We start from the raw sequence: 220,836 nt of genomic DNA, 5'->3' as shown, positions 1-220,836 counted from the left end.
CCTTACTCCCAGGCCATTGCTGGCACGTGCAGTAGTGCTGTCTGACCACAGAGTGAGACACACTTACCTGACAGACAGCCAGGTCATCAGCTTTCTCTGAGTCAGAAGGAAATACAGCTAACTGATCAACTAACACTTTGGTCACAAAATGATAGGTCGGATTTTTTAAAGAGCTTGTCTAGATTGGGAAGATAAAGGGTTTGAAAATATGTGATGGGGAAGAGGGGAAGAATTACTGGGCAGTCATCAAGTGGTTATTGTCTCTTATTTCTCGTGAGAAAACAGTTGAAAAATAACGAGGCATAGATTGAAGTCACCTAAAAAAGAACTTGTTTCCCACTCATGGTACATACTTGTCCCTTAATCAGGCACAGGCTTAATAGTAATGCATCCAGCGAAGCAAACTGAGGGGGAAATCGATAAAGTGCTACACATAGAGAGGAGCCTGAGAGCCCTCTGTTAGGGCAGGCCTTCCTTCTAAAACCGTACAAAGTAAAACCTAGATAAGGAGCAACTGGATAATTTGTCCTATATTCTCCCGCCTTTCCTTGGTTTTGTTTCTCTTCTTGAACGAGTTACCCCTGAGACCTTTCTCATTCCTCTTGAAAGTTCTGATTCAAGTTTAGACAAATTTTCCCCTCTTATTTATGACACAATTCCATATATGTGAAATACCCATTTTTGTTATTTAGTAGGCACTCAAATATTCATCTTGTGCCTTTTTTAGTTTAGCATGATTAAGCCATACTGACATTTTCAAAAAGTTTTAAACAAAAAGAAAAAACTCACCATCCTCCTAAAAATGCACAAGCATAAAAATGTTTGACTTAAAATTCCAACAGAAGCATAAAAACCAGTCCCTTCTTTTAAAGTTTAGCCTTTCTTGGATGGGCCCATCTTCACTTGTTCCCGTGAGACAGGCAGCACCTGCTTTCCTACTACACAGCATCTTCTTGAGAATCTTATCTTGGTCTAGGTGAATTGTCAAGACCCTTGATTTTCTGGTTCAAACCTCCCAGACTTCTAAGAATGTCCTTGGATCAGGTCCCTGGTCTAAGAAACATAGTAATTCAGCCAGTTGCAGAGACAGTAGTAACCACCTTAATGAATGATTCTAGGCCCAAAATTCCCAGTCTTTTCACAAAACTTTATTTTATGATACATTTTTTTCAGTAAGCCAGGAATTACCAGGTTATCTGGCCTATCAACCTTGTCTCAGAAATTTCTATGATGCATTATCAGCCAACTTGAGCTGCTGATCATCATGTGAAACCCATTATTTTTACTGTGAGCTGATAATCCAGCCAAAAGCAAACAACTTCGTCCTTTGTTATTGGTGTGGCTTTATCTTAGATATATGTGTCATTTCCATTATGATTTTTGAAATATACAAAATAGCTGTTTTTTATGGGCTCTTAAGTATCTTAGGACACATACTGGGAATTATTGATCTTGAGATTTCTAGACCTTTTCTGATAAAGTTACCCAGCCCCCCTTACTTTTGGAGCAAACTGTAGAACAGTCTCATGTGAGTCCCCACACCACCACACCATGGCAGTGATTTTGTGCAGGTATCCTGTTCCAGATTCACAGTTTAACTCTCCCAGCAACCACTTGAGAGCCTGAGTGTCATGCCCTATTCTGGGTGATAGGACTTCAGCAACAAACAAGACTGGTTGCTCAAAAGTCTGGGGAAGGAGACAGACTATTAATGTGATAAGGCCTATGACCAGGTGAGCATAGAGTACTATGGGAGGACATAGGAGGACCTGTGAGAGGAAGTAGTATCTAAACTTAAACCTGGTGGGGGAGGGAAAGTCTAACGAAGTACTCCAGGCTGTGGGAGCAGTGTGCTCAAAGACCTAACCGCTTGAGGGTGGAGACCGCAAATCGGTTGGCAGGTTGAGATAGAGCATGCAAAAGCATAGCAATAGATGTGGCTGGGAAGGCAAGATAACAAAGAACCTTCAAAACTTATGACTTGATCCTGAGCATGGTGGAAAGCCATTGGAAGGTTTAAAGCAAGAGAGTTAAAAAAAAATAATAATAATAAAAATAAAGCAAGAGAGTTACGGTGTTTTAGAACCATCCACTTGACAACAATGTGGAGGATAGACCAGAGGGGCAAGTTTAGAAGCCAAAGATATCAGTTCTGTAGTAACCTCTGGGATCTATTAAATTATATACTTATCTAGCTACACTGAAATGAGAAATTCCATTCCCTTCCCAGAGTTCTTTTTTTTTAATGCTCAAAATCCTATTTCATTTTACTTCACATATATTTTTGAGCCCTTATCTATAAATCTGTCTCCCTCAAATTATTGTTTGGACAATAAACCTTAAGACTGGTCTCTGGGTCCTGGCCACAATCTAAGTGTTGCCGAGCAGACTGGGAAGGCTGTTCTGTGGAGCCCAAGCTTCTTACCAGACTTCTATTGGGCTAAATTTTTGAACTACAGTGCTAGGTCAACTTACTACCATCCTCAAGTTCTAGGTTTGCTGACCCAGCCTCTACCCACTCAGTGCTCCTGAGCCCCTCCCACCAGGGGTCCAGTTGCTAAATTGTCATGTTTACATTTGAGTATCATTAGCATCTGAGGTACCTTTTAAATCCTTCTTTCCTTAACTACTTGTTCTAGTGTCTGGGGGTGGATGTATGTACAATAATAGAGATATTAGTCAAATAGTGGAAAACACAAACTCCTATGAGAAGCTAGCTTGTACAATCTGGATTTTCCGACTCCTTGCAATAATTAGGTTGAGAAGCACAGTTTATATGCCTTTTCTGAAATTTGTGATTGTTGAAGTCAACTCCGTATACTTCACGAATAAGTGTTCTCTTCCTGTGATGTTGATGACCTAACTTGCTGAGAGCAGGTGTTCATAACCTCTTTCATACCATGGACCTTTTTGGCGATCTGGTGAAGCCTGTGGACTCCTCAGAACCATGTTTTCAGATGCATAACACTAAATATGAAGGACTGCAAAGGAAACCAATTATGTTAAAATATAGTTATTAAGATATTTTAAAATTTTTGTGGTTGTGTATATATGTACTTCTTTATTAACACATAAGTTAAGGTCTAGTGGTAGTTCTAGAACCTCTGTATTTCAAAGTGATTTCAAGTTACTATTTTGAAATACCTGCAACACCTATAATATGATACCTGAATCTCTGTGGTTTCTGTTGGTGACAAAGTTGCAGGTACTGCTCATAGACTGTGGATTGTGGCCTACATTCATAGTTGAAGGAAATGCTATATTTCAATTAGAAGTTAGTGAAAAACAAAAAAAAATTTTTCCCCATCCAAGTTCACTAAACCCCTGGTTTAGAGGTTGTCTAACTTTTGTCCCTTTTTTAGTTTTTATTTGAATTCCAGTTAGTTCACAGTTTTACTTTGTCATTTTAGGAGCGAAATATTTTTGTTTGCTTGTTCAATTCTAAATTATTTGGGTTGAGTTTTTTTGTTTTTTGTTTTGTTGTTGTTGTTTTTTTTTTTACTGCTTTCTGTGTGCTTTTTATACTTGAATTGTTCTGCAACATTGGGACAGCAATAATCAAAGGTTTGAGTAGAAGGAAATCAGTGAATGATTAGATTTGAAAACCTTGATAATGTTACCTCAAGATATACCATCATGCAGTCATGCAGTCATTGCTGGAACCCCACATCTGTTGATTCATAATGCATAAGTATGTAAACTTCAATAAAATGTGGATCATCTGCATTAAACAATATTATAATGCTATCTTGTGAAAGTGTCTGCTGAGACGTGTCATCATGGTGCTTGTCTCTGCCCTACACCAAGCCCTTTAAAGCAGTCTCACCATCCCCTTAAATGGGTGATTGTGACATTCCTTTAGGAAAGCAGGCTGGGGTCCCCCATTTCCACTCTAGAGTTGAATAGACAGTCTGAGAGAGGAGAGGTGCCAGCCAGAGCTCCCCAACTTATGGGAGGCCTAGGGGAGGAGTGATAAATGCTAAGGCAGGGGCAGGTCTCCCCTCTAGGCAGGTCTGGAAGGAAACCTCTCAGGTCCCTGGGTCCATCTAATGGTGGTGGTACCCGTTAGCATTCTCCAACCCAGGTTGGGCCCTGGACTAAGAAGCAGCCCTAGCAGCTCTCTATCATCGTCAACAAACCAAGGCCTCCAGAAACAATACTGTGCCCCCCAGGGAGCAGAACATTTTCACACACATGCACTTACTTCATTCTAACCATGGTGCGCTGAGGCATGTGTTCTTGTCTTCATTCTCCAGATGAGGACATAGATTTCTAGGGGCTGTGACCTGCCACCTTAAATTATTAATTTGGCAGAGCTGGGATGAAGACCCAGGTCCAGAGGGTCTCTCCTAGCCACAGCCAGGCTAAGACAGAGCCCTGGACAGTAAGGTATATAGGGAAAGGTAAATCAAGAGGAGGAGGGAGAGTCAAAGAAGGCTTCGTAAAGTGAGATTTTTACCTGGTTCTGGGCACAAAAGATGGATTTAGAAAGGCAGAGGGAGCCAGCAAAAGCCCCTCTAAGCAAGTGGCAAACTACAGCCTGGAGAAATATGTAACAAAGTATTCAAACCCAGCATAAAGAAATGCACAAACCAAGAGGAAAAAGACAAACCACCCATAGAAAACTGAAGGGCAGGTATGAAAAAGCAACATGCCAAGGAGGAAATCCATCAGACCGACACATAGGAAAGGGCTGCGCAGTAGCATGGGGTCGGGCAAGGCTTTCCATTTGAATCTCCTGAGGATCTTGTCAAGACGCGGGTTCTGGTTCGGCAGGGCTGGAGTGAGACCCTGGTTCTCACCAGCTCCCAGATGATGCAGGTGCTGCTGGCCTGAGGAACACACTCTAGAGAAGTGAGGGTGTAGCTACAGGTAGAGTGTGAACTTTTCAGCCAGCCAGACCTGTATCCTGACTGCCTCTCTCTACGGAGAAAAGACACCTTTGATTTTGCTAAACTTAATAGAAAAAAAAAAACTCTAAAGCAAAAATGACTAAATCTTAACATTTGTTAACTCTGGAGGGTAGATACATGATTCTTTGTTACCTGTTTCTTCCTACTTTTCTATGACAAGTTTTAGAGACTTTTGTTTCCGGGGGAGGAAGGAGGGGAAGAAGGGAGAGGTTAGAGCAAGTAGGTGGAGGGGAGCTGGCATGGTGTGGGGCGTCGAGTGGGGAATTCCGACTGAGAGGTCCTTTGATTGGGGCACTGCCTTTCTACAGGAATGACTGGAAAAGTTTAGAGGGGCAGATGAGAAAGCTGAAGCTCAGAGAGGTTAGCCTGGAGGTCACAGCTCGTGGCGGGGGACCCTGTGGACTATCAGCACCCGAATTCCTGTTCTCACTGGAGGTTGACCCAGGCGCAGCTTAAGCAGTCCCTTGCCAAGGCCAAAGGAGCTCAGCACAGTTGCCCAAGGGAATGCAGGGTGGACATCTCCAGTCAATCACAGAGCCCCGAGGCCTGACCTCAGAGTCCGTCGGAATCCCGCGTACCAGACATTCTCTACCCAATTGCTGTTGGTGCACAAGACAAAACCTAGCTAGCATCTTTTTTTTTTTTAAGATTTTATTTATTCATGAGAGACACACAGAGAGAGAGAGGCAGAGAGGCAGAGACACAGGCAGAGGGAGAAGCAGGCTCCATGCTGGGAGCCCGACCTGGGACTCGATCCCGGGTCTCCAGGATCGCGCCCTGGGCTGAAGGTGGCACTAAACCGCTGAGCCACCTGGGCTGCCCTCTAGTTAGCATCTTGACAGATACTGTGGGGTGTCCTGCCCACACCCCTCAACCTGTTCTACCTCAGGATACATCAGCCTGGCTTGCAATTGCCCCCACAGCGCTTCACCTACGGCAGGCCAGAGGTGCCAGCAGTTAAAATCCTCCCTCAGCTGGTGACTAGCAAGAACTGGCAAACAAATGCCCCAGTGCCCTCACCTTCAGGTGGGGTAACTCTGACGGGCGTCTCCTCCCTTGGCTTCTCAAATTCCTTGGCAGGAGAAAGTTCCATTTGTGCACAGTGGGAACATGCTTGATCACATGCCTGTGACTGGGTCCTTTCCTTCCTGGTGTCACCTCCCTCCCTCCCCAGCTGGCATTTCCAGGGATCACTCCCAATCAAACCTACTTGCCTTCCAATCTGGGCTTATGGTCTGACTATAGGAGTCCCCAACCTAAGATGCCGCCTTCATTCAGTCTAATCCTTTTGTTATATGGACGAGAGAATTGGGCGGGGGGGGGGGGGGGGGAGGGCAAGAAACTGTTCCCTTGGCCGGCCTCCAGAGGGCTGCCCTGCGTCCATCCATCCCCTCCCTCCTGGCCCCCCATGCACTAGTGTTTATCCTAATGCAAAAGGGAAGCCAGTCCCAGGTAGACAAACCCTGGGCCTCAGAGATGGGCTGCATAGGGGCCTTCCCCGGAGGCCCCACGCTCAGTTCTGAGGCAGATGCCTCTCCCCCCTTGGTCCTCCTGCCAGTCCCTTAAACTCCCAGGGCCTTGGTCTCCTCAGCAGCAGGGATGAAGCTGCCACCTGCGGCGTGGGCAGCAGGGGTTATTCAGGTGAGCGACCCACCTGCCCCTCCTCCATCACGGGCACCGTCTCCTGAAAGATGAAAAGGTACATGGCCCCTTTTTAAAAGAAAATAATTTAAAATTATTTTGCTTTATAATTTTAGTGGAAAATGCATAGTCCTTCCACATGGATTACCTATTAAATTGAATAGAAGAACGAAAAGAAAGGGATTCCTGTATTTCAGCCACTAGAACATTAATTCTGGGTATTTCTTCCTGGATCTTCATGCACCTGTCTCATCCTTGATATGGAGGAAAGAGCAGGTCCTCCCCCTGCTGTGTGACTCAGGGGCAGCTTCTCCCTCTCTGAACCTCAGGCTCTTTGTTGAGGATCCCAACCGAGGAGCAGGCGCCTTCCATCAGAGGGCAGAGTGGAGAAGGGCCGAGCAGAAGCCTGGGAGGGATCGCCCACAGGGAGGGCGTGCCCGGGCCAGGGTGCCCTGGAGACCGGGCAGGAAGCTGCACCCAGTTCTCTGCCCAGGAGGTCCCCGTGCCAGGAGGCTGGAGCTGGGTGCTGGAGGCCAGACATATGAACAAAATCTTCCCCCAGGTAAGAGCTGCTCTAACACGGCTCCTGCCCTGGGGGGCCAATCCTGGGGTCAAGAGTGGGCTCCAGTAAAGAGACGAGGTGCTGAGGTGGCCCAGGTCTCTCAGGCTCAGGGGGAGACCCAGCAGGTGAACCAGCGCACTGTCCAGGTGGCAAGTGCCGGGAGGGGATGGAGCAGTGGGAGCCAGGTGGACGGGAGGCCGAGGAGGGAGGGTCGGCATTATGGGGAGGGGGCACCAAGCAAAGTCCCTGCAGGGATGAGCCCGAGCAGGTGTGAAGGATGAACGTTTGCTGAGTGCACAGTGGAGAGAAGGGCATTGCAGGCGGAGGGCCCGGTCCAGCCAGAGGTGGGAGTTGGTGGGAGTCGTAGAGCGGGCGCCGGGGGGTTGAGGCACTCAGCACTGGCGGGCGTGGGGTCCTTGGGTCCACACCAGGCTCTCCTCCACCCTCCCGCGGACCCCCTGCCGTGTGGCTCCCTGAGGCCAGCCCACAGCCCACAGAAGCCCTCGTTCTGTGATCTTGCACAGGGAGATGGAGGTGACCATGCTGCTGGAACCGAAGTCCTCCCCGGGGGGGAAGGTAAAGGACCAAACCCCCAGGTGGGGCTCCCTGGAGGCTGGGCCGCTGCTTGCCTAGGGCCCCCAGTGTCCCTCAGATGTCTGCCCCCACCCTGAAGCCATCCATTCCCAGCTTCCTGTCGCAGACATGCTGATAGTCACCTGCTTAAGATGGTCATTCTTTCTCTCCACGCATTTGTTGAGCGCCGTTTGGGCGGCCCATCACCTACCCCGCACCACACACGGTAGAGAGCCCTGGAGCCAAGTCCCTGACTCAGGGGGTGGCCTGGGCCATTGGCTGTACCTCTGATGGACGAGGCGGGCAGGATCACACACTTAGTTAGCACCAATGATGTGACAACCAGGACAGATTGCTTCCCCTTTATGCACTAAAGAAAGGAACACACATTTATTGAGCATCTACTACATGCCCGGTCTTGGCCATGTTTTGTCAATGAGGAAACAGAACCAGGAGTAGAAAGCAATAATAATAGCTCTACAGGATCAACACCCCCCACCCCCACCCTGAGATGTGCCTGGCAGTGCACGGCCTCTTTGAATCCCCAGGACAGCTCCGAGAAGGGGTCCTGTTTGGGGGTGATAACAGATGAGGCAGCCGAGACCAAGGGTGTTTGGGGAGCTTGGCCAAATTGGGACCCCACACTGCCGGGAAGTGGGACTGGGGGATGGGGTTCAAATTCAAGTTGGGGTGCCCTGGTTGCTCCCCACGGGTGCTAGTTAACTTCTGGTTGGACTCCTGCGGGGCCTGGGTGTGGGGCAAAGGGCCCTGCCCCCATGTGTCCAGGGCCTCTGAGTGTCTCCTATGACACCCCCGCCCGCAGCCGCACAGCTCAGATATTTGAGCAGCAGCTCTTGGCTGCCCCGCTCCACCTGCCTCCCTGGCGACGGGAGTCACCCGTGTTTGTGGGTGACCACGACCAGGGAGCCCTGGCCAGCACTGCGCACTGCGGGCTCTTGGGCCCTGCCGCCCCCGCCCCTGCCCCATCTGCGCCCCCGTTGGCTCCGGCCAGGCCCCTCGCAGCCCCCCAGGCCCTCGGCCAGGCCTCCGCCCCTACACGCTGCCCCTGGCGGGCCTCCCCCTGCGGCCTCCCGCACCGGCCTTGGAAGGTAGAGCCCAGGGCTCTGGCCGGTGCGGGTCCGCGGGCAGGCGAAGCAGGCAGCCCTGGGATGTGAGCGGATTGGAGGGAAGTGTCACCTGGATCTCTGTGGCAGAGTGGTCACAAAACACCCATAGTGTGCCCTGCCCCTTTGGCGGTGGGGGGACCCTGGAAACACACAGACGCCAGAGACCTGTGCTGCCCCTTTCTCTGAGACACCGTGGCCCACAGGGTGCCCACCCTCTCCCTTGGCCCCGCCCACGCCTTGTCCTCTAAGTGCCACAGCAAGCTTTCAGGGGGTAAGGACCAGCGCTGTGGCTGTCGTCCTGTGCCCTACACAGCAGGATGCCTCCAGGTCCTTAATAAAGCTTCCTTTCATTATTTCCACAAGCAGGCAAAAATGAAAGGCCCAAGGAAATTTGAAGGAGCAGGAGGTCTCCACTCATTGTTATTTCCAGGGTGCTTGGGATACAGCCTGGCACAGAGCAGGTGCTCAGTAAGCACTCATGGTAGCTAAAGCCTTTGGCGCCCTGACAGTGTGCCAGGCACTGCTCTCCTCGGTCAACTAGCTTAGCCTAACTCTCTCAACAACCCCAAGGTAGGTGTCATGATCCCCCTTTTCCACATGAGGAAAGAGGCATAGAGGAGTCAGGTGACTTCTCCATGTGGCCCAGCCAGCTGGGAATCCGACCAGCATCCTGGCCGGCTCCAGAATGCACAGTCAGTTGGCATCACGCAAAGGGCCTAGGTTTTGGCATGGGCCCACGTCCCAGCTCCGCACCAGGTGATCTGGACCTTCTCTTCTCCTCTATAAAATGAAGGTTGGTTTTGAAAAAGAAAATTCATCACCACAAAAGGCCTGCTTTAGTTTTTCTCCAGGCAGCAGCTCACTAAGCAGGTGTCCATTTCTCCTGGCCTCCAGAGAAGTCCTTGAGGGAGGACAACCTGGCAAGGGCCATGGAGCAGACACCCGGGCCCCCAGCCCCACTGTTGCTCACCAGGCACTGGTCCAGGTGAGGGATGGGTGCTTGGTGGAGGTGAGTCCACTGGCAGGCCCAGGAGCATCAGGGCAGGCTCAGGAGCCTCCTCCTCCTGGGAGCCCTTCCTGCCCCCAACCCCATAGGTGGGGAGGCGCCCCTGGAGGGGCAGGCAAGGGGGATCCACCACTGGTTTCCCACCCCACACTAGGCCACGGCCCCCTCTGCTGCTTGCGCCGGGGAGCCTGCCTCTCTGCCTTCTTGCTGCTCCTGCTGGTGACTCTCGCAGCCCTGATCGCCCTGGTTACCATCCTTGGACGCCCACCACGCACACCAGGTCAGCGTGGTCCAGAGAGGGTGGGCTGGACTTGCCAGGAGGGGCTGGGGGCCACAGAGTGATAAGGAACCCTAATGCTACTGGCTTCTCCATGATGAGACTGTGGAACAGTTCCTGGGGTGTGTGCACAGACGTGGCATGTGCACACACACACACACATGCACACACACAGAGGACTCTGAGCTGCCATTTGCACATCTGCAATAAGGGTTACTGAGAGGACCTGGCTCCTCACGTCACCTTCCTCAGGAACTCTTCCCTGAGCCCTAGGCTGGGCCACGTGCCTTGGCCCCCACAGCCCCCAAGCCCCTGGGTGGTGCCATCTGTCTGTGTGTCTGCCTCCACCTCAGAGGACAGGGATGTGTCTGGGACATTCCTGCAGCCCTGGCTTCCGTGGTGAAGCTCAACACAGTCCCTGCCTCACGGAGCTAGCAGTTGGGAGATTAATGGACATGAAGGCAGGGTTCATGGGGGCTCTGCGAGTCTGGAACAGAGGGGCTCTGACCCAGTCTGGGAGTCAGGTGGGCGCCTGGAGAAATGAAAGGGAGCTGGGCCATGAAGAACAAGTGGGAATTGGTTAGTGGAGGGGGTGGCAGGAAAAGCATCCTGGGCATAGGGAACAGTATGTGCAGAGTCCCAAGGGTGGGAGGACACATGAAGAGAAGGAGAGATGGCAGGAGGTCAGTGGGCACCTGGGGCAGGGGCAGTGGGTGAGGCAGGGGTCACCGTCCTGAGGAGGGGTCACCATCCAGAGATCCACGGGATGGGGCTCAAGCCGGGGGTGGGGTGTCATTTCTGAGCGATGACTCTGTAGCCAGGCGGGGGGCGGGCTATAAGGGAACAAGGCAGCAGTGGGGGATAAAATCCGCAGGACTCTACACCCCTGTGTAAGAACATGAGACTGAGGAGAAGCGGACACGTGAGGAGTTCACTTGTGTGCTCACGTGTACACATGCGGGTGTGTCTGTGTATGTGTGTGTCGGGGGGTGTGTCCGTGTGTGTGCATGTGCGACATACGAATGTCTCTGGGACTCAGCCCCCGCACCAGCCGAGACCGCTCCAGGAGGTGAGACGTGGTGCGTGTGTGCCCAATCACACGAGCACAGACCCGCTCCCGTGTCCAGCTTGCATGCACCCGGATAGTCACATGCGCAGCCTGTGGGGCCAGGGTGACCTGTGCCCCTTGTCTGCCAGTTTCCCTCCTTTCAGTCTTTGGAGCAGCCCCGGGGTGTGCGTCCTCCCAGTGGGATGGAAGGGAGGACTCAGCCACCCACATTTCTGGACACTGGGGGTCCAGCCCCAGCCTCAGGAAAGGGCAGGGTCAGCGGGCCCGGGCCGTTAGCTGTATGACTGGGCCTTGCACCTTCCTGAACCTTGATTTCTCATCTGTGAAGTGGGGCTAATGATGGCACCTCACGGAGCTATTCAGAGAAAGGACAGAATCCAAATGTCAACATGCTCTGCAGCCCGTAAGGTTGTGCCCAGAGGTAAGGGATTGTGGCATCGTGGTTCCCAACCGGCCCCAGTAGATTGCTTCTGACCACCTGGCCTGGCCCCAGGAGCTCCACCGTTAAACCCGCTTCAGTGACCAGAGCCCTGCCCTCTGGAGCTTCTGTGACAGTCAATAAGCTCTCAGTCAAGGAGGGAGCCATGCATTACTCTGCACGTTCTGTGTTCTAGGGTTATTGACACAAAAGCTTTATGCCATCTCCCCAGCAGTCCTATGGGGTGTGTGCTCCAGTCCCCACTTACAGACAAGGAACCGGAGGCTCAGAGAGGTCAAGTCATCTGCCCAAAGTCACACAGCTGGCAAACGGTAGAGCGGGGGCTTGGACCTCGTCTCTGTCCCCACTTGGCCCAGTACCCTCCTGGCTGCCCCTTCCCCTCTGCCGGCTCAGAGCGGGGCTTTGTTGTGGGAACTGGTGCTGACACGCTTGGGAGCACCACCCCTGACCTTCTGGGGTCTCCCCTGCCAACTCAGGGGCCCAGGCCTGTGTGACGCCAACAAACAGGACAGGCTTCCTGTGCCACGACCGGAGGAGCTGCATCCCAGCCAGCGGGGTCTGTGATGGTGTCCGCAGCTGCACCCACGGCGAGGATGAGGATGAGGCCATGTGCCGTGAGTGCCCGCTCAGTCCTGCCCTGCCCCGCGTGGGCCCCCACCGTTCAGCCACACGGTTCGGGGTTGCCCCACCTCCAGCCACAACAACGCTCTCAGGTCCCCGCACATACCAGGCACCTTCACGTCCCCAGGCCTTTGCTTACATGGTCCCTCGGGGAGGACCACACGTGCTCCCTCCGGCCCAGGTACATGCACACCTGTGTGTCCATGCTAGGAATGCCTTTCCTCTGTGCATCTCCACTCAAGTGTTACCTCCACCAGGAAGCCTTCCTTGGCTCCCAAAGTAGGTGAAGTTCCCTCCTCTGGGCTCCCGTAGCCCCTCTGCTTCCCTGTGTCCCAAGCCTACTCCCATTGGCACATTTACCACCCCCATCAGACTGTGAACCCCTCTAGGGCAGGCCTGGTCTAGTTGATTGGGGACCCCTCTGCTCAGCAGAGGAGTATCTGGGATGATTTCCTGAATGAATGATGGAACAAACAAATGAATGAATGAGTGGGAAGACCTGGTCCCAGACCTTAGAGACCTGACAGCGCCCAGGAGAGAAGAGCCGTGGCCACATGGACTCGGCACTTTCCATGTAGGAGGGAGAGAGTCTGCTGAGTTGGAGCGGGTGGGATGAGGGAGCAGATGGGGGAAGCGTCACTGCATCATGGACCCTCTAGACTAGAAGAAATGTTAGAGGTCATCTAGTGCAAGTCATAGCTCATGCCCAAAGCCTCTCCTAACAAACCCAGGCCACCTAGCCTCTGCTTGCATACTCCTGGGACGGGGGGCTCCCTACAGCCTGAGGCAGCTGCTCCCATCCCTCATCACATGGTTTCCACGGGAATGTCTCCCTTGGGCTGAGTTTAGAGCTGTCCCCCTGTAGTGTCCTTGATTGCTTCCAACTCTCTTCTCTCATCTGAACCCCATTTTAATCTACCTCCCATGATGGTGGCAATGCAAGGACTTGAAGATGGCTTTCTTGCTCGCCACGAGTATCCTCTTCCCAGGGCCACACGCCATACTCCTACATCATACTCCATACTCCTACCCGCCCTCATGGCTGGTTTTCTCCACTCCACCAGCACAGCCCAGGACACATACAGGCTCCTCTGTCCCTCTCCTTGGTCAGGCTCCAGAAGCATCCATGACACTCTTGGCCGGCCCTGGCTCATCCAAGGAACAAAGGCTGTTTCCTGCCAGAGGCCTCTTGTGACGTGGCTTGGGTCCGCACTAATTTTGGTAGCCCCTTCACACCACTGCCCACTAACATGGAACCCACTTTCAAGAAGGGTTCTCTGACTCCCCCTCACCAAGTATGTGAACCCACACCCGCTGTGTTCTGGCACCCAAGTGCAAGACTTGGTGGAGGCTTCTGGAGAGGTGTGATAAAGGACACTTCTGGAGGCTGGGCGGTGGGCATGCACCAGGGCTGAGCCGGGAGTGAACAGGGAAGATGCCGCTCTCTGGCCGTCTTGTCGGGTAGACAGGGAAGGAATACTCCTCTGCCTTGGCTTGACCTCCTCCCTGGGAAAGCGTCTCCTGTGCCCTTCTCCCTGGGAGCCCGAGTTTGGCAACTGCCAGGGTGGCCAGGACACTCCTCCTCCAGGTAGACGTTGGAGGCCAGGTGTGGACTTCCTCCAGCTTCGTCTGTCCCGCCGTAGGGGACATGCCCCAGAGCCTTCCCCGCTTCCTCGTGGCCCGCTGTGGAGACCCGTCTTCCTGGATCTACTCAGACCAAAAGTGTGATGGGACCAACAACTGTGGGGACTGCTCGGATGAACTGAGCCCAGGTAGGGGTCTGGGCACAGGCCAGGCAAAAGCTGACTGGAGAATCTCAGAGGTTCTCCTGCCTCCCCTTCTCGTATACCATGAAGAACTTTTCCACCCCTGTTTGAATGCCTCCGGGGATGGAGTGCTCACCACCACTCCAAAAGTCTCCTTTTGGATGGTTATTCTGTGGTGGGGACAAATGAGGAAACCAGGCCCCGGGGGGGTCAGACAAAGAGTACATACGAAGCCTAACTGGGATTTTGGCCTGAGTTTCCCTCCTCTCCTCTGCACCTCCCAACCACCCTGAGAGGAGAGCAGGGTGGGAATCACTGGCCTCAAATTTAGATGTAGGTAAACTGAGGCCAGAGCAGAGAAGGGACTTAAGAGAAGAAGTGACCTGGGTGCAAACCCAGGTCTCCGGACCACGTCTGGAACTCTTTCACTGCCCTGGACTTTCCTTTCAATTTCTTCCCTGTTGTTCAATCAACAAACACGTGCCGAGTATTTGTAGGGGCTGTGCCTGGCACCAGAGTCTGCTGGAGGATAGTCAGGAGTCACACATGTGTCCTACCCCTGGGACTAACATCATGCTGATGCCAAAAGCAAGTGCTGGGTACCTAGAGATGGTTTGGGGGAGAGATGCAAGTAAGAATCAAAGGGGGGGGGCAGCCCGGGTGGCTCAGCAATTTAGCAACGCCTTCGGCCCAGGGTGTGATCCTGGAGACCTGGGATCGAGTCCCACGTCAGGCTTCCTGCATGGAGCCTGCTTCTCCCTCTGCCTGTGTCTCTGCTTCTCTCTCTCTCTCTCTCTGTGTCTGTCATAAATAAATAAATAAATAAATAAATAAATAAATAAATAAATAAATCTAAAAAAAAAAAGAACCAAAGGGAACTTCTTAGAAGAGGCAGTATTTGAGCAGGCCTTAGAGAGTGGACAGGTTTCAACAGGCAGAAGCTGAGCCTGCAGGGAAGCACCCCGAAGGCCCAGGGTACCAAGGAGTCTGTCACAAGTCGGCTAGGGTGGCTGAGTCAGGGTGATGGAGGGAGGACAGTCTGGGGGAGAAAATATGCTCCCATTAACCTCCCAATGCTGACCACATGCCTGGCCCTTTGATTATCTTTTTTGTTTTTACTTATTTATGTTTTTAGATTTTATTTATTTATTAGAGACAGAGAGAGAGAGAGAGAGAGAGAGAGAGAGAAGCAGAGGGAGAAGCAGAGGGAGAAGCAGGCTCCATGCAGGGAGCCCGACGTGGGACTCCATCCCGGAACCCCAGGATCAAGCCCTGGGCTGAAGGCGGTGCTAAACCGCTGAGCCACTGGGGCTGCCCCCCTTTGCTTATCTTAATAACAACCTTGATTGGATGAGGAATAGGGTGGGAGACTTGCTCGGGTGATGATCTGGGGAGTCCAGATGCTCTCTGCCGCAGGGAAATAGGGAATGCAGTCAACCCGTGTCGGACAGGGTGGGGGCGGGAGGGAGCTAGGGCAGACTTCAGAGCCGGGGTTCTCCAGGACACAGCAGCTGCTCTTCTGCTGCCTCTTGCACCCACAGTGACTGTGTGCCCAGCCTGTGGCCCGGGGTGGTGGCGCTGCCCCTCCACCGTCTTCCCGTACTGCGGCTGCATCCCGAGGATCCTCTGCCGTGACCGCGTTCAGCATTGCTCCGACTGGTCTGATGAGTACTCCTGTCCTGGCCCCTGAGTGGGCCACCCAGGCCAGAGGCGGGGGCCGGTTGGGATGGCGCTGATAACCTCGACTCCAAGAACACGAGGGCAGGAAGGAGGCTTCTGGATCATCTGGTGGGGTCCATGCACTGTCTCCCAATAACAACCGCCTCCCCTGCTTTCAAGTGTCCAACCTCCCCTCGAATGTCTCCAGTGACAGGAGCTCGCTACCATGTCAGACAGCTCCTAACAGCGATGAAAGGAATCTGCTTTCTGATTTTAGGCATGTCCTCTGGGGTCGCACAGAGGAAAGCTGTTGCTCTGCCCCAAGACAGGCTTGCAGATCCTGACCCTGTCACCCCTTAGAAAAAAGGTAAAACCAAGCCAAGGAGTTCAGCTCTTACAGATGGCACGTGTTTGTGAAGTGATGCCACTTTCTGACCCTTTGGTACCTAAGATAGATACTGCTGGGCTCCCAGGCAGCCTTGGCATTGTTCTCAACTCAGGGATCCTAGCAGGCCTACTGATTGATCACAAGAGATTGCACACGAGGCAGCGTACCTGCCATCCTCCCTGTGGGAAGCCATCAGGGAGGCTCTGAGTTGGAGAATAGAGGATCAGGAGAAAGAGCAGCTTGAGGAGCTCCTCACTGCCCTTCTGTTCTTTCTTTCTTTCTTTCTTTCTTTCTTTCTTTCTTTCTTTCTTTCTTTCTTTCTTTCTTTCTTTCAAGATTGTATTTATTTGGGAGGGAGCGAGTAGCAACATGAGCAGGGAGAGGGAGAAACAGACTTCCTGCTGAGCAAGAAGCCCTATGCAGGGCTTGATCCTGGGACCCTGGGGTCATGACCTGAGCTGAAGGCAGATGCTTAGCCAACTGAACCACCCAGGTGCCCCTCTCTCCCATTCTTCACCTCTGTCCCATTCCCTACCCTCCCCCCACCCACCCACCTCATGACCAGCTTCCAAACCAAACAGCCCAGATTTCCTGAGGGAGGGATTGTATTTTGGTCCTGCCAGCTTGACTGAATGAGCTGTTTCTCTGGATACTTCCTAGTTTCACAATAGCCAGACAGGCAAGGATGGGTATCCTGTTAAACAGATGAGAAAACTGAGGCCCAGAAGAAGAAATGACTTGCCCAGATCATAGAGCAAAGTCAATGCTAGAACTGAAACCCAAGCAATGTCTCTGGTGTCCTAGCTCCAAAGCCTAACACTTTTCTGCTCCCAGTGGGATTATACTTTGGTCAGGAACAGAATGTGGGGTATTTTTAAAAAGTAATTTGAGGGTACCTGGGTGGGTTGAGCTTCTGATTCTTGGTTTCAGCTCAGGTCAGATCTCAGGGTTGTAAGATTCAGCCCCGAGTTGGGCTCTGCACCTGAGCGTGGAATCTGCTTAGGATTCTCTCTCTCCCTCTGCCCCTGCCCCCTCTCAAGTAAATAACTCAAAAAATTTTTTTAAAAATAAATAAGGTAATTTGAAGGTCAGAATGTGGTCCATCCGTATTCCAAAAGAGAGATTTGGAATCTGGCTGACAAGAGAGTTCCTGTTGAGGAAGACCAATATATCTGCATTGGAAATTAATAAAATTGATTTTAGATAGGAGCCTTCTGTGAGTTTTTTTTTTTTTTCTTCTGTGAGTTTTTAATTGAAAATGGGCATCTGAGAGACTATTGAGCTCCAGTTCATTCTTTTCCTCACTGAGCCGCCTCCATACGCCTGCTCTGGGCCAAGGCAATGCCAGGCACCCAGGAGTGAAGAGACCTGGGTCCCAACACACAATGAGCACAGGGTTCCATGGAGGAGGCACCTCACACATAGAGGATGGGTGGATAGGGCAGCAGGAAATGCTGGGCTGACACCACCAAGGAGGTACCTTTGGGGAGTGAGGGCACAATCCTGTCCCTGAGGCTGATGACCTGAGGACCAGCTCCTGGGACGAGGCACCTCAGGGATCCTGGCCGAGGGACAGACAGCCCCGGGCTCTGGCACCCTTGGCTGAGCTTCCCTCCAACTACAGCCCAAGTGAGGCAGTTGGGGCTTGCTCGGGGTGCCCTCAGTTCTGACGCCTAGTCCAGAGCAAGGGCACTTGGGCTGGCTCTGGAGGGTGGGAGAATTTCCAGGGGGAGAGGTGGAGGGCATTCCCCACCGTGAGGCCAGCATGTGTATAGCTGTGCGGGTGTGACAGGGTACAGCTCAGCCCAGGAATGCCCGGCAGGCCAGAGTGGCCAAAGCTGGGGGGGAAGACAGTAGGGGATGAGGTGAGGAGGTAAACAGGGATATGATCCTGCAGCGCACAGCCTGTCACACTTCCTCCTAAGGTGAGTGGGAGTCATCAGGGGCGACAAGCAAGGAAGCATTCTGGTCCTACAATGACCTTTAATCACAGTAGTGTGAGAAAGAGATGCCAGCCCTTGGGCGGGGAGTGGTCAAGGGCTACGTACTGCTGGATTACCTGGACCTCAGGGAGCAGGGGGAGGGAAGGGAGGGGAGAGGGGGACGGTGGAAGAGTCCAGACCTGGGAGGGAGAAGCAGTCCTCCTGCCCTGTGCCTTCTCCAACAGGACGCCAGTGTCCAGGGAAGAGAGGGCCGAGCCGGTTCCTGAGGAACAAGAAAAGGCCCGGAGGCTGGTTCCAGCACTCAGATGGACCGTGTCCCCAGTGACCTGAGCACTGGCTGGAGAAACAAGGTTGCTGGGAGGAGCTATGGGAGTGTACCCCAGTCTGCTCCTACGGTCAGCCTCAGTGTTTCCTGCTGGTGCCAGGGGTGAGCCCTGCAGGGGAGAGGCAGGTGCCACCCTGCCCCTGCCCCCGCCCCCCAGAGTCATCCCTTCCTGGGCTTCTTCAGTGACCTGTGGCTCCTTTCAGAAAAGTGCCCAGGGGCACTGGTGCCACTGGTTGCACATCACCCCCCTCCCCACACAACCAAACCCACCCACTGGGGGGTTAAGATGCTTCATTTTGCAGGATGGAGAGTCAAAGCTGGGACGGATGTATCCCAGCCACTCAGCATGTTATGACAAGGCAAGACCAGAAGCCAAGTTCCCAGGTGCACCCTGTGGGCACCTGCTGAGCGTTTACTACGAAACCAGGAGCATTACATTCCATTGTCATGGCAAAGCTCCCAGGGAGGTTCTTTCTTCACACGCTCAGAGCAGCCAGGACCTTCCAAGGGTGCGTGGCCAGTTGTGGGGGGCAGAGCCAGGAGTCTGGGGAGTCAGCTGCGGCGGTTCCCTGTTGGACTCTCAGTTTCAGGAGGTCTGCGAAGCTTCTGGTGGTGGTGACTCTGGAGCAGGGCTAGGCCGGCACCATGTGGGAAGCAGGCAGGGGGCAGTGCAGGGTAAAGAGGGCAGGGAGGGCGGGAGGGCCGAGGGGCTGTCAAACAGTCCCCCAAACTGCAGACCGGGGGAGCCTCTGATCCTAGGCTGCAGGGAGTGAACCTGACCCTGCCCACTGCACGGTGCTGCCAGAGGCTTTCGGCCGGAGGAACGTAGTTGATTCTTCCCTTCCGAGAAGGGGCTGCAACGTAGCCTGGCTTCCCTGCCGTCAGAAATGATGATGTCCTCACCAAATTACTGCACAGGCGTATTGAGAAGAAGTGAGATCCGGGATGTGAGCGCTACTTGGAAATGTTAAAGCTCTAAGCAGAAGAAAGGGGAGTGCCAAGCGCTGTGCCAGGGGCTTTAACGAATATTAAAAGGCAGCATTTAGGGCAGCCCGGATGGCTCTGGGGTTTGGCACCACCTTCAGCTCAGGGCGTGGTCCTGGAGACCCAGGATCGAGTCCTACATCAGGGTTCCTGCAGGGAGCCTGCTTCTCCCTCTGCCTGTGTCTCTGCCTGTGTGTCTCTCACGAATACATAAATAAAAAAATTTTTTTTAAAGGCAGCATTTAGTCAGCATGTAGTACATGCCAAACACTACCCCAAACTCAGATATGCCTTGTCTCTTGTATCTCATTTCTCCTCCATGTAATGTGGTTTGATTAGTCACACTTTCCAGAGGCACAGAGAGATGAAGTTGCTTGCCTGAGATCACATGGCCAGGACCAAACCTGGATAGGTCCACGTCCAGAGCCTGCCACATCCCCTCCTTGATGTCTCACTCCTTCTCAGCCAGGATTCCCTGGAAGAGAAAGCTGGAGCCCAGGCCAGGGCCTCGCAGCCCATAAACAGGAAGTGGCTGGCACTGGCAGGATGACATTTGTTTTTTTCTTGTGTATTGGTTCTTCCTTTCAGAAAGAAGCAGGTGCCACAGCCACCTCCTGAACAATACTCCATCAGTCGTGTCCAGAAAGACACAGAGCCCAAGGCAGCCAGCCAGGCCCTTCCCCTGGTTCACCTCAGCAGAGCGGGGGACTGAATGCATCGAGAATCCAGGAAGCAAGTGTCAATATTTGCCATCTCCCAGCTTCCCTGCCTCCTCCCACCTCCAGCCCTGATCAGTACTTGGAGCACAACAGGTTCTTTGCTGTGCAAACATGAAGGGATAGATGAATGGAATTTAAAGAGGCTCAGCCTTCGCCCCAGGGTTTGGACTAGAAATCTGGCCTGGTTTAACCCTCTGAGGTCACTGTTTGCCTAGGACTCTCCATTCATCCTTAGACTCACTAAACCACAGATGCTGGAAGCTGGGAGGAACTCATAACCTGGCCAGGCTTTTGACAAGAGGACACTGGGATCAGCTCTGGTGGCCATCACCGGGATTCTGAGGGCCCCCCTGCAACTCCAGGTCAAGGCAGAAGAGATTTCTCTGAATCCTCTTTTTAAAAAATAATGTCTTAAGGTATAACTTACATACAGTAAATGCACAGATCTTAAGTATATGCTGAGTCCTTAAGCTCAATGAGGTTTTTTTTTTTTTTTTTTAAGATTTATTTATTTTGTTTAGAGAGAGAGAGCACAGGTGTGTGGGGAAAGGCAGGGAGAGAGTATCTAAAGCAGACTCCCCACTGAGTGGGGATCTTGGCACAGGGCTCGATCTCACGACCCATGAGATCATGACCTGAGCCGAAACCAAGAATTGGATGCTTAACCGAGTGAGCCACCCATGCATCCCTTAAGGTCCGTAAGTTTTTTAAAAAAGCTTTATTGAAATATAATTGACATAGGATAAATGACACACATTGTAAGTGTAAGCTTTCGTAAGTTTGACCTGTGTATACCCACGAGACTGTGACAGCTAAGATAGTGAACATATTCATCCGCCCTCAAGTGTCCTTGTGCCCCTCTATAATCCTTCAGCCTCACCGCTCCCCAGTCCTCCTCCCTCATACTCAGGCAGTCAGTGATTTACTTTCTTCAGTATAATCTGTCCTTTAGAATGTTATATGAATAGAACCATACAGTATTACATTTTTTGTGTGGCTGGCTTCTTTCACTCTGAATAACTATTATGAGACTTACCCATGTTGTAGTCCTTCCTTTTTATTGTTGACTAGTCTTCCCTTGTGTGAATATACCACAACTGGTGCATTCCAGGCTGAAGAGAGGCACTTCTTCACTTTTCCATTCATTTGCTAATGGATTTTGGATTATTCATCATTTGGGGTATAACAAATAAAGCTGCTATGATCATTTATGTACAAATCTTTATATGGACATAATGTTTTCATTTATCTTGGGGTAATACTTAGGAGTGAAATGGCTGGATGTGGTTGGTGTATGTTTACCTTTTTATGAAATTGCCCGTTTTCCAAAGTGGCTGTATCATTTTACATTCCCATCATTGCAATATGAGAGTTCTATTGCTCTATATCCTTGCCAATACTTGCTATGGTCAGCTTTTTTCCATTTTAGCTATTCTTTTTTTTTTTTTTTTAAGTTTTGTATTTACTTAAGTAATCTCTACACCCAGTAAGGGATTTGAACTCACAACCCAGAGATCAAGAGTCATATGCTCCCTGGACTGAGCCAGCTGGGTGCTCCTTTTTTCAGCTATTCTATAGGAGTGTGGTAGCATGTCAATGTGATTTTACATTTCATTTCCTTAACGACTAAGGATGTTGAACATCTTTGCCATCTCTATTTCTTCTTTGGGGAAGGATTTGTTCAAATATTTTACCCATTTCATTTAGATTGCTTGATTTTTCATTACTGGGTTTGACAGTTTTTTATATATTCTGAATATACATCTGTTATCAGATGTGTGATTTGCAAATATTTCTCCCAGTCTGTGGTTTGTCTCTTCATTCTTTCAACAGTGTCTTTCCAAGAGCAGAAATTATTTTGATGAAGTCCAATGCATCAGATTTTTTCTTTTACGGAGCATGCTTTTTGGTTTTGTATGTATGAAATAATTGCCTAGCCCTAGCCCTAGGTCACAAAGATTTTATCCTATGTGTTCTCCTAGAAGGTTTATAGTTTAGGTTTTCTAATTAGGTCTATGATCTACTTTGAGTCCATTTTTGTACATAGTGCAAGGAATGAATCAACATTTTTTCTGCTTTGTTTTTGCACGTGGTATTATTCCAGCACCCTTTGTTGGAAAGACAATCATTTCTGTACTCAATTGCCTTTGCATCTCTGTCAAAAATCAGTAATCTGAGTATTTGTGGTCTGTTTGTTCCACTGATCTATTTGTATGCTGTAATGCCAGTACCACACTGTCTTGATACCTGTTGCTTTATAACAAACACTGAAACCAGGCAGTATTAGCCCAATTACTTTGTTCTTTTTATTTTTATGTATTTTTTATAAAGATTTTATTTATTTATTCATGAGAGACATACACAGAGAGAGAGAGAGGCAGAGACACAGGCAGAGGGAGAAGCAGGCTCTACGCAGGGAGCCTGACATGGGACTCAATTCCGGGTCTCCAGGATCCCGCCCTGGGCTGAAGGTGGCGCTAAACCGCTGAGCCACCCAGGCTGACCTACTTTGTTCTTTTTAAAGGTATTTTTTGGCTATTCTATCTAGGTCCTTTCATTTCCATACGAATTTTATTTTTTATTTTTATTTTTTAAGATTGTATTTATTTATTCATGACAGACACAGGCAGAGGGAGAAGCAGGCTCCCTGTGAGGAGCCCGAAGTGGGACTCGATCCCAGGACCCCAGGATCACAACCTGAGCCAAAGGCAGACTCAACCACTGAGCCACTCAGTGGAGTCCCTCCATAACGAATTTTAGAATCAGTTTGCCAATTTCTAAAGAAAAGTTCTGCTGGAATTTGGATTGAAATAGCATTGAAACTACAGACCAATTCTGGGGAGAACTGACACCTTAACATTGCTGAGTGTCCCACCCATGACTACGTTGTCTCTATTAGTTCTCCTTAACTTTCCCTCGGCAACGTTGTACAGTTTTCAGTGTATAGGTTTGTACATCCTTTGTCTGATTTATCCCTAAATATTTCCTATTTTTTGATGGCAAGTGGCATTTTAAGATTTTAATTTCTGATTTTTCACTATTACTATATAAAGATAATTTTTTGTACATCAATCATGTATCATATACCTTGCTAAACCCTCTTACTAGCTCTTTTTTTTAAGATTTATTTACTTATTTGAGAGAGAATGCACATGCAAGCAGAGGGAGGGGAAAGAAAGAATCCTCAAGTGGACTCCATGCTAAGTGCAGAGCCTGATGTAGAGCTTGGTCCTGAGACCCTGAGATCCTAAACAGAAATCAAGAGTTGGAAGCTTAACCAACTGAGCCACTCAGGTTCCTCTCTTATTAGTTCTCCCTCTATTTTTTTGTAGATTCCATCAGATTTTCCATATAGAAAATCATATCATCCATGAATAAAGACAGTTTTATTTCTTTCTTTCCAATCTGAATGGCTTTTATTTTTTCCCTGCATTCAGTGGCCCATGAAAAATGTTGAATAGAAGTGGTAAGAGGAGACATACTTGCCTGGTTCCTGATCTTGAGGAGAAAGCATTCATCTCAAGGATCACTGTCCTTCACTGTCTGATGTTCAGTGTTTTAAAATTGTTGTTTCATGCATTCTGTTTGGTTTTTGTTTGTTTGTTCCAAGCAGGAAGGCAAAGCTGGTCCCATTATTACATCTTGGCTTCATTCTGAATCCTTTGAGTGAGGCAGAGGGAGGCACTTTCCCCAAGTTGCAGATCTGTTCTACCTCATAGCCAGGGTCCAACCAGCACTATTTCACTTTATAGGGCCTCCTAGCCTCCACAGAGGGGAGTGGTGGGAATGGATGAGATTAAGGCCTCCCGAATTCTCCACTTAGCCTGCTCCATATTGTGGGGAAATACTGGACCTGAGCATCAGTCCAAGAGGACACCCTGAATTGCCCAGCAAGTCCCCCACATGGCCGAGCCTAGTTTCCCATCAGCACAGCGCACTGAGATCTACAGAGCACTTCGCTTGGAGGATCCTTGTTCTCATGCCATTAGCTTCATTTGGTTTCCCAAAGAGGAGTCCTGGAACCTGCCACAACAGATTCTTGGGGCAGGGGGAATGTGGCTGGATTAAAATGCAGGATTTGGGGTGCCTGAGTGCGCAGGTGCAGAGTCTGCTTCTCTCCCTCCCTCTGCCCCTCCCCCTGCTGTGCTCTCTGTCTCTCTCTCTCAAATAAATAAATAAATACATTTTGAAAAATAAATAAAATAAAATGGAGGTTCCTGGGTCCATCCAGCAATCCCAAATCAGAATGGCGTGATGGAGCTTATTGCATTTTTTTTTTTTTTTTTTTTTTAGCAGAGTCCTCAAATGACCCCTGGGAACTTCTAGGAATCACTGATCCAAATCTAAGTCAATGATATTCTCCCAAGAATGACAACACTTACTAGATGTGCTATCTTGTTAAGTTATATCATCCCTTCCTACTCCTAACCTCATGAGCATTATGTGGCATGGATTTTCTTTTTTTAAAAAGATTTTATTTATTTATTCATGAGAGACACAGAGAGAGGCAGAGACACAGGCAGAGGGAGAAGCAGGCTCCATGCAGGGAGCCTGACGCGGGACCCGATCCCAGGACTCCAGGATCACTCTCTGGGCCAAAGGCAGACGCTAAACTGCTGAGCCACCCAGGGATCCCATGGCATGAATTTTCTTTAATAAAATGAATCTTGGGGCATGCAGGGGGCTCAGTCAGTTAAGCGTCTGCCTTCGGCTCAGGTCATGATCCCGGGGTCCTGGGATCGAGCTCCATATTGGGTTCCCTGCTCAGCAAGGAGTCTGCTTCTCCCCCTCCCTCTCCTTCTGTGTGCTCTCTCTCTCAAATAAATAAATAAAACTTTAAAAAATGAATAAAAATAGTCTTTTTGACCACTTCACAGAAACCTTTGAGATGCCCAGGGAAATTTGACAAGCATCAGAGATTGCCAAGCCTAGAAGGGACTTTCAAGGTCATCTGTCCAATCCCCTGATTGTCAATGGATTGTCTCTGTATCAGCCTCGCCAAATAATCACCCCGCATCTGCTTGCACACTTCTGATGATGAGGTGCTTGCTACTTCTCCTAGCAGCTGTGAGTTTAGAAATTTTCTTCCATTACTGACTCAAATCTCTCTTTAATTAGTTCTGGATCCAGAAAACCTATCTGTTCCCTCTGTCTCAGGAGAGCCCTTCCCCTGAAAACAGCTAACCGTTGCCCCCAGAGAGGCTGGTCAAACTGCACAACCTCCAGGTTATTGATGGTGTTCCCGCCCCCCCCGCCCCAAACCTCCTACCCTTGGACCAAGGGTTTCCATCTCTGGAACAAACCTGCTTGCAGAGCTGCACAGGGCTGCCTTCGCTCACCTGTGGCTTGGCTTCCTCTTGCTCAGTGTGAGCCACTGTTGCCCTGGTTTGGCCGCTGCTTTCCTCAAGGAGGAGGACAGATGCCTCAGCCAGCTCCCCTTCTTTCCTGGATCGTTTCTCGCGGCATACAGACATAGGTCACGTCTCCATCTGTCTGACTAAAAGAGCCTGTTTCCACGCCAGGTTCTCCTCAGGCTGCCTTCTCGACCCCAAGTCCAGAGCTTGTCTCTGTCTTGCCTGCCCTCTCTGCATCAGGGAAATGCTCCTCTCTCATGGTTTCTGTCACGGGGCACTGTTTTGGCTTCCTCCACCTTCTGTCGTTTCTTCTCAGTTGACTCTTCCTCTGCTTTCCTTTTATTTTTTTTTAAGATTTTATTTTTATTTATTCATGAGAGACACACAGAAAGAGAGGCAGAGACACAGGCAGAGGGAGCCTGATGTGGGACTCAATCCCTGGACCCCAGGATCACAACCTGAGCCAAAGGCAGACGCTCAACCACTGAGCCACCCAGGTGCCCCTTCTGCTTCTCCCTAGGTCTCCCTTCATCCCCTGTACACTCCATTTTATCTCAGTGCCTCATAGTGTGGTGGGGGTGTCCTTTCTCCCCTTGGAGAATGTGATGACAGCCACAGCAAAGGATCAGTACCCCCACTGTTGCAAACGGGTAACACTTTGCGTACCATTCCAGGTTCTTAGCGTGAGGCCTGTCCTTCCTGCCTGATCGCCTTCCCAGCCCTGGCCTCTCCTCAGTCTCCCTCCAAGGCCTATAACTCCCTGACCCCTCAGACTCACGGATCAATGATCGCCTGGACAGATTCGTTGGGCTGCCCCACCTCAAACTCGACAAACCCCAACCTGAACTTATGTGGCCTCCAACCTTGTTCCTTTTCCAGGGCTCCTATCTGGGTGTTACTGACCTCAATGTGGAGACCTTGATGTCGTCTCTGACCGCTCCCTCTCCCATAGATCAACACCAAATCCTTCCTGTTCCCACATCAAGCTCCACACCAAGCTCCACAGCCGCAGAATCCATGGTGTCTTCATGGGTCCCCATCACTGAGCAGATGCCTGGCGCATACAGATGCTCAACAAATGCATACAGTGTGGGTGGATGAAGGCCTCCCACTGTGGGCCCCTCTGTAGCCTCTCTGTGCCTTCCCTCAGGCCCCTGTGTCTCCTTGCTGGACTCCCAGTCCTGGGCAGCTTCCACGGAGAAGCCAGAGGTATCTTTCTTGGTCACAGATTTGCGTCACCCTTGCTTTCCTCCCCTGTGTGGCTCCTTGTGAGTTTAGAGATAAAGGCCTTCTCCTGGAGTGGTCTCTGCTCCACCTTCATCTCTCAATTCTCTCCAGCTCCCACTGGGTCCAGCTCCAGAACTCCTGAAAGCCTCATATGGGCCAATGTTGCCACAGAGCTGGGACTGCTACCTCACATTCACTCTTCAAAATTCACTCAAGTCTCAGCATTTTTTAGGAAGCATCTCAGGCTTCACAGGTCTTGGTTACCCATTTTAGCCAAAACTACTTTGGAAACCACTTTGGAAACCTTTGGTCCCAAAGTTCCCAAAGCTTACCCAAATCACAGTACTGATCACACAAAGCTGTCCTTGGGAAGTCACTTGTCTGTCCTCTACTTGAGGACAGAGACTTTGTTTCATCTGTTCTACCTAACAGAGCCCATAGTAGGTACCCAATAACTGTTTGCCATATATCAGTCTTTTCTCTTAGGCCTACAACAGATTAGATGAGGCTCATCCACATTATTAAGAGTCATCTCTTTTTATTTATTTATTTATTATTAAATATCTTATTTATTCATTCATGAGAGACACACAGAGAGAGGCAGAGACACAGGCAGAGGGAGAAGCAGGCTCCCTGTGGGGAGCCCGATGTGAGACTCAATCTCAGGACTCCAGGATCACAACCTGAGCCAAAGGCAGACGCTCAACCACTGAGCCACCCAGGTGTCCTGGGGGTAATCTCTTTTATTTAAAACCTACTGGTTTAATTATTACTCACCTTTATAAAATATGTTCACAACAACACCTAGACTAACTTTTGACCAAATCCCTGGGCACCATAGTCTAGCCAGCACGACACATAAAATTCACCACCATAATGAATAAACTTCTTCCCTCTGAACTTCAGCTTCCCCATCTGTAAAATAAAGAGCTGTGATAATGTTCTAGGATTCTAGAAATCATTATAATTAGATAACAGCTGATTTAGACTTTACAGCACTTTTACTCTATTATATAATTTAATTGGTAGAATAATCCTATTAAGTAAATTAGTTACTGTATTGTTTTTACAGTTGAGGAAATTAAGGTCCAGAGAGAGGAAGAGAGTTGTTGGTGGCAGAAACTGGACTGGAGCCTAGGTTTTCTGTCTCCGAGTCTAGAGCTGATTCTTCACTGCCCAAAGAACCACCTTTGATAGTTTAAAGAGAGGAAGTTGACAGGAATCAGAGGCTGATGCAGGAGCAGAGGGAAATTTTCTCTACAGAAACTCAGAGTATGACCATCATAGTTGGATGTCAAAATCAGTCTGGTGGGGACAATCTAGGAATTCCAGAATAAAATTTCTCTTCTCCAACTGAGAGAGTACAGGTATAGCAGAGCTCAACGCCTGGTGTATTAAAAACTACTAACTTGGGTAAAAAAAGTAAAGATGACAAAAGATGCATGTTAAAGGTGGCCAGAACAGCTGGTAGCTGCTCTTTATTTGCCATAAGGTATGTAACATTTAATCTTACCAGAATATTCTCTTATAAAACCTATTCCAGGGCAGCCTGGGTGGCTCAGTGGTTTAGTGCTGCCTTCAGCCCAGGGCCTGATCCTGGAGACCCGGGATCGAGTCCCACATCGGGCTCCCTGCATGGAGCCTGCTTCTCCCTCTGTCTCTGTCTCTGCCTCTGTCTCGCTGTCTCTGTCTCTCATGAATAAATAAATAAAATCTTTTTTTTTTTTTTTTTTTTTAAGAAAAACCTACTCCAAAGCTAAGCCTTTGTGTCATTCCTGGACCAAAGGTACAAAAAGACCTTCAGGGGAAGGACTACAAAGAAAGAAAGGCCTTCTGGTAACATGGTCTATTTATTCTGACTTGGTATTACCTTTGTTTACTTACAGGATTCCAGAGATCAAAGCTAAGTTGGACACTAGAAAGGCAGTGGGGAGAATCTCAAGACCAGGAAAAAACCTGCAAGCTAACTCTGCAAGATTTATCAAAAAGCCAGAGGTCCCAAGCACTTTCAGGGCCAGGAAAGATGATTGCTTGCCCTTTCTTTACCACTTTCGTGCTTTCTCATTTTCTTGTATTTCTCCCTGCCTAAGGCTTCAGGAGAAATTCTGTCTCTTTGCCTGTTTCAGCGTCCAGAGGCCACCTGTATTCTTTTGTTTGTGGCCCCTTCCCTGCATCACTCTAACCTCTTGTTTCCACAAGCCTCCTGCATCCCTTCTAGAAGGACCCTTGTGATTACATGGGGCCCACTCGGATGCTTCAGAGTCATCTCCCTATCTCAGGTTTGTTTGTTTATAAAGATTTTATTTATTTATTTATGAGACACACACACACACACACACACACACACACACACACACAGGCAGAGACACAGGCAGAGGGAGAAGCAGGCTCCATGCAGGGAGCCCGATGTGGGACTCGATCCTGGGTCTCCAGGATCAGGCCTTGGGCTGAAGGCAGGTGCTAAACTGCTGAGCCACCTGGGCTGCCCAGGATCTTTAATTTAAACACACCTGTGAAGTCCCTGTTACATATTCACAGGTTCTAGGAGTTACAATACAGACATCTTTGAGGGGCGTCATTCAGCCTACCGCAATGGATAAGGGGCACGTGGGAGTATGTTCTAGTCTACTTTTAAATATGCTAGAATAAAAAATAATGAAAGAAAATGCTTCTTTGATCCCAATACCCCAGTTACCATCGAAATTTGGAACTTCAGATTCCTTTACTGAGTACAACTTCTTGAATTTATGTGTGGTTCTTATCTCCACTTCCTCACTTCCCATTCTCTTTATCTATTCCTTTTTTTTTTTTTGACATTGACCTCTCCTCCCAACTCAGTTGAGGCCACAAACCACCTTCAGCTTGCCGAATCATCAGTTCTCATCCAACGTGATCTCACAGAGCATTATCACTCTGTACAACCTCCTTCTTGTCTAAACATTCCCACTCTAGGCTTCCATTACACACCGTCCTGGTTTTATCCTGACCTCAACACCCATTGTCTTCTGCTTGATCTTAAGTGTGGGAAGGCCGCAGGCCATGTATCAGGCCTCTTCCCGATTCTGTCTACACTCAAAGTGATCTCGTGCAGTCATGGGCTCTATCAGTTCTACACTGCTGAACCCCAACTTGGCTTCCCCCCTAAGCTCCAGACTCCTGTCCGGGCACTGGTCTACCTGGACATCCCCCCAGGCATCACGTGCATCTGTGACAGAACTCTTGGTTCCCACCCACCCTGAACCTGTTCCTCTCCTGGGTCGTCCAATCTTAGTAAATAGCACCAGGACTCACAGTTGTTCAGGCAATACTTAAGGAAGGAGTCATTTTTGGTTTTACTGTTTTTGTTCCTTCCCATCCTGACACCAAGTTCATCAACATGGCCTATCCGCTACCCCTTCAAAATAGCCCCTGAATCCAGCCTCTTCCCATCGTCACTGTTACCATCCATGTTGCGGTTTCCATCATCTCTCACCCAGACTTCTGTAATGGCCCCCAAGGGACTCCCTGCTCCATTGGTGTCCCCACTGTGATCCATGCTCCATATACAGGGCCCCCTGAGCACCATGAGTTACTTACTCAAAATATAAATCAGGGGCACCTGGGTGACTCAGTTGGTTAAGTGTTGGACTCTTGGTTTCAGCTCAGGTCATGATCTCAGGATTATGAGATCGAGCCCAGAGTGGAGCCTCACATCCTGCAGCGAGCTCAGCAGGGAGTCTGCTTGAGTTTCTCTCTCCCTTTACCCCTCCCTATTGCACTCTCTCTCAAATAAATAAATCTTTAAAATATATTTATTTATTTATCAGACATGTGATTTAGGCTCCATTGGCAGCTTTCTGTTACACTGCAATAAAATTCAAATTCCATGACCCTCAAGGCCGAGGTAATCTTCTACCACTTGCCTCTCCTAAACTTGTCTTTTACTACTTACAATGCACTAGCCATCTGGCCTTTTTCTTCTTTCTGTCCCTAAACTGTGCCAAGTAAGCATTTACCACCTGAAACTTTTGCACTTGTTCTTTTTTACTAACACCCTCTTCACCCAGACCCTTGAATGATTAGTTCCTTGTCATACTTCTCAGCTCAACTGTCACTTCCTCAGAGAGGCCTCCTATAATCCCCTAAATTGAATTCTAAATTAACCCTCCCCATTACTGTTTCACTTTCTTCAAAGTACTTTTCTCCATGTGAACTTAGCTTATTGACATACTGTCCTACTTTGTCTCCTCACCCTCCTTGGATGTAAGCTCCTTGAAAGCAAATACATCTTTTGTATTGTTCACTTTTGAATCCACAGCACCAAGCACACATTAAATGTTCAATATATACCTTTCCATGTGAATAAATCAGTACTTGGCATTTAAAAAATGTGAATGTATGAGAAGAAAAGCTGGCTTCATGTCAGATTATGTAATTCTAATAAACCAGAAAATTCAGATTCAGCAAATCCAGTTGTGGCACAGGGATTTTCATTTTAACAAATACCTACTCACCCGCCCTAGATGCAGGGCAGGGGTCCAAGGACCATACTTTTGAGAATACTGATTTATTCATTCTTACATGCACTAAATAGGTAGATGGCCTAAAGTGGTAAATTGAAGATCAGCAGAATTAAGTCACTTGTCTAAAGTTCACAAAGAGGGGGATCCCTGGGTGGCTCAGTGGTTTAGCACCTTCCTTCAGCCCAGGGTGTGATCCTGCAGTCCCAGGATCAAGTCCCGCATCAGGCTCCCTGCGTGGAGCCTGCTTCTCCCTCTGCCTATGTCTCCACCTCTCTCTCTCTCTCTCTCTCTCTCTCTCTCTCTCTTCTGTCTCTAATGAATAAATAAGATCTTGAAAAAAAAAATAAAGTTCACAAAGAGTGAGCAAGTAAATCCGAAGAGGAAACAAGAAATTCTAATTTAAAAGTAATCTTTGCAGAGAGCAAAACACACATACAAATTACCTTGTCTCTTTTATGCTAGTTATAAATTCTTGGCCTCAACCATTTGTTTCAATCATTTAAACGAAGCCTAGACTTTCATAACTCCACCTGAATGACTACAATGAATCGCTCAGATCAAACAAGAAGTGTTTGTTTAAAGGCATCACCAGCAGAAGAAAATGAGATCCTTGAAAGAAAAAAAGTATTAAAGAAAATGAAGCGTTCACTTCAAAAGTATACTGTGTTTACAAAAGAGAAGTAATGAGAAGGGACTTTGAAGATTTGCCCTCCAAAACGATGAGAACAGGTGGCTGTTTGAAGAGGAATTCCAGATGCCCCTCTCTGACAGTGTTGCCCCACGGCAGCAAGGTGGGGTGGGGGTCTTGAGGGTGACCATCAAACTAGACTTGTTTGACTAACAACATATGCTAAATTTGACAAGGAAGGCTGTATATTTGCACTAGGAATTTGGCAAGGTGTGTTACTGTCCACCCAAATGACATTTCAAAACTCTACTTCTACAAAGAAAAGCAATCTGCATCTAATCTTTTTCATTTTACAAATTTCAGAATCAGAACTTTTGATATGATGCAGGGCAACAGGCCTTTACATAGCAGCTTGCCTAGCTCTGAATTGCAAGTAAAACATGTATCAGACCCAAGATCCGCCCGTATTAAAATCCTGGTTAAACTGCAAAGCATTTCCACGTGTCAAACTGGTCACACTGACATTGTCATGCCATGTATGCTGGGTTGTTTTTAACTGAGGAACAGCTCACCTGCCGGAGGGACGGACCCCTGTATCCTTGAGGTATTCACTCCCTTCCTTTTACTCACCAGTTAAGTCTTGCTTTAAACTCACTGTAAGGCTGCAATATGGTCCACAGCAGCACTGTCCAATAGAAATATAATGCGAATCAGAAGTGTAAGACATGTAAATTTTGTAGTAGTCACATTAGACACATAAAAACAGGTGAAATGAGTATTTTAACCCCCAAATTACCATTTTAACATGTAATCAATACTTGAGAATGGGAGATTTTTTTCATATTTTGTACCTTGATATGATCTCCAGTGCATATTTTACAGCACATCTCAATTTGGACTAGTCCCATTTCAAGTGTCCAATGGCCACATATCACTAGGGGCTACTGTATGGGACAGGGAAGGTCCTGAGCCTTGCTATTCTAAGTGCGGTCCACAAATTAGAAGCACTAGTATCTTCTGGAAACTTGTTAGAAATGTTGAATCTTAGGCCCCATTCCAGATCTATTGACCAGAATCTGCATTTTAACAAGATCCCCAGGTAATTTATAAGCAGGATAAAGCTTAAGCACTGCTCTAAGGCAAGTCATTGGTCTCAGGTTCCTAATCAGAGGTGATAATCCTGGCTTTGCAGGACTATCATGAAGATTCTTGGTGGTTTACTCTATAGACTTAATTGAGATTTTAATAAACGGTAGCTATTATTTAAGGTGGCAATGTAAGAGGCGGCTTTAGAGTTGGACAGAAAGTATAAATTCTGTGACCTTAATCAACTCACTTAGATTGAGGCTGAGTTTTCTTTTTCTTTTTTCTAAGATTTATTTATTTGAGAGAGAGAGAGAGAGAGAACACAAGTAGAGGGAGTGGGAGAGGGAGAGAGAATCCTCAAATAGACTCCCTCTTGAGAGCAGAGCCTGATGTAGGGCTCAATCCCAGAACCTTGAGATCATGATCTGAAGAGTTGGATGCTTACCCAACTGAGCCACCCAGGTGAGGTGGAGTGTTCTTAACTCTAAAGTGGGGCTAATACCTATCTTCCATTGTTGTTGTGGGGACAGAGTGTGGTGCACAGGAGGTGTTCAATAATGGAAGACACACACACACACACACACACCCCTTCTTGGGTGGGCCATCTTATACTAAGTCATGCTAAGCTGCCTTATTTCAAATGGCCTTCTATCCCAAACTAAAGTGTTATTTCCTGAAGTTTCAGTCTACACTTCACAAGCAGGACTTAAGGACAGCAAAAACGTTTATTTGAAAAAATTACTATGTATTGAAAATATACATTAGAAATTATTACATACTTCCATAGCATTCCCCTCCCCCACCACAAAAGTAGAAATATCCGCTTGCTATGCTAATGCCATAGGTAAAGTTAAACAAAAAGGAAAACACCATCAGCCCCCTTTCCTCATACATCAGATCAGAGTCAGGGGGAAAGAGGTCAACTCCTATCTACCAATCAGTAGGAATTTAACAAGTCCCAGTCTTCCACAGCAAGACATACATATTTCTGCTTTGAAGACTGCGAAGCATTGCTCTGTTCCTTCTCTGGCTCTTCAAAAGCTCTCTTCTTGCTCTTCTTTGACTCCTGGCTTGAGACAACTTCACACTTTAACAATGGTCCATGGCAGTCTGGGGCTTTCTCTTTATAGAACTGGAGTTTCTCAGAAGAGTTCACGTGGGTGTCTGCCAGTGGACACTTCACGGGGGCTTCTGTTCGAGCCCGCTTGCCATCTGTAAGAGTGACAGAAGGGAGTGGCCATGAGTTGATTACACTGGTGTGTTAACGCCTGCTCAAGTCCAGAAAGAGGATCCAAGGAAAACAACAAAGGCCCAAACAAAGAGAGGCTTGGATTAAGTTTATTCTCTTCTGAACAACCTAGCAAGTAACAGTGGCATGTGCACTAGCATAGGCTGAAGGAACATACCCACATGGGAGTCTGACAGATTTGGATTCAAATCCCAGATCTGCCACTTCCTGGATAAGCCTACTTATCCAGTTACTCGGGCAAGTAACTTCTCTGAGATTGTTTTCTCATCTTCGTAAGGATATAAAACCAAATTCATAAGCATGATGTGAAGATAAATAAGGTAACATATAAAGTGTTCAGCACAATGTTTACCACATAATAAAAGCTCAGAAAAGGTTACCTCTTATTATTCAAAATCAGGACTTTGCTTCTAAACAAGAGCCAAATTTTAGGGCACAACTCTTAGCAAATGATACCACTTTATTCTACAGTTGTGGTATGCCGTGAATTCTAATTTTGTTACCTTTATTTTTCCTTCATTTTGACTTTATCACTTAACTCCTTTAAAAAAATTATAGTAAAATAACATAAATTTACCACTTTCATCATTTTTAAGTGTAGAGTCCTGAGGTACTGCGTTCATCCACATCCTTGGGCAAACATCACCACCATCTCTCTCCAGAACTTTTCCATGATGCAAAATGGAAACACTGTAACTGTTCATCAGGAACTCCCTTCTCCTCTCCCCAGGCTCTGATACCCACTACTCTATTTTCTTTTTTCTTTTTTTAAGATTTTATTTATTCATGAGAGAGAGAGAGAGAGAGAGAGAGGCAGACTCCATGCAGGGAGCCCAACGTGGGACTCAATCCTGGGTCTCCAGGATCAGGCCCTGGGCCGAAGGCAGCGCTAAACCGCTGAGCCACCCAGGCGGTCTTTCTCTATAAAGTTGACTATTTTAGGAAGCTCCTATAAGAAGAATCCCTCAACATGTTTCTTTTTGACTGGCTTATTTCACTTAGCATAATTTCTTCAAATTTCATCCATGTTATAATATATGTCAAAACTTTCTTCCTTCTTAAGGCTGAATAATATTCCATTGTATTGAAATACTATGTTGTTTATCCTTTTATCACCCCCTCTTTGTGAATATTTTATTCCTATCTAATCTCTACATCCAACATGGGACTCACACTCACAACCTCAAGATTAAGAGTGGCACACTCCACTGACCGAGCCAGCCAGGCACCCCATTCACTCATTTTTTGATGGACACCTGGGATGCTTCTATCTTTTGGCTAGTCTTAATTCCTTTTTTAATGTTCTGTACTCTCTCTACTTTTGTGCCATGGCAAATCCTTTTTGGAACAAGAGGGAATATACATACATACATACATACATACATTTAATGAGCTATTTTCCTGGTGGTGGTGCTCAAAGCTAAGTGTGAACTTACACTGTAGTATGTCAAGAGAATACAAGTCTTGATGATCTATGTAAGTCAATACTATCATAATTACTTTTCCCACTGAGTGAAAATGGGCTGATACCCATTACGGGGTACCAACTGCTTTACGGGTGCAAATAACCTAACAGCAAAAATTCCAAAGAAAAAAGAATTTCTCACAGAAGTGCTGAGCTGCTGTTTGAGGCTCCCCAGATTCTTGTGGCTTCACAGCTTCTGAAGTCACACGCTCCCACTGCAGAACAATCTAAAATGTATTTGAAAAGATTTTAATCTGAACAAAATCTCGAGCTTTTAATCTCAAGCTTTCCTGTTCCCCCTAGCTCCCTTTCCACAAACACAAATCCTGTGGTAATCTTCAGTTGATAGGTGAAAGAGTAACCAAGTCAAGCCTAGATTTTCTGTTTTAATGCAGGAGTTGATCAGAATACAAACATGCTAGATATACGTATTTGCATGACTCGGGAAAAATCTATAAAGCTGATTCCCTGTCTATCTTCATCTCTATTGCAAGCTAGAAAAAAGTGCATATCCTTAAATAAAAAAATGTAAAACCTTAGTCAAAATATTTTTCACAGATTAGACTCACTTTCATGCCTTAAAATATACCAAATATAATTCAAACTTGTATGTGTATAAAATTCCCACATTCCCATATTCTTACATTTCATGATCAGTTTCCATTTTTCAAAACTGTTACAGATGTATATTTATTATAAGCTACTAAAAATTCTTTTGGAAATCTGGCTGAGTATAAACTATACATAAAGTGATTATTTTACATATACTGCAAGTAACAAGAACTTTTAATATTTCTCATTATAGGATGCAATAAAATGATCATAAAGTCAAGGAAAACACTTCAGGACACAGAGATAGGACAACACAGAATGTTAAGAATATAGTTCCAGACTTAGCAACACCACCTGTAGCCAGGGTACCCTTGGCAAGTGATTTATTTTGGGGGGCTCAATTTCTTCATCTGTAAATTAATATTAATAATACTATACTAATACCCTCAGGCTGCTGTGAGGATTAAATGAGGGGTGTGGCTGTGTCTGGCACACAGAAAGCCCCAGGAAATACTAGATGTCATCCCTTCTACAAAACTTCTCTAGTTATGGGGAATGGGTCAGATTGAAGAGAACACCAGGATAAACCAAACCTGGTGATTCAGTGGGCAATATGGAAATAGTACTTCACTAACAGAAATATGTATGTCAATTGCAAGACCTGCCTGGATACAGGGAAGAAGAAAATGAGCTTGGTTCTGGACATGCTGAACCTGGGGTGCCTGGCAGCGATTTACAGACAGTATTTAGGAATGGATCTGTGTCAGAGAAGGTACAATCTTCCCTGCAGGGACACTGGAGATCACCAGGACAGTGAAAGGAGGCAGTGAGGAATCAGCCAGAGCTGGCAGGAGAAGTAAGAGTGGAATAAGGCGAAAGGCCAGGAAGGTGGAGAACGGGGTCAGATGCCACGTCCAAGAAAATGCCTGCTGCGAGGCAGGGAAGGCCAGACCTAGAGCACAAGGGATTAAGAACTGAGTGGGCAGCGAGGAGGTGGACAAGGTCACAGGAACCATGTCACAGCTGCACTGGGGGTGAAGACCACGTTCAAGAAAGTGTAAGGTATATTTATGCATGTAAAGAAAGCAGCCAACACAGCATGAGACTGAACACCAAAGGGTGGGGAGGAGAGGGAAATCATTATAAGTGGAATATCCCAGCGAAAGCTGAGGAACTCAGGGACTGGGACTGAAAAATATTCAAATGCTCAACCCTGGAATGAAATGGCACACTTGACCCCTGGGACAGGAGGGAAGCAGAATATGAAGAAAAGGGAGATATTGTGAGACAGGGAGGAAAGTAAGGGGACTCGTGTTATCTGGCCTCATTGGTCTGTGTCACCTGCAAAGAGCACAGCAGGAGCCTAGAGTGAGCCCCAAGACATTTCAATAGGGGGTCAGCAAGAGATGGCCCAAATGCTATGGTTGCGCCCCGGGGCCCACTCACATGCATGGGACGAAGCTCCATGTGTGAAGGAGCCCCATCATGCCTCTGAGCTTTGCTTTATTATGTTTAGCAGATACCATGTTTTTTATGAATGGAAGGTCTGTGGCAACCCTGCATAAAGACGAGTCTATTGGCACCATTTTTCTAATAGCATTTGCTCACTGCATGTCTCGGTGTCACATTTTGATAATGCTTGTGACATTCCAAATTTTTTCATAAATTTGCTGAAAGCTCAAGTGATGACTAACTTTTTTTTTTTTAAGATTTTATTTATCTATTCATGAGAGACACGGAGAGAGGGGGGAGAGAGGGGGAGGGGGGAGAGGGAGAGAGAGAGAGAGGGCACGAGCCAGAGACACAGGCAGAGGGAGAAGCAGGCTCCATGCAGGGAGCCTGATGTGGGACTCAATCCCAGGACTCCAGGATCACGCCCTGGGCCAAAGGAAAGTGCTAAGTCGCTGAGTCACCCAGGGATCCCCAGATGGCTAATATTTTTTTAACAATAAAATATTTCAAATTAACATTGAGTACATTATTTTTTAGACATAATGCTATTACACACTTAACAGACTACAGTATAAATTCTATATGTACTGGGAAACCAAAAAAATAATCTGATTTGCTTTATCGCAATACTTGTGCTTTTAAAAAGGTTTATTTATTTGAGAGAGAGGGCGTGGTGGGGAGAGGCAGAGGGAGAGAAAAGAATCTCAAGTAGAATCCCTGCTGAGCATGGAGACCAATACGGGGCTCAATCCCACAACCCTGAAATCATAACCTGAGCCAAAATCAAGAGTCTGAGCAACCCAGGCACCCCACAATATTTGCTTCTTTGGGGCAGTCTGGAACCACACCCACAGTATCTCTATGGTATAATCTGTGCTTTCAAGCCAGGTTGCTAGGTATTTTACTTCAACCTTACCAAGCTCTGTAAGAAATCCTGGTTTCTTTATATGGATGAAGAAATTGCAACTCAAAGTTGTCTTAAGTCATAAAGCTATTGTGTTGTGCAGCCAGGATCCCAAACCCATGTCTCCTTGACTCCACAGCCTACGCTCATCCCCTCATCCCCTGCTACCAAACTTCATCAAGCCTTTGCATGATCATCCCACACCTGCCCCAAGTCCACTGGATATATGTTTAAGATTCATCCACAGCTACAAACTGTTATAACGATTTCAGCATGTATCTTATGTACAAACACAAAAGTGCTCCTGAAATACTGACTCACCCCTTCTTGATTACTTACAGGAAGATGATACAATTAGGCACTTGGATAGGTCCACCATCATGCATTATAGTGGAGCCAAGGAAGAATCCAGAACAAAACAGGTGGGTCCTCGAGGCCTCTACCAAGAAACAGTATCTCAAGAAGAAGGGCACCAGCCATAGGCAAACTGCAATTTACTGGTGCCCTACTACCTGCTTACCTTCTAATTTCCTACTTAGGTCTATACTAAGTTGAGGAAGACCACCAAGAAGATAAGACCAAAGCAAAGGAAAGTCAGCCAAGAAGCTGAAAATGGGAGGGTTCACTCAGTGAGAGGACAAAAAAGGACATTTCCTCACCAAAGCTCTACAAGGTAAGAAATTTGCCCACACTAAGGGAAAGAGTGAGATTTGAACCCTTATCGGTGTGACTTTTTTTTTTCAGCATCTAATGCTGCTAAGAGAATGTGTCCTCTTGCAGCTGGACATACTGCTTTTTTGCATAGCAGGCCAGAATTCACTTATTTTCTGAGTCGTTTTCAAGATGGCATTTTCTCGACGGCATTTTCTCCTAGGGCAAATATGGATGAGCCACAATATAGTGACCAGAGCATGATCTCTAAGGACTGACATCTAACACTTTGCCTTAAGTAGTTGGGTCAGGTATAGGCCATTACTGTCTCTGATCTGATGTGAAGATGATAATTTAGCCAGACTACCTAGAAAATTAATGTTTGTTCAAGGTGTTGATTAAGGCACTTGGACTTAAAATGAAAAGCTATATACACTGTGAGAGAGAAAAATCTGCAGTACCTGGTCAGCCCAGCCCTCTGTCTTACAGTTACTGTGATCAAATTCCTTTAAAGGCACTTTGGAGTGGACAAGGCCTATGTGGGTCTGGAGCTTGTGTTTGACGGCTTTGATGTCCTACGAGGGAAAGAACAAGAAAGCACACACCTGGTCAATTCTTGCTTGCTTTCAGTGGGAAATAAATACCATCACAAACACCAGTCTTTTCTAAATACCAATTAGCAGGAGCAAAAAATATCTAATTATAAGTCTGGGAAACAAGCAAATGTCTTACCTTGAGCCCTGTCCCAGAAATATCTAAGCAGTTTAGTTTTCTAAAAGAGAAGAGGTATCCAATTCCCGCATCTGTGATCTCAGGGTTACCTAGATGTCAAAAACATAGGCTATATAACAGTATACAGTAGAGCTACTGCTAAAGTCCAACAATAAGCTCAGAAAAAGGCCAAACAATGATAAAATATAAAGTACCGAGTGAGCAAACTTTTCAGAGAAAACGATACAAAGATCTTACTTATCTTCATCCTGTCTGTAATATGGGAACAGCCACACCAAATGACCCTTAAGATCCTTTATAGCTCTAACTTTCTAGGAGGTGGGGATTAGCAGAAAAATAAATGAACCAGGAAGTTAACCCAAAGGGTTTAATCTGGAGCCCTATAAAAACAGCATCCATAAACATGTTTATGGTTTATCGCACTTTGTGTGTGGCTATTTCACCTCCAAAGTAAAAAGATTTTTAAAAGACTTTCAAAGGTTTTTAGACACAGAGACTGTTACTACTCTTACTAATTTGCACTGTCTTCAGAAATCTTTCTTACATATTACCTTTTCAAATCAGAGTATTACATTTAGCACTGAGTCCTCAAAGCCATGAGTACAATACCCAGCACATTCCAGATGCTCAAAAAATATTTGCTGAATAAATACACTTTTCTGGGAGGGAGGTTGGACATTCACTACGGTCTTCGTTTTACAGAAGTCGAGGCTCAGAGAGGCTAAATAACTTACTCAGGGTACACAGCTATTAAAAAATGTAGAACAAGGAGTGTCCTTTGACCTTAAACCCCTGTTCCTTTCATTCTTTTGACACCATACCATCCTGCCATATATTGAATGGACACTCAGTTAAATTGTAAATGATCTCTATCAACTTTTTACCACTAAAGTCACATCTGGTTAATCCTGAGTAAGTTATCACAACTGTGAATTCATCAAGATTTTCATCAAGCAAGTATTGATTAAAAGACCTAGCTGACAGACACTATGTATCAGCAACTCAAGGTAAGTAAAGGTGAGCCATATGTCTTTTATATATGCCATGAGAAGGATGAAAGGCTGCCCTGTCTGCACAGAGTGGTCCAGATGAATCTGGAAAGGCTTTTCCTACCCTAAAGAGGGGGCAGCAAACCAGGAAAGGTACCTGGCCAGGAGTCAAGACCCTCTGGCTTTATTCTTGCTCTGCCACTAACTTGCTGTGGCATCTAGGAAAGTTACCACCTTTAATCTTATCACCTCTAAAATGATGGGGGAAGAACTAGGTGATTTCTAAAACCATTCTTCCAACATTAAGAACTATATTTCTAATAAAACTTACAAGATAAGTCTAATAATGTTAGATTTTCAAGGCCTCTTTTCATCACTCGAACTGGTGCTGTCATTTTCCGTACCCCAGCATCAGATAAACAATTATCCTTCAGGTGGAGCTGAGTTACGCTAGGGAAACAAAGTCCATAGATAAATCAGATTTTGAGAAAGTCTATGCACAAGAACATGCTTTCATAAATTTCATCTAAAAATACATCCTGTTATCTCATACCCAATGCATTTAATGGAATTATAAACCTTTTGGTGCTATTTACTAGTTGAGGGTTAAGTTAGGGATGGAAGTGTCATGTAGTACTAATCTCCGATGGCAGAGGGCACTAAGGCTATATGGTCAAATGAGGTAAACAGAGACTTCATTAAGGGGATAAATATATCTTGTTTAACACAGAAGCTACATTCATGAAAAATCCTATTTGAAAACCAAAAACACTCTAAATAGGTCAGGAAAGTCTACTAAAGAACTCCTAGGAGAATTCTTTTTGCAAAGCAAACAATCCTCTAATTTTAACCTAGCTTTATAAATCTAGATTTTCAGACTGGTTTTTAGGTACACCCATCACCCAATCCATCCAGCTAACCTGAAATTTTAGGGTATTAATTTGCTCCACTGTCCCACACACAAGACATCTGAACCTTTACTAAACCTCACACAAAAATACCTTTGTATGGGGTAGTGTGTAGGTGTCACTGTCTAAAGCAGGCCCTAGGAAGCTGGTTAGACTTGAGTTTGTCATACTGTTATGCTTCTGGCTGTTTATGAAACCACAAAGGAATCCATCTGGCCTCCTCTCTGCTGGCCAGACTGAGCAACTGGAGATCAGCTGGACTATTTGCAAATGGTATAAACTGGGTGATTTCTTTAAATTATGATTCTTGCAAAGAATGAGGCGGTCTTCAATAGTTTACTTTTTAAATAATTTATAGTTCATTGATAGTTAAAATACAAAAGGATGACTTTTGTTAGAATAAACTAGGACTGGAAAACTAAGGGCAAAATCATTTTCACCCCAGGCTGTTTCGTATATTGCATGTTGAAATAAAGGTTATTTTAGAAAATGAACCAACAGACTTGGTTTCCTAAGAACTGTTTAATCTATATTGCTTGTGCCTAGTAAAGGAGATTTAAAATGTTTTAGAAAAGAAAAAAAATTAGCAAATAAACACAGGACTGGAAAGTGATTAGCATTCTTCAAGATGATCCCACTGGGTCATCTTTAAAAAAAAAAAAATTCCATCTACAAGTGGTGGCAGGTCAATACCTAGACAGGGCCTCATTGGTGAGATGTTCTAGAAGTTCATGCTCATCTCCAAGCTTGCAACAGGAAAGATCCAGGCAGGTCAGCTCCCGGAAAGACTTAATCTCCTCAAGTTTTTCTGAAATCACCAGGTATCTGTGGGGCATGGAGAGCAATCAATAGCTTTTCTTTTCCTTCTTTTTTTTTTTTCTTTTTTTTTTTTTTTTTTTCTTTTCCTTCTTTTAAAACATTACCATTTGTGGCTTCATGATTTAGTCAACATTCCATCAGTACAAGGAACTATGTAATAAGCAGACTTCACCAACTACTATGTGAGCCAGGGTGAATTTTTTAACTAGTGAATACTTTGAGTCTTTTTACATGACAGTGGAATAAAAACTTTTAAATAAAAATATACAAAAAAAATTAAGAATAAAAATATATGAGCAAAGGCAAGACACAAGAGAAAACATCTTTGTCAGAAAACAGACCTTGAAAAAAAAAAACACAGAAAACAAAACAAAACAACAACAAAAAAAAGCAGACAGACCTTGGTGTTGGGACCTGATGGGAGAATTTCCAAACTTTAGGACACTCAAAAAATTATTCATTCTTTTAAAGTTGCCTTTTATCTTATGCTCAAGTATCTACTAGCTTGAAAACTGGAACACGGCCTGGAACTCTGAGTTCTAATCTCTGCACATCCCTAAGAATATACCAAGAGATGTTTGGCAGATCACATTTTATCTTTTCTATTCAAACATGTTTCAGTGGCTGCCCACTCCACTGCGCCTGTTAACTTCACTCTGAAAGTTCCTGCAGTATGACAAACTACAAAGACTTAGTCTCCTCTAGATGGTTAAGACAAACCTATGAGCACAATTTAATTACAATGGAGCACCTTGCCAAACTGCTATCAGGAAGCATCAGGGAGGCCTCTGGAGAGGAAAAGAAAAGGGCATTCCACAGCCCAGGCTGGGGCCTCCACCCTGCTTTCCAGTTGTTCATCTATTTCAGATGATATCAGTGAGAAAAAAATGAAAAAGGATTAGGAGTGACAGGAAATAGGGAAGAGAAGATCCTAAGAAAACAGGAAAACTGACTTGTGGCAAGACAATGACTTTTTCATCCACTTTCCTCATGGATATCTAGAAGTTTCCACAGCAAAATGGTATGCTAGAATCAGTGGAGTTACACTTAAAAGTGTTCACTTCTCTTTTCTGTCAATAGGATCATAATTACCAAAGACAAAGAAGATAGGATAACGTGAAGGCAAGAGGGAAGTTAGATCTCTTTTCTTCCTATTTCCAATCAAAATAAGATGTACTGAAAGCTGGTCACTGGCCTAACTGCTAGGTACAGATGGCCTGGGGCATTGATACCCTCTCTAAGCAGCCTGGTGACAGAGCTCAGCTGGATACACAACTGAGTCTTATTTACACAGACGTATTTTAATTGCACTGTAAATAAAGCTGCTGTTTTCTATCTTCCAATCAGAGTTGGAAGTGGGTTAATGGGGATTTGGGGGATTACTGGCAATCAGAGAAAGGAAAACACACATCCTTTGATCAATTAACCAAAAGATTTTTAGTAATTCTGAAACAAGGGTTATCCGCGAAGGACATAACAATGTATAATGTGATTAACAGAACAAAAATCAAGGCTGAGAAACCAACATGCAAAGCAACAGACAGACACTACTAGATGCTTATCTAGGACCTGATCAAAGCTCTAGGGTCTTGCTCAACACCCGTCTTCCAATTAATGAGTTTAGAATCGTGTAATGGAGAAGCAAGAGAAAGTACATGGACATATTTTAGTGTCAGATACAATTGAGTTTGGATTGTAACAATCCTAATTACTTGTGTGACTGTGAAAAGTTACTTAACTTCTCTGATCCTCAATTTCTCCCACTGAAAATGCGGCAACTGATTACTTCTTTTAAGGATAAGAATACTAGACACAATATTCCAAAAGCACACGGCATCTAATAGAATCTCATCTCATTTCATGGTAGTTATTATAATCACTTCATTACACAGGGTGATATTTTAAGGAAAACATGTTTGCCTCCTGTAACCACTTGGAATAAAAACCACTGGGCTTTCAACACAGGAAGGAAATAGTTTTTATAAGTTGGAACCCAGTTGCAAAGACACTGGCTCTCCATCTAACAAGCAGCTTTGTGACCCACCCTAAGACAGTGAGTGCCTGAACCTCCCCAATTACTTATTTTTAATAATTTCTTCAATCTCCTTCTCTTTGATCTGAACCCTTTGTGTTGCTATAGCATCAGCCCTGGATTGTAAATGCAAACCCAAATCTCTTGTCCTCTTCCTATTTTTCTCTGGGGATTCAAAAGGAGAAGGGAAGTTTGGGATCGCAATTGAAAATCATTTTTAAAAAAAGATTTTTAAGTAATCTCTACACCTAATGTGGGGCTAGAACTCATGACCCTGAGATCAAGAGTGGCATGTTCTTCCAACTGAACCAGTCAGATAGCCCCACAATTGAAAATCTTAATCTTGTATCTGAACAAGACAGCAAAGTTTAGGATTCTTGCAATAAAGACTACATTAAAAACGTTTCTTATATTTATATTCATGATCATAAAAATAACATATATCCCCTGTAGAAAAAAAATCAAGAAAATGTGAAAAATTACAAAGAAAATTTAAACGACTTGCAATCCCACAATCTACATTTTGAAAGACTTTTTCTACATATGCAATGCATATAAAAATTCCTTTTTTTAAAAAAATTGGATCATATAGTATATGCAATTTTATCCTTTTAAATGTATCATATAAGAACATTTCACATCATTTTAAGTAATCTTTGAACATTAATAGCTATATAATATTTCACCATATGAATGTGCCATAATTGACTTATTTCCAGTTGTTGGATATTCAGCTTTCAGGTTTTCACTATTACAAATAGTATCATAATGAACACCTTATATAAAAGTATTTGTTCTCATGTCTGAGTTATTACATTAAAAATTAGGATAGATTCCCAATAAATGGAATTAATGAGTCAAACGGAATGGATATTTTTAAGGCTCTTGATACATGTTGCTAAGCTGCTTTCCAGAAATGCTAATTTATGTGCTCACCAAACATGAACGAAAGGGCTATTCTCATCCAAACTGACCAATGGCAGTATATAGATGTCACAAATGGATAAAAAGCATTGTCACTATCATGAAAAATACTTAAGCTAGAACGATAGATGGGGAGAAAACAGAATACAGATTATAGATAGTATATTCCTAAATGCATAAATATATTTGAAAATGATTATCATGAATAGTGGGATTATGAATTTCTTAAAATTACAGCTTTATATATTTCCCAAATTGTACTGCCTTTATAAAATAATTTTAAAACAAGGCATCTATCATAATTCTACTTTTCATGTTTCAATTTTTCTACAATGAACATAAATAACTTGAAACAAAACATGAAGGGGTAAAATATATTTTAAATATATGTGCTACAGTGAAATATTGCTTGGATTTTTCATTTAGGTAAGGTAATTCTTTTTTCTACTGGTAACAGCCCCAGGCTCAGCTGTAACTAACCATAGCATGGAGACAGAGTTTTTAGAAGGTGCTTGCTCAGTTCCTAAGTCCACAGTTCTGCTCCCGTCTACATGTATGTTTATGCCTTGTCTTTTTAAAGTACAATATTTGAACCAGAGTGATGCCATTAATTCTATGAGCCAATTAAATAAAGAATTCTTCTTTTTTGTTTTTTAAAGTTTTTTTTTTTTTTTTTTGGAGAGAGAGGAAGAGAAAGCATGAGCTAGAGGGAACGACAGAGAGAGAGTGGGAGAAGCCGGCTCCCTACTGAGCACAGAGACCGACACAAAGCTCTATCCCAGGACCCCAAGATCATGACCTGAGCTGAAGTCAGACATTTAACCAACCAAGCCACCCAGGCACCCCTCCTTTTTTTGTTTCTTAAGGCATATGAATTTACCTTATGCTTTCTGACATGACTTTCTCCTCTTACATGCTCTACTTTAGCCTTGTTTTAATGGTCATATTGATGGTGCATTTAATAGAAAGCTAACTTTTCACATTTTCTAATCACAAAAAAGTTCATGTAATGGCACACTACACAGTTACTTTTAAAATCTACAGGTATTGATAGTAAATGATTTCCAAAATATATAAAGCAAGCAAGATGCGTAATGGTGTAAGGAGTGTGCTGCCACTTGTATAACAAAGGGGAGAGCTATAGATGCATGTACCTGTACAAGATGTCACTGGAATGACATAAAAGAAACTGTGAACAGTAGCTGCCTCTGGAGAAATAGGAGATAAAATGGGAGGGAGGCCATGTTTCACTGTATACCTTTCTGTGTTTGAATTATTTTCCAGGCACATTTTTTAGTTTTTGTTTGTTTTTTTATGTGGGCTCCATGCCCAGCACAGAGTCCAACACAGGGCTTGAACTCACAACCCTGAGATTAATACCTGAGCTGAGATCAAGAGTTGAGTGTTTAATCTACTGAGCTATCCAAGGCACCCCTAAAGGTTTTTTTTAAAAAATTAGTAAATGCTTTAAAAATAATTTTAGGTAATGGTAAAATAAAAATTTTATCTGTTTTATTTTTTAAGTGGAGCACAAAGTATGGCTTCAATTCATGACCCCGAGATCAAGACCTGAGCCTGAGCTGAGAACAAGAGTCCAGGATACTCAACCAACTAAACCACACAGGTGCCTCTAAAAACTTTAAATAAATCAATAAAAGCAAAGGCAAGTCACAATAGAAAACATTTGTTCTGTTAGAAAACAGAGTTTGGTGTTGGGACCCAACAAAATGAGTCATGGGAAACCTCACTAAAATGAGAGTGGTCAGGTTTTCAGCAAGGGGAGCTCTTGCTCCCTATCACTCAGAGTCAACAGAGGACCCGAAGCGAAAAGCCTGACTTGACCTTACGTGGACTTGACCTTTCATGTGTGAGTCTTACTCTACGACTCCCAGCCAAAGGAAGAAACGCTGCTTTCCTCCTCCCCTCTGACAAGAGCTTCACCAAAGAAAAGCCACCCCATTCTGAACTCCTAGTTTATTCCAATGTACTTTAAGTTTGGAACAACCTTCCCAACTTCTCTTTTCTCCTGAAAAAAGTATGCCTCTCCTTTGTTCCCCCAGGCTTGCCTGTGGTTTTCCAATAGTTTGATTGTCTCAGATTGCAGTGCTCTTTTATTCTTCAATAAACCCATCTTCTGCTGGTAAAATAGCTGCCAGTTTCTATTTTTAAAGTGAACAGACCATATTTGAAAATTTCCATATTTCGGGATACTTGAAATTTTAATCACCTTTTAAAAAAGTTACTTTTTTATCCAATGCCCAATATCTAGAGTTCTGAAAACTGGAATCGGCCCAGAACTCTGGTTACTAATCTTCACATCCTCAAGAGCACACCAAGAGATATTTGGCAGATTGTATCTTGTCTTTTCTCATACTAGACTACAAGTATTTTTTTTTACTGAATGGAGGAGTGGTGACAATCAAACAGTGGTGAAGCGGTTTCAAAATAAAGCTGTGTTTTCTGGTGGGGGCAGTGGGTAGGGAGAAAGACAGTGATTTTTCTCAAAATGGCCGGCCACTTTTTATTTAGAAGTTTTAAACTGTAGTGCTATTTGATGGGAGAATGCCCCCAAGCCCACAAAGCCCCAGAACTAGACAGACTGAACATATCCAACACAATACTCAATACTCTAATCAGAACACCCACCTGTTTCGCAAACACAGGGAGCAAAGTACCAGACTTCCGTAGGCTTCTGTGAATTTCTGTAAAGCCCTCAGCCCTGCACCTGGCTCTGTGAATTTCTGTCTGGCTTCCGCTGCAGAAAAGAGCTTTTCAGCAATCTGCTCAGGAAAGCCAATAAGGGAATCAATGTGATCAACGTTGTCAGAGATAAAGCCCAGGACGAGGCTGAAGAGAGACTTAGCAGAGTACCGAAGATTCCCCTCCCGGGTATATGTGAAGATGAAATGATCAGTCTTCTCTTTCTGCGCAGTATCATCTTCCCTGTTCATGCAAAGCTCCACAGAGAAGCCTTTGGGAAACAGTCTGAAAGGCCTTGGCTTCTGCAGGCTACTCCTGACACCATCCAAGGCCAGATTGACCATGTGCAGCTGACCATTTTCTCGTACGTAGATGGGTCCTGGGTCCAGGTGGTTTTCGGAGTTGAGGTAGTAAGACATTGCCTTGCTTCCAGCTGTAAAAGCAAAGCACAAAGGAAGCAAATCCAATTAAAATGCCATTTATAACATGCAACTTCATCTTGCTGTGCCCAGAGTTTTACGAGCCTACCAGGAAGGCCCTTTGGTTGATGTGGGGAAACAAAGCTTCCCAGCTGCCTATGAACCTGGCACTGCAGGCTGCCTCTATCTGGAATGCTGTCTCCTACTTTCCCCCTTTTCTTTATATCTGGTGCACTCCTACTTATCTTCCAAAAGCTAGCTCGAATCTCATTTCTACAATTCACCCTGGGGAAGTTACAGAAGCACAGAGAGTCATCTACAAGAACAAAGAAAGTCACGGCAGCATAGCTGATTAATCACAAAACAAATGGAAACAACCTAAATGTCCAACAGCAGGGATATTATTAAATAAATTATGATACATCCATACCATGGAATGTTATGCAGCCATTAAAATCATAAAATTTTTATTGATTTGAAAGTTACAAATGTACAAACAGTATACATGAAATTTACTATTTCTGTTTTAAAAAATGTATTTACACACAGAACAAAGACCAGAAACATAACTTCCTTGCTACGTTGGCACCTTCCACATACTTTGTTGATTCAGTGTTCTGCTACTGATTTATTTCTGGGCCTGTGTTCTACTGGTTTGAGCTCCTTGAGGAGAGGGACCAGGTTTAATTCATCCAGACTCTGGGATGCTCTGAGATATAACATAGTGCTCTGGGATTTAACAGTCCCTGGGTGGATATTTGTTAGACTAAAGTCTACTAATTTGCCAAACCTTACACAGACCACCAGCAATAGGCTTTTTTGGATCTACAAAGACCTCCATTACAAGAGCTGGGGGGAAAAAAAAAGCTATTCTACCTCTTGGAAACATCTTATCTCTTAGGGCTCTATTAGGACACTTTTGAGGTGAGGCAAGACACCAAACACAGTAGGCATTTATGCAATGGTTGACATTTTGTGCTCAGGCATTAGTTGGAATAAACATTTGTTTTCCTGAGAAACTGAGATTGCTATGTTAAATGAAAGCCGCTGATTATCATTTCTGCAACAACACAATGATCTAAAGAGAACTGAGAGTTAAAATTCTATATATGTCAAATAGCTGCCATTATCTTTAAAAGACTGACTTTCAGAGTGAACTAACTCAGCTTCTTCTGCATCAATGCAGGGCTGGGATGTAGTTTTGATGCCACGTAAAAGTGTCAGCAAACAATCAAGTCAGTGATCAAAAATGCTGAGTCTCTGGAGATCAAATAGTGATCCTGTTTGTGGACAGCAGTACAATCCACGTTTCTCCTGAGGATAATTATGTGTGTAAAAGCACATCAGAAAGAAGGGCCCTGACTAGCCTGACAACCTCACCCTTTCCTGCTCGGCTTCTTATGCCTTACTCTTCAGCCATGCCATACTACCCAAGTAAGCTGGCTGTGCTCTCTTGTCCCACTGGTCTTTGCCCATTCTGCTGCTCCCTTTGGTTGGACCATCCTTTTCTGCTTTCTAGCTCATCCTTATTCATCATTAAAACTCAGCTCAACCACGATCCCTCTCCTGGGAAGTCTTCACTAACCCCTGCACCAGTGCATGCCTGTCTGGTTTTCCCAGAGCACCAGTGTCTCTTCTATATATAGCACTTAGCACCGTGTCCTATGTTCACTTGCTAACGTTCCCAGAGCTGTGATCTTTGAAGGCATGGCATTTATGTTTTTCATCTTTTTCTCAGGCCCAACACAGTGCCTAGTCTTGAGTAAGCCCTCAACAAATACATGCTGAACTGAATAAGAAGAAGGGTGAGACCTCAAAGGGACAGACTCAGTGCTCTGAACTGCAGGGCCTGCTGATACTGTTGCTAGGAGCCAGCTCCTCTTCTAGGCAACAGCTGCAGACTCCTCCCCCACTTGCCAGACCCTTCTGCAGGTGGTAGAAGCAAAGCAAATGATGGGAGAATATTGCTACTGGTACTACCAGGGGAGGGAAAAAACCCTAAAACCCAGACAAAAAAATTCCTGTCACGGTGCCAGCTCTAATAACCCATACTCTTGCCAGTATTCAGTGACTGCTGCTAAGGAGATGCCTCACTTATTCTAAGCTGTTCTTTCAGCAGAGGTAAGTATCTGGCCCCTTCAACCTCACAGATGTTAATCTTGATGAGGAGATAAAGCAGATTCTCTGTCTTTATCTCTGGATTTGGACATTCAGAGCCCTATTCTACCTGTGGATCAGAAATTAGTCACCCTTATGGCCCTAAAAAAGGAATGACTTGACTATAATAATAGAAAGGCAAATTCTATGAAGAGAACATATTATAACGTATCAGCACACTGTAAGCTCCCTGACAACGAAACAGGGTCTGTATTTCTCCTGACCCCCACTCCCAACAGTGTGTTCCACAAACTTTATAGAGTCAAACGGACAAATGGATAAATGATCACTTCAGGTGAAAATCAGAAAGGTCCGGTTCCATCCAGCAGAGGGCACAAGCGTCTTGGGACCAGAATATGGACACTAACCCAGGCTGCCCCAAATCCTGGCAGCTTCTCTTTGCATGGATCGCTTTCAAAAAAGGCAGTACTGGCTATTTTTTACTCCTAAATTACTCAAATGCTAGTTGTCTTTCTAAATTATGAAAAAAAGAATCCAGTATTTCCTGAAGAGTAAAAAACCACATTATCTGTCCAGAAGGCCCAAGGCTCCTCTGCTCTTCAATGAAGGTACTTGAGGAACTAACCTTGGTTCAAGAAATCCTGGTAACCTTTGATTTCTATTAAATTTGTGCATCTTGCATCCTCTCAATAAGAAGCTTCCGGAAAGTTTGTGAGGTACTATAAAAAGAGCTAAGAATAAACTTAATGTTTAAGCCTTTCAAGGTTAAGAACCATAAAGGCAAGAGAATTCCACATAAAGCTTCCATACTTAGCTTTGCTTATGCCTGGCTGTACATGGTGGTCGGTTATAAATGGGCTCTCAAGCAACGAGGCCTGTTCTACACCATGGCAAAAATCCCATGCAAACTGGAAAATTAAAATTAGTATCTGCAAGAAAGTCCAGCTTAGATTTGCATTAACTATATTTTATATTGGATCAACAGAGTACTGGGCATTCTGATGGTCTCCCAGCCTGTCTCCAGAGAGGCAGTTCTCTAAACCGTACAACTGCACAGAAAAATATTACATAGTGCATGTTCTAGTTAGTATTCAGTCACCACAAAGGAGCCAAAGTTACCACAAAGCGTATCATTTCATCTTATGAATAAAACATAACCTTACTTACTACATTACAAACTCAGTTCTCTATCGCCTCTTTGAATAAGAGGCAAAATAAAATAATTGATAATTAAACATGACAACTTTTTAGATCTTGAAGCCAGTTTGCCAAGCAAGAAGCAGGACCATACCAATTAAGTGGACTGGAGGGAAGGAATCAGAGACAGAGGCCACAGGATTAAAACTGTGAGCTGGGTCTATGGCTCTCTAATTTGAAGGGGGGGAAAAAAAAGCACCTAACTTTAGTAGGTAAAGTAACAATTCCCAAAGAGTAAATCATAGTAATAATGGTGACGATGATCATGATACTGGGTGCGATAACTACCATGTATTAAGCAGATACCAGTTGTCAGGTACTGTGCTAAGCACTCAATTAAGTGATCTCACGTAACCCTCAACAATCCCTTGAGGTCAAGATTGCCATTTAACCGGTAAAAAGGCTCAGAGAAGTAAAGTAACTTACTTAAGGAACAGAGCTAGTAAGTGGCAGAGCCAGAATTCAATCTCAAGGCTGTATTACTCCAAAGCTCTAGCTCTTTCCACTGCATGATGCTGTCTCTCAAGAATAAAAATATGACATCAGCCTTAGGGATTAAAAAAAGATGTTAAAAATTAATCTCACCCACCTGTTTGATCCTCTGGTATTCACTGGCTTAAGCTGGGGGTAGGGGTGGGGGCAGGGAGGAGATAAAAACCAGTGGACATCTGAGGAAAGAGTTGGTGGGAACAGAGCCAGGACAGAGCTACATTGAGGCCTCCCTTCTTCCCTCTGCCAGGGCAGAAATTACCCACATCCACACACCAGGAAAACATCTGTCAAGCCATGGCCTTCATCCCAGGCTTCAGACACCCTTGGTTTATTTGAAAATGCAGCATTCTTGAGAAAATTTCTACACAAAAACTTGAACGGAAATTAGTTCCAAACCACCTATAACTAACTAACGATCTTACCTTAATTGTTCTGTGCCACCATCATTATTCAATTCTCCACTCCTCTCATTATTTTTACCTTACAGCGTGTGCACTTTCCTACCTGCCTTTTCACCCACACCCTTTCCTCCCCCAAAGCTCCAGAGAGCCACACTTGACTTAGCTCCCTACTTCCTTCCAGGAGCATGCCAATCTCTCCTACATCCTGACACTCTTAACAGTTCTTCTACCCGCCAACTCTAGACTTTTCCACATAAAATCCCAAATCCTGACAGCCCCCCCCCCCCCCCCCCCCCCCCCCCGCCTTCTCCCACTCTTAACATCCCCGTCCTGGCCTCTCACACCCCAGGCCCTTCCAATCCTTCCAAGGCACTTCTGAAACGAGGTTCCTGGTCCCAAACACCCAATCTCACCTCCACCTGCTTCTCCTTCCTGCCCCACACTGTTCCATCCCCATGGATTCCACCCCCAGGCACTCTTCCTCTGTCCTTCACCAAGTATTCTTCTTCCCTTCTTCCTAGTCTCTGGGATTCCCTCTCCTAGGACTCCAATCTCTCTCTCCTCTTGTCTTCTGTCTATAACCTTCAAAATCCCCTTCCTTCACGCCTCCTTATGCCCAACTTCAAAACCCACAGCCCCAACTTTTCTTCTCCACTCCCAAGACCCCACCCCTTCCATTCTAAGCCTGGATCCTTCCCTTCCTACACTTCTCAGATCCCCCTCGGTTTTCCTCTTCGCCAGTACTGCAATTCTCCCTCCCTCCCTCCCTCCCTCAATTCCCACGCATGCCCCTCCCCGAGCCCGCCCAAACTAACCCTGCTCCCACCTTGCCCCCAACTACCCTCCGCGGCACCCCGACCCCACCCTACATCCTCCTCCTCACCTCTCTCACCCAAACCACACCCCAACCCCGTCCCTCCCGGCCCACCCCTCCCCCACCCCGCCCCTCCCTCGCACCCCGCCCCCGCCCCCACTCGCCGCCCGGGGCTGCGTGAGCGGCCCAGCCCGCGGCCGCCACCTACCTGTGCCCCTGCCCGGGGCTGCGAGCGGCCGCTTCGCGGTGGCGGCTCCCTCCTCCCGCGGCGCGGCTGACGGGGAAGCGGCTCGGCGCCGCCGGCACAAAGCTAGGGAGGGTGGGACCGAGAGAGCTCGGGAGGAGGGAGGGGGCTGGGGTCGACCTGGCGCCGTGGGACCGCGGGGCTGGCAAGGGGCGGGGGGGCGGGGGGGCAAGGCTGGGCTGGGGAGATGCGCGTGCGCGGGACCCGGCATGAGGGGCGGGGCCGGGCCGGAGGCGGGGCCGGGCGGGAGGCGGGGCCGGGCCCTGGGCTGGAGACCCGAGGGCCGAGGGCTCGGATCCGGGAGAGGTGGGCACTGCGCGTGCGTGCCGGCGCGAAGGCGGGTCCCCGGGTGCTGCAAGCCCCAGGGAGGGTAGGCGGTGCGGGCTCCGGCCCTCGCCGGGGAAAGACCCTCGGGTGGGGCCGCGCGGCTCACCCCGCTCCGTAAGGGAGAGCGCAGGGCGCGGCCTGAGAGTCGGGAGGGGCGCGCGCCTCGGGGGCGGGGGCGGGGCCTGCGGGAGAGTCGGGAGGGGCGCGCCCCCGGGAGCTCCTGGGAGGCCGAGGAGAGGGGGCGGGGCTGGGGGCTGGGGGCGGGGCGCGCGGGGCGGAGCGGAAGGAAGATCCCGAGCCCGGACCGTCCGCGCGCCTGGAGCTAACGGGAGGCGCAGGCGAGCGGGGCGGGGGCGGCGGCGGCGGCGGGGGCGGTGGGAGCGGGGCTGCGTGCGGCCGGCGGGGCGGGGAGCTGGCGGAGGGCGCCGTGAGCAGGCTGACGGCGCGGGGCAGGGACGGGGGATGTCTGATTCCCCCGCGGGCCTAGAGACGCCCGTGCCAATCCACCAACTTTTTTGAGCCCTGAATAATGTTTTCACTCCCCAAAGGGAAAAGCAATTGCAAATCGAAATGAGTAAGCCTGCCAAACTGTAACCTCTCAAGGGCCACGTAACCCGTATGTTAGGAGCCATATAGTTCGTGTAGGATGTGGGGTCACTTAATACCTTTTATGTAATTTAGGGTGGGGCGTCCACAAACCTGAGCCTGAGGACCCTGGGAGGTCTTGAAAGGAATGACCTGGGACGGGGGCAAGGAGGTGGTGTCAGAGCTGGTTTGCCTTTCTAGTGAGGTACCCAGCCCTGGGCCCTGGCTGTTTCCTGACTTACACAAAAGGCCCCCATCAGTAATGTGGACAGTGCCAAGGCAGGGATCAAGAGAACTGCGGACTTGACCCCTCGAGGTTTTCAGAAAGAAGGGCCAGAAAGGGCATGTGACCTGGAGAGTAAAGGGTGGCTAAAAGTGGCCCTGAGGTTAGACTACAGAATAAGGCAGCGGGGAAGAAGTCCAGGGGTAGGGACCTTAAAAATGCAGAGGAGAGCACCCCCCATTAATAATCTAGGCTTTGAGGGGATACGTGTGTATTTATTTGGAGTAAGGTATCCCAGGGTGGGGCGTTAGACTACAATGCAGACCTGCACCCTTGGAGTGGAAGCAACATTATCTGTGGGTTTCTTTATGTTTTCCCCTGACAATATCAAACCTGACAGTGTCCTACTTATACAACCCAGAATGATGTAGTATCTGGATGTAGTTCACACTGTTAGCACATAACATTATAATATTAGTTGCATGCATGTTCATTTTCCTTGACTCTGAGCTTGAAGGCAAAAACTAAATGTTAGTCACCGTCTCTATCTTAGGTTGTAGTTGTCTTTGCGTTACTAGCAAGTGCAATGCCTGGTCCTTAGTTGGTATCTGAAAATTTTGATGGAGGCAGCCCGGGTGGCTCAGTGGTTTAGTGCCGCCTTCAACCCGGGGCAAGATCCTGGAGACCCAGGATTGAATCCCGTGTCGGGCTCCCTGCATGGAGCCTGCTTCTCCCTCTGTCTGTGTCTCTGCCTCTCTCTCTCTTTCTCTCTCTCTCTCTCTCATGAATAAATAAATAAATAAATTTTAAAACTTAAAAAAATAAATAAAAATTTTGATGGATGTAGTTCCTCCTTAACTCTAAAGAGTTTATATAATCTAAGATTATATTCCTTTACCTTTGGGGGCAGATATGGTACATTCTTGCCTTACAGTGTGACTCTATAATGAACCAAACGTATACGTTTTACACATCTAGATCAAGGGTCAGCAAACTTTTTCTGTAAAGGGCCAAATAATAAATATTTTAGACTTTCTGAGCCTTATAGTCTCTATCACAACTACTGTGTCACTGTAAAAGTAGCTATCAACAATGTATAAATGGTTGACCATGGCCAAGTTCCAATAAAACTATTCATGGATACTGAAGTATGGATTTCATATAGTTTCATGTAATCTTCATGTGTCATAAAATATTATTTTAATTTTAAATAGTATTTTAAGATAAAAAGCATCCTTTAACTCATAGGCCATATAAAAACAAATGGCTGACTAGATTTGGTTCTGCCACCCCAATCAAGACCAATCCTTATGTGATTGACTTTTTAAGTATAGGCCTTTATTGTTATTAAATATATTGTTCATCATATCTCATCTTTCTAGCTTGCTCACATCTTTTTATGTGCTAATTCTGTCATCTAGCATGTTAGCTGATAGCCCAGCTTTGTGTCATCTGCAAAATTGATGATACTTTTTCTATCTTTAATTCATAAAAATGTTGAATGGCGAGAGGACAGAGGTTTTTCACAGTTAATTTTGTCCCATTAATCATCATTCTTTGAGCATAGCCAAAGAGATAAATATTTACCTAAAGTACTGCCTGCCACCCAATCCACATTTCTCTGTCTGGTCCATATAGGAATCTTGAGAAGCTTTGTCTAAAGTTTTGTTGAAATATTCAGAACATGTTCTTAATTGGTTAGTAACTCTATCAAATAAGCAAAAAGAAATGTATAGGTTTGGTATAACCTTTGTGAACTAATGTTAGTGCTGCTTTCTATTGTACAACTACTCTCATTTACGTTTTCAGGGCTATCATTTTAATAATGAAATTTAATAATGTTAGAACTTTGTTGAGAATTAATATCTGAGTTCATCAATCTGTATTTCTAGGAATTTATCATCTTCAAATTAAGGACTAACAATGTTCATCTAACACTAGTTCTCTGGTATCAATAGTATTAAATGCAAGAAAAAGGTTAAGAGGCACAAATAGAAAATGTTAGAACATATGCCTTTTTTCTTGACCAGTCATGACTTTTAACACTATCATAGTAGATTTTAAAATTCCAGTAAAAAATGAACCTTATGCCAATAAATATAAAAACTAAGAAGAAATAGGTAATATTTCTACAAAATATAAATTTCAAGATTGACTCAAGGTGGTATGGAAAACCTGAAAAAAATCTGAAATATTAAAAAAAAAATTCTGTTTACAAAGATTTTACCAGGCTTATGAGATCAAATAACCTTCTGTCTTATACAAATTGCTCCAACAACTAGAAAAGGGGGAAGCTCTCTAACTTATGTTGGAAGTACAGTCTTGATTATAAAACTAGATACAGGAGTGCCTTGGTGGCTCAGTCCATTGTGCATCCAACTCTTGATTTCTGCTCAGGTTATGATCTCAGGGTTGTGATATCAAGCCTCTGTCCCCTCTCTGCCACCACCTCAGCACTTTGAGCTCAACTTAGAGTCTGTTTGAGCTCAGCTTAGAGTCTGCTTGTCTCTTGCTTGTCTCTTTCCCTGTGCTGCCCCTCCCCTATGCCATGCCCTTTCTCTCTCAAGTAAGTAAATAAATAAAACCTTAAAAAAAACAGATAAGGACTGAATAACAAAGGAAAATTATAACCAATCTCACTTAGAAATGTATTTGTAAAAAATCTAAATAAAATGTTACCAAACTGAACCCAACTATGGATGAAAATGATAATATATCTTAGCCATGTAAATTGAGTTTATGCTAGGAACTGGGGATATGATAACAATAGAAAAATCTTGATTTAATTGATCATATTATCAACCTGTAGAAAAATCTAGATCATCTTAGTAAATGTTAGAAGAGTATTTGATAAAATTCAGTGTTTGTTCATGGAAAAATAAAACCTAACACACCAAAAGAGAAGAAAATTTCTATAACCTGATGAACAGTGTCTAACAAAACCTTCAGTGAGCATCAAATTTAATGGTGAAATGTTGGAAATATTCCTTGTATGGTAAATAATAAGACTTTTTAAAAATAATGTTATTTTTTAAAATGTCCCATTTATAATAACAATAGAAACCATAAGACATCTAATAATAACTCTAACAAAAGAGGTGAAGATATGTTTGGGGAAAACTAGAGAATCATTTCAAAGCTTAAAAGAAGTCTTAAATAAGGTTGCCTGGGTGGCTTAGTTGGTTAAGCATCTGCCTTTGGCTCAGGTTCTATCTCTGCCTTCCTCCCTCTTTTTCATGAATAAATAAATAAAATCTTTTTAAAAAGTCTTAAATGAAGAGATATGCCAGGTTCATGTATTTGAAGACTCATTATCATAAACACGGTATTCTCTCCCAGTTAATCTGTATGTGGAACAAAATTACAATCAACATCTCAAGAAATTTTTTTCCTCTAGTTCATTTTTTTCCCCAAAGATTTTATTTGAGAGAGATAGAACATGAGTAAGGAGATGGGCAGAGAGAGGGGGAGAAGCAGACTCTACACTGAGCAGGGAGCCTGAAATCATGACCTGAGCTGAAGGCAGATGCTTAACCGACTGAGCCACCCAGGTGCCCCATTTTTCTGTAATTTAAAAATCTTTCTAATAATTAAGATACAAAACATAGAATTCTGAAAATTAAGTAGAGGAATTTGCTTTATCAAATGTTAAGTAAGACTTATTTTATCCTTTTACTTTCAGTCTATCCTTATATTTACAGTGTTTCCTGAAAAGAGTATCTGTTGAGTTTATTTAAATTCAGTCTGATAATGTAGTGTTTAGGTTGTTAACATTTAATAGAATAATCAGTGCACTTGTGTTTAAAACTATCTTCTTGCCATTTCTTTTTTTTTTTTAAGATATTTTATTTATTTATTCATGAGAGACAGAGTCAGAGACATAGGCAGAGGGAGAAGCAGGCTCCCTACAAGCCTATATTTTCTACAGGTTGATAATATGATCAATAAATCCCTACAGATTTATAGTAGCTATCTTTGCTAATTCCAGTACTCGGATCATCTATAGATCTGCTAAAGTGATTTTGTATATTGGATGTAAAATAGACACTGAAGTAAATAATGCTTTTTCCCAGAGAGGACACACCAGTTTCTTTGCCCTGCAGCCAGGAGGATAAGGGGCAGATCACTTTAGTCTACCTAGGGATTAAACTGAGTTATAATTTTATTTAAATACTTTCAGTTTACATTTGATTTCAGATATTTGGAAGTGAGATCAGTTTCCTCCATCAGGGCTTTGGGAGCTAAGTACCCAAGATCACAGAAATCTTTCTTTGCTTTTCAGTTCCTATGCCCAGTTTCCTGGGAAGCTCCACTTAGGGCACGTTTTCTCTGATCTTATTAGGGGTTGAGTTGGGTTGGGGCTAGGTTGCAGCTTTACTTAGTTGCACTTTATGACACAGCAATAAGGCTAAATCTCAAAAACATAATGATGAATGAAAGAAACCAGATACAAATGAATACAAACTGCATGATTCTATGTATATAAATTTCAGGCAAAATTAATCTGTTAGAAATAAGGACCATGCTTATCTTGGGAAGGAGGGAAGGGAAGTGACTGGGAAGGGGCATGCGGAGGACTTCTCAAGTGCTGGTAATATTCCATTTCTTTACCCTGGGAATAGTTACCTGGGTATGGTAACTTTGTGAAAATGTATTGCTCTATATACTTCTGATTTGTGTTCTCTTCTTTATGTATGTTTTATAGTTCAGTAATTTTAAAAAGTGTGTGGGGGTGGGGAAACACAAACAAAAAAAAGAAAAAGAAAACTCAAGCTACAGACTAGGAGATATCTGTGACACATATAACAAAGGATTTGTATCCAGAATGTTTTATTTGAAAAATTCCTATAAATCAAAAGGAAAAGGACAACAAAATTTTTAAAAAGCACTCCAATAGCAAAATGAGCAAAGGATGAGGAAAAGCAAATAACAGAAAAAGAGGACTGAATGGCCCATAATCATATGAAACAGTATTCAGTTTCACTAATAATCATGGAAATACAAATTATAACCTTATTGAGATACCATTTCACATCAATGAGATGAGCTAAAGTCAAAATGTCTAATAATACCAAGTTCGTGAGAATATAAGGAAGCAGAAACACTTATACACTGCTGATGGTAGTGTAAATTGTTAAAATTTCAAGATCAAATTGATCAGTTATTGACTTGAAGATATGCTGATTCTAAGTTTCTGCAATTTTACTTCTGTAAAGAAAGAGACTTTTATCATAAACACTTTCTCCTCTATATACTAAGGATACATACACAAAGATGTACATTTCAAATTTGCTTATAATAGCAAAAAATTGGAAACTACCTAAATATTCATCATTAGAGAAATGGAGAAATACCTGACAGCAGTTAAGATGAACAAAGTAGATTTACATGTATCAACATGATAAAACTTGAAAATATAATATTAAATTTAAAAAGCAAGGATATATATACTGAGGAAGCGTCTAAGTTTTAAAAGGGCAGTACATATTGTTTATGGATATGTATTGATAAAAGTATAAATACATAGTAAGGAGGGATATTCATCAACTCCAGAATAGCTCTTACCTTTGAACCAGGAAGGTGATGAGTAAAAATGTTAACATTTATTAAATCTAGGCAGTGGGTATATAGTTGTTTAATATGTGACATTCTCTGTAGTATGTTGATTATTTATTTGAAATAGTTTCATTTTTTTTTTAAAGTTAGCCAGAGGCCAGGATATGAAGTGTATTGGAAGCCTTTCTCCTTTTTCCAAACACTCTTTGTCTTATCATTCTTTATAGATACAGATTTCATAGTCACTTTGCATCTATATATTGGTTTGTGCCCTGTTACCACCAGATCAAGGAGAAGGGTGAGTGTGACTGATAGAATCTTATCTAGTCTTCTTTGTCTAATCTACCGGGGTCCATGTTAGAGTTCAACAATGTTTTTACATATATTTTTATTAAACTGAAAATATTACCATACGATAGAAATGTCTTTCAATCCATGACCCAAGTGACTGATTTAGAATTTAATAATAAGCAAAAGTTTTTCTTCTCTCTTATTTTACATTCTGCTCCAAAAAGTAATGATGGTAAGATATCTTTTAACATGTGACTAGTATTATTTGCTACTTCAGTTGATAAATGTATGGATAAACAGTCATGTGGGGTGCCTGGGTGGCTCAGTTGGTTGAAAGTCTGACTCTTGATCTCACAGTTGTGGGTTCTAGCCCTGTGCTGGGCTCTGTGCTGGGTGTGGAGCTTACTTTAAAAAAAAGAAAAAAGAAAAACAAAAAACAGAAAACACAACAGTCATGAAAACATCTGTTCTTTTGCTCCAGATTATTTTTTAATGTCAGAAATATAATGATATAAATAGTTTGAAAATTTTACACATTAATTTATGTTACCTTAGCCTGTTAACTATTTCTGTATCATTATTGAGGACTTTCAATTTTAGAATCAGAAAAATGTTGTCAGAGTAGTCAGTGTTGTCTTTTGTGAAGTAGAGTGGTGGAAATAATCACTATTTTACAGATTATTCCTGGGAGAGGTTAGAAGTTTACTTTCATAAATAAACATGTTAGAGTCCCTCCCACTTGTTGAATAGCTTGGTGGTTAAGCTGTGTGCTAGGCAACAGGCTTTCTTTCTCCCTTTACTCCGATGAAGTTCAGAGAGTCAAGAATTTGCTTTTGTTATTATTGTTTTACTTGCAGATTAAACACTTGAAGATGAGAAAAATTGATCTATGTTTGAGCTCTGAGGGGGCTGAAGTGATTTTAGCTACATCAAGTGATGAAAAACACCCACCTGAAAATATGATTGATGGGTAAGAGTTACTATTTTTTCTTCCTTAAAGCCTTGATATTAGGTCAGTGAACCTCCTGAGTACTGGGATTATGCTTTACAACAACTAGAACTTTTAAACATAGTTTAATAAATGTTTGATGAAGTACATTACTTGACAATATCCACCTTAGGTACCATTTGTGAAACAAATTCAGTTGAGTATACTTAGGTTTTTGATCCTTTTCTTTATAATTTTAAAAGTGACCTCTTATGTAAATAGTTTTTTAAGAAGTAGTTTAACAAGACAAAACTTCAAACAACAACTACCTCATTTTATGGAAGAGTACATTTTAATATCTGGCTATGATTTTATTCTAAGTTTTTTTTTAGTAAATAGGAATAAAAACATTATAACTTCTCATGTATTGCCTATTTCCTTAGTGGTCTAAGCAACATCTTTGTTGAACTGAAGGCTTAACCTCCTGCTCTCCACCTGTATTGTTTGGTTCTCAGCTTCTTGATAGCATTCCAATTTCCTCTCCTTACTGTGTTAGAGCTTATTCTAGGTGAAATAAATATCATTCTTAGGCTTTTAAATTCCAAGAAAAAGTGGTTAATGGAAAAACATTTTTTAATAGTTGTGACTATTTTATTACTCTCTTGAGTTCTCTTTCTTGGCATCTGTACAATGACCAGAGTTTGACTCATAGAATCATATAATTTTAGAGCTGGAAGGACTTAGGATTGTATCTTATCTAAACCTTTCATTTTAGAATTGTGGTAAGAGAGGTCCAAAGAGGTCAAGTACTAGTTTTAACTAAAGGCAGAGCCAGTTATAACACAGATCTTGTGGTATTTTTGTGTTCTATTGTGAATTCCATGTATCTGGATAAAATTCTAGCAACTCAACCGCTTCCTTTAAGCCTACTTGTTATCTCCTCTCTGACATCTGTCCTTTTGGCCTCATGTAGGATTAGTTTACCTTTTTGTTGGACTCAAAGAATTTAGTATATGCATCTATTATCTTTTTGTCCCTTTTTTGTATAATTCTTTATTTTTAATATTTGTGTCCTCTCTTAACTATGAATTCCTAAAAGTTAGAGACTATGACTTATTCAGCTTTGTCTCCAGAATGTCCTTTTTTTTTTTTTTTTAAGGATTTTATCTATTTATGCATGAGAGACACACAGAGAGGCAGAGATATAGGCAAAGGGAAAAGCAGGCTCCCTGTAGGGAACCGGCTATATGACTCTGTTGGAGGACCCCAGGATCATGATCTGAGCCAAAGGCAGAGACTCAACCACTCTGCCACTCAGGCATCCCTGACTCTAGAATGTCTTAAAATAGTTTTTGAGTAGCTTATTGAATTAGACCATCAAATATTAATCAAACTCAATTAATATTGGAAAGTAGCCGAGAACACACACACATATATATGCACATATTTTATATTTGCACAGGGCTTTGTAGTTTCATAGATGTTATGTCATTTGACCCTCACTGTAAGCTTGGAAAATAAGGTAAAATATTTTAAAAATGTATTTTCAACCTTATTGTAAAGATGAGGAAAAGGATAATTGTAGGTAAAGATGACTTGTTCAGAATTACACAGATAACCAAGTGGTGGAATCAAGATTAACACTCATGTCTTCTAACTCCCAGTTTGGGTTTTTTTGTACTATACTATGATAACTCAGACTTTAGGTTTGTTTTTTTTGTTTTTTTTTTTTTACTCAGACTTTAGGTTTGTTTTTTTTTTTTTTTTTTTTTTTAATTTTTATTTATTTATGATAGTCACACAGAGAGAGAGAGAGAGGCAGAGACATAGGCAGAAGGAGAAGCAGGCTCCATGCACCGGGAGCCCGACGTGGGATTCGATCCCGGGTCTCCAGGATCGCGCCCTGGGCCAAAGGCAGGCGCCAAACCGCTGCGCCACCCAGGGATCCCCAGACTTTAGGTTTGAATCCAAAACTTAGCATCTGTTTTTTACCTGTGCCTCTTAATCCTTCTTAGTTTTTTATTTCCTGAAATTCAGGTAATAGCTATTTATCCCACTCTGCCTTGGAGTAGAGAAATTAATGTGGGAACTGCTGTGAGGATGCACAGGTAGCTAGAGATGTACCTTAAGTTGTTTTCAGAAATAGAGATCTTTCTGGGCCACCAGGATGGCTCAGTTGGTTAAGCATCTGAATTCTGCTCAGGTCATGACCTCAAGGTCCTGGAATCAAGCCCCACGTTGGGCTCCATGCTCAGTAGATAGCTTGTCCCTTTGTCCTTCCCTCACTCATTCTCTCTCGCTCTCAAATAAATCTTTTTAAAAATTAAAAAAAGAAACAGAGATCTTTCCAAAGATTAGCCCATATTACTGAACAATTAAGGACATAACATTTAGAGACTAACTCTTAGTATATATAGAAAACTATATAGAAGCTATATAGAATAAAAGTATATACTGACCTGATAATTGAACAGAACATATCAGAGACTTTTAATGTATATGCATTCACGACAAATAACAATTAGACTTTTGTAGTAAATATTAAAAATTATTTTTTGGGGATCCCTGGGTGGCGCAGCGGTTTGGCGCCTGCCTTTGGCCCAGGGCACGATCCTGGAGACCTGGGATCGAATCCCACATCGGGCTCCCGGTGCATGGAGCCTGCTTCTCCCTCTGCCTGTGTCTCTGCGCCCCCCTCTCTCTCTCTCTGTGACTATCATAAATAAATAAAAATTTAAAAAAATAATAAAAAAAATAAAAAAATAAAAAAATAAAAATTATTTTTTGCTCATAAGTTGGTTTGTCCAAATGGAAATAACCATATAATTATTTGGATAAAACAGTGCCATAAAATTGCCCCCAGTAGATAGTTTTCTCCCAATTCTCAATTTCCTCAGAAATAAGAGTTAAAGGGCAGCCCGGGTGGCTCAGCGGTTCAGCCCAGGACCTGGTCCTGGAGACCCAGGATCGAGTCCCGTGTTGGGCTTGCAGCATGGAGCCTGCTTCTCTCTCTGCCTGTCTCTCTCTCTCTCTCTCTCTCTCTGTGTTTCTCATGAATAAATAAATAAAATCTTTAAAAAAAAGAAAAGTTAAAGAAAGTAATTATATTTCTACTTATCTTTGACTCTACTTTTGCTCTCTGGTATTTAATATGTCAATGAAAAAAGAGAAAGGAAGTTCTATACTAGGGAAAAAATAAGTTAAAAGAAAAAGTAGAAGAGAGAATTAGTAGGATACTAGATTTATAGTTAAAATTCTTGGTTAAGTGAACTATATATGTTATCTTGGACTAAAGGCATATGTGTTACTCTTTGAGCTTCACTTTTCTGATCTGAAAAATGGGGATAACACCACCTTTCCTGACTACATAGGAGTAGTGAAAAAAAATCGCATGAGGTAATAGATGTTAAATAGTTGTTAGCTATAAAGCTTTATTTAAAAGAAAACTGCTGGTTTGCCTAGGTGGTACAGTGGGTTAAGCATTCAATTCTTGGTTTTGGCTCAGGTTGTGATCCCAGGGTCATGAGCTCAAGCCCCACATTGGGTTAGATGCTCAGCACAGAATCTGCTTGAGACTCTCCCTCTGACCTTTCCCCCACCCCCATGCTCTCACACTCACACACTCTCTTTCTCTAAAATAAATAAATCTTTAAAACTACCATTTTAATAACTTCATTATACATATGAGAATTCAGTTATATGTCATTTAAAATTTTATTTATTTTCTAAATTCCAGTATAATTTAACATAGCGTTATATTAGTTTTGGGTGTGAAATACAATGAATCAACAATTCTGTACATTATTCAGTGCTCATCACAAGTATACTCTAATCCCCTTCATCTGTTTCACCCATCCCCTCACCCACCTCTCCTCTAGCAAATACCAGTTTGTTTTCTATATGAGTCTGTTTTTTTTTTTTTTTTCTTACTTGGTTTCTTAAATTCCACATATGAGTGAAATCATAAGGTATTTGTCTTTTCTTGACTGATTTATTTCACTTAGCTTTATACTCTCTAGCTCCACCCATGTGTTGCAAATGGCAAGGTTTCATTCTTTTCAATGGCTATTATTCCATTGTACATATATCACATCTTCTTTTTCCATTCATCTATGGATGGACATTGGGGTTGCTTCCATATCTTGCCTATTGTAAATAATGCTGCAGTAAATGTGGGGGTGCACATATCTTTTCAAATTTGTGTTTTCTTTTTCTTTGGGTAAATACCTAGTGGTGGAATTAGTGGATCATATGGTGATTCTATTTTTAGTCTTTTGAGTAACCTCCATATGGTTTTCCACAGTGGCTGTGCCAGTTTGCATTTCCACCAATAGTGCATGAGCATTCCATTTTCTCCACATCCTTGCCAACACTTCTTGTTTCTTGTATTGATTTTAGCCATCCTGACAGATGTGAGGTGATATCTCTTTGTGATTTGATTTATATTTCCCTGATGGTTAGTGATATTGAGCATCTTTTCATATGTCTGTTAGGCCATCTGTATGTCTTCTTTGGTGAAGTGTTTGCTTATGTCTTCTGCCCATTTTTAATTGGATTGTTTGGGTTTTTTTGCTGTTGAGTTGTATAAATTCTTTCAATATTTTGGATATTAACCTCTTATTGGATATATATCATTTGAGGATATCTTCTTTCTTTTGGTGGGTTGTCTTTTTATTTTGTTGATGGTTTCCTTCACTGTGTAAAAGCTTTTTATTTTGGTTTAGTCCCAATAGTTTAAATTGGTTTTTGTTTCCATTGCCAAAGGGGATATATCTAGAAAAATGTTTCTACCACAGATGTTAAGGTATTACTGCCTATGTTTTCTTCTAGGAATTTTATGGTTTCAGGTCTCACATTCAGGTCTTTAATGCATTTTGAATCTATTTTTGGGTATGGTGTAAGCAAGTTTCAGTTTCATTCTTTTATATTTAGCCTACCAGTTTTCCCAACACCATGTGTTGAAGAGACTCTTTTTCCCATTGTATATTCTTGCCCTTTTTGTGTCAGAGATTAATTGACTATATAATCATATAAGTCATTTTTAAAAATATTTTATGTATTTATTTTGAGAGAGAGAAAGAGCAGGCAGAGGAACAGAAGCAGTGGAAGAGAAAGAATCTCAGGCAGGCTCCACACTGAGTGCAGAGTCTGACATAGGGCTTGGTCTCACCACCCTGAGATCATCACCTGACCCAAAATCAAGAGTCAGAGGCTTAGCCCACTGAGCCACCCAGGCCATCCCTATGTCATTTTTAAAACCAGTACATCTCTACATGCCATTTGGTGTTGTTATATTGGTCATTTTTATTAAAATCATGTGAGAAACAGAGGGCAATTATAAGTTATTTAAATAAATGAAACTTAAAACCATATAAATAAAAAATAAATTGTGAAATAGTAAGCATCATATAAAATATCCAGAATTGTGAGTTGGACTTGTTTTGTTTTGTTTTGTTTTTGGTAACAGCTTTATTGACACATAGTTCACATAGAATGCAATTCACCCATTTAAAATGTACAATTTATTGGGTTCTAGCATGTTCAGAGTTATGCAGCCATCTCCAAAATCAATTTTAGGGCATTTCATCACCCCCAAAAAAACATTGCCCCTTATATTTCCCCTATTCCCACCAGCCCTAGGCACCCACTAATACACTTTATATCTCTTTAGATTTGCCTATTCAGAGAGTTCTTATACATGGAATCATACATATGGTCTTCTGTGACTAGCTTCTTTCACTTTACATATTTTTAGCATTCACTCATATTATAGCAAATATCAGTGCTTCATTCCTTTTTATTGCCAACTAATGTTCCATTTATGGGTATAGCATATTTTATTTATCCATTCATTAGCTGATGGATATTCAGGATGTTTCTACTTTTTGGCTTAATGTTCTCCAATCTTATTAAAAAATGGTCAACTTAAAATCCAAGAAATTCAGCAAACCCCAAGCAGGATACATATAAATAGATCATACTGTAATCTGCTGAAAAATAAAGAAAAACATTTTAAATAGCTGCAGAAAAACAAACAAACAAAAAAACCCCACATTAACTACAGGGGAACAGTAGTACCAGTGACAGCTGACTTTGTATCACAAACAGTGGAATACAGGTGACACTGGAACAATATCTTAAATGCTGAAAAGAGAAACAACAAAAAAACCCCTGTCAACTCAAAATTCTGTATCTAGCTAATATGTACTTCAAATATGAGGGTGAAATAGAGACATTTTATTCACCACAAGTAGACCTACATCACAGAAAATGTTAAAGGAAGTTCTGCACATTGAAGTGTTAATAATACTAGATGGAAATTCAAATCTACAGCAAGAAATTAAGTATATTGGAAATGGTAACTGTAAAAAAATATCCTTTTTCTTTTAATTTTTTAAAAAGCCAATTGACCACTTAATGGGAATGAAACACATTGTACTGTGGGATTTATTATATATATATGTAATAAATGTTATACATAACTATAAAATATATGAAAGTAATGGCACAAAAGTGGAGTTCAATGTAAATTAACTATCATGAGGTTCTTATGACCTTGAGAATAGACACACACACAAAAAGAAAATTAAATGGAATTTTAGTTTTTTAAATTATTTTTTATTTTTTTATTTAGTCAAAAGTAGATAGGAAAAGAGAAATAGAACAAGAAAAAAATAGTTGGGAGGGACAAATAGAAAATGAATACCAAGATGGTAGGCTTAAACCTAGCCATATCCATAATTATATTAAATGCCAGTAGGCTAAACACTTCAATTAAATGATGGAAATTAACAAATTGTCAGACTGGGTCAAAATACAAAGCACAGGTATATGCTGTCTGTAAGAGGTGTACTTTAAATATGAAGTCACAAATAGGTTGAAAATAAAAGGATGAAAAAGATGCATCCTATAAATACTAAACAGAGAAGTGGCTGTGGCTTATTCATATCAGACAAAGTAGAATGTAAGATAAGGAGAATTACCAGAGATAAAGGGGACATTTTATAATTTTTGAGCATCCTTTCTTTAGAAAGAGGTAATAATCTTAAAGTATACTGACCTGATAGTCTTCAAAACACATAAAGCAAAAACTGACAGATGAAAGAGAAATAAATCTACAATCATAGTTGGAGATTTTAACACCTTTATTTCAGTAATGATGAAGCAGTCAGACAAAATCTAAAGATACAGTTAGTAAAGACATAGTAAAGATAGGATAATCTATACAACGCTGTCAGTCACTTTGACTGAATTGACATTTATACAACGTTATAACCAACAATGGCACATGGAAGAAGTATACATTAAATATTCACTGAAATGTGCTGGACCATAAAGTCTCAATAAATTTCAAAAGATTGAAATCTTAGGGAATGTATATTTTTAAAAATGGTACATTTGAGATGATGGATATGTTAACTAACTCTACATGGTTTCCCAACATGTAAGTATATCAAATCATCATGTTGTTCACCTTAAACTTACACAATTTTGTATGCTGATTATATTGCAATAAAGCTGGAGAAAAAAAGAATTTGTTCTCTGACCCCTATGTAATTAAGATATAAGTAAATTAAAAAAAAATCTGGAAAAATATTCCTGAAACTCAGAAATTAAACATGGTACTACTTCTAAATAACCCCATGGGTCAAAGAATAAATCACAAGGGATGTTAGAAGATATTTCTAACCAAATGATAATGAAAATACAATATATCCACATTTGTGGATGCAGCCAAAGTGATGCTTCCAAGGAAATTTTTTATAGCATAAATACTTTATCTTTAAAATAATTTTTAAAAACCAATAATTAAATTTCTAACATAGGAAACTAGATAAAGAAGAGCAAATTATACCCAAAAAAGTAAAAGAAAATAAAGGTAGAGCAGAAATCAATAAAATAAACAATTAGAAAAAGATTAGCAAAGCCAAAATAGATTATCTAAAAAGATTATTAAAAGTTATAAATGTCTAGGAAGATTGACCCAGAAAGAATAGAGAAAATATAAATTACCAGTACCAGCAATGAAAGAAACAGTATCACTACAGTTTCTAAAAGATTAGTAAGTCACTATCAAGGACATATTTAGGATATCAATTCATTATATTGTATACCTGAAACTAATATGTTATATGTCAACTATACCTCAATTTTAAAATATTTTTAATTAAAAAAGAGAACAAATTTAGGCTAATAAGTTTGACAATTTAAATGGACAGATTGCTTTAAAAAAACTCAACCTATAAAAATGACAAGAGATGAAATAGAAAATTGGAATAGTCATGTATCTGTTGCATAAATTCTATCAAATATTTAGAAGAAAAAATAATATAGATCTTTCAAAAATAGAGCAGGAAATATTTCTCAAATTGTTTTTTATGAGAACAACATGCCTGATATCAAAACCTGACAAAAGACATTACAAGGAAAGGAAAGAAAAGGATGAAAACAGAAATTAAAGACCAATACCCTTTATGAACATAGACACAAAAATCCTTATAAATAGAATCTGGCAGGCGCACCGAGTGAACCAAGATGGCGGCTCCCGTGGATCTGGAGTTGAAGAAGGCCTTCACAGAACTTCAAGCCAAAGTTATTGACACTCAACAGAAGGTGAAGCTTGCAGACATACAGATTGAACAGCTAAACAGAACGAAAAAGCACGCACATCTTACAGATACAGAGATTATGACTTTGGTAGATGAGACTAACATGTATGAAGGTGTAGGAAGAATGTTTATTCTTCAGTCCAAGGAGGTAATTCACAGTCAGCTGTTAGAGAAACAGAAAATAGCAGAAGAAAAAATTAAAGAACTAGAACAGAAAAAATCCTACCTGGAGCGGAGTGTAAAGGAAGCTGAGGACAACATCCGGGAGATGCTGATGGCACGAAGGGCACAGTAGGAAATCTCCAGCCGAAGCTTCCTGCCCCCTCCCATTCCTGGCAAGGGCAGGTGGGAGGCCTACATGGAGAAACTTCTCTTCTGCCCGGGTGGACTTTTTATTTGGATGATCTCATAACCCTGTGTTTTCTACTTCACCATGATACTCTTTCAGACCCCAGTTCTGTATTTTTTATCCTGGCTCTGTCTGCCACCCCTGTCCAGAACACTTTTCTCCCTGGGGGTGAGTCACAAACTCCCAGGAGAGGGAGATGGGAGCCATACAGATAGGGGAGCTCTGCCCAAGCCTATGAACTAGTTATGCTCCTTAGACCAATAAAAGGCATGTGTTCCCCCCCCAAAAAAATAAATAAAAATAAATAAATAAATAAATAAATAAATAGATAGATAGAATCTGGCAAATGGAATTAATCCTGGGAATGCAAGGTTGGCATATTTACCACATTATCATAGGAATACAAGGTTGAGTGTAGTTCACCACATTGCCAGAACAAGGGAGAAAAATCATGATCATCCCAATAAATGAAGAAAAAGCATTTGACAAAATTCAGCATTCATTCATGATAACAATTCTTAGGAAACAAAGAAGAGAAAGGAACTTCCTCAATCTGATAAAGGCATCCACTAAACAGGTTCAGCTTAGTGGTGAAATAATAAATGCTTTCCCCCTGAGATTAGAAGCAGAGCAAGAATTTTTCTTTCACTGTTCATATTCAGCATTGTTCTGGAGGTGTTAGCCCATGCAATAAAGCCCCCCCCCCAAAAAAAAAGACATAAAAGGATAAAAATTAGAGTAAAATTGTCTGTTTATGGATTGTATTAATATTTCATAGGGGGACGTCTGGGTGGCTCAATGGTTTGGCGCCTGCCTTTGGCCCAGGGTGTGATCCCGCTGGGATTGAGTCCCACATTGGGCTCCCTGCGTGGAGCCTGCTTCTGCCTCTCTCTCTCTGTGTGTGTCTCATGAATAAATTAATAAAATCTTTAAAAATATATATTTCATAGGAATATACAAAAAACTAAGGAATCTTTTTTTTTAAAGATTTTTATTTATTTATTCATGAGAGACACAGAGAGAGAGAAAGAGAGAAGCAGAGACACAGGCAGAGGAAGAAGCAGGGAGCCCGATGTGGGACTCGATCCCGGGACTCCAGGATCATGCCCTGGGCCAAAGGCAGGCGCTAAACCGCTGAGCCACCTAGGTGTCCCAGAATCTTTTTTTTTTTTTTTAAAGCCTACTAGAGCTTTAAGTTTAGGTAGGTCAATATGCAAAAATCAATTTTATTACTATATAATAGCAGGAAACAGTTTGAAATTGAAGTTTAAAAAATTCCATTTCCAATAGTAGTCAAAACATAAAGGAATTAAGAATAAATTTAAACAAGCTATGCAAGACTTTTTACACTGAAAACCATAAAATGTTGCTGAGAAAAATTAACTAAGTAGATGAAAAGATATACTACATTCATGATTGGAAAACTCAATATTGTTAAGGTGGCAATTTCTCCCTAAAATAACCTATTGATTCAGTACAGTGTTGATCAAAATCTCAATCAACTTTTACATAAAACACTTGATTCTGAAATGTATATGGAAATGCAAAGTCCTAGTCTAATCAGCATAATTTGAAAAAAAGAAAGTTTGAGCATTTATGTTACTTGATTTTAAGACTTAAAAATAACAGTAATCAAAATAGTGTGGTATCTTTGTAAAGATAGACATATATACCAATGGAACAGAATAGAAAACCCAGAAATATAGACCCACATATACAAGCTCCATTAATTTTCAACAGAAGTCTAAAGGATACAGAAACAGGTCAGTGGAATAAAATGAAGGGGACAGATCGACCCATATGTAGTCCATTAATTTTAGGCAAAGACACCAAGGTAGTTCAGTTAGAAGAGGAAAGTCTTTTAATAAATGGTGCTGAAACACCTGAATAAACATACTCATAAAAACAAACCTCTACCCCTATCTCATATCAAACGCAAAAGTTAATGCAAGATGGAGCATAGATCTCCACTCAGAGCTAAAATTACTAAGCTTCAAGAAGAAAACATCAGAAAATACCTTTGTGATAATGAGATAGGCAAAGATTTCTAAGAGATAAAAATCACTAAACATGGGGCAGCTGGGTGGCTCCATTGATTGAGCCTCTGCCTTCAGCTCAGGTCACCGTCTCAGGGTCCCGGGATCCAGCCCTGCATCAGGCTCCCTGGTCAATGGCGAGTCTGCTTCTCCCTCTGCCTGTCTCCTTCTCATGCTCTCTCCCTCCCTCTCTCAAATAAATAAAATCTTCTTAAAAATCACTGAACATAAAAGAAACAAGTAATAAAACTGGATTTCACCAAAAATAAAACTTATGCTTATTGAAAGACACAAGTAAGAAAATGGAAAGGGAAACTACAGACTGGGAGAAAATATTCACAATACATATATATCTCATAAATGAATTCTACAAAAATATATAGTAGAGTACAGTTGACCCTTGAATAACATGGGTTTTAACTGCAAGGAATTTTTTTTAAGTAAATATATATAGAGAGGTATAAACGTATTTTCTCTTCCTTTAGATTTTAACATTTTCTTTAGCTTACTTTATTGTAAGAACACAGTATATAATACATATAACATATGAAATATGTATCATGTTGTCAGTGAAGTTTCTGATATATACGTGTTTCATATATGTAAGATTATATATATATGAAAAAAGTGCTTAACAACATTTGTTATCAGGGAAATACAAATTAATATTGTAGGACACCAGTTTATATCCACTAGAATGGGTAAAATTAAAAAGACTGACAATAGCAAGTGTTGACAAGGGTATGGAACAACTAGAACTCTCTTGCATTGCTGGTAGGAATGTAAAATACTACAACCACTTTGGAAATCTGGCAGCTTCTTATAAAGTTAAACATACCTCTGCCCTATGACCCAGCAGTTCTAATAATTACCCAAGAGAAATGAAATATGTCCCCAAAACACTTGTACAAGAATGTTTGTAACAACTTATTCATAATACTAAAAAGCTGGAAGCAATCCAAATATCCAACAAAATATCAAACAGAAGAATGGATAACCAAATTGTGGCATAGTCTATGGTTATAGAAATCAGAGCAATAGTTGCCAAGGGAGGTAAGAATTGTCTGGAAGGAAAGTTTCTGGAGCAATGGAAATGCTATATATCTTGATTGGAGTATTGGTTGCCCTAGCCTATTGGTTACATAGGTATATACATTTATCAAAACTCAATGAATTGTATATTTAAGATAAATTTCAGTGTAGATAAAATTTTTCCTTCAAAAAAGAAGGAGCTTATATAGTTAAAATAGAAATGGTTATTTCAGTGGGCAGTACTATATATATACTATATATAAGATTTATGACATAAATTTGAATGCATGTTTGTTTTTTCAACACACATCTTTTGCGTATCTAGGTCAGCCATTGTGATAGTTTGCTGGGGTACAAAGATAATTAATAGAAAGTGGTTGGACTCAGAACTCAGCATCTAGCAGGAGCCATAAAAGCACAAGAGATAAGTACCAATGTAAAAATGGATGCTGAGTGCAAAGGAGGCCTGAGGAAGTGATTCTGATTTGTTGAGGTTGAGAGATGGGACCAAAGAGCAAATAAACTTGTAAGGGAGGAAAGGCTTTTGGGTCAAGAGAACCTCATGATCTAAGTAAGGCACAGAAACATAAGCCTGTATGACGTGTTTGCAGAATCTTAATTGGCCCAATGTGACTACAATAACGGGAGAGGATACCATGATGGGAGACCATGCACTTTAATAATGCAACCAGATCATATAGGGTCATAAAATGCCATACTACACAGTCAGATTTATAGGCTTAAATAAGAGGCCACTGAAGGCTTTTAGACAAGAGTGACATCAATTCTGTTTCTGTTTTTTTTTTTAAATGTATCTGCTAGTAGTAAAGAAGAATTATTAAAGTTGGGGAGAGATTAGAGGCAGAAGGAAGAGATAGAAAGGGATTTCAAGAATCCAGGGTCATTTATTTAAAATACTTATTCACTAGAATTTTGTGATTAAACATTTTCATTTGGCTCTTCTTTTTTCTTTTTCTTTAAAATTAACAATAGGAATCCAGAAACATTTTGGACCACAACAGGAATGTTTCCCCAAGAGTTCATTATTTGTTTTCACAAACATGTAAGGATTGAAAGGCTTATAATTCAAAGTTACTTTGGTAAGCAAATCATACATTAATATTCATCATCTTTTATTTTTCCCATAGGCAGAGGGCACATATGTAAACTTTGGCAAAACACTAACTTTCCTTTGCGGCATGGAATCCAGTTTTATGGCTGGAATGGGAGAGTGGGGAGTACGGGTTAACTGCCTTAAGCACAGTCAGCTTCTCTAAAATTGCAAATTTGAAACCCTTCCAAAGCGCATAATAATTTCCATGCAATTTACTATGTGAAAATCGTTGGCAAAAATCCCTATTATGAACATAAGAAGCCAGCTTGCCAGAACACTAGGTTCTTCAACATCTTTATTCCAGATTCATTTGGCTTGGGGTTCTCTGTCAAATTCTTCTCGAAAATCTGATAACCTTGGTTATTTGCATTGGATAATTTGGATTCTTCTATTAATAATGGCATTTTCTGAGGGATTTAGGAGGACACTCTCCCATTGGAACATCATTCTAATCCTGTCTTGTGTTTATTTAGGGATAAAGTATTTCAGACAAAATCATGGCAGTAAAGAATACATCCCAGATGGTTCAAATGAGAAGACTTTATTGATAGGATTACTTACAAAATTATGGTCTGGGTAAGGGAACAAACCAGGGATGGTGAGAACGCCTTGAAACTAGCCACAGCAATAAGCCATTACCACTCTTGGGATAAGGGATGGAAATTGTGTTACTGGAGCCCAGTGAGAGCTGTAGTCTGTGGCTAAGGACCTGCCCAGCAGCAGCTGTAATCATGAAGGGACCCAACCACTGTCAAAGACATGGCACAGAAGCAGGAAGGGAGTGGAGAAAAAACAACGTGATCTCACTTCACCCCTGCCCTCCAGTTTCCTCCCAGTGCCTCCCATTGGTCAAATCTGACCAGTATCTAGTGATGCAATCCACAGGGGACCTCCCTCACAGGGCACAGAGAAGAGAAGAATGATTCTGGGGTAGCAGGGTCTGGATTAGGGGTAATAGAGGAAAAAACAGTTCTGAAGGAAGATGCCTGCATTCTGGTTAAGTCTATTAACTGTCATTAATTGTAGAAGCTCATAGACGCAGACATACCTAAAGTTTGAATTGCACTTCTGGCCCTTACTGGCTCTCTATCTCTGAACACTTTGCCTAGCTTCTCTCTAAGGTGCCTGATTTCTCTAAGCCTGTTTCCTAATCAGTAAAGTAGATTAGTAATACTTTTTCTTATAAGATTGTAGTCAAGAGTAAATGAGTAAATGCCTGACTTAACAGTAGTTTCTTCATAAAGGTTTATGAACAAGATCACTAACAGTATTATTATTATTATCAGTATACAAATAACTCTGGATGATACCAAATTTAAAAAGACTCTACTAACTGTATTGTGTGCTTTGCAAACATTGTAAGATTACAGTGACCCATGGCTGCGTTTTACCATAGGTCCCTATAGAAAAACAGAGCATGTGAATGATTTTCAGAACATGGTATTTCTGATCCCAGTACTTTGTTCAGTCCCACCAGTGCTTGACACTTTGATACAGAGAAAAAAGGAATATAGGGATAGCAACATCAGATCAGATAGATAATTTACCCTGTATTTATTTTGTTTCCTTACAACATCAGTAAGGACCTTGAAGATTGAAAAGAGCACATCTAAAGAGCCAGTTGATTTTGAGCCATGGATTGAAAGAGGTATGTGCTTTTTTTTTTTTTTTTTAAGATTTTATTTATTCATGAGAAACAGAGAGAGAAGCAGACACAGGCAGAGGGAGAAGCAGGCTCCATGCAGGGAGCCCGATGTGGGACTCAATCCTGGGTCTCTAGGATCACGCCCTGGGCTGAAAGGCAGCGCTAAACCGCTGAGCCACTCAGGCTGCCCTGTGCTTTTTCACCAGCATTGTTCTGGGCACGAGGAAGTAGAATTGTCCTTTGATTCTGTATTTCCAACTGATCTGCATTTTGGTGAAGAAAAGATATCTCTTGTTGACTTATTTAGAGCCTAGAAAAACCCAGGTTTGAATACAAGACTACTTCTTCACTTACTGGTTATATAACTGTTAGCATGTTAATACTTAATTTTTCTGAGTTTCCGAATCCTCTGAAAAATGGGGATGGTAACCCATGGTTTAGGGTTTTGTAAATATAGTGTCTACCATATCATATATAGTAGACAATAAATGTTAGTTTCTTGTCTTTCCTTCTTAACTAACTAATGGTACTATTTAAATATCATCAGCAGGGATCCCTGGGTGGCGCAGCGGTTTGGCGCCTGCCTTTGGCCCAGGGCGCGATCCTGGAGACCCGGGATCGAATCCCACGTCGGGCTGCCGGTGCATGGAGCCTGCTCCTCCCTCTGCCTGTGTCTCTGCCTCTCTCTCTCTCTCTCTGTGACTATCATAAATAAATAAAAATAAAAATAATAAAAGATAAAAAAAATAAAAATAAAAATAAATATCATCAGCAGAGGGGCACCTGGGTGGCTCAGTGGTTGAGTGTCTGCCTTTGGCTTGGGTTGTAATCCTGGGGTTCTGGGATCGAATCCTGCATCAGGGTCCCCACTGGGAGCTTGCTTCTCCCTCTGCCTATGTCTCTGCCCCTCTCTGTGTCTCCCATGAATAAATAAGTAAAATCTTTAAAATACATACATACATACATACATAAATATCATCAGCAGAATTGCCCTTAGTTAAACACTACAAATTGGCTTTGTGTGTCTATTTCCTTTCCTTCCCAAAATTCCATGAAAATAATAGTAAAGGAATAAAAGGAGGCATAAACCTACAAGGACAAAACTAAAACAAACCAAAAAACCTATAGGAGACCAAAGAGGATGTGAGGTATCCATCTAAATTATGGAAGAGAGGACACGGGTAGAAGAGACTAATGTAGCTGAATGGAGTAGGTTATAACCTAAGTGCCCTCCAAGGAGAACGTCAATGTGAAGCAATACAGTTTGCCCAACAAAACCCCAGAAAGGTCTAGAATTTGAAGGCAGGATGTACCAGAGAAAGTATGAGTGGGACATGGACCAGAAAACAAGAGGGAATAGTTGAACATCTGTATACAGAGTGTTTGACCCTAGGTAAGTTCTCTTATCACACAAAGCTAGAGGACTCCTCCTTCCTCCCACAAACCGTCTGCAAGGGCTAAGGAGGAATACCGAATGTTAAGTCTCAGAACTCAGGGAGACCAGACATAGAAGAGAGAGTGAGACATGGAGTACAGGAGATTTAAGTGGAAGCCTGCATATTGAATAGTGAGAACACCTCTGTGCTCTACTATTTATGACAGCAACTGAGAATATAGCCCTGGCCAGGAGACTAAATATTTTTGGAGAAACTGAGTGGCTCCAGAAAAAAAGATCTATGGATACTGACATAGACCACCTCATTCCTGGCTGCTCTGTTGAAGTCTGAGTCAGTGAGGATGGTTCATGGCACATAGTTTTCAAATGATTTATTTATTAAGTAACAAAAGATAGCCGAAGATCACCAGACATTTGATGAAGGCCTCAAACCCTGAATATAATCAAGCCGTTAGCTCTAACTCCAGTATATACGAAACAGAGAGTAGATGAATAAATGTAATGAAACCTTAAAGAGGCAAAATGACAAAATGTGGGATATTCCACAGGAAAACTGACCTGGTCTCTTTAGTAAGTCAGTGATGTGGGGAAAAAATGTGTGTGGGAGAGAGAAATCAGTTCAAAATTAAAGGAGACTTAATTCTGATTTGAATAAACCAACTTTTATAAAAAGACATTTTGGGGACAATTGAGAAATTTGAATGTGGATGGGGTTCTATATGATATTAAAGCAATTTTTAATTTTAGCCTGATAATAGTATTATGGTTATGTAAGAAAATATCCTTATTATTTAGAGATGGATAACCAGATATTTGGAGGTAAAATGTCATGTTCTTTAAAATGCTTTAGCAAAAAAATTCCATAAATCAAGTATAGTGAAATGTTAGTAATTTTAAAATCAAGATGATGGGTAAATATACAGGTATTATACCCTGTCTTCTTTGATGTCAGCATGAGATTTTCCAATTTTTCACAGTTAAAAAACTAAGCAAATGAAAGAAGGTATTATTAACTCCTGGTAGAGGAGGAGTTGTATAAGAAAGAAAATGGGATCATAATTCAATACTTATTTTAGCAGTAAATAACATTTACGTAGGCGATAATGTAACTGTCAAGTATTGATTTCAAAATTGAGAGGATGGTAGGAGGGAAAGGTTGAAGGAAGAGGAAGAAGATACTGATCTCAGAGACCCAAATTTTCTCCCACCATACTATAAAGTCAGTAAAGTACTACAAATCAAGAAAAGGAATATAAACATGTTAACCTTCTAGGAAAAAAAGCTGAAGGAGTTGAAAGCATTTGCCACTCAGGAGTAGGACTGGAGGGGAATGGGTCAAGCAGGGGATCACTATTCATTACCTCAGAGAGATCTTAGGAAACAAAGTCATGCACCATCTTACTTCCCAGAGACTACCCTGTTGGTAGTATGTTCCTTTAAAAATCACATACACCGACTATGCTGATACAAATAAAATTGATTTCTGAATAAGGTCAGTATTTGTTATTATATCAACCAAATATTTCATATTTCTAGAAGAATGTTTGATATGATTAACTTGTGAGCAATTAAGTTAATCTGCTTTAAAATTATATAGGTAAAGGTTTTCTAAAGTTGGATACCAGAAGAGATCACTTCATGGGCAGCATAATTCAACATCACAGTATAAATTCAGCATGAGAAACTGAGTTGTAGTCATTACCCATGAGAGTGGTAATAAGATGGCTCCTATCAGGCCTGTAATATAACTGTTAGTGCCTTGATCCTTTCTGTAATTTACATTTCCTTTTGTTTATACTTGCTAGGGATGTTTTAGAACTCACAGTTTATCTTTCATGCCTTTTACATCAAATATTCTCATTTTGATATTGAATTTTAACCCCCAAGCTCTGGTAAGTCTGATCTAACTATAGTTTACCAGACATCATATTTTGGTGAATATAAATTTCGGTAGCTGTCCTCATGCATTTTGATCCCTAACTCATTTCTGTTACATTTGTGCTTTAGATCTAGTCCACACAGAGGGGCAGCTTCAAAATGAAGAAATTATGGTAAGTCGATATACTTTATAGAGATAAATATTATCTTTAGCCAGCATAATCTATTTACATTTTAATTATATCTTCTCAGTCATGAAATTAATAAATACCTTTGTGATATGTTAGAGGTTCTATACCTAATCAACCAATAGAGAAGGTTATTCTCAATAATACTATAATCTAAATCTCAATAATACTATAAATACATTCATAACTAGGCTTTTATCTATCATAGAATAACAGCAAGAATAAGACAATTCACTTATTTGTTTTTATTTTGTTCATTTATTTTGAAGTATTTACTTGCTTTGCTTTCTTTCATTTGATTCTGTAGGCCTTTTAAAATAGGAATCAAAAAAGGTTGAGATGCCAAAATCAGATGTTAATTTAAGCATGAAAGGACAAGGGAGATTCACATAAGGGGAAATGGAGCATAGGATCAGCAACAAATAAGCCAAAGAGAGATGAGGTGGAAAGAGAACCAGCATTTTTCGACAACATTCCATTGGGCTTTGCTTGTCAAGTGGAATGAATGCCTGTTGATGAGGAAGCTGCTGCCTCATCAGGAGTTTCTCTGTTCCTGGTAGTTTATCAGGCCCTGGTTTTAGACAAACACAAAAAGGTGAAACAACTGAATATGTGCGTTTTTTTGTGATTCTTTTTCTTTCTTTCTTTTTCTTTCTTTCTTTCTTTCTTTCTTTCTTTCTTTCTTTCTTTCTTTCTTTCTTTCTTTCTTTCTTTTTTTGGTGGTAGTGTTTGTTTAATTAAGTTTTCTCTAAATGAGGCTTAACGAGGAACCTTGTCCATTAAGTTTCCTTCTTCACAACTTGCTGGGCGCTGCTATGAAATCCGTGCTTCAAAAGATTCTGTAGGAAGTTTTTGAATGCTATTAATTATCTTCTCCACCAAATGTGCCCAATGACTGGAGAGGCCAATGGGGGTCAGAAAAGTAATTAATTAGACTGAATTTTATCTGCTTGTTTTTCTCCATCTTTACTAATGGGTTATGATTAGTAAGCCTCTGTTAAGTGTTTTGTATCAGGTCTCATTGTGAATCAAGGAGCATTGCAACATTACAGAATATTTAGAAAATAGTAAGGGGAAGTAGGCAGCTGGAAGTCACCCATGATTTTATTTCCCTGCCACAAGAACTTTTGTTATACTTATTTTCTTCTAGTGTCAATGTGCATCACATAGTTAAAGTAGTAAAAAATGAAGAATTTTAAACAATATTGTGTTACAAGTTTTATAATTATAATTTTAAAATGAAACGTATGGAAAGAGGCAAATGTTGACTAAGTTTATTTTTCCTCTCTCTGTCATTGTAAGTAATACAACAGGAACATCTTATGCGTGTTCTCACTACCATGATTTTCACCTTTTAAGTTATTCTCTAAGATTAAATTTCAAGGAATAAAATTACTGGGTTCATCAGTGTAAACATATTTATAGCTGCATATATATATATATATATATACACACACACACACACACACACATATATATCACCTAATTGCCTTCCAGAGAAACATATAAATGTGAAAGTATAGTAATGTTTCAGGATAATAGAGTCAGAGGAATCATCGAACAAAGGAAATCTCCTAACATTGAAAAATACTTTAGAAAGACACTTTTAAAAAACTAATCAGAAATGTAAAATTGCAATTTTTAGCTCTGCTTGCTATTTTTCATCAAACCAATGCTGATATTTGCCTGGTAATACATCCGAGCAGTGGTACTGTTACATGCATCTAGCTTCTTTTCTGAATATTATATCTTACATATTATTATATTCTTAGGATATCATTCTTGCATCAAACCCTTTCTTTTGCTAACTGCTCTTTAACAGTTAACTAGAATTGCTAAAAGCTTCCATATTGATTTTTCCTTTACAGGCACGAGACGGCCATGCCACTTACTTGAGATTCATTATTATATCAGCCTTTGATCACTTTGCATCTGTGCATAGTGTTTCTGCAGAGGGAATAACAGTCTCAAGTCTTCCTTAGTAATTAGAACAGAATACTCTTACATGATTTTTTTAACAATATATTTATTTAAACATGAAGTTGTCATTGATATACTTTATTAAAGAGATTTGTATCAGTCTGCTTCAGTTTTTATTTTCTCTTCAAGATTTTGTACAAAGGAATTTGGTTCATTAGTCAGGAGTGATTGGCCACCATGTAGGCTACAAGGAAGCTTTCACTTCAATATACAGCTATAATAAAGGAAATGCCTGTACATGAAAACTTGACTGAATACATTGTGTCCTCACGGCATCTAACATGGTGCCCTTTAGATCTCAGTGCATTAATATTTTTTAGGTTCAGTGCATTAATTTTTTAATTTATTGATTGGTTGATGAAAAGGACTAAGTGAGCAACATATACAGTAAATGTATGAGTTCAGAAAAGAGAAAATACTTATGGGAAGGTATCATAGAGGCTATAGAACTTGAGCTGGGCCTTGTACGAATAATTTTATTTTTTTTCTTTTAATTTTATTTTTGCCCTGATTTGAAAATCTCAAGAGAATTAGGAAAAACATAATCTGATTTCCCCGGGACAACCATTGTAGATAGGTAGATAGTAGTTGATTTTTTTTTTTTTTTTTTTTTTTTTTTTTTTTTTTGGTATGCCTTGGGAAGGTAAGAAACAGCATAGGGGGCAGCCCCGGTGGTGCAGCAGGTTAGTGCTGCCTGCAGCCGGGGGTGTGATCCTGGAGACCCGGGATGGAGTCCTACGTCGGGCTCCCTGCATGGAGCCTGCTTCTCCCTCTGCCTGCTTCTCTACCTGCGTCTCTATGAATAAATAAATAAAATCTTTAAAAAAAAAAGAAAGAAAGAAACAGCAGAGGACAGATTGGAGGGAAATAAAACTTATCTGAATATACTTTGTTATTTAGCTTAGCTCGACTTTGAAAACATAAATAACTAATATAGCCAAAAATTCAAACAAAAAAGAAATTCCAGAATACTGAAAACAAAAATGCACAAACCAAATGCTATCTCAAGTTGATAAACACACAGGAAACAATGGCATTGGGACATAGTATTTTGTTTCTGTGGTTCATATTAGCTTCTTAGGGCCACCATAATAATGTACTCCAAACTTGGTGGCTTAAAACAATGGTCATTTATTGTCTCACAGCTTTAGAGGCTAAATGTCAGAAATCAAGGTACTGACAGGGTTTGTTCCTACTAGAGTTTCTGAGGAAGAATCTGTTCTATGCCTTTCTCTTAGCTTCTGGAGTTGTGGGCAGTGCTTGGCAGTCCTTGGCTTGTGGCACCATGTAGCTCCAATGTCTGCCTGTGTCATCATACGGCATTCTCTCTGTATGTCTTCACCTCATCTTCCCTCTGTACATATCTGTGTCTGTGTCTCTTCCTCTCCTCTCTAAGGACACCAGTCATATTGGATCAGGGCCTACTCTACTCCTGTATGGCCTTATCTTAGCTAATTATGTCTGTAACAATCCTGTGTTCAGGTAAAGTCACATTCATAAGTACCAAGGATTAAGACTTCAATGTGTCTTTTTCAGACACATAGTTCAACCTGTAACATAATCTTAGTTTGTGATAGTTGATTTTATGTGTAACGTTGGCTGGGCCACGATGCCCAGATGTTTGCTCACACATCCTGGATGTTTATGTATGGGGTATTTTTTGGATGAGATTAACATTTAAATTGGTGGACTTTAACATTTAAATTGGTGGACTTTGAGTAACGCAGATTGCCCACTATCTCATCTTTGAAGACCTTAATAGGACAAAGGTTGACCTTTCCTGGACAAGAAGGAGTTCTGCCAATAGACAGCCCTCAGACTTTACAACAACAGCTCTTTCTCTGGATGCCCAGTCAGCCAACCCTACAGATTTTGGACTTGCCAAACTCCATAATCATACGAGCCAATTTCTTCAAATTAATCTCTCTTACTCTCTGTCTCTCTGTGATTGTCTTCATGTATACACATACATGATGGGAAGAGAAGGAGACAGTGGCTATTACTATGATCTACTACAATTACACACTATATGCTCCTGATGTGATGCGATATGAAGCACACAGGCCAACCTCAGAAATCTTCCACCAGAATTCCTGAGCCTGAATTGAATCAAGTTCTAGAGTAAACTTCCATTTTTCAGGAAATACAAGGGATGGAAAAAAACAAGGAAAATGCCACCACAGGGAAGCAAATAGACTAGTAGCCATTTTATAGCTCACAGAAATGCCCACATCTATGCCTTTCCCACACGTGGCAGAATATATTTTCTGACCTTCCTTGTTTGGGTAGGGCCAGGTGACCAGTTGTGGGCAATTAGATGAGAAGTGATAACTAGGCCTGCATGAGACCCCTCAAAGCTGTTTTCTTTCTCTGTCATGATGACCAGCAATGATGTTCTGCACACTAACTACTTCACCAGTCTGGCTCTGGAAGTCACCCTGATGATAGCAGGGAACAGACCTCTCAGTCAATGGGAGACAGACAGACATACAGGAGGAAAAATTAGGGTTTCTTTGTTTTAACCAAATGAAATTTGGAGTATAAACTGGCCTATCCGGACTGATTCACAGATGAAACTAGAATGTGGCTAATCCTAAAGAACAAGTGACCTGGTTTCTTCCAACAAGTTGGTGGCATGAAAAATGGTAATTAAGGAAGGAGTCCACTCTATATTCAAAAAGACATAAGAACCCCAGTAGCCACATGCCATGAGTGGATCTTATTTGGATGTTTTTGAGTAAAACAACTGAAAATAAGACATTTGGAAATACACTTATGGATTGGGTGTTATTGTTCATTTTGCTAGCTGTGTTACGAGCATTAAGGTTAGATAAGAAAATGCTCATATTTTTCAGAGATGCATATAGAAATATATAGGTGCAAAATGCCCTGATATCTGGGATTTGCTTTAAAATACTTCAGCAGATTTTTTAAGGGAAAAAAATGTTGGTTGAAACAAATATGGCAATAAATGATTATATCTGGGTGGTGGATACATGGAATTCCACTATACCCACCTCTTTGTCTTCGTGTGTGCTTGACATTCTTTATAATAGAAAAATAAAAATCAATAATGCTACTGAGGGTATCTTCGTGCATAAATCTTTGCCTGCCCCTCAGATGATTCCCTTAGAGGAGATTCTCAGAAAGGAATTGGTCAAAGTTAGGAACAGTTTTAAGGTTCTTAATACTTTCTGATAAGCCATTTATAAAGATTTGTTGAACAAATTTACTCTTAGAAAGGTAGGTTTTAGATAAATGAAGGAGAGTAAGAAAGGCATTTCAAGAGCAATGTTGGTGTGATTGAAGATGTGAAGAAGAGTACTCTGTCATCAAACACCTTTGGAAAGTGATGAATATTTAAGTCTGACTAGGGCAAAGAATAACACTAAACCCATACATTACAGCCGGATCACAGAGAGCTTTTAATGCTTTCAAACATTTTCCCTCAACACTGGAGCCATTTAAGGTTTTCGAGAAGGAAGGTGACTTAGAGCAATTGTGTTCATGTTCAATAAAATGAAACGCTAAGGATTTTCTTTTGGCCAACTTCCTAAACTGAAATGTCAATGATTCTTTGTGTAAGAAACAGTGTTGAGGCTCACAGATTGCTGGAAGGGATCTCCGGGGGTTGTCTGATTGATCTCTTTGGCACAGGCCTAGTAAATTATCTCTTAAGTCTTTTTTTCTCTGTGTCTGTCTCCTGTGGATGCCGAGAACAAGTCGTCAATGTAGAGCTTGTAATACCACTTTATGACACTTAAAAACAGCATTCTTTCACCTTCGTTTTCCTGGCCTTTAAAAATTAATTTCACCTTATAAAAAACCTCTCCAAGTTTCAAGCAATAGGTATAATATGCGGCTTTATCTTTTTTTCTTTTTTCTTCACTGCTGAAGCCCAACATCTTTGTAAAGTCTCGTTTGTTCCCAGCTGGCTTCTTCTATCTCCTTCATTCCTCATTTGTATTTCTCTCCACCTACCTACTGACTCCTGACCCATTATGCTGGTGTACTGTGTAGTCGAGATCTTTGAATTTGCCTCCTCTGCCTGGAGGGCTCTTTCCTTAGGTATCTGTATGGCTGTCCTCACCGACTTCAGATGCTTCCACAAAATCCCCTCGGGGAAGTAGTCTGTCTCATCAGCGTGGCCACCCCCCACCCACACACACCACTGCTGCATAAACACCTTTGGTCTCCCTTCCACTTGTTTTTCATCTTGGCTCTGGGAGTAGCCACCCTGTGTCCTGTGCTTCAGGGGTTCTGGTACCTTCCTCCTCTTTTCTCACAACCACTAAAATTCAACTGAGATTTTTTTCCCCTTTAATCATATCCCAAGTGTGCTGTGAAAGATGAGGGCAGTGTGGCCCCCTTTCCAGGGTGAATATCTTGGGTAGGGGCTAAATTGATTGAATTGCCCTTGGCTCTCACAACCTTTTAGGGATGGCCCTGCTTATTACTAACACGTATTTCTTTCTTAACTTATCATGTGTATCATGTTTATTGTCTCTTTCCCTCACTAGAATTTAAATTCCATGAGGGCAGGAAACATTTATTGCTTTTGCCTATGACTGTATCCTCAGGCCTTAGAACAGCCTATAGTAGATTATCAATTAAAATGTGTTGACTAAATAAATGTTCATTTATTTGCATGTCTCATGCCATCCTTGAGTTTTTAATAAAGCTTAGCTAATAAAATATGCATTTGGATTATGTACTATGGATTATGTACTTTGGATTATGTACTATGTACCAGTGCCTACCACGGTGCCTTGTATCAAATTTTTACTTTTTAATTTTATCATTTTTTTTTAAAGATTTTATTTATTTGAGGGACACTTGGGTGACTCAGCGGTTGAGCATCTGCCTTCGGCCCAGGGCATGATCCTGGGCAGGCACCTGCATGGAGCCTACTTCTCCCTCTGCCTGTGTCTCTGCCTCTCTCTCTCTCTGTGTGTCTCTCATGAATAAATAAATAAAATCTTAAAAAAAAAAAGATTTTATTTATTTGAGAGAGAGCACAAGGGGCGGGGTAGGGGAGGGGCAGAGGGAGAGGGAGAAGCAGTCTTCCTGCTGAGCAAGGAGCATGATGCGGGGCTTAATCTCAGAACCCTGGGAACATGACCTGAGTCAAAGGCAGATGCTTAACCAACTGAGCCACCCAGGCACCCCAGGTTTTTACTTTAAAAATCTAATGACATTTTTACCATGTACTCATAAACAGGGCAGAGAAATATTACATAAATGAAAATTCTTGAGAATCTCACTCATTTATACAGACTTTTTAAAAAGCATTGCTGTTATGGTTTTGTCTCAGAAATGCCCCTCTATGGAGGGCATCCTTTGGGGGCTTCACCTTCTATGTGATGCTCCAGTAGCCCTTTGTAGCTGATACCAAACCTTCTAAAAATTAACATGTGGCAGTGCGCAAAGTTTTAAACAGGCACATAGCTTTTGACAAATTCCATTTCTAGGAATATATCCTAATGACATAATTAGATAAATGACAAATGAAAAAAGATTGATAGCAATGCTATTTACAGGACAGGAAACTGGAAACAACTATGCATCCATACATTAGAAAGCATTTATACAGACATCAAATATCCTACTTTATAAAGGGATATAAATCATATGTAAATATAGGATGGATATTTACATATCCTAAAGAGGATAGGATGGATAGGATACCTAAATATGGGATGGATATCCATCCTATATCCATGTATATCAATAAGCATGATATACATGATAAGAAAGAAATACGTGTTAGTAATAACCAGAGAGATTTTTACTCCATCCCCTTTCTCTTTTTTTAAATATAGTAGCCACATTGTTTTTTTATTTAATTTTTTATTTTTATTTATGATAGTCACACACAGAGAGAGAGAGGCAGAGACATAGGCAGAGGGAGAAGCAGGCTCCATGCACCAGGAGCCCGACGTGGGATTCGATCCCGGGTCTCCAGGACCGTGCCCTGGCCAAAGATAGGCGCTAAACCGCTGTGCCACCCAGGGATCCCTCCATCCCCTTTCTCAAAACTCATTATTCACAACAAAAAGAATTATAAACAGAAAGAAAAAAGAATTTCATCTTAAAGGAAATAGTTACAACCTCTAACTGGAAAGGACTTTCACTAAGTACTGTGAAATCAGGATTTTGGTGAAAAGGAAACTGAGAACTGCCATGCTCTCCCAGACCTAGAGACCTTGAACATGTCACAGACATGAAGGTCTGATTCAACCATTTATTAGACTGAGCCATCTCACCCCGCAGGTAACTTCAGAGGAGGGGGAATGTCCCCAGAGGGTCAGGGAGATGGAACTGAAGGAAAGACAGACAAGATACAACAGAGGAGACTGCTGGAGGAGGCATGGTGAAGGAGGGCACCTTGGACAGCTGGGGCTGCAGTAACAAAACACCACAGGCTAGGGTGCTAAACAGCAGAAATTTATTTTCTAACAGTTCTGGAGACTGCAAGGCCAAGGTCAGGGTGCCAGCATAGTTGGTTTCCGGTGAGACCTCTCTTCCTGGCTCGTAGATGAGCGCTATCTCCTTATGTGCTAATATGACCTCTTCTTTATACAGACGAGAAAGAGCTCTCTGGGCTCTTTTTTTTTTTTTTTTTTTTTTTTTTTTTTAAGATTTTATTTATTTGAGAGAGAAAGTGTGAATAGGGGTAGGAGTGAGGGAGGGGGAGGTAGAGGGAAAGGAAGAAGCAGACTTCCCGCCAAATAGGAAGCCTGACCCAGGGCTTGATCCCAGGACCCCAGGATCATGACCTAAGCCGAAGTCAGGTGCTTAACTGACTGAGCCACCCAGGCACCCCTCTCTGGTGTCTTTTCTTAAAAGGACACCCATCCTTTTTGTGTCAGTGCCCTAGCCTCACCTCATCTAACCTTAATTACCACCTCTAGGCCCTGTCTCCAAATACAGTCACATTAGGAGTTAGAGTTACACCCTAGGAAATCTATGCATAGCAGGTGGTGAAAAGGCAGTTGAAGCAGAGAGAATGGGACTGAGGGGGATTTCTAGGAGCCCCACTGCAAAGGAGTTAATGAACTTAATAAGAGGGTATTTAAGACAGCCAATCTAAATGAAAGTTGTAGATTGCCCCAATTTACTCCTCCTCATCCTTCTATGCTCTGTTCCAGCAAACAATAAGCCCTATTAAAGTGTAATCAGAACAGACCCAGAAGGGGACTGCTTTAGGTCAAGTTCTCTAGAAACAGAGCCCAAAATAGGGACTCTTGAAGGAGTGATGTATTGAATGAGCTCTCTCAGGAAGCAGGATTAGGCAAGAGGAGAAAATTAATCAAAGATATGGTTTCAGGGGCACCTGGGTGGCTCAGGCAGTTGAGCCTCCAATTCTTGGTTTCCATTCAGGTTGTGATCTCAGGGTTGTGGGATGGAGCCTTCTGTTGGGCTCCTCACTTGGCAGAAAGTCCGCTTGAGGACTCTCTCCCTCTGCTCCTCCCTCCCTCCCCTCAAAATAAATAAATCTTAAAAAAAAAAAAAAAAAAAAGATATGGCTTCAACTGAAGCCCCAGCCTGATCCCATAGGGAGTTCTGCACCATGAACGGCACCAGAGAGGTATACTGTCACTTTGAGGCAAGGGACCAGGACTTTGTATTCTAAATGCATCATCAATCATTTGGACCATGGGTCACCCTCAGGGGAACACAATCTCTTAGGAATTTCTGGATAACATAGCTCCTGTTGAGGAACCTTCTCAGGAAAAGGGGCATCTGTGAGCCAACACTCACCGCAGCTGGCAGATGGGTGCCAGCTTGGTGAGAGGGATCTGGGTGGATCTCCAACAACATCCACTATAGCAATACTTCTGAAAGTGTGGTCTTTGGAGCAGCAGCAGCAGCCCCTTATCTGATAACTTGTTAGAAATGCAGATTTCCTATCCCAACTGCAGATCTGCTGAGTCAGAAATACTGGGGTTGGGCCCCATGAATCTGTGTTTTAACAAGCCCTCCAGGTGATTTTGAAGCATGCTGAAGTTTGAGAACCACTCACTGTACTATAGGGAACTGTAACTAGCAACTAAAAGAAATGGAAGAAAAAAACAAAAATAAGGTGGATACACAGCGTATGTTGCAAGGGAAATTAAAGAACACAAGAACCGAGACCCAGGATTATCCCTTAAAAAGACAAGAAGAGATCAGAGAAGAGATACAAGGATTTAAAGAAAAAAATTATAAGGCACAGAAGATGAACAGTGAGCTGCCGATGCTAAGGAACAGAAGAGGGACACCTGGATGACTCAGTGGTCCAGCGTCTGCCTTTGGCTCAGGGTGTGAACCCGGGGTCCGGGATCAAGTCCTGCATCAGGATTCCTGATCCCTGAGCCTGCTTCTCCCTCTGCCTATGTCTCTGTCTCTCTCTGTGTCTCTCATGAATAAATAAATTTAAAAGAAAGAAAGAAAGAAAGAAACAGAAGAGAAAAAGAAAACCGTTTCAGAGGTAAAGCCACATAAGAAGCAAAGAGATGATGATGGAAATCATAGCAGTCAGCATCCAATTAGGAAAACTGCATTTGCTCCAGGTATTACTTTAAAGCAGATAGGGAAATAATGCAGAGAATCTGCTACAAATGTGGAAGAGGCTGGGAAAGCAAATAGGAGATGGGTATGTAACCCAGAGGTGGCAGCCATGAGCCACACTCACTGTTGACCAGTGGAGGCACCATCACTGTCTCTGAACAGAAGCCCCCCACCGCCTTGGCTGGTGATAGCAGCCAGGGGGCACAGTCCCCTGCCGTCTCTCCAGCCAGAAGTGAAAAGAAAAAAATGGCTTCTCCTTTCCACCCAACTTCTAATCTCCCACCAGTTCTTCCCTCTGGCAGAACCTAACCAGAATGCAACCTTCAGGCTTTCGGCTCTGTGGGCAAATGGGAATGGGCGAGAACCAACAAATTGTATCTAGTGTAGTGATAAACTCAGTTTAAGAGAAATCCAGGTCAGAGGACAGAGGACAGTTTAAGAGAAATCCAGGACAGAGTTTGAGAAAAATCACAAAATGAAATAGAAAAGAACATAGAAAAAGAAAAGAAAAGAAAAGAAAAGAAAAGAAAAGAAAAGAAAAGAACACAGACTTTTAAAAAGTTCTAGAGAAAGTAACAGCTATGGAAGAACAGAGGATACAACATAGCCATAATTCTAGTTCCTGAGCAAGAGTGTAGGACAAAATACAATAGAAAAGATGTTCCAGGCAACTGAAGAGAATGTCCCTGATATGAAGAAGAAGAAGAAGAAGAAGAAGAAGAAGAAGAAGAAGAAGAAGAAGAAGAATTATTATTATTATTATTATTATTATTATTAAATCTTAGGACCAGAAGAGGATATTGTATTTGCCTTAGTTGTTCAGGCCACTATAACAAAAAGGCTTATAGACAATAGAAATTTATTTCTTATGGTTCTGGGGCCTGAAACTTTGAGATTGGGGTGTCAGCAAGGTCAGGTGAGGGCAGTCTTTTGAGGGTGCTGACTTCTGTATCCTCACCCAGTGGAAGGGGGCAAGCTAGCTCCCTGGGGCCTCTTTTATAACAGCACTAATCTAATTCTTCAGGGATTCCTCCTGAGCGGTGATTCATCCAGTGCTCCTCCCAGTCCTACCCTAATCCTGTCACATCAGGCTTTAGGATTCAGCATATGAATCTGGGGGGAGACAAATAATTGAGACTCCAGCAGTACTACGGGAAATTTTGATATCAGAACGATCAACACTGGACTATGTCTTGGTGAAGTTACTGAACCTCAAGTATAAGGAAGGAATCTGACAGGTTTTCAGGTAGGACAAAAGCAATTCGGGTGCCGTGAGAAATCAGTCAGGCTGGCCTCAGACTCTTCCTATCAAGACTGCTAGACAACGGTAAAGCGAGTCTGAATCCCAGCTGGCGGTCCTGCAGGCTCCAGACAACAGGCTGGCAGGTGCGAGCATGTCAGATGTCAGGGAGTACAGCATCCAGGTGCCCTTCTGTTTTTTTTTTTAAGATTTATTTACTTGAGAGAGAGTGGAGGGAGGGGCAGAGGAGAGGGAGAGAGAGACTGTCACGCAGACTCCCCGCTGAGCGCAGGGCCCAACATGGGGCTCCATCTCAAGACCCTGAGATCAGGTCCTGAGCCCAAATCAAGAGTCAGGCGCTTAGCCAACCACACCAGCCAGGCGCCCCCATGTGCCCTTCTTGGAAAAATTGAGACTCTCGATGATGTCATCTCTGTGGCAGACTAGGAATCCTGAATCCTTCAGTGGACACCTAACCATGCTGCATAAGATATGTTAACACACCTGCTTAAACTCCAGGCTGAGCTGACCAGGAATGAAATAGTCCGAGGCCAGTTTAGCAGGTTGGAGCCCAGACCCCCTGAGCCGCCGCCTGCACATGTTCTTTTCGACCTCTGCAGTGCGGTTCTCTCCACAAGTGTCCTTTGCCCTTCCTGTACTCTCCAGGTCCCCATCACAGAATGTGGAAGGCCTGGGCCCCCCCGAAGCCCACCCCAGAGGCCACCACCTCCACCAGGCTTTCCCAAACCCGGCTGGCTCCGCAGGATTGCTCTGTCCTCTGTACTCCCCGAGCAGCTAGCCTTTATCTCAGCACTTCCCCATCATACGCACCTTGAGTTATGGTCTTTGCTGTGTGTGCCTTGTCTCCCGTGGGGTGAGGTGGGACTGGGTCCCTCTGGGCATTTCTCAGCATCCAGAAAAAGAATCAAGGCCCAATGAATGCCTGAAGCTTTAAGCTGAAGAGAATTGACTTGGAACGCTTGGGGTCTACTTTAACATTCTGAAAACTGTCCAGGCATGAATCGGGAGACCGTCTGAGGAGTGACCCAGAGAAGCATGGTCTTCTCTGCTGTCTGCTTGTATGGAATCAGCACTTTGGAGGGACAGTCCCCAGCTGTACGTTGGTCCTGCTGTTTGCACAGCTACTCCCCCTCAGTGGACCCTCACAAACTCATTCCTGCAATTGCTTGGGCAGGATAAAGACTTTTTATTCGGGGTCCCTGCTGTTCTGCCTTCCCTCCATCCCCGACTCCCTAAAAAGGGGACCCAAGGAGGCAGTTGTGGAACGGACTTATTAATAATATCAGCCAGCACACCCATGGCATTTTCTCCAAGGCAGGCACAGTTCTGAGTGCTTTACTCACAATTCCTCTATGTTGCCAGCACCACCAGTAACCCTCTTTACAGTTCAGGGTACCAGTGCAGCTTAGCCAAAGTCACAAAGCTAGCACAGAGCAGAGCCAGGACTCTGGCTTGAAGTGAGAGGTAGAGTTGGAATCTCAGCTTGTTGCTTACTAGTTTTGAGACCTTCCACAAATTCCTTAGCTCTGAGTCTTAATTTCCCATCTGTAAAATGGGGATAATAATCTCCTCTTTGAAATAAATACAGATTAGATGACTTAACGTATCTGAACATGGTCTACCTGGTAGATGATTAATTAATAAGTTTTTTTAAAGAATAAAATAGCAACATTCATATTGTTAACATTGTAGCACTTAAGACAGAGCCAAGGAGAATGTGTTTTCATGCTAGAAAACTGTCTCCCACGTCCATTCTTTTATGTCATGTTATGAAGGTAGCTGGATTCCAATGTGAAACATTCTTTAGCTGGAGTTCACAAGACAAAGCGACATTTGATATGTAACCCACGGAGAATGAATGTTCTTCCCACCAAATGAGGCGCTTCCAGCATATGGTATTTTTGCTGATCAAATTACATTGGGCTATAACTCAAGATAAAACAGGCTGACACAAATTGGAAAAGAAAATGTAAAGATCACCCCGAAGCCGTCTCAAATAGCCTGAGATATTTTAATCATTCTGTATTAGCTTGCTGCATCTTAAAACATTTTCTTTCAAATCAAGTCACAGCTGTGTGTGCTTTAGGCTGTGGCCGTCATAGACAAACATGAAAAGAAGCAGAGTTAAAACAGATGAATACCAATGGTTGTCCATCGGTCTGATGTAATCTAACACAAATGACCATCAGGAGACTTGCAAAGAAATCAGAGAAATAGTTTCGAATATGAGCTTCTGCATAAATGTACAACAGCTTTCAATTCCTCATCTCTCCAAGCAACTGGCATTCTCCCCATGCTGGGTTCTAACAGCCAAATTAGTGTCTTTTTGATGGTGTCCATAAACGGCAGATTTGGTAAAATGAGTTTGACTCACATGAGGACTGCTGTATCTGACCACGTGGGATCAGAGTGGCTGGAGACAGACCGCATACCCCAGCAGTATGCCAGTGGGGAGGGACCTTTCTCACATGGGGACGATGTACAATTATTGTGGTCTCCACCGTGGGGGCAGCGTCGAGGTGAAGGGTCTTTAACCTTCAGCTTACTCGCTGCTTCGTTTCCTGAGTACAATTGTTTGGTTAGATCAGACCAATCTGAGCTAGTGACACGGGTCAAGAGGTAAAAGCCACCTGGGCTGGGAGGAGAGCCAGGACTTGAGGAGCCCTCCTGTGGATCACCTATAGAACTGGGGGATCTTTCCAGGCTAACTGTGCAGTTTTTCCAGAACAGCACGAACTTCCTCGGGATGGTAGTTCCAAGGGCCAGGTTTACCCTGCAAGAGAAATGAATCAGCATTCCCAGATTTCTGCCCCACAGGAATAGGTAGCTCTGGAGCTTAGCTGAGAGAACGGGGCTGGTGACGGCTATGGAAGACTTGTCACAATGCTGTCGTCAGTGGCAGAGGCAACTGTAAGGTGGATGAGATCACCCAGGAAGAGGGTATGCAGTGGTGCCAACATTTAAGGGGCACACTGGACAGAGATATATGAGGAGAACTGGAGGGGGTAAAGTGAATAGTTTCAAAAGGACAAAGGGGTCTATACAAATAAGCTGCTCTTCCATAATTAGACCTTCAGACAGGCCTTATCCTCTCTATCCCTCACAGCAAGTTCCACCCATCCTACATCAGAACCACCTCTGCCTCCCCAGTCCCAATGCCCTAGTTCAGCCCTCTTTACCTCCTACTTGGACAGCTGTGCCACCTCCTGACTATCCCCGTCCTCAGTCCCTGCTCCCTCCCGTCCATGCCTCACCCAGTAGCCCATGATCTTTCTAAAATACTGATCCAGGGGCACCTGGGTGACTCAGTGGTTAAATATCTGCCTTTAGCTCAGGTTGTGATCTCGGGGTCCCGGGATGGAGTCCCACATTGGGCTCCTTGCAGGGAGCCTGCTTCTACTTCTGCCTATGTCTCTGCCTCTCTCTGTGTGTCTCTCATGAATAAATAAATATCTTTAAAAAAATAAAATACAGATCTGATCATGCCTCTCTCCTGCTCAAAATTCATCAATGGCTCTCCTTTGCCCTAAGAGATAGGCTCAACTTCTTGGGTCCAGAATGAGACCCCTGTCACCGAATGCCCCCAATTCTCCATTCATGCCGTGCCCTAACATGCCTCAGTGCCTTTGCCCATTCTCTTCCCTAGATTTGTAATGATTTTCACTCACCCTGCTCACTTGGCTGGCTTTCTAGCCTTTAAGGCCCAAGCAATTGTCACCACCTCTGAAGAGCCTACCCTTCCTCAGGGGTCAGGAAATTTACAATCTGACAGTCACATCTGTCCTGATGCCTCACACTCTTCCATTCACATCTCATCTGTGCTGATTTCATGCTATAACAGTAGGATTGAATTGTCATGCCCGGGATTATTTGGCCCAAAAAGGTAAAATATTTATAAGCAGGTCCTTTGCAGAAAAGGTTTGGTGATGCCTGCTCTGGAGTCTCACAGTCCTTGGGACACTGGAGCACTCTGTGTGGATCTTCCTTAACCCTTAGACTCAAAGTAAGAGGCAGGCCATTTTCAATTCATTTCTGTGTTGCCAGTACTTCCACAGGGCCTAACCCCGCTGGCCTCAGTCATGTCATCTTAGAGCCATGTCTCTGGGGAGAAGAAAGGAAGAAGGACCTGAAGTGTCCTTGTGCTGTGGACCTTGGCATCTTGGGGATTCATCTGCACATTGTAGCTCATTTCATCTGCAGAATTAGGGCTAGCGTGACCCATGGACTAAGGAGCAGCCACCTGGTTGGGCTTCATGTGCTCTCCAAGGTCTGAAATCCCTTCAGCAGCTATGAAACAGTTTCTGCCCTCTTAGGGGATGTGCTTGCATCCCCCACCCCAGCCAGGCTGGAAGCCCTGAGCCGGGCACAATCACCAGAAAGCAAGCCAAGACTCAATTCCTGCCTTGAATCCCTGCTTCAGTATTGCCAGCTCCTAACTGTCAGGTTTGTTCTTTTTTTTTTTTTTTAAGATTTTTATTTATTTATTCATGAAAGACACACACAAAACAGAGAGAGAGAGAGAGAGAGGGGCAGAGACACAGGAGGAGGGAGAAGCAGGCTCCATGCAGGAAGCCCGACACGAGACTCGATCCCGGGACTCCAGGATCATGCCCTGGGCTGAAGGCAGGTGCTAAACCGCTGAGCCACCCAGGGATCCCCCAGGTTTGTTCTGCTCCCACCTCCCACAACCCCCTCCAGGATCAGGCCTGCCTCGGAGATGAGCAGCTTCACACCCTCCTACTCCTGGCCCATCCCATCCGAAGGATTTAGAATTGGAATCAGAGCTGGGTGCAGTGTGACCTTGGGTAAGTCAGTGTCCTTCTCTGAACCAGGGCTAGGCCAGTCTTTTGGGTTCAGAAGGCAGCCAGAGGCTGCAGCTCTGTCCAAATGCTAGGGGCTGGGCAGCCGGACTGGCTCAGCGGTTTAGCGCTGCCTTCAGCCCAGGGCATGACCCCGGAGAGACCTGGGATCGAGTCCCACGTTGGGCTCCTTGCATGGAGCCTGCTTCTCCCTCTGCCTGTGTCTCTGCCTCTCTCTGTCTCTCATGAAAAAATAAATAAAATCTTAAAAAAAACAAATGCTAGGGGCATCCCTGTGAATTATTTCACCCCCTGTAAGGTGGGGGGCAGCACCCCCATTTTGTGGAAAAAGAAACTGAAACTCTAAGAGAAGAGAGGACTTGCCCCTGGTCCCATGGCCAGTTAATGGCTGGGCAGCGGCTCGAATGCAGGTCTGCCTGTGCCCTTCCTGGGCCCCTCGCCCCCAGTCACCTTGTAGAGGATCCTGCCCTCCTGGAGCACAAAGAGCCTCTCGGGTAGGGCCGCGTAGAACTGGCTGCTTTGGTTCCTCATCGTGTCCACCACCACGGGGCATGGGGGGGCCCTGTCCAGCAGCAAGCGGGCTGCCTGCAGGCGGTCCTGGAGAGTCTGGTGAGTCCTGATGTTCACGTTGTTCTTAAAGGCCCAGCCATCTACAGAAGCAAAAGATGGGGGGGCTTATAGGCTCAACACATTTTCCTACAGGTTACATGCCTCCACCCCCACCCGCACCCCCTTGAACTGAGAGTCCCAGGTAGGGGAGCCCATGGCCGTGACTCGGCCCACTGTCCAGGTGAATACATGAGATGTCATAGGGAGTTACTGACTGAGCCAAAACTGAAGCCCAGGGCTCCTGACTCCAAGAACTTGGCTCTTCAGCGGGAGGGAGTCCACTAGGCCAGTGCTTCTTTTTTTTTTTTTTTTTTTTTTTAATTTTTATTTATTTAGGATAGTCACAGAGAGAGAGAGAGAGAGAGGCAGAGACACAGGCAGAGGGAGAAGCAGGCTCCATGCACCGGGAGCCCGACGTGGGATTCGATCCCGGGTCTCCAGGATCGCGCCCTGGGCCAAAGGCAGGCGCCAAACCGCTGCGCCACCCAGGGATCCCAGGCCAGTGCTTCTTGAACTTGAATGTGCTTTTGAACCACAGAGGATCTTGTAGAAGGAATATTCTGACACAGTCTATCGAGGGAAGCACTGAGGGTCTAGCTGGTGCCCAGGAAGCCGAGGCTGCTTGGTCCCTGGACCACACTCTGAGAGGCAAGTGTCCAGAGCCGCGGTTTTCTGCGTGCATTCTGGCCAGACCAGCAGTGCTGCATCACCTGGGGGTTGTTGGTAATTCTCAGGCCCCATCCTAGACTGACCAGGAATGGGGCCCACTGATCTGTTTTCACAGCCTTCCAGATGATTTAACAACACACCGAAGTTTGAGAACTACCATTCTAGAGTCTAGACAATCTCCCTCTTCTAATTATTCTCCACCAGAATGTTCTTCCCGAAACGCACATCTGACAGTGTCACTCTCCTGCTTAGGTCTTTTGATGGCTCCCTATCATCCTCAGGATAAATCCCAAGCTCCTCAGTGACTGGCCTGTCTCACCTGCATTCCTCCAGCCTCTGCTCCAGCCAGGTGGGTGAAACACCTGGGATTCCTTGACCCACAACCCCCACAACCCTCACTTCCACCCTGTTCCTCCTGCTGCCTCCATCCACAGTGTGAGGAGAGTAGGACCTTCTCTTTCCTAGGACTTCTGCTGCCGTAGCTGATATTAGCTCTACGGAGGGCCTCACGATGTCTGCCACTTAGGGTGAGCTCTTAGCCAAGTACAGCTGCGACCCAGACAAGGACCCTTACTTTCAACCCCTAAGAAATATTCCTGCCTCCTGATCTTGTTACCTTCTAACTCATCATCCAAAAATCTCTGACAATGATTATTTACACAAAATTTGATCAGATTTTTCTCTCTGCTTAAAAACCAATTACAGAACCAGCGCCTTAGCAAACACGTAATGATCCGAACCGTCTCTCCTCCCTCCCACTTCTCGTCATGACTGCTGCTGGTCCTTCCACATCTAGCTGAAGTGACTCCTCCTCAAATGAAGGACCTCCCCCTTCCCTGTCTCCTTACCATATTTTCTGTATTTGAGATCCTTCCTGTCCTTTTAGGCCTCAGCCCTAACATAGGGCTTCTCAACGTTGGTACTATTGGTGTTTGGTGGTAGGGGCGCCATCTTGTGTGTTACAGGGTGTTGAGTAGCATCTTTGGCCTCTACTCTCAAGATAGGTAGCACCAGCCCCCTCACCCGTTCAATTTTTTTTTTTAATTTTTATTTATTCACAATAGTTACAGAGAGAGAGAGAGGCAGAGACACAGGCAGAGGGAGAAGCAGGCTCCATGCACCGGGAGCCCGATGTGGGATTCGATCCCGGGTCTCCAGGATCACGCCCTGGGCCAAAGGCAGACACCAAACCGCTGCGCCACCCAGGGATCCCTCAATTTGTTTTTGACAACCAAAATCATCTCCAGGCATTGTCAGATGTCCCTTGGGGGACAAAATTACCCTCCTTTGAGAACCACAGCTCTAACACCCCCTCCTCTGGGAAGCCTTCCCTGACACACTCAGCTCTGTGATATTGGGCAAGCTCTTGAAATCTCTTTAAATCCTCAGTTTCCCCATCTGTTATGGGATTAATAGGACCAGTGTTGCAGTTGGCTGTGAGGCAACTTGTATGGAATTCACAGTGCTCTGGTTCACAGAAGCTGCTTGAAAAATACTGGTTTATTTTGCTTCACTGCCCCAAATAACAGACAGGTGGGAAAGCTCCCAGTTTTTATTCTATACCACAGGTATTCTGCTACTTTGCTCTGGAGATGCCCCAACCAAACCCACTTAAGGCTGCTTAACTTAAATGGAGTTTTTCATTTGGCCTCATTTGCCAACATGCCCTTCTGTCTCCTCACAGGAAGTGGTACTAATTAGTTAATGGGCTGAAAAAAATAACCATAAAGTGCTACTGACCTTGCCCTTCTACTTGCCCCATTCCTGGGGAGCCTGGGGCCCAGGTAAGGTGGTCATGAGTTCCTTCAGAAGCCACATTGTCTGTCCTTACAGTCATAGCTAACTCCCAGGGCAGTAGAAAGTTAAGTCTATCGGCGGAAATGGCTCCATCTCCTCAGTGCTTCAAAGTCCCCTGCTCAGGAAACTCCCTCCAAGAAAAACCAGCTCTTGGGAGAAAGTCACACCAAGATACAAGTGCCTGGCCACAGTTTAAAGTAACCATTACCCATCCCAAGACCTGAAAACTGTAGATGATGATAACACCAGCTTACATTTGTATCATGTTGAGGTAGTCTGTCTTGTGCAACCATTAGCTCCTTGGAGCTTCACAACAACCTCCTAGGGGATGTCAAGCTAGGATTCCCACCCTCATTCTGTAGCTGAGAATACAGAGCCTTGGAGAAGAGCAGTGACTCACTTCCCCAGCTTTAATAGCGAACTCCTGAGAGGCAGGAACTGTGTGTATCTTTCCTCTCAATATCCCTAGGCTCCACACAGGGCTGGCGCATGGTAGGTACTCGTTAAATATTGTCAGGTGAGTGACTCTGTGAAGTTGGTGTTATCCTATTTCAGGGTCACAAAAATGGGCACAGAAGGTAAGTTGCCCAAGGTCCTGTGGCCAGCATGTGGCCAGCACGTGTTAGAGCTATGACCCATACTCAGGTCTGAAACTCCGAAGTCCATGTTCTTCCCACCATGCTTCATGCCTCCCTATAACTCACCTGGACAAACATGTGTTGTATGGGAAACTGATTTGGGCCACAGACCCAAGACCTTGTGGGACTGGTGGATGCTGGCTCTGGGCATTTTAATTCTGGGGCTCAAGCCATCCCCACTTACATCTGATTGACAGAAACAATACCCTGGGGAAGGAGGTGGGGAGGAGGAAGAAATGCCCGAACAAGGATTGGCAAAGCACAGAGGCAAGAAACTGGTCTGCATCAGAACAGGGTCAGAAAAAAAAAAAAAAAAAAAAGAACAGGGTCAGGAAGTTCTTTACTCATTGGCTTGAGATAGACAGCCCTGGGTTCTGGAAAGTTTCATCCTGGGCTGATCCCAGGAGAAATGGGTCAGGAGGCAGGTATCAGGACCAGAAACAATTTCTGTGACGATCCACCCCTCCTGTTGCAGTTTACAACCTGTTCCTTTGGAGATTAAAGCTGGATCTTGTTACTCTGAATGCAGACCCTGGACCAGCAGCATAATCATCACATGGGAAATAGCACTGCAGCCCTGCTGATCCAAAAGGTCCCTGGGTCATTTAAGCACATGCCAAAGTTGGAGAAATGCTGTCAGCTATGATGACATCAAGGCATCATGTCTTCTCAGCCATGAAGACCACAGATACCTGACAGAGCCCAAATGCTCTTTCTTAGCTGCCAGCTAAGTGAAGAGAGTATTAAGTTGAAAGAAGTTCTCAATCCTTTGGGTGTAATAAATCCGGATGCAATGGGCCTGGGGTGGGGCCCTGGAATATGCATTTTTAACAAGCCACCATGTGGCTCTGACATCAGGGATCCAGGGACTGTACTGGAGAAAACACTGTTGGACCAACTTTGCTGATAATGGAAGCAACCTACACTTAACACACGGATAAACCAGCAAAGCTAATACTGGCCTAACCACACTCACTCATCCTTCTTTTGCTGAGCTCCACGACACGGGGTCTGCCAAGGACTGGGAGACAGACGAATCTTGTGGAAGATGCCGAGTACATGACACTTGTCCCACCCAGCCACACGTGACTTCTTGCCTTCTTCAATCTTTGGGTTTTAGAGTTGGGCCACTCTCATGGGTTCAATCCCCTTGAAAATCAGAGAGACAGTGGTGTATCTGATAATTTTGTGATGTTTAAGGGGCTTACACCACAGACTGTAGGGGTTTCAGGAAGAGCTTTCCCCAACAGAGCTGTCCAGCAAAGGAACAAGGTATCCTGTGAAGTAATGAGGGTGTGTGACCACCTGTCAGGGGTGAAGGAAGAATGCCTGCCCTAGGTGAAAGCTAGCCTGGGCAGGGGTTCTCCAAGGTTGGTTCCCAGACCAGCAGCTTCAGCATCACCCGGAGCTTGTCAGAAATGTGAATCCTCAGGCCCCATCCCAGATCTGACTGATGAACTCCGGAGTGGGGATCCAGCAATTTGTTTTAACAAGCCTTCCACCTGCTTCTGATGCTCAATCAGAACCATCAGATGCTCAATCAGAACCAATTGGGGGGGCAGCCTGGGTGGCTCAGCGGTTTAGCGCCGCCTTCGGCCCAGGGTATGATCCTGGAGACCCAGGATTGAGTCCCACATCGGGCTCCCCACAGGGAGCCTGCTTCTCCCTCTGCCTGTGTCTCTCATGAATAAATAAATAAAATCTTAAAAAAAGAAAAAAAAGAACCAATTGGGAACAATTGACCAGGATGAACCAAAGTGTCCCTGTGAGCTTGGAGAATCTTAGGAGGGATCTCACATGTAGACACATAAAGCAGTCATTTCACTTGTGACATTTCAGGACTAAATTCCTCCTATTAGCTTCTCTCCTTTGATTTTCCTATTCATCCCTTCAAAATGTTGGGAACTTGGCTAGCTGGACCTGTCACTCCAGGTTTGTTTGTTTGTTTTGTAGATTTTTATTTATTTGAGAGAGAGAGAGAGAATGAGCAGGGGGAGGGATGCAGAAGGAGAAGCAGGCTCCCCCCTGAGCTCAGAGCCCCAACACAGGGCTCCATCCCAGGACCCTGGGATCATGACCTGAGTCTAAGTAAGACACTCAACTGACTGAGCCACCCAGGCCCCCCCTCTAGGTTTTCTGCTCTGTGCACCGGGTTGGAAGCACAGACTAGGGAGCTACCAAGTGGTGGGTAAATCCAGAAGGAACTGAAAAATAGCAGATCTCAGTAAATAGTGGCTCTTTCCCTCCTCTTCCTCTCCCTTTCCCAACCTTGGGGTGGGGGTGGGGGACTTGTGGAAAGCAGGGGGGAAGAGAGAAGGTAGGAAGAGGCAGGGACAGGGAGTCTCTCTGTACCTGATGCATGTGCTTCTTCGATGTAAATGATGAGAAAGTCTGCTGTGGAGCAGAAGTCTTCAATAAGTCTCTTGAATTGGTCAAATTTGAAAAGAAATGAAGGTCAGGTACAACTTCCAAAATTGAGCACCAATGGCCTGTTGCCTGAAACAGGAACGGAACCATCAACCATCAATCCCCTACACACAACATTGATTCCCCTTTGCTCCAGATGCTCTCACTTCTATGATTTTTATTTTCCCTGGAAGATGGAGCCAGGCCATGGTGGGGGTCTGAAGCCTACAGAGCATGACTTAGCAGAGGCTGGAGCCAGTTTTCACTGCTCCACAATGAGGGGATTTCATCAAGGGGTCTCAGTGGACACCCCCTGCAGCCACTAGGTGGTGATTAAAATAATGAGAGTCCCTCTTGGGCAATTTATAAGGCACACACACATCCATTTTCTCGTGTGATGAGATTAGTGTACTGCAATATAAGCGATTTTTCTCCTTGTCTACAGACGTGCTCTGGGTCACACACCTGGTCAATGGTGGAGTTAAAATTAATACTCTGGCTTCTACACTCTCAATTCAGTGTTCTTCTCATTCAAAGCACCTGTTTCCTCATTCACAAGTGGGCATAATAATAATACTTACCTTATAGGGTTGTTATGAGGATTACAGGTAGTATAGATAAGGGTTTAAAATGGTGCTTGGCCCATAGTAGGTACTCAATAAATGTAAGTTGTTGGTATCAGCTATCTGGTCCTGGAGCTTCCAAGTGAAAGAGGCAGCGATGGAGAATGAAGGCCAGGGTTGGGAGGGTGGCAAGACTGGCTACATGATTTGCTGACTCAATGCAAAATGTAAAGGCTGGATCCCTTGTTCACAAAGTAGGGAGCAAAGTGCCACTAAATATATGAAAATAAAAAGATTTGCTTTGCTTCCATGGCTTCTCTCTTGCACTGGCACGGTATTTTCTAGCTACTATTTAGTGTTGCATGCTGCACAGACATAGGGATATTCATAGGGTGAGTGTGGACCCTCATGGTCACCCAGCACCCCCCAAACTCGGTGGTCACGTGTGTGTGACATGGCCTTGGGCCACTGGTTTCCCTCTCCCTCCAGCCACCAGACTGACACACTCTGCCCCGGCCTGGAGCACAGGAATTGAGCTAGACATTTATCCATATGCCCACCACCCACCTCACAGGGTCTAACAAGTGCATTCAGGGATATGCTGGGTCCCTTGACAGGGGCAGAGAGGGGACGAGAGGCTTCTCCTACCCTGTTACCCCATCACTTGACAACCTGCACCTGGCACTGTGGGCCCAGGCGGGGGACAGCTGCCTCCACGCCCTGCCATGAGATGCTGCAGGATGCATACACCTGACCCCAGCCTCTGCTGTGCTTGTGTTCGGGCCCCTCTGGGATCAAAAGGCGATGGCAGTCACAGGGCAGGAGTGGGGATAAGGCTGGACGAGCCCTGCATCTGAGGGTGGAAGGGGGGGTCATGGAGAACATTCCTAGGGAGCAAGAGGGCAGGATCCTGAATGAGCCCAGCTCCAACCCCCTTGGCATGTTCTACTGTCCCAACAGGTTTCACTTACAAAATGCAAATTCAAAGGTAAAATGATTAAGGATTTGAAGACAGCTTAATGCAAAACATTAAACCCCAAGTTCAGGGCCTTTTCCTGTGTGATTTACTGGCCCCACCCCCATGAAGCCAGCCGTGGGTGGGAGCCTTCTGCAACTCTCCCACCTTCAACTAGGGGCAACCATAGGGCACCGCCAGCACCTGGTGTTGCCCATGGCCAGAGTTACACCGTCGAGCCCTGTCCTCACATCTCAGAGCACAGCAGGGCCATGCACTGTAACCCGGCCCATTGCAGTATTGTGCCCTCCAGGCTACTTGTCACCCCTTGAGGGCAGAGCCTGCCCCTCCTTCATCCTCATGTCCCCAGGCACACTCTCCTTCTGCCTCGAAGCATTTATGTGGCACTTATAGTGTGCAAGGCACTCTGCCACACATTGGGGATTCAGCACAGAACAAGGCCAGCAGGTCTCTGCCTGCATGCCATTTGAGGTCTGTTCCATGGCAAAAAAACAAGTAAACACGTAAATGTGGTCATTTCAACTTGTGATAAGTGTTACAAAAGAGTCTATAAAGGAGTGACCTGCTTTAGACAGGTGGGTCAGGAAAGGCTCCCGAGGAGACGCCATTTAACCTGAGAGGTGAAGGCTAAGAAAGAGCCAGCGATGGGCAGAGGGAGAAGGGTATTGCAGACCAAAGGACTCTATGCTGTACAAAGACCCTGAGGCAGGCAGAGCTTGGCACGTGTCCAAAGACCTGCAAGGCCACTATGACCAGAGCTAGGCCTGGGGAGGGGGCCGGAAGTAAGGAAGGGTGGGTAATGAGTGGCAGGACTGGAGAGAGGTAGGTACGGGCCAGGGAGGCAGGCTCTCCCATCGGAGGGTCTGCCTCGACAGAGGACAGAGGGTCCTGGTCTATTCTCTGTCCCCGGCAGCCAAGGGATAAGCGGTGACCCAGGCTGGGGTGACTGGACCATCCCACAGAGATCTCTTTGGCTCTGGAGTAATTGACACAGCAGAATTCATCCACGGCCCAGTGGCAGTGCCCCTGTCTGGGATGGTGAGTCCTGGGCTGGGGATGGGGTGGGGGCAGTTGATTCCCAAGGCAACCACCTTGGCAGCAGACTTTTGATGCAAAAAGACAGACCAGGCCCAGTGCTCCAGCTGTGGTTGATTCTGGGGATCTCGCAACACATTCTTAATGTGTTCTTTGTATGTGTAGGTGTGTGACTAAGGCCAGAGTGAGTTCCTGCGGCTTGCAGGCTGGAACCCTGACTCCTACGGTAGGGATGTATAATGAAACATGGTTGGATTTACACTTAAAGATCACTCTATGGAGAAAGGCCTGAGGATGAGAATGGAATTGGGGAGCATCCAGTTAGGGGGTGTCAGAGAAACGCACGTGAGAGATAACAGGAGCCCGGGCTAGTGTGTAAGCTGCAGAGAAGGTGAAAGATGGAACAGACAGGACTTGCTGATGGAGGGGAACAGAGGGGATCTTAGCTTGCTGATGGTTATTTTCGTTAGTTATATGCTCACCTTATTGTGCAATGAGTTTGAAACAGCCTACACATATAATAAAATATCTTTTTAATAAAAAAATAATCATGCCCTTCTGGGAAGCAGAGATCAGGAGGGAAAGATGAAAAACAAATAAAGCAGTCTTAAGGTCCCATGCATTCATTATAACTGAACTAACATTTGAGTTTCCTGGTGGCCATGTAAAGACAGAAACAATTGGTTATATAGTCCTCATTTTTCAATACCTGAAGAGAAAGCTGACCGGGAGATACAAAGCTCTCCTTGTCCTTGGCTTATAGATTCTCTCCTAAGAGGCCCTACGGGGCACTGAGTGGGCCCCAGTTCCTGTTGGTTGATTACACAAGCCCTCGCCCATGTGACAGGGCTGCCAGGCCTCACAGGGTAGGCTCAGAGGCCAGTTAAGGCCAAGTGGCCAGCCCTTGGCCTCCAGTGACCCCAGAGAATCATGTTTTAGATAAGAACCCAAAAGTCTTCAGGTCAGGATCAGTGCTAAATATTAGCTATCTGGAATTTTGTTTTTAATTGGAAAAAAGAAAATTCAACACTCGCTAATTAGGAAACTGGAAGAGACAGAGCCTTGTGTTTAATTATTTATAGTGTGGTTGGGTACAGTGATCAGTATCAAGGGCAAAGTTTAAACTTAGTTCCCCACTTTTGTGATAGCAGAGAGGATGGATGAGTGCAAGGGGGTGATGGTACAGAGGACTGGCACTCTGCCTGTGTGCACAAGTCACGGTGCAGAGAACACCATTTCAAATACTGGGCTAGTACTGTCAAGTCCAACCTGTCTGTATAAATGGGAAAACAGCTTTGTAGTAGCTGGTCTTGAATCCACCATCATGACCTCCAGGCCAGTAAATTAACCCCTGTATGAGGCTCTCTGTCAGCAGACAAAAGCCCATTTATCGTTACTAGATGACACCTCCTAAGTACACTTGGAGAGATTTTAGAAGGTAATAAATAGGACTGAAATAAATCCAGTTTTATATAAACTCCCAAGTACCTAGAAAATAAGTTATCTAGACTTGCCTTCCTATCACAACACACCAGTCAGTCCATGTTTTGCTGTGTGTGTGTGTCTGGGAGTGTGTGTGTGTCATGTGTGTACATGTGCATGAACATGCAGAAGAGAGGAGACAGCTGGGAGTTCTCTGAGCCTCTGTTGTCTTATCCAACAACCAAAGGCACACTAGCTGAGAGAGTCAGAAGCCACGAGTTCTAGGTCAGACTCCATAAGAACTCCTGGTATGACTGACTCTGAGCAAGGAATTTACCTCTCTGGGCATTCACATCTGAAAAACAAAAGAACTGCTTTAGATTATCCATAGAATCTTCTAGACATCTCAGTCTATGGCTGTAAAATGAATTCAGATTTATACCCAAAGTATACATCAGAGTTTTTTAGTGGCTGGTGGTTTTACAAAGCAGTTATAGGACCTCTTTGTATTAAGTAGACCTGATCATTGTTAACACTCTGCTTGAAAATCCTTCTAGAATTCACCAATACCCTCAGGATGAAGTCTATAGTCTTCAGCAAGACACATAAGGTCCCTTAAGCACTGGTCTCTGATCATGTGTTCAGCCTCATCCTTCACCACCTCATGCCTCCCAGTCCCGCTTCTGCCAAACTGACCAATGCTCCTCCACACCTTGGACTTCTGTGGCTCCTCTCCTCTGCCCTGCTTTGCTCACCACTTCCCTCTTCCCTACCCATCCCAAGGCTTCACTGTCCCTATACAGTTGGCTCACCAGCCTTTTCTCCAAGAGGCCTTCCTCTGACCATCTCCCTACCCTATCCCACTTCTTCCAGAACCTTCTGGTTCCTTCTCTCACTGTACCATTTCCCCCTCTGGGCTATGAGACTTTCCAGGGGAGACACCGGTCATATTGATTTCTGTACCACCAGCACCTACTATTTCCAGACCATTCAGTACAATTATTTCTGGATCAATGTGCTGAAAGTCAACTCTGTTTTACAGGTAGAGTTTTCTTTTGTCTCTTGGTCCCCTCTCTCCATTCTTGGGTCTTTGGTGCAATAGCCGGGACCAGAGACAAATGGAACAGTCTTTAAAACATATACTGGTCCATTGAAAGTGAAGAGTTAAAAGAAGCAAGTACCTTCTGTAAACTGACCATGAGGCAAGTTGGCCTTCATGGCACTGGTCACTAGATGATTGATATCCAGTGAACTGACCTGGTGCTAGCACAGTGCTTGGCACATAGTAGACACTCAATTAAAGTTAGCTGTTATTCTCAATAGCTCCTATTATCAGTGGTCACTTAGTGGATGTTGAATAAAAGGAGGTCCTTTGTGTAGTGCAGTTGTAAAGTCATGAGCAAAAAACTCTTTCCCTTCCCTCTGCTTGAAATACTTTTCCCTTCCCAAGCTACAAAAGTCTTTCTCATTTTTCAAGGCCTAGTTCCAAAACCACCTCCTCCAGGAAAGCTCCCAAGCCCTGCAGGCAAACTTTATATACCTTTACAGTCTCCCACATCTCACAGAACTGTGAGGATTTATTTATCGCATCTACCTCTGTGCAATGAAGCCATAAACCTGTGGAAGGAACAAGCTCTTACCAAACTCCGAGTGCCTGGGATCTAGTGGGGCACCAGGCACAGAGGAGGTGCTCATGAATGCTTGCTGAGGAGCACTAGAGAGAATGAAATGAGAAAGCCCAGACTCTGGGTCTGACTTGGTCACTCCCTGGATCTGCTACCTCTGCCTCTTGGTGTTCTCCAGCTCCCTTCTAAAGTGAGAGGATTGGATTAGGTCAATGTTTCTTAAAGGGTGTTCTTTGGAACCTGGGTGATGGCAATGGCCATTTCCTCAGGTGGAGAGTTGGGGGTCGTGTGTGTTAGGAAAATCAGTCAGTACTTTATCAGTTTTTCCAAGTTTTGTTGGTTTTTAAGCTTCAGGGCTTCTTAGAGCTTTTTAAATATTTGTGTGCTCTATGAATTTCCAGGAGGAGAGTATGATGTGCAGGGTTTCCCAAATTACTTCAATCAGGAAACTTAATGTGGCAAAGCATATCTGTGGTATTTGGCTTCTAAAGAATGTGGTTTGAAAAATACTAGATTGGGGCACCTGGGTGGCTCAGTCAGTTAAGTGTCCACCTTCAGCTCAGGTCATGATCCTGGGGTCCTGGCACCAAGCCCCACATCAGACTTCCTGCTCAGCAGAGAGCCTGCTTCTCCCTCTCCCCACCCTGCTTTTGTGCTCTTTCTCTCTCTCTCTCTCTGCCCAATAAATAAATAAATAAAATCTTTTTTAAAAAGGAGGAAGGAAGGAAGGAAGGAAGGAAGGAAGGAAGGAAGGAAGGAAGGAAGGAAGGAAGGAAGGAAGGAAGGAAGGAAAATCCTAGATTAGTCAACTGCCTCAGGGACCTTCTCCACTCTATCTGCTGGGTCCAGGTCCTGGGAATTCAGAGATGAATCAGACACAGTTCTGTCACAAGGCTCCCCATCAGGCAGGAAAAAAGCACTTGTGCTCGGCAGCCAGATGCTGGGTGGGAAGAATCAGAGTCCAAGGAGAGGGCAGACACAGAGCCAGGAGTTCAGCAGAGAGAGTGCATGTCTAGCTGTAAGGATCTGAGACAGCTCATGGGATGGGAGCAGGCCCCTGAAGATGAGGGCTCTGGGACTGTTGGTGATTGAGGGGAAGAACCAACATCAGTAAAGTAGAGAAGGGAAAGCACAGGGGCACGCAAGGCCCAGGAGTTCCTGTGGAGGCTAGAGCATGAGGGGAAGCCTGCAGGTGAGCCTGGGGTGGGAAGTGGAAGTTGGCCCAGGGAGGGCTTTGAACACAGGGCTGGGCCCAGGCTTCCTTCTGAGTGCAGGTCGGTGAGCCAGGCATGTGCTTGTGGAAGGGTGATTTGGCAGCCAGTCACAAATTTGGTGGGAAGAGGGGGAGGAGGAGGAAGGCGGCCTGGCAGGAGGAAAAGAACTGTGAGGACGGAAAGAGAGGTCGATGACACCCCAAATCAATAGAACTGGTATGCCTGGGGGAGAGAGAGAGAGAGCTTCAACACATATTCACTGAGCACCTGCCACTGTGGAGCAGCAGACACCAGGGCACAAAGTGGGTTAGACCATGGGCCTCGCCTGCTCAGAGTGTGCAGGCCAGTGAGGGTGGCAGACATGAACCAAACACCCACACATCACTACCTACCAGGTCGGATAAATAAAGAAAAGTGAAGGACATAAAGCATAGAAGAGGGGCTAGCTTAGTCTGGGGGAGCCAGGGAAGTGTCGCCGAGCAGCAGTTTGACGGACGAGCAAGAGCTGACCCCACAGAGCTGAAGAGCGTGTGGCAGGAGCTGAAGGCCAGGGTGGCTGGTTTGTGGGTTAAGGGTCTGGGAAGGTGGTGATGCCACTCAGAAGAACAGAATCTAGAAGTCCCAGTTTCAGGAAGTGAGAAGAAGATAAGCACCCAAAAAAGAAGCAGCTAGAGTAGGAGAATTCAGGACTTTCCAACCCACCTCCCCACCCTCCTCTGGCACCCCAATTCCAAGCACATTTCAAGCTTGTAACAGTCTCCTGACCTTGCATGAAGTCCCAAATGTTGCACCTCTGTCCCGAGAGCCGGACCACAGGGCAGTTGGGGGCCAGACCTCCTGGCTCAGTCCTGTCCTCTAGTCGCTGCCATTGGACTTTCAGGACAAACCAGAAGTACTGCATGCTGTAGAGGGTGGGGGCCCAGTTGTCATAGGAAAAGTGAGGGTTCTTCCCATTCATGGCCACGATGTGTTGCTTGACTCTTGCGGGAAACAGTTTCAGGAACACTTTGCCCACGGCCACCTGCACGGCCACCTGCAAGAGGACCCAGAGCCTCCTTAGCCACAGCACTGGCCGGGGCAGCCCCATCTCGGCACATGCAGAGCTGGCTCTGAGGCCGGTGGGCAGAGAGGCCGCAGCCAGGCGGTACTGGGCGGAGCTGAACAAAGGTGCAGGCTGGACCTGGCCAACCCGAGACAGCAGGAAGGTGCCAGGACAGAAGGTGCCTGCCCTCCTGCCAATGCAATGGGAAATTCCGAACCAAGTGCTCAAAGTTCTGCTCTAATTATTATCATTTCTGATCCTTTGCCTTAGCCTTTGAGAGATCCTTGGACTAGGAGACTGCAGATCTTAAATCCTCCCTCTGGTAAATTTTTAAAAACAAATACGCAGAGAGATCACACTTAAAGCGACTCCGTGGTCCTTTAGAAAGGCTCTGTTGCAAGTAAGTTCTAACACTGATTATTCTTTTAATAATGGAAATTGTTCCTTCACTGATGAAAGATCTTTTTCCACTCGCAACTTCTGACTGGTGGTTGAGTGTTTCTGGAAGCACAGCCCTCCCCAGAGAACTTGGGTCTGGAGGCTCCCCAGGCAGAGACAGAGCTGGGCCATCCCCAAGAAAATCTGGACCTGAGACTCCGTGTAGTATGTGTGTGTGTGTGTGTGGTGTGTGTAATACCTACAACACTCTGCACTCAGTAGGGAGTCTAGAGTGGGGAAGACACAAGTAAATGGAAACTGATTTTTTAGTATTTTAAGCACAGAAACAGGGGGAATCCCTGGGTGGCTCAGAGGTTTAGCGCTGCCTTCAGCCCAGGGCGTGATCCTGGAGACCAGGGATTGAGTCCCACGTCAGGCTCCCTGTATGGAGTCTGCTTCTCCCTCCTCCTGTGTCTCTGCCTCTCTCTCTCTCATAAATAAATAAAGTCTTAAAAAAAAAAAAAAGCACAGGAACAGATGATGGTGAAGGCTCTCACCCGTGGAGAAGGGCAGTTAATTCTGTTTAGGGAGGTCAAGAGGACTTCCCCCAAAGTGATACCAGAAAGGCAGAACAGCAGTTAGCCAGGCAAGTGGAGATAGTGGTCCTAGTGGAAGGAGCCACATGTCTGAAGGCCTAGAAGCCAGAGAATGCATGGACCACTGGAAAAATTAAAAGAAGGATCATAGAAGCTCAAAGCTGGAAAGTGTTTCAAAAACATCTCAAATTACTTTCCTTTCAAGTAACCCAGAGGGGGAGGTGGCCCAAGGCCAGTTCTGCAGTTAACAATTCTCTCAGGAGTTAGTTCGGGAAGTTTCAAGCTTTCCCTGCCTGATGCATTTGCCTACCGGTGTGTCAGGGCAGAGGGAAAGGAGACAGGAAAGCTGGCTGCCATAGTCATAAAGGTGTTAATCTTGGCCTCTAGCACATTGACGTTACTCAGAGAAGAAAAAAACAGCTCCAAAAGATGTTCTGTCTCTAAGAATCTCACTGAAGTGCCAGGCTGTGCCCCCAAAGTATAGTACCTGCCTCTTTAAGCAGTAGTAACCCCTCGTGCATAGCATTTTGCCATACAAAGTATTTCTGTTGTTTGCTTGTTTTAAATAGACTGGATTTTTTTTCAAGTGGTTTTAGATCGACAGCAAGATTAAGCCAAAAGTATAGGGAGTACCCAAATACCCATGTCTCCATATCCCACAGCCTCCCCTACTCTCCATATCCCTCCAGAGTGGTACATGTGATACAACTGATGAGCCTGTGTTAACTAATCATTATCCCAAAGTCCATAGATCACATTAGACTTCACTCTCAGTGTTGTACAATCTATGGGCTTTGACAAACCCCATATGTAATGGGATATGTATGCATGTATGCTTACTCATATACATAATAATATGCATCCACCATATATTATCATAAAGAATAGTCTTGGTGCCCTAAAAACCTCCATGCTCCTCTAATTCATTCCCACCTCTCCCCAAACCCCTGGCACCATTAATCTATTTAGTGTCTCCATAGTTTTACCTTTTCTAGAATGTCCAATAATTGGAATCATATAGCATGGAGCCTTTCAGTTTGACATCTTTCACTTAGTAATACATTTAAGAAACCTCCATATCTTTCCAGGACTTGATAACTGTTTGTTTGTTTGCTTTAGCATTGGATAATATTCCATTGTCTGGATACACCACAGTTTATCTATTCACCAGCTAGTGGTTCCTTCCAAGTTTTGGCAGTTATGAATAAAGCTGCTGCTATAGACTGAATGTTTGTATCCCCTCCCTGACCCCAAATTCATAGGTTGAAACCTAACCCCCAAAGGGATGGTATTTGGTTTTTTGTTATGCCTTTGTGAGGTGATTACATAATTAGGGTGGAGCCCTAATGAATGGATTAGAGTTCCTTCAACGCATCATCCATGTGAGGACCCAACAAGAAGACGCTGTCTAGGAACCAGGAAGTGAGTCCTCACTAGATACCAAATCTGCTAGTGCCTTGATCTTGCACTTCGCAGTGGCCAAAACTATGAGAAATAAATTTCTGTTGTCCGTGACCCACCCAGTATGGTATTCTGCTGTAGTGGCACAAATGGATTAAGACAGTTGCCATAAACAACTGGATGCGAGTTTTGTTTTGTTTTGTTTTTAAGATTTTATTTATTTATTCTTGAGAGACACAGAGAGGCAGAGCTACAGGCAGAGGGAGAAGAAGGCTCCTTGTGGGGACCCTGATGAGGGACCCAGGTGTCCCTACGTGCAAGCTTTTGTATGGACATAAGTTTTCAACCCATTTGAAGTAAACACCAAGGAGCACAATGGCTGGATCTTATGGTAGGAGTATGGTTAGTTTTGAAAGAAATTGCTAAACTGTCTTCTAACATGGATGCACCATTTTACATTCCCACCAGTCATGAATGAGAATTACCATTGTTTCATGTCCTCACCAGCATTTGGTGTTGTCTGTGTTCTGAATTTTGGCCATTCTAATAGGCATGCAATACTATCTCACTTCTGTTTTAATTTGCAATTCCCTAATGGCAAATGATTTTGAGCATCTTCTTATATACTTATTTGCCATCCTTATATCTTCTTCGGTGAGGTGTCTGTTCCAATCTTGCCCTCATTTTAAAATCAGCTTGTTAATTTTTTTCTATTGTTGAATTTTAAGAAGTTCTTTATTTTAGATAATAACCCTTTGATGAAGCCCTTTGTGAGTATTTTGTCCCAGTCTGTCGTTTGTCTTCTCAGTCTCTTGATGATATCTTTTGTAGAGCTTTTTAATTTTAATGAAGTCTAGCCTATTAATTCTTCCTTTCACAGATTGTGCCTTTGGTGTTGTATCTAAAAAGCCGTCACCAAACCCAAAGTCATCTAGGTTTTCTCTTATGTTATATTCTAAGAGTTTTACAGTTTGTGTTTTATATCTAGATCTAAGTTTCATTTTGAATTAATTTCTGTGAAATGTGTAAGGTCTATGACTAGATTCATTTTTTAAAGCATGTGGATGTCCAATTGTTACAGAACCACTTTTAAAAAGATTTTATTTATTTATTTATTTGTTTGTTTATTTATTTATTTATTTAAGAGAGCAAGAGAGAGCACAAGCAGGGGGAGAGACAGAGGAAGAGGGAGAATCAGGCTCCCCACTTAGCAAAAAGCCCAACATGGGGCTTGATTCCAGGATCCTGGGATTATGACCTGAGCCAAAGGCAGACACTTAATTGACTAAGCCACCCAGGTTCCCCTATGGTATCATTTTTTGAAGACTGACTTTTCTCCTTTGTATTGTCTTTGTTCCTTTTTCAAAGATCAGTTGATTATATTTCTGTGGATCTATTTCTGTGACTCTTTTCTGTTCCATTGATCTATTTGTCTGTTCCCCGGTCAATATCGCACTATCTTGACTACTGTATCTTTATAGTAAGTCTTGAAGCCTAATAGTGTCAGTCCTCTAACTTTGTTCTTCTCTTTTTTTTTTTTTAAGATTTTATTTATTTATTCATGAGAGACAGAGAGAGTGAGAGTGAGAGAGAGAGAGAAAGAGAGAGGCAGAGACATAGGTAGAGGGAGAAGCAGGCTCCCTGCAAGGAGCCTGATGTGGGACTCGATCACGGAACTCCAGGGTCATGTCCTGAGCTGAAGGTAGGCTCAACCGCTGAGCCACCCATACATCCCTATTCTTCTCTTTCAATAATGTATTAGCTCTCCTGGGTCTTTTGTCTCTCTATATAAACTTTGGAACCAGTTTGTTGATGTGCACAAAATAACTTGCTGAGATTTGCATTGGGATTGTATTGAATATATAGATTAAGTTGGGGAAAACTGACATCTTGACAATATTGAGTCTTCTGTTCATGAACATGGAATATCTCTCCATTTCTAAAGTTCTGCCTTGATTTATTTCACCAGAGTTTTCCTTGTATATATTTTTTACATATTTTCTTAGATTTATACCTAACTATTTCATTTTGGGGGGGGTGCTAATATAAATAATATTATGACTTTAATTTCAGATTCCAATTGTTCATTGCTGTTTTATAGAAAAGCGATTGACTTTTGTGTATTAACCTTGTATCCTATGACCTTGCTATAATCACTTACTAGTTTCAGGAGTTTTCTGGCCAATTAATTCAGATTTTCTACATAAACAATTATGCGATCTGTAAACAAAGGCAGTTTTATTTCTTCCTTCCCAATCTGTATACCTTTTATTTCCTTTTCTTGCCTTATTAGATTCTCTAGGACTTCCAGTATGATGTTGAAAAAGAGTGGTGTTAGAAGGGACATTGGCAGAGATTACTAGGAGGACATGACTGCCAGTTGACTCATGAGCTGGGCCTGAGCAATCAGAGGCTCCTTTCCACCTCCCATATCCTTGGAATGTGTGTGCCCTTTGCCCACCCTGTACTAGAAGCTGCCCAAGGACAGAGCCTTGAGATGTAATGTGTTGTTGAGACCATCTGGTTGGTATATGTGACTAAACCCAGTTAAGGCCTCTATACAAATTTTTAAGATTCTGGTGGGTAAGTATAGAGATCTACTTCTCTTGTGGCTGCCCAAAACCAACCTCTAAACCTTTCAGCTTACTGAAGCTGCCACCTACTAATCTGAAATAGTCTTCCTCTTCAGTCTCTCTTTGCCCTCTGTGAAGGGGCCAGGTTGTAAACCAATAAGGTACATCCTTGCCTTGTTCCTGATCATAGTGGGAAAGCATCTATTTTTCACTATTAAATATGATGTTATTGTAGGTTTTTTGTTAATGTTCTTTATCAAATTGAGGAAGTTTCCTCTAGTTCTAGTTTGCTGAGAGTTTTTATCATTAATGAGTGTTAGATTTTGTCAAATGCTTTTCCTGCATGTATTGCTATAATTGTGTGATTTTTCTTTAGTCTGCTGATGTAATGGATTATATTATTTCATTTTTGAATATTGAACCAGCCTTATATATCTAGAATAAATCTCACTTGGTCATGGGGTGTAATTCTTTTTTATACATTGTTGGATTTGACTTGCTAATATTTTGTTGGGGATTTTTGCATTTCTATTCAAGAAAAATATCGGTCTGTAATTTTCTTTTTTGTAATGCCTTTGTCTGGTTTTGGCAATAAGGTGATGACGGCTTCACAGAATGAATTAGGAATTATTCCCTCTGCTTCTGATTTGTAGACAAGATTGTAGAGAATTGGTGTAATTTCTTTCTTAAATGTTTGGTAGAATTTACCAGCAAACCCATTTGGGCCTGTGGCTTTTTCTGTTTTGACAAGTTATTAATTATTGATTTAATTTACTTAATATATATAGGCCTATTCAGATTGTTTATTTCTTCTGGTATGAGTTTACACACATTGCGCTTTTCAGAAAATTAGTCCATTTTATGTTGGTTGTCACATGGGTGAGCAGAGAGCTGTTTATAGTATCCTTTTAATACCCATGAGATTTGTGGTAATGTCCCTGCTTTCATTTCCAATATTAGAAATTTGTGTCTTCTCTCTTTTTTTTTTCTTAGTTAGGCTGGCTAGAAGTTTATCAATAAACCTCTTGGTTTTTATTTTCTCTGTTGATATCCCGTTTTAATTTCATTAATTTCTGTTCTAATTTTTACTATTTATTTTCTTCTGCTTACTTTGGATTTAATTTTCCCTTTTCCACCCTAGTTTCCTAAAGTGAAAGCTTAGATTATGAATTTTACATTTTTCTTCTTTTCTAATTTTCTAGGTATTTTTCTCAAAAAATTACCATCACAAACATTTTTAAACATACAGTTCAGGGGCATTAAGAATATTCACATTATTGGGATACCTGGCTGGCTCCGTGGTTGGGTGTCTGCCTTCGGCCCAGGACGTGATCCTGGAGTCCTGGGATAGAGTCCCGCATCGGGCTCCCTGCATCAGGTCTGCTGCTCTCTCTCTGCCTGTGCCTCTCTCTATATATATATATGTCTCTCATGAATAAATAAATAAAATCTTTAAAAAAAAGAATATTCACATTATTGTACAGTCATCACCATCATCCACCCATAAAACTCTTTGCATCTTACAATTCTGAAACTATACCCATTAAACAATAACTCCCCACTCCCCTCAGCTCTAGGCAGCCCTCACTGTATTTTCTGTCTCTATGAATCTGACCATTTTGGGTACCTCACGTAAGTGGAATCATATAGTATTTGTTTTTTTGTGACTGACTTATTTCACTTAGCATAATGTCCTCAAAGTTCATCCATGTTGTAGCATACTGAGGAATTTCATTCCTAATTTGAGGCTGTATAATATTCCATATATATATATATATATATATATATATATATATATAACACATTTTGCTTATCTCTTCATCTGTTCATTGTCACTTGGGTTCCTTCCATATTTTAGGTATTGTGAATAATGCTGCTATGAACATGTGTGTACAAATATCTCCTTAAGACCTTGATTTCAATTCTTTCGGATATATACCCAGAAGTGGAAGTGCTGAATCATATGGTAATTCCACTTTTAATTTTTTTAGGAACTGTTTTCCGTAGGGGCTTTGTCGTTTTACATTCCTACCACCAATGCACAGGGGTTTCAATTTCTCCACATCCTTGCCAACACTAGTTATTTTGTTTTTTTTTTTTAATAGTAGCCATCTCAATAGGTATGAGACAGTGCACACATTAACATTTAAATTTTTATTTTTAAAAAGATTTTATTTATTTATTTGGCAGACGGAGAGAGGGGGGTGGAGAGGGGAGAAAAGAAAAAGAGAGCGCATACAAGTAAGGAGAGAAGAAGAGGGAAAGGCAGGCTCCCCACTGAGCAGGGAGCCTGATGCAGGACTCAGTTGCAGGACCCTGGGATCCTGACCTGAGCTGAAGGCAGATAGATGCTTAACCAACTGAGCCATCCAGGCACTCAACATTTAAACTTGTAATAGTTATATACTTATTTCAATTTGAATTACACATAAAAAGCACACCAAAACTGTAATTTCATAGATATTTTCACTTAGGATAAGACCAAAGTAGATAGTATAGTGGTGAGCTATGTCTTCAGAAAAGAGTTAATGTAGGAGATCTAAGACTACTATCCTTAAAAAGTCCTGCCTACAGGACTTTTTAAGTGGACTTGAAGTCCTTTTTTAGTAGGACTTTACTAGTGCCTGGGAACTTGGGATTTTAGAAGGGTTCTCACCACTGACAATAGTGGTTCATGGTGCATAAACTGTTTATGAAAACAATAAGAACACCCGCTGAACACTTGATACTGAACACCTGCTTTCCTTCTTGGGAATCAAATTTAGGTATGTGATGACCAGGTTCCAGTAAAAATCTTGAGTATTGAGTCTCTGATGAGCTTCCTTGGGAGACAAAATTTCACACATATTGTCACAACTTTGTTTTCTCTGGACTTTTACCCCATGTCCCTTTGCTGATTTTGTTTTATACTCTTTCACTGTGAAAGCATAGCTGTACAACTATATGCTCAGTTCTCTGTGACCTCTTACAGATCCTTGAACCTTGAGGTGGATCTATGATACCCATATTATACAGGATGCCCATAAATATTTTATTTTATTTTTTTATTTTTTCCCATAAATATTTTAAACCTTCAGTACTTTTATTCTTTTCAGTGATACATTGTCAGAGGCTGACAATTTTTCATAATGCAAAGTAGGTATAAATATGTATCACTGAAACCTAAAAAGAGACCTAAATATATTTCACCTTCCTTTCCAGTTGCAGATATGTGTTGAGAGTTAGGATTCTTGGTATTATAATGTTGAAACCAAAAGACAGAATCATTTTATTATTCTAGAAACTAATCTTCATCTTAAATAAAGAGGCCATGAGCTTAATAGATGTTTGTTACTGATTGATCATATGTTGTTCCATTATTCTTACTGAAAAAAAACTTTTTAGATATGTATTTGTATAAATCAATTATTATTTTTATATTTTATTATTCACTTCCTTAATTTTTAGTAACTTTGGTTTTCATTGTGTTTATTATTATAGTTACATTCTACTGATGGCAAGTGATCACAGTTTTCCATTTCATGGAGTTGCATAAAGTTTCTCTTTAAAATGGATATAAGGGGGATCCCTGGGTGGCTCAGCAGTTTAGCGCCTGCCTTTGGCCCAGGGCCTGATCCTGGAGACCTGGGATGAGTTCCACATCAGGCTCCCTGCATGGAGCCTGCTTCTCCCTCTGCCTGTGTCTCTGCCTCTCTCTCTATGTCTCTCATGAATAAATAAATAAAATCTTAAAAAAAAATAAGTATCTTTAAGTTTAAAAAATGAGCTCACAAAACCATAGAAGAAAGAAGGAACAGGAAGATAGATGGCAAAATTGCACCAAGTGAATGTGGGTGATGGTATATGCAATTTCATGGTATCATCCTTTACTTTCTGTGCATGCTTGGAATTTCGAATATTAGAAAAAATAGTTGAAAAATTCATTTCTAACAGTATGTCAGCCTTTGCTCACAATATAGCTAGCTTTTCCATGAAAAAAACTATTTTAATGCACTACTTTCATAAGAGATAAAGGAAAATCTCCAAACATCCACACATAAGTGTACACACACATAAATAATATCATTGGGTAAAAACAAAATAGGAAACTGGGCAAAATGGTCTTGGGCAAATGCAAAAGTTAAGCAGGTCTGAGGGAAAATGCCAAATCAGCTCTGTGATTGTGCAAGGAAGTCTAGAGACTCCTGGAAAGATATGAAAGTGGTCCCATATCAGTAGAAACTTCTGGCTTCTGGAAGAAGCAATAGTCACTCCTCTCTGAAAAGGTATCCTCTGCATTTTGGTTTCAACAATAACTGTGTACATTTGAAAAAAGAGCCAAATAGAACTTTCAGAAAAGACAAAATATTTAGACCTTGAAGATTTCCATATATCAGGATGAAACCGATATGAGCTCACAAATATTACCACCATGAGTGGAACAAAGAAACATACAAAGAAACAAACCACCGTGAGTGAGTCAGCACAAAAAAAAACATTTAAATCCTCAAGAATTTCAGACATTGGCATTATCAAATACATATTATTTAAATAACTATAACTATGTATTAAAGGTTTAATTCATTCACAGGAGCCAGGGCAGCTTCTACCAGCAAGCTATTAAAGTATTTGCCTCACTGGATTAAAAAGAAAGGCATTCATAGTTATCCAAAATGATTTTTAAAGAGCCAAACAGAACTTTTAGAAAATAAGCACATAATTCTTGGATTAAAGACTCAGGGGGTGGTTTAAATAGCAGATTAGGAATCCCTGACGAAAGAATTAATAAACTAGAATGGTATATAAAGAAATTACTTAGAATGCCATACAAATCAAAGGATTTGAAAAACATGAAAAAATGCTATTTGAAAACATGAAAGAGAAGTTAATCAATTCAGAGTAAGATTTAAAAAAAAATTACTTATTTGAGAGAGTGCTCAGGCCTGTGAGTGAGGGAGGGGAAGGGTGGGGGAAGGGAGAGGAAGGAGGGGGAGGAGAGGGGCAGCGGGAGGGACAAGCCCACTGCATCCAGCTTGGAGCCTGATATGGGGCTCATCCCACAATCCTGAGATCACGACCTCAGCCAAAACCAAGAGTTGGAAGCTTAACCAAATGAGTCGCCCACGTGCTCCTGGAATAAGATTTTTTAAAAAAATCAGGGCAGCCCGGGTGGCTCAGCGGTTAAATAAGACTGCCTTTAGCCCAAGCTGTGATCCTGGAGACCCAGGATTGAGTCCCATGTTGGGCTTCCCCATGGAGCCTGCTTCTCCCTCTGCCTGTGTCTCTGTCTCTCTGTTTCTCTCTCTCTCTCTCTCTCTCTCTCTCTCTGTCTCTCATGAATAAATAAATAAATAAAATCTTTTAAAAAATAAAGATTTTTTAAAAATTAAAAAAAAATCAGTACGCAGTTTTAGTGAACCTATGGAACATACACACACACAAAAAACAACAAAGAGAAGATCTTAAAAGAAGCAGGCATGGGGGACAGGAAATAGGCAAAAGCAAGCAAGCAAGGAAAAAAAAGTCAGAAGGAAGAAACAATCACCTACAAAGAAATGAGAAATGTATTGACAGCAATCATGATATTTTTAGGCTCTTCTCTCGGCTTTACTAGTAGCAGAACCTGAGACATGATCCTTTGGCACATGATGTACTGAGGGAGTGCTCTCAGGAGAACCTGTAAGGAAGAGGAAAATAGGATAGGACAAAGGAAGAAGCTAAATTATCTTCTTTCAGATGAAAGCTGGTTTCAGATGAAGTATAGTCTTTCCTTGATGCCATGAGGAAGTTCTGAGTCATGAATGGCACCACTGAGTTATATCAATTTGAGGCAAAGAGGGGTCAGCCATTAGTAAACACATATCACTTGGTAGCCAGCTGTGTGTGTAACCTCTGAGCCATTTCCAGGCAAAACAGAATCCTTCTGCTGAGGGTAATTCTCCAGAGAAAAAGAGAGCTCTGAGCCACTAGTAGTCAACACAGAAGGTGGCAAATGGATGCACCAGGTAGTAGTGGAGATCTAGGTGGGTACCAACAGCATCCATCATAGCAGAGTCCTCAGCAGCAACAACAGAATCAGAAGGCAAGGCCATAACATCTTCAAACTACTGAGGAATAAAATAACTGGCAATCTAGAATTGTGTGCCCAGCTCAACGGTCTTCTAAGAATGGGGATGAAAGAAAATATTCCTGAATAAATAAAAACTGAGTTTACAATTACATACTTCATTAAAACTACTTTCAAAGTCTTCAGGAGGAAAGAAAATGCTCCCAGGAGGAATGTCTAAAATGCCAGCAGGAATAGTGGCAGTGAGACTGAAAACATATAAGTAAATCTAAATAAATATTGTCTGAATTGAAAAACAAGAATCGAAATAAAGTATTGGGCATCATCTCCTCAAAAGTGATTGATGTAGGGAAAATATTATAGTTCCTAAGAGGATGGAGCCACCTGGAAACACCCAGAAGCCGAAGTGGTTGATCAATCTGTCAAATTAATGTGAACATGGTGGTAACTTGCCTGGGCAACATAAGGTGAGCAGGTCTTGGTGAGGGCGTGGGACAGGGTAGAGAAGAGCCAAGATGAGAAGGTGGTTGGGCACTGGGGACTGGAGAAAGGGTGGAGGGTAGATTCCATCTTTCTATTTGTCTTTTGCTGTCTCTTACATTTCACTCCCTCTCATCACACACACACACACACACACACACACACACACACATGCACTAGCCAGCTCACCACTACTGCCTGTACCTGACTAGAATGGGGGGCATGGTTAACTCATTTTCAGGGAGGCTGGCCAGCCCTAAGTGGTCCCACTTGTGCCATCTCTCTCCATACCTCCAAAGACTAGGTGGGTATAGCTAACGAGAACAGTGTTCTGACAATAAGCAATGCCAGGACAGTGATAACACATCAGCTCTCTCTACTCTTAGGTAGGTCTCCACACCGTCCTCTCCCAATTCATCCCATAGAACACAGTTTTTTAGGCTCTTCTCTCAAGTATTTGTCACCACGACAGGGACCAAAACTACTAGAGGAGTATAAGTTTATCCAGAAAAATAAGACACCATTATAAGAGTACAGCTACAATAAAGGAAAACATTCAATTGAGCAACCTATACCAAAGCATGCAGTGAGGGGAGGGTCATCAGTTATCCTGGCATGACCGAGCCTGTCCTGATTCATGAACTCAGGGGGGAAACAAATATAGGGGAAAATATTTTGGTGAAATCCTGACTAAAATGCATACTGTATGATTTGAACCATATGACATTCTGGAAAAGGTAAAACTTTTTACCTTTTGAAAGATAGATAATGAGATAATGAAAAATATCAAGGGTTTCCAGGGGCTTGGGGTGGAGGAGGGTGGGATGAATAGGAGGAGCACAGAGGACCTGGAGGGCACTGAAAGTAATCTGTATGATACTATCATGGTGGATGGATGGCATTACATATTTGTTCATACCCAAAGACTATACAACATTAAGGGTGAACCCTATTGTAAACCATGGACTTCAGATGATTATGATGTATCAGTGTAGGTTTATCAACTGTAACAAAAGAACCATTCTGATGGGGGATGTTGATAAAGGAGGAAACTGTACATGTAGGGGCAGGGATATAGGAAAAATCTCTGTACTTTCCTTTCAATTTTGCTGGGAACCTAAAGCTTCTCTAAAAACTACAGTGCAATACAATGTAATACAGTACTATATAATAAAACACAATATACAGGTCCCCCCCTAGAAAAACAAGCAGACGTCTACAAAAGAATAAAATAATGATAACTACTGGGGGCAAGAAGAAAATAGATTAATATTTTTCTGAATTGAAAAACAAGAATCGAAATAAAGTATTGGGCATCATCTCCTCAAAAGTGATTGATGTAGGGAAAATATTATAGTTCCTAAGAGGAACTATATTTAATATTTAATATTTAATGTGAAAAAGAACTTCCTTGAAGGAAAGTGACTGAATTTCAAGTCCTGTTAAGTGAATATTTAAACACGGAGGTAAAATAAATGTGAGATATTATAATGCATGTATAGCAATCAGAAGGTTTACCACACAGAGACCCGTCTTGAACATGTTATTGTAGGAAGTTCTTCAGCAAGAAGAGAAATGAATCCAGGAAAATCCAATGAGCTGAGGAAAATAAGAATGAGTAAGTATGTTTGTAAAGTTTATTATCATCTAAATAAGAAAGTATAAGAACAAACTGTATATAATACAGAATTAAAATTCTAAAGAATGTGCTAAGGTATTTTCTTGTTCAATAATAGGATAGTATAATAGGATGGTATATGTATGCTAGAAGCTTAATAAGCTGATAGGAAAAAATAAGATGAATTAGAAGCAACAATTAAAATAGATATATAACTTTGAATTAGTGAGAAAAAAGTTAATCTAGCTAATGAAAAATAGGAAAGGAGATATAAAGATATATTTAATGTGAAAAAAGACAACTGAAACGTCTAAATACAGAAAATAATTGCATTTAATGTAAATAAGTTAGAAGCACTTCTGGAATGGAAACATGAGGATCTTAGGAAATCCACTCTTTCATAAAGACACTGGCAAAACCTGCCAAAATCAGCTTTTTTCAGAATTCTTTAAATTAACCAAAGAAAAACTTGCAATAATCTGGAAAGTGTCTATTCAAGAAAAACAACTGAATCTTAGGAAGAACAGTGAGCTTTGTGATGTTTTAACTTGCTCTATTCCCATTCCCCTCTCCCAACACCACTTGAAAAACAACAGCTTCGCAATCATGGTTGCTGTAAAAAGTAGCCATCAAGTTGACATGGGTGGTTGCCGAACTGGTTGCCGAACGGGTTTGGAGCTCTTCAGAAAAGTCCCATCCCCAGAGAAGGGTCATTATTTGACTTGTCTAATGTCTTCTTTGGAAAGCCCCGTTCTCAGGTCTTGGCTTTATTTGACCTGATTCAAAGCTCACTCTATAAAAACAGGGCATTTGTTGAAAAAAATCAGTGGCAACTCTTTAACACTACTACTGCCTGAGGTGGTGATGCAAGTTTTGGGTAATAGGAGGCTGACCAAAAAATTTAAAAAAGAAAAACTGAGGAATGAGATGACCTTGTGGGGGTCCCTGGCAAAGCTCCAACATATTCCTGGGAATCCAGAAGGCCAAACTACTACAGGCCAAGGTGCACGTGTGGCCTGTAGGCAAACACAAGAAAGACCCAAGGAGGCCCTAATCTCTATCTTGGCCTGACGTTGAGGCTCTGCACCGGCATGCAGTGAGGCCAAGATAGAGCCGTCCACTGTGTGACTGAGTGTTGAAGGCATGAGCCAACACTGGCACAGAGACCCTCAGCAAAATCTGGGAGACTTACTCGTTCCAGGCAGTTAAGAAAACCTGTGTAATTATTAGCTACCCACTCAAGCAACCAAGCAGAGACTTCAGTAGTCACACACAACAAAGAATACAGATCTTACAGCATTAATTCAGAAAAGTAACCATGTGATCCAGCAATGTTACTCTTAGGTATAGAAAAACGAAAGACATGTTCACAAAACTTGTACGTGACTGTTTATAGCAGCGTTACCCACAATAGCCAAAAAGCAGAAACAACCTAAATCTCATCAATGGGGGTAAGGATAAACAAATTGTAGTATATCCACACAGTGGAATATTATTTAACAACAAAAAGGAATGATATACAAATCCATGCTACAAGATGGAAGAATCTTGAAAAAAATATGCTAGGTGAAAAAAGCCAGTCTTTAAAAACTATATATTAGAATACATACATACATACATACAAACTATATATTGACAAATAACAACAGAAAATAAAAACTATATATTATACTATTCCGCTTATATGAGATGTCCAGAATAGACAACTGTATAAAGACAGAGAGTACATCAGTGGTTCCTAGGGACTGTGGGGGAGTTGATAGGGATTGAGAGTGACTGCTAATAGGTACAAGATTTTTTGGGGGGTGACAAAAGTAATTAAAATTAGATAATGGGGATGAATACACAGCTCTGTGAATGTACTAATAACTACTGACTTATATATCATCATTAAATTAGAAATTTGGTAACAAAATGATAGCTCAAAAATTCCTTATACCTTGAAACGATAAAGCATGCTATCACATAAGCCTTGAATTCAAGAAGAAATCATTGGGGGAAATTATAAAATATTTAGAATCGAATAACAGTGAAAGCACAGTGTGTGTCATCACTAAAACAATACTAAGAATAAAACCCAGATCTTTAAATATTTTTTCATAAAACAAGAAAGAATGATAAAAGGACTAATGACTCAAATGAATAGCCAGAAAAAGGACAATAGAGTAAGCACCTCTCAGGAGGAAATAATAAAGATAAGGAAAGAAAAGAATGAATTTGGGAATGGGGCAATGAGAGCAACAAGGGAAAAAATAGGACTCAAAAACTCATTCCTTGAAATGATTAGTAAGACACATAAATCTCTAAGAAAATCTAATCAAGAAAAATCCTCAAATAAACATTAGTAAGAACAGACACTACAGAGATTTCAAGAATAAAATGACATTTGAAAGACACATCAGTAAACCGAGATGACATGTAAATTTCCAAAAAAAAAATTCTCAAGATACTGAAATTGGTAAAAAGGAACAATTTACAAATTATAATACAATAAAATATAAAATATTCCTGGGGTGCCTGGATGGCATAGTCATTTGAGTATCCGACTCCTGTTTTCTGCTCAGGTCATGATGGCATTATGGAATTGAGCCTCACATGGGGCTCCACACTCACTGTGGAGTCTGCTTGAGATTCCCTCTGCCCTTCCTCCACCTCTCAAAAATAAATAAATAAATATTTAAAGATATATATGTAAAATATTTGTTACTGCAAATTCCACATAGCCAATTGATTCTCATAGGATGTTTTCATTGATTGCCGAACACTTTTCTGCAGCCCACCTATGTCTGCAATTGATGAACAGGATTGTTTGGACATGAATGTTGGTAATATTTCCCTTTAAGTTAAGGCAGAAGATAAAAGCGAAAAAATGAACATGTACGTCAAAATTTGGCTTGTTTGTTCATGATATGAGGAACTTGTTTTCAAATACTCAAAGAATACTTCCTTAATTTTTTGTGTTATTCACAATATTACTACTACAAGCATAGCACATACTGTTATATTTAATCTGCACTTCAACATTTTCTCCATCATCTTCTTAAATTTAGAACAGGGATTGGCAAATTGCAGGCTATGGCCAAATCTGGCCCTCTGCCTATTTTTGTAAATAAAGCTTTATTGGAATACAGCCTGCCAATTCATTTACACTTTTGTCTATGTCTGCTTTTGTGCTACAACAGCAGAGTTGACTAGTTGCAACAGACTATGCAGTCCACAAAGCTGAAAATATTTACTATTCTGGACTTTCCAGAAAAAGATTGCCAGCCCTGGTCTAGACAATTAACATAACAATAAATCAACCCCAGATGTGTAGCATTTGCCAATTTCTGTGATATAACTAGTTCCACCACTGCTGACTTTTTTTTAGGCTTATTTATTTATTCATGAGAGACACACACACAGAGAGGCAGAGATATAGGCAGAGGGAGAAGCAGACTCCTCGCAGGGAGCCCAATGTGGGACTCGATCCTGGATTCTGGGATAAGGCCCTGAGCTGAAGGCAGACGCTCAACTGCTGAGCCACCCGGGCGTCCCACACCACTGCTGACTTAAAGCTACCAAGGTGATGCCACTGTGCATGTGGAGATGGGAAGTGATTATCAGAAGCACACTGATTATATAAAATAGATATAACCTCAGGAGAATAGATAATGGTAAAATGTAGAAAAATATTTAAAAGTCATATTTTGAACATTATTACCTCTGCTGTTAATTTATTGTTTATTTAATTCCTTTAACTGTAATTTTATATAATTTAACTTTTAATAATGGCTGGCTCACAGAATTTCTGAGAATTTAACAACCAGCTCTTATGAACTGTTTTGAGAATGCTTCAGCACACCACTGGCCTGAACTCCATCCACCTAGCTGTGTGACTAAGGCCGAATCACTTAACCTACCAGAGAGGGTACACAACAGAATGCAAGCCACTCTAAGGGACAGAGCATCAGGCCATACTTCTCAATCTTGCCTCCCAGATACTGTTGGCTGCTGAGTATCTGGGATTAGCCCACTCAGTTTATAAAGTCTTTGAAGTCTCTTGCTTTGTCTTTTATTTTTTTATTTGTTTTTAAAGATTTTATTTATTTATTCATGAGAGACACAGAGAGAGAGGTAGAGACATAGGCAGAGAGAGAAGCAGGCTTCCCCCCCGGGAGCCTGATGTGGGACTCAGTTCCAGGACCCTGGGATCACGACCTGAGCTGAAGGTAGACATTCAACCACTGAGCCACCCAGGTGCCCCTCCTGTTTTGTCTTTTAAATGTACACAGTTTATACATTTTTAAAATCAAATTTGGGGGTGGGGAAGGGGGATAAACTTATATGAATCTTGTGTCCTGTTTGTTGTAGGGTGGCTCTGGCCTACCCTGAGCAAGTGCAGGCAGCCTATTCCAGTTCTCTCTTGCCCACATAGTGGCTTCAAATAATCTTAGCCCGTAACACCAGGCACATTAAAAAAGGACAAGAATACTGTCTGTTGAGAATCCAAAAGAAAACAATTAAAGTGGTACCAACTGCCCATCCCTCATCTGCAACCCCAAGAGTCAGAGTGAGATGCTCCCACAGTCTCAGCAGCCTTCTCCTTGGGATGAGTGTCACTCATGAAGGTGTAAGAGATATTCTTTGGAGCATGGCTCAGCTGTGTGGCCGCCAGGAGAAAGCTGGGAGACTAAGCCAGGATCACACACAGTGTCTAACTAGAGTGGCCCCTCCAGTCACCCCCTCCATCCCTGTCCATCAGAGCAAGACTTGTACCTCAGCTTCCCCTCCCCTTCCCTCATTCTATCTAAGGGAGGGTGGGGGTGGCTTCCATCTCTCCCTGGTTCATTTCCCCCTCAGGGCAGTAGAGGTAGAATTAGCATCACCAGTTGAGCTCATCTACTTGGGCAGACCAGTTAGGAACATCTGTACATTTGAGCTCAGTTTTTTAACCTTGACGCCACTGACATTTTGGATTAGATAATTCTTTGTTGTGAGGGGCTATCCCGTGGTCTGTAGGATGTACAAAAGTATGGTGGCCAGGAGTACCCCAGTAGCACTCCACCAGTTGTAACAATCAAAAATGATTTCAGAGATTGCCAAACACCTCCTCAGAGCAAAACAGCCTGCAGCTGAGAATCACTGTTTTAGTTAAACCAGTAATCTTTGATTCTCATCTCATTTTGAGCCAAAACTTACATATTGTGATGACTAATATATCGATATAACTTTTATTTGTTTCTAAGAGAAGAAATATATAGCCTAGGTGTTTTCACCCCCACCCCCACCCCTGCAACACATACACTTATCACCAGCGACGAGTTTTTGCCATTTGACTGTTGAGCAGTCCAGCTCTAAAATTCCAACCTGAGAGCTGATTCCTGGGGCCACTCTTGGCACCAGCATGCCTTAGTGTAGGTTCCTCATTTGAGTACTTTATTGGCAAGTGTGAGTCCAAGAACCAGGAGCGAAGGACAGGGGTTATGAAGCAGAGAAGGAAGGTGAGCCATTGCAAGGATGCAGCACCAAATTGGTCACTTCCTAAGGCATTTGTTGCTTGATCCTGCAAGAGAGTTAGAAAACAATATGAACTATCTGAGGAGAGTCTGAAGGGAAAAAGTGAGAAGCATCAGTTGTTGACTCCATTAGTCAAAGATGTGTCCCATGATGCATCAACCACTCTTCACTTCTGCACTTCTGGGTTGCTCCTGTCCCCGTGTTGACTAGTTCCAGCAGATCCATGACCCCCAAGACACAAGCCATGATGCTGATGAGAAGCCTGAGGCTTGGGCTTGGGGTGAAGATCACTTAGGTTATAACTGCTGGTGCCCAATAAGATCCATGATGGTGAAATAAGCAGCAAGTGAGGCCAAGAGGCTCTGAAATGGAGTATAAGAGGTGTTTGACATACTTGCACACCCGAACTTGTGCCCTGAGATTCATTCCTGCTACCCATTCAGCCAAAGAACACTGCAGTACTCTAAGCTCAACTTCCTCTTTGTAAACTGAGGACAATCACCTCAAGCTCGCAGGATTGTTCTGAGAATTAGAGATCGTGCATGTGTAAAGCCCGATCATGATGCCAGTTCAGGAAATACACTGCATGCATAAAGACACATACATATATACTTATTTATTCAGATTTAGTCAGATGTAAAGTCTTTGCAGTTGACCACCAGGGTCGGGTGTGGTGACGCCAAAGTCACAGTTTCCACCTTGGGTGAGCCGCGAATCAGGCTTATGCCGCTCAGACAGCCAGAAGGTGTTCAGTCTACAGTCCCCGTTCAGTGAGCAGCTACTGTGCGCGGGGCCCGGGCACCCGGAGGCCGGAATCGTTCCTGGTCCTCGCTCTCAGAGCGCGTCCAGGCGGGTAAGGATGGGCTGGCGACAGCAGGCGCGGGGGCAGGGGCAAGCCCAGGAGGCCGTGGCGGCAAACGGGTCCTGGCGGGGTCCCGGGCCAAGGCAGGGGGCTCTGCCAGGAGAATACGCTCAATCCGGGGGGCTGTGTAGGCGTCGCCAGGCCACGCACAAAGCCGGGCAAGGCGCATCGACACGGGGCCGCCGGCACCTCCGTAGTTCGCGGGCCCCCGCGGCGCCGCGGGACCCAGGGGTGCGCGAGCCCTGGGCCTCCCCGCGCCCCCGCGCGCCCGCCCGGGGCGGAAGGGGCGCGCCCGGGCGTGGGGCGGCCGCGAGAGCACACGGCACCTGCCCTCCATCCCTCAGTCACGACTCGGGAAGGATTCGCCTCGCCCACGCCGTCACAGGTTAATTGCATTTTTACGGCCAACAGAGGACGCGAGGGAGTGATGACTTTGTCTCTTGACAACCGTCCTTCGTGACGCTACTTTATAGTTCCGTCAGGAAAGAGGTATAAACCAACAGAAAGAAGACCCCACACGCGAGAGAATTCCCTGCCCTACCCACCCCGCCCTGTAACCCCGCCTCCTCTCCGCGGGGTCTATCTCTTTAAGAACCCGGACCTCCGTCTCGGAGGGGCGGGGAGGCGGGGCGGGGCGGGGCGGGGGGGGGGAGGAGCACGCTCCGTAGGCCGCGGCCGCTGAGTCTCAGGAGGAAGCGCTCCCGGAGCTGCGGTCTCTTTAAGGAGGCGGGGCTCTGCCCGGAGGAGGCGGGGAGGTTCCGCCCCCCGCCCGCCCCCGGATCTCCGGCTTCCGGCAACTCCGCGGGACCCGAACCTGCGCCCAGCACCTGAGGCCGGAGCCTTCCCGGGACCGGCTGGACGCCGAGCCCCTCGGCGAGGTGAGGCGGCCGGGTCTGCGGAGCCGGCCCGGAACGGAGTGGGCCCGCGATCTCCCGCCAGCCGGGATGCTGCGGCCCAGCTCCTCCCCCTAAAACACTACACCTCTGCTTCCTGGGCAGCTCTTTCCCCGACCTGCCTGGGCTCAGGGTGTCCCAGGCTTGCAGGGTCGCCCTCACTCCAGCGCCTACTAATTGCTTGGCTGTGCACAAAGCGCCTCACTTATACTCACCGTCTCATTTAATGGCCTCTGACACGTTGTGAGTCGGTACCATTATGAACCCATTTTACAGATGAGAAAACTGAGGCCCCGAGGAGCCCACAGTCCCACACCGAGGAGAAGCAGAATCGGGAATCAAACCCAGGTCTGTTTGACCCCAGAGCCTGTGCCCTTAACCACTGGCTAGGCTGGCTTGCCTTTGCTCTGCACTGTCCTCATAGCTACCTCTCAAACTCCAGCCGCCCCTTCGTCACCCTTAACACCTCCAGGCTGTGCCTGGTCCTTAACTTACGGAGTGAGTGAAACTGGATGGAACCTTTGGACCTCCCAGGGTTAGCTTCTTTATGACAGTTTTCATAATATCTGACTTTCCTCACCCCACTAAAAAAGGAGGTGAGGGAAATCAGTACCGTTTCTCACAGTGAAACAAGATTCGTTTGCGTATATTTTATTCTTGTATCCTACGAAGTTTATTTATTTTTCCTTTTTAGAACTCTGCAAATTTTCTTCTTAATAATTGGGAGAAGATCCACTGGCTGAATGGCAGCTGTAGATGACTTGCAGTTTGAAGGTACATCAGTTGGGTGCCTACCTTTTATGATCAGTATATCCACCATCACAGCGATGGGTTTTCATTGATATACTGCCATATATATCAAGGAGATTATTTCAGACATCTTGGTAAAAGAAGGTTGGCCACATCCAAGTTTTTCTCTTTGTCCACACCAGCTGTTTTTTTTTTTTTTTTTTTTTTTTTTGGTTTTTTGTTTTTGTTTTTTTGCCAAATAACCTTTCAGATTGGTAACATCGTTAATTTAATACAGTGGTTGCAAAAAATGTTTATAGAGTTACTGCATTTCCACACACATTTACTGAGCACCTGTTTTGGGCTCAGAACTTACTAGATACAGGAAATAAAAAGACAAAGGAGAAGTTTTTTCCATACCTGGAGTAGATAAAAGTGTGAAAAGGTAATTATGATGAAATGTGATCAGGTTATTCCTTCATTGAAACAGTAAGTATCTTATGAGTGTGACTATGAACCAGGCAGTTATTCTAGTTAATCAGGGATAGAAGAGAGAGGAAGACAGTTCACCCCCTTATGTAGTTTTCGGTCTAGTGGGGAGACATTAATTTGGTAAAGATCACTTAAATATGTATCCACAGACTATGAAAGTGCTGGAGGAACAGTTCATCACTCATAACCTAGAGCCTGACCTAGACTTGGGATCGACAAATACTTATTTGTCTTGTAAACACTTGGCACAGTGCTTACTATGTGTGAGGCACTGTTTTGCTTTACAAATATTAGCTCATCTAATCTTTGTGTTAGCTTTATGAAATAGTTATTTTATTCTCCCCGTTTTACCAATGAGGAAACTCAGGCACAGAAAAATAAAGTAATCTGCCTTAAAGGTCATGTAGTTAATGAGTGGTAAAGCAGGGTTTGAATCCAGACAGCTTGACGTCACAGCCAGTGCTATCTGAGGAAGAGATGGGATGTTTAAAGAAAAATCCACCCCCATCTTCAGTATACATCCAGCATCTAACCACTTCTTATCACCTGTATCTGTCCCCATGCTCAAGGTCACCATCACGTCTTGTGTGGATTATAGCCCTTACCCTCCTTCTGGTCTTCCTGCTTCCTCCCTTGCCCCCTTACAGTCTGCATTTTGCAGCCAGTAGTCCTTTAAAACTAAGTCAGATCACATCATTCCTTCAGAACCTTCCAGTGGCTCTCATCTCACTAGGTGTGAAAGCCAGACATGGTCCAGCCCTCCGCTCCCTCCAATCTCCTCTCCTGCTACTCTTGCCGTTTCTCTCTCTGCCCTTCCTGTCTGGGCCTGTCACTGCCCCTCCTAGACACTAAGTACACTCACAGCTTAGGGCTTTTGTGTCATCCTCCTGTTTGGGAATTCTTCTTCCAGATAGCCATGTAGCTTGCTCCCTCACTCTGTTCAAATCTCAGTTCATTTGAGAGGCCCTCCTTGGTCATCCTTTGTGAGTATGGTGTGAGAAAATTCTGTGTAGAGAACAGCATATGCAAAGTACCTGAGGAGGGAGGATGTTTGTTTGACTCCACCCCCACCCCTACACCCTCCCAAGTAAATTGAAGGAAGGCCAACATGCCAGAGCCCAAATGGCAAGGCAAACTAGCACAAGGTGAGGTTGGGGATGAGGCAGGAGCCAGATCACCAAGGATGTGGTAAACAATGTTAAGGCTTTGCTCTTTAGAAGAGGATGCAGGATGCTGTGGGGATCCCGGAAGGTTTACCTGAGGAAGATGGTAGTTCAGGTGAGAAAGTGGCAATCAGGACCCTTCAGGTGGAAGACATTGAGTCAAGAAACGTACAGAGGCCACACATACCATAGGACCTGCCAGCATGTAGAAGCAGAGAATGTTGGTGGAATGGAAATAAAGAACACACCAATCTTGCCCTCAAGGAGCTGAGATGGACATGAATAACTAATATGGAGCAGAAGGTGGGGACAGTCATCCTGTGAGAGGTACATGCATGCTACATGCCAATCAAACCGTGTTACCTGCCGTTTCTTAAACAAGGGACACATTTTCCATCTTCTAGTTCTTGTGTGAGATGCCATCCTCTCTCTGGCCATCCTTTTCCATTCTTCTGCCATTTATGGCATCTTCTCCAAGAAGCCTTTCCTAATCCCGTCAAATAGATGAGTTATCATCCTCCTGTGAACAACTTTGGCCTTTCCTCCCCAAAGTGACCCTCTCTTCCTCCTTCTGGCATGCCCTTCTACCTGCTGAACTACTGGTTTTTATTTTTATTTATTATTTTAAGGATTTTATTTATTTGAGAGAGAGAAAGTGAGAGAGCACAAGCAGGGGAGAGAGAGAGAGAGAGAGAGAAGCAGGCTCCCCACCGAGCAGGGAGCCCAATGTGGGGCTTGATCCCAGGATCCTGAGATCATGACCTGAGTCAAAGGGAGACACTTAACCGACTGAGGCACCCAGGTGCCCCTGAACTGTACTGTTTTTTAAATATGAGACTTAAGTGTACCTCCCTCTATCGGATACCCTCAGTTGTGGCCATCTTTTTCAATGTTAGTGCCCTGTCCAGTCAATAAGTGGTAGGTATGACAATATTTATTATTATCTCATCTTCAAAATCTGTCTGTAAGATAGATGTTATCTACGTTTTAGATACAGAAACTCAGAGATACAGCCATTTGCCAGAGATCATGGAGTGTTAGTCCTCACTTTAACAAAGGACCGTCTCACTCCAGAGCTTCATGCTGCTTTAACATTGCAGAAGGAGGCTTGACTAATTATTATACATCAGCCACCTAATTAATTTTAGTCACTCTGATTCTCTGTATAAAACTGTTTACATAGCTGAAAGACAGTAGGAGTGAGCTCAATTATCCTAGAGCCCCATCCTACTGCCAGTCATAGGATTCATGCTATGCTTATAGTTTTACTTTTTATCATTATTTCTATTTTTTAATACTTTATTTGTTTGAGAGAGAGAGAGTGCACACAAGCAGGGGGGAGGAGCAGAGGGAGAGGCAGACTCTCTGCTGAGTATGTAGCCCCCGTGCGAGGCTCCATCCCAGGACCCCAGGATCATGACCTGAGCCAAAGGCAGATGCTCAACCAGCTGAGCCACCCAGGCGTCCCTATGCTTGTAGTTTTATAATAGTGCCCTGCTGGTACTCTTATTTAATCCTGCCAAGACTCAGAGATGCTTTGAGTTTTTATTCAAGAGCAGCTAAATAAAGTTTGTTAGAATACCCGGAGATAGGAAGTCTCGATCATTGCTGGTGGATGTGAATAGTTGAGGTTCTTTTGGAAAGCAGTTTATCACTCTGGCTTAAGAGCCTTATGAATGATTTGTGCCCTTTGTCCTGGTGACTGCAGTGATAGGTGTTCATAGGTAATAAGAGCTTTTTCTATGCAAACATTTCTTACAGTGTTATTTTTATAACGAAAAGTTGGAAACACTCCAAACATCCAATTCACAGTCTCCAATTCACACTCCCTCCACCTCCTAGCTTATGGAATATTATGTAGTTATAAAAATGATTATTATAAAGACTGATATAAAATGAAAAAATCAATTTTTTATAATCTTCAGTCAACAGGGCAGGATACAAAATTGTTTATATAGTATCACATCCTAGATCAGTGTTTGGCACATTGTACGCATACAGTAAATATTTGTTGAATGAATGAATGTTCATCACTGGCATGAATCTTACAGAGTCACTATATAGAGAAATGGAAAAATACCAAAAATTATTAGTGTTTGCCTTTATGTAGTAGGACTATGAGTGATATTTATTCTGTGGTTTCTACTTTCACTTTTGACCCTATATTTTCCATTGTGATTTCATAGGACTTGTTGGAAAAAATAACTTCCATTAAATTTTTTTGAACTTGAATCAAAGAAGTGAGGTTTAGGTTGGGTATTTGCTATGGGGCAGCTACTCTGTGAAGGACTTTACTTCTAACTTTCCCCAAATTCTCTGAAAATATTGTTCTTCCCATTGGATAGATGAGAATACTGAGGCTTATAGAGGTTGAGTTACTTACTCAGGCCATTTTGTTAATAAGTGGCTGAGCCAGGAATAAAATCCAAATATGACTGCAAATTGTGTTGTCTTCATAATCCTTTTTCTAAGGCAGCTTGATTTCTAGATGAGTTTTCTTTTTTCAGAGCTTTTTGCCATTTGTATCAAATAGTCTGTAGCAAAGTCGAGGTTGTAGCAGTTTGTCTTTAAATGAAAAGTACAGCATTTCCTCTGTGAGTAAGGTCTCCAATTGCTTTCAGAATTTGGTGATGCAGCCACTTCTCCAGCAGCAAATCCAGGTGCTACTACGATACACATTGAAGGTCCTAGTGAAAGCCCGACACACCAACCAGGACTCCCAAGAGGCTCAGGGGGAGAAGAGGATGATGAGTTGCTGGGAAATGATGACTCTGACAAAACTGAGGTTTGAACTTGCCTTTAACATTGGTTTTCCTTTTAATGTTTTAAAAGCTCCTTCATGCATTTATTCACTGCCTCCTGTGTGCCACATAGAGAGCTGGGCAGTGACAGCCCAAAAGGTAGATCACATGTGGCCTCTGCCTCCAAGGGAGAGATAGGCACACAGCTGTTGTTACCTACAGGAAGTGTGCTGGTGGAAGGAATAGTGGGGTTGTGGGAGCAGAGTGGGGGTATTGTGGAGGTTGATCACTAAACTGAGTCTTGGAACAAGGGTAGGAGGCAGCCAAGGGAAGAAGGTGGAGAAGGGTGATCCAGGCAAAGGGAGCTGTTTTGGTGAAGCCAAAGAGGCTCAAAAAAACATGGTATAGGGCAGCCCCAGTGGCACAGCGGTTTGGCGCCACCTGCAGCCCAGGGTGTGATCCTGGAGACCCAGGATCGAGTCCCACGTCGGGCTCCCTGCATGGAGCCTGCTTCTCCCTCTGCCTGTCTCTCTCTCTCTGAATGAATAAATAAATAAATCTTAAAAAAAAAAAAAACATGGTATACACAGCATGTTTCCCATCTTTGCATATATTGGGAGCAAAATATAGGTGCAGACAGGAGGTGAGGCTCCAAAGCTCTGCAAGGGCTCAACCGAATGAGTAGGAATTGTATTCTAGAAGCTTCTGATGAAGCTACTGACATATTTTAGATGATATGGCCAGGTAAGTTTAAAGATAAAGGTATGGGTGACCTGTGGGGTGTAAATTGGAAGGAGATGGACTGGAGGCCAGAAGGCCAGGTAGAAGACTGTGAAGGTGGTCTAGGCTAGAAGTGATGAAGCCAAAACTAGAGTTGGACACAGGTGGTTAGGGGGTGGCTCAGGTGGCTCAGTAGGACTTGGTGGGAAACGGGTGAGGAAGAGAGAGCAAGGATTCCAGGAACACTTCTAGATTCCTGCATCTGGATGAACAGTGAATATCAGGTGGCTGGTTTTGATCACAAAGCTTTATTTCCATGTATACTGCTAGTGTGTTCCAGAAAAATAGTATTTTTGTTAATATTTTATAAATGCAGCCATGACTGTGGTACTCTAGAGGAGCACACAGTTTATAGCATTGAGTCCACAGACTCATGAAATAGTTTAGCTCTTGGGTGCCAGGTGCTCTTTGTCAGACTCCATGAAATGTCAAAATAGGTACTGAAGTTTATGCTAAATTAAATACCCTTATATGTTAGATACTGTGGCAGGAGCTTAGACCTAGGAGCCTAACTTTGAATCCTGGGTCAGCCAGTAGGAATAGCTCTGTGGTCTTGCTAAGGTACTTGGACTTCCTTATGACTGGCTTTTCTCATCTGATATAAGAAAATAGTATATTGACCATTGTCATCATTATCATTACATAGCAAATGTTTATTCTGTGCTTAATAGCTATCAGACACCATTTAAAGTTCCTTACTTGGATCATCTTATTTGATCCTCAAAACAATTCTGTATGCCAGGAACTGTTCTTATCCTCATTTTACAAAGGACAAACTTGAGGCACAAGGTTTAAATAACTTGCCTCAATATATGCAACTACTTAGAGTTCTCCAGAAAAATAGAACCAATACAGTGTGAATATAGAAAGAGGTTTGTTTATTTTTTAAAATTTTTTAAAAAGAGGGATTTATTTATTTCACACAAGTGCACACATGGGGGGAAGGGTAGAGGGAGAGAATCTTCAAGTAGACTTCTCCACCAGGGCTTGATCTCACAACCCACGAGATCATGATCTGAGATGAAACCAAAAATTGGATGCTCAGCTGACTGAGCCACCTAGGTACCTTGAGAAAGAGGTTTATTTTTTTAATTTTTAAAAAAGATTGATTTATTTTAGAGAGAGAGAGAGAGAGTGGCAGTGGGGGGAAGGGTAGAGGAAGAGAGAGAGCAGACTCTGTGCTGAGCCCAGAACCCAAAGTGGGCTCGATCCCACAACACCGAGATCATGACCTGAGCGGATACCAAGAGTTCGACACTCATCTGACTGAGCCATTCAGGTGCTCCAAAAGAGGTTTGTTTTTAAAAATTGGTTCATGTGATTGTGGATGCTTAGTGCATCCAAAATCTGATGGAAAAGGCTAGTAGGCTGAGACTCAGGAAGGAGTTTGAGTTTGAGTTAAAGACATTCTGCTGTAGACCCAGGAAGAGCTGGTATTGCAGATGAAGTCCAAAAGCAGTCTGCTAGAGAAGTCCCTCTTGCTCAGAGAGGTTGGCTTTTTGTTCTGTTCAGGCCTTCACCTGATTGGTCGTGGCCCATCCACATTATGGAAGGCAATCTGCTTTACTCAGAAAGTCCACTAATTTAAATGTATAGCTTATCCAAAAACAGCATCACAGAAACATCCAGACTAATGTCTGACCAAATATCTGGGTTCTAGGCCTAGACAAATTGACACATAAAATTAACCATCACACTGAGCAACAGCAGGCATCAAAAGTTTGAGAAATGTATTAAGGGAAAAAAAATCTTAAAATTGAAACATTCTATCCATTATCTTAATTTGTCTGGGAATTGGGAAGATGTTACCAATAGTCTATGATAGATACTTAATTCCTTGTCCTAATTTAGGGAACATGGGTCTCTAGAGTTCAATATCTTATAATACTAGAGTTTGAAAGAACCTTCAGTTTCCTCTGTCTCAGCTTCCCTCCCAAGATATTAATGCTGTTTGTGATATGTCAGAAAGGCAACACTTGAATACCTCCAGAAGAGGTCTATTCATTACCATGGAAAGCAGCCAGTGCCACTATTGGACAATTTTAATTATGGAAAAGTTTTCCATCTTTATTTATTTATTTATTTATTTATTTAAGATTTTATTTATTTATTCATGAGAAACACATAGAGAGAGGCAGAGACATAGGCAGAGGGAGAAGCAGGCTCCCTATGGGGAGCCCGATGCGGGACTTGATCTCAGGACCCCAGAATCATGACCTGAGCCAAAGGCAGACACTCAACCATTGAGCTATCCAGGTGCCCCAAAAGTTTTCCTTTTAAAGAACAAAAAATATCTCCTCATAGCACCTTCCCTTGTCCTGCAGAGCTCCTCACAGGCCATCTGTGCCTTTTGCTGTATGAATCCTTATGAAAGATCTGAAGTGGCAATCACAGTACCTGGCAAGGGGCTTACATTCTGCTATTTAGCTGTACTGTTGGGATAGATATGTGCTCCTTCTAAATTGGAATTTTGTGGGGGTTTTTTGTCAGAGCAGTATATCTTAAGTTTTAAGTATGTGAGAATAAATCAGTAGATCAGATTTTTAGGAATTCAGTGGTGATAGTAGTAAGAATCTTGAGGAGGTTGGGTAGTAAAAGATAGACTGCCTTCTGTATGTACATGTTTGTGTGTGTATATATGCATATATATATATATATATGTTATATACCTGATACCTATTATATATAACTGAGCTAATCCTTTCTATAATCCTTTGAGGTGGATCTTGTTCACTGTACTTTTTTAGAGAACCCAGTCTAGTGATTTGACAAGTCTCTCCCTGGTGGACAGACCAGGAATTGAAACCTTTGGGTGTGACTTCAAAACGGATGCTTGTTTTCTATCAGGCTGTTGGGCAGGGCTATTGCAAAGTGGATGATGAATGCAGAAGAGCTCCAAATCAATACATCTTGATTTCCCATTAGATCAGTTCCTAGTGTCTGCATGGCTGATGTAAGAAAACTGCTTCTGTGTTCATTTTATTTGATTTTACCTCTGACAGTTACTTGCTGGACAGAAGAAAAGCTCCCCCTTCTGGACATTTGAATACTATCAAACATTCTTTGATGTAGACACTTACCAGGTTTGTAAACCAGTTTCACCTTTCTTTTCACATGTAATGGAGACTTGTGTCTTTAATGGTTAAACAATCACATAACATGAAAGCTTTTGTATACTGGTTATGGTCTTAGAAAAGTAAAAGGTTATTGGCATTTGAAAATACTCTCACTATAAAGATTGTAATAACAGAGTTTCAATTTTGCAGTATTTGAATTTATTAAACTGTACAGAAATCTTCAATAGACTTATTGCTGTGTTATTTTCTAGGTCTTTGACAGAATAAAAGGGTCTCTTTTGCCCATACCAGGAAAAAACTTTGTGAGGCTGTATATCCGCAGCAATCCAGATCTTTATGGTATGTATAGCACTGTTTTGATTCTTTACCGTGCACCTGTTGAATTCAGGTGAGCATGCCGGTTGCCTGAAAAGTCAGGGAAGTGCACTGTTGGAGGGGCATGCAACATTTTATTCAACTCTTTTGAGCGTCAGTAACAACCTTTGCAAAAAACTTTGGGGAAAATGCAATTCTGTGTTATATAAATGCTGTGGTTACAAGTAGTATGTCCATTTGAAGGTCTTCAAATGACACTACAAACTTGAGATGAGTTAAATAAAGTAAAATTAAATAAAGTAAGCTCTGCCTTCCGATGAGCTGGCTCTCCTTGGGATTCAGCCAGCAGCACTGGAAGTCTGTAAGAGGGAAGGGTAGGGGCATGACTGGCATCCTTGACCTCCCTGCTGTCTGAGAAAAAGTCAGAGTCCATCCAGCATTCCTGAGAGAAAGGGCTCCCACAGCTGTGGACTTCCATGTTTGAAGGGAGAAGAGAGCCAACAGCTCCAGATGCTTTCTGTGTGCAGGTGCTCTGCATACATGGTCACGTTTAATTCTTGCAGCAACCTTTTGGGTAGCTATTATTATCTCCATTTCTCAAATGAGGTAGCCATGAGGCTCAGTGAGTGATATGTATGCTTAATCCTAAATAATATTAGAGTGATATGTTACGTATTTTGTACCTATGTTAATTATAAGAGGAGAAAGAATTCATGAGGATCTACTGTGTCAGTGACTGCATACCCTGTTCAGTCCTTACACCGAGACATTTTTTCCTGTGAGGAAACCGTGGCTGAGAGGTATCAAACTAAAAAGGTAGAACTAGAACTAGTTTAGTGTTACATAAAACCCATCTTTATTCTATTTGCCTGGTGATTTTAAGTTACATGACCTTTTTATCAACTGGCATGGATGTCCAATATCTGGAACCACTGAAAGCAGAACTGCTGTGGAGGAGGCTGAGGAGAGGCTCCTTCCGAATAGTTTCTGTCTCTGGCTGCACCCAAAGCTCCAGCAAGATGTTGGTGCAGTGCCTGGAGCACCAGGGAACATTGTGTGCAAAGCAATGCACATGGCCCATGTCTCTTATCTGAATGTTGCCAAAGTGGTTTCTCTTCCTAGCTCTCTCATTCATTCTTCTGAGATCTTGAGAGACAGGTTGTGTATCTGAGTGATCTGTGTTGTCAGTGCCTGGCAGAGGCCTGGCACAGAGTAAGCATGCTAGCAATTTTTGAGCACCTTATTTTATGCTATAGACAAGATTTAAAGATAAAGTCATAGTCTCCACCCCCAGGAAGAGAGAAAGGAGAGAACTAACATCTGCTGAGTGCCTCACCAGCAAGAGCTCAGCCCTGTGTTACTGTTTTATTTCCCACACTCTGAGGTAGCCTTGTCTTACAAAAGAAAAAATGGAATTTTGGAGAGGATAGCTTGCCCATAGTCACAGAATTAACAATGAAAACAACACCAGCAAACATACGCAGTGTTTACTACGTACCAGTATTGTTGGTGAAGAATCTGTAATAACTCACTTCATCCTCATAGCAACCCCAACATTATAAGGTAGGTACTCTTATTATCCCCATTGTATGGATGAAGACACTGAGTCACGAGAGGTTAAGTATCTTGACTAAGATCATATAGCCAGTAAGTGGCTGAGCTCAGCTCATAACCTATATTCTTCATCATTCTGCTCTGCTGCCTCTCATGGCAAAGCCAGGATTTGAACCCAAAGCTTGCTTGTTTCCACAACACTATTAGCTTCATGAGCTTATAGACATGGTTAAAAAAAAAAAAGGAGATACTATATAAGTAAAGTGTTTGATAGCAGAGAGAACTGGGCATTGGAGGGGGAGGTGGGAGAGAGGCAGGTGGTCAGGAAAAAGATGACAGAAGTGCCAATCTGTAGAATTGGAAGTAGAGATCAATGAATTTGACTACATGTAAACTAAAATATAAATTTTCTACACCACAAAATAAACCATAGCAAAGGGAAAGAAACCCAGAGATAATATTTGCAATTCTTATTAGCAACAAGAGAGGAAAAGCAATAATATGTTTAGAATTCCTACCAATTATAAGAATAAAACCAATGATAAGTTCTGGGGGGAAATGAGCAATTCACAGAAAAGGAAACCCAAATGGCCAACAAATATATGAAAAGATGCTTTAGCCCCACCGATAATCAGGAAAATAAAAACAAAATAAGATATCATATTATATTCATCATTTTAGCTAACATGTACAAATCGGCTTGTCTTCATTTAATTAATTAAACAAATACTGAGCACTCAGCTATTTTAGGCATTGGAGATACAGCAGTGAGACAAACAGACAAAAATCCTTGTTTTAAGGTAGTTTAGAATCTACTGAGTTTAACAATAAACAAAGTAAGTCAAATACATATGCTAGTGACAAATGCCAAGGTGAAAAATTTAAAGGACAGGAAATGTTTGGGTGGGTGGGTGGATTTGAAATTAAAAAAAAAAGGGTGGGGGGAGATCCCTGGGTGGCTCAGCAGTTTGGCGCCTGCCTTTGGCCCAGGGCGTGATCCTGGGGTCTCGGGATCGAGTCCCACATTGGGCTCCCGGGATGGAGCCTGCTTATCCCTCTGCCTGTGTCTCTGCCCCTCTTTCTCTCTCTCTCTATGTCTATCATGAATAAATAGATAAAATCTTTTTTAAAAATTAAAAAAAAAGTAAGTGGTGAATTTAACTGTAAAGGCCTGAAGGAAGTGGCAGCAGTCCATGTGGATATCTAAGGGGAAGGCATCTGAGGCAGTGAGCACAGCAAGCACACAGCCTCTGAGGCAGGACCTTGCTTAGTGTGTGCTCTGAGAACAGCAGAGACTAGCGTGACCGGGCCAGAGGAAAGAAGGGGACCTAGCAGATGAGGTCAGAGAGAAGATGTCGGGGAGCAAGTTGTGTGGAGTCTTGGTCACAATGAGGACTTCAGCTTTTACTTGAGTGTGAAGCCATTTGAGGGTTTGTGGCATACTCTTAAATCAGATCTTCAGAAACATGGATATCAAGAGTTGTCAAGAATGTGCACAGTAATGGAAACTTTTGTATGCCTGGTGGGGATGTGAGTGGTACAGGACTGGGAGCCCTTCGAAGAGACTCGTACCCTGACACTTAGCAGTTCCACTCCGATGTGTATGGTCTTCAAGAAACTCGCCAATATGAAAGAAGACAAAGGAGAACATTATTCGCTGCAGCAGCAGTGCTTGTAATAGCAAATATTTAGGAGCCACCAAATATCAGCAGGAGAAGAGAGAAGTGAATTGTGGTGTGTTTACACACAGAATCTGTAGTTTTTAAGAAGGAATAGGAGGTCGAAGCATCAATGTGGGTAGATCTCAGAACAAAGATGAATGAAAAAAAAGTACGTTGTAAAAAAATGCATGAGTAGTATGACCCCATTAGAAAGATTTGAAAAAGTAGCATGATGGGTATGTCAGTGTTAGTTTCATCCTTCTTTGTGCTTTCCTGTATGTTAGAAATATTTTATTTTTTTTACTTATTTTTATTAGATACAGAGAAAGAGAGAGGCAGAGACACAGGCAGAGGGAGAAGCAAGCTCCATGCAAGGAGCCCAATGTGGGACTTGATCCCAGGACTCCAGGATCACGTCCTGGGCTTAAGGCGGTGGTGCTAAACCGCTGAGCCACCGGGGCTGCCCTAGAAATATTTTATAATATAAAAATGCATATTGCAGACTAAATTAAGGCTCCTTGCCACCCCATCCCATAATATAAGTAGGAATTTGGCAGAAAGTAGGAAGAGAAAAGGCATATAAAGCAACCCGGCAGGGATCCCTGGGTGGCGCAACGGTTTGGCGCCTGCCTTTGGCCCAGGGCGCGATCCTGGAGACCCGGGATCGAATCCCACATCGGGCTCCCAGTGCATGGAGCCTGCTTCTCCCTCTGCCTGTGTGTCTGCCTCTCTCTCTCTCTTTCTCTCTCTCTCTCTCTCTCTGTGACTATCATAAATAAATAAAAAATCTCAAAAAAATAAATAAATAAATAAAGCAACCCGGCAGACCCTGAGATGAGCGGGTGGTTGTGTGTCTCTGGAATTTGACCTTCCTGTGTGCCGGCAGGCACAGGACACAGCGACTGTATCTGTTGTGCATCATGGTGTCCACAGCACCTGGCCCAGGGTCTAGAGGATAGTGGGTTCTTGCAAGCAGTGGTCAATAGGATATGATATTCTCTGCTTTTTAGTTATAGGAAATGTAATACTTTGGCCACTTGTCATATGCTTGGATGGTCCCAGCCCATTGACAACACATGGTCAGTTTTGTTCATTTTTTCAGCAGAGCTTTGGGAGATTTTTTTTTTTTTTGGGAGATTTTTTAATTGTCAAATTGTAGGAGGTTTTTTGGTCTGGGTTTGTTTGCTACAGTTTTTGTATGGTTGGTACTCAGAATAATACAGTGAACAAGATTTAGTCTGGTACCAGAGAGGTTGTGGGCTAGTGAGTCAGCACCAATTTATTGAAAGCCACTGCTGGTGACTCTCTGGAGCATCCCAGTCAAATCCTTGTGCTCCTTTTCCCTTCCTTCAGGAACCAGCCTGTCTTTGAGAAGTGCTGACCCATTTCTGCCAGGCATGTCCCACGACACAGTAATTTTCTGAATTTTGTGACATGTCGAGCTTTCTGTAGTTATTCTCAAAGGTGTTGTGAAATATTGGTGAAGTTGAAAAATTCATAAGATTCATTAGAAATCTCTTAATTGAAGAAAAAAGAAATCTCTCAATGGAAAAATTCTATTTGTTCTATGTAGTGCTTTTCCTAGGTAGGGAGAAACAAGGGTGGCATTCATGAAATAAGTAAAAATAGTGAAAGGGATTTGCAGAGCACGGTTTGCTCATTCACTCAGTGGGATATTTGATAACCACTAAAAAAAAGAATAAGGTTATTTTTATGAATAGCTATAGTAGAATCACTAAGATATATTAAAGTAGGGGAACCCTGGGTGGCTCAGCGGTTTAGCGCCTGCCTTTGGCCCACGGTGTGCTGCTGGCATTCCCAGATCGAGTCCCACGACGGACTCCCTGCATGGGGCCTGCTTCTCCCTCTGCCTGTGTCTCTGCTTGTGTCTCTGCCTCTCTCTCTCATGAAAAAATAAATAAAATCTTAAAAAAAAAATAAAATAAAATAAGATATATTAAAGTGAAAATAGTAAAGTACATGTGTGTATGTTATTTGTATAAACACACACAAAATATGCAATTGTTTATAGGTATATAGAAATCTCTGGCAGGATTCACCAGAAACTGGGGATGGTGGCGAGCTCTGGGGTGAAGAAATGCATAGAGCCAGGGAATAGAGAGAGAGGAATGTTTATTTTTCTCTGTATTCCCTTTCGTGCCTTTTGAACATTGAGCTATGTGCCTGTATTACTTTTTCATTAAAAAAAAAAAGGCTTAAGCACACATTACATGCACACACACAACCATGATGATCCAGTAGATTAAACTAACTCTTCCCTAAAGTGCTCTGCTTGCCCTGCTCTTTCATTTAGACTGCAAAAGGACCTGCCTGATTTCTTTTTCTCTGGCATTAATTACCATTTGGCACTTAGATAAGGGAAGTAACCTTTGCTTCCTGTATTCTGGTGGTGCAGATTTCACAAAATGTTCATGATCTTCTGGATGATCCTCTAATAAAAGAAGCTATAAACAAATTAGTGTCTTTATTCACCTAATTGTAGAAGGTGTTTTGGCCTTTTCATTCAGTCTTCCCCATCTTCAATGCACCTAATTGCTGAGTTGTGTGTTTGACCTTTTAAAAAAGGAAATTCCCATTAAATGAGTATTGATTGCATCGAAAATTCATTTTCCCTTGCTTACATGAATAGGGCAAGGGAGATAAGAAATTATTCTCTAAGAGTCTATAAGCTGGTGCTTCATTTTCTTGACTGAATTTTCTGGTTTTCTCTGCAGGCCCCTTTTGGATATGCGCCACACTGGTCTTTGCCATAGCAATTAGTGGGAATCTTTCCAACTTCTTAATCCATCTGGGAGAGAAGACATACCATTATGTGCCCGAATTCCGAAAAGGTTGGTGAATAGCTTGACTCATTTGGAATGCTTTCAATTTGTAACCATGAGTGCCTTTTACTGAGCTCCTGGGCTTGTGTCTCTAGGTGCTTCAGCCCCTGCTTTTTGTATTTAAGGATTCAAATATACTTACCATCTCAGAATTACCACCCATTTATATAAATCTGCATAATCCTTTTTTTTATTGTGGCAAAATACACATACCATAAAATTTGCTGTTTTAACTCTTTTATATAATTCAGTAGCATTGAGTACATGCCCAGTACTGTGAATCCACATATCTTTCAGAAGGCTGTAAGGCAAGGCCAAATAGCAATTGGAATTTATCCAAAGAAAAATGTGCAAAGTAAGTAAAAAGCAGTGTGCATGAAAGTCTCCATTGTAGCATTATTTGTATTATCCAGATGTTGGAAACAAGAGGGGCATTGTTATTTAAGTCACGGTGACTCAACTAGCTGGGTCTGTAGCCACTAATTATGAAGCACTTAGAACAATATGGAAAACTGATCATCCACAATTATGCCTGTGCTGTTAGCAACTTTGTTAAAGAGAAGTCTGTAAATGGTCAGGGTCTGGAAGGGAGAATGTAGAAATGAGTTTGTCCTAATGATGGGCTTGTGGATGACATTGTTTTAAAACTTCCTGTCTTGTGGCAGTATTGGATAATTATGCAAACCAACAGCTTTTTAAGGGACTTGCAGATGACAGCCACCCAAAATGAGGAATTTTGGCTTTGTGGGAGATTGATGTGGGCCACTTCCCCGGTTTTCTCTCTCCCTCCCCCTACCCCTCCTGACTACCTGCTGTCCTATTGAGAGACTGTGGAGAGAAGGTCCAAGAGCATAGTCTCTGGAACCAGCTCACTGGCTTCAAGTTCCAGGTCTACCACTCATTAGCTTCTACTTGTTGGCCAAGTGATTTAATCTCTCTTGGCCCCAGATTCCTTATCAGTGAAATAAATAATCATACCTATATTATTGAGCTATTGTGAGAATAAAGAGTTGATGTGTGTAAAGAGGTTGGAATGATGCCTTATACAAAAAAGAGTTCATACACATGCACATATATGTGTGTATAGGGAGATATATAGTTACCTGCATGTGTGTGTATGTGTCTCCATGTACCCTTCCTTCTATCCTCCATGCCCATTCTCATGGAGTCAGACCTGGATTTAGTTACAGCCTCATTTGTCAAATGACTCCGGTTTGAGTTTAACTCAATAAATGTTATTCATGAGCTATAGACCCTGCCTTCAAGTTGTTCAATGGTTATGTAAAGAAAGACAGGTAAATGAGTGTTGATGTAAATGGTATTTATTAATTTCTGTATCAGATGTATATGTAGGTATATTGACAGAGAAGAAGGAGTCAATGACCCTGTCTGAAGGTCTGGAAGCTCAGGCGGGGGTTTTATCTTTTCTTTTCCTCCTTGGCTAGCTGATGATATAAGGGAGTCATGATATGAATGTACCAGTAAGATAGTCGTTGACTCTATCAATAAGCATATTTCCATTTTTTAAAAGATTTATTTATTTATGAGAGGGTAAGGGAGCAGAGGGAGAGAATCTTCAAGCAGACTTCCTGCTGAGCGCAGAGCCCGACATGAGGCTCGATCCCATGACCCATGAGATCACAACCTGAACTGAAACCAAGAGTCAGATGCCCAACTGATTGAGCCAACAAGGCACCCCTAAATTTTTTTCCATTTTATGTGAAGAGTATACATCCACATACAAACTCAGATCCTGCTTCCACCGCTTGTTAATTATTTGACCTTGACCAAACCACTTAGCTTCTCTAATCCTGTTTCTTTATCTCTAAAATGAAGATGTATATGATGTGAAATAATATATTTACATATTGGTTAATAATATAAAAAGTGAATTCTTGATTGAACATTTGTTATTTATCAATGTTCTTAGTATATTTGTTTTAACTCATTTGATTCTCCTACTAATCTTATAAGGTAGTATACCATGATTATTCCCATTATATAGAGGAGGAAACTAAGGCAGGAAAGTTAAGTAATTCACCACCCAGGATTCCTTAACTATAAGTGGCACATGGAGTCTGCATGTGCAGTCTGTGCTTTGACTATTATACAGTGTTGCCCCTCAGTAAAGCACTCGGTGTAATGCCTGACACCTAGTGGATGGCTGTCGGCATAGAGGTCATTTTCTTCCCCTTTCTGTAGTTATTTAAAAAAGGGGGGGCGGACAGTATATCAGCAGAATTACATTTGGCTTAATGAGGTAGTTCCCTGTGTGAAAAAACTCCTCTGGGAGCTAAAAATGTTTTAGCCAATCATATGTCTTAACCAGAGTCTGACTTACAATGCTTGGGGTGCCTTTTCGCTTGCCAAGAGCATTAAGTGCATTACCTACTGATTTTCCTGTAGGAAGGGCTGTTTCCACGGGCTTAGCCACACTTAGTGGTCCTCCACTCCAAAAGAAAGAAAAGAAATCCTCTGGAGCATGGTGCTACTGGAGGAGGAGGAGGAAGGGACAGTAAAATACTGAGCGTTGCCATTGTGAGGAGCCACTGCATAGCATTTCCAGCACAGACATGAATTATTAATGAAGAAAGTGAAAGTAAAGAATATTTTGAGCAATTCATGAATGAACTGAAACCCCGTATTTCAGGGACAGAAGGCATTCTAAATAGCATACGGAGTCAGTTAATCTGTGCCCAGGGTATTTTAATAATTTGCTCAAGAAGGGGCACCTGGGTGGCTCAGTGGTTGAGCATCTGCCTTCGGCTCAGGGTGTGATCCCAGGGTCTTGGGATCGAGTCCAGCATCCGGCTCCCTGTGGGGAGCCTGCTTCTCCCTCTGCCTCTCTCTGTGTGTCTCTCATGAATAAATAAAATCTTTAAAAAAAATTTGCTCAAGAAATCAGCATCAGCTCTTGTTATACGAGGAAAGAGGGTGTGTTCTTCTAGAGGGATAGTTGGCTTTCATTTGATCGAAATGATTGGAATGTATAAACACTTATAGTGAGGGCCTCTGAAGTCTTTCAGATGCTTGATACAGTTGTTAAATACTATTAATTGTTAGTTATTAAACAAATTATAAAAACCATATGAGAGACCCTGGTCATCACCACAAAGACAATGCTGAAGATCCCCCAATTCAACACCACCCTCGGGTGCCAGGTATAGGGAATAGGACCAGTAAGACACGATCCCATGATCCAATGAAGCAGGTGGACATGCTGAGAAATAAGTCAGGGAAGGTGTTAGAAGTGCTCTGGTAGTAATTAAAGGCATGATTACATGGGGGATTACCACTTGTGTCCTGTCATCCTTAGTGTCCATAGCAGCCACCATCATCTATGCCTATGCCTGGCTGGTTCCTCTTGCACTCTGGGGTTTCCTCATGTGGAGAAACAGCAAAGTTATGAACATCGTTTCCTATTCGTTTTTGGAGATTGTGTGTGTCTATGGATATTCGCTCTTCATTTATATCCCCACAGCTGTAAGTACCACACTCATTCTGAGTGACACCCTGGGCTTGTTGAAAATTCAACCGGTGTCTTCATTTCCAGCCTAACACTGATGGGAACCTGAAAAATACCCTTTGAATTTAGAAGTTCTGTAGGAATGGGGATAGGGAGCCAAGTGCCTTTGCTGGACCTCAAGTCCTTGGTTCCGAAAGCATTCACCTCAGTCTGCATGCTGGGGTGTTTCTCCCGGCTGTACTGAGAAACCGGAGTGGCAGAGGGCACCCAGCTGATTGGCTCAGGGGACTTTATTAAACACAGGTACCTGGAATGAACAAACGCCTCTCTCTCAAACACCTCCAAAAAAGTCCTTCTCTCCCTCCTTTTCTTTCAGGTACTGTGGGTTATCCCCCAGAAGGCTGTTCGTTGGATTCTAGTCATGATTGCCCTGGGTATCTCAGGCTCTGTCTTGGCAATGACTTTTTGGCCAGCTGTTCGTGAGGATAACCGGCGCATCGCATTGGCCACAATTGTGACAATCGTGTTGCTTCACACACTGCTCTCTGTGGGCTGCTTGGTATGGTCTCATTCCTGTGATCTTCCTATGTGCTTTAGCTACAAATGCTGAAAGACCTCAAGCTGTTATTCACAATGATTCTTTTAAAATTGGCTCCATAAAATCAATACTGTTTTAAATAGACTGTCCTAAGTGAGAAGTGGTCAATTTAAGAGAATTTGATGGTTATCTCTGGCTTTACCCAGTATCTAAAATTTGGTTAAGATTCAGAGTCTGGCCAGATTCAGAGTAGAGTAGAGCCGGATGAGTGTCTATATAATAGGTTGGAGTGTGGAGATGAGGGAGAGTTTTGCCTTTGGATGTCTTTGATGATTTTCTGCACATAGCTAGAGTTTTGAAATTTAAAGTTCCATAGGTGGAAAGCATGAAGATGAAGTCAAATTAGAAAAGGGGAGAGACTTTTAAGGTGAATAACATTTAGAAGAGTTTTCAAATTCATGTATTAGGATGTCTTTTTAGGGGGAGTATGTTTTTTTGAGTCAGATAGGGCCAGATGGGAGACCAGCTCTGTCACTCACTGGCTGTGTGAGCTCGGCCATGGTACCTAACTTCTCTGAATCTGAACGTCTTAATCTGTAACATGGACATAATATGCCTAATCTGTAACTGCCACATGGGGTTGTTCTGAGGATAAAATGAAATGATACACGTAAAACATTTAATATAGAACTTGTCCCATCAATGCCCATAAAATAGAATTCTTTCTTGATCCTAAGGAGACATGATTTTATATTTTCTGTGCACGTTGTACACAAAAATTGCTGTCCGTGGCCTCAACAAGGCCTGACACAGGTTTTTAAAGAACTCCTAGTCTAAGAATGTTAAGGTCACCAATGAAGGAAAGGACATGCCCGTGGGAAGATATCCACATCACGCTTGTCCAGGCCCTTGGTCAGGTTGGACAGTTGTGGAAGTGATATTACTTTGGGACCATTTGATCTCTAATATTTTTTGTGTAGACACCCTCGATCATTCATAAGATCCTGATAGTTGATCATTGAATAAGTCTCATAAAAAGTGCCAAGTTCTGAAACACAGAACTGGTTTACATACACCTTCCGTGTGTCTGAGCTTTAAATTTTTGAGACCTCTTAAGGACTGTTGGTTTGACTCATGGCAGAGTGACACTGTTAATTTCTGGTACTTGGAGCTCCTGGGCTGATCCCTTGTAATGCTGCCGCGACCCTTCTTGACCTTTCTGTCTGCTGAGGAAAAATGTCCTTTCTCACCATTGCCCTCTCACTGCTATGTCCCCATGTCTCATTAAAATTTTTTTTCTGTATATACCTAGTTGAGGAGTTGATGGAGAGAAGGAGGCAGAAGAAGTGCTGCTTTGTTCAGTTCTGTAAATGATAGAGAGGAGCATAGTACATCAGACTTTGGAGAAGGAGGTGGTGGTGGTAATATTATTATTAAGAACTGATTTCATGGGAACCCTGGGTGGCGCAGCGGTTTAGCGCCTGCCTTTGGCCCAGGGCGTGATCCTGGTGACCCGGGATCGAGTCCCACGTCGGGCTCCCGGTGCATGGAGCCTGCTTCTCCCTCTCCCTCTGCCTGTGTCTCTGCCTCTCTCTCTCTCTCTCTCTGTATGACTATCATAAATAAATTTAAAAAAAAAATTAAAAAAAAAAAAAAGAACTGATTTCATTTGGTACATGTGGCAGGATCTTTTATCCCCTATGCTTGTTACTCCCTTTTGGAGTAAATGACACTGACATTGGGATTTACCTGCCCATCTTGCTGCCAGGAATTTGCTAGAGGAGAGCATGATGGTGAAGTAGAAAGAGCACAGGAATGGGCTTACCACTGCGAACCTAGGCGAGTGCCCTCATTCTCAGAAACTTGGCTTCCTCCTCTGTCACGGAGATTCCTATTTTCTGGGCTTTTGTGAGACTCAGTGAGATAGCTCTGAGAGCCCTTCATATACTGTGAAAGGTTCTTTAGATGTAAAGACGTTACTAAAAGAGCCCTGTGTCATCTGAAGCTGCCATGGCTATTCTGCTGCTTGTTCCTCCTGAGTGCCCCAGTGATAGGGTGTGTGGGGCCCCTTCCTGGCAGGCAGGCAGAGGAGGAAGGGAGTATTCTATGATCAGGTGTTTAGTCAGGGGCCCTCTGTGTCTGGGGTTTTGTTCTCCACACTGAGGTAGCCTCCTCTGTTCTCTTCTGGAGATGTCGGTGCAAGAGGCTGAAGCAGAAGTGAGCAGATGGGGTCCGGACCCAGTTCCCTCACCTCTGCCCTGGCTATTTCCCCTCTCTGGATGCTACCCTCCTTGCTTGGAAAGCGGAACTGCAGGAACATCTTTATTTTCATAAGGATTGAATGTTATGTCAACATGAACAACACGAGCCGTAAAATGCAAGACATTATTTTTATTGGAAGGACATGGAGAAGAATTGTTAGGGGAGGGGCACCAGCTCCTCACCGGCAGTGAGCAGCCCTGGGGAGCATAGATTGCTGTTTTTGCCTCATTGTACTGAAGCGTACGCCAGCCCTCTACCTGCCGAGGGTCCCTCGGTGCTCACGTCTGTGCTCTAAGTTGGTAGCAGGACACTCCGGGGGTGGGGGATGACTAAGTATGCACCAGAGGGTGTGTTTCTTGGCTGGCATGTTTGAGATGTGCAAGCCTGTGTTTGTGGTGGTTAGTAACAGTCCTGTGCCCTAACTCTGTGCCAGGTGACACTCCATCCCTACTCCCAGAAAGCCTGATCATTCATCCTGAGGCCTCACTGTGCCTAGATCTAGACTGGGCATAGGATAAGTACCAAATTGTAGGCCGCTTTGCACAGGACAAGAAGATAGCCTTTGGAGCCGGACACAACTGGGTTGAAACTGTAGCTCAGATACAGGGTTGTATAGCCTTGGGAACATCTCTATCTCTTTGAGCCTCTATTTGGTCATCTCTAAAATGGGGATAAAATTTGCCTATATGGGATTATTGAGTAGATTAATGATCAGGTATGTGCCTGGTGCACAGTAGGCACTCCCCAAATGGTAACTGTGGTTGTTACTATGTATTTGTGGAATTAATGAACTAGTGAGTCGCAGGACTATAGTTTGCCCTTAGAATTTTTTCCAATCCTTTCGTTTTACACATTAGAAAACTTAGGCTCAGAGGGTTGGAGTGACTTGTCCAAAGCTACAGCGTGAGTTACTAGCAGAACCAAGTTTACAAAAGCCTAGCCTCTTGGTGCATTGCATTAGATGAGGGTCTCCTCCAGGAGCCTGCAAGAAAGGCATGGTTCCCGCATCAGGGGGGCTTTGTGGCTCTGTGCACCATCAAGATAACTGGAGGGGCCCAACACTGGCAGCATGGCCCCTGGCCACCACCCCCTTATGTCAGGAACCACTCTTTCCCCACCTCAGAAAGCAGGTGCCGGAAGGAGCCTTGGGAAGAAGGCTTTTAGAGCTAATAGGATTGCTCTGGGAATGTGACAAGCTAGGGGGTCTCTGCAGCTAGAAACTTGGACAAGGATGTTGAAGAGTTCCTGCGAAATAGGATTGTGTTGGGGAAAGCTACCATGCGTCATCTTGGTGCCCCCTTCTGGCTGATAGAGAGCGGAGCTGCTGACATGCTTCTTGTTTTGGCTTTTTGTCCTTTTACTTTGCTCTTGCCCTGACTCCAAGGGGGAATCACAAGTGTGAGGTAAACCCCTGACATATTCAGGGATTCCCCTTACTTTGTACACTCCAGGTCTTTTCCTGGGCGAAAGTCAGGATTCTCTGACCTTGACACAGTTCGGAAGATCCCCCTTGGTCCCCCCCACCCCTTCACCTCTTACTGATTTTTGGCAGTGAAACTGTAGATGTGAGTGGAAGCCCTTACCAGACCTTTCATTTCCAAGCTGAAGAATTATGAGGTAAAGGCTGCCTGGCACTTTCTTTTGAAGGTCTTTACCTAGAGCCAGCTGATTTAGCAGCAATCTGTTGTAGTTAGTTCATGAGGTAGTGGTTGTCTACATTGTGTGCCAGGCCCTGAGTGAGAGGCTGGTGGCATGGGGACAAAAGGGATATATGTGGTCTTTGCCCTGGAGGAGAGACCGTGTGATATGGCAATTGAGGGTCTAAACCTTGGAGTCAGGAAGACCTGACTCTCCCACTCATTAGCTGTGTGCACCAGATTGCAAAACAGCTTCTTGAAGCCTAAGTTCCTCATTTGTCAAATGAGGATAGTAGTAGCAGCCTTACAGGGTTCTTATGCAGATTAAGTCATATATAGGAAGTGGCCAGTACAGGGTGGCTACATTTTTTAAAAGCTACTCATAGTAGAGGGAGTGAGATGGACAGAAAAAGAATTTGTCATGATTTGGTGGGATAAATGTGGCAGAGGGAAATGGAGGAGCCACAAGAGCCCAGAAGTACTATTAGCCTGAAGTCTAGAATACTGGGGCAGACCATCGTGTTTAACCCCCCTCATGGGTTTCCTTTTCCTGCAGGCATACTTTTTTGATGCACCAGAGATGGACCACCACCTCCCAGCAACTACAGCTGCTCCAAACCAAACAGCTGCTGCAGCCAAGTAACTAAAGAGGAAAGTAAGAGATTATATTTTTATTATATTTTTTACTGTTTAGTACAGTAAAAAGTGGGCAGGTGCATCACTTCCAATACTGTTAGCATCAAGAACCAAGAGGGCAAGGGACACCTGGGTGGCTCAGTGGTTGAGCATCTGCCTTAGGCTCAGGGCGTGATCCTGGAGTCCCAGGATCAGGTCCCGCATCAGGCTCCTTTCATGGAGCCTGCTTCTCCCCCTCTGCCTGTGTCTCTGCCTCTCTTTCTGTGTTTCTCATGAATGAATAAATAAAATCTTAAAAAAAAAAAAAAAAGAACCAAGAAGGCCAGACCCTTTTGTCTTTCTGGAAGTATGATTCACTATGGCGTTTGTGCACGAGCATGTTTGTATATATGTGTCCCTTCAGCCGAAGGCCTCGATCATGAAATCCACATGGTCCTGGCTTGATAGATTTGGGAGATGTGAGCTTTTAGCTTCTTCATTAGAGGAGCTCCTGCCTTTGGCCCCAGCCTCCCCTCTGCTCTGCTCTCTGTCCCCTTCCCACAAGCGCAGTATGGGTTGGTTCTATTTGGTTACAGTCCTGGTGGTTTTTCTAATTTCCCTGTGGCCTCTCAACCTGGCCTCAGACCCTGAGTGTGACTTCTCTTGACTTACTCATAGGTTCTCCAAAGCTTACAAATACTCATGCCTGGTTTGCTCTCTGTCCTCTTGGATGATTCTACTGCAGTGGTTAGCTCAGTAGGTGAGAGCACAGGAAGAAGAGCTGATTCCTCCATGGCTCATTCCTTGCCTCTGTGCTCTAGTTGAACTTCTTGCCATTGCCAGAACACATATGCCTTTGCATTCTCTTTCAGTGCCTGGAATGTTACCTGTCTTCTGACAGTCATCACGTACTTTGTGATCCCATTATACCCTGTATTATACATCACTGTTAATGGTGCTCGAAGCACTAATTGCTCACTGTTTATGTGTCTATCTGCATATTCATTTGCTCATTCACTGATTCACTTGTCCTCCATGGACTGGTATGCCTCTCCAGTTAGACTCAGAAACATGAGAACAAGAAGTGAGTATTACTCTGCATCCTCATTGCTTACCACAAGACCTGGTGTTCAGTGGGTGCTCAGTAAATGTTTGCGGAGTGAATGAATGAAGCCACACTATGCATGTGATCTCCTTGTGGGCCAAGAACCTTTAGTCTGTTTTGTAATCAGAGGGTGACTTCTCCTCTTCCTGAGCAACAACAGGGGGTAGTGCAAAGACCAAGGCCTCTAGAGTCAAGTGGAACTAAAATGAAACTCCCAGCCCTGCCATGTACTGGCAGTGTACCTGGGGCAAGGAGCTTACCGTTTCTGAGCCTCAGCCAACTTAACTGTGAAAGAAGGATGATATAACCCATACCATAAAACTGGTGAAGGTTAGAGATCATGTTTATGAAAGCTCCTGGCACATTGTTAAGGTGCTCAGTGACAGAATCAATCCTATTGCCCACCTGAGAGTGGGTCCACATTTGTGTTGAAATTTGGTAGTTCTCACTGATTTTACTTGGACCTTTTATTTCCTTTGTGTAAAACAAACAGATTTTTCCTCTTAGATGAGGAATTTGGGTTGCAAGCCTGCAAGTTGACAAGATGTGGTTGGTTAAACAAAGACACCTCTGGTGGTCTTGTTGGTAAGACAGTTGCCCTGGTCAATGGAATGCCTAGGAAGTATTGTAGTTCACAATACAGCCTACCTTCCCTTCTTCCTCTCTTCACATGGGGATGTGATGTTAGAATTAAAGGTCAGAGCCCTTGGAGACAAGATGGGCTTCTCCTCCTTATCATAAGGGAGCTGAGGCCAAGAGAGAACAGTGCCTTGTTCAAGGCCTTCCCAGAGTTTTGTAGCGAACTAATGTGTATATCACATTCCATTCTACAAAATAGTTTCTAGATCACTCTCTCTTTGTCCATTGTCACCAGCCTGCTTGATCTCATTGTATAGATAAGGAAGTTGAACTTAAGAAGTTTGAGTTGACCAAGATCACTTACTCTTAGAGGCAGAGAGCTGGGACTGAAACCCAGGTGTTCTTGAAGCCAATTCTTTAGGGTTTTCTACTTTCCTACTTTTAAGGCTGATGATCTTTTTACTGCTAAAATTTGTAGGCTCCCTTGGCCTCTTTTTTAGAATCCCTCTCTGTTTTTCTAGAGATGCTTCAGTTCAGAGAATCCATACTTATTTGATGGTACAACCTCTCAGTTAAGAATTTGAGGACTGTATTAATTATCCATTGCTGTCTACTGATTACCTCAAACTTAGCACCTTAAACAATTCCCATTTATTCAGTTTCTGTGGCTCAGGAGTCTGGGCATTACTGATCTGTGTTCCCTCCTTTGAGTTCTCTTACAAGGCTGCACACAAAGTGTTGGCCTGGGCTGGGGTCTGATCTGAAAGCTGGACTGGGGAAGGATCTTCCTCCAAGCTCACAAGGTTGTTGGTGGGATTCACTTCCTCATGGCCTGGTAGCCTGAGGGCCTCCCTGCTAATTGCCAACTGGAAGCTATCCCCAGTTCCTTGCTACATAGGCCCCTTCATAGGATGGCCGACTTCATCAAAGCTGTAAATGGAGATAATGGATAGACTGTTAGGAAGACAAAAGATATATAATATGAAGTAACTCTGGAAATGATCTCTAGCAGCTCTGTTGTATTCTTTTGATTAGATGTGAGTTACAAGTCTTGCCCACACTCAGGGGTGAGGATTACCCTAACACATGAATACCTAGAGGCAGAGATTATCAGAAGGCATTTTTATTTTATTTTTTTTTCAGCTTTATTAAGGTATCATTAACAAAGAAAACTGTAAGATATTTAAAGTATACATTGTAATGATTTGATACACACATACATTGTGTGGAGGTCATTTTACAGTATGTCTGTCACAAGCACACACCCTAGTAATATGTGTATATTTGAAGGATTTGCATATTCTGTTGTCAATCCATGTAGTAACTATTAAAGCTTAATTTCTTACTTTTTGATAAAAAATAAATATTAATAGAAGTTTTTTTTTTTTTTAATAATAGAAGTTCTAAAAATTTTTTTCCATTACATCAGGGGGTGGTTTTTGCTGCCCATTACTTTAGAATGAGCATGTGATAGCTTGTTTGCCTTATGGTTTGATTGTCTACCTACTTGTTCAGCTCCTTTTGCAGATAGATTTCACTGACTGTTAGCAGAGAAGGCCCTGGGGCGAGGTGGGCTCTTCCTGAGATTGAGGTCCCGTGGGAAAGGGGCTGAGTCTGATTGGATTTGAACTCCCCAGTGCTTGGCCTAATGCCTGCCTGCCATAGACAGAGCCAGTGCTCAGTTAATGTTGGCTGGTTGGAGGTGACCCTTTGTAAGATTAAGGCAAGAGTGGGATGTGGGCTTTTACCAGAGGTATCTTGGCTCGCAGTCCTGGACATCATTTACTCTCTTGCTCAGTGCTAACTTGAACCTATTCTGTGGCCTCCATGGTGCAGGCATGGGGGACCTAGAAAGTCAAATACAGTCTGCCTTGAGGAGCCTTGGCATGTGGGTAAAACAGCTAAACAGATAATAAACAGACTGTGTGAGAAGTGCCCTACCCAGATTGTGAATTGATGAGCATGGAGGGTGGGGCACAGAAGCTGTGACTCATTTGGCCTGACGGAAGGCTTCATGGAAGGGGTCTTGTTTGAGCCAGGCCTTGAAGATTGAGCAGAAGCAACCAATTACCTGTTTTTCTGAAGAGAGTAGTCGGCTTCCCATGGCATTTGGGAAGGTGAAGTGATTGGTTGTTCATTGGGACACAATGATGTGATGTGGGCTTACATCACTGAGAACTAGAAAATCTGAGCCCAGCTGGAAGACAGAGTTAGAGACCACAGTGGCAACAGTTGCTTGGGTCTGTCTGCCTTCACTGAGAATACCTGACATGGACCTGGTGAGGGGCTCTTATAGCCTGTTCCTGCATTATGACTTGAGTTCCTTCCTTATATTTTGTTATGAAGGCTCCAGGCCAATGTCCCAGTTCACTGAGAATACCTGACATGGACCTGGTGAGGGGCTCTTGTAGCCTGTTCCTGCATTATGACTTTGAGTTCCTTCCTTATATTTTGTTATGAAGGCTCCAGGCCAATGTCCCAGGTGCTGTAAACCTTCAGAGAGTCACAAGCTGGCATTTGAGAAAAGCCTAGTCCTCAGGGCCTTTACAGACCTCCCATCCTGATTTATACAGATTTGACATCTTTGGGCTTTGCTCAGATCTATAAGCTTGGGTGTCAGTATCTCCATTTGGGTGTCAAGTTTCCAAATGAGATAGTGATGAACAGTTTCTTTGGAGCTTCCCTGGCAGAAGCGTCAATCGCTTTACCAATGAGAGGGCTGTCCAGAGCCCCAGGCACTGCAGATTTATGAGCTGCCTGTGCCTTCTGCTGTAATCTCCGGGCTCCTAGCTTTCACTGAAAAAGAATGGCTTCTAATCTTGCAGATAACCTTCCTCATGTAAATCTGCACATTGGAGGGCTTAGCCTGGCATGGATTACTGGGGGAACAGTCACCCTTCTCTCCCTGGAAACTCAGGATCATAGAGGAGCCTCCAATTACTTGTGATCAGGGAAACTACACTGAGATATTAGAATATCCAGCTTTCTTCTTCCCTCTTTTCCTTCATTTTTTAAAAATTAATTTATCATCTGAGGGCCAGTGCCATTTCTTCTCTGAGCTAAGACCCTGGGGAAGCCTAGAAACTGTACCCTGAGAGTCTTTCTTTGGCTTGTGGGATGGAGTATCTGAAAGACCGCATTCAGAGCGGGGCTGCCTTCCCAGGAGCGGTGACAAGTGGGGCTGTCTGGAGGAGGGTGGCCAGCAGGTTATTATACTCCACTGTGATAGGGCTTTAATAAGAGATGAGCAAAGGGCTTTAGGAGATTCCTTTGTAATTAAAAAACCCTCCTGATTTGATACACAGGGCTTATGTACAATTATCCTTTCACTCACGCTAATAGTTCATTTTATGAACCAAGGCTACAAACCCTTTTACTACGTTTATACACATCAGTTCTTTTATTCTGAAATCAGTCTTAACTCAATGCTATAATCCTCTTTAACACAGCATCTGGACTGTATGACTTCCCACATGGCTAACACTGCTTTTCACCAGCGCCTTCTTCTTGTCTACACCATGTCTGCCGTTTCCCTGCTCAGGCCACCCATTTCCATTTTCTGTGCTGTTTCTCTGTCAGTTTTCTTCTTGGTTTTCTGTCTTTGAAGTAAATTGGGAAACTTGGGGTGGAGAGTGGGGCAATACAATAACTTTTTATTCTTTTTAAAACTTATTTAGTGGAAAGTCTTTACACATAGACAAAAGTAGAGTGAGGAGTAGAATGAATCTCTCTGTACCCTTTTCTTACTTTGCACAGTTGTCAACTCATGGTCAACTTTATTTCACCCATACACCCATCTATTCCCCTATATTATTTTGAAACATGTCTAAAACATCCTATTATTTGACCCATAAATATTTAAATTATGCATCTATAAAAGACACTTTTAAAAACATGATCACAATACCATAGTCACATCTAAAAAAATTGTAACTATTTAATATAGGCAGACTTCATTTTATTGAGTTTTGCTTATTGAGCTTCACAGTTGATTGTGTTTTTTACAGATTGAAGGTCTCTAGTAGTCCTACATCGAGCCAAGTCTGTCGGTATCCTTTTTTTCAAAAGTGCTTGCTCACTCTGTGTCTCTGTGTCATATTTTGGTAATTCTGGCAGTATTTTAAACTTTTCCATTATTATGATTTTTGATATGGTGATCTGTGATCACTGATCTTTGTTGTTACTATTGTAATTGTCTGGGGCACTACAATCTGTACCCATTTAAGATGGTAAACTTAATCAATAAAGGTTATGTGTGTTCTGATCGCTCCACTGACCAGCCATTCCCCCATCTCTCTCCCTCTTCTTGGTCTTCCCTATTAAAGACATAATAATACTGAAATTAGGCCAAGGAATAACCCAACAATGACCTCTGAGTGTTCAAATAAAAAAAGCCACATGTCTTTCACTTTGAATCAAAAGCTAGAAATGACTAAGCTTAATGAGGAAGGCATACTGAAAGCCAAGATAGACTCAAAGCTAGGCCTCTTGCACCAAACACATAGCCAAGTTGTGAATCAAAGGAAAAGTTCTTGCAGGAAATTAAGAATGCTACTCCAGTGAACACACAGGTGATAAGAAAGTAAAACAGCCTTACTGCTGATGTAGAGAAAGTGTGAGTGGTCTGAAATAGAAGATCAAAACAGCCACAACATCCTCTTAACCCAAAACCTGACCCAGAGCAAGGCCCTAATTCTCATCAATTCTGTGAAGCCTGAGAGCGGTGAGGAAGCTGCAGCAGAGAAGTTGGAAGCTAGCAGAGTTGGGTTCCTAAATTTTAAGGAAAGAGGCCGTCTCCATAACATAGAAGTACAAGGTGAACCAGCAAGTGCTGGTGTAGAAGCTGCAACAGATTATCCAGAAGATCTAGCTCAGATCATTAATGAAGGTGGCTGCACTAAACAACAGATTTTCAGTATAGATGAAACAGCCTTATAGTTGAAGAAGATGTCAACTAGCACTTCCATAGCTAGAGAGGAGAAGTCCGTGCCTGCCTTCAAAGATTCAGAGGATGGGCTGAGTCTCTTGTTAGGGGCTAATAATGCAGATGGTGATTTCAACGTGAAGCCAGTGCTCCATTACTATCCATAAAATCCTAGGACCCTTAAGAATTATGCTAAATCTATGCTTTCTGTGCTTTGTAAATGGAACAACAAAGCCTGGACAACAGCATATCTGTTTACCACATAGTTTACTGAATATTTTAAGCCCCCTGTTAAGACCTGCTCTGAAAAAAGGATTCCTTTCAAAATGTTACTGCTCATTGACAGTACAGTATATCCAGTCACCCAAGAGCTCTGATGGAGATGTATGAGATGACTGTTTTCATGCCTGCCAACGCAACAAGCATTCTGCAGCCTATGCATCAGCGAGTCATTTCGACTTTCAAGACGTATTATTTAAGAAATACATTTCATAAGGTGATTGCTGCTACAGTGATTCCTCTGGTGGATCTGGGCAAAGTAAATTAAAAACCTTCTAGAAAGGATTCACCATTTTAGAAGAACATTCATGATTCATGACAAGAGGTCAAAAATCAGCATGAGTAGGACTTTGAAAGCCAACCCTCATGGATGACTTTGAAGGGGTTCAAGACTTCAGGGGAGGAAGTAACTGCCAATGGGGTGGAAAGAGCAAGCTAACTAGAGTGGAGCCTGAAGGTGGGATTGCATGGTTGCCATCTCAGGATAAAACTTGAGCGAATGAGGAGTTGCTTCTTATGTTTGAGCAAGGTGTTGTCTTGAGATGGAATCTACTCCTGGTGAAGATGTCATGAAGACTGTTGAAAGGACACAGCAAAGGATTTGTAATATCATATAAACTTAGTTGATAAAGTAGCAGCAGGGTCTGAGAGGATTGACTCCAGTTTTGAAAGAAGTTCTGCTGCAGGTAAAATGCCACAAAGAAATTGTTTATGAAAAGAATCAATTCATGTGACAAACCTCATTTCTCTCTTATCAGAAATTGCCACAACCCTAGCCTTCACACCCACCACCCTCATCCATCAGCAGCCATCGACATCGAGGCAAGACCCTCCCCCAGCAAAAAGATTATGATTTGCTGGAAACTCCGTTGATGCCTAACATTTTTCAGCAATAAAGTATGTCTTAATTAAAGTATGTACATTTTTTAGACATAATGCTATTGCATACTTGATGGGCTACAGTATAGTATAAACATAACTTTTATGTGCCCTAGGAAACCAAAAAGTTCATTTGATTCACTTTATTGTGGTATCCACTTTATTGCCATGGTCTGGAATGTCTCCACCATTTCTCTGAGGCATTGTATATACTTCATTGTTTGAATTTCATCTTGCAGTTTCTGGATGTATCTCTGAAATATGCTGTAAACGATAGATTCCCACTCCATTCCCCCTTCTCGCTTTCCCTTTACCATATATTTGTTGAAGAATCATTTATCCTATAGTTTCTCACTATCTGGATTTTGCCGATTATATCTCTATGGTGTCGTTTACCATGTTGCTCTCTGTCTTTTGTTTTCTGCAAACTGGCAGTTGTATCTAAATTTTGATCAGATTCAGCATTGGTTGGTTCATTGGCTTTGGCAAAGCTACTTGATATGTGGTGTTAAATTATTTCAGCCTTAGATTCATAATGTACAATTATCTTATTTTTTTATGCTAGTGACCATTAATAAGCCATGCCTACATCTGTTAAGTCATTAGGATTTTCAAAATGGTGATATTTCAATTCTATCTTTGCTTCTTTGTTAATTAGAATACTTCTTTCATAAAAAATTCCCCCTTTTATCTACTATTTGGCTATCTAGTGATATAGTTTCTGCAGAAAAGCAGGATAAATAATTCTGTTCTTTTTTTTTTTTTCACCTATTTTCAAAACAGTAGTTGGTCAACTAGCACTCGGCAACAATGACCAGTTAATTTCAGTCCATTGCAAGTATTACACTTAACAATACTGAAATTGTCCCTTCTTTGGCTAATGGGAACCTCTTCAAACTGGCCCGAGTCCTATTGGCATGGCCCTAAGAGTCTCTGATAACTACCTTGTTATCTGTTACAACAGCATTTTCCAGGTTTTTCTAGGCTCATTCTGAACATTTCCTGTCCCAGACCCAGACTGAATCATTTCTTGAAGGAGTCTTGGTTCTGTTCAGTGGGGATATAGTAATACCAGGTCTCAATCTGGGTGTTGGTGGCATTTTGTTGCCGTTGGCTTGGTTGTTGCTCACAGGCCTTTCCACTGTTCAGAGTCAGGAAATACATGTATTGTGTGCTTGATTTGTTTTCTTTAAAGGAAATCCATTGTGAGTTCATACTCATACTTTCTATTCTTGTTTACCACTGCAGATTTTTTTCAGAATTGCTTTTATCTTCTATCTGTATCTCCTTTCTCACCTACAGAGGATCTCACTTTTCAACAGTACCAGCACTGATAGACTTGGACTATCACATAAGTACTTAATTGTTTTATCCAGGAACTCACCACAGTCCAATAATCACAGTGACAGCATTCCCATTAATTACTGGAAATATTGCTTTAAAACCTTTTAAGGTTTTTAAGTTCTGGAATTCCCTTCCTTGGTTGGTCTACTTTGAAGCCCACTATTTAGTCTTGAGGACCCACTTCAGATACCCTGTCCTTGAGGAAGTTTGGATGGCTTACTACTCTGTGCTCTCCTACAGCTCTTTGTGTGTTCCTCCATAAGGGCATACATAATAAAAGGGTTCTTTTATTAACTGTGACATAGACTAAGAATTCCTTGAGAGTGGTAGTTTATTTACCAGTATAACCATAGCATCCAGCAGGCATCTGGGGGAAAGCTTGATTTTGCACAAGTGACAGTTGATACACGTGTCACATACACATATGTTTAGTTTGTTTGCCAGGTTACTTGGGCACTTTTCATTTGTTCATTGATTGAGAGCCCACCCTTTGCTACTGTCTGCTGGGTGATTGGGGTGAACAATGGAGATAAGTCCTTACCTTCCCTGATTTTACACCCCAATTTTCTATCGCAGGCATCAGACAGACTAGAAGGCCCTACTGAATTCAAGAGAGAATCCTAACTTTGGGAACTTTGGATTAGAACACCCCAAAGAGGCTTGGGTGAGGGGCTGCCACCACGAAGGGGCACAGGGCAGGCTGTTGCCGCAGTGGGGCCAGGTAGGGAGCCAGGAGTGGCCAGGAATTGGGTCCTAGGTGGGGAAAAGGCTAGAGAGCTCTCCCTGGCTGATAGTGGCATTATGGACCGAGTCTGGCACAAAGGGCCATCTCTTCTTACTTGCCACCCTCTGGCCTGAGTCCCAGGAAGCCCCAGTCTCTGTCTTCCATGCTACCTACTAATCATTGGCAGCAGGGCAAGTGCATTTTCTGTCTTCAAATGCTCCTCTGGTCTTGACATTAATTTGGAACAAACAGAGAGATGAGAGAAAAGAGCATGTTTATGAAAATGAACTCTTTAGTGTCTGCCCTGTGGGCTTGTTTGTCCCTACCTTTATTTAGCATTTCAGAAACCTGAGCTAATGTTTACCAGAAGGCCAGTCAGGACTTTAAGTTCTTCCAGCCCAGCAAATCACAGTGTTCGCCCTTCTCCAACCACTTTTCACAGATACATTACTGACATAATTTCCCTTTTCTAGAGCCGGGTATAGGCAGATGCCCCTGCATTAGCCCCACCTTCCGACTTGTGATGTATCTCCTGATGGTTTCTAAGGCAGCCTGGTACATTCTCTTAGGGTGAAGGCCATTTATTAGGAAATGGCCTCTCTGCACATTTCTTAAAACCCGACCTGGATTTCACTGTATCTCTAGCCTCTCTTTCCAAATTCCCATCTATTGCAAATTCCCAACTAGGTGTACCAACAGATGACTCAAATTTATTATCTTCAAAACTAAACTCATCTCACCCACAACCAGGCCCTCCTTATATTTTCCTGTCTCAGTGAGTGGCACTACCATCCACACTGCTCCTGACTTTAGATCACGTTTAATTCTTTATTATCCTGTCTCACAGTACCTTACAATTGTAGGTACGTAAGTAATATGTTATGTGTTTGTTTACCATGTAGTTTCCACTGCCACACGGTAAGTTTCTTGAGAGTTGGGACCATGTGTGCCTTATTCATCACTTACCCAGCACCTGACACATCTGACACATGAGTCCTTAATCAGTATTTGTTGGATTACTTAAAAAATCTATCCAGTCACCCAAGCTAGAAACCTCATCATCAATGTAGAATCCTCCCTCTTACCTTCCACATATTATCTATCAGCACGATTTGTCTTTTCTACTGAAATATTTCTCAGATGTGTCCTATCAGTACTATGCCCGGTATTCAGGGTCCAATCATCTTACATTTGGACTGTGATAGTAACTTGATGGGTTTCTCTCTTTTCTTTTCCTTCTTCCAGTCCATCCTATGTGTAGCCAAAGTGGTTTTTGAAAAATTACAAAACTGTATCACTCCTCTACTTAAAAACTTTCTTTTCTTTTTTGACTCCTGATTGTCTAAAAGATAAAATCTAAACTCCCGGGATTGCCAGGATCTTTCCTAATCTGTTTGTCCTGCCTCATATGCTGCCATTGTCCCCTGCATAACCTCATGTTTCAACAACCACCAAGAGCTCTCCTGTTCTCAAATCTTTTTATGTCCCTCCATATTTACTTTATTCCTCCTCTAGCACCTAACACAGCTGTCACAGAGAAGAGAGAGAAAGAAGGATGGGTGAAGGTAGCTCTGGGATCTGGCAGAGAAAAATCAGTGGGTTTCCAAAGAAATAGAGGAAAATTTTTAAATATGTCATCTCCCCTCTAATAATAAGTCTTCTTGAGAGCTCATAAATCAGGGCTCAAGGCTGTCTGGTATTGAAGCTATACAAATACCCTGTCCTACAGTTTAGCTCCTTTCTGAGTTGGGGAGTCTTTTTCCTAAAGTTATTCTTTTTGTTTTTCAGTTCTCTTTTCTATTTTTTGGAGTGTGGTTCTTTCGGCCATGGCATCTACTGCAGGAAAGCAGAATGACCAAGCCAGCAGGAAAACTGATGGGATGGCACCACCCTCTGGCATCTAAAAGGGGCCACACTGAAGTCTAATCACCTAATTTAACAAACAATAATCAAATGTTATTCAGTACATGTGTCTTTCAGCTCTTCTTTCTCACCTGTCAGTTATCATCAGAACTATATACACTGATTTGGAACAAAATACAAGGGAACGCGGTAGTTGTGCCTTCCATTTGCCTCTCGCTGTCATATGACATGCTTCATGTTAGGTCTGCCCTTACTTACTGTGTGAGTGGATCCATCCTAACTTGGGAGGACTTTCTTTTGAATTGTGTACAGATGTTCCTCTAGGATGGTCCTCTTCTCTCCAAATGCTTGCCATCCTACAGTGGCCAAAATGTATGGACTTTGGTTTGAATTCATTGGGAGCCTGAAAATTTGTCTTTGGTGACTTGACACTGGGCAACCGAACCTAATTATTGCAAAATAAATACCTCATAGAATGTCTGTCTGCATTTCTTCCTTGATGTTTTATCTTTAGTATGCTAGAAGCTGTTGTGAATCTTGATTTATTTAATATGCTAATTGTCGGGGTTGGGGGTTAAATGGACATTGGAGGTTTTCCTCCTATAAGTATGGAACAGAGGGTTGGAAGAACATGATCACTTACAACATATTTTGACACACAGATTTTAGAAAAAAATTTAGGGCACTTTGAGTACCTCTTCAAAGTGACATGATTCCTGGCTAGAGTGTACTGAAGGGAGAAACCAGTGACACCTCAAAAATTCTTTGTTATACTTTTTATTCAAAATATAGGGATCCCTGGGTGGCGCAGCGGTTTAGCGCCTGCCTTTGGCCCAGGGTACGATCCTGGAGGCCCGGGATCGAGTCCCATGTCGGGCTCCCGGTGCATGGAGCCTGCTTCTCCCTCTGCCTGTCTCTCTGCCTCTCTCTCTCTCTCTCTGTGACTATCATAAATAAATACAAATTAAAAAAAAATACATATCATCTGGGAGGCTGGGCTTCTGGCAATTCAGGATTGCTGATTCCCTACTGTTTCTGTTGTCCTCTTCAGGACAAGAATTTCCAGTGTATTTCTGAGATAGCTCCAAAGACACATTTGGACTTAAAAGGCTGATCACACAAAAAAAGGAAGATGTGCACAAATTCAAGCTACCATGAGCTTAAGGTCATATTGGCAAACTTCCCATCAAATGCAGGATATCCTCCCTCCTATTAATTTATGTAAAAAATAGAGGTTGTGCACCTACTAAGTGCTCATCACTGTTCTAGGTGTTGAGGCTGGAGCAGTGAACAGAATGGATACAGTCCCTGATGACCTGGATCCCACAGTCACATGATCAATCTCCAAGGCCGTTAACTCCTCCTGGAACAACAATTTGTGTGTGTGCCTCTGCAATTTTCACTGCTTGGTCTGAGCTCTACCCCTGGGCCTCTCAGATCTAGTCTGAGCTCTCTTCCCCTTGTTGACTTCAGATGTTCAAAAACAGCTCTTCTGTGCCCCCTGAGTCTTCTCCAGTTAAATGTTTCTTTTGCCTTCAAGGACTCTTCAGAGAACTTGGTGTCTGTACCTTCTAGTCACCCTCTGTGCTGGTACCCTGGTGCTCTTTCATTAATACTTAATTCCTGCTGCTCAAGGCAGTGATTCTTACACATGTGGATCCCATCAATTCCCTGTATAGGCTGTCTGCTACCTCCCCTTCTTTTACCAAAAGTGGCAGGATTTTTCTCCAATAAAGAAGAGAAGTATATTGTGAAATTATATATATATCATTGGCCTCTGCCACAGTTTCTGACAGAGCTGCTAAGACGCTTATTATTTCCTGTGTAATACTGACAGAGCTCCCAAATCTCTTGGAATTTCCTAGGTAGTGGAGTATTTTTATTTATTTATTTATTTTTCTAATGAGGTGACTCTTGTGGGGCTCTGGATGGGGCTGGTCACCAGGAAGACCACATCATGATTAGAAGGTTGGAACTTTCTGCCCCACTCTCCATTCTCTGGAAAGAGGTGAGGGGCTGGAAATAGAGGTAATAATCAGTCATGCTGATGTGATGAAGCCTCCATAAAAATCCCAAGAGAATGGGGTTTAGAGGGCAGCCTGGGTGGCTCAGCAGTTTAGCACTGCCTTCAGCCCTGGGTGTGATCCTGGAGACCTGGGATCGAGTCCCACGTCGGGCTCCCTGCATGGAGCCTGCTTCTCCCTCTGCCTGTGTCTCTGCCTCTCTCTCTCTCTGTGTCTCTCATGAGTAAATAAATAAAATCTTAAAAAAAAAAAAAAGAATGGGGTTTAGAGAGCTTCCAGGTTGGTGAATATATCCACTTGCCAGGAGGGTGGTATACCCCCAACTCCAAGAGCGACAGAAGCTCCTGCACTGGGACCCTTCCAGACCTCATCTATGTATCTCTCCAACTGGCTGTTCATTTATATCCGTTAAAACATCCTTTGTAATAAATCAGCAAAAGTGAGTTTTCCTGGATTCTGTGAGCAGATTATGAAACCCAGGAAGGGAGCTGTGGGAACCTCCAATTTGTATTTAAGTGGGACAGAAATCATGGGTAACTACTTGCAATTGACATCTGAAGTGGGAGGCTGTGTGATTACCCTTTGGGTTCTGCACTACCTCCAGGCAGTTAGCGTCTAGGTGTGGAAGAACCACATATCGTGGCACAGAAGTGTAAGTGTTAAAGTGAAGGAAAGCAGTGAGTTTTCCCCAAGTACGTATAAATATCCACATTTGAAAGGGAATTTAGTTACTACTGAGCACTTGTAAGTGTGGTGTAACTAGCAAAGTTTTAAAAAAAAATGTTAGGGGATCCCTGGGTGGCTCAGTGGATTGGCACCTGCCTTTGGCCCGGGATCGAGTCCCGAGTCAGGCTCCCTGCATGGAGCCTGCTTCTCCCTCTGCCTGTGTCTCTGTCTCTGTCTCTGTCTCTCTCTGTTTCTCATGAATAAACAAAATAAAATCTTAAGAAAAAAATAAAAATAAATGTTTAGAGATTCTTTAATACAGAGGTCAGGATTTAACTTTTAGTAAGGATTTTAAACACAACCAGCACCATAAATTAGCACCATTATTTTATAAAAAGACAGGACACTATAATGTCAAGTAATCTCGAAGAACATAATGTCAGTACTAAAAACTTGAATAAGTTTAGCTTTTTGAAAAGCTGATTACCTTGTTCATTTTCTTCCTCACCTACCAAATATCAGTGAAAATTTCATGAACTGACCAGCATGAACCCACTGCCTTTTAGGAGCCCCTGCTCTTGGAACCCCTGTGAAGTACTTATGAATTGTATTCAACTGTAAAAGAACCCTAAAAAGCAATAGCGTAATCAAATTAGCAGTTTTACTTGTGCTTCTATCTTATTGATAAGAACTGTATCACATGCTCATCCCTAACTGCAAGAGAGGCTCGGAAATGCTCTTTGGCTGGGAACACGGCCACCATGAATGAAACCAGAATAGATAGATAACTATTTTAGATAGATAATTATTACATCTTGGAACCTCTGCTTTTAGAAAAGTTAATGGATGGTGGTTTTTCCATTGTCAGTTTGATTTCACCGGTTGGCATCATGTAAAGATTTAAGGGGTGCCTGGGTGGCTCAGTCATTTAAGCATCTGATTCTTGATCTTAGGGACATGAGTTCAAGCCCCTCATTGGGCTCCACAGTGGGCATGGAGCCTACTTTAAAAAAGAAAAAGATTTAAGAGAAAATAATTCTGGGAATATGGCAATGGCATTTTTGAATCTCCCCAAATTCCTCCATAAATACAGAGCATTTGGGGGACGCCTGGGTGGCTCAGTGGTCAAGCATCTGCCTTTGGCTCAGGGTGTGATTCCTGGGATTGAGTCCCACATTGGTCTCCCTTTGGGGAGCCTGCTTCTACCCTAGCCTGTGTCTCTGCCTCTCTCTCGGTGTCTCTCATGAATAAATAAATAAAATCTTAAACACACACACACACACACACACCAAAACCAGAGCATCTGGGATAGCAAAGCCAAAAACCTACGGAAAATATCTATAACAATACTGGGTGACAAGATATCACCACAAACCCCAAAATTCAAGCATGTGGAACCACTAGGCATTCAAAGACTTGCATGGTATCAGCATTTTTTTTGTGGAAAGAAGCAGAGGGAAGCAGCAGCTGGGTGTCTGAGAAATCTAAAAATAAGAGAACCTCAAAATAGCCAAGAGGTACTCCCTGGAAAGTACAGTGGACCAATAGGAGAACAACAGCCAGATTTGGGGGCAGTTTGGCACCACCCACTTTGCAGTTGATGAGTGCAAGGGGTCCAAAGTAAGGTCTGAAGAAGTTGGAGCAGCCCAGGTCCTGTGAATTCTCAAAACCAGCCAAAAGTATCTTTCCAGGACACTAGAGTAGAAACTGCAGGGAATAGAATACAGATAGAGTAGGGCAGGGATATTTGGGGCAAAGAAAAGGCAAGTCAGATGAAGGTGGGGGAAGGGCACAGAGCCAGGAGATCTCAGAAAGTTTGAAGCCATATTTTTGGACACTTCATGAAAACAGAAAAAGAAGCTGTAGAGTCTTGAATTTAGTAAAGCTGTCCTAACTTGCCCCTCCTTCCTAAATATGCAGGAAAACTAATTTCATATAAAAATGAGTAACAGAAAGGACTGCAATCAAATCTCATAATGAAGCTATTATAAGAAAAATGAAAACACGGATAATAGTATCCCTAATGATATGAAAACATTTCAGAAAGACATGCCCACAAAATCAGATGAAAATTATAATATTTCAAAATAAGCTAAAGTAAATTAAGGAAATAATACAAGTTCCTGCTCCAAAGCAATGGTGTAGTTCTAACGGTATAGGTGCTCCCCTCAGCAGCTCCACATGTGTGTGCTCGTGGACTCTAATGTAGAGGGAGTAGTGCCTTCATGATACTTGGATAATAACTCCCTTCTCCCTTTTGCTACTAAAACCTTATTCTTTCTCCCCTATGCTCTTTCAGCCCTTTGAATACGTTTGTTATCAATTCCCTGCATCCAGTCCCTTTGACTAAGATAACAAAGTCTGTTGTCCTGAATAGACACTTTCTGATGCAGTTACTTCCATTCATTCTTCTATTCATTTAACAAATATTTATTGACTACCTCCTAATGTTACAGCATTTGGAAAACAATGATAACCAAGTTAGACAAAGTCTCTGCCCATGCAAAGCTTATGTGCTAGTGAGAACTCAGACAATAAATAAGTAGTTGCACACCATGACTTCAGTTGTGATAAGTGCTCTAAAAATAAATGTGGCGTAGAGAATAAATAATTGTCTCTCTTGTGTAAATGAAGTCAGGAGGTAAGGGCAGGTAGCCTAGGATTGTTATGGTTGCTCCGAGTAATCAAGTTTACTTTGGGCTTAGTACTTGATTTTGCCTGGAGTGTGACAATCCAAATTCCATGCAGCTGGATGCAGGAAGAGATTAAGAAGGGGCAAAGAACTGGCTAGCTCTCTTTTAAGAGGAGTTTCTGGGAAGCTACCACGCACTGGTTAGCTGGATTACAGTTTATTGGCCTGAACTCCTCAGTCACCTGGCTCCACCTAGTGGCAAAGGACACTAGGAAATGTAGCCACATGCCCAGTTAAAACTTGGGGGATTTAATTTCTAAGAAGTAGGGGGAGAACAGATATGCTGGGAAAGACAACTAGCACAGTGTGAACAAGATACTAAAGGGACTAAACAAAGTAATCTGATTGCAAGCAACCTGGGGTGTGTTTCAGGACACTCATTTAAAATGATGCTTTATCATCTTTCTCCATCACCAGATAGGTTTCTTCTTGGCAGAGACTTGACCTACCTTTGTATTCCCAGTTTGTTCTGCAGTGCTTCAGACATGATTGGTATTAACATGTTTTTTGGAAATGAATATAATCTTAAAACGACTCAGGAAACCATTATTAGCAAACATTATTAGCAAACAGTACGTGTGACCTCGATTTCTCTCACTAGACTGAGTTTCTCCAGAGTCCGTAAAATCACTAAACCATTTCTAGAGTCCTGAATGTTGACTGTGGTATGTAATTGGGTATTAAAAGGTGTTAGCAGTATGCCTCCAGGGATCTAACTGAGGGCTAATGCAATCAGAGAAGACTTAATTAAGTGGGACTTGAGTTGGTAAAACCCTTTTTCCTTACTGGCAGGAAATTAATGATAATCAATATTTGTATAGCATTTTATCATATCTTCATAACATCACTGGATGTCACCTTTATTTTTATCTTTATTTTATCGGTGAAGAAATGGAAGCCCCGAGAGGGTCAAGTCATTCCATTTAGCAAGTGACAGAGCTGGAACTAGAAACCAGATCTTAGAAAATCAAATTCACCGTTAGAGAGATTTTTTCTTTTTTTTTCCATTTCGGTAATATCAGTGAGTACATCTGTGGAGAGGCACGCAACATTCTTTGATTTCACTTTCAGGCAGTCCGTATAGACAATCGGGAGAAATAAGGGCCAACCACTTTGCCAGGTCAAACTGGGACCATCAAGCTACACGGTTACTCTTACCGGCTTCATAAAAGACTACGATTCCCAGCATGCCACAAGGTACCTCCGGGAAAACTTCCACTCCCGGCATGCTGTACTTTGGAACTCTGAGTCCCAGAATGCAACGCTCCCCTTGCGCCCAGAGCGCCATCGAGACTACAGTTCCCAGCGTGCAGCGCCGCCCCCAGTTTCTGGCGCCCCGCTGGACCCTGCTTCGGAGAGACCTTTTGGACTCCAGAGGGCGGGTCCTGAAGCCCCAGCCCCGTTTGGGAGACGTGTCCGCGGGCAGTTTGGGCGCGTTGGGCCTCTCCAGACGAGGCCTCGAAGGGACGGGTCGGGGCCCGGCCCGGGCTCCCCTCAGGCAGCGTCTGAGGCAGCCCCAACAGGGTCCTCCGGGGGCCTCGCTCCCTTTGAACTGCGGTGGCGGGCGGGCGCGCGGCCTCCCGCAGCCCCGAGAGCCGGGGTCGCCATCACCATGGCCACGGCTGCGAGTCGGCCCTGCGCCGGCGGGTCGCGGGACATCCTGTGGCGCGTGAGTGCTGCGCGCCGTGTAGCGCGCGCTCGCCCGCTGCTGGGGTCGCGCTGGGCGGGCGCTGAGCGCGCGTGCGCGCTGGGCGGGGGAGGGGCCGGCTCCGGGGCGGCGTGGGGGGCGCGTGGGGGGCGCGTGGGGAGGGGGCGCCGGCCGGGACTGCTGGCGGCCATGTGCGGGGGCGTCCCGAGCGGACTCCGGGGCGGGAGGGCGGGAGGGCGGCCCGGGGCCTGGGCAGTGGAGGCCGCTCGGAGGGACGGGGATGCCGTCGCGGGGGCTGGAGCCGGGGTGGGCGAGGGTTTCGCGCAGGGGGCGTGCCCGGTAAGAAGCGGGAGAGGACGGCGGGGTGGCCCAGCGGAGGCCGTGCGCCCGCTGACGTCTCGGGGGTCTTCCTGCCTTGCCTGTTGTTTACCAGTCCCTGCGGTCCTGTAGATGGACTTCGGGACACAGGACGGGCGTCCTTTTTTCTTTTCCCCTTCCCACCTCCCCGCCGCCCTTGGGACGCTGACTGTGAACGTTGTCTTGGGGCCGCCGTGGTGGGCTGCCGCCTGATGGTCGTGCGGGCCTCGTCCCCACCGGTCCACCTTCCTCGTCAGCACCTGGCCGGCCCGAGAGCGTTTCGCCTTGCAGAATCCGCCAGTCCCGTGTCCCGCCACGCTTCAGAGCCCCCAAGTATCTCTTCTTGTATCCGCCTACTCCGCAGTGCATCTCGCGTCTCCTGAGGGCCCGACGCTGATGCACGCGCGAGTCCAAGGCAGGGACTGCGAACGCGAGGACGGTGTACGGACCTTCCCCGTAAAATGTGTACAGCCCCCACGTATTGACGTCTCGGTCACGCCTAAAGGGGCAAGCGTGGAGATGCTGTCGAATACAGTGGTGCGACTCAGTAAGACAAGTATTCTCCTCCCTCAAAGTGGGATATATCTTTTTAAGATTTCATTTCTTTATTCATGAGAGAGAGAGAGGGGCAGAGACACGGGCAGAGGGAGAAGCAGGCTCCATGCAGGGAGCCCGACGCGGGACTCGATCCCGGGTCTCCAGGGTCACGCCCTGGGCTGAAGGGAGACGCTAAACCGCTGAGCCACCCGGGCTGCTCCAAAGTGGGATCTTTAATGGGGCATCTGACTCTGGACTAGATGCGAGCATCAGTTCATTGGTAGGATGAGATTCGGTAGTTGTTTGCCGTGTTGTTGATAGGAGTAAACATTGCGGTTTATATATAGCTGCATGTGCTACGATCTGGCGTAAATACTGGTGATTAACGTCCCATATGAAAAGATAGGATTTGCATAACTGAAATAACTAAAGTAGTTTGACTTCATGGTTGAGGGATTTTGTTTGTTTAATTATAGGTTTTGGGCTGGAGGATAGTTGCAAGTATTGTCTGGTCAGTGCTGCTTCTACCCATCTGCACCACAGTATTTATAATCTTCAGCAGCATTGATTTATTTCATCCTATTCAGTGGCTGTCTGGTAAGTGATACTCAGTTTGGGGAAATCAAATTTACAGGAACTGCTTCTCTCTCTCTCTCTCTTTTTTTTTTTAAAGATTTCTTTATTTATTCATGATAGACACAGATAGAGAGAGGCAGAGACACAGGCAGAGAGAGAAGCAGGCTCCATGCAGGGAGCCTGATGCAGGACTCGATCTTAGATCCCGGGATCACGACCTAAGCTGAAGGCAGGTGCCCAACCACCCAGCCACCCAGGCGTCCCTACGGGACCTGCTTCTCAACATAAAAGTTGCATCATGTTTCAGTTTGTTTTTGTTTTATTCAGTGCCTCTGTTGATTGACACGGCAAAACATGCACCTTGAGGTAATCTTAAGGCATTCCCTTCATAAATCACCTTTTCACTATATAATTATAAGAATAAACTGTCAGAGATCACTTGAACAAAAAAGATTAGAAGACCTCATAAATAAAAACTTAATTTTTGTGTTTGTCTTTTTGACTGCTTTTTTTGACATTTTCTTTTTAAGGACCAGAACTGTTCCCTTTATCTCTTTATTTTATTTTAATTTATTTTAGACTTTATTTATTTATTCATGACAGAGAGAGAGAGAGGCAGAAACACAGGCAGAGGGAAGCAGGCTTCATGCAGGGAGCCTGACGTGAGACTCCATCCCAGGTCTCCAGGATCATCCTGGGCCAAAGGCGGCGCCAAACCGCTGGACCTCCGGGGCTGCCCCCCTTTATCTATTTTAAAACTTGGAATTTATATCCTTAAAAAACCTGTCTAAAATTAAGCCTACTTCATTTCTATATTGTGGTTAATAAAAAAAAAATGAGAGAAAAGGAGAAAGGAGCTAAAGACTAAAAAACATAGAGGAAAAGACAAAGACTGATGTGAGGAAAAGATTGGTACAGACTAAATGTTTCTTAAAATCCATGGAGACAAAATTACTAAATTAAGCTATGATCTTGTTAATTAATAATAACCTCCAATTATTGCCATGTACTGTGTGCCACGTACTGTACTAAGCATCTTAAGCATATTGTTATCCTTCTTACAACCCTATATAATAAAAGGGTATTATCCCCGCCTTATAAATGAGGAGGCTGAGACTCAGGTTATAGAAGTCTGCAGAGACACACAGTCCGGGAGGAGTAACTGAACCAGAATTTGAACATTGGTCTTTGACTTTAAAGCCAGTGTTTTTCCTCTGTGCCACACTAGCATTAGAAAGAAGTGTTGCCAGAGTAGGTTTTGAGCTTTTGAAGTTTTGCCTAAGGCTAAGAATCACAAATACTTGAAATTCTTTTAATTTTCCTTTCCACTACAATAAACAAATTTCTTTTGCTTTGGGAAGCGGAAAGTGTGTTGTTAATTTAAATTTCAGAAGAAAGTGCTAATTTTTAAGGAGTTAGCAGCTTTGCCTTGTGACCTTCGGAGATACTGTTGCTAAAGAATTAGAGTCCCGCTAAGTTTCTCATTGAAACATCTCAATCACTTCTTATGGTAGGTCCTACAAGGCAGATAAAATTAAGCCGTAAGCCAGCAGGGGGATGGCAGGTGTTTCTGTAACCACCTTCCCTAAGCCTGGATCACTCATTGATCTTGGTGGTCTGGTCACAACCTTGGAATATTCAGTACTGAAATCTAAAACCATTACCAATTGTTCAGAATTGGCATTTAAGAAAAAACTTTCTGCCATTTTGTGGGCCAGGGTTTTTTAATCCTAATAATACTTTCTCTCCAGATGGGATTTGATTTATGCCATTTTTCTCATCAAATGTTACTCATCTCCTTCAACTTTTGCTTCACAAAGTCTTTTGAGATAAATTGTATTCTTCTCTTATTTCCTGTCTCATGAATCATTTCTTTCATTCTTTTAGTTCAGTATAACATTGGGGTTTAATTGTGAATCCTTAATAAATATTCTTTATTAATTTTGGCCAGTAAATGATAGTCTTAAAAATTATTGGTTTCATTATTAAGTTTTAGTCTATTCAGTAAAATGTATTTCCTTGTTGTTTTTATTTCTCTTATTTATGTTTTTTAGGCATAACATATATATGTATTTTAAACTGGGCCAGATTTTTGAAATGGAATATTACTTGTTGAACTACTCTAAAATGTGAATATGTTAGTATTTTATAAGGATTATCATGATTTTTTGTTTTTTAATTCAGCATTTAAGTGATTTATGGCTTATGCTATTTCCAGAAATGTTACTCTTTTAGCTGTAGGAGCTAATTGCATTTATTAAGAAGAGATCTGAAAAATACTATTTATATTGTAAAAAAGAGGCCTTGTTGATATTTTACTAAATGCGGTACTTCTCTGTTTCACATGAGGAAAGACATTTGCATATGGTAGTATTTTGTCTGATGTTAACATCTGGGTCATCTAAAAGAAGTTCTGGTGTAATTTTAAAGGACCCAGAGTTTGGTCCAAATAATCACACCGTAGTTCTTGAGTTGATGTCCTGTAGGACCTGTCACAGTGTATGAGTAAAGTCTTGAAGAAAAGATGGCTTTTAAAATGAAAGTTACAAAAAATAAAATAAATAAAATAAAATAAAAATAAAAAATAAAATGAAAGTTACAGTTGTGGTTCAAACCCTTTTTCTTTTTTTTTTCTTAAACCCTTTTTCTATTACCATTTACTGATCATAACTACATGAGTGAATGAACTTACTAATTCATCTCTCTTGTTTTTTAGATTCTTTCAATGATCTATATAGTTCCTATGTAATCTTTTACCTCCTGCTGCTGTCAGTGGTAGTAGTAATAATAAGTATTTTTAATGTGGAGTTCTATGCAGGTGAGTTTTCAAATGTTAATCATCTTAAAAATATGTGAATTTATATTCTTAATGGCAGACTCAATGCATTTTGTATGTGGGTGTATAGAACAGGCTTGTTTTGTGCAATTTAAAATGTGAATACAGAATCATCTGCTTTGAATGTTTGAACTAAAAATTTATTTGAATGTTAGTTTCTCTGTCTAAAAAGAATATTTAGAGCTCTTAGGACCAATATCGTATGATTCTACTTAGATAGGTTTTAGAGTCGTCAAATGCATAAAGACAGAAAGTAGAATGGTGGTTGCCATGGGCTGGGGGAGGAGGGACCGGGGAGCTGTTGTTTGATGGGCACAGAGTTTCAGTTGGGGTGATGGGGAAGTCTTGAGGTGCATGGTGGTGATGGTTGCACACAGTGTGAATGTACTTATGCCACAAAACTATATGCCTAAAAATGGTTAAAATGGGGAAAAAATGGTTAACATGGCAAACTTATGTGTGTTTTACCACAATAAAAAAATTTAGACCTTTTAATAGTTCACAGCTGCTGTTAAGGCTGTGACTCAGCAGATGTATTATAAAAATAACTCCTTTATAGGGTAGGAGATCAGGACCAGATGATTTCTAAGGTCATTTTCAAATATAAAAGTCTATAATTCTATAGTTAAAAGAAAAAAAACAACAACTATGTTTTGCCTTGGGAGAATCACCTGCTAGATTGCCTTGGGAGAATCACCTGCTAGATCACCTTTTTATTTTCTCAGTTTCTCTTTTTACTTTTTGTGCCTTTTCTGATTCCTGCATCTGTCCTTCTGGTATAGTAAGCTTTTTCTGACACTTCCTTTTTGATTATAGCATCATTCCTCTTTTTAGCTCTTCAGTAGTCACTTCTTAGAGATGGTATAAAATTTCAGATCCTGCTCTGGATGTTACAACACATACCCTTTTCTTTTTTTTTTTTTTGTATATTTTTTAATCAGAGCTCAGTTTGCCAACATATAGTATAACATCCAGTGCTCATCCTGTCAAGTGCCCCCCCTCAGTGCCTATCCCCCAGTCACCCCATCCTCCACCCACCTCCCCTTCCACTACCCCTTGTTCGTTTCCCCGAGTTAGGAGTCTCTCATGTTTTGTCACCCTCTCTAATTTTTCTAATTTTCTCTCCTTTTCCCCTATAATCCCTTTCACTATTTTTTATATTCCCCGTATGAATGAAACCGTATAATGATTTTCCTTCTCTGATTGACTTACTTCATTCAGCATAATACTCTCCAGTTCCATCCACGTCAAAGCAAATGGTGGGTATTCATTGTTTCTAATGGCGGAGTAATCCATTGTGTATATATACCACATCTTCTTTATCCATTCACATTCCCTTTTCTTTTGCTTTTCTAATCCCTTACTCCTAGTGCTGGATTTCTTTTTCAGTTCGAACCATATACCGATCTCTTTGGCTTAGAGCACATGTTCTTTTACGTGTTCCCACATGGTGTAGATGCTGCACTAGGGCTTTCCATTTTGTCATTCTTAAAGCCTGATTAGTTACTTTGGCTTATTGTTTCAACAAGCATTTTGTGTGCCATACATTGTGTGGGGATAAGAAATAAGTGTTATGGTCCCAGTTATCCCAAGAGGATCACAGTTAATGGGGAGACAGATAGTAAACATCAGACATATTCAATAACAATACACTGGATAGTATGGGAATATATAGGAGCACAATTTACCCAGCATGGTAAACTTCCTGGATGAGATGGTGCTTAAAGGATGAATTGTATTAATTAGAGAAGGAAGATGATCTAGGGAAAAGGTATAGCACATAAAAAGACTTAGACACATGAGAAGCTTTGGTATGTTTAGAGCATTAGTAGTCAGTTACACGCTCAGTAGGTCTCATGGGCATTTCTTACAAGGAGGGAGAGGTGATAGAAGCCTCCTTCTCAAAGTATAGAACACCTAAGCTTTCTCCCTTCACACGAATTTTCTCTCTCTCTATAATCTCTTTACTTGGAGTATATTAAAAGAATGTTATAGGTCGGGAAACCCTCTAGTAGCTGTTTTCAAAGGTCAGCGTATCTCCTCCTCACACTCGCCTACCCCAGCACACTTCCAGAAAACTTATTTTTGATTATCAGAGAGGTATTAGAAATTGCTATACAAACATTTTAGTATTCAATATTGTCATTCTTTACCTAGTTTGCGGTTTATTTTTCACATTTGGGCTATATATTGGCAAGTTCAAACGCTGAAGTAAAGATAACTTGTCAGAGGACAAGCACTATTTAAAAAAAATGATTATTCTTTTCTGGCACTTAAGAGAATGGCAGGGTAGACACTATTGAGATGGCAGGGTAGGCACAGCTATTGAGAAATTTTAATGAAAAAGAACTGAAAAATGTTAATTTTTAATTAATTTTTAATTAATGCTGTCCTTAGGTTTCATCTCTCAGAGTCTTTGGTTTTTCTTTTTTTGTGTGCATCTCTGTATTCAATCTTCCCAAAATCTTTTAACTTCAGATTTCAACTTAGAATTTTTCTATACATTAACTCTGTTTCTTTCTTTCCTTTGGAATATTTGTGTGAGTATAAGAGGGTATAATAGTTCAGGTCCTTTGACTACATACACTGCAGAGCGTAAAGCCTAAAGCCATGGTGATGTGCTTTGTTTACAGTTGTGCCTTCCATTCCCTGCTCCAGACTGGCACTGATAGGGAAGATCATTCACCCTCAGCAGCTCATGCACTCATTCGTCCATGCTGCAATGGGAATGCTGGTAGCTTGGTGTGCTGCGGTGATAACCAGGGGTCAATACAGTTTTCTTGTGGTTCCCTGCACTGGTACTGAGAGGTAATAGTAAATATATTTTTTCTATGGAACCTTGTTTATTTACTAAGCCAAAGGTGACCTGCGTAGGTAAATAGTTTATGGACATTCTTTGTTTTCTAGACTTCTGGAAGGTGCTTTTATACATATCATCAAATGTTTTTGATATTTATGTTTGTTGAATTCAACATTTTTTTTTTTAAGATTTTATTTATTTGAGAAAGAGAGAGGATTAGCAGGGGGAAGAGGGAGAAACAGGCTCCTCATTGAGCAGGGAGCTTGAAATGGGGCTTGATGCCAGGACTCTGGGATCCCACGGCCTGAGCTGAAGGCAGATGCTTAACTGACTGAGCCACCCAGGGGCCCCTCAACAGTTTTTTGTTTTTTTTTTTAAGATTTTTATTTATTTATTTATTTATTTATTTATTTATTTATTTATTTATTTTTTTTTTTTTTAATTTTTATTTATTTATGATAGTCACACAGAGATAGAGAGAGAGAGAGAGGCAGAGACATAGGCAGAGGGAGAAGCAGGCTCCATGCACCGGGAGCCCGACATGGGATTTGATCCCGGGTCTCCAGGATCACGCCCTGGGCCAAAGGCAGGCGCCAGACCGCTGCGCCACCCAGGGATCCCCCCAGATTTTTATTTATTTATTCATGAGAGATACAGAGAGAGGGGCAGAGACACAGGCAGAGGGAGAAGCAAGCTCCATGCAGGGAGCCCGATGTGGGACTTGATCCCGGGACCACGGGATCACACCCTGAGTGAAGGCAGGTGCTCAACTGCTGAGCCACCCAGGCATCCGAGCAGTTTTTTTTTTTTTAAACCATTGTCTGTGCAAGATGGTGTGCTAGGTGCTTTTGGATTTATGAGAGTGATTCATGCATAGACTATAAGGTCTTTGAGAGTTAAGAACAGTAGGGGAATTAAAACATGGGCACAAAGGGATGTGATAGGAGAGAAATCAGAACTTTAACATGAAATAAGATGTAATAAGAAAGTGAGCTGTGCATGTAAAACCTGTGGGAGTTCAGAAAGGAAAGATCCCTGGCTTCTTGGAGGAGGTGGCATTTAGGTTGGAGTTTAAGGAAGTACTGTATGGGAAGCATGAAGAGAAAACTTTAAAATGATTACAACCAGGTTCTTTAGTAGAGTACTTTTATAATTTTAAAACTGATCTAATTTTAAAACTGTCATTGGGAGAGAGTGCATGTGGGGGCAGGGGACAGAGGGAGAAGGAGAGAATCTTAAGCAGGCTTCTTGCCCAGCACAGAGCCAAATGGGTCTTGATCTCAAGACCCTGAGATCATGACCTGAGCCGAGCCACCAAAACACTCCTAAACTGATATAGTTCTTGAACACATGACATTGATAAGAATTTCAGTTTGATATTCTGACTTTAAAAATCAAAAAAGATTATGGTAGTAATCTTAAGTTCCCTGTTTAATTTTCTTTCTTTCTTTTTTTTAGATTTTATTTGAGAGCAAGAGCACAGGTTGTGGGGGAGGGGCAGAGAGAGAAGCAGGGTCCCCACTGAGCAGGGGGCCCACCACTGCCAAGGGCTCTATCCCAGGACCCTGGGATCATGATCTGATGCCAAAGGCAGATACTTAACCAACTGAGCCACCCAGGCACCCCTGTACTCCTGAATATTTAATTTCCTTTTGTCGCCCAGTTACTATAATGTAAGGCAGTTTTTTTTTCCTAATGTGATAAATTTTCTTTAGTGAAAAGGGTCAGCATGAAGGATTGCCCAGTTAGACAACACAGACAAAAGCCCAAAGTTATGGCATAGAGGTCCATACATTCAGTTCTAGTTCTCTCAGTCCAGATGCAGTATATCCACTTGTGAGCAACGTTGTTTACTATCACAGGGGACATTCTTACTCTTGCCAGATTTCCAGAGGAAGACCTAAAGAGTTAACCATTAGAGAGGTCAAATTCTCATGCATCAGGGAGAGTTTTGTTAGTCTTGTGCCCACACTGAACCTGAAATGAATCATTTTGTTAGAACTTGGGGCACTTCTTTTCTTTTAAGATTTTATTTATTTATTCGTAAGAGACACAGAGAGAAAGGCAGAGACGTAGGCAGAGGGAGAAGCAGACTCCCCACTGAGCAGGGAGCCTGATGCGACACTTGATCTGAGGACCCCGGAATCATAACTGAGCCAAAGGCAGATGCTTAGCCACTGAGCCACTCAGGTGCCCCGCATTTGGGGCATTTCTTAAATGGATAAGTCAGTGTTTGAGTTTAAAACTGTGATATGTGTCCCTGACTATTGAATTAATAATCTAATTTTTTCTCTCCAGTTTAAATAGCCCTGCTACACAGACCTGCTTAAATGAGTATCACCTTTTTTCCCTGCTGGCTGGAGCATTTATGGGCTACAGCTATAGTCTCCTGTATTTTATTAACAACATGAACTATCTGCCATTTCCTATCATACAGGTAAGATAGCATTTGAGTGTTGCCTTGTGTCAGAATTTGGCAGAGTTAAAATTGCCTTGATGTATGTACATATAACTGGCCTCATCTGATTAATTCAAGATTTGGTAGTAAAACTTAGGACTGAGATCATCAAAATGCCATTTGGAGAGGACAGATTTTTCTTCATGAGATTTTATCATGTATGTGATAGCCGTCACTGCCCTTCCCACTGCCACTCTGAGAATACTGCTTTGCCCCACTCTTTCCCTCCCTGCTAGGTAGTGGCAGTTGCTGTGACCTAGCAGGGCTAGGGGAGGATGATGATGACATTCATGCAGTTGCCAGCTTCTTTTTGAACCTAAGAACTCATGGGCTTGAGGATGTGCAAGTAAGTATAGAATGTCAATTACTGTCTCAAGTCTTTTCTAGAACAAGGCATGATGTGTATTAAGTAAAAACAATTTTGACTGGTTTGAGTGGGACAGTTTGAGCGATCTTTCAGTTAGGTTTTTAAGAATCTAATCTGGCAGGAGCCTTCTCTACAACTAGAATCACCTCCTAAGACAAGAGAGAGAAAGATCAGTTCAGATTTCTCCTATGGCATCAAGGTTCTTTCCAGGCTGTTCCCCACTCTTCCTGACTGTGTTCTTACTCACTTCATTCCTGTGCTGTGGTAGGCTGAGGACTGGTCTTTGGAGCAAAACTATTAGAACCAGTCCCTTCCCATTAGGACCCAGTCTGGTGGGAAGGGAGCGATGTGTAAACACATGTGTTATGAGAGTATGAGAGTGTGTATATTAGGCTTCTCCTGGTTTAAGTGAAGTTGCTACATGCCTCTTGCCTCTATGAAAATACACATACTGCATGGAGATAGTGTTCACAGAAAAGGAGCTGTACCTCCTTACCTTACCTCCCTGTAGACTGAGTGTATGAAAAAAGAGTCCCAGTTAGAAATTCTTCACAGTTTGAGAAAATGAATTGAAAGCAGAGTGTCAGCTTTGCCACCTTAAAATTTCACAGAGGAAAAAACCCGAAATTCTATACAGAACTATCCATGTTAAATCATGTTTGATCCAAATATAAGACTATAGAGAAGAAAAGTGTTAGAAAAAAAGGAGATACTCCAAAATAATCTTGCTCCTTCCTGAACCTCAGTTGAAAGTGACCATTTGTTTAACATCACAGATACACAGTAAAGTAAATGTAGGAACAGCCTAATAATTGATGGTACTGATAAATTATTTCTACCATATAATGTCATATTTATAAAATTTGACTACTAAACTTTTTATTTCTTTTGATTAAAATTTAGATTTATTCTCATATCCCAGAAGTTTCTTCTTTGATAGTAATATTTAGCTTTGGCTCCAGGTTCAGCTTTTGCAGAAGGTTAACTTTTAACATTTGGCCATTCAGTAGTTGGCCAGAATGTATTTCGGGGGCATCTCTTGTAACCATGAATGTATAGTGGTCTTTGATCTGCCCAGTGGTATTTGTTCTTTTCCCACCTGAGGATGATTGGAATAGGGGTTTCATTGGGATTCAGGGAGTGAGGGAGGTAAGGATTGTGGCAAGAGCAGTTGAAATGATGAATTTTTGTGCTCAGGATCACAATTTCTCATCTATCACGTTTGTAGCTGTGTTTGGCCAGTTGGGTAGATTTGCCTCCTTAGAAGATTGAGGGGGGACACCACACTTTAGCTTTCTTTGATTAGCCCTAAGAGCCTGGTGCATGTTGTATGACCTTCCCTTATGTGCTTTAAGTTGCTAAGGAAAGCAGGATTGTCAGGAAATTGAAGGCTTGATATAAGATCAGGCCCATTTCTTCATCTGAACCTCCATAAAATAATAAATCGCAGTAGCCATTTACTTTTTTTCTTTAACTGGCCCAGCTGACTAGAGAATGTTAGACCTTAAAAAAAAAACTACTACTTTTATTATTTTTCTCTGCTATTTTTATTGTTATACTATAATATATATTATACATATATATTATTTGTGTGTGTATATATATATATACCCTTATATATATATGCTTATTATTATTAGCATTATTATTAGCATTGTCATCATCATCATTATTATTTTTTTTGTTATTATTTTTGGTGCTGCCTGTCAGGTTACTTCCTAAGAGTATAGTAGTAACATTTAGATTAAAAAATATTTAAATAGTATAAATAAAATGAAAATTCCTTTGGCCATTCTGTGGCCAGTCCCAGTCTTTGCCTCAGAGATAATTGTGGCCAGTTTGGTGTATATTCTGCTAAATCCTTTATATTTACATATATAATACCTGTAACATTTTATATTTTGTGGGGTGGAACTTCCATAGTTTTATATTGTCCATATTATTCAGTAACTATTGTTTTCATGTAACTATGAAAAATTATATCTTTTTAAAAATCTAATTCTAACCAATTTACTATTAGCCTACTAGTTTTCTTTAAACTAGTCTACAGTACTAAAACCAGTTCTATTGTCCTGATCAAATTCTTAATGATAGACTGACAGGGAAAAGCAGAATATTAGTGTGGAGTAAAGGACAAAGAAGTGGATGAACATCAAGACAAAGCTTGGCAAGCTATTTCACAAGAAGTGTAATTTTTTCAGGAGAAAGCATTTCATGTTTTTTCCTTGATTGGTATTACTCTCATAGATTGTTAGAATTGAAGGCACTCATTAACACACTGTTTAGCTGGGTCAGCCTTCTTATCACACAGATTGGAGACATGACTTGCTTAGTGCTGCCCAGAGAGAAGCACTAAAACTCAGGTCTCCTGACTCAATCTGGTGTCTTCTTCTGCTGCCTATTTTTTTGCATTTAAAACCATTTAGTGGGATCCCTGGGTGGCGCAGCGGTTTGGCACCTGCCTTTGGCCCAGGGCGCGATCCTGGAGACTCAGGATTGAATCCCACGTCGGGCTCCCTGCATGGAGCCTGCTTCTCCCTCTGCCTGTGTCTCTGCCTCTCTCTCTCTCTCTGTGACTATCATGAATAAATAAATAAAATCTTTAAAAAAAATAAAATAAAATAAAACCATTTAGTTATAGAGGCAGTGTGTACATTATATTTAAGCTTGCAGTCTCTGAAACTGGCCTGCCTGGATTAAAATGTTGGATTTTCCTTTTGCTAGCTGATAAGTTGGTTCAGTTGTGCCTTGGTTTTCTCATTAGTAAGATTAGGATAATAATGGAACCTTCTTTATCGGGTTGTGTGTAAAATAATGGTACCTGAGACATGCTAAACAGCCAAAGAACGTTAGCTGCTACTGTTCTGATTGTCATGTTTTTTGTACTTACTCCGTCTCCATAGTCCTTAGTATAAGTATAGATCAGTACTGTTAAATTTTGTCATTTCTGCTCTCATATCAATGAGATGCTGTATAATGTAAATATTAAATATTTTTGTCATCAGAAGTTACTGATTTTTTACCTCTGGAATAAACTTTGTCTTTTTATGCAACAATTATGTTTTTTTATATGTGGACTGTTTTAGTTATGTGCTTGCTTTAGAATGAAATAGAACCTCTACTTGGATATGCCATTTGATTCTGTTTTTCTTTTTTTTTCATAGCAATACAAGTTCTTACGTTTCAGGAGATCTCTGCTCTTGTTAGTTAAGCATAGTTGCGTGGAATCACTGTTCCTGATTAGAAATTTCTGCATTGTTTATTATTTTCTTGGTAAGCATTTCTTCTGCTTTTTAAAACAGTGTATGTATTAGCTCATAGCTCAGAAAATGTCAGTTGCAAAGTCATTCTTGATTGTATGTTTCTTAATTGTAGGTATGTGATTAGTCCAACTAATTCATTGTTTAGGTTGTCAAAGGGTATTAGGTAAGGGAAAATGTTTTTTAAAATGTGGTATATGCATACAATAGAGTATTATTCAAACTTTGAAAAAAAGAAGGAAATCCTGTCACATATTATAACATGGATAAACCTGAGGACATCATACTAAGTGAAATAAGCCAGTTGCAAAAAGACAAATTCTGCGTGATTCTACTTATATGAGGCATTATTTGAGTGGTCCAACTCTTAGAAACAGAAAGTAGAATTATGATTGCCAGGACTCTGTGGGGAGGGAAAAGAGGAGTTGTTGCTTAGTGGATAGAGAGTTTCAGTTTGTAAAATGAAAAAGTTTGGGATATCTGTTGCACAAGTACATATACTATATGTATGCTTAATGGTTAAGATGGCAAATTTTGTTACGTGGTTTTTACCACAATAAGAAAATGTTCATTTTTTTTAAAAAGAAAATATTGTATGTTGTTTGGTCAGTACTCTATAATAACACTCTCCTTTTTATAACTTTTTGTAACTTGGTACTAATATACTAGAAATATCCTGTTACTGAGGGAACCTTACAGAATTTATTAACATGAATTTTAAGCACAAAAATACAGCTTATTTAATATAAGGAGCAGCTCAAGTTGAATGGAAAACATTAATCTCAATAGCAACACAATAATAATACAAACAAAATTCAACATTCTAAAATACTGTTTTCAGACTGCAGATTTCCCCCACTATCTGAAAGTAGAGCATTCCTATGAAACCTTTTGTAAGCCAAAATGGCACAAAATGAAGAAGCGATTAGTGTTACTATTTTAAATGAAAAGATTTTTGAACCTCCCCACACCTGCAAAATATACTCTCTTGGGTTTTTCTGATACCTTAGGACACATCTTGCTAACAGATGCACAAAACAAATTGAGATAAAGCATAGATGCTCATGGACACAGTTCAAAGCTATGGAGGCTTAATGCTGAGATGCTGAATGTCTTTCCCAGGTTAGAGGCTTAGCTGCACCACTCTCACTGTTCAGGGTGCCCTGCTTTTGTACACTAACAGCTCTGGCTTGGTACAAAACAAATGCTGAATGCTGTTTTTGCTTTTGTGCCTTATTCATAAATTTGGATTTCTTCAGTTAGTGAAAACAGGTACTAGCATTTGCCTTTCACAAAAGTGAAGTGACAACATGAACTTTCGAAAAGCAGGGAATACCTCTTTAACTTTATGATCCTACTTTAAAAAAAAAATCTATGGAATAATTTTACAGAATTGTTCTCACTAAGTATAGGCCATTCTGTTGTTTACTCACTTGTAGTTTATATAACCTGTTTTTCTATTTAGCTCTTATTATTGTCATTTCTAATGTTAACACTTTATTGTTGTTTTTTTAACCTACTACCATGAGCCTAGATGTTCCCCTACAGTTGTACATTTAGGCTGACATAGCAGCCCTGTCAACATTTCCGTGGTCAGTTGTTTCTTCTATAACCGCGTTTATGTTCCATTCAGATTTCAAGTATTACCACTTTTCTTTTCTTTGTTGCACTTTGGTCTTTTTGGCCAGTTTCATCTTTTAGTTATTCATTTTTGTAAAATGTGTGGGCTCTTCATGGGAGACAAGGAGGCAACACAATTATATGTTTTGCTGTCTGTGCCTGAACTGAGTAACAGATGTCCATGACCAGTTACCAACAGACTTAGGAAGAAGGGATATGATTAGTTACAAAATGTGGTGTGTGTGTGTTATCTACATACTGATTTGTGTACTGAAAAGCTAGAAGTAGTATATTCAGTTGCTCACAGTAAATATACCATGGTAACTGAAATTTGAATTGTGTTGTTGGGAGACTGGTATGATTTAACTAAACCACCATTAAAATATGACTGAAAAAAGTACATAATCCGACTTGTGCAGAACATAGACTTCTTGTATTTAGAAATTATTCTCTTTTCCTGCCTATTCCCTTTTTTTTTTTTTTTTTAAGATTTATTTATTTACTTTAGAGAGAGCTGTGGTGGTAGGGGGCAGTGAGGGGCAGAGGGAGACAGAGAAAGAATCTCAAGCAGACTCCCCACTGGGTTCAGGGCCCAATATGGGGCTTGATCTCACAACCCTGAGCTGAGATCATGACCTGAGCTAAGATGAAGTGTTGGTTGCTTAACTGACGGAGCTACCCAGGTGCCCCTTAAACCTATTCCTAATCAGTCTAACATTCTGGCTGAGGTCTTGGTGTCTACTTGGTCATCACATCAATCTCATAATACAAAGAATGGTTAAGATTTGCTTTATTAACTTCTTATGTTTATAGCATGGTATTATTTTCTTCTCAGGCCATATTCCAAAAACTTGGATTAGCACTGCGATGGACCTTCAGATAGATGAGTAAGTGATAGATGAAAAGTCTGGGGTTTTAAACTCTGCTAGTTTCCATCTTTTTAGGGGTTTGCCACTTTCCAGATGTGTTGTTTAGATTTAGCCTTTAAATTTTTTAAAACTTGTATTCATTTTGGAATATATCTAGTTCATAATTTAAAATTCCAATGCCCTATAAAAGCATATACAGTTAAAAAGAATCCTTTTGCTCCAGTTTCTAGTCACCCAGTTCTTCTCCCTAGAAGTAAATGTTTTTTGTTAGATACAGCCTTTATGTTATGGAAAAGTAGACTTTTGAGTTGCATGGACATACCTCTCTTTTGCTTTTCTCCTTAATAATCATTTTCTGCTATGGTGTAGTAGGCAAGCACAGTGCTATGGTATTATTCTCATTTTGCCTCTAAGGAAGTCAGAATTGAACAAGATCATGTGACCAGTTGAAGATCATGAAGTGGCAGTTGAGTGGCATCACTAAAATGTATTGCTCTAGTTATTCCTCATGTACTTTGCACATGATAAAGCATTAATCTTTACTTGGCAAATCAATGTAAATTTCTCTATTAGTATTTGTTCTTTTAATTTTGGCTATTAGATTTTTTTTGTCATATGTGGATTTAACTAATACTATTTTTGGGGAATGGGGATATTGATATTTGTGGGTGCTTAAGATATTATGGTTTCTATGTTGTGGATTTCAGTTTCTAACTTTTAATAGTTTCTAGGTAAAATTTAGTTTTGTCCTCTGCTTAATTGCTAGATATGAAACTAAATGCATGGGTCATTTATTATGTTAGTCTGAATCTTAGGTTGGGTCAAATGGAAAAAGAAAAATAATTGTATTTTATTTTAATTTAACATAGTGCTTTTTTCTTTCACTTGAAATACATTTTGCTTGTGTGACAGTGCCTAATAAACTATCCTTAATATATATGGTAGGTCCTCAGTAAATATTTACTTAAAATCTGAAAATAAGGGATCCCTGGGTGGTGTAGCGGTTTGGCGCCTGCCTTTGGCCCAGGACGCGATCCTGGAGACCCGGGATCGAATCCCACGTCGGGCTCCCGGTGCATGGAGCCTGCTTCTCCCTCTGCCTATGTCTCTGCCTCTCTCTCTCTCTCTCTCTCTCTCTGTGTGTGTGTGTGACTATCATAAATAAATAAAAATTTAAAAAAAAATCTGAAAATAACTTCATTCTCCCAGGAAATGTTAAGCACTATGCTGGATACTCCCAATATAAGGTGTTTTAAATCTTCTAATAGCCATAAGAGGTAGAAAGAGATTAGGCCACTGTTACATGAATAAGAAAATTGGGCAAGTTAGGTCAAGCAGTTAATATAATCACAACCGTCATAAATGGCAGAGCCAGAGGTTCTAATCCTGCTTTTAAAATTGCTAGTTGTGTGATTGTATGATTATGATGACTTTGCCAATTAATCTGTTCAAGGTTTTGGTAAAGGAATGTTCAATTTATTTATTTATTTATTTATTTATTTATTTATTTATTTATTTATTTATTTATTTATTTAACTTTTATTTATTTGAGGGATCCCTGAGTGGCTCAGCGATTTAGATGCCTGCCTTTGACCCAGGGTGTGATCATGGAGTCCCGGGATCGAGTCCCACATCAGGCTCCCTGCATGGAGCCTGCTTCTCCCTTCGCCTGTGTCTCTGCCTCTCTGTCTCTCTGTCTCTCTGTCTCTCATGAATAAATAAATAAAATTTTTTTAAAAAGATTTTATTTATTAGAGAGAGCACGCACGCATGGGGGAGGGACAGAGTAAGAATAAGAGAAACAAGGAAACTCCCTGCTGAACACAGAGCCCCATGGAGCTGATCCCAGGACCCCAAGATCATGACCTGAGCTGGTCAGACACTCAACAGACTGAGCCACCCAGGCGCCCCTTCATTTAGTCTTTTTTTTTTTTAAATTTTTATTTATTTATGATAGTCACACAGAGAGAGAGAGAGAGGCAGAGACATAGGCAGAGGGAGAAGCAGGCTCCATGCACCGGGAGCCCGACGTGGGACTTGATCCCGGGTCTCCAGGATCGCGCCCTGGGCCCAAGGCAGGCGCTAAACCGCTGCGCCACCCAGGGATCCCTCATTTAGTCTTCTAACAGTTTCTTTAATTATTTTAAAAGTAAAGATTGTGATTTTTAGATAATGCTATGTGCTCTTAACTATTGTGGAACTATTTTTAGGGTGTAAACACAAAGCTGAAATCTGGCCTAGGAGAGGTGATAGTCTTGTTGAATGGTTGGGATCAAAGTAAAAGTACTAAAATTTTACCCAGCAACTAAGGGTTGGCTTATAGGTTTGGCTCATTCTTCCTCCATAATAAATGACAGTAAAGATTAGGAACACAAGAAACTGAGCACAAGTTTAGGTCTGTTCTTCTTTTAAGGCTCCCTTACATAGTACATAAGAAGGTGTTAGAGGGATCCCTGGGTGGCGCAGCGGTTTGGCGCCTGCCTTTGGCCCAGGGCGCGATCCTGGAGACCCGGGATCGAGTCCCACGTCGGGCTCCCGGTGCATGGAGCCTGCTTCTCCCTCTGCCTGTGTCTCTGCTTCTCTCTCTCTCTGTGTGTGACTATCATAAATTAATAAAAATTAAAAAAAAAAAGAAGGTGTTAGAGAATTGTATGGGGTGCAAAAGGAAAGGCATCTATATCACCAGTATTATGTAGAAATAAGATTTGTTTCTCATTGTGAGGCCCCAAGTCTGTTAAATGCTTAGATTGTATTTTCCCCATAGGATTAAATAGTAATTTCTGCTTTTATAGGCAGTTTCACAGGCCTCTTGACACTGTGCGTGGCCTCTTGAATCTCTCATTACTCTACCATGTCTGGCTTTGTGGTGTCTTTCTTCTGATGACTTGGTATATTTCATGGATACTCTTCAAAATCTTTGCCACAGAGGTTAGTATTGAGTTTTTTGTTAATGCTTTTGTATTTTAGAGTGCACAGATTTGTTTTTAGCAAGCAGAGCACTGAGTAATATGCTATTGTGCCCAAAGCCATTTTGAGTAAGTTGGGTTTTGGTCTCTTTTCTGAGACTTCCTTAGGGATGTATCATTTGTAACCATAATTTACTTCATGTGTGTGTGTGTGTGTGTGTGTGAGTAAGGAATGGTGTTAGTGTTTTTGGTTTTTGGAAACTAAACTGAATGAACTGCTAGTGGAACTTACCCTGCTTTATCGTAGTGTAAGTCTCTTCTGAAGGTTTCCATTTCTCTGTTTAGCAAATACTAAATGCCTGGATTTTAAATTAGTTTTATGTGCTATTGGTGTAACTACTACTAAAATATTTAATATAAGACAAATATTTGTTCTTTGAGAGAAAGTTTTAAATTTTGTATTGAAATTATTTTAAATGAATGGGAATTACATTATCTTTATCATATAGGTATTTGTCTTAGAAAATGAGTGTTTTATTTTATCATCTCTGTAGGTGTGTGTCCCTTCAGTGGCTTCAGAATATTTATTTCTAGTATTGGGGGCCAGAGATGTAATAAAATTGAGAGAATAACATTTAGAAAGTAGTGTATTTGGGTATATTTAATTTTAGTGCAACCTATTATTAAAACACTGAAGATGTTAATTTGGTTGTATTGTCTCTTGTAATAAATTTCAGTTAGTGTTAACTTACTAAATATAATAAAGTCAAGAAAATAATCATTTTCATGGTCCTTATATTTGATTATATTTGATAGGCTCATCTGTTCCCTGTTCAGCCACCATTTTCAGAAGAGTCGGATGAATGCCTCCCAAAGGTTTTAAACAGCAATCCTCCCCTCATCATAAAGGTACCTATGAACTATGCATCTTATGTCTTTACACAGTCATTTCTAACTTGTCTTTTGGAATGGACTTATTTTTTTTAATAAATTTATTTTTTATTGGTGTTCAATTTTGGAATGGACTTAATATTTAGTGTACTTAGATATATTTTTTGAGGGCCTAGAATATTCTAGTACCAGTATTGTAAGAAATCAACTACATGCTGCATTGAATGCTATTTACTTTTTTTCAGTTTTCATTCCAAGTGACTAAAATACAGGGATGTATGGCAGTATATGTGTACAAACTAATCTAATTTGTACAATATTTAGAATAGATATAAAAATATTTCCAAGCATGAAATACCATGATACCAACCATATGCATTAACTTTTCACAAACTCCTCATGGTAGCAAAACAAAATACTGCTTCTCTTTTGTTTTTTGTTTTTTAATCATTGAGTCAAGTTGTATTTTTACTCCTATAATATTGTTGACTGTTAGGATCAAAGGTAGTGCTTGGTAGGTATACCCATACAGTGAACTATTTATTTATTTATTTATTTATTTTTTTAAAGATTTTATTTATGAGAGACACGGAGAGAGAATCAGAGACACAGGCAGAGGGAGAAGCAGGCTCCATGCAGGGAGCCCGATGTGGGACTCAATCCTGCGTCTCCAGGATCATGCCCTGGGCTGAAGGTGACGCTAAACCACTTAGCCACTGGGGCTGCCCTGAATTCTCTTTAAATAGGAATAATGATAATGATCCTAAAATCAATTTTAATCAAAAGAGCTTAAAGAAGTTGTAGTAAGTTTATAAGTTAAACTAAGTGAGAATAACTTATTTTGATTTAAATTGTATTTTGAAATTTTAAAGTATATCTACAGTATGTGTGATCCTGTTAAGAGGTTATAGTGCTTAAAAAAGAATTTGAAGAAAATGGAACCCAGAGTTCGGAATACACTGTAGAAAAGTTGTAAACTAATAAGAAAACGAACCACTGAGGTTCTGATTACCTTTAAACATCAATTATTACTAATTTATTAGATAAACAAAAATATCAGGTACTCATTTGGTTATTGAACAAGTCTGTATTTGCTCGGTAGGTATCAGTCACTGCTAGTTGCGTAAGGCATAATAATGAATTAGATGTAGCACAGCCTGATGGAGAAAGCAGATACACAAAATAATGAAAATTTACTGTGGTAAGTGCAGTGGGAACCACTTTCTCTGCTTGCAACTAAAATAATAGAGTTTCACAGAAGTTATGGTGTCTTAAATGATGGCTGAAAGGGTTTGCCAGGAAACAAAATGAAGATTTCCAGTAAAAGAGTACAGTATATGTTGTGTGCCTACCTTGTGCTAGACACTGCCTTTGAATGTGATAGCAAGTAAGGTGCTGTCCCTGCCTCACAGTTTAGTGAGTGGAACCAGAAGAGACAAGGAAACAGGCAGTTACAATAAATTATGTTAAGTGCCGTGGTTAAGAACTGTGTGAGTATATGTTTGTGTGTGGGAGGCCTGGGAAGTTCCAAGAGTGATGTTTTATGTTTACCACTTTAGAGTGGGGAAATAGCACGGAGAGTTCTATAGTTTCTTGTAACTGGAGCCTACAGTGGCTGGGGTAGCCTACCGAGGGTAGAGGCAAGAAAGTTTTGGGAGTCTAGAAATGAAGGTTATGGTTCTGAAAAGCATTTCCTTTATGAGAAATTTGAAGTAATTTCCCCTTACCTATATATTGCTGAGATTTTATGTAGAAGTTAAAAAAAAATTAAATAATGTGTATTTTTTCCCCCGTTTAGTATTTGGCCTTGCAGGACCTGATGTTGCTTTCTCAGTATTCTCCTTCACGAAGACAAGAAGTTTTTAGCCTTAGCCAACCAGGTATTGCTGAAAGTAACAGATACAGGTGTATGTGTGCAGAAAGTGTTCCACTTAAAATTTTTGGTTACAGAGATGTGTTTAATAAAACCTCACATAGCTGTGAGTCCATTAAATGAAGTATTGATTTAAATATTACGCAAATGTTTCCATTTCTGTCGTTAGATGTTGTATTTCCAGAAAAATACTATAAAACTTTTATATGTTATCTTCTTTAGCATCCTCATTCCCTTAACCTGAAGAAACTATGAGGTAGGTTGACAGTTCTAGAGCAGAAGAGTTAGAGAGCATGTTTAAGAGTCCTCAAAATTTTAATGCTACAAGGAGTCTTGAAAATCAGATCATCTAATCCCTAGTTGGGGAACCTAAGTTTTAGAGAGATTAAGTGACTTACATACAGTTAATGTCAGAGATGGAAAAAGAAATTTGATCATTTGACTCCCTCCTTCTGCCATGCTACTTTGCCTCCCTTTAAAAAAAAAAAAAAAAAGTGAAACTACTAGATTTGATGGTGACCCAAGGATGCTCTTGGCAACTCCAAAACACTTCTCCATTGTTACTTGTTACTCCTTCTTACAACTATGCCAGTGCTAAACTTGTTCCTGGATGGAAAGCATCTCATCCAGTAGAGAACAGAGAACCTAGGTAACTTTTCATCTCTGTAATCAGCTTTTCATTATTTTGCCATACTTACCAGTTCCCACATTATAAAAGAAAGCTACTATAGTTAAGTGTTACATGGAAATGAAATTAGGTTATGTAAATGTATAAATGATTGGAGCTGATGCCATGGAAAATTAACAAGTCCTTTCTATCAGACAGGTTCACCAAGGAATTCTCTATGCATTAAATATTTTCACTAGATATTCTGGTAAACTGTAACAGAATGACATGTTTTCTGCCAGAGAACTTACATTCTAGGGCGTATTATTAAAATTTAACTTGATCATCACATAATTCCTTAGTGGTCCTGAGTTAATAGCAATATAGAACATTCTGGGACCTACTAATGGAGTATTTTGTTTGCTTGCTGGTTAAGTTGTATTCCTCTTGAGCTATAAATGGGGTGATGTTTGAGGAGTGATTCAAGTGAAGAGAGAAACCTTATATGGCACTCAGAATGGGGAAACCAGTTTTCAGTGGACTCCTCAGCTATTCTCAACGTAGAGAGATTGATTGGTTGATTTTTAAATGGCAGCTATAGGAGATAAAGGTCTTAGAAAATGAAAAGATAATGAGAAGTAAAGGAATTTTTACAAGATTGTGGATCACAGTAGCTTAAGTTAAAGAATATAAATTCTCTAAGTATAAACTATAATTGTTATCAAATAATGTGTTCTTCCTATAGAAGGAAAAACAAATGGAGCTATTATAAATGAACATGTAAGGAAACATAGTGGGCCTGATACAACAATTTATAGGTCCTGGGGGGCCATGGGTTACATGTCATTAGACATGCTTGTACTCATTGTCTTAGTCTTTAGTCTGTTCAGTGTTACAAAGGAAGTAGTCCTGCTCTTCTTCACTCAACCCATGCTCTAGTGTTTGGCTTTATTTTAGCAGCCAATTTGAGAGGTGTTTTGTTTTGCTTTGTTTTTTTTTTTTTTTTTATGGTAAAATAGCAAGCTTTTGCTTGTAGACTTTTCGGAAAATTATTTTGTCCAAATATTTATTGAACTCCTGCTGTGTATTAGATGACAGGAGTATAAATAGTAGCTTAGCCAAGGAATGTAGGCCCTGATGCAAAGTGTTATCATCTAGCATTTCTTTTTTCTTTTAAGATTTTATTTATTAATTAGAGCAAGGGCGAGGGAGGAGAGCCACAATGGGGAGGGAGAAGCAGAGGGAAATGCAGACTCCCCACTGAGCAGGGAGCCCGATGCATGGCTTGGTCCCAAGACCCAGGGATCATGACCTGAGCCAAAAGCAGACACCTAACTGACTGAGCCATCCAAGCACCTCTGTCATATAGCATTTCTTACTGAGTTTTCTCCTCACTTTGAGAAGGTAACTATGTACATCTTCAAAGCTGGTGTTTGGATCTCCTAGGTGGACATCCGCACAATTGGACAGCCATTTCAAGGGAGTGTTTGAACCTTTTAAATGATATGACTCAGAAACTGGTTCTCTACCAAGAAGCAGCTGCTACGAATGGGAGACTGGTGTCTTCATACTCCGTGGAACCTAAGAAATCGAATTCTCCAGGTAATTCCTGTATTACTGTGAGAGGACAGTGTCTGTACATTTTGTTTCCTAAGAAAGATGACAGTAGTTAATCTAAGGATATGTATACTAAGAAAGATGACAGTAGTTAATCTAAGGATATGTATACATGAGTGTGAGGGATATATTTTTAGGGAAAATTGATCTAATAAGTGGGATATTGTACTGAACAAAGAAAAAGGCCTGCATATCGTTGTAGATTGAAGAAATGAAGTTGGGAAGTCCGCTCTGCGGGTAGCATTAGAAAAGCTAACAAACTGGCACATCTGATAGAAGGTGTCAGCTTCCTCAAGTGCAGGGCCAGGTGAAGCTTTTCAGGTGGTACTGGGTGCTGTTCTCGTTATAATATCCCAAAGATATAAAGTTGCTGGACAGTGCCCAGAGGAGAGCACTTGGAATGACTGAGCAATTTCACCATGGGGTTTATCACATTCATTGTTTTAAGATAACTTAATAGAATGCTTGAAGGATTGAGGCTGAGGGGATGACGTAGAGTGGAGGGACCCAGGTTATTTGACCAAATTCCTTAAGAGGCCTAGGAATGTGTTAGACTAATGAAGGGACTTAATGTCCACATGCCTTTTGGAGGCAGGACTTGAATGAAAATGGCCAAAACTGGTTGGGTGAAAACTGTGATAACCTTGAGAGCACTGGCTTCATCTGAAGGGGAAGCTGTGGATTAGGTTCAACCCTAATCCAATTCCCTTCTGGGAATTTGGACCTGGTATTCTGTGCCATACATACCACCTCCCCACCTCCGCACCTCATTGTTAAGTAAGCTAAAAATATTGTGGGTGAAATTTTCCACTTTTTAAATGTTGGCAATTAATCTTGATATTTAAAAAAAAATTCCTATATGGGGTACAGCAAGCATCATTACTTTGGTGGGGGTCATAGAGCAAAAGCAAAGAATTTTTCATTACAAATGAAAAATGATTTAGGTAAGACCATGAATGTCATATTTTAAAAGATTCTAGAGTGTTTCAGTTGTACTCAGCATTCGAATTAGCATTTATTTTATTCAACAAGTGCTTATTGATTGTTTACTATATATTAAGCAGTGTGCTGGAAGTCAGAGAGTCAAAGATGAAAAAACACTTTGGAACTGACCTTTTGGTGGGAGGCACACAAATAATGACAAGACAATGTATCTGCTAAAAGGAAGTCTGTCACAATGAAGTCCAAATGGGAAGGATGATGATTGATAATGAAGGGAGGCCTTGTATGTACACAATGGAGTTTGCATTTTATAGGGAGAGGGTGCCTTTAGAGGATTTTAAATAGGCCAGTTCTATCACATTAGCATGTTAGATCATTGTAGCTCTGGGTTGAGGGAGTCATGGGTCTGACCAAGTAGGAATTATTCTTTATTTTATTTTATTTATTTTATTTTATTTTTTAAAGAATGTTTCTTTTTTTTTTATTTTTTAATTTTTATTTACTTATGATAGTCACAGAGAGAGAGAGAGAGAGAGAGAGAGAGAGAGAGAGGCAGAGACACAGGCAGAGGGAGAAGCAGGCTCCATGCACCGGGAGCCTGACGTGGGATTCGATCCCGGGCCCCCAGGATCACGCCCTGGGCCAAAGGCAGGCGCTAAACCGCTGCGCCACCCAGGGATCCCTATTCATTATTTTAAATGGTTGTCACATCCCATCATTTAGTCAAAATTTGTTTCTAGTTTTGCAGAACTTAAAAAACTTCAGTCTTAATTTTTAAATTGATTCTTCAAATATTTCTAGCTGTCACTAACCTTAAAAAGTCATTAATAAAAGTTTGCCACTTTAAATGTTTGATCTTTTATGGTGGTTTTATTAAGAATACTAATGTAACTTATTTGTCTTTATGCCTTGTACTGAAGTGGCCAGAAAAATATTCCTTAGCTTTTATACAACAGTCTATAAATTGGTGATTGTAAGATAATTTTTGAAGGTGTTTACAGGTCATATTTGTAGATGATCCTGGGCAAATTCATCTATGGTGTGACTTTTGTTAACTTGGAAAAATTCTGTGGAAAATGGATAAATGTGGACCCTTTATCAGTACATTTTCACAGTGCAGATTTAGTCAAAGTAACACCTGTAGTAGGCCCTTGCAGTAACACTGGACTGACTCCAGTGCAGTAATTGAAGTTGTTGCCATTTGAAAATAGAATATAAATTGAAAGGTTTGTTCAACACAGCTTATATTTAGAGAAACTGACCTTGAAGGTGAAGATACTCTCTGGATGGGAGAAGACAAGAGAGGCTGACCAGTCTGACGAGAGAAAATGTGTAACGCTATGCAACTGATCTCTGAACTTGTAAAAGCTGGATGTGGAGAATGTAAACCTAAAAAGAAACAGCCCAAGCCTTGGGTAGATGAATTAAACCAAAAACTGAGATGTGTAAAATTTGTTCAGGTTGCCTCTTCAGTGCTGGATCTGTTCTTTTACAGAAGAAACTACTTTTCAGACCCCGAAATCTAGCCAGATGACTCGGCCTCCAGTGCCACCATTAGTTAAGACGTCATTGTTTTCCTCAAAATTATCTACACCTGATGTTGCAAGTCCCCTCGGAACCCCGTTTGGCTCTAGTGTGGTGAATCGGATGGCTGGAATTTTTGATGTAAATACCTGCTATGGGTCCCCTCAGAGTTCTCAGCTAGTCAGAAGAGGGCCAAGATTGTGGACTTCTGCTTCTGGTAAGGGGACTGTTTTCGAAAATTTGAAAGGTCATAGTTGCAGAGACTCAGATATCCTGAGTTTTCACCATCTTGGTTTTTTTGTTTGTTTGTTTTTGTTTTTTTTTTATTTAGATCAGCAGATGACTGAATTTTCTAATCCTTCTCCATCTACCTCCATTAGTGCTGAGGGTAAGACAGCGAGACAACCCAGTATGATTTGCTCATGGATTCAGAATAAACGTGAACAGGTAGGATGATATAATCATAGGATGTATGTTTGAGCACATTTCTCATTGAGCGCATCAAGGATCTCACATGAATAAGCCATCAGGTATAAATAAGACTTCTTTTTTTTATGCTTCCTGTATTAAATTGACTCATATGAAATTGCTGGCATTTGACTGGTTTTGAATATATAAATTGAAATTTCATGTGACTTAACCTAATATGATACTTTGATCTGTGAATTCTTTCATTTAAGAAATATTAACTGAGTTCTTTCTGTACGCAGACTGTGTTTTTTTTGGTTTTGTTTTGTTTTTTTTTTTTTAATTTATTTATTTATGATAGTCACAGAGAGAGAGAGAGGCAGAGAGGCAGAGACACAGGCAGAGGGAGAAGCAGGCTCCATGCACCGGGAGCCTGATGTGGGATTCAATCCCGGGTCTCCAGGATCGCGCCCTGGGCCAAAGGCAGGCGCTAAACTGCTGCGCCACCCAGGGATCCCCTTTTTTTGTTTTTTTTAAAGGATTTTATTTATTCTTGAGAGACACACAGAGAGAGAAAGGCACAGACACAGGCAGAGGGAGAAGCAGGCTCCATTCCATGCAGGGAGCCTGACGTGGGACTCGATTCCCCGTCTCCTGGACCACACCCTGGGCTGAAGGCGGCGCTAAACTGCTGAGCCACCCCCGGGCTGACCCAGACTGGTTTTAGGCACCGGGAAAACAGCAAACAAAAGCCCCTGAATATGTACATTCCAGCAAGGGAAAATAGACAAGCAAATGTCTTAAACTGTATCTCTTTGGATAAAAACATACTATGAATTTTAAGACTTATTTTGTGTACTGTTAAGAAAAAAGTTGCCCATTAAACCATGACATGCTGTGGACTAAGTACATCCCAATATGTTTAATTCAAAATATGAAAAATGGATGTTTTCAAAGGGAAAAAAACTTGATGTCTTAAGTGCTGCATAGAAAAATGGGCAGCCCGGGTGGCTCAGCGGTTTAGCGCTGCCTTCAGCCCAGGGTGTGATCCTGGAGACCCGGGATTGAGTCCCACATCGGGCTCCCTGCATGGAGCCTGTTTCTCCCTCTGCCTGTGTCTCTGCCTCTCTCTCTCTGTGTGTCTCTCATGAATAAATAAATAAAACCTTAAAAAAAAAAAGGCTCATTGATTAGGGGACACTTGATTAGAAACCTGAAGGGAAGGTGGGGAACAGCAAGATACAGAGGTCTTTAGGTGGGAGTGTGCTTAGTTTGTGTGAGAAATAACATGGACACTAGCAGGTGGTGATGAAGTCAGAGAGGTAGCAGGCACCCAGAGCTCATCAGGCGCATTAGCTACTATGAAGACTGACATTTTCTCTGAGTGAGTTGGAAAGCCACAGGGTGATTTTGTCCACAAGAATGACATGATGTAACCTTACATTTTGAAAGTGCTGCTTTAGCTGTTGTGCTGAGATTAGATTCTCAGGGGTCAGGAGTAGAGGCAGAGAGACAGTTGTAAAGCTGTCGAAGTAATATAGTGGGAGATGATCGTATCAGTGACCAGAGTGATTATGGTAGAGGCTGTAAGATGTGATCAAGGTCTGGATGTATTTTGAAAGTAGGTGTAAATAGGATTTGCTTATGATCTGGTTGTGGTGTAAAAGAGAGTGCAATGTTGACCTCAAACCAAGTTTTTGGTTTGAGGATCTGAAATACAGTTGCAGTTAGCTGATGATTCAGGGAGAGGAGATTTGGTAGAAGTAATGTAGGGAAATCTTGAATTCGGTTTATGTCCATTTTGAGATGCTTATTAGACAACCAATTGAAAATACCAAGTAAGAACTGAGACATATATCCAGAGCATAGGGGAAAGTTCTGGGCTAGAAATAGAAATTTAGAAGTCCTTAGAATACAGACAGTATTTAAAGCCATGAGACTCCATGAAAACTCTTTGGATGCAGAAGAAGAGAGATGCAGGAACGGGACCCTCTAGTGACTACAGGTCTGGGAGATGAGGAGGACTGGTAGAGGAGATCAAGTGGCTGTGGAGGTGAGAAGAGAACCGAGAAAAGAAGTGAATGGTGCCACGTGCTGCTGCTGGGTAGCCTGAGAGCCACACTAGGATGAACTGTTGTGCTAGAAATGTGGAGGTGGCTGAGTCCTTGTTGAGCTTCTGGGTAGGAGTGGATGGGATGAATGCTGATTGGATGGAGCCAGGAGAGATTGGGGGAAGAATTAGAGGGCACAAGAAAAGCTAAGTCTTTCAAGGAGCTTTGCTATAAGGGATGCAAAGAAATGGGATAATTAATAGCTAGAGGGAGTTGGGGAGTCATGGGAGAGTTTTATTTTATTTTTTTCTTTCTTAAAGATTTTATTTATTCATGAGAGACACACAGAGAGAGAGACAGACAGACAGAGACACAGGCAGAGGGAGAAGCAGGCTCCATGCAGGGAACCCAATGTGGGACTCGATTCTGGGACTCCAAGATCACGCCCTCTGCCAAAGGCAGGCGCCAAACGCTGAGCCACCCAGGGATCCTGGAGAGTTTTATTTTTTAAGATGAGAGGAGTAACAACATCTTTGCTGATGGGATGATTGATTAATAAAGATGAACTGTAGGCATTTCACAAACTTCGGGATCCCATTTGCCCAACATGCCCTAAGTACCACCATATCATGAATTCACTTTAAAGTCAGCTGGAACCGCCTGCAGCCCAGGGCGTGATCCTGGAGACCCTGGATCGAGTCCCACATCAGGCTCTCTGCGTGGAGCCTGCTTCTCCCTCTGCCTGTGTCTCTGCCTCTCTCTCTCTGTGTCTCTCTCATGAATAAATAAATAAAATCTTAAAAAAAAAAAATCAGCTGGACTATGTAGCTTTCAGCTTAATACTAAGAAAATTGTTTCCCATGTAAATATCAATTGGCAGAAAATCATTTCAGGTCTTAAGTTTTTTTTTTTTTTTTTTTGTAGAGAAAACACTCTTTTTTGGTATTAGGAGGTAAAGGGCAAGACAGTTGTAAGGAATTGAGTAAGAAAATATCACAAGAACCACTTTGAATTCCTTTTATTATAGGGCTCTAATTTGGGAGTTAGACACGTGTACATGGAAATGCAGTTCAGGTTAGATGGCCCATCCTGGTCATCTAGTTTATAATACAAAAGTATTTACTTATTTGGTTTAGTGTAAATATTGTTCTTTGTTCTTTATCTGTAAGATATGAAGTGTTGCATTTAATTTAGTGTCAGGAAGAACCTGGGAATGTGTTAACATACTTGAATAGAATTGAAAACTGTAAATGTGTTAATTCTTTCTTTTCTCCAACTCAGGTTAAGAATTTCTTATCAAAACGGGTGTTGATAATGTATTTTTTCAGTAAGGTAAGGATATATAGTTAGAGCACTGGGAAGGGGAGAAGAGGAAATAAAATAAGAAATGAAGTACCAGATTTGATTTGACTTCTAAATATTTAGCTCAATCCAAACAAGCCAAACAGCTTTGTATAGTGCTTGACTAAACCTCCTTGTGAGTAAGAGCTGCCCTAGACACCCATCTCATCTCATCTCAGTGACTTCCTAAGGCTTGACTCCAGTTTGGTCTCCTGAGTCTCTGGGCTCCAGGCAACTTTGTGCTCATAATACAACCCCTTCCTACAGAATGATCAAATCCATGGCGATCCTTCACGGCTAATTGTCCTGCTGTAATCTTTTGTGGCCAATTTGGTGTTCAGAAGAGAGATGACTGGATTAGGTTGCAGATGCTAAGTTTGTGTGGGATAAAAAGTTATAATTCAGGCCACAAACTAAATGACATTCCAACTTGTGTGTCAGCTGCTCCAGCTGCCATAGGAAAATAACTGAACTGCAGAAGCTAAAAAATCATTCCTTTTTCACGGACTACAGCTGTTGTATGTTAATCCTTTGATGAGCAAAATCTTTGCCCATATGTAGGGAAAGAATTTTTGTTTTGTTTTAGTTATTTTAATCTAACTTCCTTCGTTCTGAAGATATTATATTATTAGCTGATACTGTACTCAAAGTGAATGGCTTGCTCTGGCATGCATTATTCATTTTTATTCTGTGGGAGGAGAGATCTGAATAAGAGTAACCTGATAGAACATAGGTACACAGAACAAAGAATCATTGCGAGTGCTTAAAACTTTTCTCACATTGGTGGCAGGGGTGATCCACCCAATTAGCTATGACCTTTACCAAAAAGAATCTACCTCTGGCTCTCCATTAGAGCTTTGTGAAAACTCTCACCCCCCTGAGAAAGGTGTCTTCTCTTCCACCAAGAGGAAGAGGGGTTGTCTGAAGTTTTACTTCAGAGGGTGGGAAGAGAACTCACCGTTGTGTCTTATGTACGCCATGTTCTTTTCTCTTAAGTTCCCTCATTTAATTCTAACAGCATTCCTGTGAGGTGTCTCTCTGTCCTCATTTTACCCATAAGGAAACTTGAGACTCAGAGGGGTTAAGTAGTAGCCTAAGGGCACATACCCAGTAAGGGCAGAGCAGATGCTGAACAAGATCTTCTTTTTCTATGGAAGTGAACGGCCACCTTTGATTCTAATTTTGCAAGTGAATCTATTATATATTAAGGGTTATAGACCCTGCTATTTGGTATTGAGAAATGTAACATGCTGATGTGCTTATTAGCAGGTTTCACTGGGTACATCACAAAGTCAGTATTTGTCTAAACAGGCCAATGGTTGCTCCCTACTATTCGACCTTAGTGTATTAAAGGTTGAATGGTGTTTCTTTGGAGTGGGACTGAGGGTACACAATTTAAGAGAAATAATATGTATTTAGGCAGTTCTGAGGTTTAAAAAAAAAAGCACTGTAACCATTCTCTTAGGTGATCTCTATACTAATCTGAGGGTGGGTTGAGTATGTGTAACTCTTACTTTAAATGAGAAACAGAGATTTAGATATTGGGCAAAGGTCACACAAGTTGGTGGCAGAATGCTTTTTTGCAGTTAAATCATATAAGAATTTCTGATTTTAATTCTTGAGGCGGCTGTGAATTTTTTATTGTTATAGGATACCTAGTTGATTAGATAAAATAACAGAGTTAATGCCCAGAGTAAGCTTAAGTGTTTTTGTTTTATTTGTAGCACCCAGAGGCCTCTATTCAGGCTGTTTTTTCAGATGCCCAAATGCATATTTGGGCATTAGAAGGTAAGCCATCTCAGTGAACTACAACTTTGATTTTCATTATCAGTTAAATACTGAAGTATATCCAAAAAAAAAAAAAAAAAATACTGCCATATATCCATGAAAGGTCGGTTCTGGGCTTTGATCTCAATCTTTGAATTTTTAGATACATTTTTAAATTTTTGTTTTGTATAGATCATTTTTCTTAAATATTTAGGTGTACTTTAACTTAGGCAGAAATTTCCCTTATATTTGAGCAAAGAAATTGAACTTGGGATTCTTGCCTTTTTCTACTTCAAAAAACTGTGATTAATGGATTGTTTTCAACTGTCAACTTAAGATGACATAACATTTTTAACATTTTAACATATTTAACTTAGCTTGAATATGAAAACTTAGTTGTTACAAAACTGAGTTCTTTCTTTTTTTTTTTTTATCATCCAGATCCTGACTTGTCAGTGCTTAGAATGATACTTCCTCAGAGAGCCCTTTCCTGACCCCCTATGAAAAGTGTCCTTATAGCTGTCACTCTGTTCCCTTATTGTTTTGTTTTCCTTCCTACCACTCATCACCACCAAACATAGTATTATTTAAAAGCTTTTTTTCTGCTAGAATGCAGACTGTCATCTTACTCATGTCCCTATGTAGTTGAACACCTTTTTAGTTCCTATTAATAATCTTTTTCCCATTTTCCTATTATATTACCCCCTCCTCTATTTTAGGTTCTTTATATATTCAGGATATTAATTCTTTCTCAGTAGATGTATTGCAAATAGATTAGCATGATTTGTATTTCCTTTTAATTTTTTTTTTCTTTTCCCTTGAGGTTTGTCTCACTTAGTAGCAGCATCATTTACCGAAGATAGATTTGGAGTTGTCCAGACTACACTACCAGCTATTCTTAATACTTTATTGACGCTGCAAGAGGTAGGCAGTATTTGGGTTTGGGAGTAGAGGTCGTGTCTTTCCCTCCCTCCCAGATTTTTCAGTTTGTTTCTTATAGATCACATTTATTGCATAACAAAACATAGGTTAGATGTTAAAATGTGCTACTGTTCTCACCCTTAGGAAATAATAATCTAAGAGAGACCAGGAAGAGAAAACTTCTAATTCCTTTGTAAATAATAATTTTATAGAAACAGAAAAAGGAAGTTATTACACCTCTGGTATTAATCAGATTATTTAGGATTTTCGGATTCTCTTCATTGCTATAAATTTGGATCTTTACGCAACTTGTAGACCTATAGTTGAATTATCCATGCAGATAAATGTTACCTATTGGCCAGAGGCTCAAGAAGGTAAAGCTGAGGTTAGTGGATACCTGTTTCCAGGTTGGGTGCATAGTTTTAAAGTAGCAGTTCTTTTTAATCCTAGATATAAGGACAGAAAAATAGAACCTATGTTTCTTGCTTTTGAATAGGCTGCCTTTCCTGACCTCATGTTGGATGGTGTGTTTTACACTGCCCTGTCATTTTAGTTGTAAGTCAGAGGAGAGCTAGGAACACTGAGAGCCAAAAACATTTCGGGGTGGGAGCTAGGCCGCACAGTAGGTTTTCTGGAGGAATGGTGTTGAAGTAGGTTTAAAGGAGAAGAGTTGGTGCATCTTTGGGTCTTGGGAAGCAATGTAAGACATGAAAAGAAAACAGGCTTCACTGCTCCTTTTTTCAACTCAATTTATTTTACCTCTTAAAAAGTCTTACCCATCAAAGCCAGTGATTTTTGTTTTTTTTGCCTTTGAATTCTTTCTGTGCTCACTTTGTCATGTATGTTTTTTGAGACATGTGTACAAGTGAATAGTTTTTTATTTGTATTCTTTTCCCAGCTACCTTTCTCTAAGGAAATAATTTCTGAGCATTTCTTATGACGCGTAATAGTAGACTTATCTAACCACATAGTAGGATACCCAGGATTTGGGCATATCTTTGACACATACAGCATAGTTTGTCTTTTTTATCACGCTGGTAGTGTAGTTTAACAGTACAGTACTTTGTAGTCTCCAGAGCAATTTCTTCTTCTGTTTTTTTTTTTTTTTTTCAATTAGGAAAACTTATTTTTAAGTTTTCTATATATTAAGTTTCTGGGATTTTTTAAATTTTATTTTATTGAACTTTTAAAATTCAACTCTAATTAACATACAAGTGTTATGAGGTTTATAATATAATGATTCAACAATTTTATACATTGGTCAGTGCTCATATAATAAGTGTACTCTTAATTCCTTTCATCTGTTTCACCCATCCCCCCACCAGCCTCCCTTCTGGTGACCACCAGTTTGTTCTCCACAGTTAAGAGTCTGGTTTTTTGTTTGCCTTTTTTTTTTTTTCTTTCTTTCTTTTGTTTTTTTTAAATCCAGCCTCACTCCTGTCAGAATGGCTAAAATAAAAAACACAAGAAGTAACCAGCGTTGGTGAGGATGTAGAGAAAAAGGGAGCCTCTTGCACTGTTGGTGGGAATAAAAACCGGTGCGACCACCGTGGGAAATAGTATGGAGATTCCTCAAAACATTAAAAGTAGAATAACCATATGATCCAGTAATTCCACTACCGGATGTTCACTCAAAGAAAATGAAAGCATAATTTGAAAAGATACATGCCCCCCTAATGTTTATTGTTGCATTATTTACAACAGCCAAGATACGGAACTAACCTAAGTGTCCATCTATAGATGAACAGATAAAGAAGATGTGGGGACACACATGTGTGCATACACACACACAAGCACACACACACACTGGGATATCACTTAGCCATTAAAAAGAATGAGATCTTGTCATTTGCAACAACATGGGTAGAACTGGAGAGTATTATGCTAAGTGAAATGTCAGAGAAGGAATAATACTATATGATTTCACTCATTTTTTCTGATCCTCATAACTATCTTGTGAAGAAAGTATGGATGGAGTTATTTAGGCCTATTTTACAGATGAGGGAGGGTTGGAAATGCGGTGGCTTACCTCAGGTCTCACACACAAGTCTCGCAGGTAGCAGAGCTGGGACTTGAGGGCATCAGCAGTATAGAACTGTGAGTTGGAAGGCTCAGAGACCCTTGACCTATATTCTTTTATAAGTCACAGTTCATTCTTTGTTCCTCTAGACTTCTGTGGTACTCTACCCAGTGTTTGTGTAGTACTCTGAAAGAAATTATTTTTCTTTGATTTTTTTTTAACAACTCCATAAGGTTAGGATAAGGCCTATTGTACATGATTGTGTCTCCCTCGAAAAGGCTATATATATTGGTATGACTTACTCAAGATCATACTCAGTAAATGTTCAAGGCAGATTTAAAAACTAGGCTTTCAGACCCCAGGTCCTTTGCCTCTGTGAGGGCCTGGAGGGGTATGCATTTCTTAACCTTTTTCTAAGATAGAATGTCAGAAGGACCAAAGTGTGAGATCCAGAGTCAGTTCTTCCTGTGTCTAAATCCTAGCTCCTACTACTTCGTACCTGTGCAACCTTGGAAATGCATTTATAATATTTCATTGAATCTAGGATATCATTAATTAGAAGATATATCTCCATTTCAGAAATTATAAAATGGGGGGAAGTATGTTATATAACCAAATAGCAATCTCTAAACATATGCATCTGTATCTGGAAAATGGAGGGAGTGATAACAGTACTTACCACATAGGGATGTGAAGAATTAATGAGATTATCTCTGTAAAGCACTCAAGGTGCCTATCCCACACTGACTGCCCAGCAGATAATAAGCCTTTATTACTTTGTTATTATTACCATGTTGTATGACAGTATTTTTACAGTGTACAGGAGAAAAGGGTCTTTCAAGATGAAAAAAAAATGTATTACTATCAATACTGTATGCACACTTGAGCACTGGGTGTATATTGAAGTGAGGAATCACTGAAATTCTACTCCAGAAACCAATATTGCACAGTATGTTAACTAACAAATTTAAATTTAAAAAAATACTGTAAGCAAGCGTTCCAGGAGATACAGTGTCAGACAGATGCCCAGTTCAAGTCCAGTAGTTCCTTAGTGATTAAGGGTAATTTATTAAACATCTTTGAGATCAGTGTTTTCATCTTTAAAATATAGTACCCTAAAGGGTTATGATGAGGATTAGAGATAAAATCTGTAAAAAGCCTAGAGTGGTGTCTGGCCAAGTTATCAATTGCCTGGCAATTACCAGTTACCATGCGCTAAGATACAGAATAAAAAAAGACAGAATTTACGGGTACAAATAATTAACTACAATTTTAATAAGTGCCCCAGTGCACAGAAATGCAGGATGATCAGGGAACATAAAAAAGGTATGCAATAAATAGTAGGTACTACGTACTATTATTATAAAAACATCTCATTAAATGCAAGGATTGTGATGTTAGCATGGTGGCTTTGTTAGCAAATTGTTGTATTATTTAAACAAGATAACATAAATAAAGCAGTTAACTCAGTTCCTGGCACACAATCAGTAAATTTATCTACCAGCATCATCTAATATTTTTATTATTTTGTAAGCTGTGGTTGCCTCCAGCAGCAATTTTGTTCCCCAGGAGACTTTCGTCAATGTCTGAAGACATTGTGATTGGCATAGATAGAGAGGAGGGCTACTGGCATCTGTTGTGTGGAGACCACAGATGCTGCTAAATGGCCTGTAATGCATCGGGCAGCCCCCACAACAGAGAATCACCTAGTCCAAAATGTCAGTAGTACTGAGTTTGAGAAACTCTGCTCTGTAGTCATGATTTCCATTAACAAATTCCATAACAAAGCTGTTATCCCTACCACTTGTTTGGGATTCTGGCTTTAGTGGAATAAACCTTTCTTTTAACTGGGTTTTAAGAGGATTCTTGAGACCAGGGACTTTGAAGGCTTTATACAGTAGACATTTGTTAATGACATGGGTACGTAAATATTCATGAGAGAGCAACTGGAGTTTTCTCTTCATTTGGCTTTTGTGCAAATACTGCTGCATATAAATACAAATGGGCCCAAGGTGCCTATTTTCATAGGATAGCCCTTCTTCAGATTTCTATTAGGCTAAGGTAAGATCTTCTTGGAATTTTTAACTTTTCCTGAAGAGTGTGTTGTTAAGTGGTTATGCTGTACTCACTGCTTACCCTTTTCATTATTTGAGATAATTCTTCACTAAGTATTTGAGATCCCAGTTGTGTAATCTGAGTCTTCGCCAGGAAGCATATGTAGTACTCAAAGATACTTGTGTAATCTCACAGCTAATTAAGTATTTCAGTTCAACCATGGGGCACATCATCAAATATTACAAACTGGTGTATCTTAGATTTAAGTTACTCATGTACTACTTTCATAGTTTTTGCTGTAACTGTTTATTATACCATATATTATTGTCATAATTTTAGTCGTATGCCACTTGAGCTATTATTTTCTTAGTATTTAAGTCATCCATTTTTAACTTAAATTTATATTAAAGCAAATTTCATATTACTTTTATAAAAGGAAAACTAGCCTGAGTCACTACAAACAGAGGTGTGCAGTTCCTTATCTCAAACCCTAGGGTATGTTTCAAGATACAGATCTTTTTGGATTTTAAGAATATAACATTGTATACATATCATATATTACATAATACTCCTATTGGAATCTGAGGTAGAATCCCCTTAATGAGGTACATTAATACTTTTCTCCAGTGAAATATCTGAGTATACATATTAAGTAAAATAAAGACTATGTATGAGTAGCCTTTGTCAGGTTTTACTGCCAGATGAGGTCAGTTCAGCTCTTGCCACTAATAGAGTTAAAGTTTTTGTTTTCAGGGCATTTTGGATTTCAGTGTTAAGGATAAGACAAAGTGAGAAAAGACAATAATTGAAAGCTCTAGCTAGTAGATAACTATTGTTTGCTGAAGCCCCTGAACCTGAAACCTGTTAATCCTTTGTCATAAAAGGCGATTAGTGAGGTTGAAAGATGTGTTATAGACATATTAGCTCCAAACTCAGTCTTTTCCTCCCTTATTTAACTGTACATCCTTAGGATCTATTGTTTCTTATTTATTTGTTGCGGGTTTTTTTTTTTTTTTGAGCTGTTCTAATTATTTATAGGAGCTGATATTTTGTGATTTTCATTCTTAGAGGTCTTTTGAAGAACAAAGAGAAGGAACAATTCAGTAAAATTCATTCTTTTGCATTTACCCTTAGGATCCTTCTAAAATCTAAGATGTATTTTGAAATCTTAGTGATTTTCCACTTCCATTATCCTGGAACAGTTTGCTCTTTGATCATTCTAGGAATTATTTCATCATTACTCATCAGTTACTCCCAATTGTGGTAAAAAGACCGGTGAGAAAACAGGAAAATGATGGAATCATGTAGTATCACATCATCTTTCAAGAAAAGGCCTATAAGCAATCAACACACATTTTTACAGTCTTTTTTTTTAAGCTTTCATTGAATATAGTTACTAATTCAGAATTTAAAACTTTTTGATTGCCCTAGTAATAGGAAGAAAATTGCCAGTATATTCAATAATTATTTGGATAAATCAGAACATGAATGCAAATGAACAGCACTCAAGACAGCTCTGTCAAATCAAAATATAATGCAATACACTTATGTAACTTTACATTTTCTAGGAGTTACATTAAAAAAATACAGGTGAGGTTAATTTTAATGATATATTTTAATTGTATCTACACTATTATAATTTTATCATGTTATCAATACATAATTTCTAATAAAATATTCTATATATTTTTTAACAGTCGTCAAGGTCTGATGTATATTTTTCACTTATAGCATATCTCAGTTGAGAACTGCCACATTTCAAGTGCTCAGTAGCTACATGTATTTTAGTGGCTACTGTATTGGATGGCATATCTCTAGACTTTAATGACGATCATATTAGAGGAATTTCAGACTATACGTCTTTAGATAATAATATTCTAGGTATATTTTCTCAAACTCAAGAAGTGATGACAGAACAATGTATTTTTAAGGAGAAAAAGGAAATATATGTGACATTCTCATCCAGTAAGTCATTCAAGGGGAAAGAGTTTGTCGTTTGTCTCACAATATTTTATCATGAGAACCTGTGTATCATCCCATTTTGCCAAAAGTACATGTGACAGTATTCTTTCATTTTCTATGATACCTTGCACCAAAATTTACTTTATATGGTTCATTAGTGGATAAGTGCTGAAGGCATACAAAGGTGATCAAAGGGAATCGATGATGTTGAGATGAAAAAACTCACTGGATTGATCATTTGAATTTTTCTTTATAAACCTAAGAGTGAAAATGTCTTCCAGGTACAGTGCATGGAAAATGGCTAATCTCTCTTCAACAACAACAACAACAAAAAATTATGAACTGTCAAAAAATTTTTAAAAATACTGTATTTTGATGGTATCATTCTTCTTATAAGATTACTTTAAATTATAAAAAGACTCCATTGGACCCAGGTTATCTTAAACCCTAGGGTATGTTTCAAGATACAGATCTTTTTGGATTTTAAGAATATAACATTGTGTATGTATCATGTATTACATAATACTCCTATTGGAATCTGAGGTAGAATCCCCTTAATGAGGTACATTAATACTTTTCTCCAGTGAAATATCTGAGTATTCATATTAAATAAAATAAAGACTGTGTATGAGTAGCCTTTGTCGGGTTTTACTGCCAGATGAGGATGACTATTTTCCCTGGTCTGATGAGGGTTAATCAGAAAGTTTACAAGAAAATTGAAAAAAAGTAACTTTATCCCTTATGATTCAGTGTTATCTAATGTTGCTTAAGTTTGTCACTGAATACCACTTCCCATGCTGCCTAAAATTATCTCAACTCTGTCCCAGTCTTAGGAGACACTCTTATAAGTTACTGTTGAAAGAATAAACGATTGAACTTGAACTTGTCATGGCAGACTGAACACACACATTAAATCTTGTTCTTTGCCCCCAAACTGTGCTAAACTACAATAAAAGGACTTTTAAAAAGACATAAATCCATAAACAGGAGAGGAGACAACAGCAACAGAGTCTTCAAAGCTGGAGAGCAGATGGTGAGATAACGAACTTAGCCGATCCCAGAGGCAAATCTGAAATCAGTAGTGGGACAGGCACCAGTACCTCTGGAACCAAGGGTGAAGGGACACATACCAAAATAAGGAGGATGGAAAATAAATAAATAAGGAGGATGGGTGTGAGCCAATTGAAAATCACTCCAACCCCTAGATTCTCTGCTGCTGGTGATCCTCCCCCCAGCAGCTGAGGTTTATCCTTTAGGGAGGGTAGAAAACCGGCGTCTCTGGCTGGCAGAGTTGTGAATAGATATAATAGACACACAGTTGTGCATTCTGTTTGAGAAGCATAGGGGTGTACTTGCCTGAGTGCAGGCCCTCCAGACAGGATACTGGAAAACTCTTCTCTGGGAACTCTGACTAATCCAAGAAGAAAAACAAAGTTACTGAGTTGGGCATCCAACCTTAAAAAACCCCATGCAGATCACCTATTGTGAAGCTTGTTGTCAGTGATCTCTGTGTACTCAGAGCATTCTGTCTGCTTTTTTAGGAGGTCTCACTCAGTCATGAGCCAGGGATCACTAGATTTCTGAGCAAAGTCTCTAATGCAGAAGATAGAGACCAAAGAAGCAAAGGAAGGGAAAGAAGAAACTAAAACAACCAAAACAACAAAAATCATCAAAATCCACAGAAATAGGAGAGGGTATTGCGTCTTTGAAACAAAAATAGGATGCTAAAATAAAGAGGATCACTCAAGAGTTCTTGAAATTAAAAACATGACAGAAATAATTTTAACTGTCTTTTCGTGGTTACAGCCAAAACTGTAAAGAATAGGCTTATATTACTTGTCACTGTAGATGTGATCTTGCTATAGTAGATTAATCCACTTACACTTTTATATTTTCAGTTCTCCCTTTTCTTAATGTAGTTATATCATTTAAAAATTATATTGTTTACCTTGGACCTTTAAAAGATATATTTAAATCTCTTTACCAAGCATAAATAAAGCGTTTCACTTGTGAATTCTCTCTCTCCCCACCTATTCTTGCTCACAGATGCTTTAGTATCTAGAAGTGAAAAGGAAGATAAGCTAGTTTAGTAAATAATTTTATGTAAAATATGAAGTTCTGGTCTTTTTTTCTTTTTGCTGAGATTTATAATGAAAATACTCTCAGCAATCACACACTGTAAGCAGAGTAGGATGTCTGTGTTTAATTTCTCAATTTTGCACTTTCAAAGCCATTGGAGTGTAGCTCCTTTTTTTAGAGGGCGAGCCTGTACTTTTCCCTACTAACTGCTTTAGGGGCTGAGCCTTTACTGTGTTGTTTCTCAAACTGTTCTTCTTCTTTTTTTTTTTTTTTTCCTTAAACTGTCCTGTGATTCAAAATAAATGTTGTCTATTATGTCTTTTTTTTTCTTTCTTTTTTTTTTTAATGAGATACACACACACACACACACACACACACACACAGACGCAGGCAGAGGGAGAAGCAGGCTCCATGCAGGGAGCCCGACATGGGACTCGATCCTGGGTCTCCAGGGCTGAAGGCAGCACTCAATCGCTGAGCCACCTGGGCCGTCTTAGTATGTCTTTATGATGTGTAAATCTATCAGTTGATTTGAAGTAAAATCTCCTTAATCTTTTCAACTAATACGGCTTTGTTGATATTCTGAACTATTTGCTTTCTTTTTTTTTCTTGATCTAGGCAGTTGACAAGTACTTCAAGCTTCCTCATGCTTCCAGTAAACCACCTCGGATTTCAGGAAGCCTTGTGGACACTTCCTATAAAACATTAAGATTTGCATTTAGAGCATCACTAAAAACTGCCATCTATCGAATAACTACTACATTTGGTGAACATCTGAAGTAAGTTTACCAGTCTTAATCCATGATAAGAATCCCCTTTCAGGAGTTCCCTTAAGAAATAGGTTTGAAAATTATAAAGGCTCACATGTTGAACATGCTTTTTTGGGACTTTCATGGTTCTTACTGGGAATTAACTAGGATTTAGACCTTTTAAATAGTCCAATTTTAAAATTGGGACTATTGTATAAGCTTTGGGGCCTTCTTTCATACAGATAGAAAAGAGGACAGAAAGTTATAAAAGCAGCAAATGTAATCTCATATATAAATGTGTATATATAATTTTTTCTTAACTACCAAAACATCCTTATGAGAGATAAAGGGCAAAAAATGGAGTATCTTTTCAGAAAGGCATATTAAAAATAATCCTGATATTACATCTTGGTCAGCTAAGAGTTGGGGTGAGCAGAGTGTTCCATAAATGAGTCCTGGGTGCTTTGTGAATCATGCTGGAAAAACAGTGACAGATCATAACACCTTCAGAAATGGAACCAGAGAGAAAACCACAAATGCCAAACCTGTTTATATTTAGTTTCATTGATGTTTACTGCTTTCTTGTCATGAAACAATCTAGTTAGGCAGTATAAAGGATACAAGTTTATTAGCTGTGTTTATCACAATTGTAAATGAACTGTAGAAGACACAAGAGATTCCTTTTTCTGTATGCAATCAATAAATAGTTCAGAACTTCCTCATACTGCTTGCTTTTAGAAACAGTAGTATATTTTATTTCCATAATATACAGCAGTAATAGCAGGTTTTTATGTTCCATAAAACCTATGTGGGAATATAAAGCGCTCTAAGATGAAGGTTTTTTTCACTTGTTCAAAAACAAACCTGTTTTTGAATGCTCTCTAGATCTGTGCTCTCTTAATATGGCAGCTAGCTGCATATGGCTGTTGAAATTTAAATTAACTACAAGTTCATTTTGTCAGTCACACTGGCCACATTTTAGTCCTCAGTAACTACATATGGCTAGTGGCTACCATATTAGACAGCTAAGGTCAAACATTTGTGTCATTGCAGAAAGTTTATTGGGACAGCCCTGTTCCATACAATGCAGTTAGCACTTACGTATGTTTTTTTCATGTCCCTTTCTCAAAGAGTCTGTGAAGTGTAGAGGTTACCATAACTGCACAGACAGGGAAACTGAGGCTCAAGGAGGTTAAGAATTTGCCTCATAGCACAATCTAGTTGGTATTAGAACATGAACCTGAAATCAGGTCTTTTCTTAAAATCCCACCTTTTCTCCCTGTGCACTGGACTGCCTCAAAGGTGTAAGCTTCCATAGAGGATCCTCGATGGATGTGGAGCATGAAATATGTGTATTGATAATTGAGCGAAAGCAGAGAGAAAAGGGGACACAGAGTTTTAGATAAGAAAGGGGGATAAATGATTTAAAAAATTAGGAAAATGAAATTCTGCCTTAGTTTCTTTTCTCTGGGAAGAGCCATTTGTTATATATGGTGAGGTCAGTAGAGAGTGTTTTATATACCTGGGACGGAATGGTATGGTGGGAAAAAAGATTTGGAGTTAAAACATTTGGATTTATGTCTGGTTACGTCATTAATTGTCTGTGGTTGAGGTCAAGTTGCCTTATGATTTAACTTGCCCACGATTATGTAAAACCAGAATTCAGACTCAAATCTTTCTGACCCCAGTGTTCTGACGAACAGTATCTATACTCTTAACCAGTAGGCTGAGTTGTCTCTGCTAACCTCTGATCTTTGTGATACTGTCTGCCCTCCTGTGGAAAAGGTGTGTTATCTGGCCTCAATAGTACCCAGAGGGACTCCACACAGTAAAGTACTTGAAATGGTTCAATCGGAGGCAGCTGCAAGGTTTAAGCTAGCAGAGATGTGTATTTATAAGGCAATTTGGGATGATTTGTAGTGAAATTATTATAATAAACTTTTTTGGCACTTTTAAAAATGGTAACTTTCTGTAGCCTGGAATTTTATCATTTAACAATAACATCTTCAACAGCTAGAAAACCAGAAACTGTATTCAGTTTTTGCCCAAAAGTTTAAAAGGAAGTTTTATACTAGTTTCAGTACATATTTGCCATAATTTTGTCAAGGTAATGTATTTTAGTGGGGGCGAACATGAGGAGAGAACTCGGTTTCCCCATCCAAGACATAACTTATGTTCAAAGAGAAAACTAAATCTAAACCACCAAGCTGTTACCTTTGAAAACGATTAGTGGAGTCTATTGTGTTTTAACCAAACATTTTAGTTTAAAGGATCTTATATTAAAGGCAATTCAAATACTCCACAACTCAAAGATAATGTTGGAATCTGGTTTAAATAAAATAATAAAATCCAGAAAATCTACTGCGCGGCCTGGAACTCTGCACAGCAGGTTCCACAGCAGAGCAGGTTACAATCGATGCTTTCACTTGTCAGTCTTAATTTGCTTTGGTCTTTCAGAAGGTAGAAGCATGCCGTTCCTGAATGCAAGACCTCCTCCTCATTAGATTAAGGAGGGTTTTCATCCAGCTTTCTCAGAAGTACTAAATAAGTGAAGATTTCTATTCGTTTTTAATTGTTTTGAAAAATATTGACTCTGTGCTCTGTGGTTCACTTAATATGCTTAATGTAAAATAAAGCTTATGCTTTGAATTTATGTTTCATTTAGTGCTGTGCAAGCATCTGCAGAACATCAGAAAAGACTTCAACAGTTCTTGGAGTTCAAAGAATAGCTCAGTAATATAAACTGTGTTCATTACACTGCTGATACAGCTACAGATGGGACAGTAAATGTTCAGCATTCTTGGATCAGAAGAAAATGGACTAATTAGATGCTTCCTTTGTCGTGGTGGTTGCTTTGAAAACTATACTTTAATGGGAGAAATCATGGAAAGAAATTCTCAACAGAATAACCGAAAACTGCCTTTTCTGTACCGATTGCTTTTTGTGTGTGTGGTATAATAAAATCTTTATTCAATTTTACAGAAGCCTCTATGGCAGTAAAAATGTCTCTAGCTTCTATAGCTTAATAATAATAACTGGAAAATTTTTAGAATTTACTTTTGAGCTGAGTAGAGCCAGTTTAGAAGGTAAAATAGGTTGACTCGATTCAGTTTTCCTAATTGTGCTGAGAGTAGAAGTCTCTGTACGCTCGAAATACATGAGCCTTTTAAGAGTAGTTTCTGTTTACTGAAGGATAAAAGTGGTAACAGTGCAGAAAAATTCACAGAAAAATTACTGTTTAAAGGACATATTTTGTTAATCTGGTAGGTTGTGTTTTTCTTTCCAGGGACAAATTAAATTTGCATGATTGTCCAAAAAAGATCTCAATTTACAGATGCTAACTCTATATAAAGGAATGTGGAAAAATTCAGTTCTTAAGTTACAAGATTAAACATTCACATTTGGTTTTTGAAAGACGATTGACTGACAACTATGAATTTGTTTTCTATCATACTAGTAAACAATAAGTATATGGGTATTTTCCCAACTAGTTTTGCTTTCTTTTTTCTGGAACAAAACATTAAGTGATTGCAGAGGTTTTCAAGTGGGAGAAAAAGTTTTGCAACAAACACCAGGAACTTTCCCTTTTTCCTCTCCATCCCCCCTCCCCCCCCCCCAATCTTCATTAGATCAAATTATTTGGTGATGCTTGTTTGGCCTCACAGAAGGAGCAGCCTTTGCTGTGTTAACTGGCTAATAAAAATATATTAGGAAAATCTTTACAACCAGAAACAACTTAGTCATCAAATAGTGAAACCAAAATGTCGGAGGGCTTAGTGTACTTGGGAGTTTGTTGTATGTCCCAAAAGTGAGCGAGGGAATTTTATAATTTATTAGATCAACTTCTTTGGAGGTAAAAGATCTAAAGTCCTCCTGGTAGGTATTCACTGGACTGGCATTGGGCCAAAATGTTCCCTTGTAATTCTATTATCTGTTCTTTCAACTCTCCTTCAATTTCTTCTTTAAGGTCAGCACAGTATTGTATATGAATCTTTAATGTAGTATGTATGTCTACCATTTGGTTACTTGATGTACTATATCTTTATTCCTTTTGTTTGTTGCCCCTTAACCAGCACATGCCAAATTATAAATGAACCCTGCTGGCCTTTAGAGTGTCTTTAGGAGACAGTTTCCCAGTTGTCAAGTGTCTGGAGTATTTAGGCTAATTGCTACTGCTTTCTTTTTTTCTTCCCTTCCCTCCCTATTCTACTCCCCTCCCGCCCCTTCCTTCCTTCCTTCCTTTTTTTTTCCTCATCTGGAGTAGACTATTCCCTTTTTTGAATATGAATGTTGAATTTTGAATGTGGTAGTTCCTTGGAGATGACCAGAAGACTGTGGCCAGGTTGACTGAAAACTGTTGAGTTCCATATTATAGAGCCATTGAGTTTTTTTCTGTTCCACTCTCCCTGGCTGAGGCATTTTGGGAGAAAAGGGCTCTTAACCTTCTGCTTCCATAAAAGAATTGTGGCCTGTGACCCTCTGGATTCCTGAGAGTGACAATGGGATGATTCCTTTAAACTTTGACTTAATTTGGATAAAATAATCTGGCTTAGGTTTAGGTTTTTGCCATTTCCCATATGCTTTGGGGAAAGGTATATTTGATGAGCAGTGTGAACATTTCTGAGATGTTCATCCATATTATCTCTCAAGAGAATGTGCTGTGTAAGAAATAGAGGTCACATCATGTCTTCCTAGTGGAGATTTGGAAACCGCTTCCCCAAATCTGGATTGTATTTAGTAGATAAGAGTCAGTTCCTTTTCCCTGTTGTGAGTTGATAATCTGTTGGGGTAGGGTGTTGCTCAATCACCTGTTACTAAAGAGAGCTCCTTCTCCTGTGCACAAGGAGAAGGATCTTAGGAAAGCCAAAAGGAGGGAGGCATTTCCTTTGATGAAGTCCCATCGTGCCTGTGAGCCCACTGATGCTATAACATTGGCCTGAAAGTTAGAGTGTGTTCTTTAAAAGCTTTTCTCTGTCAGTACAAAATCTGGTCCTGTCAGCTCTTGTGTGATGTCTGCTTGGCCTTAGCATAAATTCACATAGCTTCTTTCCCGGGGAACTGGGAAACTGTCCTACAATAAACCACTACAGTTGAGAGGATGTGGATAAGCAACAATTTGTTACTTTGCTGGATTTGTTCCTTGGTAATTGTTTTGTGTATCTTCCTGTAAATATGGTAATCTGTTTATATCCTTTTGTATATGACTGACACTGACTTGGGTAGAAAAATAAATTGACATTTTTCTGAATGGGACTGTTCATTAAAATACATGTATCCTCGAGATCAGTCATTTAATTTCTGGTGTGTGCGTGTTTCTTGAGCCATTTCAGTTCAGTCTCAGTTGTTTATAAAACTTAAAAAGGCTTAACTTCTTGAGAATCTAGTAGCTTTTGCCCCCACCTGGACTGATTGGTGGGTGATCCATGTTCAACGATAACTAATGAGCCTGAATTCTGAAGGTCTCTTTCTTCCGTATCTAAACAAAGGGTGCAAGTGCTGAAAGCCATCGCTTTTCTGGCCAGGATAGTGTTTGTGAGTGGATCATATTCCCCCAAGCTAACAGTTATGTCTGTCAGCTTTATTTCGATTAGTCTCAACCTCACCTCAAGGCAGTTGAGGTGCTACACAAAGGCCCTCAAGTCCCTCTCCGGCTCTCTCAACCCATAGTCCTCTTTCTTTGAAACAGAGTAGCTTAAAACAAAGATAGCCTTATTTCCACAGTTAACAGTCCAGCTATTCTTAGCAAGCTGCTGACCACCATTTTATTTTATTTTATTTTATTTCTTTTTAAGATTATTTATTTATTTACTCATGACAGACACAGAGAGAAAGAGAGGCAGAGGGAGAAGCAGGCTCCAT

The 220,836-nt window shown here is 41.9% G+C and overlaps 7 protein-coding genes across 19 annotated transcripts; 5 read left to right on the top strand and 2 right to left on the bottom strand.

Moving 5' to 3' along the window:
• Positions 1 to 8,465: 8,465 nt before the first annotated feature.
• On the top strand, positions 8,466 to 17,250 carry LDLRAD1 (low density lipoprotein receptor class A domain containing 1). Its single transcript, XM_072813388.1, has 5 exons — positions 8,466 to 8,820; positions 9,977 to 10,102; positions 12,084 to 12,221; positions 13,872 to 14,000; positions 15,536 to 17,250. Exons 1-5 carry the CDS (start codon positions 8,466 to 8,468, stop codon positions 15,682 to 15,684), a joined length of 897 nt encoding a protein of 298 aa, XP_072669489.1. The 3' UTR covers positions 15,685 to 17,250.
• Positions 17,251 to 33,515: 16,265 nt separating this feature from the next.
• LRRC42 (leucine rich repeat containing 42) lies at positions 33,516 to 54,025 on the bottom strand. Of its 2 annotated transcripts, none has more exons than XM_072820301.1 (8): positions 53,836 to 54,025; positions 48,133 to 48,619; positions 42,405 to 42,536; positions 41,135 to 41,253; positions 39,815 to 39,903; positions 39,544 to 39,657; positions 35,666 to 35,750; positions 33,516 to 34,021 (listed from the first exon to the last, which is right to left on the bottom strand). In XM_072820301.1, exons 2-8 carry the CDS (start codon positions 48,603 to 48,605, stop codon positions 33,747 to 33,749), a joined length of 1,287 nt encoding a protein of 428 aa, XP_072676402.1. In that variant the 5' UTR covers positions 48,606 to 48,619; positions 53,836 to 54,025; the 3' UTR covers positions 33,516 to 33,746. The 2 variants fall into 2 exon arrangements, with proteins under 2 accessions (XP_072676402.1, XP_072676401.1); XM_072820300.1 differs by lacking the exon at positions 53,836 to 54,025 and adding an exon at positions 52,835 to 53,067.
• Positions 54,026 to 54,104: 79 nt separating this feature from the next.
• Positions 54,105 to 82,107, top strand: IFT25 (intraflagellar transport 25). 9 transcript variants are annotated; one of them, XM_072820306.1, is made up of 7 exons: positions 54,105 to 54,177; positions 60,790 to 60,860; positions 61,711 to 61,823; positions 74,801 to 74,907; positions 76,501 to 76,569; positions 79,970 to 80,013; positions 81,897 to 82,107. In XM_072820306.1, exons 3-7 carry the CDS (start codon positions 61,726 to 61,728, stop codon positions 82,008 to 82,010), a joined length of 432 nt encoding a protein of 143 aa, XP_072676407.1. In that variant the 5' UTR covers positions 54,105 to 54,177; positions 60,790 to 60,860; positions 61,711 to 61,725; the 3' UTR covers positions 82,011 to 82,107. The 9 variants fall into 9 exon arrangements, with proteins under 9 accessions (XP_072676407.1, XP_072676411.1, XP_072676412.1 ...); XM_072820307.1 differs by having other exon boundaries at positions 54,167 to 54,241; XM_072820308.1 differs by having other exon boundaries at positions 54,171 to 54,312.
• On the top strand, positions 68,911 to 71,064 carry LOC140630331 (prefoldin subunit 1). Its single transcript, XM_072820313.1, has one exon. The coding sequence runs from the start codon at positions 70,317 to 70,319 to the stop codon at positions 70,683 to 70,685; it is 369 nt and encodes a 122-aa protein (XP_072676414.1). The 5' UTR covers positions 68,911 to 70,316; the 3' UTR covers positions 70,686 to 71,064.
• Positions 82,108 to 93,814: 11,707 nt separating the features above from the next.
• Positions 93,815 to 110,752, bottom strand: DIO1 (iodothyronine deiodinase 1). 2 transcript variants are annotated; one of them, XM_072820303.1, is made up of 4 exons: positions 110,362 to 110,744; positions 102,708 to 102,851; positions 97,093 to 97,292; positions 93,815 to 94,595 (listed from the first exon to the last, which is right to left on the bottom strand). In XM_072820303.1, exons 1-4 carry the CDS (start codon positions 110,681 to 110,683, stop codon positions 94,527 to 94,529), a joined length of 735 nt encoding a protein of 244 aa, XP_072676404.1. In that variant the 5' UTR covers positions 110,684 to 110,744; the 3' UTR covers positions 93,815 to 94,526. The 2 variants fall into 2 exon arrangements, with proteins under 2 accessions (XP_072676404.1, XP_072676403.1); XM_072820302.1 differs by lacking the exon at positions 102,708 to 102,851 and having other exon boundaries at positions 110,362 to 110,752.
• A 19,307-nt stretch (positions 110,753 to 130,059) lies between these two features.
• YIPF1 (Yip1 domain family member 1) lies at positions 130,060 to 167,034 on the top strand. 3 transcript variants are annotated; one of them, XM_072820299.1, is made up of 11 exons: positions 130,060 to 130,082; positions 131,261 to 131,332; positions 131,679 to 131,758; positions 135,990 to 136,153; positions 139,892 to 139,972; positions 140,218 to 140,305; positions 146,232 to 146,348; positions 149,656 to 149,822; positions 150,182 to 150,364; positions 154,799 to 154,897; positions 166,480 to 167,034. In XM_072820299.1, exons 3-10 carry the CDS (start codon positions 131,728 to 131,730, stop codon positions 154,883 to 154,885), a joined length of 918 nt encoding a protein of 305 aa, XP_072676400.1. In that variant the 5' UTR covers positions 130,060 to 130,082; positions 131,261 to 131,332; positions 131,679 to 131,727; the 3' UTR covers positions 154,886 to 154,897; positions 166,480 to 167,034. The 3 variants fall into 3 exon arrangements, with proteins under 3 accessions (XP_072676400.1, XP_072676399.1, XP_072676398.1); XM_072820297.1 differs by lacking the exon at positions 130,060 to 130,082 and adding an exon at positions 130,821 to 130,969; XM_072820298.1 differs by lacking the exons at positions 130,060 to 130,082; positions 131,261 to 131,332 and adding an exon at positions 130,820 to 130,969.
• A 6,227-nt stretch (positions 167,035 to 173,261) lies between these two features.
• On the top strand, positions 173,262 to 220,272 carry NDC1 (NDC1 transmembrane nucleoporin). Its single transcript, XM_072820296.1, has 18 exons — positions 173,262 to 173,605; positions 174,955 to 175,075; positions 177,771 to 177,872; positions 180,524 to 180,698; positions 182,989 to 183,127; positions 186,680 to 186,788; positions 189,231 to 189,282; positions 192,057 to 192,192; positions 192,987 to 193,079; positions 194,860 to 194,941; positions 196,988 to 197,143; positions 199,596 to 199,841; positions 199,956 to 200,071; positions 203,365 to 203,415; positions 205,149 to 205,212; positions 206,015 to 206,115; positions 214,847 to 215,007; positions 217,643 to 220,272. The coding sequence occupies exons 1-18, from the start codon at positions 173,549 to 173,551 to the stop codon at positions 217,704 to 217,706; spliced, it is 2,025 nt and encodes a 674-aa protein (XP_072676397.1). The 5' UTR covers positions 173,262 to 173,548; the 3' UTR covers positions 217,707 to 220,272.
• The last annotated feature ends 564 nt before the right edge of the window (positions 220,273 to 220,836 follow it).

This window comes from Canis lupus, chromosome 3 (assembly GCF_048164855.1).
Source record: "Canis lupus baileyi chromosome 3, mCanLup2.hap1, whole genome shotgun sequence".
NCBI classification, from domain to species: domain Eukaryota; kingdom Metazoa; phylum Chordata; class Mammalia; order Carnivora; family Canidae; genus Canis; species Canis lupus.
This window is presented reverse-complemented; position numbering and strand designations above follow the sequence as displayed.

Coding starts and splice junctions, on each gene's coding strand:
- DIO1 (XM_072820302.1), bottom strand. CDS start 110,683: ATGGGGCTGCCCCGGCCAGTGCTGTGGCTAAGGAGGCTCTGGGTCCTC. Junction 97,293..110,361: donor CATTTGGGACTTCATGCAAG/GTCAGGAGACTG, acceptor TTGCTTCTGTAG/ATGGCTGGGCCTTTAAGAAC. Junction 94,596..97,092: donor AGGGCAGGATCCTCTACAAG/GTGACTGGGGGC, acceptor TTTCTCTTGCAG/GGTAAACCTGGCCCTTGGAA.
- LOC140630331 (XM_072820313.1), top strand. CDS start 70,317: ATGGCGGCTCCCGTGGATCTGGAGTTGAAGAAGGCCTTCACAGAACTT.
- YIPF1 (XM_072820299.1), top strand. CDS start 131,728: ATGGCAGCTGTAGATGACTTGCAGTTTGAAG. Junction 149,823..150,181: donor TCATTTATATCCCCACAGCT/GTAAGTACCACA, acceptor CTTTTCTTTCAG/GTACTGTGGGTTATCCCCCA. Junction 150,365..154,798: donor TGCTCTCTGTGGGCTGCTTG/GTATGGTCTCAT, acceptor CTTTTCCTGCAG/GCATACTTTTTTGATGCACC.
- LRRC42 (XM_072820301.1), bottom strand. CDS start 48,605: ATGTCTTACTACCTCAACTCCGAAAACCACCTGGACCCAGGACCCATC. Junction 41,254..42,404: donor ACCAATGAGGCCCTGTCTAG/GTATTGACCTGC, acceptor TTGTTTCCCTAG/CGTAACTCAGCTCCACCTGA. Junction 35,751..39,543: donor CAGAGGGCTGGGCTGACCAG/GTACTGCAGATT, acceptor AATACATTTTAG/ATTGTTCTGCAGTGGGAGCG.
- NDC1 (XM_072820296.1), top strand. CDS start 173,549: ATGGCCACGGCTGCGAGTCGGCCCTGCGCCGGCGGGTCGCGGGACATC. Junction 173,606..174,954: donor CGCGGGACATCCTGTGGCGC/GTGAGTGCTGCG, acceptor GTTTAATTATAG/GTTTTGGGCTGGAGGATAGT. Junction 206,116..214,846: donor CTTTATTGACGCTGCAAGAG/GTAGGCAGTATT, acceptor TTCTTGATCTAG/GCAGTTGACAAGTACTTCAA.
- LDLRAD1 (XM_072813388.1), top strand. CDS start 8,466: ATGTGTCCAGGGCCTCTGAGTGTCTCCTATGACACCCCCGCCCGCAGC. Junction 10,103..12,083: donor ACGCCCACCACGCACACCAG/GTCAGCGTGGTC, acceptor CTGCCAACTCAG/GGGCCCAGGCCTGTGTGACG. Junction 12,222..13,871: donor TGAGGATGAGGCCATGTGCC/GTGAGTGCCCGC, acceptor GTCCCGCCGTAG/GGGACATGCCCCAGAGCCTT.
- IFT25 (XM_072820304.1), top strand. Junction 60,861..61,710: donor CCACCAGATCAAGGAGAAGG/GTGAGTGTGACT, acceptor TTTTACTTGCAG/ATTAAACACTTGAAGATGAG. Junction 80,014..81,896: donor TTCAAAATGAAGAAATTATG/GTAAGTCGATAT, acceptor TTTCCTTTACAG/GCACGAGACGGCCATGCCAC.